Consider the following 288,358-nt stretch of genomic DNA (forward strand, 5'->3'; position numbering starts at 1 on the left):
TATTGATTTGTACAACATACAATTTTAAGCACCATAGCAAGTTTGCTATTGCCAGACGCAAGCACACCCGTTTAAAAGATTGTTTTTAGCTCAAATAGTAAAGCTTGGCGCTTATGACGACAAAGTTCTGGGTTCAATCCCCAGGGAATGCGTGAACTGGAAAAAAAAAATCCTTGAATGTAATGTCAGTTGCTTTTAATAAAAGTGTCTACCAAATGCATTAATGTAAATGTATGCAAAGCTCAAAAAATGTATGTATGTATGTATATATAAAAGGTTGTTTGTTTTAAATCTCACAGAAAAAAATATTACAATATACAGGTTTGTAACATGAACTATTCTAATATAATTTTAAATGCAAAGTATTTTGCTAACAGCCTCTGTAGCTTGTTTGCATTATGGCTAGAGGAGATAGCGATATTTACATGTGCAATCTCTTTTCTGTCATATACTGCACTCTTTTTTTGTAATCAAATGTGTATTTTGCTTTAGTGCTGTAGCAGGGCTGTGATGCTCATTTCTGTAGAGTTTTTCATTGAACAATGTGAGATCCAAACAAGCAGACGCGAAACAGACGAGGTTAATGCCCTTCGCCCATGTCCTCCAGTTTGGAGAGAGAATTCTGGCACATCGAAATGCTGAAAGCCTGGAAACACCATCAGATAAACTTGTTTGGTGCCTCTCAGCCCATTTTGTTCAGGTGCGAGATATTTGATGAAAGCCAAGTTGCACAAAAAGCTGGTAATTGGCCTGAATATAAACAAGGCCTAACTTGCCACTCAAATATTTTGGTCCTCAAACCACCTGCTGCTTTTTTCTATAGCTTTTACCTCAATTAGGTTGTGCAGACCTGATTCTTGTGATTTCACAGAGCGCTTGCGGTCCAAAAGGAATGTTTTGCTGCCTATTTCACACAAACAAACTCGTTTGTTGCCTGATATCAACGATAAATATAACGGAACGGGTTGCGGCTTTCCGATAATTCTCAGAAATAATACGCATGACCTTATCGCATATGTGTTTTTAGACGAGTATCTGTCATGTGTGCTGTTCTATATCGCCCTGGTTCCCTCCCTTGCGGTTTGAGGGACTATCTGGCTCAGTATTATTTCCCCATCAACATTTTGTGCACGTTTTTTTACGAGGGCACGTTGGTTTTTGCGAAATGCATGCATAGACAAAAATGTCATTTTGGTTGGAGATTAAACGGCACAGGTAGCAGTTACAAAGGAAAATAATCATTTCATGGTGGTTTATGTCGTTCTCCCACAATTCCACACTCCCGCCACGTTGAACAAGCACGATTGGTTTGGTGGCCTAGATAATCCATAAAATATCAAAGGTTCAAAAGTAAATCAGTCATTGGGAACCTAAATGAATCAATTCGATATGTTTTGTCAAAGCATTTTTTTTCCCACATTAACAAAATATGCATTCTGAATGTTCCCAACGCTTACCTGATAACATCACTGTGGTAAAACAGTGTACTGCCGAAATCAGCGTCTTCTAATCCGTTAATCATTCACATGTTGAAATAAGCAAGTTTGTATCCTAAACAAAATCTCTACTTATGTAATCGGGTTGGGAAAACAAAGAAAACGAATCACATTTTTTAATAATGCTTTATATGAGACACACTTGCATGTGTTGATAAAGATAAAGATCTTCAATAGGGGAGTTGGTGGGGTAAAACAGCACAGCAACACACAAGCAAACAGGAAGACAGAAAACAGGCATATCCGCTCCCAAAGTTCTTTTTATAATGTATGCCATTTTTGCAACCACAATGTGAGATTATTCTTATTAGTCACAATGATTGCCTAATTGCCATAGTGTGTAGCGCGGAGAATACCAAGTGATTCTTACAGGCCTGACAGGCAGGCTGTGTTCAATGAAGACAAGGGGTCTAAAGAACGTTTGGTCGTGTTCCAAAAGACTGAATTAACGTCTTCATTCTATGGAGTCATTTGCATTTGTAAATGCCACGGTTTTGCAGAAATGTTTGCGAGAGTGTTTGGATTGGCCAGTCTTTTGATGCACAAAGGCCTGTCCTGACATTGGGCGCTCATAGGGAGCGTCCAGAAACATACTCTGTGCGAGTACACAAGTAAACCATTCATAGGTGGATTCCTTAAAAAAACACTGAAACAATGCTGTGTTTGTTTGAGCATCCCAGTCTGAAACAATTATTTTATTTTACCACATCTTATATTTTATTTGGGGATGCTAATGGTGCAGAAATTACACACTTCACCTTTAAAATTTATTGTGAGGTTACTGTGGCGACAGAGATACTACATTTATATGTCATTAAATAAGAGTTTTACGTTAGGTTGTGCAACTGTTAGAAACAAACGTTCTTGAAAGAATAATTATGGAAAATCTTTATAATGAATCGGCATAACAGTGAAAACTAATTCCATGTTTTCTTATAATATTTACAAGTGGCTGCATATTGAAAATAACAGAGGGCCTAACACGGATCCTTGTGGCACTCCATAGTTTACTGACGCTATCTTAAAATTTTCCCTGTTTAAGTAGACAAACTGGTAATGGTCTGATAGGTGCGATATAAACCACCTTAATGCCTGTCATTGAACACCATCATTTTGTAGTCGATCTATGATGGTGTCAAACTCAGGTTTTCTGTTCAAGTACTTTAGTATTTATTTCTGTCCTAAAGGTTTTGCTATACTGTTTGAAACAAATGTTCTTAAAAGAATCATTATGGAAAATCTTTATGATGAGTTGGCATAACAGTGAAAACTAATTCCATGTTTTCTTATATTATTTCTAAGTGGCAGCATATTGAAAATAACAGAGGGCCTAACACGGATCCTTGTGGCACCCCATAATTTACTGACGCTATCTTACATTTTTCCCCGGTTAAATAGACAAACTAGTAATGGTCTGATAGGTGCGATATAAACCACCTTAATGCCTGTCCCTGAACACCATCATTTTGTAGTCGATCTAGTGTCATTAAACTCAAGTTTTCTATTCAAGTACTTTTTTGGAGTATTTTTTTCTGTCCTGAAGGTTTTGCTTCTGTTTGAAACAAACGTTCTTAAAAGAATATTCACTGTAAAAAGTGATCAGTTGACTTAACTCTAAAAAGAATGAGGAAACCTGTTGCCTTAAAATTAAGTAATAAACTTCCTCATAAACTTAATTTTTGTTTTGAAGTTTATTTACTTAATTTTAAGACAATGAGTTTATTCACCTTTTTAAGTTGTAAACTCACTGTAAAAAAATATTTTCAAGATTTGTTATCACAACATATTTTTTTTGTCAAGTCAACTTTATAATAATTTATTTAGTTGAGATAACTTATTATTTTGAGTTTCTGATGGTTAAATTAATCTACTTCATTGTATTAACTCACTTTTTCCAGTTCAATCAACTTAACATTTTAAGGCAACCAGGTTACTTACTTTTTTAAGTTAAACCATCAATATTTTTTTACAGTGTGATCACTTTTTACAGAGTTTGTGGAAAATCGTTATGATCTTTTAACAAAAATTCTCACGTTCCTAGCGCAACATTGCTTAAATGTTTTAAACATTAGTAGCCTTTTGCATAAAACTCCAGCGGAATTAATTTCTTCGTAAACTTTGTTAAATCCTGACCGATAAATAGAATTTTGAACAGAGATTTGTTCTGATTCATAAATGGAATGTTTCAGGAACGTTTTGGTTCCCACACCGAAAATGCAATCTTTGTAACAAGTTTTTAGAACAAAAAACTCTTTATCTTTGATAAACAACAGCATGAATCACTAATAAACACTATGGACTCCAGGACAACGGGTACGGGGTCCATGCTGAAACGTACAGTGCCCAGATGGACAATAAAGACTTCTTTTTCATGAACCCTTTTCACAAGGGCTAGAACACTGAGGCGGCGTTCATCAGCTCAGGTCTTTCTCAACCCCGTACAAAGCTTCATTCTGGGTAATCCTTTGGACAAATGAAGAAAATGGGAGAGAGTAATGAAAAAAAAAAAGTCGCCACCTTCACCTCAGCCCAGCGGGGGACACAAAGGTAGAAGACCTGAAAGGCTCCGAGCAGAACAAAGGTGCGAGCGCTCGTCTAAAGCCCCCAGAGTTACTTAGTGACTAGAGAGTGACATGGAAATAAAGAAAGAGAGGTGGATATAAAAGGCAGAGGAAGAAAGGAAGGATGGAGAGGGTTAAAGAAAGACGGGGTGGAAAAAAACACTGAAGAAGTGGTGGTGTTGTGGAGGGGGGGTAAGGTTCTGTAATCCTGGCATAGTGGTAGTCAAGCATCTCCATGGAAACAGGCACAAAGGCCTGTGGTTTCCTATTGATGGCTAATTGTATTCTTCACAGCTCTTTTGTTAATTGTTGTCTGCCCAGCTCCTACTTCCTGCTGGGCCACTACACAAAGGCAGGAACAGAGGGGATTAGAAATGGCACATCGGCTTTGCGCTCTCACCCCTGCGCTGCGATGGCTAGTTGTGCGTGCGCTGGGGGGAAAAAGAGACAGAAAGAGACATAAAAACGCAGGTCTGGAGCGCTTTGAAGAACTCAGATTGGCTAACGGGCCCCCGTGCAAATGTCACGAGTGGGGCGACTGTGATGGAGCCCCTCCGTTACTGAGAACTTCACTACAATGACTCTGCTGTTGGAAAGGTCTTAATTGAGGGTTTGCTCAAAATGTTTAAGTATTACGTGTCAGGATTTACAGCTTTGGCAAGCATGGATATGGCACACCACTATTTTTTTTGTCATAATACATTTCACATTTGTTTTAATAAATAAATAAATAAATAAATACAGATTGTACATTATTTTCCACAAGCTTTTTTGGAATTATTTGTACGAATTAATTTTTTTCCCCCTCAATTCTTAAGATGACACACAACATACATCAATACGTTTTGCATTTAAAATGTCAATTCGCCCCAAAAATGACTCATTCTCATGTCGTTGCAAATCATCAAAACTAGTTACTTTTGGCTTTACTTAAAAAAAAACTTAAAAAAACACTAAAGTTCCAGATCATGTACATCTATCCGTATGATGGTTTTGTGTCATAATAATGCATTTCGCACTTGTTTAAAAAATTACATTTATTTATATATTTTTTTAATCTATTATTTTTTTCAGAATTAAATATTTGGACTGATAAAATGTTTTCCCCTCATTTAGCATGTACATTTAGCATTTAAAGGGTCAATTCACTCCAAAAATTACCTATTCTCGTGTCATTGCAAATGAGAGTTACTCTAGTTTGAAAACGGACCCACAAAAAAGTACTAAAGCCATATTGTGGTTTTAATAAAAACAACATGTAATTAATTAAAAAACAAACATGTTATCATGTTTTTTCCCCCCAAAATAGATTTTTTTTCGTTAATAGTTCATCATTTTTTCCTTAAAGATACGTTTGCAAAGGATAAGATCACATTAAAGCTGAACTTGAAACAGCAGGTACTCATGGACTGAGCATCTCCCTTTCCCCCTTCAAGGAATCCAGCATTTTTCCTTCTACCAAGGGAAACCCAGAGAGAAGAGCTTTCCCTTTAAGAGGGAGGTGAATGACAGGCAGCAGGACCGAGAATGTTGGAAACTGAACACCAGAAAGTCAGTGTGGAGTGAAGGGAGGCTGGATTGCGACGTATTCATCAGCTGTACGCTTGGAGTCTCAGGTTTGTCTGTAAGCCGTTGATAGACAGAGGCGTATTATTCATTGACACGAGGGGAAACCGCATTTTGCATGCGACGTTATCGATTCTGCGGGCCCAGAGACTACGGAAAGACTGGAGGAATAAAGTTTGGGGAGCGCAACGCGCAGCGCACAGTTCTTTCGGAGTTGGTAAGTGGGGCAAATGGCGCTTTGTTTGAAACTTTACGCACGAGTGTTTGACACGTTTTAGTCTGTTTGTTGTGAGGTATACAAAACCAACAGAAGAAGTTCATTTGGACGAGAATTTTGAATTATCGTCCTTGGCGAGAGTTTTACGCATCCGTCAAGTCAAAATGTCCCAGAACCCGCTGAGTAAACACATATCACTTTAAATGTTTTTTTGTACATCAAATGAACTCGTTTCTCCACCTGAAACTGTCCTGTGGTGTGTGTATGTAGCGTATACGGTTGGATGGGAAATGACAACCTGCTTTCAGTCAGTGCGTATACTCAGTTAATTATTAAAGGGATAGTCCACCCAAAAATACAAATTTTGTTATTTTATCACCCTCAAGTTGTTCCAAAGATTATTTTTTTCTTTCGTTTGAATGCAAAAGAAGATATTTTGATGCTGTGGAAAATGTCATGGGATTCAATGTCTGGTTATCAACATTCTTCAAAATATCTTCTTTTGTGTTCAACAGAAGAAAGAGACTCAGAAGTTTGGAACAACTGTAGTGTGAAATAAATTATTTATGGCTGAACAATCCTTTTAATGTGAGCCAAAAATATATTTAATCTTAAGGACATTACAGCATATTATTGTATGTTAAGAAAGAAGCAGTTCTTAGTTTTGTTTCAGTGCAGATCTTGCTCAATTTGACTTGAACTTTTATGCCTATGGTTTAATGGGAAATTGAATGCATTTCCTATGCACATGTTCCCATTTATGTTTATAGTTTATCTAATTTTGAGATCAGCTCACACTGTAACTTTTTATTATTTTTTTATTGTGTTTTACTCTTCTTAAATGGTTTGTTTTGGATTGAACTTAAAGTGGCCTGTGAATATGATTAATAGGTCTAATAGTGATTCATGTGCTCTAAAGTGCATAAACAATTAACCAAGAACTTGTAAGTGCTTTTTAGACCCTAATGAAGTGAAATAAAAGAAATTCACCGCTCACGTTATTAGTGGTTGACCGATATGGGCCTTTCAGTGGCAGATGTCGATATCAACATATCAGTAGGCAGATGGTATTATACATGATACCGTTTAAAAACAGCAATTATATGCACTAAAAATATTAACATAACCACATATCTTACACTATATAAATTTTCGTTTCATTTTGCATTTGCTTATTTTCAATAAAAATAAGCTGATAATTGGCCTGACCATACATCAGTCTATCACTGTACAACATGAAGATGACTGTAGCATGCATTCAATGGATATTAATCATCATCTGAACATGTTCTTTGTTTTTTATTGGCACCTGCTAAGAGTTGCTATTCAGGTAGCCGACAGGTTTGACAGATTTTCTGTTGATCTCTATGTTGAAGAATATCAGCCTTCCGGAATAACCAGAAAGCGAAGCTCCTCAGGGCAGACCGACTGTGGCGCAATCGCGGAATAGGTGTAAAACTTTGATAATGAGTTCTAAGTAGACATTAATTGTCCAAGTTGTGTGTGTGTGTGAGGTTAAATAAGCCTGGCGCGCCAGTGCAGACAGCCTATCCCTGTGTGTATCCCGGCCGACAAGAACATCCAGCACCTGAGTTGTGCACCTCCATGTCGACAGATCATTAAAGGGGAAGTTGGCGAAGTGGTCGCGAGTGTTTGGCTTCACAGTGGCTGACTGCGCACAATGTTGCTTGTCAGCAGGGAGTCTCTGACCTTTTGCTTTTCCCCTCATTTCTATCCATCTTAATATTTACGCTATGCCTTATTTTCCCTCTTTGCTTCACCCCTCTCTGTTTCACCTCCATTCTTATCCATCTCTTTGTATATTTGTACTCAGTTTGAGAGGTCAGGAAGCCAGTGTTGGTTCTCTTTAGCTGTCAGCGGGCCTATACATCCGGTCTCTGCAAAGTCTCGAGCCCGGATCACTTCACAAGCTGATTTATACCAACTCTGTTGTGCTCTTATCTGAGTGTCAAGGCTGAAATTTACAGTACATTGCAGCACTTTGGATGGCAAGCACACTGAAAATGCAAGCTTTTTTGAGCCCGCTTGGTTGACTGGTAGGGGTTTTCCAGTGACCGATACCTAGAACGCAGTATGGTTGTTATTGTAACACAATTTTGATGGGAAAAGTTGAAAAGACAAGAATACAAACACTTATTTTACTTGTGATTCATTAAATGAGTCTGAAGTTGAATTGTCCAAGAACATTATATATTAGAGGCCAAATATTGTCCTTTTCCAATTAATTGGCCTTTTTTTTATATATCTGGGCTGACACAACTGTTTTGTCTTTATTAAGCTCTAAATATACACTTACCATCTCATATTTTCAGCTGGAGGACGCCACGTGTGTCAGCGTTGATCAGCCAGTCACACGATGCAGACTGAAGTTGTAAAGTATAAATTCAGGAGCCGTTTGAAAAAAGTTGTCTTCTGCTGAATCCTTTGCATTATTGATGGACGGACAACCTCGTGACATTATTTCCCATAGGGTAGAGAGTTTAGCTAGGACAGGAGGATGAACAAAAGTCTATTCTTTCTGTTAGTCAAACTTTGACCTCTTCTGTTCGGGTCTGCATTGTTTCATGTGTCCTATTGAGCCGGGGTTTGATGAGAGAGAGACGACAATAGCTTGTTTAGAGAGTTTTTCAGGGCTTGCCACAACATCAATGAAATCAAACAGAGCAGGCCAAAGAAGCCCGCGCTGATACATGCGTTCCATCATTGCGGCTGTCCATCAAAATCATCTTCACGCTTTGACTGTCTGCGTTCTGTTGAGACAGTCAAATGGTGTCGGAATTTGGCATTGGTGTGTTTTTGTTGATGGTTTCCTTTTTTAATTGCAAAACTTTGAATTTAAAGTTTTTTATTGATTTATTTTCAATCACGGTGTCTAAGCAATGCAAATGTGGAAAGTTCTGTTGCTGTGCCTTAAATGTTTAGCACTTGAGAGAAACCTTCTATAAATAATCCCTAATGGCACATTGTGTTGTCCGAAATGGTAACATCTCTTTCCGCACGTGAGAGGTGTCGTTTGGAAAGTGCCATGAGACTTTCACTCTTCGCCTACGTGTTCCCAAAAACCTCCAGATTTTGTTCCACCTACCCTGAGATGAGCTCAGACCCACAGCGGAAATTAACCAGGCCTCCATCAGAACATTAGAACAGAGAACGCTTCAGCAATCTGACAATCTGACAGCCGCCCATCAAAACGAGCATCACTCTCTGGCTTTTGTCATAACGGTGAACTCGGACACTTTAGGTAAGACTTGCTATGCAACTTTGCTTTTTTTTTGTGTTCATTTGTTTTGCATTAAGTTTTGCATGCTTTTACGCATTTTAATTTTTTATTGCGCTTTAGCGCTTTTAGTTATATTGCATATTATAAACAATATTTTAACAATGGTAAAACAATATTTATCTTTGCATCTAGATTTCATTTTGGGGGCACATTTATATTGCAATTTAATTAATTAAGTCAACTTTAATTTAATTGTATAATATAACGTATTATAATATAATGCATCTTAAATGTGATTTTTAAGTTTTTTTTAAAAAAAATTTTTAACTACCAAACAGGTTTGATCCCTCTTAGGCTGGACTTTTAAAACTATTTAGCATGTGGGATTGTCCTGCACCAAGTTCTAAAGGTTTATTAAAAAGTCACAAAAGGTGAACTTTTATCTGATGCAAGCTTGAACATGACTTTGATTTCGACTGAATATGCTGGTTTGGGTGTGAGCTTAAACAAAGGGTTTCACATAAAAGTTTGAGGGGCAAATTGCAGGGTGGATTTATTGCCCTGGATGTATAATTGTTTAAATTAGGGGAAGAATTACGTTGAATGAAATGAGGATTGAAAGGCGCTGTTCAAATCTTGTTCAGGTAATAGAAAGATTCCTATTGTTTCAGTGAAACAACAACAACATAGTAAACATGTAATTCAAAATGACTCCCAGTTAGTTAAACATTTTTCAAGAACATTTTTTAGTAATGTGGAAGTAATACACCATCAAATCATGTTTTGAGTTTTCACTTTTGCAAATTGCATACAGCTGTATCATTTATTATTTAAAAAAATAAAGACTTTTAATATATCTAATTCAAATGTGAATTGATTGCCTTTACACTATAAATAAGCCAAACTAAATATAAATATGCTATTCAGTTTAATAATTTCCATTTATCTGAATAATAACGTCAGTGCAAATGTTGTCAACAGATTTGTGTGGGCTTCATTTGTTTATTTGGCATTTGTAAAAACACAAATACCTGGCTATCTCTCGGTTGGATAAACTGTCATTCTAATACAGTAAAGGCGCCTTTAGTCGTAATGAATGTGACCAGGAAATCATCCCGCAGTCATTTGCATGAACTGCACCGGTGTCTGCTGTGAACTTTGAAAACACAGTGTAGTGTTCCTGCGGGTTGATATTTTAATAAACTACCGTATCCTCATGATTTGTTTCTTTACAAATTAATCAAGGATTGTTATATATTAATTCATTCTCAAACAAACAGCCCACAGATTACACTGGCCAACTAGAACGACTGTTATTTTGAGGTTTGCAAGGTGACTGGCTCAAATGTTGTTTGAAATACAGTTCTCTTTTTGACTCTTTAATAACATAATGAGTTCAGATTATAGAACTATATATATATATATATATATATAGATTTCAGAAAACATCCTTCATGAAAACTACTATATGTTTGGGGTCTCCGTTTACCATGTTTTTTTCTGCGCGCGCATATTTTGTGATAAACCGAGAGATAAGTAATATTATCTTTTGATTAGTTCAGAATAACTTCTTAAAGACTTGAAAGGGGAAATGAGAGATGAAAAAATGTAAATGGTTTTACATGTTTATTTTTTTCTTTGCTATGGGACCTTAAAGCATAAAAACCTTAGTGATGAAATGGTGCCTTTGCTAATTACTGTCCTGTCAGATTCCTAGAGAAATATTTGAATCATGTTGTCTGACGCCTGAGCTTTTCAGTGAAAGAGAAAAACATTTTTAGTTCCTCTTCAGATCCCCAGTTGACTCATCACTAACGTAGAATCACAGAAATGTATCATTTACGACTTGCAGAGACAACAATTGAATGTAGTGGAAGCGTGGGGGAGAGCACCTTTGCCAGAAATCTGTCAGTTTATCTCACTGTACGTATGAGCTGACAAATATCAGCTTTCAATTGAACCACATTTTTACAGGTTCGGTGTTAAAAGGTAAAAGTTTAACACTTTCTCGAAAGTTTGTGTTTGGAAGAGCGATTAGAGATCGTCACGGCAATATCAGACTGAAATATTGAATCTCACAAGAGAAAAGTTGAATTTTTACTGTGGACTTTTAATTAAAGTTTGCATATGCAGTGTTTAAAAATATAGGTAGGTTTGTGCAGGGGTGTGTGTGTATTTCTCGCCTCTGCTTGTGCAAGACGTTAGAGAAGCATCTCTGAGATGTTATCAGAATGTGTGATACTGCGTACAGATGTGGCTTTTAAATACAAGCTCAACATTTGTTAGCAGAGACACTTTTTCCAGTCGCTCCTTCCCGTGTTGCATTTGCTCTGCCGTTCACTCGTGATTGGAAAGTAACAGAACCATTTTTTACCTGTTCGTTCAGTTTTTGGGGGGGACGTATGTTTTTAGAGTTGATTTAAAGGAGTAGTTCACTTTTAAAAAAACTTTTGCTGATAAGTTACTCACCCTCATGTCATCCAAGATGTCCACGTCTTTCTTTCTTCAGTCGAAAAGAAATGAAGGTTTTTAATGAAAACATTCCAGGATTTTTCTCCATATAATGGACTTCATTGGGAACTAAACGGTTCAAGGTCCAAAAGACCGTTTCAGTGCAAACTGCAAACTGTTCAAAGGGCTTTAAACGATTTCAGACGATGAATAAGGGTCTTATCAAGCGAAACGATCGCTCATTTAAAAAATAAAATAACAAAGTTTAAGTTTTATAAGCTCAAATGCTCGCCTTGCTCTGTTCTGTGCGCGTTCCTGTTTGAACTCGTTTATCAAAATGAATGAATCTTTTTTCTTGTCATTTGGTTTATTCAATGAAGGAAACTAACGAATTCACTCGGGAAAAGATTCGGTAATTTTGATGAACGAGTTCAAACAAAACGCAAGGTGCAAGGCAAATGCAAGGCGAGCATTTGAGCTTATAAAACTTAAACTTTGTTATTTATTTTTTTAAACAAGCGGTCATTTCGCTTTATAAGACCCTTATTCATCATCTGGAATCGTTTAAAGCCCTTTGAACAGTTTGCAGTTTGCACTGAAAGTGTCTTTTGGACCTTGAACCGTTTGGTCCCCTTGAAGTCCATTATATGGAGAAAATCCTGGAATGTTTTCATCAAAAACCTTAATTTCTTTTCAACTGAAGAAAGAATGACATGGACATCTTTGATGACATTGAGGTGAGTAAATTATCAGCAAACGTTTTTTAAAAAGTGAACGACTCCTTTAAGCCAAAATTCAACTTTGTCTTCACTCCGTCCAAACCAATATGGTGAGTTTTTGTGGCATCCGTCAAGCTCCAGAACTGCAGAAAAAGCACCACGAGGGTGAGAAAATAAAGATAAAATGTTCATTTATCAACTTATCTCATAGAGCGGCTCAAAGAGAAAACTTCTCAAAAGCTGAAGCCTGAAGTAAACGTGATGCATATCATGTTCAGGGAGATTGAACACATCTATTGGCATAATTTGGGGTTTTGCGTTCATAACATCCCAGATCCTTCTGCAGTTCCGTTATATGTTTCATGGTCTTCCTCCGTCATGCGTCCTTCTCCCACCCTTGTTTCTCTATTAGCCGCTGCTTCTCAGCCGTGTGGTGAGTGTGTATCCTGTTTTTGACAGCAGGGTCCCACGTGCTCCGTCCTGCGCCGTTGAAGTGGCCGGCGGATTGGGGGGTGAGCATGGAGTCTCAGGATGTCCTGAGAGGTGAAGGTTTGGTCTTCCTTTCGTGTCTGGGTCGTCAGAGCTCTGCTATCTGCCCCATCTGAATGTAGCGCCAGGTGCTGCTGTGGCAAAGACATTCTGCCTGGTTTCAGATTGATTTGTTCTACGCTGAAAGAAAAAACATTGGTGTAGGATTTGAAACAATTTTCACTCTGAAATTTTGGAAAGTGCATTTCACAAATCATTACAAAGAAACGGCAAGAAACGATATTACTAAAACATGATTTTTTTTTACTTTAAATTATCAGAGATGTATAGAAACGAAGTAGAAGTACTTCACTACTGTTCTTAAGTACTAAAATGCTGTATCTGTACTCTACTGGAGTATTGTTTTTTTTTTCTCATACTTCTACTTTTACTTCAGTAGATATTATCGATAAATTTAATACTTTTACTTAGATCATTTTTTTAATGTTCTGCTAGTTACTCGTTAAAATTATAAAAATGTTACGAATCATTACAAACCCGCTTTTTCGTTGCCAGAGTGGTTCTGTTAGACGGTTTGATGAAGTTGGCTTTCATGCTGCTTAAATCACATTTTATAGGGTAATGGTATTGATTGACACAGACATTGACTACTAATGCAGGGGTTTTCCTGCAATGACATTTTTTTTGGAGGTCGCCAAAGCAAATTTTTATCCCGCCAAAGCGCCTTATTTGATTGCTAGTTCAAACTTTTAAACTGCTTTCTTTAATACTTGCATGACACAATACTTGTACTTTTAATACTTAAGTAGTGAATTTTAAAATAAACTACTTGCAATTCTTAAGCACAATTTTTTTAATACTTCAGTACATCTACTTAAGTGTTGTGCTCAAAGAGCACTTCAACTTCTACTCAAGTCACTTTTTTGATAGAGCGCTTGTACTTTTACTCAAGTTCAGGTTTCTAGTATTTTATACATCTCTGCAAAGCATAGAGACTGAAACAAATTCCAATAATCTTGACAATCCCTTGAAAAAAATTACAGTGTAATTTGAAGTAGTTTTGTCAAACAAAGTTATTGTTCATCATTTAGGCTATTCACCCTAAGTTTTTTTTTGTTTTTTTTGTGAGGAACATTTTTAAGGAATAGTTATCCCATAATTGACTCACCCTCAAGCCGTCCTAGGTAGGTGTATCTAACTTTCTTCTTTCAGCCGAACACAGAGTTAAATATTATTAAAGGAGTAGTTCACTTTAAATAAAACTTTTGCTGATAATTTACTCACCCCCATGCCATCCAAGATGTCCACGTCTTTCTTTCTTCAGTCGAAAAAGAAATTAAGGTTTTTGACGAAAACGTTCCAGGATTTTTCTCCTTACAATGGACTTCAATGGGGTCCAAACAGTTTAAGGTCCAAATGAGAGTTTCAGTGCAGCTTCAAAGGACTTTAAATGACACCAAACGATGAAGAAGGGTCTTATCTAGGGAAACGATCGGTCATTTAAAAAATAAACAAAAAAGTTTTACGTTTTATGAGCTCAAATGCTCACCTTGCTCTGTTCTGTGATTCATCAAAATGAACGAATCTTTTTTCGAGTCCTTAATGAATAAGAAAACGCCTTGCGTTGGGTCAGAGGTTACTCATCCGCCAGAACTAGACTCAAGTACGCCTTTTGCCGTACTTGCCAATGTTTATAAAGTTTTTAATATGGATATTTTTCTTGCAAAAATGCTTTTGAAGGCCTTTAATAACCCTCGGATCTGTATGGATTACTTTGATGGATGGATGCGTTTCTTTGGGTTTCATAAGCTCAGGCACTATTCACTACCATTTTTGGGTGAACTAACACTTTAAGTAGATAGATCTGACAGTTTGGCATATGACATTTTCTTTTAACAAATAATAACTAAGAATTCAGTCTGTTTCTCTCACTAGAAAAATAAATGGAATGTGATTTACATTGAAACATTTTTTTTCCACTCAGAAATGCTCGTAAATTTCCTAAATAGTAGTTATGAAGAACACACAAGTAACACACTGAATTAAGACTGAAATAGTATTTTTACTATTCTATACTTTGTTATATTTACAAATCGAAATAAATCACAAGGACTACTTTTATGGTGCTTTTGGGGGGACTTTGACAGCTTGAACATTGTGCAAAATATCTCCTTTTGTGTTCCACAGGTTTAAATGACATTAGGGAGAGTAGTTTATGGATGAACTGTCCTTTTAAGATGTTGTTTTGGAATAGTGGAGTGTCCTAAATCATTCCGATTGTGTTTTTTAAGTAGGTTTAAGAGACCACGAGGTTATCCTCAGTGCCCGCTGCTTCCCAACAGATCTTTGCTTCGGCCTTGAGACTGAGACCTGCGGTTGCTCAGAATTACCTGTTGTGTTCCTCGTAGCACAAAACGGCCTGATCTGGTCGCCATGACAACCCCACAGATGCACCGTCTTTTCTCAAAAGATCCCTAACTCATTTCAAAGACCCATAGACAATCAAGGACGTGCCAGCAAGACCCAGTGCCTTCTGGAGCCGGTGACGTTATGATCCGTACCTTTATGGAAAACAACGTCTAATGCATCTCGCACAAACCTCTGCACGGACACACACTCATAAGCTTATATAAAACAAAATGAAATGGTCCATTTGAATCAAGATTGGACATAAAAGTGTGCCAGGCTTAGAAAACAGCACATTTTAATGTCTTTCGCCTTTGTCTTTCTTTGCCTGGAGGGGGTGGCGGAAGGTTTTTGTGCAGCTTTCTTTTTTTTTTTTTTTTTTTTGCAAAGGGGGCCCTGCACTAACATCTTTTATTCCCTTTCTCTTGTTATATTTCTTTATTCCAAGTGTGTTTTGTGCTCGGCCTCCTTTCATTGCCCCCTCCTCTTGTCTCTCAGATAAATGCCACACTAGCCTTTCACTTGGCGCCACAATAACGGGACTGTTTTAGGCCCAGAGAGGCACAATGAAAGAGGCTGCTTTTTAACCTGCGCTTCTCAAAAGCACAAGGAGGAAAAAAACGGCGGCGACCCACTCTCCTTTCTTTCTCCTCTCCCTCTCTTTTGTGTCCAGAGCGTGGTCGTACCATCATCCCATTTATACGTCTTATTTAGAAAGGTCTCAAAAGAACATGAGTCCAAAATTCTGATCTTTAGAGCTGCTTTTGTTGAAAGTCGACTGGAGAAAGTCGCAGACGATGCATGTTTTGGCGCATCCTGCTGATTTATGGGAAATATGTAAGGGTGCTTCTTCAGCTATGACCACTTTTATCCTGGTGGACTTTTGGAAAATATGCTTTTAATATTAACAAAAAAAAATTTCTCACACATACTAGTTTTGATCTGTTTGTCTATTAAAGGGATAATCCACTTTTTTTGGAAATAGGCTCATTTTACAACTCCCCCAGAGTTTTACCATTTTCGAATCAGCCGATTTTCTGATATTTAGATTAGAAGAATATCAGTAACCAGACACTTTCAGGTCCCATTGACGTCCATTGTATATAATTTTTTCCTACTATGAAACCGGAACTATCCCGAAAATGCTTTAGGGATGGGAGGGAGGGAGTAGTTGACACTTCATGACTGCGTTGTTGTCGTGTCCAGACGCAGGTCCTTCATCAGATCTGGATCTGGTGGACTGAATCCGGTAAACCTCGGGATGAACAGAGAGACTAATATTAGCGTAGATGCCATTCTTCTTATGATGTAATGTGTACATCAGGATTAATAGGAAGTGTTCCTGGTTCCGGCTGACCTAATCTATGCAGCCTAAATTGAATTATAGAAATCTATAGAGTTCCGAAGTGATGACGTCACTTTGTAGGACAACTCGGAAGCTAGCGGCGCATTTGTTCCCTCGATTCGAAAAGCAATGCATTTCCCCCATAGACTTTTGGAAAATCGCAAAAAATAAGAGTTGTGACCCTCACACGTTTTTTCTATCAAGATAATCTTTACAAGTTAATCCAAAATTTATACATTTTGAAGCCTATGATTTTAAAAAACACAGACACAAAGTTTAAAAAAAACACAAGCAGATTATAATAACTGTGTGTTCTATGTCATAGATCAAAACGTGAAAATATTTAGAGGTTTTATTCACCACAGACCTTATTTCAGGCGATTTAGCAAAAACCCATTCAAAAATCCCATAGGCTTTAGAGCGAGGGAACCGTGGTGCTAAAATGCTAACTCACTTCCGCGTTTAGAGTGACATCGTAACTTCGGCACTCTATTGTGTGTTATGTGTATGCAAAGTCAAAGAGATATGTTTTTGGTCTAGATTTCGGGACAATGTTAGGAAAACTGTTCCAAAGTTTTGCTGCTAAATAGGAAAGTGATCTACCGCCAGCAGTCATTTTTGATATTCTAGTTATTATCAACTGGCCGGAGTTTTGAGATCTCAATAGAAGTGAAGGACCGTAATGCGTTAAGAGCTTGCTCAAGTGCTGGGGAGCTAAACCATTTAGTGCTTTGTAAGTAATTAGGAATATTAAAAAAAATGTACATTGTTTAATAGGGAGCAAATGCAGTGTTGACAGAACCAGGCTAATATGGTCATACTTCCTGGTTCTGGTAAGAACTCGAGCTGCTGGGTTTTGGACCAGCTGTAAGCATGCAGGGAAACCACCCATAATAGCATTACAATAATCTACTCTTGATGTCATGATCGCATGACGCATTTGTCAATGAGAGCATATTACGTAATTTAGATATATATTTTAAGGAAAAAATGTGGTTTTACAGATACCTCACATGACTTTCTAAATGAAAGATTGCTATCAAAGAGAGCACACACCCACTTGACGGAGCAGCCATCAAGTGTTAGACAGTATTCCAGGTTATTGCATGAGGAAGTTTTTTTCCAATAATTAAAATCGCTGTTTTTTTCAGAATTAAATAGTAGAAAATGACTAGTCATCCAATTTTTTATATCAGCAATGCATTCCGTTCATTTTGTGAATTGGTTAGTTTCGTCCGGGCGTGAAGAAATATAGAGCTGAGTATCATCAGCATAACAGTGAAAACGAATTCTACGCTTCCTAATGATATCTAGGGTATGAACTGCAATGGTCCTAGTACTGAGCCTTGTGGTACGCCATACTGAAATTCCGATTGAGAAGGCATCTCTTCATTTACTGCTACAAACTGATAACGGTCAGATACGTATGATTTAAACCGTGCTAATGCAATTCCACTAATGCCAACAGAATTTGCCAACAGAGGTCAATCGTATCAAATGCAGCACTAAGATCGAGTAACGCCAATAGTGAGATACAACCATGATCGGATGATAAGAAAATCATTTGTGACTAATGATGAGAGATGACTCAGTGCTATTGTATGGTCTAAATCCTGACTGAAAATCCTTGCAGATATCATTTCTTTCTAAAAAGGAACATAGTTCCTGCTTCAATAGTGATAGTGAGATGGTGGAGTAGAGGCTTGGACCCGGAAACAATGTACAGTATGTCCCCGTGTCCTTGTGTTTCCTAAACTCTGTTTAAACCCTGTTGATTTGCATTGTTTTTTTTTTTTCCCTTCCTGCATTCAAAACATCAAGACCGGTGAGTTTAGGCTGGGACTGTCAGGGACTGTCCCCTGCAGGGAAGAGGAAAGTCCATCAAAAAAGAGCTGTTATTGCGCAAAATGCATTCCTCAAAATTAATGCAAAATGCATTTGCATGTCTTTCATGTTCGAGTCTGCAATGAATGTCGTGGACAAGTTGTTTTACTAGCTTGCCGTCGTTGTTTTTGATTATTAGGCAAAGCTTTTGCACGCTACTGTTTCATGTTATTTCTCAGAAAATGCAGCGATTCGTGTTACGTTTGTTTGTGAACTAAGTGGCATCGTTAAACCTGCATTATAACATGTGCTATGACTTAAATGGTAAATGAATGTATTATTTAATTACTATGTGATTAATTTTAAGGCGTTTCTGGTAGAGTTTGTTTATGAACAATTGTTTCAGGCATTGTATAACACACCCTAAAAGTAATAGTGTGAAATGTTTTTTTTTTTTTTTTTGTTGTGAAGAAAAATTAATTGATATTATAGTTTTTACTCATTTGTTCGTCTTCCTTCATTCAAATTAAAGCATTGTTTGATCATTGAATTTTTTCCTCTATCTATATTTAGCCTTCTAAAATAAACAAGTAGATATCTTTTTTGTTTTTGTTTTTTTAGGACAAATGTAAATATCATCAGCAGTCAAATCGAAAGACAAACAAAATATTCTTTTTATATCTGTCCGATTTTGTTTTCTGCCTTGTTTGTTCCTGGATACCCCTCTCCAATTTCACGTTTTTACATTGTTATCAAATCCCTATCTGTGTAAAGTACTCAGTGGAAAGTTATAACCGAGGCAAAAGTCATGCAAATGCTACTGTTTGCCTTCGCTATAGGGCATAATTTCGTGACCGCAGTTTTGTGCATCCGGCATTAAGACCGAGAGACACCAGCTCTCCTCTCAATTCCTGGAACGTCACTGGACAGTTTTACTAAAGAGGTGTCCACCGTCTTCCACATAACAACATGAGTTGCTTCTCCATGTTTCCACACTGGCAAGCGAGACGGTTCCCAAGAGACGACCCGAAGACGATGAAAACTGACCACATGCTCTTGAGGTTGGTAGACCGTGTGCTTGGGTCAAGGCTTTGTATCTTTGCTAAGAGTATAGTTACTGGCAGGTGGGTTTGGAAGTTCCTGTTGCTGGATTTCAACAGCTGATTGGACTTTGCATCGCATGCGGATGGGCTCAAAGCCTACAAACACTTCTGCTTTTAGCTGAAGACCCCAAAGTGTTCACCTGTCTGGTCTTAGGGGAAACCTACCATCATCCAGAGCAGTTTGCTGCATTCTCGCATTGTGTCAAGTGCTGGTTTACAACAGGTGCTTGTAAAGTTAGAACGTGTTTAATTGTTACATGCCTAATTGGCAGGTGCAATGATTTAGGGTGTTAAAAAGCCTTTAGACTTCAAGTTCAAACCGGTGTTATGTCACTACGGCTCTCCTGTTCCTTTAATGATCGCTTAGATTTCAGTAAAACAAAGTCTATGCACGCACAGGCTTGTTTTTGGCACTTCTGACAGTTTTATTTGTCCTTTTCGACAACGTTTAGAAGCTCGACTTTTCACAATGCGGAAATTAACCACTTCAGTGCCATCGTAAGGGAAGGGAGAGTTCGAAACAACAAAGAAAATTCGTATTTGCATCAGAGGACAGAATGCGAGGCCGCAACACGTTACGACTTGTAAGGGAACTTAAGCTTTTGTCTCGCGCACTCCTGACCGTGGGAAGTATATCATTTCAGAGGTGTTTTAGCTCAAACGCAAAGAACCCGGAGGCTGATATTATCTTAGACCACAAAAGACTGTCAGAGCTCTTTGGAAATACGTCTTATGGCTCCACATCCGAAAAACAGGTAAGGACAAACTCTCAACCTGTAGGCTTGTAAGACCCACTGGCAGTTACCATCAATCATACTGTTAAGTCTTTCTGGCTTGTTTTGCATGTGCTGACACAAGAGCTTGTCTTTTGTATTTCTTATCGCAATTACCAAGTTATGACACATTCACCTTTTATAGGGGATTAAGAACAATGCTATCAGTGCTGTTCTTTTGTATTCCTTTGTTATGAATGGAATATTCACGGAAACCTGTTTTACTTTAATTATATTTACCCAAAAAGATTGTTAAAAAATTATGAAACATAATATTGCAGTTGTGACAAAAACACAACTAAGAGAAATTATTACCTTTTTATTTACTTTATAGTTCAAATTGGCTTCTATAAATATTAAAGATTTACATTGTTACATAATGACATAACAAAAAGTTAACTGGTTAAGGAATTACCCTTCCAACTGTTGCTTTTTTTTTTACAACGCAACATTCTTTCACACAAGCGCGAAGAAGCTTCGCTTTAGCATTAATCTTCACGAGTCCGTTTGGAGCTTGAGACTGTGCCATTTTTTTGACAGTCAAATCCCTCCAAGCAAATAGCCGGAATATCTCTAGAACTACAAGTGCACTTGGAAGGAGCTGACAAATTCACACTTCCTGCACCTGGTTTGTGGATCAGTGCTTCTCAACTGGGGGAACAGGAACAATTTTAGCCTCGTCACAATAGGAACTTTAATAGTGTAGACTTCTTGCAAGTGTTTATTTATAATGCACCAATGGCGGCCGGGTTGTTTTACAAGGATCTTTCGTGAGTGCACTTGGTTCCCAGGGAAAGGAGGGGGTCTTGTCCTTGGTATCTAAATCTGATTTGGGAAGACCGTATCGAGTTTGCGGTTCACATCTGACAGTGATTCTGAGTGCGATGACTACCAATAGCTATGTTTCATTCCAAAGTTGCAATTCGAATTTTTTTTTTTGACAGATTTGAGCCGAAGAATATAAAATCATCCTGTTAAACTGGTTCTAAATATCACTAGGAAGAATGAAAGCCGCTTTATGTAATAATTTCCTATATAATAAATTGCTTGCGCCTGATCACTTTGACGACAGACTTTGCTCAGGACAACCAAAACAGCATTTTAGATGCTGTGCACCGAGATCGGTCCGCTGGTTAGTCCAGTTATGCCGTCCCATAGCATTTTTATGCGCATTGTGGAATTTATACTGTAAATGTGCATGTTTTCTTGTCGGATAAAAGGTTTATCCAACTTAAAGGAGTAGTTCACTTTTAAAAAAAACTTTTGCTGATAATTTACTCACCCCCATGTCATCCAAGATGTCCATGTCATTCTTTCTTCAGTCGAAAAGAAATTAAGGTTTTTGATGAAAACATCCCAGGATTTTCTCCATATAATGGACTTCAATGGGAACCAAACAGTTTAAGGTCCAGAAGACAGTTTCAGTGCAAACTGTTCAAAGGGCTTTAAACGCTTCCAGACGATGAATAAGGGTCTTATCAAGCGAAAAAAAAGATCGCTCATTAAATAAAAAAAACTTTAAGTTTTAATAAGCTCAAATGGTCGCCTTGCTCTGTTCTGTGATGCACGTTCGTGACTTTCCTGTTCGAACTTGTTCATCAAAATGAACTAATCTTTTTCTGAGTCAATTAATTAGTTGAATGAACCAAATGACACAAAAAAAGATTCGTTCATTTTGATGAACGAGTTCGAACAGGAGAGTCACGAACACGCATTTGAGCTTATAAAACTTAAACGTTGTTATTATTTTTTTTTTAATGAGCGATCGTTTCGCTTGATAAGACCCTTATTCATCATCTGGAATCATTTAAAGCCCTTTGAACAGTTTTTGCTGAAAATGTCTTTTGGACCTTGAACCGTTTGGTTCCCACTGAAGTGCATTATATGGGGAAAAAATCCTGGAATGTTTTCATCAAAAACCTTAATTTCTTTTCGACTGAAGAAAGAAAGACATGGACATCTTGGATGAGTAAATTATCAGCAAAAGTTTTTTTAAAAGTGAACTACTCCTTTAATTGAGCTCTTATTGTTTTTTACTTTCACACACAAACTTTTGTTTGCTTTGCGGTCAGGTAAAAACACGAACAGAAAACTACGCCCTTTTGCCCAAACCTTTCAAGGCTTGGCCAATTTCCTCCATGGTACATTGGCAAATCACTTCTTCAAAAGAACAGATTGGTCCATTGAATTATTTTCAATTCAACCAAGTTGCTCGGCTTAACAGAAAACGCTTGAGCTAAGCATTCAACCTTTCTCTTGCGCCTTAATGTAAACGTACAAGCTGCTTTTGTGTTCTCCGAGTGGATGAAAAAATACAGGAGGAACTGGAATTGGCCCAGTGACTGTTCCACTTTTTTCTCTGCCACGGACCATCGGCACATTCCGTTTGTATTGTTACCCTGCTGTGTTTCCTGCAGCCTATTGCTTTTGTCCATGTCATGCCCATTGTTTAAACTTCCTTTGTTCTTTCTCGGTAACAATGGGCATTTTATATATATATATATATATTTGCAGAGCGCTAGAGAGTGAAAAAGAAAGGGAGAGATGCATTTTCCCTTGTGTTTGTTTTCTTTGGGTTGCCTTGTGTTTCTTTTGTCGTGCAGAGCGAAGGAGGAGGTGGAGGAGAGGTGTTTATAGACTTCGGCTAATTTTGAAATTGCCTTCTCTCTCCTCCTCTTGTCCTTCATTGCAGAAGGGTTTGGTGTGCTACTTGAGACGGACAGATACTCGATGGGCACAGTAGTCTGGCATCTGTTCTCTGACAGTATGTTGACAGGTTTGAACGGCTCTGACGTGCACACATAACACAATCCCGCACAAATATCCTCTCCCGACAGAGTGGCTCCTAAACCCTGGAGACCCTGAAGAAGTGGCTTCGGTGAAAGAGTTCGAATGGGGTGGCCTGTGTCTGGGCTCCACAAAAACCCTTCTGTTCCTTATGCAAAGCAGTCAGCTGTTTTTTCCCCCCCCCGTGGTCTCTCTGTTCTTCCCAGACAGTAGCTGTACAAAACCGGAATACCCTTGTTAGCAATGCAGGCTGACATGGTTTCCAAATTCTTGCTGAAAGGTGATTTCAACATGAAATTGTCCATCTGTGCACTGCATTTTACTTCTGTAACTATATATTGTTCATTGAGTGAAACATAGATTTAAAGGAGTAGTTCACTTTTAAAAAAACTTTTGCTGATAATTTACTCACCCCCAAGATGTCAATCCATGTCATTCTTTCTTCAGTCGAAAAGAAATGAATTCAGCATTTTTCTCCATATAATGCAGTTCAGTGGGAACCAAACGGTTCAAGGTCCAAAAGACACTTTCATTGCAAACTGTTCAAAGGGCTTTAAACGATTCCAGAGGAGGAATAAGGGTCTTATCAAGCGAAACGATCGCTCATTTAATAAATAAATAACATAATTTAAGTTTTATAAGCTCAAATGGTCGCCTTGCTCTGTTCTGTGACGCACATTTGTGACTCTCCTGTTCAAACTCGTTTATCAAAATGTACTAATTTTTTTCTGAGTCATTTGGTTCATTCAGCGAACGAATTGACTCAGAAAAAGATTCCTTCATTTTGATGAAAGAGTTCGAACAGGAGAGTCACACAGAAGCTTATAAAACTTAAACTTTTTTTTTTTAAATGAGCAATCTTTTCGCTTGATAAGACCCTTATTCATCATCTGGAATCGTTTAAAGCCCTTTGAACAGTTTGCAGTTTGTACTGAAACTATCTTTTGGACCTTGAACCGTTTGGTTCCCATTGAAGTCCATTATATGGAGAAAAATGCTGGAATGTTTTCATCAAAAACCTTAATTTCTTTTCGACTGAAGAAAGAATGACATGGGGCGAGTAAATTATCAGCAAAAGTGAACTACTCCTTTATTGGGAAAACGTAGGGCATAACTAGTTTTTATCCATCAGGAGTTGACCTGATACTCCAAAGTGTGACAGATGGTTGGAAAAATAAGATATTAGCCGACATCAAGATTATAAAGGCAAACTTTTTCTTTCTTTTGAATAACATGCTCTGAAAATGTTTTGTTTTTGCAGAATGTGTGAGCCCAGTCCACCTGCTCTGCATCCCCATGCCAAGAGCAATGTGACCATGGTGGGTGTTGGTATCAAGCTTGAAGACAACGAATCGGGAGGCAGAGTTGTCAACCGGGAATCCTCTCCGATCTGTGATTGGTCAGTTGAGAAGTCAGCGCCACCTAACGCACAATCTTCCTTGGTATGACCTGGAGTTTGATGATGTGTTCATGAATTTTAGTCTTTTTTTTATAAATTAAAGTAATTTGATATCAAGACTATAGACTTTTTCCGCATGTGTGAGTTTTCATGATAAGATGTGAGATTTCTGTAGTGAGGATTTGTCCCTGTGTTCTTCAGGAGAGTTCTCCTCCCAGTAAAGAACTGCTACGTTCACACACACCTGCCAGTCAAGATGGAGGCAGCAGAGTCTATGACAAGACTGACAGCAAACCTAACGTCAGTGAGGGTAAGGGCAAATCTTCATGGAGGGCTGCAAAAGAGGATTTTAATAGAAGTTTGTCCATGTATCTGTCTGCAATTAGGAGCTGATTGCTATTAATGCAGTCTACATTGAGAGGATCCTCCTAATTCTTCTTTTGTTTCAAGTTCTATGAAGCTTTTCATTGATTTCATTTGTATGATATATTTCACAGCCCCTGGGAAATGCTTGTTGGTTATTAAAGAGTCCTCAAGTGTTTTCTTAAATAGCTTTCCTTTTATTTTCACCCATTCCCTAGAATTGTTTCACTTTCTATTTTTCTTTTGTTATAACTGGGGTTTTAAGGTCTATTTTTTTTAGTACAGCAAAAAGGGTTTTATTTTCTATTGTGTCACTCTGTTTCCATAATTATGCATCATTTATATTGAGTACACATTTATCTTGTATATTTTAGATAATCATTTATGTAAGCAATAAGGTATGTGAGGCTGTGCTGTATTGTAAATAAGAAACGGCTGAAGGGCGTTGTTAGGCATTACTCAAAGCACGACCCCTTCCGTTAGTTATTCACGATACGCCACTTGCCTCGAGTACCTTTATAGTTTTTTTTTTTTTAAATGGTTACTACACAATAAAAAAGTAAAAAAAAAATGTATTAGTGCAACTTCCATGAAGTAAAATCACTAAAAGCCTTCCTTCCGCTAGAAAATAAATAGTCCCTGACCGTGAACATTAACAACGTTCCAATGTGTAATATGCATGAAAGCTCAAATAAACACAACACAGGAAGTGCAGTGTTGCACAGCGATAAATAAAACCATTGGGTGAAGCGGACATAGCCTTGTATTATTATGAATAAAGCATAGCTATTGACCAATCAGAATCAAGAATTTGAACTAACCATTTGTGTGTGTATATATATATATATATACATATATATATATGTGTGTGTGTGTGTGTATGTATTTATGTATGTATGTATGTATATATATATATAATCACAGACACACACACACACACACATATGTGTATATATATATATATTTATATATATATACACACACACAGACACATACTGTATATATATGTATAATAACATTTACTTTACTTTTTAATAGAAATATTACATTCACATGCTTTTGTCCAGGGCTTCATTTTAAATTATTAAAAGTTCAGATATTGAATTTGTTTTTGATATATATATATATATATATCATTTTTTTTTTTTTTAGTGATGCCCACAATTGAAAAGCTTCTGAATACAGACTGGAAAGAAAAGTTTCTCGGGAAGGGTCTTCAGGCCAGTGTCAACTTAAAAGGTACATTTATCTGTTTACACTGCACATACAGTAGAGTCAAGCAAACCATTTAGTGGACTAACCACATAGCATTGTGTGTGTGTGTTTTTCTATTGTGATTGGTTCATCTCACATTTGTTTTTCACTGACACTTTCTGCCTGACCATCAGCTTGTGCGTATGTGTTTACAGGAACCCCGGAGAGTCTGGCAGAGAAGGAGTTTCAGTTGTTGTTGATGATAAACCAGCTCTCTGGTCTGCGAGAGCAGCTGCTCGGAGCTCATTCAGAGCAGAGGAACATGGCTGCTCTTCTGCTGGAGAAACAGCAGCAACAGATGGAACTGGCAAGACAGCAGCAAGAACAGGTGTGGAGACGAGAGTTGAACAAGTGACAAGGAAACGATGGAGCATTTGAAGAGGAAAAAGCTATAGACGATTTCGCCAGATCTAAACAACACTGGTCCAGAAGCACTTCCTGTTTCAGTTTTTGAACGCTACACAAAAGCTGGGATAAATTACAACCAACGGAACATGTAAAACTGAATCTAAAAGTTAAACAACATCTTTAAGATGTTTTCTTTACATGTGAAATAAAGAAAACAGTTACAAACTGAAACAGGAAGTGTTTCTGGACCAGTGTTGTTTAAATCTAGCACAATGGTTCATATATGAATTAGTTTGGTTTCTGAATGCCGATTTTCTGTTTTAGATTGCCAAACAGCAGCAGCAACTGATACAGCAGCAACATAAAATCAATTTACTGCAGCAGCAAATTCAGGTGAGGTTGATGATTCAAAACCTTGCAGTTTACTTCACTGTATGAACTACTAGAGACTTGGGAGAAACTTATGATCTTAAAGGAATACTTCACCTAAAAAATTCAAAAAGGTTAACGTTTTTGATTAAGGTTTACGAGTGCTGGTTTTTCCGAAAACATTCCAGCATTTTTCTCCATATAATGGACTTCAATGGGAACCAAACAGTTCAAGGTCCAAAAGACAGTTTCAGTTCAAACTGCAAACTGTTCAAAGGGCTTTAAACGATTCCAGAGGAGGAATAAGGGTCTTATCAAGCGAAACGATCGCTCATTTAAAAAACAACAACAACAAAATTTAAGTTTTATAAGCTTAAATGCTCCCCTTGCTCTGTTCTGTGACGCACGTTTGTGACTCTCCTGTTCGAACACGTTCATCAAAATTAATCTTTTTCTGAGTCAATTCATTTGTTTCGTTCGTTGAATGAACCAAATGACTCGGAAAAAGATTCATTCGTTTTGATGAACGAGTTCGAACAGGAGAGTCACAAACGCTCATCACAGAACAGAGCAAGATGACCATTTGAGCTTATAAAACTTAAATTTTGTAATTTATTTATTAAATAAGGAATCGTTTTGCTTGATAAGACCCTTATTCATCGTCTGGAATCGTTTAAAGCCCTTTGAACAGTTTGCAGTTTGCACTGAAAGTGCCTTTTTGACCTTGAACCGTTTGGTTCCCAAAGTCCATAATATGGAGAAAAATCCTGGAATGTTTTCATCAAAAACCTTAATTTCTTTTCAACTGAAGAAAGAATGACATGGACATTTTGGATGACATGGGGGTGAGCAAATTATCAGCAAAAGTTTTTTTTTAAAGTGAACTACTCCTTTAAGGAAGATATTTAAATTGAAATGAGGTCATGACACGACTGTGAGTAAATAGCTTTTTGGGTGAATTGTTCCATTAAGATTATTTGGACAGAGTGGAAATACAATATTAGGTGACTTAAGGTGTTCTCTGGGACCTTTGAACCAGCAGGTAAACATGCCGTATGTTATGATCCCCGCCTTTCACCCCAACGCCCAGCCGTTGCCAGTCACCTCTGAGGCCCAGATGGGTTTACCTCTGCAACCCATTCCCTGCAAACCAGGTAAGGCCGCACCAAACCCTCAAGAAAACTTCCTCAACTTCTGTCCCTTTGACCAATGGAGTGAATTGTTCGTACAACCTGCTATGCATAGAAGACCTACCTATTTGCATATTGAGCAACCGTTCACAATAAGAGTCTGTTAGGACACAGGATTCAGCCATCTGTTATATTCAGATGGATCAAATAGCATCTGTCAAAAATCTCTAAATAATTGACTTCAAATATCACCCTTTGTTGGTTATTTGAAAAACTTGTTTGCTCTTGCGCCTTTCAGTGTAAGCTTATCAGCTGAAGTTTGTAGTTTCAGTTAATATGTAGCGTAGTGCAAGCTGAATTGACAGAGTTTATATGCTGTTCTATGCTAAAGGAAAATAGAAAAAAAAAGTTCTATTCCAAGAATGCATGTTCGTCTGAAGGTCTCTTCTGTAACACAAGTAGTTCTTGCAGGAATTGATGGTTTTGCTCAGAAAGACTCACTGAAAGGTCTGCCAAAGTGATTTCCTTGCACATTCATTGAAGAACGGCTCAGGGCTGTCCATTGAATTAGAGTGCATATTGATCAAATAAAATCCATAGCGGGTTCTTTGCATTGACATCCGTAATCTATGGCACTGTGCCCTCGCTTAGTTAAAAGACTCTTGTAAATGCACAGCTTTGATGCCTGTATATATGTACTCCATTAGAAGTACTACTTCATAAAAGATGAAGGATAGAAGGAAAGAACAGGGAACAACAGGACAAGTGTGTGAGTGAGTCGGCTAACAGCATGCCTGACACAATCGAGCTGCCATTGTAAGGAAACTTGGAATTGAGGGTCAAGGACTCAAGCAAATCTGAGGTCAAAGAGTTTATCCAACTTATTAAATTAGAGAACTTCTTAGGTTTGCAATGCTATATGTCTTAGAAGTCTTTAAGGAGACAGAGCATTTGGACTGATAGTAACTAGGAAAGATTTAGATTTGCTCTGAACCTGTCTTGAAACCTGATAGTTGGTCAAGTCCAGTCTTTTAAATGTACTTGTTTATTTGTTTTTAGTGGAATATCCCATGCAGTTGCTGCCCAATCCACACTCCAAAAGGTCCAGTGTCTTTCGCCAGGTACACTATCTAGCTCAGCTCATCTTTCACTTTGTTGTATTTTTAGTCATTTATTAACGAATCCCTCAATGACTTTGTGCTCAAGGACACCAGTCAACCTCTCAACCTCACGGCTAAACCCAAGACCCCGAGCCCCCAGGCACTGGAACTGGCCCACATGCAGTCAGGGTACCGACCCAGAGATCTGCCCCATAGCCCTTCTCGATCTGCCCTCAGCCTAAGTATGTGACGCTTGACCTCACCAACACATCCAGTCTCCAAAATTACAATGTGCTCGAGAGGTTGAAGCAGTGCTATGTGCTTTAAGTTGATTTGCAATTTCCTCTCAACCCTCAGCACTGTTTAGTAGATTGAGACTGTGAATTTCTTTATTACAGTTGCTCAACACAAATTGCTTTGTATTCATGGTTTGCTTTCAGGTGTGTCCAAAAATATCTTTATCTCTTTATGGCCCTGTTTACACCTGGTATTAAGATTCCCCTTGGTCGATTGATCACAATTGGATGCCGCCATTGGATGAGGTAGTCGAAAACCCATTTGACCGGATTGCTTTTGTAGTGTAAACGCTCAAATGGTCGAATGTGTTCGAACAACCACAAAAGACGCCTACTCTACGGCTACTGACCTGATGTGTAAACATTATGGGAAGAGCGCTAGCCAGACAGGATTTATACTTTTGTCAGCTAAAGACCCAAGTTTGGTTTGAAGACAACCTGGTTTCTAAGGCCCCGTCCACACTACTGCGTTTTAGCTTAAAAACGGAGAATTAAAACGAATACGATCTCCGTCCACACCAGCGTTTTATCTGCGTATTAGAATTGATCTCCGTCTACATTAAAACGTCTGAAAACGCGGACCACGTGACTATAAATGGGGAAATGGGTCGTAAAGTCGTGTGATGGGTGGCTGATGAATCAGGGAAGGACACGTCATGACTGATGACACCCAATCATAGAGCCGAGCGTCAGCCTCTGCGTCATCGTTTCGTCCCGTCTTCACTAAAATGCGACCTGGAGCTGCAGCGTTTCTAAACTTCTCCGTTTTAGCTCTTCATTTTTTCCGTTTTAATCTGGACGGGAGGTGCAAACGTAGCAGAAGGTCTCCGTTTTTAAACGAAAACGCAGTAGTGTGGACGGGGCCTAACACACACTCGCAAATTCATGTAGATAAAAGCCCATATGTTTACCCTCCCCTCAAAGAAATGTGTGAAAAGGACAGAAGTGGTTGAAAGTGTACAAAATGGACAAAATTGAAAAAACCAGGTGACTCCCTCGTCTACTTCTACAAAACACATCTTAATACCAGGTGTAAAAAGTGGCTATGAGTCAGACATGACCTCTGTGGTTTTCCTGCTGTACTCTCATGGCATTGTTTGAGAGGGCAGTCCTTGAGGTCCACATTCAGTAAAAATGACTCTCTGCACCCTGTTAGAAAGGACCCATCTTAGGGTTCCCACTGCCAACATACCTCTATCCCAAGTATTAACGGCAGTTGTCAGCAGTTCAGAAAACCTGTTCCCCCTTCGAACCAGCCCCCTGAGAATGTGTCAGCACGTCAGACGTGACTGTTCGTCTTAAGCCTTTGGACGGGGTCTTGTCCTGGATCGGATCATATACTTGAGACCGAGCCAAGGGCTTTATTTGTTCATCACAAGACGGAGAGGGATAAATCTATCTCTTTTGACCTTGTCTAAAGTTTCCTTTCTCTCTCGCCCTTTCACTCTTCAGGCTTCTTGGGAGAGGGTGATGTTGTGACACAAGCCATTCATGATGCCCAGCAGCTGTTGCGTGGAGGACAAGGCCCGACGGGCAGAGAGAGGGACCGTGAGAGGGACAACAACACAAGGCTGGTGAGTCAACGTCTTAGCACACACACAAACACGCTCTCACATACTCCACACCCCAGTTCTCCAAGGTTCCTCGGGCGGCACCTGGGGCCCGCTGTTTGTCACCATTGGTCATGCTTCAAGGTTGAAACATCGGGGCAAGTATCCATTAATGGCCGCACTTGAAACGGCCCTCTTTCAGAACACCCACTGTGTTACAGGAGAAGAAGGGGGCCGTCAGGGTCAGCGATAGATATTGGTTTACAGAGGTTCATGATATCGGTTAAACAAGGGGTACATTCCCATTTCAGCCAAGAACAGCTGCTATTAGAGTCCTACCACAACTTGTATGTTCGCTTGTTTGTGTTCGTGGCAATTGTGAAATAGCCCCAAGTCTCCGTAGACACCTGTTTTGACAACCACTTTGTTGCTGCTTTTGAGTTCAGTTTAACCGCAGGGAGATTTGACAGTGATTTCAGCTTTGTTGTCAACTGGGTTTTGAATCATTCCACTTAAACCTGTTTTTACAGCTTGACACTAGTACAACTGTCTTGCATACTCTTGAATATCCAGGTAGACATTGACTACAATGCCAACCCATTTGAAAAGGAGAAGAATATAGCTTCAAAATTGCATTTTCGATTGCGTCTTATGCTCTGTACACATTTTGGGCTGTCCCAGATGAAAGATGACCAATCGTGGCGATTTCTGTGGTCGTGGCTCCTAAACGGTGGTCCTAGACTAGTCTTACAGTGAGAGAGGTTTATAGACGGCCGTTGTCACACAATCATAATGCGATAATTTTTTGACTGTGTAAAAAAATTAGCATGATCATCTCACAGTGTGTTTACTACTTCGTCTACTGACTAGCCAATAAAAAATAAAAACGAAGTGATGTATCGATCACTGCAACATGCCGCTAAAACTTAAAGGAGAACTCCGGCACAAAATGAACCTTTGGTCTAATTACACATTGTTACCTAGTCAACCGTTATCTGATGTTTGTTTTCATGATTGCTGAATGTAAATAGTTTAATCTATAAAAACACTTTAGCCTATAACGCTAGTATATTAGGGCATAGAGTAATGACAAATAAGAATTGCTTGTTATTACCACTAACCAGGCTCAAAATAGCCCCACAGTAACACAATAGCATAATATGGGTCCCTACATTCAAACCGAAGCATTGAGAACTTTGTCAGTGTCCAAACAGTTTAATAAGAAGATATTTTATACGCACAGTCAACATCGCGAATACAGGAAGAAGCCATCTTTGAAAAATAGTCTCTACCAGTCGATCTACGAACGCCGATCCAAGTGCGCTGGTGAGATGTGAATAAGGTAACAAGGTGAGCGTGAACAGTAGGCTACGTGTACATATTGAAGAGAAGAAAATGGTTCGTGTTTGTGTTTCTTCCGGAAACAACGGATCGTATGAGATTCTGCACAGTTCAGCGCACTTGGATCTGCGTTTGTAGATCGACTGGTGGAGACTATTTTTCAAAGATGGCTTTTTCCTGTATTCGTGAAGTTGACTGTGTGTATAAAATGTCGTCTTATTAAACTGTATGGACACTGACAAAGTTCTCAATGCTTCGGTTTGAATGTAGGGACCCTTGTTATGCTGTCGTGTTAGTGTGGGGCTATTTTGAGCCTTGTTAGTGGTAATGACAAGCGATTTTTATTTGTCATTACTCTATGCCCCATATACTAGCGTTATACTAGCGTTATAGGCTAAACTGTTTTTATAGATAAAACTATTTACATTCGGCAACCATGAAAACAAATCTCAGATAACGGTTGACTAGGTAACAATGTGTAATTAGACCAAAGGTTCATTCTCCTTTAAAACTACTTACCTCAAGCTTCATTTGCAAGATTGACATATCCAAGCCGGCCTCTTTACCTAGCCATGACCGTGTCCATATTCTCCTCTTTCGCTTCCTGCTGTTTTTTTAGCGCACATTAATAATTGCCAAAGTCCGATTCATCTTGCGCTACACTAGCGCATGCTGATTATTCTTCTATACTAACTTGCGTCGTAGCCCACAATTCAATAGGTACCATTATCATACAGTTCCCAAGTTTAATAAATCCATGTCGTACAATGTGATCTTATAAGATTGCTGAAATCATACAGTCTGTAGTAGGGAGTACATTTTCTGTCTTTTCATTTTGATTGATTATAAGGAGGCGTCTCGAGACCGGATGGATGAAGGACCGTGCCCTAGGACGAATGAGGACCACCTCAGCAGTGACTCAGAGGGTACGTATGGGCCATCATGGTCAACTTCAATCGGTGGTACATTAATTAGTATGCTGCGTGGGTGTTGGTTAGTTTGCACGGGACTGTGTCTTTAAATGAATTTCCTTGTACAGTTCCAATCCTGACACAGCCATACACATTCAAAATGATGTCTTTTGCATGGTTTCCTAAAGTGATACCGTGTCGACTTAAAAATGGATCCCTGCAGTGTTTTCCATTCTCTTGCAAACCGTTTTGTAAACACCCCGTAAGAAGCATGTCCATTTCGAGATCACCTCACCGAGATCTAATCATGCATGGCTAGCAGGTCAGACAGGTTAGGTGACTCGTCGTAGTATGTAGTTTTGCATGTCACTAGTATGTGTGCAAAAATAGAATTCTGATCAAGTAAACAAATGGTGAATTTATGACTATTTCTCATACAATAAAAACCTATTTGGCATGCAGCAAACACAGATGCCACCTGCCTGTGTAATTGCACTTGGCTGCAGGGTGTGTTGTCAAACAAAAGGAAGTTTTGTGTGTCTAGACTGATTGTTTTTTTTTTAATCTTGTTGTTCCCAACAGGACAGATGGCAATCTCTGTTGTGGGAAGCTATAGTGAATCCCGGACTCCCTCCTCTGGCCACATCAAACGTCCCATGAACGCCTTCATGGTGTGGGCTAAAGACGAAAGGCGACGTATCCTGCAGGCGTTCCCTGACATGCACAACTCCAGCATCAGCAAGATCCTTGGTAAGCATTCGTTTTGACAAGACATTTCGAATTTGATTTTAGTGATTGTCTAATGATTCTTAGCAAACTTTAGACGGTTTACTAGTAGTAATATGATAAGAATATTGTTGTAATTCTCATGCTTCATGCACATAAATGAATGATACAGATATCATTGGTCGTTCGCTCTGAAACTGTCTTTTGGACCTTGAACCGTTTGGTTCCCATTGAAGTCCATTATATAGAGAAAAATCCTGGAATGTTTTCATCAAAAACCGAAATTTCTTTTCGACTGAAGAAAGAATGACATGGACATCTTGGATGACATGGGCGTGAGTAAATTATCAGCAGAAGTTTTTTTGTTTTTTTTTTTCAAAGTGAACTACTCCTTTAAATCGGGCTTAAAATCATATAGTGTGAACTGTGCTTAAGCAAACTGTGTTAGCTTTGTCCATCAAATGATGTTTTATCAACAAAGTTCGGGAGGAATACTTACAGAAAATTAACCTAATTAACCTAATGAGGTGTATATACTGCCAAATTATGAGCACGGAGCCATCCCCTCGGACATTAAGCCAAATACGCATAACCTTTACTCTATTTAATTACATGCAAGTGTGAACTTGTGAAAGTGTTTTTTTTTTTTGTCATCTCGTCAAAGAAAAATGTCATCAACGAAAGGAATTCTCTAGTGACTGTACTCTCTCTAATCCTTCCTCTTTGTGGATTCTGAAGCACCTGTTCTGACAGCATTGTCCTCGTTATTGTATTATTATTTCATCTCTTTTTTTACTCCTTTATCTTGAGATCAGTTGTTCACTATTGGGTTATGGGAACTGTGGGTTCTTCATGCTCACAGCTAATCCTACAGTCAGCAGTTTAAGTTACTCTGTAATACACATATATATTTCCGAACATGTAACTTGCTGGAATGGATAGGAGGACAGAAGGTCTTAGGGGGATAAAAGAGGGGTCACACTAGGGCACATACAGCCACCTGGCTCCTGGGGTGACAGGAAAACAACACCCAGAACTTCAGCCCCCTCATCCCTTGCTGCACCTCTGCCTTCCTCAGTGCTTTCCTTTCACAAAACACTTGCATTCCATTCCATTGTGGCGCTACTGAGATCCCCCTGATTTTTTTTCTCCTCCCAAACATGGCCTGAAGCTCTTTCTGGTACACACCTAAGTTTCTGTCAGTTTGCTACACTTTTAGCCCGCAGCACATGTCAGTGAAGCCAGCGTTGCACGCATGCAGTCAATAAAACTTTTTCCTTTTCCCACCTTTGTTTGCTATTGGCTTGGCTTGCTTAGTTGGGGACATTAAATTTAACATTTTATTTAATTTTCAACAATAATATTGATCTGCGTGCATTGACATTATTATACAAGAACTGAACTGAGCTGGGCGATGACATAACTAATTAATAACTTTTTTTAAACAAAAATGAAACATCACTGAACTTACTTCAGCTGGACTGTGACGCCATTTGCTTCTGGACAACAAACTTTTTTGCATTATTTTCCTGTTATCTCTGTAAAGCTGCTTTGAAACCATCTTTATTGTGTATATAGTGCTATATAAATAAACTTGACTTCACTTAAACTGAATTCTTACAATGTAAAACCTTCCCAACATATAGCGAATTAAGTCAGTGAATTCTTCAGGTCGCTTTGCACTCCTTTGTACTTTCACTCTGAATTATCTTTCTCTTCCTTGTCGTTGTGGAATTTAAACTCTCCAAAATACCACTGAAAAACCTGCTCCAAGCCAAAAGTGCATGAACACTTCCTTCTAATAAACTGGTTTGACTATTTTAGCTTCATTCAGTACTAACAGGTGCATAAATTCAAATATGCAGACATACAATCTCCTTAGGCAATTTGTTTTAGGGGATTAGTGTCCATAATGTATAAGCAGATGAGCGCTACAATAACGCTCCGCATGTGTACACTGCCAATACGTCAAAAACGCACCGTCAGTTGCCCCCAACAAACACACCCCAATTATCACAATTACAGGGATAATTTGTAATGATCCCGGACGAGCCCCCATTAAATGTTACGACTTCAAGCTTTGGTCTAGGGTTGGAAGATTTGCGATTATGGTGAATATTTGGTGTGATGTGGATGGCAAGAGACCATGCAAATGTTGTAAATGTGAGATTTTACTAGCAAATATTTTAGTCATCCACTCTAGAGTGGGCAATTTAACTACTCTCCCAGCGAATCCTTTGCTAGGGTTACGGCAGATTTGGCACAACTGAATTTGAGCAAAAACAACTAAAATGGATGGGTGGCTTGCACAAATCATGAACACCAGAGATGGTAATATGGTAAAAGTGGATGAAAAATAAGCTTAGAAAAATCTATAAGCTGTTCATATTTTTAAGGTTTCAGTTTAACTAATACCCTGTCTACACCAGACGCGAGTGGCACGATGCAACACACTAAATCCCGACAGTAAGCTGATGCCTCGTACTGTTTCTGACGTTCTCCAAAGCGGCTGCGCTACTTTTGACATGAAAAACGAATGGATTTGCAATGGTCACTTTGTCGTGTCCACTGTAGACATCGTCAAGCTGTTACTGCAAGGCGTAAACATGGTTTTGCACACTATATGCAACATATTAAAGGAGCTGTATGCAAGAAATCTATTTCAATTAATCATAAATTTTCCCTGATATGTCACTAGACATTCAGAAATCATGTTCATTTCAAATACTTACATCACTGACAACAGTAGTCCGGCCAGGATATTGTCATTTAAAAAGTGAAGTCGCAGCCCTTGACTGACGTTGATGTCGTCATGTTGTGTTTTGTTCTGATGCGTCACCCTCCACCGATCTACCGATCACGTACTCGGTAGTGTTGCGGCATTCGGGTTGCCAGCTCTGCTCTAGTTACCACAGCTGCAGATACAAACGTGTCGGAATCGGATAAAAAAAGAATTCTAACGTTGCGAAACCCCAAAAAACTCGATATGAGTCCGAAATACTTTTTCAAAGTCCGAAATAAATAAATAATTAACTGAAAAAAAACTCACTGTGTTGGACTCGTCACTTGCAATTGGAAGCTTCTTGTAGCAGCCTACATTCCGGCTGGATCCTGCAGCATATCTGGCAACCTCAAGTCATGGGGGAAGGCGGGGATGCACCCTAATTTGAAAGTGATTGCAGTACCAGTTTTGGCCACAATCTTGCATACGGCTCCTTTAAGTACTATAGCAATGATGTTTGCGTTGTGGGCGTGACATTGAAAACCCCAATTATTTAATTCCTTACTCTCATGCCTGTTCGTTGCCTTCTCAGGTTCCCGTTGGAAGTCCATGTCCAATCAGGAGAAGCAGCCGTACTATGAAGAGCAGGCCAGATTGAGTCGGCAGCACCTGGAACGTTACCCAGACTACAAATACAAACCCCGGCCAAAGCGCACCTGTATTGTAGAGGGAAGACGACTGCGGGTGGGAGAGTACAAGGCCATGATGAAGAGCCGACGACAGGAGCAACGAGTAACGTACCCTCCGAGGTGACGCCCGCAGACACACTCAACAAGTTGTGAATGTAGTCGTCAGTCGTCTGATAACCTAATGATGGTTCCCGATTCGCCCCCTTACAGTCAACATTTCTTCCCACAGCCAATCAGAGCAGCAGCTACCGTACCCCCCCAGTGAAGTACAGTACCCAACCACACCCGTGTCCATGAGCACCTTGCCCTTGCACCCTGCCCTCCTGGAGCACTACCTCCCCCGGGCTCTGGAGCCCCCGCAGATCCGAGGTGACGAGACGCAGGAGGCCGCGCGGCCCCGACAGCCCTACAGCGAAGGAGAGGAGAGTGACCCGGGCGAACGCAGTGAGGGAGAGCTGGTCGTCCTCACCGACTGAAATGAAACGAGGAAAGGATGGGAGGACAGAGAGGGTGGAAAATGCAAGAGATGGAGAAAATAATCGGGAGAGTTTGGAATCTCTACAACGTGATTGTGTCCAAAAAAATGGTATAGGTCAGTGTTTTCCAGTCCAGTTTTGAGGATGTCCTTGCAAACTGGTTTCAAACCAGCCAGATCGGTCACATGTTCCTCTGGGGTTGGTTAGGGAGGCAGGAGACAAGTAGTTTAACAAAGGATAGATATTAATATTTCAGATTTTCCCAGTGGTGTAAGCCAGACATACAGAATAGGTCTTACACACTGACCAGAGCCTGGAAAAAGCAAGACTTTTTCAATCTACAACATTCGCTGTTAAACTGCAGATCCCGAGTCGTTTGAAGGCACTGTGGAGCTGGTGTTGCAAAAGTAAATGTTATCTGTAAAGTGCGTAAGAAAATGCTAGGGAATTGACTCTTCTAGAAGGGGTACAGATAAGTTTATTCACGGTTGACTTGTTTGAAAAAGTTCCACAGATTATACGGTGTCAAATAATAGAATGCATAAGAAGGAACAGTTCACCCAAAAATGAAAATGAGATTAGAGCGAGTAAACAGTGACAAAAATATAATTTTTGGACGAACTATTTCTTGTAATAGCCAATAGATGGAGCGCTCTGAACGATTAGCCATATATAAATATATATATATATATATATATATATATATATATAAAACTAAAGCCTGTGTGCTTTATAATGCTTTTTGATGTCACCAGGGTTTTCCTGCAAAAGTTCCTGTTAAGACTGTGCCAAGGTACTTTCCAGAGCTCAAGGGCTGAGCAAAAAAAAAAAAAACAAGTGGACTTAGAAAAAGGAAGGAACATTCCCGAACTCCTTGTCCAGTTTGTTATATCTAGTTATCAGATGACGATTATAGGCTGTTCTGCTACAGAGATTTATGCAGCCTGCCCCTTTAAGACTCTGAGGGCAGTGAAGGACTGCAGGCTTTCTTCAGGTTGGTGGCGTCCTCTGCTGTTTGAATCTGGGTACTGCACTTAAAATATTACCCTAGGTCAAAATCTTTTTTTTTTTTTTGTTATTTAGTGCAGAATAATCACTTGAAAGGCACTTTTCCATCTAATATATTTTTTATACCCTGACTCATAATAGAACAATTTTTTTTCCAGAGTAGAATTTTGCACTTGTGTATATATATGCAAATAATTTCTACTATTCATTTTGTGAAAGGACATGTGAATAATACACTTCAAATTACTCCCATTTTTAAAATTTGGTTTACTTTTCTATTTTAGTGTGTGTGTGTGTGTGTGTGTGTGTGTGTATATAGAGTGAGTTTGTGCTGAAGAAAATAACTGAGTTACCATTCCCGCAGTTCTCTTGACTGGGCCCGTGTTATTGGGCTGCTCGTCGATTTACAGTTGAGCTGAAATGTAAACATTTTGTGGAGGAAAAAAAAAAGGAAAAAAAAACCTTTATATTTTAAAGAGATTTTAGAAAGGATTTGCCACTGAATGGATTGCTATGCTAAACCTTATATGTTAAAGAAATTATGTATAAAACTGGATACAGAAATGCAGTTTGATATTTGGCTGTAGAGGCAAAACTGGAAAAATTACAATCCAGACACGTTGCAAAACCAGCTGTTGTAAAATATAGATATAGACTTTATTTTGTTTATAAAAGTGTATAATTTAAAGGTGTACATGTTTTTTTTTTTCTGTATGTTGCATTTTTCCAAGCAAGTTTTGTGGTTTGTTTTTGAAGCATAAATAAAATGTTATGTTTATTTTTGTGGTTCAGGTTCATTTCTTTATATTTTTGGAGATATGTTTCAATATGATTATGCAATCAGTGAATAATTAGTGAAGTATTCATAAGTCACAAACATGTAAGTAAGTTATAATATACAATTAGATGGACATTATCACATAAATACTATCCAGTTTTGAATTTAAAGGTAAGTAGGCAATTTTGGAGCGGCTAGCGCTAGCAACTCTACAAAGCCACGCCTCCCTAAAAACGCATGAACGCATACATCGAACAGTATTTATATCGCTTTTACGATAGTACTAAAAACGCATGAACGCATACATCGAACAGTATTTATATCGTTTTTACCTCTTGTAACCACAGCCACATCCATGTGATCTGAGGGCGCGGGCGCTTTGTGGCTGTGGTAACGAGGTAAAAACGATATAAATACTGTTCGTTTTCTCACACAAACCGCTTTCGTGTCTTAGGCCATCAATGTGTATCTACATTTACGAGTCATTAAATCATGTTTAATTTGGACTTCTCTGTGCATGCTCTTTGAGGTGGTGACCATAGACCTTCACTATATGACTGATAGACAAGAAAGGTTTGACCTAAAAATATCAAAATTGAAACTACTGCGTAAACAAAGACACCTACATCTTGGATGCCCTCAAGGTAAGCTAAAACATACCAAAAAATAATTTCAAAGTGAACTATCCCTTTAACCCATTCAGACTCTGTGTCCATTACAATGGACATCACATGTCAGCCTCCTTTTTAAATTCTGGAGCATTCTGGAGCACCTAGTTTAAAGCCTGCAGTCCATGAGATTGGACGTTTGTCATCCAATCAAATGCCAGTAAAGCTCTGCATGTAGTAATTATATAAAAAAAAAACCTCTACATTGAAGAGAAGCATGGCAGCACTTCACTCCAAACACAGAAGCAAGCAACATTTTCTAAGGTGTATTTACATTTTGTATATATTTTTGCCAGTATTTCATAGTTTGTATGTAAAATAGAAAGATTGAACTTATAATTAAAGTTAAAAATCGACTGTAGAATTGCACGTTTTAAATCAGGATTTTTTTTTTATGTATCTGTCTATTGGAATGGACAGTAGGTTTGAAAGCCTGTTACTGAAGTCACATTTTCAGTGATGCTGATTGAAATTTCTTTTATAAAAAAAAAAAAACATCACAGTACCGATGCAGAATATACACTTCTGAAGTGCTTGAACATATAGCTGATGAAAATATCTCAGTTGTTGACTTTATGTGGAGTACTGAGGAATATGGAGATGTAAGAAAAATATCCATATTTAAAACTTTATAAAGTAAAAAAACTTCCAGCCAAAAGAACATATGGATTTGACTTAAAGGGTTAGTTCACCCAAAAATGAAAATGCTGTCAGTATTTACTCACCCTCATGTTGTTCCAAACCTCTATGTGTTTATTTGTTCTGCTGAACACAAAGGAAGATATTTGGAAGAATGTGTTAATCAAACAGATCTCACTCCCCATTGACTACCATAGAAGGAAAAAATACATACTATGGTAGTCAATGGGGAATGAGATCTGTCATCGAGAAGAATGTCATATACACCAAGGATGGCTAGAGGCCAGGGTGATTAAATCATGGGCTAATTTAAATTTTTGGGTGAACTAGGTATAGTTCAACCACAAATTATATTTGTCATCACTTACTCATCCTCATGTTGTTCCAAACCTGTATGAGTTTCATACCATTTTTATGTTGGACACCATCCAACAGATTGCCGCCTGCAATCTATTAAATGGGGTTTCGGGTAGTATATTTGATAGACATTTTAACTAAAGTTCCTGTCGTGATAAAAACTATTTTACTGCACTCAGCAGGCCTCCTGGGGTCCGTAAGAACCAAGCACCGTTCCAAAATTCCTCCGTCCGCAAACCCACTATTTTTAAAATGGCATAAATGCTACATGGGATCTCAATATCTCAGCTCTGGAAGGGTCTAGAGACTCAATTTTTGCACTCAGGTCTAAGTCCCATGGCCCTCTATAAGAATCCAGAGTTTCAAAAAGATCAGAGACACTCAAAATTTTGACCCGAAAAAAAAAATCGACAGTGTTGCCCCTGTCGGTTTTTGTTTTGGTGCGAAAAAAAAGTTTCTCCAATCTTCTTGAAACTCTGGATTCTGATAGTGGGTGCAAAAATGGACGCTTTAGACCCTTCCAGAGGTGAGAAATTTAGATATTTATAATGGCATAAATGTTACGTGGAATCTCAATATCTCAGCTCTGGAAGGGTCTAGAGAATCAATTTTGCACTCAGGTCTAAGTCCCATGGCCCTCTATCAGAATCCAGAGTTTTGAGAAGATCAGAGAAACTCAAAATTTTGACCCGAAAAAAAAACGGGTGGTGCGAAAAAAACGTTTCTCCAATCTTCTTGAAACTCTGGATTCTGATAGTGGGCCATGGGACTTAGAACTGAGTACAAAAATGGAGAATCTAGACCCTTCCAGAGCTGAGATATCGAAACTCAAAAATTCGAGCCGAAAAAAAAAAAAATGACAGTGACAGCAACGAGAGTGACAGCAACCCTTTCGGTTTTTTTTTTTCGGGCGAAAAATGAAGTTTCTCCAATCTTCTCAAAACTCTGGATTCTGATAGAGGGCCATGAGACTTAAACCTGAGTGCAAATATGGAGCCTCTAGACCCTTCCAGAGCTGAGATATCGAAACTCAAAAATTCGACCCGAAAAAAAAACGACAGTGTTACCCCTTACGTTTTTTTTGGGGGGGCGAAAAAAAAAGTTTCCCCAATCTTCTCAAAACTCCGGATTCTGATAGAGGGCCATGAGACTTAAACCTGAGTGCAAATATGGAGGCTCTAGACCCTTCCAGAGCTGATATATCGAAACTCAAAAATTCGACCCGAAAAAAAAAACGACAGTGTTACCCCTTACGTTTTTTTTTTGGGCGAAAAAAAAAGTTTCCCCAATCTTCTCAAAACTCTGGATTCTGATAGAGGGCCATGAGACTTAAACCTGAGTGCAAATATGGAGGCTCTAGACCCTTCCAGAGCTGAGATATCGAAACTCAAAAATTCGACCCGAAAAAAAAACGACAGTGTTACCCCTTACGTTTTTTTTGGGGGGGCGAAAAAAAAAGTTTCCCCAATCTTCTCAAAACTCTGGATTCTGATAGAGGGCCATGAGACTTAAACCTGAGTGCAAAAATGGAGGCTCTAGACCCTTCCAGAGCTGAGATATCGAAACTCAAAAATTCGACCCGAAAAAAAAAACGACAGTGTTACCCCTTACGTTTTTTTTTGGGGGGCGAAAAAAAAAGTTTCCCCAATCTTCTCAAAACTCTGGATTCTGATAGAGGGCCATGGGACTTAAACCTGAGTGCAAATATGGAGGCTCTAGACCCTTCCAGAGCTGAGATATCGAAACTCAAAAATTCGACCCGAAAAAAAAACGACAGTGTTACCCCTTACGTTTTTTTTTTTGGGCGAAAAAAAAAGTTTCCCCAATCTTCTCAAAACTCTGGATTCTGATAGAGGGCCATGAGACTTAAACCTGAGTGCAAATATGGAGGCTCTAGACCCTTCCAGAGCTGAGATATCGAAACTCAAAAATTCGACCCGAAAAAAAAACGACAGTGTTACCCCTTACGTTTTTTTTTTTGGACGAAAAAAAAAGTTTCCCCAATCTTCTCAAAACTCTGGATTCTGATAGAGGCCCATGAGACTTAAACCTGAGTGCAAATATGGAGGCTCTAGACCCTTCCAGAGCTGAGATATCGAAACTCAAAAATTCGACCCGAAAAAAAAAACGACAGTGTTACCCCTTACGTTTTTTTTTTTGGACGAAAAAAAAAGTTTCCCCAATCTTCTCAAAACTCTGGATTCTGATAGAGGCCCATGAGACTTAAACCTGAGTGCAAATATGGAGGCTCTAGACCCTTCCAGAGCTGAGATATCGAAACTCAAAAATTCGACCCGAAAAAAAAACGACAGTGTTACCCCTTACGTTTTTTTTGGGGGGGCGAAAAAAAAGTTTCCCCAATCTTCTCAAAACTCTGGATTCTGATAGAGGGCCATGAGACTTAAACCTGAGTGCAAATATGGAGGCTCTAGACCCTTCCAGAGCTGAGATATCGAAACTCAAAAATTCGACCCGAAAAAAAAAAACGACAGTGTTACCCCTCACGTTTTTTTTTTGGGGCGAAAAAAAAAAGTTTCCCCAATCTTCTCAAAACTCTGGATTCTGATAGAGGGCCATGAGACTTAAACCTGAGTGCGAATATGGAGGCTCTAGACCCTTCCAGAGCTGAGATATCGAAACTCAAAAATTCGACCCGAAAAAAAAACGACAGTGTTACCCCTTACGTTTTTTTTTGGGGGCGAAAAAAAAAAATTTCCCCAATCTTCTCAAAACTCTGGATTCTGATAGAGGGCCATGAGACTTAAACCTGAGTGCAAATATGGAGGCTCTAGACCCTTCCAGAGCTGAGATATCGAAACTCAAAAATTCGACCCGAAAAAAAAACGACAGTGTTACCCCTTACGTTTTTTTTTTTTGGGCGAAAAAAAAAGTTTCCCCAATCTTCTCAAAACTCTGGATTCTGATAGAGGGCCATGAGACTTAAACCTGAGTGCAAATATGGAGGCTCTAGACCCTTCCAGAGCTGAGATATCGAAACTCAAAAATTCGACCCGAAAAAAAAAACGACAGTGTTACCCCTTACGTTTTTTTTTTTGGGCGAAAAAAAAAGTTTCCCCAATCTTCTCAAAACTCTGGATTCTGATAGAGGGCCATGAGACTTAAACCTGAGTGCAAATATGGAGGCTCTAGACCCTTCCAGAGCTGAGATATCGAAACTCAAAAATTCGACCCGAAAAAAAAAACGACAGTGTTACCCCTTACGTTTTTTTTGGGGGGCAAAAAAAAAAGTTTCCCCAATCTTCTCAAATCTCTGGATTCTGATAGAGGGCCATGAGACTTAAACCTGAGTGCAAATATGGAGGCTCTAGACCCTTCCAGAGCTGAGATATCGAAACTCAAAAATTCGACCCGAAAAAAAAACGACAGTGTTACCCCTTACGTTTTTTTTGGGGGGCGAAAAAAAAAGTTTCCCCAATCTTCTCAAAACTCTGGATTCTGATAGAGGGCCATGAGACTTAAACCTGAGTGCAAATATGGAGGCTCTAGACCCTTCCAGAGCTGAGATATCGAAACTCAAAAATTCGACCCGAAAAAAAACGACAGTGTTACCCCTTACGTTTTTTTTGGGGGGGTGAAAAAAAAGTTTCCCCAATCTTCTCAAAACTCTGGATTCTGATACAGGGCCATGAGACTTAAACCTGAGTGCAAATATGGAGGCTCTAGACCCTTCCAGAGCTGAGATATCGAAACTCAAAAATTCGACCCGAAAAAAAAACGACAGTGTTACCCCTTACGTTTTTTTTTGGGGGCGAAAAAAAAAGTTTCCCCAATCTTCTCAAAACTCTGGATTCTGATAGAGGGCCATGAGACTTAAACCTGAGTGCAAATATGGAGGCTCTAGACCCTTCCAGAGCTGAGATATCGAAACTCAAAAATTCGACCCGAAAAAAAAACGACAGTGTTACCCCTTACGTTTTTTTTTGGGGCGAAAAAAAAAGTTTCCCCAATCTTCTCAAAACTCTGGATTCTGATAGAGGGCCATGAGACTTAAACCTGAGTGAAAATATGGAGGCTCTAGACCCTTCCAGAGCTCAGATATCGAAACTCAAAAATTCGACCCGAAAAAAAAACGACAGTGTTACCCCTTACGTTTTTTTTTTTTGGGCGAAAAAAAAAGTTTCCCCAATCTTCTCAAAACTCTGGATTCTGATAGAGGGCCATGAGACTTAAACCTGAGTGCAAATATGGAGGCTCTAGACCCTTCCAGAGCTGAGATATCAAAACTCAAAAATTCGACCCGAAAAAAAAACGACAGTGTTACCCCTTACGTTTTTTTTTTGGGCGAAAAAAAAAGTTTCCACAATCTTCTCAAAACTCTGGATTCTGATAGAGGGCCATGAGACTTAAACCTGAGTGCAAATATGGAGGCTCTAGACCCTTCCAGAGCTGAGATATCGAAACTCAAAAATTCTACCCGAAAAAAAAACGACAGTGTTACCCCTTACGTTTTTTTTTTTGGGCGAAAAAAAAGTTTCCCCAATCTTCTCAAAACTCTGGATTCTGATAGAGGGCCATGAGACTTAAACCTGAGTGCAAATATGGAGGCTCTAGACCCTTCCAGAGCTGAGATATCGAAACTCAAAGATTCGACCCGAAAAAAAAACGACAGTGTTACCCCTTACGTTTTTTTTTGGGGGCGAAAAAAAAAGTTTCCCCAATCTTCTCAAAACTCTGGATTCTGATAAAGGGCCATGAGACTTAAACCTGAGTGCAAATATGGAGGCTCTAGACCCTTCCAGAGCTGAGATATCGAAACTCAAAAATTCGACCCGAAAAAAAAACGACAGTGTTACCCCTTACGTTTTTTTTGGGGGGGCGAAAAAAAAAGTTTCCCCAATCTTCTCAAAACTCCGGATTCTGATAGAGGGCCATGAGACTTAAACCTGAGTGCAAATATGGAGGCTCTAGACCCTTCCAGAGCTGAGATATCGAAACTCAAAAATTCGACCCGAAAAAAAAACGACAGTGTTACCCCTTACGTTTTTTTTGGGGGGGCGAAAAAAAAAGTTTCCCCAATCTTCTCAAAACTCTGGATTCTGATAGAGGGCCATGAGACTTAAACCTGAGTGCAAATATGGAGGCTCTAGACCCTTCCAGAGCTGAGATATCGAAACTCAAAAATTCGACCCGAAAAAAAAAAACGACAGTGTTACCCCTTACGTTTTTTTTTTTGGGCGAAAAAAAAAGTTTCCCCAATCTTCTCAAAACTCTGGATTCTGATAGAGGGCCATGAGACTTAAACCTGAGTGCAAATATGGAGGCTCTAGACCCTTCCAGAGCTGAGATATCGAAACTCAAAAATTCGACCCGAAAAAAAAACGACAGTGTTACCCCTTACGTTTTTTTTTTTTGGGCGAAAAAAAAAGTTTCCCCAATCTTCTCAAAACTCTGGATTCTGATAGAGGGCCATGAGACTTAAACCTGAGTGCAAATATGGAGGCTCTAGACCCTTCCAGAGCTGAGATATCGAAACTCAAAAATTCGACCCGAAAAAAAAACGACAGTGTTACCCCTTACGGTTTTTTTTGGGGCGAAAAAAAAAGTTTCCCCAATCTTCTCAAAACTCTGGATTCTGATACAGGGCCATGAGACTTAAACCTGAGTGCAAATATGGAGGCTCTAGACCCTTCCAGAGCTGAGATATCGAAACTCAAAAATTCGACCCGAAAAAAAAAACGACAGTGTTACCCCTTACGTTTTTTTTGGGGGGCGAAAAAAAAAGTTTCCCCAATCTTCTCAAAACTCTGGATTCTGATAGAGGGCCATGAGACTTAAACCTGAGTGCAAATATGGAGGCTCTAGACCCTTCCAGAGCTGAGATATCGAAACTCAAAAATTCGACCTGAAAAAAAAACGACAGTGTTACCCCTTACGTTTTTTTTTTTTGGGCGAAAAAAAAGTTTCCCCAATCTTCTCAAAACTCTGGATTCTGATAGAGGGCCATGAGACTTAAACCTGAGTGCAAATATGGAGGCTCTAGACCCTTCCAGAGCTGAGATATCGAAACTCAAAAATTCGACCCGAAAAAAAAACGACAGTGTTACCCCTTACGTTTTTTTTTTTGGGGCGAAAAAAAAAGTTTCCCCAATCTTCTCAAAACTCTGGATTCTGATAGAGGGCCATGAGACTTAAACCTGAGTGCAAATATGGAGGCTCTAGACCCTTCCAGAGCTGAGATATCGAAACTCAAAAATTCGACCCGAAAAAAAAACGACAGTGTTACCCCTTACGTTTTTTTTGGGGGGCGAAAAAAAAAGTTTCCCCAATCTTCTCAAAACTCTGGATTCTGATAGAGGGCCATGAGACTTAAACCTGAGTGCAAATATGGAGGCTCTAGACCCTTCCAGAGCTGAGATATCGAAACTCAAAAATTCGACCCGAAAAAAAAACGACAGTGTTACCCCTTACGTTTTTTTTTGGGGGCGAAAAAAAAAGTTTCCCCAATCTTCTCAAAACTCTGGATTCTGATAGAGGGCCATGAGACTTAAACCTGAGTGCAAATATGGAGGCTCTAGACCCTTCCAGAGCTGAGATATCGAAACTCAAAAATTCGACCCGAAAAAAAAAAACGACAGTGTTACCCCTTACGTTTTTTTTTTTGGGCGAAAAAAAAAGTTTCCCCAATCTTCTCAAAACTCTGGATTCTGATAGAGGGCCATGAGACTTAAACCTGAGTGCAAATATGGAGGCTCTAGACCCTTCCAGAGCTGAGATATCGAAACTCAAAAATTCGACCCGAAAAAAAAACGACAGTGTTACCCCTTACGTTTTTTTTTTTTGGGCGAAAAAAAAAGTTTCCCCAATCTTCTCAAAACTCTGGATTCTGATAGAGGGCCATGAGACTTAAACCTGAGTGCAAATATGGAGGCTCTAGACCCTTCCAGAGCTGAGATATCGAAACTCAAAAATTCGACCCGAAAAAAAAAACGACAGTGTTACCCCTTACGTTTTTTTTGGGGGGCAAAAAAAAAAGTTTCCCCAATCTTCTCAAATCTCTGGATTCTGATAGAGGGCCATGAGACTTAAACCTGAGTGCAAATATGGAGGCTCTAGACCCTTCCAGAGCTGAGATATCGAAACTCAAAAAGTCGACCCGAAAAAAAAACGACAGTGTTACCCCTTACGTTTTTTTTGGGGGGCGAAAAAAAAAGTTTCCCCAATCTTCTCAAAACTCTGGATTCTGATAGAGGGCCATGAGACTTAAACCTGAGTGCAAATATGGAGGCTCTAGACCCTTCCAGAGCTGAGATATCGAAACTCAAAAATTCGACCCGAAAAAAAACGACAGTGTTACCCCTTACGTTTTTTTTGGGGGGGTGAAAAAAAAGTTTCCCCAATCTTCTCAAAACTCTGGATTCTGATACAGGGCCATGAGACTTAAACCTGAGTGCAAATATGGAGGCTCTAGACCCTTCCAGAGCTGAGATATCGAAACTCAAAAATTCGACCCGAAAAAAAAACGACAGTGTTACCCCTTACGTTTTTTTTTGGGGGCGAAAAAAAAAGTTTCCCCAATCTTCTCAAAACTCTGGATTCTGATAGAGGGCCATGAGACTTAAACCTGAGTGCAAATATGGAGGCTCTAGACCCTTCCAGAGCTGAGATATCGAAACTCAAAAATTCGACCCGAAAAAAAACCGACAGTGTTACCCCTTACGTTTTTTTTTGGGGCGAAAAAAAAAGTTTCCCCAATCTTCTCAAAACTCTGGATTCTGATAGAGGGCCATGAGACTTAAACCTGAGTGAAAATATGGAGGCTCTAGACCCTTCCAGAGCTCAGATATCGAAACTCAAAAATTCGACCCGAAAAAAAAACGACAGTGTTACCCCTTACGTTTTTTTTTTTTGGGCGAAAAAAAAAGTTTCCCCAATCTTCTCAAAACTCTGGATTCTGATAGAGGGCCATGAGACTTAAACCTGAGTGCAAATATGGAGGCTCTAGACCCTTCCAGAGCTGAGATATCAAAACTCAAAAATTCGACCCGAAAAAAAAACGACAGTGTTACCCCTTACGTTTTTTTTTTGGGCGAAAAAAAAAGTTTCCACAATCTTCTCAAAACTCTGGATTCTGATAGAGGGCCATGAGACTTAAACCTGAGTGCAAATATGGAGGCTCTAGACCCTTCCAGAGCTGAGATATCGAAACTCAAAAATTCTACCCGAAAAAAAAACGACAGTGTTACCCCTTACGTTTTTTTTTTTGGGCGAAAAAAAAGTTTCCCCAATCTTCTCAAAACTCTGGATTCTGATAGAGGGCCATGAGACTTAAACCTGAGTGCAAATATGGAGGCTCTAGACCCTTCCAGAGCTGAGATATCGAAACTCAAAGATTCGACCCGAAAAAAAAACGACAGTGTTACCCCTTACGTTTTTTTTTGGGGGCGAAAAAAAAAGTTTCCCCAATCTTCTCAAAACTCTGGATTCTGATAAAGGGCCATGAGACTTAAACCTGAGTGCAAATATGGAGGCTCTAGACCCTTCCAGAGCTGAGATATCGAAACTCAAAAATTCGACCCGAAAAAAAAACGACAGTGTTACCCCTTACGTTTTTTTTGGGGGGGCGAAAAAAAAAGTTTCCCCAATCTTCTCAAAACTCCGGATTCTGATAGAGGGCCATGAGACTTAAACCTGAGTGCAAATATGGAGGCTCTAGACCCTTCCAGAGCTGAGATATCGAAACTCAAAAATTCGACCCGAAAAAAAAACGACAGTGTTACCCCTTACGTTTTTTTTGGGGGGGCGAAAAAAAAAGTTTCCCCAATCTTCTCAAAACTCTGGATTCTGATAGAGGGCCATGAGACTTAAACCTGAGTGCAAATATGGAGGCTCTAGACCCTTCCAGAGCTGAGATATCGAAACTCAAAAATTCGACCCGAAAAAAAAAAACGACAGTGTTACCCCTTACGTTTTTTTTTTTGGGCGAAGAAAAAAGTTTCCCCAATCTTCTCAAAACTCTGGATTCTGATAGAGGGCCATGAGACTTAAACCTGAGTGCAAATATGGAGGCTCTAGACCCTTCCAGAGCTGAGATATCGAAACTCAAAAATTCGACCCGAAAAAAAAAAAACGACAGTGTTACCCCTCACGTTTTTTTTTTGGGGCGAAAAAAAAAAGTTTCCCCAATCTTCTCAAAACTCTGGATTCTGATAGAGGGCCATGAGACTTAAACCTGAGTGCGAATATGGAGGCTCTAGACCCTTCCAGAGCTGAGATATCGAAACTCAAAAATTCGACCCGAAAAAAAAACGACAGTGTTACCCCTTACGTTTTTTTTTGGGGGCGAAAAAAAAAAGTTTCCCCAATCTTCTCAAAACTCTGGATTCTGATAGAGGGCCATGAGACTTAAACCTGAGTGCAAATATGGAGGCTCTAGACCCTTCCAGAGCTGAGATATCGAAACTCAAAAATTCGACCCGAAAAAAAAACGACAGTGTTACCCCTTACGTTTTTTTTTTTTGGGCGAAAAAAAAAGTTTCCCCAATCTTCTCAAAACTCTGGATTCTGATAGAGGGCCATGAGACTTAAACCTGAGTGCAAATATGGAGGCTCTAGACCCTTCCAGAGCTGAGATATCGAAACTCAAAAATTCGACCCGAAAAAAAAAACGACAGTGTTACCCCTTACGTTTTTTTTTTTGGGCGAAAAAAAAAGTTTCCCCAATCTTCTCAAAACTCTGGATTCTGATAGAGGGCCATGAGACTTAAACCTGAGTGCAAATATGGAGGCTCTAGACCCTTCCAGAGCTGAGATATCGAAACTCAAAAATTCGACCCGAAAAAAAAAACGACAGTGTTACCCCTTACGTTTTTTTTGGGGGGCAAAAAAAAAAGTTTCCCCAATCTTCTCAAATCTCTGGATTCTGATAGAGGGCCATGAGACTTAAACCTGAGTGCAAATATGGAGGCTCTAGACCCTTCCAGAGCTGAGATATCGAAACTCAAAAATTCGACCCGAAAAAAAAACGACAGTGTTACCCCTTACGTTTTTTTTGGGGGGCGAAAAAAAAAGTTTCCCCAATCTTCTCAAAACTCTGGATTCTGATAGAGGGCCATGAGACTTAAACCTGAGTGCAAATATGGAGGCTCTAGACCCTTCCAGAGCTGAGATATCGAAACTCAAAAATTCGACCCGAAAAAAAACGACAGTGTTACCCCTTACGTTTTTTTTGGGGGGGTGAAAAAAAAGTTTCCCCAATCTTCTCAAAACTCTGGATTCTGATACAGGGCCATGAGACTTAAACCTGAGTGCAAATATGGAGGCTCTAGACCCTTCCAGAGCTGAGATATCGAAACTCAAAAATTCGACCCGAAAAAAAAACGACAGTGTTACCCCTTACGTTTTTTTTTGGGGGCGAAAAAAAAAGTTTCCCCAATCTTCTCAAAACTCTGGATTCTGATAGAGGGCCATGAGACTTAAACCTGAGTGCAAATATGGAGGCTCTAGACCCTTCCAGAGCTGAGATATCGAAACTCAAAAATTCGACCCGAAAAAAAAACGACAGTGTTACCCCTTACGTTTTTTTTTGGGGCGAAAAAAAAAGTTTCCCCAATCTTCTCAAAACTCTGGATTCTGATAGAGGGCCATGAGACTTAAACCTGAGTGAAAATATGGAGGCTCTAGACCCTTCCAGAGCTCAGATATCGAAACTCAAAAATTCGACCCGAAAAAAAAACGACAGTGTTACCCCTTACGTTTTTTTTTTTTGGGCGAAAAAAAAAGTTTCCCCAATCTTCTCAAAACTCTGGATTCTGATAGAGGGCCATGAGACTTAAACCTGAGTGCAAATATGGAGGCTCTAGACCCTTCCAGAGCTGAGATATCAAAACTCAAAAATTCGACCCGAAAAAAAAACGACAGTGTTACCCCTTACGTTTTTTTTTTGGGCGAAAAAAAAAGTTTCCACAATCTTCTCAAAACTCTGGATTCTGATAGAGGGCCATGAGACTTAAACCTGAGTGCAAATATGGAGGCTCTAGACCCTTCCAGAGCTGAGATATCGAAACTCAAAAATTCTACCCGAAAAAAAAACGACAGTGTTACCCCTTACGTTTTTTTTTTTGGGCGAAAAAAAAGTTTCCCCAATCTTCTCAAAACTCTGGATTCTGATAGAGGGCCATGAGACTTAAACCTGAGTGCAAATATGGAGGCTCTAGACCCTTCCAGAGCTGAGATATCGAAACTCAAAGATTCGACCCGAAAAAAAAACGACAGTGTTACCCCTTACGTTTTTTTTTGGGGGCGAAAAAAAAAGTTTCCCCAATCTTCTCAAAACTCTGGATTCTGATAAAGGGCCATGAGACTTAAACCTGAGTGCAAATATGGAGGCTCTAGACCCTTCCAGAGCTGAGATATCGAAACTCAAAAATTCGACCCGAAAAAAAAACGACAGTGTTACCCCTTACGTTTTTTTTGGGGGGGCGAAAAAAAAAGTTTCCCCAATCTTCTCAAAACTCCGGATTCTGATAGAGGGCCATGAGACTTAAACCTGAGTGCAAATATGGAGGCTCTAGACCCTTCCAGAGCTGAGATATCGAAACTCAAAAATTCGACCCGAAAAAAAAACGACAGTGTTACCCCTTACGTTTTTTTTGGGGGGGCGAAAAAAAAAGTTTCCCCAATCTTCTCAAAACTCTGGATTCTGATAGAGGGCCATGAGACTTAAACCTGAGTGCAAATATGGAGGCTCTAGACCCTTCCAGAGCTGAGATATCGAAACTCAAAAATTCGACCCGAAAAAAAAAAACGACAGTGTTACCCCTTACGTTTTTTTTTTTGGGCGAAAAAAAAAGTTTCCCCAATCTTCTCAAAACTCTGGATTCTGATAGAGGGCCATGAGACTTAAACCTGAGTGCAAATATGGAGGCTCTAGACCCTTCCAGAGCTGAGATATCGAAACTCAAAAATTCGACCCGAAAAAAAAACGACAGTGTTACCCCTTACGTTTTTTTTTTTTGGGCGAAAAAAAAAGTTTCCCCAATCTTCTCAAAACTCTGGATTCTGATAGAGGGCCATGAGACTTAAACCTGAGTGCAAATATGGAGGCTCTAGACCCTTCCAGAGCTGAGATATCGAAACTCAAAAATTCGACCCGAAAAAAAAACGACAGTGTTACCCCTTACGGTTTTTTTTGGGGCGAAAAAAAAAGTTTCCCCAATCTTCTCAAAACTCTGGATTCTGATACAGGGCCATGAGACTTAAACCTGAGTGCAAATATGGAGGCTCTAGACCCTTCCAGAGCTGAGATATCGAAACTCAAAAATTCGACCCGAAAAAAAAAACGACAGTGTTACCCCTTACGTTTTTTTTGGGGGGCGAAAAAAAAAGTTTCCCCAATCTTCTCAAAACTCTGGATTCTGATAGAGGGCCATGAGACTTAAACCTGAGTGCAAATATGGAGGCTCTAGACCCTTCCAGAGCTGAGATATCGAAACTCAAAAATTCGACCTGAAAAAAAAACGACAGTGTTACCCCTTACGTTTTTTTTTTTTGGGCGAAAAAAAAGTTTCCCCAATCTTCTCAAAACTCTGGATTCTGATAGAGGGCCATGAGACTTAAACCTGAGTGCAAATATGGAGGCTCTAGACCCTTCCAGAGCTGAGATATCGAAACTCAAAAATTCGACCCGAAAAAAAAACGACAGTGTTACCCCTTACGTTTTTTTTTTTGGGGCGAAAAAAAAAGTTTCCCCAATCTTCTCAAAACTCTGGATTCTGATAGAGGGCCATGAGACTTAAACCTGAGTGCAAATATGGAGGCTCTAGACCCTTCCAGAGCTGAGATATCGAAACTCAAAAATTCGACCCGAAAAAAAAACGACAGTGTTACCCCTTACGTTTTTTTTGGGGGGCGAAAAAAAAAGTTTCCCCAATCTTCTCAAAACTCTGGATTCTGATAGAGGGCCATGAGACTTAAACCTGAGTGCAAATATGGAGGCTCTAGACCCTTCCAGAGCTGAGATATCGAAACTCAAAAATTCGACCCGAAAAAAAAACGACAGTGTTACCCCTTACGTTTTTTTTTGGGGGCGAAAAAAAAAGTTTCCCCAATCTTCTCAAAACTCTGGATTCTGATAGAGGGCCATGAGACTTAAACCTGAGTGCAAATATGGAGGCTCTAGACCCTTCCAGAGCTGAGATATCGAAACTCAAAAATTCGACCCGAAAAAAAAAAACGACAGTGTTACCCCTTACGTTTTTTTTTTTGGGCGAAAAAAAAAGTTTCCCCAATCTTCTCAAAACTCTGGATTCTGATAGAGGGCCATGAGACTTAAACCTGAGTGCAAATATGGAGGCTCTAGACCCTTCCAGAGCTGAGATATCGAAACTCAAAAATTCGACCCGAAAAAAAAACGACAGTGTTACCCCTTACGTTTTTTTTTTTTGGGCGAAAAAAAAAGTTTCCCCAATCTTCTCAAAACTCTGGATTCTGATAGAGGGCCATGAGACTTAAACCTGAGTGCAAATATGGAGGCTCTAGACCCTTCCAGAGCTGAGATATCGAAACTCAAAAATTCGACCCGAAAAAAAAAACGACAGTGTTACCCCTTACGTTTTTTTTGGGGGGCAAAAAAAAAAGTTTCCCCAATCTTCTCAAATCTCTGGATTCTGATAGAGGGCCATGAGACTTAAACCTGAGTGCAAATATGGAGGCTCTAGACCCTTCCAGAGCTGAGATATCGAAACTCAAAAAGTCGACCCGAAAAAAAAACGACAGTGTTACCCCTTACGTTTTTTTTGGGGGGCGAAAAAAAAAGTTTCCCCAATCTTCTCAAAACTCTGGATTCTGATAGAGGGCCATGAGACTTAAACCTGAGTGCAAATATGGAGGCTCTAGACCCTTCCAGAGCTGAGATATCGAAACTCAAAAATTCGACCCGAAAAAAAACGACAGTGTTACCCCTTACGTTTTTTTTGGGGGGGTGAAAAAAAAGTTTCCCCAATCTTCTCAAAACTCTGGATTCTGATACAGGGCCATGAGACTTAAACCTGAGTGCAAATATGGAGGCTCTAGACCCTTCCAGAGCTGAGATATCGAAACTCAAAAATTCGACCCGAAAAAAAAACGACAGTGTTACCCCTTACGTTTTTTTTTGGGGGCGAAAAAAAAAGTTTCCCCAATCTTCTCAAAACTCTGGATTCTGATAGAGGGCCATGAGACTTAAACCTGAGTGCAAATATGGAGGCTCTAGACCCTTCCAGAGCTGAGATATCGAAACTCAAAAATTCGACCCGAAAAAAAAACGACAGTGTTACCCCTTACGTTTTTTTTTGGGGCGAAAAAAAAAGTTTCCCCAATCTTCTCAAAACTCTGGATTCTGATAGAGGGCCATGAGACTTAAACCTGAGTGAAAATATGGAGGCTCTAGACCCTTCCAGAGCTCAGATATCGAAACTCAAAAATTCGACCCGAAAAAAAAACGACAGTGTTACCCCTTACGTTTTTTTTTTTTGGGCGAAAAAAAAAGTTTCCCCAATCTTCTCAAAACTCTGGATTCTGATAGAGGGCCATGAGACTTAAACCTGAGTGCAAATATGGAGGCTCTAGACCCTTCCAGAGCTGAGATATCAAAACTCAAAAATTCGACCCGAAAAAAAAACGACAGTGTTACCCCTTACGTTTTTTTTTTGGGCGAAAAAAAAAGTTTCCACAATCTTCTCAAAACTCTGGATTCTGATAGAGGGCCATGAGACTTAAACCTGAGTGCAAATATGGAGGCTCTAGACCCTTCCAGAGCTGAGATATCGAAACTCAAAAATTCTACCCGAAAAAAAAACGACAGTGTTACCCCTTACGTTTTTTTTTTGGGCGAAAAAAAAGTTTCCCCAATCTTCTCAAAACTCTGGATTCTGATAGAGGGCCATGAGACTTAAACCTGAGTGCAAATATGGAGGCTCTAGACCCTTCCAGAGCTGAGATATCGAAACTCAAAGATTCGACCCGAAAAAAAAACGACAGTGTTACCCCTTACGTTTTTTTTTGGGGGCGAAAAAAAAAGTTTCCCCAATCTTCTCAAAACTCTGGATTCTGATAAAGGGCCATGAGACTTAAACCTGAGTGCAAATATGGAGGCTCTAGACCCTTCCAGAGCTGAGATATCGAAACTCAAAAATTCGACCCGAAAAAAAAACGACAGTGTTACCCCTTACGTTTTTTTTGGGGGGGCGAAAAAAAAAGTTTCCCCAATCTTCTCAAAACTCCGGATTCTGATAGAGGGCCATGAGACTTAAACCTGAGTGCAAATATGGAGGCTCTAGACCCTTCCAGAGCTGAGATATCGAAACTCAAAAATTCGACCCGAAAAAAAAACGACAGTGTTACCCCTTACGTTTTTTTTGGGGGGGCGAAAAAAAAAGTTTCCCCAATCTTCTCAAAACTCTGGATTCTGATAGAGGGCCATGAGACTTAAACCTGAGTGCAAATATGGAGGCTCTAGACCCTTCCAGAGCTGAGATATCGAAACTCAAAAATTCGACCCGAAAAAAAAAAACGACAGTGTTACCCCTTACGTTTTTTTTTTTGGGCGAAAAAAAAAGTTTCCCCAATCTTCTCAAAACTCTGGATTCTGATAGAGGGCCATGAGACTTAAACCTGAGTGCAAATATGGAGGCTCTAGACCCTTCCAGAGCTGAGATATCGAAACTCAAAAATTCGACCCGAAAAAAAAACGACAGTGTTACCCCTTACGTTTTTTTTTTTTGGGCGAAAAAAAAAGTTTCCCCAATCTTCTCAAAACTCTGGATTCTGATAGAGGGCCATGAGACTTAAACCTGAGTGCAAATATGGAGGCTCTAGACCCTTCCAGAGCTGAGATATCGAAACTCAAAAATTCGACCCGAAAAAAAAACGACAGTGTTACCCCTTACGGTTTTTTTTGGGGCGAAAAAAAAAGTTTCCCCAATCTTCTCAAAACTCTGGATTCTGATACAGGGCCATGAGACTTAAACCTGAGTGCAAATATGGAGGCTCTAGACCCTTCCAGAGCTGAGATATCGAAACTCAAAAATTCGACCCGAAAAAAAAAACGACAGTGTTACCCCTTACGTTTTTTTTGGGGGGCGAAAAAAAAAGTTTCCCCAATCTTCTCAAAACTCTGGATTCTGATAGAGGGCCATGAGACTTAAACCTGAGTGCAAATATGGAGGCTCTAGACCCTTCCAGAGCTGAGATATCGAAACTCAAAAATTCGACCTGAAAAAAAAACGACAGTGTTACCCCTTACGTTTTTTTTTTTTGGGCGAAAAAAAAGTTTCCCCAATCTTCTCAAAACTCTGGATTCTGATAGAGGGCCATGAGACTTAAACCTGAGTGCAAATATGGAGGCTCTAGACCCTTCCAGAGCTGAGATATCGAAACTCAAAAATTCGACCCGAAAAAAAAAACGACAGTGTTACCCCTTACGTTTTTTTTTTTGGGGCGAAAAAAAAAGTTTCCCCAATCTTCTCAAAACTCTGGATTCTGATAGAGGGCCATGAGACTTAAACCTGAGTGCAAATATGGAGGCTCTAGACCCTTCCAGAGCTGAGATATCGAAACTCAAAAATTCGACCCGAAAAAAAAACGACAGTGTTACCCCTTACGTTTTTTTTGGGGGGCGAAAAAAAAAGTTTCCCCAATCTTCTCAAAACTCTGGATTCTGATAGAGGGCCATGAGACTTAAACCTGAGTGCAAATATGGAGGCTCTAGACCCTTCCAGAGCTGAGATATCGAAACTCAAAAATTCGACCCGAAAAAAAAACGACAGTGTTACCCCTTACGTTTTTTTTTGGGGGCGAAAAAAAAAGTTTCCCCAATCTTCTCAAAACTCTGGATTCTGATAGAGGGCCATGAGACTTAAACCTGAGTGCAAATATGGAGGCTCTAGACCCTTCCAGAGCTGAGATATCGAAACTCAAAAATTCGACCCGAAAAAAAAAAACGACAGTGTTACCCCTTACGTTTTTTTTTTTGGGCGAAAAAAAAAGTTTCCCCAATCTTCTCAAAACTCTGGATTCTGATAGAGGGCCATGAGACTTAAACCTGAGTGCAAATATGGAGGCTCTAGACCCTTCCAGAGCTGAGATATCGAAACTCAAAAATTCGACCCGAAAAAAAAACGACAGTGTTACCCCTTAAGTTTTTTTTTGGGGCGAAAAAAAAAGTTTCCCCAATCTTCTCAAAACTCTGGATTCTGATAGAGGGCCATGAGACTTAAACCTGAGTGCAAATATGGAGGCTCTAGACCCTTCCAGAGCTGAGATATCGAAACTCAAAAATTCGACCCGAAAAAAAAACGACAGTGTTACCCCTTACGTTTTTTTTTTTGGGCGAAAAAAAAAGTTTCCCCAATCTTCTCAAAACTCTGGATTCTGATAGAGGGCCATGAGACTTAAACCTGAGTGCAAATATGGAGGCTCTAAACCCTTCCAGAGCTGAGATATCGAAACTCAAAAATTCGACCCGAAAAAAAAACGACAGTGTTACCCCTTACGTTTTTTTTTTTGGGCGAAAAAAAAAGTTTCCCCAATCTTCTCAAAACTCTGGATTCTGATAGAGGGCCATGAGACTTAAACCTGAGTGCAAATATGGAGGCTCTAGACCCTTCCAGAGCTGAGATATCGAAACTCAAAAATTCGACCCGAAAAAAAAACGACAGTGTTACCCCTTATGTTTTTTTTTGGGGGGGGGGCGAAAAAAAAGTTTCCCCAATCTTCTCAAAACTCTGGATTCTGATAGAGGGCCATGAGACTTAAACCTGAGTGCAAATATGGAGGCTCTAGACCCTTCCAGAGCTGAGATATCGAAACTCAAAAATTCGACCCGAAAAAAAAAAAACGACAGTGTTACCCCTTACGTTTTTTTTTTTTGGGCGAAAAAAAAGTTTCCCCAATCTTCTCAAAACTCTGGATTCTGATAGAGGGCCATGAGACTTAAACCTGAGTGCAAATATGGAGGCTCTAGACCCTTCCAGAGCTGAGATATCGAAACTCAAAAATTCGACCCGAAAAAAAAAAACGACAGTGTTACCCCTTACGTTTTTTTTTTGGGCGAAAAAAAAAGTTTCCCCAATCTTCTCAAAACTCTGGATTCTGATAGAGGGCCATGAGACTTAAACCTGAGTGCAAATATGGAGGCTCTAGACCCTTCCAGAGCTGAGATATCGAAATTCAAAAATTCGACCCGAAAAAAAAAACGACAGTGTTACCCCTTACGTTTTTTTTTTTGGGCGAAAAAAAAAGTTTCCCCAATCTTCTCAAAACTCTGGATTCTGATAAGAGGGCCATGAGACTTAAACCTGAGTGCAAATATGGAGGCTCTAGACCCTTCCAGAGCTGAGATATCGAAACTCAAAAATTCGACCCGAAAAAAAAACCGACAGTGTTACCCCTTACGTTTTTTTTTTTGGGCGAAAAAAAAAGTTTCCCCAATCTTCTCAAAACTCTGGATTCTGATAGAGGGCCATGAGACTTAAACCTGAGTGCAAATATGGAGGCTCTAGACCCTTCCAGAGCTGAGATATCGAAACTCAAAAATTCGACCCGAAAAAAAAACGACAGTGTTACCCCTTACGTTTTTTTTTTGGGGCAAAAAAAAAAGTTTCCCCAATCTTCTCAAAACTCTGGATTCTGATAGAGGGCCATGAGACTTAAACCTGAGTGCAAATATGGAGGCTCTAGACCCTTCCAGAGCTGAGATATCGAAACTCAAAAATTCGACCCGAAAAAAAACGACAGTGTTACCCCTTACGTTTTTTTTGGGGGGGCGAAAAAAAAAGTTTCCCCAATCTTCTCAAAACTCTGGATTCTGATAGAGGGCCATGAGACTTAAACCTGAGTGCAAATATGGAGGCTCTAGACCCTTCCAGAGCTGAGATATCGAAACTCAAAAATTCGACCTGAAAAAAAAACGACAGTGTTACCCCTTACGTTTTTTTTTTTTGGGCGAAAAAAAAGTTTCCCCAATCTTCTCAAAACTCTGGATTCTGATAGAGGGCCATGAGACTTAAACCTGAGTGCAAATATGGAGGCTCTAGACCCTTCCAGAGCTGAGATATCGAAACTCAAAAATTCGACCCGAAAAAAAAACGACAGTGTTACCCCTTACGTTTTTTTTTTTTTGGCGAAAAAAAAAAAGTTTCCCCAATCTTCTCAAAACTCTGGATTCTGATAGAGGGCCATGAGACTTAAACCTGAGTGCAAATATGGAGGCTCTAGACCCTTCCAGAGCTGAGATATCGAAACTCAAAGATTCGACCCGAAAAAAAAAACGACAGTGTTACCCCTTACGTTTTTTTTTGGGGGCGAAAAAAAAAGTTTCCCCAATCTTCTCAAAACTCTGGATTCTGATAAAGGGCCATGAGACTTAAACCTGAGTGCAAATATGGAGGCTCTAGACCCTTCCAGAGCTGAGATATTGAAACTCAAAAATTCGACCCGAAAAAAAAAACGACAGTGTTACCCCTTACGTTTTTTTTGGGGGGGCGAAAAAAAAAGTTTCTCCAATCTTCTCAAAACTCCGGATTCTGATAGAGGGCCATGAGACTTAAACCTGAGTGCAAATATGGAGGCTCTAGACCCTTCCAGAGCTGAGATATCGAAACTCAAAAATTCGACCCGAAAAAAAAACGACAGTGTTACCCCTTACGTTTTTTTTGGGGGGGCGAACAAAAAAGTTTCCCCAATCTTCTCAAAACTCTGGATTCTGATAGAGGGCCATGACACTTAAACCTGAGTGCAAATATGGAGGCTCTAGACCCTTCCAGAGCTGAGATATCGAAACTCAAAAATTCGACCCGAAAAAAAAAAACGACAGTGTTACCCCTTACGTTTTTTTTTGGGGGCGAAAAAAAAAGTTTCCGCAATCTTCTCAAAACTCTGGATTCTGATAGAGGGCCATGAGACTTAAACCTGAGTGCAAATATGGAGGCTCTAGACCCTTCCAGAGCTGAGATATCGAAACTCAAAAATTCGACCCGAAAAAAAAAAACGACAGTGTTACCCCTTACGTTTTTTTTGGGGGGGCGAAAAAAAAAGTTTCCCCAATCTTCTCAAAACTCTGGATTCTGATAGAGGGCCATAAGACTTAAACCTGAGTGCAAATATGGAGGCTCTAGACCCTTCCAGAGCTGAGATATCGAAACTCAAAAATTCGACCCGAAAAAAAAACGACAGTGTTACCCCTTACGTTTTTTTTGGGGGGGCGAAAAAAAAAGTTTCCCCAATCTTCTCAAAACTCTGGATTCTGATAGAGGGCCATGAGACTTAAACCTGAGTGCAAATATGGAGGCTCTAGACCCTTCCAGAGCTGAGATATCGAAACTCAAAAATTCGACCCGAAAAAAAAACGACAGTGTTACCCCTTACGTTTTTTTTTGGGGGCGAAAAAAAAAGTTTCCCCAATCTTCTCAAAACTCTGGATTCTGATAGAGGGCCATGAGACTTAAACCTGAGTGCAAATATGGAGGCTCTAGACGCTTCCAGAGCTGAGATATCGAAACTCAAAAATTCGACCCGAAAAAAAAACGACAGTGTTACCCCTTACGTTTTTTTTGGAGGGGGCGAAAAAAAAGTTTCCCCAATCTTCTCAAAACTCTGGATTCTGATAGAGGGCCATGAGACTTAAACCTGAGTGCAAATATGGAGGCTCTAGACCCTTCCAGAGCTGAAATATCGAAACTCAAAAATTCAACCCGAAAAAAAAAACGACAGTGTTACCCCTTACGTTTTTTTTTGGGGGGCGAAAAAAAAAGTTTCCCCAATCTTCTCAAAACTCTGGATTCTGATAGAGGGCCATGAGACTTAAACCTGAGTGCAAATATGGAGGCTCTAGACCCTTCCAGAGCAGAGATATCGAAACTCAAAAATTCGACCCGAAAAAAAAACGACAGTGTTACCCCTTACGTTTTTTTTTTTGGGCGAAAAAAAAAGTTTCCCCAATCTTCTCAAAACTCTGGATTCTGATAGAGGGCCATAAGACTTAAACCTGAGTGCAAATATGGAGGCTCTAGACCCTTCCAGAGCTGAGAAATCGAAACTCAAAAATTCGACCCGAAAAAAAAAACGACAGTGTTACCCCTTACGTTTTTTTTGGGGGGGCGAAAAAAAAAGTTTCCCCAATCTTCTCAAAACTCTGGATTCTGATAGAGGGCCATAAGACTTAAACCTGAGTGCAAATATGGAGGCTCTAGACCCTTCCAGAGCTGAGATATCGAAACTCAAAAATTCGACCCGAAAAAAAAACGACAGTGTTACCCCTTACGTTTTTTTTGGGGGGGCGAAAAAAAAAGTTTCCCCAATCTTCTCAAAACTCTGGATTCTGATAGAGGGCCATGAGACTTAAACCTGAGTGCAAATATGGAGGCTCTAGACCCTTCCAGAGCTGAGATATCGAAACTCAAAAATTCGACCCGAAAAAAAAACGACAGTGTTACCCCTTACGTTTTTTTTTGGGGGCGAAAAAAAAAGTTTCCCCAATCTTCTCAAAACTCTGGATTCTGATAGAGGGCCATGAGACTTAAACCTGAGTGCAAATATGGAGGCTCTAGACGCTTCCAGAGCTGAGATATCGAAACTCAAAAATTCGACCCGAAAAAAAAACGAAAGTGTTACCCCTTACGTTTTTTTTGGAGGGGGCGAAAAAAAAGTTTCCCCAATCTTCTCAAAACTCTGGATTCTGATAGAGGGCCATGAGACTTAAACCTGAGTGCAAATATGGAGGCTCTAGACCCTTCCAGAGCTGAAATATCGAAACTCAAAAATTCAACCCGAAAAAAAAAACGACAGTGTTACCCCTTACGTTTTTTTTTGGGGGGCGAAAAAAAAAGTTTCCCCAATCTTCTCAAAACTCTGGATTCTGATAGAGGGCCATGAGACTTAAACCTGAGTGCAAATATGGAGGCTCTAGACCCTTCCAGAGCAGAGATATCGAAACTCAAAAATTCGACCCGAAAAAAAAACGACAGTGTTACCCCTTACGTTTTTTTTTTTGGGCGAAAAAAAAAGTTTCCCCAATCTTCTCAAAACTCTGGATTCTGATAGAGGGCCATAAGACTTAAACCTGAGTGCAAATATGGAGGCTCTAGACCCTTCCAGAGCTGAGAAATCGAAACTCAAAAATTCGACCCGAAAAAAAAAACGACAGTGTTACCCCTTACGTTTTTTTTTGGGGGCGAAAAAAAAAGTTTCCCCAATCTTCTCAAAACTCTGGATTCTGATAGAGGGCCATGAGACTTAAACCTGAGTGCAAATATGGAGGCTCTAGACCCTTCCAGAGCTGAGATATCGAAACTCAAAAATTCGACCCGAAAAAAAAACGACAGTGTTACCCCTTACGTTTTTTTTTTGGGGTGAAAAAAAAGTTTCCCCAATCTTCTCAAAACTCTGGATTCTGATAGAGGGCCATGAGACTTAAACCTGAGTGCAAATATGGAGGCTCTAGACCCTTCCAGAGCTGAGATATCGAAACTCAAAAATTCGACCCGAAAAAAAAACGACAGTGTTACCCCTTACGTTTTTTTTGGGGGGGGCGAAAAAAAAAGTTTCCCCAATCTTCTCAAAACTCTGGATTCTGATAGAGGGCCATGAGACTTAAACCTGAGTGCAAATATGGAGGCTCTAGACCCTTCCAGAGCAGAGATATCGAAACTCAAAAATTCGACCCGAAAAAAAAACGACAGTGTTACCCCTTACGTTTTTTTTTTTTGGGCGAAAAAAAAAGTTTCCCCAATCTTCTCAAAACTCTGGATTCTGATAGAGGGCCATAAGACTTAAACCTGAGTGCAAATATGGAGGCTCTAGACCCTTCCAGAGCTGAGATATCGAAACTCAAAAATTCGACCCGAAAAAAAAAACGACAGTGTTACCCCTTACGTTTTTTTTTGGGGGCGAAAAAAAAAGTTTCCCCAATCTTCTCAAAACTCTGGATTCTGATAGAGGGCCATGAGACTTAAACCTGAGTGCAAATATGGAGGCTCTAGACCCTTCCAGAGCTGAGATATCGAAACTCAAAAATTCGACCCGAAAAAAAAAACGACAGTGTTACCCCTTACGTTTTTTTTGGGGGGGCGAAAAAAAAAGTTTCCCCAATCTTCTCAAAACTCTGGATTCTGATAGAGGGCCATGAGACTTAAACCTGAGTGCAAATATGGAGGCTCTAGACGCTTCCAGAGCTGAGATATCGAAACTCAAAAATTCGACCCGAAAAAAAAACGACAGTGTTACCCCTTACGTTTTTTTTGGGGGGGCGAAAAAAAAAGTTTCCCCAATCTTCTCAAAACTCTGGATTCTGATAGAGGGCCATGAGACTTAAACCTGAGTGCAAATATGGAGGCTCTAGACCCTTCCAGAGCTGAGATATCGAAACTCAAAAATTCGACCCGAAAAAAAAACGACAGTGTTACCCCTTACGTTTTTTTTTTGGGGCAAAAAAAAAAGTTTCCCCAATCTTCTCAAAACTCTGGATTCTGATAGAGGGCCATGAGACTTAAACCTGAGTGCAAATATGGAGGCTCTAGACCCTTCCAGAGCTGAGATATCGAAACTCAAAAATTCGACCCGAAAAAAAAACGACAGTGTTACCCCTTACGTTTTTTTTTTGGGGGCGAAAAAAAAAGTTTCCCCAATCTTCTCAAAACTCTGGATTCTGATAGAGGGCCATGAGACTTAAACCTGAGTGCAAATATGGAGGCTCTAGACCCTTCCAGAGCTGAGATATCGAAACTCAAAAATTCGACCCGAAAAAAAAACGACAGTGTTACCCCTTACGTTTTTTTTTTTGGGCGAAAAAAAAAGTTTCCCCAATCTTCTCAAAACTCTGGATTCTGATAGAGGGCCATGAGACTTAAACCTGAGTGCAAATATGGAGGCTCTAGACCCTTCCAGAGCTGAGATATCGAAACTCAAAAATTCGACCCGAAAAAAAAACGACAGTGTTACCCCTTACGTTTTTTTTTTGGGGCGAAAAAAAAAGTTTCCCCAATCTTCTCAAAACTCTGGATTCTGATAGAGGGCCATGAGACTTAAACCTGAGTGCAAATATGGAGGCTCTAGACCCTTCCAGAGCTGAGATATCGAAACTCAAAAATTCGACCCGAAAAAAAAAACGACAGTGTTACCCCTTACGTTTTTTTTTTGGGGGGCGAAAAAAAAAGTTTCCCCAATCTTCTCAAAACTCTGGATTCTGATAGAGGGCCATGAGACTTAAACCTGAGAGCAAATATGGAGGCTCTAGACCCTTCCAGAGCTGAGATATCGAAACTCAAAAATTCGACCCGAAAAAAAAAACGACAGTGTTACCCCTTACGTTTTTTTTTTTGGGCGAAAAAAAAAGTTTCCCCAATCTTCTCAAAACTCTGGATTCTGATAGAGGGCCATGAGACTTAAACCTGAGTGCAAATATGGAGGCTCTAGACCCTTCCAGAGCTGAGATATCGAAACTCAAAAATTCGACCCGAAAAAAAAAACCGACAGTGTTACCCCTTACGTATTTTTTGGGGGGGCGAAAAAAAAAGTTTCCCCAATCTTCTCAAAACTCTGGATTCTGATAGAGGGCCATGAGACTTAAACCTGAGTGCAAATATGGAGGCTCTAGACCCTTCCAGAGCAGAGATATCGAAACTCAAAAATTCGACCCGAAAAAAAAACGACAGTGTTACCCCTTACGTTTTTTTTTTTGGGCGAAAAAAAAAGTTTCCCCAATCTTCTCAAAACTCTGGATTCTGATAGAGGGCCATAAGACTTAAACCTGAGTGCAAATATGGAGGCTCTAGACCCTTCCAGAGCTGAGATATCGAAACTCAAAAATTCGACCCGAAAAAAAAACGACAGTGTTACCCCTTACGTTTTTTTTTGGGGGTGAAAAAAAAAGTTTCCCCAATCTTCTCAAAACTCTGGATTCTGATAGAGGGCCATGAGACTTAAACCTGAGTGCAAATATGGAGGCTCTAGACCCTTCCAGAGCTGAGATATCGAAACTCAAAAATTCGACCCGAAAAAAAAACAACAGTGTTACCCCTTACGTTTTTTTTGAGGGGGCGAAAAAAAAGTTTCCCCAATCTTCTCAAAACTCTGGATTCTGATAGAGGGCCATGAGACTTAAACCTGAGTGCAAATATGGAGGCTCTAGACGCTTCCAGAGCTGAGATATCGAAACTCAAAAATTCGACCCGAAAAAAAAACAACAGTGTTACCCCTTACGTTTTTTTTGAGGGGGCGAAAAAAAAGTTTCCCCAATCTTCTCAAAACTCTGGATTCTGATAGAGGGCCATGAGACTTAAACCTGAGTGCAAATATGGAGGCTCTAGACCCTTCCAGAGCTGAGATATCGAAACTCAAAAATTCGACCCGAAAAAAAAACGACAGTGTTACCCCTTACGTTTTTTTTGGGGGGGCGAAAAAAAAGTTTCCCCAATCTTCTCAAAACTCTGGATTCTGATAGAGGGCCATGAGACTTAAACCTGAGTGCAAATATGGAGGCTCTAGACCCTTCCAGAGCTGAGATATCGAAACTCAAAAATTCGACCCGAAAAAAAAAACGACAGTGTTACCCCTTACGTTTTTTTTTGGGGGGCGAAAAAAAAAGTTTCCCCAATCTTCTCAAAACTCTGGATTCTGATAGAGGGCCATGAGACTTAAACCTGAGTGCAAATATGGAGGCTCTAGACCCTTCCAGAGCTGAGATATCGAAACTCAAATATTCGACCTGAAAAAAAAAACGACAGTGTTACCCCTTACGTTTTTTTTTTGGGGCGAAAAAAAAAGTTTCCCCAATCTTCTCAAAACTCTGGATTCTGATAGAGGGCCATGAGACTTAAACCTGAGTGCAAATATGGAGGCTCTAGACCCTTCCAGAGCTGAGATGTCGAAACCCAAAAATTCGACCCGAAAAAAAAACGACAGTGTTACCCCTTACGTTTTTTTTTGGGGGCGAAAAAAAAAGTTTCCCCAATCTTCTCAAAACTCTGGATTCTGATAGAGGGCCATGAGACTTAAACCTGAGTGCAAATATGGAGGCTCTAGACGCTTCCAGAGCTGAGATATCGAAACTCAAAAATTCGACCCGAAAAAAAAACGACAGTGTTACCCCTTACGTTTTTTTTGGGGGGGGCGAAAAAAAAAGTTTCCCCAATCTTCTCAAAACTCTGGATTCTGATAGAGGGCCATGAGACTTAAACCTGAGTGCAAATATGGAGGCTCTAGACCCTTCTAGAGCTGAGATATCGAAACTCAAAAATTCGACCCGAAAAAAAAACGACAGTGTTACCCCTTACGTTTTTTTTTGGGGGCGAAAAAAAAAGTTTCCCCAATCTTCTCAAAACTCTGGATTCTGATAGAGGGCCATGAGACTTAAACCTGAGTGCAAATATGGAGGCTCTAGACGCTTCCAGAGCTGAGATATCGAAACTCAAAAATTCGACCCGAAAAAAAAACGACAGTGTTACCCCTTACGTTTTTTTTTTTGGGCGAAAAAAAAAGTTTCCCCAATCTTCTCAAAACTCTGGATTCTGATAGAGGGCCATGAGACTTAAACCTGAGTGCAAATATGGAGGCTCTAGACGCTTCCAGAGCTGAGATATCGAAACTCAAAATTTCGACCCGAAAAAAAAACGACAGTGTTACCCCTTACGTTTTTTTTTTGGGCGAAAAAAAAGTTTCCCCAATCTTCTCAAAACTCTGGATTCTGATAGAGGGCCATGAGACTTAAACCTGAGTGCAAATATGGAGGCTCTAGACCCTTCCAGAGCAGAGATATCGAAACTCAAAAATTCGACCCGAAAAAAAAACGACAGTGTTACCCCTTACGTTTTTTTTTTTGGGCGAAAAAAAAAGTTTCCCCAATCTTCTCAAAACTCTGGATTCTGATAGAGGGCCATGAGACTTAAACCTGAGTGCAAATATGGAGGCTCTAGACCCTTCCAGAGCAGAGATATCGAAACTCAAAAATTCGACCCGAAAAAAAAAACGACAGTGTTACCCCTTACGTTTTTTTTTTTGGGCGAAAAAAAAAGTTTCCCCAATCTTCTCAAAACTCTGGATTCTGATAGAGGGCCATAAGACTTAAACCTGAGTGCAAATATGGAGGCTCTAGACCCTTCCAGAGCTGAGATATCGAAACTCAAAAATTCGACCCGAAAAAAAAACGACAGTGTTACCCCTTACGTTTTTTTTGGGGGGGCGAAAAAAAAAGTTTCCCCAATCTTCTCAAAACTCTGGATTCTGATAGAGGGCCATGAGACTTAAACCTGAGTGCAAATATGGAGGCTCTAGACCCTTCCAGAGCTGAGATATCGAAACTCAAAAATTCGACCCGAAAAAAAAACGACAGTGTTACCCCTTACGTTTTTTTTGGGGGGCGAAAAAAAAAGTTTCCCCAATCTTCTCAAAACTCTGGATTCTGATAGAGGGCCATGAGACTTAAACCTGAGTGCAAATATGGAGGCTCTAGACGCTTCCAGAGCTGAGATATCGAAACTCAAAAATTCGACCCGAAAAAAAAACGACAGTGTTACCCCTTACGTTTTTTTTGGGGGGGCGAAAAAAAAAGTTTCCCCAATCTTCTCAAAACTCTGGATTCTGATAGAGGGCCATGAGACTTAAACCTGAGTGCAAATATGGAGGCTCTAGACCCTTCCAGAGCTGAGATATCGAAAATCAAAAATTCGACCCGAAAAAAAAACGACAGTGTTACCCCTTACGTTTTTTTTTGGGGGCGAAAAAAAAAGTTTCCCCAATCTTCTCAAAACTCTGGATTCTGATAGAGGGCCATGAGACTTAAACCTGAGTGCAAATATGGAGGCTCTAGACGCTTCCAGAGCTGAGATATCGAAACTCAAAAATTCGACCCGAAAAAAAAACGACAGTGTTACCCCTTACGTTTTTTTTTTTGGGCGAAAAAAAAAGTTTCCCCAATCTTCTCAAAACTCTGGATTCTGATAGAGGGCCATGAGACTTAAACCTGAGTGCAAATATGGAGGCTCTAGACCCTTCTAGAGCTGAGATATCGAAACTCAAAAATTCGACCCGAAAAAAAAACGACAGTGTTACCCCTTACGTTTTTTTTGGGGGGGCGAAAAAAAAAGTTTCCCCAATCTTCTCAAAACTCTGGATTCTGATAGAGGGCCATGAGACTTAAACCTGAGTGCAAATATGGAGGCTCTAGACCCTTCCAGAGCTGAGATATCGAAACTCAAAAATTCGACCCGAAAAAAAAACGACAGTGTTACCCCTTACGTTTTTTTTTGGGGGCGAAAAAAAAAGTTTCCCCAATCTTCTCAAAACTCTGGATTCTGATAGAGGGCCATGAGACTTAAACCTGAGTGCAAATATGGAGGCTCTAGACGCTTCCAGAGCTGAGATATCGAAACTCAAAAATTCGACCCGAAAAAAAAAACGACAGTGTTACCCCTTACGTTTTTTTTTTTGGGCGAAAAAAAAAGTTTCCCCAATCTTCTCAAAACTCTGGATTCTGATAGAGGGCCATGAGACTTAAACCTGAGTGCAAATATGGAGGCTCTAGACCCTTCCAGAGCAGAGATATCGAAACTCAAAAATTCGACCCGAAAAAAAAACGACAGTGTTACCCCTTACGTTTTTTTTTTGGGCGAAAAAAAAAGTTTCCCCAATCTTCTCAAAACTCTGGATTCTGATAGAGGGCCATGAGACTTAAACCTGAGTGCAAATATGGAGGCTCTAGACCCTTCCAGAGCAGAGATATCGAAACTCAAAAATTCGACCCGAAAAAAAAACGACAGTGTTACCCCTTACGTTTTTTTTTTTGGGCGAAAAAAAAAGTTTCCCCAATCTTCTCAAAACTCTGGATTCTGATAGAGGGCCATAAGACTTAAACCTGAGTGCAAATATGGAGGCTCTAGACCCTTCCAGAGCTGAGATATCGAAACTCAAAAATTCGACCCGAAAAAAAAACGACAGTGTTACCCCTTACGTTTTTTTTGGGGGGGCGAAAAAAAAAGTTTCCCCAATCTTCTCAAAACTCTGGATTCTGATAGAGGGCCATGAGACTTAAACCTGAGTGCAAATATGGAGGCTCTAGACCCTTCCAGAGCTGAGATATCGAAACTCAAAAATTCGACCCGAAAAAAAAACGACAGTGTTACCCCTTACGTTTTTTTTTGGGGGCGAAAAAAAAAGTTTCCCCAATCATCTCAAAACTCTGGATTCTGATAGAGGGCCATGAGACTTAAACCTGAGTGCAAATATGGAGGCTCTAGACCCTTCCAGAGCTGAGATATCGAAACTCAAATATTCGACCTGAAAAAAAAAACGACAGTGTTACCCCTTACGTTTTTTTTTTGGGGCGAAAAAAAAAGTTTCCCCAATCTTCTCAAAACTCTGGATTCTGATAGAGGGCCATGAGACTTAAACCTGAGTGCAAATATGGAGGCTCTAGACCCTTCCAGAGCTGAGATGTCGAAACCCAAAAATTCGACCCGAAAAAAAAACGACAGTGTTACCCCTTACGTTTTTTTTTGGGGGCGAAAAAAAAAGTTTCCCCAATCTTCTCAAAACTCTGGATTCTGATAGAGGGCCATGAGACTTAAACCTGAGTGCAAATATGGAGGCTCTAGACCCTTCCAGAGCTGAGATATCGAAACTCAAAAATTCGACCCGAAAAAAAAAACGACAGTGTTACCCCTTACGTTTTTTTTGGGGGGGCGAAAAAAAAAGTTTCCCCAATCTTCTCAAAACTCTGGATTCTGATAGAGGGCCATGAGACTTAAACCTGAGTGCAAATATGGAGGCTCTAGACGCTTCCAGAGCTGAGATATCGAAACTCAAAAATTCGACCCGAAAAAAAAACGACAGTGTTACCCCTTACGTTTTTTTTGGGGGGGCGAAAAAAAAAGTTTCCCCAATCTTCTCAAAACTCTGGATTCTGATAGAGGGCCATGAGACTTAAACCTGAGTGCAAATATGGAGGCTCTAGACCCTTCCAGAGCTGAGATATCGAAACTCAAAAATTCGACCCGAAAAAAAAACGACAGTGTTACCCCTTACGTTTTTTTTTTGGGGCAAAAAAAAAAGTTTCCCCAATCTTCTCAAAACTCTGGATTCTGATAGAGGGCCATGAGACTTAAACCTGAGTGCAAATATGGAGGCTCTAGACCCTTCCAGAGCTGAGATATCGAAACTCAAAAATTCGACCCGAAAAAAAAACGACAGTGTTACCCCTTACGTTTTTTTTTTGGGGGCGAAAAAAAAAGTTTCCCCAATCTTCTCAAAACTCTGGATTCTGATAGAGGGCCATGAGACTTAAACCTGAGTGCAAATATGGAGGCTCTAGACCCTTCCAGAGCTGAGATATCGAAACTCAAAAATTCGACCCGAAAAAAAAACGACAGTGTTACCCCTTACGTTTTTTTTTTTGGGCGAAAAAAAAAGTTTCCCCAATCTTCTCAAAACTCTGGATTCTGATAGAGGGCCATGAGACTTAAACCTGAGTGCAAATATGGAGGCTCTAGACCCTTCCAGAGCTGAGATATCGAAACTCAAAAATTCGACCCGAAAAAAAAACGACAGTGTTACCCCTTACGTTTTTTTTTTGGGGCGAAAAAAAAAGTTTCCCCAATCTTCTCAAAACTCTGGATTCTGATAGAGGGCCATGAGACTTAAACCTGAGTGCAAATATGGAGGCTCTAGACCCTTCCAGAGCTGAGATATCGAAACTCAAAAATTCGACCCGAAAAAAAAAACGACAGTGTTACCCCTTACGTTTTTTTTTTGGGGGGCGAAAAAAAAAGTTTCCCCAATCTTCTCAAAACTCTGGATTCTGATAGAGGGCCATGAGACTTAAACCTGAGAGCAAATATGGAGGCTCTAGACCCTTCCAGAGCTGAGATATCGAAACTCAAAAATTCGACCCGAAAAAAAAAACGACAGTGTTACCCCTTACGTTTTTTTTTTTGGGCGAAAAAAAAAGTTTCCCCAATCTTCTCAAAACTCTGGATTCTGATAGAGGGCCATGAGACTTAAACCTGAGTGCAAATATGGAGGCTCTAGACCCTTCCAGAGCTGAGATATCGAAACTCAAAAATTCGACCCGAAAAAAAAAACCGACAGTGTTACCCCTTACGTTTTTTTTGGGGGGGCGAAAAAAAAAGTTTCCCCAATCTTCTCAAAACTCTGGATTCTGATAGAGGGCCATGAGACTTAAACCTGAGTGCAAATATGGAGGCTCTAGACCCTTCCAGAGCAGAGATATCGAAACTCAAAAATTCGACCCGAAAAAAAAACGACAGTGTTACCCCTTACGTTTTTTTTTTTGGGCGAAAAAAAAAGTTTCCCCAATCTTCTCAAAACTCTGGATTCTGATAGAGGGCCATAAGACTTAAACCTGAGTGCAAATATGGAGGCTCTAGACCCTTCCAGAGCTGAGATATCGAAACTCAAAAATTCGACCCGAAAAAAAAACGACAGTGTTACCCCTTACGTTTTTTTTTGGGGGTGAAAAAAAAAGTTTCCCCAATCTTCTCAAAACTCTGGATTCTGATAGAGGGCCATGAGACTTAAACCTGAGTGCAAATATGGAGGCTCTAGACCCTTCCAGAGCTGAGATATCGAAACTCAAAAATTCGACCCGAAAAAAAAACAACAGTGTTACCCCTTACGTTTTTTTTGAGGGGGCGAAAAAAAAGTTTCCCCAATCTTCTCAAAACTCTGGATTCTGATAGAGGGCCATGAGACTTAAACCTGAGTGCAAATATGGAGGCTCTAGACGCTTCCAGAGCTGAGATATCGAAACTCAAAAATTCGACCCGAAAAAAAAACAACAGTGTTACCCCTTACGTTTTTTTTGAGGGGGCGAAAAAAAAGTTTCCCCAATCTTCTCAAAACTCTGGATTCTGATAGAGGGCCATGAGACTTAAACCTGAGTGCAAATATGGAGGCTCTAGACCCTTCCAGAGCTGAGATATCGAAACTCAAAAATTCGACCCGAAAAAAAAACGACAGTGTTACCCCTTACGTTTTTTTTGGGGGGGCGAAAAAAAAGTTTCCCCAATCTTCTCAAAACTCTGGATTCTGATAGAGGGCCATGAGACTTAAACCTGAGTGCAAATATGGAGGCTCTAGACCCTTCCAGAGCTGAGATATCGAAACTCAAAAATTCGACCCGAAAAAAAAAACGACAGTGTTACCCCTTACGTTTTTTTTTGGGGGGCGAAAAAAAAAGTTTCCCCAATCTTCTCAAAACTCTGGATTCTGATAGAGGGCCATGAGACTTAAACCTGAGTGCAAATATGGAGGCTCTAGACCCTTCCAGAGCTGAGATATCGAAACTCAAATATTCGACCTGAAAAAAAAAACGACAGTGTTACCCCTTACGTTTTTTTTTTGGGGCGAAAAAAAAAGTTTCCCCAATCTTCTCAAAACTCTGGATTCTGATAGAGGGCCATGAGACTTAAACCTGAGTGCAAATATGGAGGCTCTAGACCCTTCCAGAGCTGAGATGTCGAAACCCAAAAATTCGACCCGAAAAAAAAACGACAGTGTTACCCCTTACGTTTTTTTTTGGGGGCGAAAAAAAAAGTTTCCCCAATCTTCTCAAAACTCTGGATTCTGATAGAGGGCCATGAGACTTAAACCTGAGTGCAAATATGGAGGCTCTAGACGCTTCCAGAGCTGAGATATCGAAACTCAAAAATTCGACCCGAAAAAAAAACGACAGTGTTACCCCTTACGTTTTTTTTGGGGGGGGCGAAAAAAAAAGTTTCCCCAATCTTCTCAAAACTCTGGATTCTGATAGAGGGCCATGAGACTTAAACCTGAGTGCAAATATGGAGGCTCTAGACCCTTCTAGAGCTGAGATATCGAAACTCAAAAATTCGACCCGAAAAAAAAACGACAGTGTTACCCCTTACGTTTTTTTTTGGGGGCGAAAAAAAAAGTTTCCCCAATCTTCTCAAAACTCTGGATTCTGATAGAGGGCCATGAGACTTAAACCTGAGTGCAAATATGGAGGCTCTAGACGCTTCCAGAGCTGAGATATCGAAACTCAAAAATTCGACCCGAAAAAAAAACGACAGTGTTACCCCTTACGTTTTTTTTTTTGGGCGAAAAAAAAAGTTTCCCCAATCTTCTCAAAACTCTGGATTCTGATAGAGGGCCATGAGACTTAAACCTGAGTGCAAATATGGAGGCTCTAGACGCTTCCAGAGCTGAGATATCGAAACTCAAAATTTCGACCCGAAAAAAAAACGACAGTGTTACCCCTTACGTTTTTTTTTTGGGCGAAAAAAAAGTTTCCCCAATCTTCTCAAAACTCTGGATTCTGATAGAGGGCCATGAGACTTAAACCTGAGTGCAAATATGGAGGCTCTAGACCCTTCCAGAGCAGAGATATCGAAACTCAAAAATTCGACCCGAAAAAAAAACGACAGTGTTACCCCTTACGTTTTTTTTTTTGGGCGAAAAAAAAAGTTTCCCCAATCTTCTCAAAACTCTGGATTCTGATAGAGGGCCATGAGACTTAAACCTGAGTGCAAATATGGAGGCTCTAGACCCTTCCAGAGCAGAGATATCGAAACTCAAAAATTCGACCCGAAAAAAAAAACGACAGTGTTACCCCTTACGTTTTTTTTTTTGGGCGAAAAAAAAAGTTTCCCCAATCTTCTCAAAACTCTGGATTCTGATAGAGGGCCATAAGACTTAAACCTGAGTGCAAATATGGAGGCTCTAGACCCTTCCAGAGCTGAGATATCGAAACTCAAAAATTCGACCCGAAAAAAAAACGACAGTGTTACCCCTTACGTTTTTTTTGGGGGGGCGAAAAAAAAAGTTTCCCCAATCTTCTCAAAACTCTGGATTCTGATAGAGGGCCATGAGACTTAAACCTGAGTGCAAATATGGAGGCTCTAGACCCTTCCAGAGCTGAGATATCGAAACTCAAAAATTCGACCCGAAAAAAAAACGACAGTGTTACCCCTTACGTTTTTTTTGGGGGGCGAAAAAAAAAGTTTCCCCAATCTTCTCAAAACTCTGGATTCTGATAGAGGGCCATGAGACTTAAACCTGAGTGCAAATATGGAGGCTCTAGACGCTTCCAGAGCTGAGATATCGAAACTCAAAAATTCGACCCGAAAAAAAAACGACAGTGTTACCCCTTACGTTTTTTTTGGGGGGGCGAAAAAAAAAGTTTCCCCAATCTTCTCAAAACTCTGGATTCTGATAGAGGGCCATGAGACTTAAACCTGAGTGCAAATATGGAGGCTCTAGACCCTTCCAGAGCTGAGATATCGAAAATCAAAAATTCGACCCGAAAAAAAAACGACAGTGTTACCCCTTACGTTTTTTTTTGGGGGCGAAAAAAAAAGTTTCCCCAATCTTCTCAAAACTCTGGATTCTGATAGAGGGCCATGAGACTTAAACCTGAGTGCAAATATGGAGGCTCTAGACGCTTCCAGAGCTGAGATATCGAAACTCAAAAATTCGACCCGAAAAAAAAACGACAGTGTTACCCCTTACGTTTTTTTTTTTGGGCGAAAAAAAAAGTTTCCCCAATCTTCTCAAAACTCTGGATTCTGATAGAGGGCCATGAGACTTAAACCTGAGTGCAAATATGGAGGCTCTAGACCCTTCTAGAGCTGAGATATCGAAACTCAAAAATTCGACCCGAAAAAAAAACGACAGTGTTACCCCTTACGTTTTTTTTGGGGGGGCGAAAAAAAAAGTTTCCCCAATCTTCTCAAAACTCTGGATTCTGATAGAGGGCCATGAGACTTAAACCTGAGTGCAAATATGGAGGCTCTAGACCCTTCCAGAGCTGAGATATCGAAACTCAAAAATTCGACCCGAAAAAAAAACGACAGTGTTACCCCTTACGTTTTTTTTTGGGGGCGAAAAAAAAAGTTTCCCCAATCTTCTCAAAACTCTGGATTCTGATAGAGGGCCATGAGACTTAAACCTGAGTGCAAATATGGAGGCTCTAGACGCTTCCAGAGCTGAGATATCGAAACTCAAAAATTCGACCCGAAAAAAAAAACGACAGTGTTACCCCTTACGTTTTTTTTTTTGGGCGAAAAAAAAAGTTTCCCCAATCTTCTCAAAACTCTGGATTCTGATAGAGGGCCATGAGACTTAAACCTGAGTGCAAATATGGAGGCTCTAGACCCTTCCAGAGCAGAGATATCGAAACTCAAAAATTCGACCCGAAAAAAAAACGACAGTGTTACCCCTTACGTTTTTTTTTTGGGCGAAAAAAAAAGTTTCCCCAATCTTCTCAAAACTCTGGATTCTGATAGAGGGCCATGAGACTTAAACCTGAGTGCAAATATGGAGGCTCTAGACCCTTCCAGAGCAGAGATATCGAAACTCAAAAATTCGACCCGAAAAAAAAACGACAGTGTTACCCCTTACGTTTTTTTTTTTGGGCGAAAAAAAAAGTTTCCCCAATCTTCTCAAAACTCTGGATTCTGATAGAGGGCCATAAGACTTAAACCTGAGTGCAAATATGGAGGCTCTAGACCCTTCCAGAGCTGAGATATCGAAACTCAAAAATTCGACCCGAAAAAAAAACGACAGTGTTACCCCTTACGTTTTTTTTGGGGGGGCGAAAAAAAAAGTTTCCCCAATCTTCTCAAAACTCTGGATTCTGATAGAGGGCCATGAGACTTAAACCTGAGTGCAAATATGGAGGCTCTAGACCCTTCCAGAGCTGAGATATCGAAACTCAAAAATTCGACCCGAAAAAAAAACGACAGTGTTACCCCTTACGTTTTTTTTTGGGGGCGAAAAAAAAAGTTTCCCCAATCATCTCAAAACTCTGGATTCTGATAGAGGGCCATGAGACTTAAACCTGAGTGCAAATATGGAGGCTCTAGACCCTTCCAGAGCTGAGATATCGAAACTCAAATATTCGACCTGAAAAAAAAAACGACAGTGTTACCCCTTACGTTTTTTTTTTGGGGCGAAAAAAAAAGTTTCCCCAATCTTCTCAAAACTCTGGATTCTGATAGAGGGCCATGAGACTTAAACCTGAGTGCAAATATGGAGGCTCTAGACCCTTCCAGAGCTGAGATGTCGAAACCCAAAAATTCGACCCGAAAAAAAAACGACAGTGTTACCCCTTACGTTTTTTTTTGGGGGCGAAAAAAAAAGTTTCCCCAATCTTCTCAAAACTCTGGATTCTGATAGAGGGCCATGAGACTTAAACCTGAGTGCAAATATGGAGGCTCTAGACGCTTCCAGAGCTGAGATATCGAAACTCAAAAATTCGACCCGAAAAAAAAACGACAGTGTTACCCCTTACGTTTTTTTTGGGGGGGGCGAAAAAAAAAGTTTCCCCAATCTTCTCAAAACTCTGGATTCTGATAGAGGGCCATGAGACTTAAACCTGAGTGCAAATATGGAGGCTCTAGACCCTTCTAGAGCTGAGATATCGAAACTCAAAAATTCGACCCGAAAAAAAAACGACAGTGTTACCCCTTACGTTTTTTTTTGGGGGCGAAAAAAAAAGTTTCCCCAATCTTCTCAAAACTCTGGATTCTGATAGAGGGCCATGAGACTTAAACCTGAGTGCAAATATGGAGGCTCTAGACGCTTCCAGAGCTGAGATATCGAAACTCAAAAATTCGACCCGAAAAAAAAACGACAGTGTTACCCCTTACGTTTTTTTTTTTGGGCGAAAAAAAAAGTTTCCCCAATCTTCTCAAAACTCTGGATTCTGATAGAGGGCCATGAGACTTAAACCTGAGTGCAAATATGGAGGCTCTAGACGCTTCCAGAGCTGAGATATCGAAACTCAAAATTTCGACCCGAAAAAAAAACGACAGTGTTACCCCTTACGTTTTTTTTTTGGGCGAAAAAAAAGTTTCCCCAATCTTCTCAAAACTCTGGATTCTGATAGAGGGCCATGAGACTTAAACCTGAGTGCAAATATGGAGGCTCTAGACCCTTCCAGAGCAGAGATATCGAAACTCAAAAATTCGACCCGAAAAAAAAACGACAGTGTTACCCCTTACGTTTTTTTTTTTGGGCGAAAAAAAAAGTTTCCCCAATCTTCTCAAAACTCTGGATTCTGATAGAGGGCCATGAGACTTAAACCTGAGTGCAAATATGGAGGCTCTAGACCCTTCCAGAGCAGAGATATCGAAACTCAAAAATTCGACCCGAAAAAAAAAACGACAGTGTTACCCCTTACGTTTTTTTTTTTGGGCGAAAAAAAAAGTTTCCCCAATCTTCTCAAAACTCTGGATTCTGATAGAGGGCCATAAGACTTAAACCTGAGTGCAAATATGGAGGCTCTAGACCCTTCCAGAGCTGAGATATCGAAACTCAAAAATTCGACCCGAAAAAAAAACGACAGTGTTACCCCTTACGTTTTTTTTGGGGGGGCGAAAAAAAAAGTTTCCCCAATCTTCTCAAAACTCTGGATTCTGATAGAGGGCCATGAGACTTAAACCTGAGTGCAAATATGGAGGCTCTAGACCCTTCCAGAGCTGAGATATCGAAACTCAAAAATTCGACCCGAAAAAAAAACGACAGTGTTACCCCTTACGTTTTTTTTGGGGGGCGAAAAAAAAAGTTTCCCCAATCTTCTCAAAACTCTGGATTCTGATAGAGGGCCATGAGACTTAAACCTGAGTGCAAATATGGAGGCTCTAGACGCTTCCAGAGCTGAGATATCGAAACTCAAAAATTCGACCCGAAAAAAAAACGACAGTGTTACCCCTTACGTTTTTTTTGGGGGGGCGAAAAAAAAAGTTTCCCCAATCTTCTCAAAACTCTGGATTCTGATAGAGGGCCATGAGACTTAAACCTGAGTGCAAATATGGAGGCTCTAGACCCTTCCAGAGCTGAGATATCGAAAATCAAAAATTCGACCCGAAAAAAAAACGACAGTGTTACCCCTTACGTTTTTTTTTGGGGGCGAAAAAAAAAGTTTCCCCAATCTTCTCAAAACTCTGGATTCTGATAGAGGGCCATGAGACTTAAACCTGAGTGCAAATATGGAGGCTCTAGACGCTTCCAGAGCTGAGATATCGAAACTCAAAAATTCGACCCGAAAAAAAAACGACAGTGTTACCCCTTACGTTTTTTTTTTTGGGCGAAAAAAAAAGTTTCCCCAATCTTCTCAAAACTCTGGATTCTGATAGAGGGCCATGAGACTTAAACCTGAGTGCAAATATGGAGGCTCTAGACCCTTCTAGAGCTGAGATATCGAAACTCAAAAATTCGACCCGAAAAAAAAACGACAGTGTTACCCCTTACGTTTTTTTTGGGGGGGCGAAAAAAAAAGTTTCCCCAATCTTCTCAAAACTCTGGATTCTGATAGAGGGCCATGAGACTTAAACCTGAGTGCAAATATGGAGGCTCTAGACCCTTCCAGAGCTGAGATATCGAAACTCAAAAATTCGACCCGAAAAAAAAACGACAGTGTTACCCCTTACGTTTTTTTTTGGGGGCGAAAAAAAAAGTTTCCCCAATCTTCTCAAAACTCTGGATTCTGATAGAGGGCCATGAGACTTAAACCTGAGTGCAAATATGGAGGCTCTAGACGCTTCCAGAGCTGAGATATCGAAACTCAAAAATTCGACCCGAAAAAAAAAACGACAGTGTTACCCCTTACGTTTTTTTTTTTGGGCGAAAAAAAAAGTTTCCCCAATCTTCTCAAAACTCTGGATTCTGATAGAGGGCCATGAGACTTAAACCTGAGTGCAAATATGGAGGCTCTAGACCCTTCCAGAGCAGAGATATCGAAACTCAAAAATTCGACCCGAAAAAAAAACGACAGTGTTACCCCTTACGTTTTTTTTTTGGGCGAAAAAAAAAGTTTCCCCAATCTTCTCAAAACTCTGGATTCTGATAGAGGGCCATGAGACTTAAACCTGAGTGCAAATATGGAGGCTCTAGACCCTTCCAGAGCAGAGATATCGAAACTCAAAAATTCGACCCGAAAAAAAAACGACAGTGTTACCCCTTACGTTTTTTTTTTTGGGCGAAAAAAAAAGTTTCCCCAATCTTCTCAAAACTCTGGATTCTGATAGAGGGCCATAAGACTTAAACCTGAGTGCAAATATGGAGGCTCTAGACCCTTCCAGAGCTGAGATATCGAAACTCAAAAATTCGACCCGAAAAAAAAACGACAGTGTTACCCCTTACGTTTTTTTTGGGGGGGCGAAAAAAAAAGTTTCCCCAATCTTCTCAAAACTCTGGATTCTGATAGAGGGCCATGAGACTTAAACCTGAGTGCAAATATGGAGGCTCTAGACCCTTCCAGAGCTGAGATATCGAAACTCAAAAATTCGACCCGAAAAAAAAACGACAGTGTTACCCCTTACGTTTTTTTTTGGGGGCGAAAAAAAAAGTTTCCCCAATCATCTCAAAACTCTGGATTCTGATAGAGGGCCATGAGACTTAAACCTGAGTGCAAATATGGAGGCTCTAGACGCTTCCAGAGCTGAGATATCGAAACTCAAAAATTCGACCCGAAAAAAAAACGACAGTGTTACCCCTTACGTTTTTTTTGGGGGGGCGAAAAAAAAAGTTTCCCCAATCTTCTCAAAACTCTGGATTCTGATAGAGGGCCATGAGACTTAAACCTGAGTGCAAATATGGAGGCTCTAGACCCTTCCAGAGCTGAGATATCGAAAATCAAAAATTCGACCCGAAAAAAAAACGACAGTGTTACCCCTTACGTTTTTTTTTTGGGGGCAAAAAAAAAAGTTTCCCCAATCTTCTCAAAACTCTGGATTCTGATAGAGGGCCATGAGACTTAAACCTGAGTGCAAATATGGAGGCTCTAGACCCTTCCAGAGCTGAGATATCGAAACTCAAAAATTCGACCCGAAAAAAAAAACGACAGTGTTACCCCTTACGTTTTTTTTTTTGGGCGAAAAAAAAAGTTTCCCCAATCTTCTCAAAACTCTGGATTCTGATAGAGGGCCATGAGACTTAAACCTGAGTGCAAATATGGAGGCTCTAGACCCTTCCAGAGCTGAGATATCGAAACTCAAAAATTCGACCCGAAAAAAAAACGACAGTGTTACCCCTTACGTTTTTTTTGGGGGGGGCGAAAAAAAAAGTTTCCCCAATCTTCTCAAAACTCTGGATTCTGATAGAGGGCCATGAGACTTAAACCTGAGTGCGAATATGGAGGCTCTAGACCCTTCCAGAGCTGAGATATCGAAACTCAAAAATTCGACCCGAAAAAAAAACGACAGTGTTACCCCTTACGTTTTTTTTTGGGGGCGAAAAAAAAAGTTTCCCCAATCTTCTCAAAACTCTGGATTCTGATAGAGGGCCATGAGACTTAAACCTGAGTGCAAATATGGAGGCTCTAGACCCTTCCAGAGCTGAGATATCGAAACTCAAAAATTCGACTCGAAAAAAAAAACGACAGTGTTACCCCTTACGTTTTTTTTTTGGGGTGAAAAAAAAAGTTTCCCCAATCTTCTCAAAACTCTGGATTCTGATAGAGGGCCATGAGACTTAAACCTGAGTGCAAATATGGAGGCTCTAGACCCTTCCAGAGCTGAGATATCGAAACTCAAAAATTCGACCCGAAAAAAAAACGACAGTGTTACCCCTTACGTTTTTTTTTTTTGGGGCGAAAAAAAAAGTTTCCCCAATCTTCTCAAAACTCTAGCTTCTGATAGAGGGCCATGAGACTTAAACCTGAGTGCAAATATGGAGGCTCTAGACCCTTCCAGAGCTGAGATATCGAAACTCAAAAATTCGACCCGAAAAAAAAACGACAGTGTTACCCCTTACGTTTTTTTTTTTTGGGCGAAAAAAAAAGTTTCCCCAATCTTCTCAAAACTCTGGATTCTGATAGAGGGCCATGAGACTTAAACCTGAGTGCAAATATGGAGGCTCTAGACCCTTCCAGAGCTGAGATATCGAAACTCAAAAATTCGACCCGAAAAAAAACCGACAGTGTTACCCCTTACGTTTTTTTTGGGGGGGCGGAAAAAAAAAGTTTCCCCAATCTTCTCAAAACTCTGGATTCCGATAGAGGGCCATGAGACTTAAACCTGAGTGCAAATATGGAGGCTCTAGACCCTTCCAGAGCTGAGATATCGAAACTCAAAAATTCGACCTGAAAAAAAACGACAGTGTTACCCCTTACGTTTTTTTTGGGGGGGTGAAAAAAAAAGTTTCCCCAATCTTCTCAAAACTCTGGATTCTGATAGAGGGCCATGAGACTTAAACCTGAGTGCAAATATGGAGGCTCTAGACCCTTCCAGAGCAGAGATATCGAAACTCAAAAATTCGACCCGAAAAAAAAACGACAGTGTTACCCCTTACGTTTTTTTTTTTTTTGGGCGAAAAAAAAGTTTCCCCAATCTTCTCAAAACTCTGGATTCTGATAGAGGGCCATGAGACTTAAACCTGAGTGCAAATATGGAGGCTCTAGACCCTTCCAGAGCTGAGATATTGGGATATTTATAATGGCATAAATGCTACATGGGATCTCAAAATCTCAGCTCTGGAAGGTGTTGTGTGAAATGATGCAATTTATTTTATGATAACCATATGTAAACTGCTTGTAAAACTTTATAAACAGTCTTTTATGTAAAACAGCTTTTATATGAAAAAAATATGTAAACTGCTTGTAAAGACTTTATAAACAGTCTTTCATGTAGAACAGCTTTTATAAAACCATATGTAAAGGCATTATAGATAGTCTTGTGTTATACAGTTTTTATACGTAAATTTTTTATTAAAAAGACAGAAACATATTGTCACAATGTTTATTGGTTTTATAAGAAAGACACAGAAACATATTGTAACAAATGTTTATTGGTTTTATAAGAAAGACACAAATGTATTGTAACAAAATACTTTATTAATACAATGTAACCAGTATTATGCATGTGAGTAGTAAAGGAAAAATGTATTACCTTAATGTTGTGTTCTAGACTAAAAGGAGAAGGAGGCTGAGAAACCATGCGAGGAGAAGGAAGATCAAGATAAAGAAGGCCTTTTATAGGAGATTGTTGAAGGGATTAAAAGAGTTAAACTTGGATCCAGGACTAGGATCGGACAGATTGTGCATATGACTTGATTATGTAAGAGAGAGGTGTGACATGTAAATGTATTATAAAATGTACATTGAAATGTATGGGGTTTGACTCTGGAAACTGGACCAGACTCTCCATTGTTTGATGATCCAAGCCTGACAACTGCTGGTGTAACTTGTGAACTGCATTTATTGAACTAATTTTGTTAAACTGTCTGAAAGAAAAACTTTGGAAAACTCTATACAATAAAAATACAAATAATAGATAAAAGAAGTTTGCCTGCCAAGAGTCTCTGCTTGCAGTAAAGAACTTAGCCACGGAGGGGTCTTTCTACTGGGGTGTAAGTATGAATTTGTGTACTTAATATCTAATGTAGAATTTGACCATCTTTACCTTACCTGAGAATAAACAAAATAAGGTAGAAGGTAAATGATTTATAACTAGGATAGATCTAATACCATAAAACAAAGGGTCTAGAGCCTCCATTTTTGCACTCAGGTGTAAGTCCCATGGCCCTCTATCAGAATCCAGAGTTTCAAGAAGATCAGAGGAACTCAAAATTTCGACCCCCCCAAAAAATGACAGTGGTACGTAACCCTTTCGTTTTTTTTGGTACGAAAAAATAAAATTCTCCAATCTTCTTGAAACTCTGGATTCTGATAGAGGGCCACAAGACTTGGAAATGAGTGCAAAAATGGAGGCTCTAGACCCTTCCAGAGCTAAGATATCAAAACTCAAAAATTCGACCCGAAAAAAAAAACGACAGTGTTACCCCTTACGTTTTTTTTTTGGGCGAAAAAAAAAGTTTCCCCAATCTTCTCAAAACTCTGGATTCTGATAGAGGACCATGAGACTTAAACCTGAGTGCAAATATGGAGGCTCTAGACCCTTCCAGAGCTGAGATATCGAAACTCAAAAATTCGACCCGAAAAAAAAACGACAGTGTTACCCCTTACGTTTTTTTTGGGGGGGCGAAAAAAAAAGTTTCCCCAATCTTCTCAAAACTCTGGATTCTGATAGAGGGCCATGAGACTTAAACCTGAGTGCAAATATGGAGGCTCTAGACCCTTCCAGAGCAGATATATCGAAACTCAAAAATTCGACCCGAAAAAAAAAACGACAGTGTTACCCCTTACGTTTTTTTTTGGGGGCGAAAAAAAAAGTTTCCCCAATCTTCTCAAAACTCTGGATTCTGATAGAGGGCCATGAGACTTAAACCTGAGTGCAAATATGGAGGCTCTAGACCCTTCCAGAGCTGAGATATCGAAACTCAAAAAATCGACCCGAAAAAAAAACGACAGTGTTACCCCTTACGTTTTTTTTTTGGGGCGAAAAAAAAAGTTTCCCCAATCTTCTCAAAACTCTGGATTCTGATAGAGGGCCATGAGACTTAAACCTGAGTGCAAATATGGAGGCTCTAGACCCTTCCAGAGCTGAGATATCGAAACTCAAAAATTCGACCCGAAAAAAAAACGACAGTGTTACCCCTTACGTTTTTTTTTGGGGGCGAAAAAAAAGTTTCCCCAATCTTCTCAAAACTCTGGATTCTGATAGAGGGCCATGAGACTTAAACCTGAGTGCAAATATGGAGGCTCTAGACCCTTCCAGAGCTGAGATATCGAAACTCAAAAATTCGACCCGAAAAAAAAACGACAGTGTTACCCCTTACGTTTTTTTTTTTGGGCGAAAAAAAAAGTTTCCCCAATCTTCTCAAAACTCTGGATTCTGATAGAGGGCCATGAGACTTAAACCTGAGTGCAAATATGGAGGCTCTAGACCCTTCCAGAGCAGAGATATCGAAACTCAAAAATTCGACCCGAAAAAAAAACGACAGTGTTACCCCTTACGTTTTTTTTTTTGGGCGAAAAAAAAAGTTTCCCCAATCTTCTCAAAACTCTGGATTCTGATAGAGGGCCATGAGACTTAAACCTGAGTGCAAATATGGAGGCTCTAGACCCTTCCAGAGCAGAGATATCGAAACTCAAAAATTCGACCCGAAAAAAAAACGACAGTGTTACCCCTTACGTTTTTTTTTTGGGCGAAAAAAAAAGTTTCCCCAATCTTCTCAAAACTCTGGATTCTGATAGAGGGCCATAAGACTTAAACCTGAGTGCAAATATGGAGGCTCTAGACCCTTCCAGAGCTGAGATATCGAAACTCAAAAATTCGACCCGAAAAAAAAACGACAGTGTTACCCCTTACGTTTTTTTTTTTGGGCGAAAAAAAAAGTTTCCCCAATCTTCTCAAAACTCTGGATTCTGATAGAGGGCCATGAGACTTAAACCTGAGTGCAAATATGGAGGCTCTAGACCCTTCCAGAGCTGAGATATCGAAACTCAAAAATTCGACCCGAAAAAAAACGACAGTGTTACCCCATACGTTTTTTTTGGGGGCGAAAAAAAAAGTTTCCCCAATCTTCTCAAAACTCTGGATTCTGATAGAGGGCCATGAGACTTAAACCTGAGTGCAAATATGGAGGCTCTAGACCCTTCCAGAGCTGAGATATCGAAACTCAAAAATTCGACACGAAAAAAAAAACGACAGTGTTACCCCTTACGTTTTTTTTTTTGGGCGAAAAAAAAAGTTTCCCCAATCTTCTCAAAACTCTGGATTCTGATAGAGGACCATGAGACTTAAACCTGAGTGCAAATATGGAGGCTCTAGACCCTTCCAGAGCTGAGATATCGAAACTCAAAAATTCGACCCGAAAAAAAAACGACAGTGTTACCCCTTACGTTTTTTTTGGGGGGGCGAAAAAAAAAGTTTCCCCAATCTTCTCAAAACTCTGGATTCTGATAGAGGGCCATGAGACTTAAACCTGAGTGCAAATATGGAGGCTCTAGACCCTTCCAGAGCTGAGATATCGAAACTCAAAAATTCGACCCGAAAAAAAAAAACGACAGTGTTACCCCTTACGTTTTTTTTTTGGGGGCGAAAAAAAAAGTTTCCCCAATCTTCTCAAAACTCTGGATTCTGATAGAGGGCCATGAGACTTAAACCTGAGTGCAAATATGGAGGCTCTAGACCCTTCCAGAGCTGAGATATCGAAACTCAAAAATTCGACCCGAAAAAAAAACGACAGTGTTACCCCTTACGTTTTTTTTTTTGGGCGAAAAAAAAAGTTTCCCCAATCTTCTCAAAACTCTGGATTCTGATAGAGGGCCATGAGACTTAAACCTGAGTGCAAATATGGAGGCTCTAGACCCTTCCAGAGCAGAGATATCGAAACTCAAAAATTCGACCCGAAAAAAAAACGACAGTGTTACCCCTTACGTTTTTTTTTTTGGGCGAAAAAAAAAGTTTCCCCAATCTTCTCAAAACTCTGGATTCTGATAGAGGGCCATGAGACTTAAACCTGAGTGCAAATATGGAGGCTCTAGACCCTTCCAGAGCAGAGATATCGAAACTCAAAAATTCGACCCGAAAAAAAAACGACAGTGTTACCCCTTACGTTTTTTTTTTGGGGCGAAAAAAAAAGTTTCCCCAATCTTCTCAAAACTCTGGATTCTGATAGAGGGCCATAAGACTTAAACCTGAGTGCAAATATGGAGGCTCTAGACCCTTCCAGAGCTGAGATATCGAAACTCAAAAATTCGACCCGAAAAAAAAACGACAGTGTTACCCCTTACGTTTTTTTTGGGGGGGCGAAAAAAAAAGTTTCCCCAATCTTCTCAAAACTCTGGATTCTGATAGAGGGCCATGAGACTTAAACCTGAGTGCAAATATGGAGGCTCTAGACCCTTCCAGAGCTGAGATATCGAAACTCAAAAATTCGACCCGAAAAAAAAACGACAGTGTTACCCCTTACGTTTTTTTTTGGGGGCGAAAAAAAAAGTTTCCCCAATCTTCTCAAAACTCTGGATTCTGATAGAGGGCCATGAGACTTAAACCTGAGTGCAAATATGGAGGCTCTAGACGCTTCCAGAGCTGAGATATCGAAACTCAAAAATTCGACCCGAAAAAAAAAACGACAGTGTTACCCCTTACGTTTTTTTTGGGGGGGGCGAAAAAAAAAGTTTCCCCAATCTTCTCAAAACTCTGGATTCTGATAGAGGGCCATGAGACTTAAACCTGAGTGCAAATATGGAGGCTCTAGACCCTTCCAGAGCTGAGATATCGAAACTCAAAAATTCGACCCGAAAAAAAAACGACTGTTACCCCTTACGTTTTTTTTTTGGGGCGAAAAAAAAAGTTTCCCCAATCTTCTCAAAACTCTGGATTCTGATAGAGGGCCATGAGACTTAAACCTGAGTGCAAATATGGAGGCTCTAGACCCTTCCAGAGCTGAGATATCGAAACTCAAAAATTCGACCCGAAAAAAAAACGACAGTGTTACCCCTTACGTTTTTTTTGGGGGGCGAAAAAAAAGTTTCCCCAATCTTCTCAAAACTCTGGATTCTGATAGAGGGCCATGAGACTTAAACCTGAGTGCAAATATGGAGGCTCTAGACCCTTCCAGAGCTGAGATATCGAAACTCAAAAATTCGACCCGAAAAAAAAACGACAGTGTTACCCCTTACGTTTTTTTTTTTGGGCGAAAAAAAAAGTTTCCCCAATCTTCTCAAAACTCTGGATTCTGATAGAGGGCCATGAGACTTAAACCTGAGTGCAAATATGGAGGCTCTAGACCCTTCCAGAGCTGAGATATCGAAACTCAAAAATTCGACCCGAAAAAAAACGACAGTGTTACCCCTTACGTTTTTTATTGGGGGCGAAAAAAAAAGTTTCCCCAATCTTCTCAAAACTCTGGATTCTGATAGAGGGCCATGAGACTTAAACCTGAGTGCAAATATGGAGGCTCTAGACCCTTCCAGAGCTGAGATATCGAAACTCAAAAATTCGACACGAAAAAAAAAACGACAGTGTTACCCCTTACGTTTTTTTTTTTGGGCGAAAAAAAAAGTTTCCCCAATCTTCTCAAAACTCTGGATTCTGATAGAGGGCCATGAGACTTAAACCTGAGTGCAAATATGGAGGCTCTAGACCCTTCCAGAGCTGAGATATCGAAACTCAAAAATTCGACCCGAAAAAAAAAACGACAGTGTTACCCCTTACGTTTTTTTTGGGGGGGCGAAAAAAAAAGTTTCCCCAATCTTCTCAAAACTCTGGATTCTGATAGAGGGCCATGAGACTTAAACCTGAGTGCAAATATGGAGGCTCTAGACCCTTCCAGAGCTGAGATATCGAAACTCAAAAATTCGACCCGAAAAAAAAACGACAGTGTTACCCCTTACGTTTTTTTTTGGGGGCGAAAAAAAAAGTTTCCCCAATCTTCTCAAAACTCTGGATTCTGATAGAGGGCCATGAGACTTAAACCTGAGTGCAAATATGGAGGCTCTAGACGCTTCCAGAGCTGAGATATCGAAACTCAAAAATTCGACCCGAAAAAAAAAACGACAGTGTTACCCCTTACGTTTTTTTTGGGGGGGCGAAAAAAAAGTTTCCCCAATCTTCTCAAAACTCTGGATTCTGATAGAGGGCCATGAGACTTAAACCTGAGTGCAAATATGGAGGCTCTAGACCCTTCCAGAGCTGAGATATCGAAACTCAAAAATTCGACCCGAAAAAAAAAAACGACAGTGTTACCCCTTACGTTTTTTTTGGGGGGGCGAAAAAAAAAGTTTCCCCAATCTTCTCAAAACTCTGGATTCTGATAGAGGGCCATAAGACTTAAACCTGAGTGCAAATATGGAGGCTCTAGACCCTTCCAGAGCTGAGATATCGAAACTCAAAAATTCGACCCGAAAAAAAAAACGACAGTGTTACCCCTTACGTTTTTTTTGGGGGGGCGAAAAAAAAAGTTTCCCCAATCTTCTCAAAACTCTGGATTCTGATAGAGGGCCATGAGACTTAAACCTGAGTGCAAATATGGAGGCTCTAGACCCTTCCAGAGCTGAGATATCGAAACTCAAAAATTCGACCCGAAAAAAAAACGACAGTGTTACCCCTTACGTTTTTTTTTGGGGGCGAAAAAAAAAGTTTCCCCAATCTTCTCAAAACTCTGGATTCTGATAGAGGGCCATGAGACTTAAACCTGAGTGCAAATATGGAGGCTCTAGACGCTTCCAGAGCTGAGATATCGAAACTCAAAAATTCGACCCGAAAAAAAAACGACAGTGTTACCCCTTACGTTTTTTTTGGGGGGGCGAAAAAAAAGTTTCCCCAATCTTCTCAAAACTCTGGATTCTGATAGAGGGCCATGAGACTTAAACCTGAGTGCAAATATGGAGGCTCTAGACCCTTCCAGAGCTGAGATATCGAAACTCAAAAATTCGACCCGAAAAAAAAAACGACAGTGTTACCCCTTACGTTTTTTTTGGGGGGGCGAAAAAAAAAGTTTCCCCAATCTTCTCAAAACTCTGGATTCTGATAGAGGGCCATGAGACTTAAACCTGAGTGCAAATATGGAGGCTCTAGACCCTTCCAGAGCTGAGATATCGAAACTCAAAAATTCGACCCGAAAAAAAAACGACAGTGTTACCCCTTACGTTTTTTTTGGGGGGGCGAAAAAAAAAGTTTCCCCAATCTTCTCAAAACTCTGGATTCTGATAGAGGGCCATGAGACTTAAACCTGAGTGCAAATATGGAGGCTCTAGACCCTTCCAGAGCTGAGATATCGAAACTCAAAAATTCGACCCGAAAAAAAAACGACAGTGTTACCCCTTACGTTTTTTTTGGGGGGGCGAAAAAAAAAGTTTCCCCAATCTTCTCAAAACTCTGGATTCTGATAGAGGGCCATGAGACTTAAACCTGAGTGCAAATATGGAGGCTCTAGACCCTTCCAGAGCTGAGATATCGAAACTCAAAAATTCGACCCGAAAAAAAAACGACAGTGTTACCCCTTACGTTTTTTTTTGGGGGCGAAAAAAAAAGTTTCCCCAATCTTCTCAAAACTCTGGATTCTGATAGAGGGCCATGAGACTTAAACCTGAGTGCAAATATGGAGGCTCTAGACGCTTCCAGAGCTGAGATATCGAAACTCAAAAATTCGACCCGAAAAAAAAAACGACAGTGTTACCCCTTACGTTTTTTTTGGGGGGGCGAAAAAAAAAGTTTCCCCAATCTTCTCAAAACTCTGGATTCTGATAGAGGGCCATGAGACTTAAACCTGAGTGCAAATATGGAGGCTCTAGACCCTTCCAGAGCTGAGATATCGAAACTCAAAAATTCGACCCGAAAAAAAAACGACAGTGTTACCCCTTACGTTTTTTTTTGGGGGCGAAAAAAAAAGTTTCCCCAATCTTCTCAAAACTCTGGATTCTGATAGAGGGCCATGAGACTTAAACCTGAGTGCAAATATGGAGGCTCTAGACGCTTCCAGAGCTGAGATATCGAAACTCAAAAATTCGACCCGAAAAAAAAACGACAGTGTTACCCCTTACGTTTTTTTTGGGGGGGCGAAAAAAAAAGTTTCCCCAATCTTCTCAAAACTCTGGATTCTGATAGAGGGCCATGAGAATTAAACCTGAGTGCAAATATGGAGGCTCTAGACCCTTCCAGAGCTGAGATATCGAAACTCAAAAATTCGACCCGAAAAAAAAACGACAGTGTTACCCCTTACGTTTTTTTTTTTTGGGGCGAAAAAAAAAAGTTTCCCCAATCTTCTCAAAACTCTGGATTCTGATAGAGGGCCATGAGACTTAAACCTGAGTGCAAATATGGAGGCTCTAGACCCTTCCAGAGCTGAGATATCGAAATTCAAAAATTCGACCCGAAAAAAAAAACGACAGTGTTACCCCTTACGTTTTTTTTGGGGGGGCGAAAAAAAAAGTTTCCCCAATCTTCTCAAAACTCTGGATTCTGATAGAGGGCCATGAGACTTAAACCTGAGTGCAAATATGGAGGCTCTAGACCCTTCCAGAGCTGAGATATCGAAACTCAAAAATTCGACCCGAAAAAAAAAACGACAGTGTTACCCCTTACGTTTTTTTTGGGGGGGCGAAAAAAAAAGTTTCCCCAATCTTCTCAAAACTCTGGATTCTGATAGAGGGCCATGAGACTTAAACCTGAGTGCAAATATGGAGGCTCTAGACCCTTCCAGAGCTGAGATATCGAAACTCAAAAATTCGACCCGAAAAAAAAACGACAGTGTTACCCCTTACGTTTTTTTTTGGGGGCGAAAAAAAAAGTTTCCCCAATCTTCTCAAAACTCTGGATTCTGATAGAGGGCCATGAGACTTAAACCTGAGTGCAAATATGGAGGCTCTAGACGCTTCCAGAGCTGAGATATCGAAACTCAAAAATTCGACCCGAAAAAAAAACGACAGTGTTACCCCTTACGTTTTTTTTTGGGGGGGCGAAAAAAAAAAGTTTCCCCAATCTTCTCAAAACTCTGGATTCTGATAGAGGGCCATGAGACTTAAACCTGAGTGCAAATATGGAGGCTCTAGACCCTTCCAGAGCTGAGATATCGAAACTCAAAAATTCGACCCGAAAAAAAAACGACAGTGTTACCCCTTACGTTTTTTTTTTTGGGGCAAAAAAAAAAGTTTCCCCAATCTTCTCAAAACTCTGGATTCTGATAGAGGGCCATGAGACTTAAACCTGAGTGCAAATATGGAGGCTCTAGACCCTTCCAGAGCTGAGATATCGAAACTCAAAAATTCTACCCGAAAAAAAAACGACAGTGTTACCCCTTACGTTTTTTTTTGGGGGGCGAAAAAAAAGTTTCCCCAATCTTCTCAAAACTCTGGATTCTGATAGAGGGCCATGAGACTTAAACCTGAGTGCAAATATGGAGGCTCTAGACCCTTCCAGAGCTGAGATATCGAAACTCAAAAATTCGACCCGAAAAAAAAACGACAGTGTTACCCCTTACGTTTTTTTTGGGGGGCGAAAAAAAAAGCTTCCCCAATCTTCTCAAAACTCTGGATTCTGATAGAGGGCCATGAGACTTAAACCTGAGTGAAAATATGGAGGCTCTAGACCCTTCCAGAGCTGAGATATCGAAACTCAAAAATTCGACCCGAAAAAAAAACGACAGTGTTACCCCATACGTTTTTTTTTTTGGGCGACAAAAAAAGTTTCCCCAATCTTCTCAAAACTCTGGATTCTGATAGAGGGCCATGAGACTTAAACCTGAGTGCAAATATGGAGGCTCTAGACCCTTCCAGAGCTGAGATATCGAAACTCAAAAATTCGACCCGAAAAAAAAACGACAGTGTTACCCCTTACGTTTTTTTTGGGGGGGCGAAAAAAAAAGTTTCCCCAATCTTCTCAAAACTCTGGATTCTGATAGAGGGCCATGAGACTTAAACCTGAGTGCAAATATGGAGGCTCTAGACCCTTCCAGAGCTGAGATATCGAAACTCAAAAATTCGACCCGAAAAAAAAACGACAGTGTTACCCCTTACGTTTTTTTTGGGGGGGCGAAAAAAAAAGTTTCCCCAATCTTCTCAAAACTCTGGATTCTGATAGAGGGCCATGAGACTTAAACCTGAGTGCAAATATGGAGGCTCTAGACCCTTCCAGAGCAGAGATATCGAAACTCAAAAATTCGACCCGAAAAAAAAACGACAGTGTTACCCCTTACTTTTTTTTTGGGGGGGCGAAAAAAAAAGTTTCCCCAATCTTCTCAAAACTCTGGATTCTGATAGAGGGCCATGAGACTTAAACCTGAGTGCAAATATGGAGGCTCTAGACCCTTCCAGAGCTGAGATATCGAAACTCAAAAATTCGACCCGAAAAAAAACGACAGTGTTACCCCTTACGTTTTTTTTTGGGGGCGAAAAAAAAAGTTTCCCCAATCTTCTCAAAACTCTGGATTCTGATAGAGGGCCATGAGACTTAAACCTGAGTGCAAATATGGAGGCTCTAGACCCATCCAGAGCTGAGATATCGAAACTCAAAAATTAGACCCGAAAAAAAAAACGACAGTGTTACCCCTTACGTTTTTTTTTGGGCGAAAAAAAAAGTTTCCCCAATCTTCTCAAAACTCTGGATTCTGATAGAGGGCCATGAGACTTAAACCTGAGTGCAAATATGGAGGCTTTAGACCCTTCCAGAGCTGAGATATCGAAACTCAAAAATTCGACCCGAAAAAAAAAACGACAGTGTTACCCCTTACGTTTTTTTGGGGGGAGCGAAAAAAAAGTTTCCCCAATCTTCTCAAAACTCTGGATTCTGATAGAGGGCCATGAGACTTAAACCTGAGTGCGAATATGGAGGCTCTAGGCCCTTCCAGAGCTGAGATATCGAAACTCAAAAATTCGACCCAAAAAAAAAAACGACAGTGTTACCCCTTACGTTTTTTTTTTTGGGTGAAAAAAAAAGTTTCCCCAATCTTCTCAAAACTCTGGATTCTGATAGAGGGCCATGAGACTTAAACCTGAGTGCGAATATGGAGGCTCTAGACCCTTCCAGAGCTGAGATATCGAAACTCAAAAATTCGACCCGAAAAAAACCCGACAGTGTTACCCCTTACGTTTTTTTTGTGGATGAAAAAAAAGTTTCCCCAATCTTCTCAAAACTCTGGATTCTGATAGAGGGCCATGAGACTTAAACCTGAGTGCAAATATGGAGGCTCTAGACCCTTCCAGAGCTGAGATATCGAAACTCAAAAATTCGACCCGAAAAAAAAACCGACAGTGTTACCCCTTACGTTTTTTTTTTTGGGTGAAAAAAAAAGTTTCCCCAATCTTCTCAAAACTCTGGATTCTGATAGAGGGCCATGAGACTTAAACCTGAGTGCAAATATGCAGGCTCTAGACCCTTCCAGAGCTGAGATATCGAAACTCAAAAATTCGACCCGAAAAAAAAAAAACGACAGTGTTACCCCTTACGTTTTTTTTTTTTTGGGCAAAAAAAAAGTTTCCCCAATCTTCTCAAAACTCTGGATTCTGATAGAGGGCCATGAGACTTAAACCTGAGTGCAAATATGGAGGCTCTAGACCCTTCCAGAGCTGAGATATCGAAACTCAAAAATTCGACCCGAAAAAAAAAACGACAGTGTTACCCCTTACGTTTTTTTTTTTTGGGGCGAAAAAAAAAAGTTTCCCCAATCTTCTCAAAACTCTGGATTCTGATAGAGGGCCATGAGACTTAAACCTGAGTGCAAAAATGGAGGCTCTAGACCTTTCCAGAGCTGAGATATCGAAACTCAAAAATTCGACCCGAAAAAAACCCGACAGTGTTACCCCTTACGTTTTTTTTGTGGATGAAAAAAAAAAGTTTCCCCAATCTTCTCAAAACTCTGGATTCTGATAGAGGGCCATGAGACTTAAACCTGAGTGCAAATATGGAGGCTCTAGACCCTTCCAGAGCTGAGATATCGAAACTCAAAAATTCGACCCGAAAAAAAAAAACGACAGTGTTACCCCTTACGTTTTTTTTTTTGGGCGAAAAAAAAAGTTTCCCCAATCTTCTCAAAACTCTGGATTCTGATAGAGGGCCATGAGACTAGAACCTAAATGCAAATATGGAGGCTCTAGACCCTTCCAGAGCTGAGATATCGAAACACAAAAATTCGACCCGAAAAAAAAAACGACAGTGTTACCCCTTACGTTTTTTTTGGGGGGGCGAAAAAAAAAGTTTCCCCAATCTTCTCAAAACTCTGGATTCTGATAGAGGGCCATAAGACTTAAACCTGAGTGCAAATATGGAGGCTCTAGACCCTTCCAGAGCTGAGATATCGAAACTCAAAAATTCGACCCGAAAAAAAAACGACAGTGTTACCCCTTACGTTTTTTTTGGGGGGGCGAAAAAAAAAGTTTCCCCAATCTTCTCAAAACTCTGGATTCTGATAGAGGGCCATGAGACTTAAACCTGAGTGCAAATATGGAGGCTCTAGACCCTTCCAGAGCTGAGATATCGAAACTCAAAAATTCGACCCGAAAAAAAAACGACAGTGTTACCCCTTACGTTTTTTTTTGGGGGCGAAAAAAAAAGTTTCCCCAATCTTCTCAAAACTCTGGATTCTGATAGAGGGCCATGAGACTTAAACCTGAGTGCAAATATGGAGGCTCTAGACGCTTCCAGAGCTGAGATATCGAAACTCAAAAATTCGACCCGAAAAAAAAACGACAGTGTTACCCCTTACGTTTTTTTTGGGGGGGCGAAAAAAAAGTTTCCCCAATCTTCTCAAAACTCTGGATTCTGATAGAGGGCCATGAGACTTAAACCTGAGTGCAAATATGGAGGCTCTAGACCCTTCCAGAGCTGAGATATCGAAACTCAAAAATTCGACCCGAAAAAAAAAAACGACAGTGTTACCCCTTACGTTTTTTTTGGGGGGGCGAAAAAAAAAGTTTCCCCAATCTTCTCAAAACACTGGATTCTGATAGAGGGCCATGAGACTTAAACCTGAGTGCAAATATGGAGGCTCTAGACCCTTCCAGAGCTGAGATATCGAAACTCAAAAATTCGACCCGAAAAAAAAACGACAGTGTTACCCCTTACGTTTTTTTTGGGGGGGCGAAAAAAAAAGTTTCCCCAATCTTCTCAAAACTCTGGATTCTGATAGAGGGCCATGAGACTTAAACCTGAGTGCAAATATGGAGGCTCTAGACCCTTCCAGAGCTGAGATATCGAAACTCAAAAATTCGACCCGAAAAAAAAACGACAGTGTTACCCCTTACGTTTTTTTTGGGGGGGCGAAAAAAAAAGTTTCCCCAATCTTCTCAAAACTCTGGAATCTGATAGAGGGCCATGAGACTTAAACCTGAGTGCAAATATGGAGGCTCTAGACCCTTCCAGAGCTGAGATATCGAAACTCAAAAATTCGACCCGAAAAAAAAACGACAGTGTTACCCCTTACGTTTTTTTTTGGGGGCGAAAAAAAAAGTTTCCCCAATCTTCTCAAAACTCTGGATTCTGATAGAGGGCCATGAGACTTAAACCTGAGTGCAAATATGGAGGCTCTAGACGCTTCCAGAGCTGAGATATCGAAACTCAAAAATTCGACCCGAAAAAAAAACGACAGTGTTACCCCTTACGTTTTTTTTGGGGGGGCGAAAAAAAAGTTTCCCCAATCTTCTCAAAACTCTGGATTCTGATAGAGGGCCATCAGACTTAAACCTGAGTGCAAATATGGAGGCTCTAGACCCTTCCAGAGCTGAGATATCGAAACTCAAAAATTCGACCCGAAAAAAAAAACGACAGTGTTACCCCTTACGTTTTTTTTGGGGGGGCGAAAAAAAAAGTTTCCCCAATCTTCTCAAAACTCTGGATTCTGATAGAGGGCCATGAGACTTAAACCTGAGTGCAAATATGGAGGCTCTAGACCCTTCCAGAGCTGAGATATCGAAACTCAAAAATTCGACCCGAAAAAAAAACGACAGTGTTACCCCTTACGTTTTTTTTGGGGGCGAAAAAAAAAGTTTCCCCAATCTTCTCAAAACTCTGGATTCTGATAGAGGGCCATGAGACTTAAACCTGAGTGCAAATATGGAGGCTCTAGACGCTTCCAGAGCTGAGATATCGAAACTCAAAAATTCGACCCGAAAAAAAAACGACAGTGTTACCCCTTACGTTTTTTTTGGGGGGGCGAAAAAAAAAGTTTCCCCAATCTTCTCAAAACTCTGGATTCTGATAGAGGGCCATGAGAATTAAACCTGAGTGCAAATATGGAGGCTCTAGACCCTTCCAGAGCTGAGATATCGAAACTCAAAAATTCGACCCGAAAAAAAAACGACAGTGTTACCCCTTACGTTTTTTTTTTTTGGGGCGAAAAAAAAAAGTTTCCCCAATCTTCTCAAAACTCTGGATTCTGATAGAGGGCCATGAGACTTAAACCTGAGTGCAAATATGGAGGCTCTAGACGCTTCCAGAGCTGAGATATCGAAACTCAAAAATTCGACCCGAAAAAAAAAACGACAGTGTTACCCCTTACGTTTTTTTTGGGGGGGCGAAAAAAAAAGTTTCCCCAATCTTCTCAAAACTCTGGATTCTGATAGAGGGCCATGAGACTTAAACCTGAGTGCAAATATGGAGGCTCTAGACCCTTCCAGAGCTGAGATATCGAAACTCAAAAATTCGACCCGAAAAAAAAAACGACAGTGTTACCCCTTACGTTTTTTTTGGGGGGGCGAAAAAAAAAGTTTCCCCAATCTTCTCAAAACTCTGGATTCTGATAGAGGGCCATGAGACTTAAACCTGAGTGCAAATATGGAGGCTCTAGACCCTTCCAGAGCTGAGATATCGAAACTCAAAAATTCGACCCGAAAAAAAAACGACAGTGTTACCCCTTACGTTTTTTTTTGGGGGCGAAAAAAAAAGTTTCCCCAATCTTCTCAAAACTCTGGATTCTGATAGAGGGCCATGAGACTTAAACCTGAGTGCAAATATGGAGGCTCTAGACGCTTCCAGAGCTGAGATATCGAAACTCAAAAATTCGACCCGAAAAAAAAAACGACAGTGTTACCCCTTACGTTTTTTTTTGGGGGGGCGAAAAAAAAAAGTTTCCCCAATCTTCTCAAAACTCTGGATTCTGATAGAGGGCCATGAGACTTAAACCTGAGTGCAAATATGGAGGCTCTAGACCCTTCCAGAGCAGAGATATCAAAACTCAAAAATTCGACCCGAAAAAAAAACGACAGTGTTACCCCTTACTTTTTTTTTGGGGGGGCGAAAAAAAAAGTTTCCCCAATCTTCTCAAAACTCTGGATTCTGATAGAGGGCCATGAGACTTAAACCTGAGTGCAAATATGGAGGCTCTAGACCCTTCCAGAGCTGAGATATCGAAACTCAAAAATTCGACCCGAAAAAAAACGACAGTGTTACCCCTTACGTTTTTTTTTGGGGGCGAAAAAAAAAGTTTCCCCAATCTTCTCAAAACTCTGGATTCTGATAGAGGGCCATGAGACTTAAACCTGAGTGCAAATATGGAGGCTCTAGACCCATCCAGAGCTGAGATATCGAAACTCAAAAATTAGACCCGAAAAAAAAAACGACAGTGTTACCCCTTACGTTTTTTTTTGGGCGAAAAAAAAAGTTTCCCCAATCTTCTCAAAACTCTGGATTCTGATAGAGGGCCATGAGACTTAAACCTGAGTGCAAATATGGAGGCTTTAGACCCTTCCAGAGCTGAGATATCGAAACTCAAAAATTCGACCCGAAAAAAAAAACGACAGTGTTACCCCTTACGTTTTTTTTGGGGGGGGGCGAAAAAAAAAGTTTCCCCAATCTTCTCAAAACTCTGGATTCTGATAGAGGGCCATGAGACTTAAACCTGAGTGCGAATATGGAGGCTCTAGGCCCTTCCAGAGCTGAGATATCGAAACTCAAAAATTCGACCCAAAAAAAAAAACGAGTGTTACCCCTTACGTTTTTTTTTTTGGGTGAAAAAAAAAGTTTCCCCAATCTTCTCAAAACTCTGGATTCTGATAGAGGGCCATGAGACTTAAACCTGAGTGCGAATATGGAGGCTCTAGACCCTTCCAGAGCTGAGATATCGAAACTCAAAAATTCGACCCGAAAAAAACCCGACAGTGTTACCCCTTACGTTTTTTTTGTGGATGAAAAAAAAAGTTTCCCCAATCTTCTCAAAACTCTGGATTCTGATAGAGGGCCATGAGACTTAAACCTGAGTGCAAATATGGAGGCTCTAGACCCTTCCAGAGCTGAGATATCGAAACTCAAAAATTCGACCCGAAAAAAAAACCGACAGTGTTACCCCTTACGTTTTTTTTTTTGGGTGAAAAAAAAAGTTTCCCCAATCTTCTCAAAACTCTGGATTCTGATAGAGGGCCATGAGACTTAAACCTGAGTGCAAATATGCAGGCTCTAGACCCTTCCAGAGCTGAGATATCGAAACTCAAAAATTCGACCCGAAAAAAAAAACGACAGTGTTACCCCTTACGTTTTTTTTTTTTTGGGCAAAAAAAAAGTTTCCCCAATCTTCTCAAAACTCTGGATTCTGATAGAGGGCCATGAGACTTAAACCTGAGTGCAAATATGGAGGCTCTAGACCCTTCCAGAGCTGAGATATCGAAACTCAAAAATTCGACCCGAAAAAAAAAACGACAGTGTTACCCCTTACGTTTTTTTTTTTTGGGGCGAAAAAAAAAAGTTTCCCCAATCTTCTCAAAACTCTGGATTCTGATAGAGGGCCATGAGACTTAAACCTGAGTGCAAAAATGGAGGCTCTAGACCTTTCCAGAGCTGAGATATCGAAACTCAAAAATTCGACCCGAAAAAAACCCGACAGTGTTACCCCTTACGTTTTTTTTGTGGATGAAAAAAAAAAGTTTCCCCAATCTTCTCAAAACTCTGGATTCTGATAGAGGGCCATGAGACTTAAACCTGAGTGCAAATATGGAGGCTCTAGACCCTTCCAGAGCTGAGATATCGAAACTCAAAAATTCGACCCGAAAAAAAAAAACGACAGTGTTACCCCTTACGTTTTTTTTTTTGGGCGAAAAAAAAAGTTTCCCCAATCTTCTCAAAACTCTGGATTCTGATAGAGGGCCATGAGACTTAAACCTGAGTGCAAATATGGAGGCTCTAGACCCTTACAGAGCTGAGATATCGAAACTCAAAAATTCGACTCGAAAAAAAAACCGACAGTGTTACCCCTTACGTTTTTTTTTGGGGGGCGAAAAAAAGTTTCCCCAATCTTCTCAAAACTCTGGATTCTGATAGAGGGCCATGAGACTTAAACCTGAGTGCAAATATGGAGGCTCTAGACCCTTCCAGAGCTGAGATATCGAAACTCAAAAATTCGACCCGAAAAAAAACCGACAGTGTTACCCCTTACGTTTTTTTTTTTGGGTGAAAAAAAAAGTTTCCCCAATCTTCTCAAAACTCTGGATTCTGATAGAGGGCCATGAGACTTAAACCTGAGTGCAAATATGGAGGCTCTAGACCCTTCCAGAGCTGAGATATCGAAACTCAAAAATTCGACCCGAAAAAAAACGACAGTGTTACCCCTTACGTTTTTTTTTGGGGGCGAAAAAAAAAGTTTCCCCAATCTTCTCAAAACTCTGGATTCTGATAGAAGGCCATGAGACTTAAACCTGAGTGCAAATATGGAGGCTCTAGACCCTTCCAGAGCTGAGATATCGAAACTCAAAAATTCGACCCGAAAAAAAAAAACAACAGTGTTACCCCTTACGTTTTTTTTTGGGGGCGAAAAAAAAAGTTTCCCCAATCTTCTCAAAACTCTGGATTCTGATAGAGGGCCATGAGACTTAAACCTGAGTGCAAATATGGAGGCTCTAGACCCTTCCAGAGCTGAGATATCGAAAATCAAACATTCGGCCCGAAAAAAAAAAAACGACAGTGTACCCCTTACGGTTTTTTTTTGGACGAAAAAAAAAAGTTTCCCCAATCTTCTCAAAACTCTGGATTCTGATAGAGGGCCATGAGACTTAAACCTGAGTGCAAAAATGGAGGCTTTAGACCCTTCCAGAGCTGAGATATCGAAACTCAAAAATTTGACCCGAAAAAAAAAAACGACAGTGGTACCCCCTTTCGTTTTTTTTTTTCGGGCGAAAAATGAAGTTTCTCCAATCTTCTCAAAACTCTGGATTCTGATAGAGGGCCATGAGACTTAAACCTGAGTGCAAAAATGGAGGCTTTAGACCCTTCCAGAGCTGAGATATCGAAACTCAAAAATTTGACCCGAAAAAAAAAAACGACAGTGGTACCCCCTTTCGTTTTTTTTTTTTGGGCGAAAAATGAAGTTTCTCCAATCTTCTCAAAACTCTGGATTCTGATAGAGGGCCATGAGACTTAAACCTGAGTGCAAAAATGGAGGCTCTAGACCCTTCCAGAGCTGAGACATCGAAACTCAAAAATTCGACCCGAAAAAAAAAAAAACGACAGTGGTACCCCTTTCGGGTTTTTTTTTTCGGGCGAAAAATTAAGTTTCTCCAATCTTCTCAAAACTCTGGATTCTGATAGAGGGCCATGAGACTTAAACCTGAGTGCAAATATGGAGGCTCTAGACCCTTCCAGAGCTGAGATATCGAAACTCAAAAATTCGACCCGAAAAAAAAAAAAACGACAGTGTACCCCTTACGGTTTTTTTTTGGACGAAAAAAAAAAGTTTCCCCAATCTTCTCAAAACTCTGGATTCTGATAGAGGGCCATGAGACTTAAACCTGAGTGCAAATATGGAGGCTCTAGACCCTTCCAGAGCTGAGATATCGAAACTCAAAAATTCGACCCGAAAAAAAAAAACGACAGTGGTACCCCTTACGTTTTTTTTGGGGGGGGCGAAAAAAAAGTTTCCCCAATCTTCTCAAAACTCTGGATTCTGATAGAGGGCCATGAGACTTAAACCTGAGTGCAAATATGGAGGCTCTAGACCTTTCCAGAGCTGAGATATCGAAACTCAAAAATTCGACCCGAAAAAAAAAATGACAGTGTTACCCCTTACGTTTTTTTTTTTGGGCGAAAAAAAAGTTTCCCCAATCTTCTCAAAACTCTGGATTCTGATAGAGGGCCATGAGAATTAAACCTGAGTGCAAATATGGAGGCTCTAGACCCTTCCAGAGCTGAGATATCGAAACTCAAAAATTCGACCCGAAAAAAAAAAAAACGACAGTGTTACCCCTTACGTTTTTTTTTTTTTTGGGCGAAAAAAAAAAGTTTCCCCAATCTTCTCAAAACTCTGGATTCTGATAGAGGGCCATGAGACTTAAACCTGAGTGCAAATATGGAGGCTCTAGACCCTTCCAGAGCTGAGATATCGAAACTCAAAAATCCGACCCGAAAAAAAAAACGACAGTGGTACCCCTTTCGGGTTTTTTTTTTCGGGCGAAAAATTAAGTTTCTCCAATCTTCTCAAAACTCTGGATTCTGATAGAGGGCCATGAGACTTAAACCTGAGTGCAAAAATGGAGGCTCTAGACCCTTCCAGAGCTGAGATATCGAAACTCAAAAATTCGACCCGAAAAAAAAACGACAGTGGTACCCCTTTCGGGTTTTTTTTTTCGGGCGAAAAATTAAGTTTCTCCAATCTTCTCAAAACTCTGGATTCTGATAGAGGGCCATGGGACTTAAACCTGAGTGCAAAAATGGAGGCTCTAGACCCATCCAGAGCTGAGATATCGAAACTCAAAAATTCGACAAGAAAAAAAAAACGACAGTGGTACCCCTTACGTTTTTTTTTTTGGGCGAAAAAAAAAGTTTCCCCAATCTTCTCAAAACTCTGGATTCTGATAGAGGGCCATGAGACTTAAACCTGAGTGCAAAAATGGAGGCTCTAGACCCTTCCAGAGCTGAGATATCGAAACTCAAAAATTCGACCCGAAAAAAAAAACGACAGTGGTACCCCTTTCGTATTTTTTTTTTCGGGCGAAAAATGAAGTTTCGCCAATCTTCTCAAAACTCTGGATTCTGATAGAGGGCCATGAGACTTAAAACTGAGTGCAAAAATGGAGGCTCTAGACCCTTCCAGAGCTGAGATATCGAAACTCAAAAATTCAACCCGAAAAAAAAAAAAAAACGACAGTGGTACCCCTTTCGGGTTTTTTTTCGGGCGAAAAATTAAGTTTCTCCAATCTTCTCAAAACTCTGGATTTTGATAGAGGGCCATGAGACTTAAACCTGAGTGCAAAAATGGAGGCTCGTCCAATTACAGCATATTGAATGAACTGCGTAAAAACTTTAAAAATTATAGTGGGTTATTGGACAAATAGTGGGTTTTTGGGATGGGGGCGCAGCCCGGGATTGGGCGGGGGGTGGTCCCATGACATTTGGCAAATATTGTGGGTTATTGGACAAATCGTGGGTTCGTGGGACGGGGGCGTGTCCAGGGACCGGTCAGTGGGCAGGTCAGTGATTGGTCAGTGGCAATCACCAGAAGCCCTGTGGAAGCGATGGTCGGTCAGACGAATAGTGGGTTAGTGGGAAGTTTCGAGGGTGGCTCCACCGAGGGGGCCTTTGCGGAACTGCCTCGGGGGTCCCGAAACTTCGGGTTCAAGTTTTTGAAAAAAAACTTGAACAAACAATGTTCAAGTTTTTGTTCTAAAAAAAGAAAGATGCACACAGAAAATGATTCTAATATGACCAGATTGATTGATTCGAATATATTTAGTTAGTTACAAACAATGTGCAATCTGTAAAACAAAAACCTCAAAGTTATAGTTGAAATGGTATACTGCTGGAATTTTTTTGACCTTGAGAAAAAGCTTAAAATATAGACCAACAAATTTTAATGCTTATTAATTTATTTTATGTTGGTATATTTTTGGGAAGTACACCTGTTTTGACCTGATGTCTATTGGAATTGACAAAAAAAGTCACAATGAAAGCAATTATATAAAATTGTTTTCATTATTAGAAACCTCATGAGCTGGGAAAATGTACTTTTATATTTTTCAGAAACTTGAAACATAATTCAGGTCTGAGGGGGTTAAGTAGTAATATCACATTGTATTTTTTCTTTGCCGAAGCTGTTTTTTTCTTTCTTTTCTCTGTCCATTCTCTTTTAGCTCATTAGTACAACCGAGACTTGCAAAAAAAAAAGCGCTGAGGATGTTTCCCTGCACGTGTGTAACTGCATTGTGCTTGTTTGAGTCAGGATATCCTCAATAGTAGTCTTCCTGTGCTTACTGGGAGAAAATGCAGGTCACCACTGGAGACAGGCAAAAGTTCAAGGAGGAAATTGAAGTGTTTGACCAGGTGTGGTGCAAAAGACTCGCAAATCACTTTGGGTTACCAGAGGCAAATTTGGCATTTTTAATGCACAGTACAGATTATTCTAGCTCGAGCATATCAAAGAAAAAAAAAGAAAAAGCAACTTTTTTTATAGATATATATGCACACGAACAGATCTGACACACAAACAGGCAAATGCACACAAACAGATCTGACAACTCTGACATTTTAATGGAAATTTTTGGAATAATTATTAAATTATCCTCCCACAGTTGAATAGAAGCGAAAACATTATACAGTGTTTTTCACAATATTTCACAGTATTTACAATCTCCTTATCAGTGCCGAAAGCATCGCCACACTACAGTAGCGCCCCCTGCTGGTCTCCAGCAAACACATACTTGGGTCCATGCCAACCTAATAACCCAATACACACTCCCAGTTCAGTTAAATATACAAAACAAGTAGAAATATTAAAGATATAAGGATAAATGAAACATTATCTGTACATTGTTTCAGTACATTCACAAAAGAACTGATCTCAAATAAAGCGCAAGCTGTGAAACCGATTTGTTTGGTATCATAATAAAAATCCCGACAGATGCTTCCTGTAAACATCCCTTTTAAGAGCAGAGGTTTAAAAAGGGACATTCACAAGGTCGTTTCAAATCATAGAGAAAATGTATGTGGTGCTATGAAATATCTAGCATGTTCAAATTTACTTTGTTGCACCATAAGTCTTAATTCCAAAGGGAATAAACAGTTGTGGCCACATTGAAATTTTTATACTGAAGTGGAAAAATATAATCTCGCTTCAACAAAATTAAACTTTCCAAAAAAACATAAATGGTGCTTGTAAACATCCCCCCCCCCCCTTCACATTAGAAATGTCCTTCACATCAAAAAATAAAACTGAACAGAAGTGGTTTTCTTGTTGGACACATTCACATATGTACAGATACCTAGCCATTGCACTCCTGTTATTCAAATTCATAAGATTTTTAATGCATGCATGGAATATGCAGCTTATATAAATATGTTTCACTTTTTTCAGTCATCATGGACCACAAAGTGACCGATCTAAAAATCCATTAACTGATCTTAAATATTGAATCTTATGGAAACTGTCAAGAGCATGTCCAGGTCATATCTCACCACAAAATCAAGAAATATGACATTATCGATAAAGTATATGAAGCATATTTTATTCATTATGACAATTTATCCCAGTAGCTTAATATAATGAGAAACAAAATGCACTCATTTATTAGTGTAATGTACATATGATTATTTACATTGAATAGTACATTTGTATTTTTAATGAATTTATTTATGTTTAATTTATGAACATTTTATTTATTTTTTTTAAATTAAATTAAATTTTAGGAGAATCTTTTTTATACACAATTTTGTGGTGAAATATGCCCTGGAAATGTTTTCACTAGATTTACCTTAAAATCGCGAATGGAGTTTTAGATCGAAGCAGTGAACAGAACCAAAACCAAGTATATTAGCACAGAGCTATCATGCGGTTCCAAGTCATTAGAGAAACACTGGCTACAAAATTATTCATGGTTTTGTTGAAGGGCCTCTTGCTTTCAGTCGTCGCCGTCGGCTCAAACCGTTTTATTATTAACCTGCACCTGACACAGAGCCAGAAACACCTCCGAGATTTCCCCGCCGCTCAAACACAACGCCTAGCTTCAGTTTCAAGACGTTCTGAACATGACTGCTGTGCTAACTGATCAGCGATTGGTCAGTAAAAGGACACTTGGGTTCAAGAAGCTGCCAGAGAGATAGTGATTCCAGTTATACAGATACTGACTTCTATAAAGTGGTACACGTATGACGTCAGAACCCAGAAGTCTGGTGTTATAGTAAAATAAAGCCTGTGTTAAACATAACTTGACAACACTTTGATGTTTTGTTCTACAATGTACACGACACACAATCAAACTGTCTTAACTAGTTTCTTATGAAAAACGCATGTTTTCAAAAATGAACGTAACTGCTTCAAAATTCGTGTTTTGGGTGTGTAATTTACGTAATAGAACAAAACGTCAAAGTATAGTCGAGTTATGTTTACCACAGGCTTTCTTTTGGTAAATAAATCAAAAACGCTATAGGTTAATCTCGAAGGAACCGGTGACGAGTTAGTCTTCCGGGTTCTGATGTCATACCTTCACCACTCTATAGAGAGGGATCTCACAAAAACATTACAGGTCACTTTTCACCAGAAAAATATCAATTCAATTTTGCATAAAAAAGAAAATCGAGCCTGTTTTGGGGCCATTAAGATCTCTTGCAATCTGACATTTTCCCTCCCCAAATTCTTCCCACCTTAATGTACTTTAATAATCTTTTATTTATTTATTGTCCCTCATTTAATTCCATTGGATTCTCATTAATTCAATACAGTCATTTGAAATGTACATGCTAATTGTCATGAAAATAATGTTACAATGCTATAAAGGCTTCATTTCTTTTTGCAAAATATCTTTTTTTCTATTGGGGGATATGACCTGCCATGTTCTTGACAGACCCTCCCAATTCTCCCTCCTCTAAGTTTACAGTACAATGAGTGACTAAAATGGTGCAATTCTTGGCATTTTCGATATGCATGATACAAATAAAAAGATGAATTTCGTACTTTGTGGGGCTCAGGCAATTTTCTACTGGAATGTTTTACTCGGATAAAAATGGACATCATTTTATGGCAAAAGCTTGACAGAGAAATAAAAAATGCAATTTAAATAAAGACACTGGGATTTGTGAGGTGTTCTTGTATCTTGATGAATTTTAGATGAAACTAGATGAAATTCTAAACGTTTGATAAGGGGACACTTTAAAACCACATGCAACCCGAAAGTCCAGGCATTTAAAGGGTTCGTTCCCTCAAAAATTAAAATTCAGTCATTAGGCTAATTACTCACCCTCATGTTGATTCAAACCCGTACGATCTTTTTTTTCTTTCTCAGATTTCATCAAAAATTATTTAGTCTGTGTTTTGAAGATGAACAAAGGCTTACATGTTTGGAACGACATGAGGATGAGTAATTAATGACTGAATCTATCCCTTTATCCCTTTAAAGGAGTAGTTCACTTTTAAAAAAAACTTTTGCTGATAATTTACTCACCCCCATGTCATCCAAGATGTCCATGTCATTCTTTCTTCAGTCGAAAATAAATTAAGGTTTTTGATGAAATATTTTTCTTCATATAATGGACTTTACTGGGAACCAAACGATTCAAGGTCCAAAAGACACTTTCAGTGCAAACTGCAAACTGCTGGAAGGGCTTTAAACGATTCCAGACGATGAATAAGGGTCGTATCAAGCAAAACGATCGCTCATTTAATAAATAAATAACAAAGTTTAAGTTTTATAAGGTCAAATGCTCGCCTTGTGACTCTCCTGTTCGAACTCGTTCATCAAAATGAACAAATCTTTTCCTGAATCAATTCGTTCATTTCGTTCGTTGAATGAACCAAATGACATGAAAAAAATATTCGTTCATTTTGATAAACGAGTTCGAACAAGAGAGTCACGAACGTGCATCACAGAACAGAGCAAGGCGAGCATTTGAGCTTATAAACTTAAACTTTTTTTTTTAAATGAGCGATGCTTTCGCTTGATAAGACCCTTATTCATCGTCTGGAATCGTTTAAAGCCCTTTGAACAGTTTGCACTGAAAGTGTCTTTTGGACCTTGAACCGTTTGGTTCCCATTGAAGTCCATTATATGGAGAAAAATCCTGGAATGTTTTCATCAAAAACCTTAATTTCTTTTCCACTGAAGAAAGAATGACATGGACATCTTGGTCGACATGGGGGTGAGTAAATTATCAGCAAAAGTTTTTTTAAAAGTGAACTACTCCTTTAAGGACTTTCTCCAGTGAAATGGCAATTTTGTCCGCATTTGATATTCTGAACTTAAATAATCTTGTCCATTTCGCTCCGGGACATTGAGTCCTCACAGATGGTGACCTGAATCAAACACTGTTACATAAATATTGCCCCCTTTTCCAGTTTTGGAAAACCACTAGATTGATATTTAAGGGGGGCTTGACATTAGGAATGAGATTAGTGATCATCGAGCAGATAATGACTTTCAAATCTCAGTTTGAGCTTTGCCAGGTGATGCAGACCCATTTCGGGCCGAGAGCGAGAAAAGAAGGGGGAGGCGGCCAGTAATATTCCACAGCCTCTGACTAGTGGAAAATTCAACAGAACTTCTCACAACCATAAAAACTAAATAGGTGGAAACATGGTCCTACAGACGCTGAGGTTTCTCGCAGCCCTGACTTCTTAGGAATGTCTGAAGTGAGGTCAGATCGACTGCATTCATTGGTTACTTGGTTACTTGCCTTTTAGCTGACACTGTTCATCCAAAGTGACTTACGGGGGACTAATTGCAGGGGTTAAGCAATTTGCTCAAGTGCGTAATAGTGCAGGACAGGGCAGGATTTTTGACCTCAGTAACTATCTAAATCCCGAGTCACCCCTGATCGGCCCTAAACCGGACACCTTTGTATTAGCAACCTAGATTTTTACCCATTACCCCAATTTCTTCTTTGTGAGATAAATCTGAAAGCATTAGCACATTTTTGGGTCTTTGCACATTTGTCATTGCAAAAGTGGGCCATATCTGTTAGGCATTATGAAGCCACAGGCTAAGACGGTTCTTGTTAATCAACGCCTGCAGAATCAACAAATATCCTCGCTAAACATCACTACAGGCCTCCTTCACAGCAAATCATTCTGCATATGTTTGCAATGGCTCTCACACTGCAAAACCCATAACAAGAAGTTCCAAAGCAAAGTCGGCTCCAAGAATGGAAGGCTTACTTTGGTGCAAAACAAGTGCCTTATAACAATTAATAAATAAAGTGTATTTAAAACATAAATATGCACTCATTTTATGGGAAACTTGATCAACTAGATGTGGAGTCCCAAAAGAGAAACATGGTTGTTGAAAAAGGAATCAAGAACTTGTGGAACTAAGACTTGGCAGACAAGTTGTCAACCGATCTTAAGAGGTCCCAGTGCTCACCCCTGCTGTACCTCATACCCTCCCCTGACTGAAAAGGCCTCTGATTCAATGGTCAAACGGTCAACGATGAGGCCAACAGATACCAGCGCTGTCCCCTCAGTCTTGACGTCTCATTTGGGGATCTCCAGGGCCGTTACTGCAGGTTTGGTCTTGAAGTACTGATTGAAACGTAGCACGGCATACCTAAATAAAAGAATATGACAAAATCAGATCTGAAAGTCAAAATTGAATTGAATCAGAAATTATCTTTTTTTAGGGTCAATCATTTTTAAAATAATCTTTTTTTTTTTAACAAAAATAAAAATCCTCCACTTGTTTTGACCAATTATGGGTGATATCTATAAAATCGACAAGATTTTTTAAATACATTTATGTATTAAGTATTATGTTTGTAATATGTTATGCATTACGTTTGTAGCACTTTGAGTAGGCTTTAATATAAAACGCACAGAAATGTTTTATTAAATATAAATGCAAAAAATACATTTACATTTTATTATAATTCTTAAGAAATATATAAAATATTATATTAAAAATAAATTTGACAAATTTCAGTGGCATTATTGCCCTGAGACCTGGTTCATTTTTTGCTCTGAAAGACACTGAAGTTTAAATAAATTTACATAATAATTTTTTATCCTTTTTCTACATGCAAAGAGGCAGATTTTTTAAACAGGCTGTGAGACCCTCCTGATCTCATCTGCGCAGGCAGTGATTTGTTGTTTAAAGGTGCAGCTTGAGAGGAACCACAACCTGTTGCTTGGAAACTGGCGATGTAGGAAGTTTACAGAATATATTACTTGAGTCAGTTCAATAAAAGTGAGCCACGACACCAACAAAAATATCCTCAGCAGCCTACGGATGACATAACTCACCCGAAAAACCAAGTCGAGGATAACTTAAGTAAAGTTTCATTGTGCTAGCTACACAGTACAGATACACAACACTGAAGATTTCGAGGTGGACTGCCAAAGTCACACAGAGTGGCAGGCCACAAATCACTTGTCCTGAATCAAATCTGAAAACAAACACCACCGACAGGTTTCTATGGGCAATAGATCTAACAGTCCGCACCAATTCATGAGCTTCATATAAAACCTTTATCTCCACCGGAAGCATTCATACACAGATTCAGGTCTAATGTATTTTTAAGTTTCAAAGATAATGAACACTGTTTTAGGACTCTATTTAGCCATGAACCCAAGAGATCTAACCTTCAATTCAGGTCTTGTGTTTCTGTAAGGTGAATGGTTAAGGTGTTAACTTTGGTTTGAGGCAATTTTTGGTCAATGAATTACTTGTAAACTGAACTTTGGCCAAATTATATTTTGACTTACATAAAATAACATTTCAGTCAATGCATAAACAAATGGGAATCGGAGTATATGCATATATAGGTAATATTAGCAGGTATTTGTTGTTGTTCTTTTGTCAGATTTCTCTAATATTGCAATTTTCAGGATTTTTTCCCTGAATAGAACTTTAAATTAGGTTAGAAAAGTGTATTAGGTTACTTGCCTGGTTTAGTTGCCACTACTTTCTGTCACTTACACTGTGACTGTACGCTCATTATCTGCCTTTAACCCCCATTTCTCTTGTTGATAATGATCTTTATGCCTGTATAAAAAATCCTCCCTCATCACAAGAGACTAAAGGCTGGATACGCCGCTTACCCGAGGAAGTCAAACTCGATGGAGGAGTACTTGGCTTGGATCAGGGCCCAGAAACCCCAGAAGAAATGTGAGGCCTGCCAAAGCGGAAGAACAAGAACTTTAGGGGAAAGCCTTCCAGCTCAGTCCACACACAGATGCATCACTGACAGCAATCATCATGCAACAAACTTGTAATCAAATACCTTTGAATAAACCACCATATATCAATTTCATAAATGCTGCATTATCAAAACATTTTCTCCTCTAATGTCCTCTGCACATGCAACACTTACCAGAGCAAATTTGTTGACTTGTACGTAGAGCGTCTCCAGTTCACTCTGGCTCACCTCCTCACCTTTCTTGGTGAAGAGCTTGTAGGCCTGCAGGTAAGTGTGCAACCAGTCCAACTGCATCTCTCGACTGGGATAAAGGTTATAGTCGGGTTCACTCATGCCTGATGAACACACACACACACAGAAAGGTAATGCAAATCAGTTGCCAGAGCATCATTTTTTATGAATGATATTTGTTTTATGCAGCTCACCTGCAAATTCATTGAAATGATTTCCAATGTCAAATGCTTGATAGTTGTAACTTGAATATTCATAATCGATAAACCGAACATGACCTGGGAAAAAAAGCAAGAGGGTTTGATTTATAGTAAACAAGACAAAATATAAGTGCCTTTTTTTCAAACAAAACCCCTGAATTTAATGCCATAAGTGAAACGTGCAACACCGGCTCTATAGTGGTGTCAATATTGCTTTGTTTGTTTGAGTGGCCCAGCATGTCAATTTTTTTGCCACATCATGTTTGCCCAGTAGCAGCTCATTGCAGTACACGAGATCTAGGGGGCGGAGTTAGATCCAACTCCTCCCCCTGGATTTCATGTTCAGCAGTGAGGACCATCTCGGTTTGCCTTAACAATGAAACACAGGAGATAGCATGGAAGAGGTGGGAGTTGTATTTGAGAAACCTGGAACCAGTCAACATGTTTGACATTTTGTTTCAAGAATGCACACTGCAGCTTTTTTCACTTCAGTGCTAAGACATAAGACAGGTGTTTTTTATTTGTAAAGAAATGAACACTTTTATTCAACCGCAACAGATTAAATTGATCAAAAGTGACATTGGAGACATTTATAATCTTACAAAAGATTTCACTTTCATATAAATGCTTTCTAATCGTCAGATTATCCTGAAAAGTATTGTTTTCATCATTGATAAAAATAAATGTCTAAATCAGCATATTAGAATGATTTCTGGAGGATCATGTGACACTGAAGGTGTTTAAGTAATGATGCTGAACATTTTTATTATGATGCATGAAGACAAAAAAACCCTGACATTTTTAATTGTAATCAAATTTCACAGTTACTGTTTTTACTGCAATTTTATCAAATAAATGCAGTCTTGGTGACCATAAAAGACTAATAAAAACACTAAAACTTGTACAGACTCTTGGGATATATATTTTTCTCACCCATATGGCTTTGGTTACACCAGCAGAACAGAAAAGTAGAGGCAGAGAAATTTAGTGCAGTTTCATTAAAGCATTTATTATAATATATTATAGTAAATATGGTCAGTTCGATTCTATATCGTCATGATGTTGACATATCACCCACCTTCCTTTACGTTGTGAATGATGTTCTTGCAGAGCAGGTCATTGTGACAGAGCACTACAGGAGAGCCCAGCTGCGACAGGTGTTCCTTCATCCACAACATTTCCTGTTCAAGCACTTCCTGACTGGGCACTTCCTGCTGAATTCTAAATAAAAATAAAAAACACGGAAAGAGATCAGTGATTCAATCAAATGGCAAAAAGACAAGAGTGATTAACAACACAATGATGCCACAAATTAGATTTTAGTTTGTTTGGTGAAATTAGCATTAACTTAGTTAGCATTAACTAACACAAACTAACAACTAACAACACTTCTACAGCCTTCATTAATCTTCATTAATGTTAACCTCAACATTTACTAATAAAGAAGTTGTATCTGTTACTGTAACATTAGTTAACTATGAGCAATAGATTTATTGCGTTTGTCGCTAATTAATAAAAATACACATGCTCATTTTTAGCTCAGATCCATTAAATAATATTTACTTTTCATTTTAACACTGTATTATTCTATGGTGAAATAAATACAGCATTGTATGTTAAGTAATTAAATTGTAAAAAAAAAAAAAAAATGGTAACAACTGGAACCGTATTGTAAAGTATTACCAACAATTTAAAAATGCTTCATCAGTCATTTATCTTAAGGATGGATTAACAAAAGAAAAAGCCCGTCTGAGTGACCACTCTCCCCTTATAATGGGCTTAAGGAGCTATTTCTAGAATCTCCTTTTGCCACGCAGCGGCTCACACAAAACCCAGCTATCTCCCTGACTGATCTGTGATTTGTTGCATGCTTTTTTCCCATACCTTTATGACTTGTTTTATAGTATTAGGCAAATACAGAGTAAGATCGTCCTGTTAGACATTGGGGAGTAATAATAAAATCTCTACGTGTATACTTCATTTTCGCTCCGTCTTTCAAAGCATACTCAATGATGAGCACGGATGGACATTTGCATTTCTATACAAGTTCTCTGCAAGACGTCAGTCACAAGGTTGTGGAGCACAGAGTTGTGTCATTTGTTTAGAAGGAAAAAACAAGAAAAGCTCCGCCATTGCATGCAAACTTTAGAACAAGAACCAAGACAAAACCGATGGAGAATGACATGCTGCTTTGTTTACTCCCTGAGGGTTACCTGACGTTGGAGGCTTGGTCAGTGAACTCCGTGGCCACTAGCGAGAAGTACTTGCGCATTTTAATCCACAGGTTGGGTTTGGGGATGCAGCCATTGTGTGCGTGGATGGCGTGAATTCGGGCCATTTCACGCGCGATCAGTCTGCCAATAAAAATCGAAGGGAGACATTGGTCAACACTGCAATGCTCAGTTTCAGCCTAAACACAATGCCTGGAAAAAGCTGTTTATGTGGAAAAATGGATATTAGTCCAAGGTCACCTGTGTAATTTGCAATACGGTTCACTGTGTGCCTGGAAGGAGATTACGTGACCCTCATGAAGGGAATGAACACTTCAGTCTCGAGTGCACAATAACTTCACTCCCAATTTGCAGTTAGCTTAGACTATATGAAGAACGTTTCCAAAAGCCATTCTTGTTTCAAAGGGTGACTATTATATGCTGTACATTTGACATTTTATTCCATTTTCACGCTTAAAAACTAAAGGAGATCGTGCCTTCTCAGTTGCTGCTCCTAAGTTGTGGAATGGGTTACCAATATTCATCAGATCCTCTACTTCTGTAACCATGTTTAAATCTCAGCTTAAGACATATTTTTTTAATGAGGCGTTTGCTGACTGCTAGACTTTGATTTAACATTTATCGTATTTTATTTCCTTATTTTTACATTGTATTCTTTCTTGTGTTTTATATAATTTGTTTGAAATTGTACAGCACTTTGGTACACTATGTGTTTTTTAAGGTGCTTTATAAATAAACTTTGATTTGATTTGATCATTATATACATTATATTTCTATTCAGCAAGGATGCATTCAATTTCGCAAAAGTGACAGTAAAGACTTTTACATTGTTACAAAAAAATTATATTGCAAAATATTAAGTAGCACAACTGTTTTTAACACTGCTAATAATTAGGAAGGTTCACATCAACATATTAGAATGATTTCTGAAGGATCATGTGACACTGAAGACTGGAGTAATGATGGGGAAAATTCAGCTTTGCATCACAGGAATAAATTACATTTGAACATATATTCAAATAGAAAACAGTTCTTTGACATTGTAATAATATTTAACAATATTACTGTTTTTACTTTATTTTTGATCAAATATAAAACCAACCTTACCAACCCCAAACTTTTGAATGGTTTTGTATAATACATATTTTAATAATACTAATTTAATCATTTAACTCATCACATTGCATAATGGGATTCTCTTATTTGCAAAGAATACATGTGATACTGTCTTAGCATCTGGTCAAAAGAGGTATAATTATGTAATTAGTAATAATATATAAATAGTACAAGGTTTTGGACAGAGCTAAGGTCAGTTTTAATGACTTCACTATTATAGTTACAAAAAATATATTCCAAAAAATAGGCCAAAAACTAAGATCAGAGTGTTCAATTCAATGCGTTATTTTTAGAAACGAACACACACACTTCTATTTTGTGCGTGTGCAGAACGGACCCACCTGAGTAACACAGGATCCCTGACGTCTTGAGTATCCAGAGCGCGTCCTTGCATGAACTCGTAGCAGATGCCATTCTGGAAGGTGCAGTAAAGTCGAGGTGCGCAGCCGTTGGCGTGTAGAACTTGGAAGCTCTTCAGTTCATTGTCTCGGTCCACGATCAGCTCCGTCTTGTTGCCGTACACCCTCACCAGCACCACATCCTCGTCGCACTCCTCCACATAACAACCCACCAGTTTGTTGGTTGTGCCATCTGTGAAAAGCTGAGGGGACAAAAAAAGGGACATAAGGCTTTCATGATCAAAAATAACAGCTACTTTTCTTTTTTTGCAAGATGCACAGACATCACAGTCAAATTGAAATGGCATTCAAATCCAGTTTTACTTCCGTAATGTAATGCATGTTGACTTAAAGGGATAGTTCACTTTGAAATATATATTTTTGGTATGTTTTAGCTTACTTCAAGGGCGTCCAAGATGTAGGTGTCTTTGTTTCCACAGTATTTTCAATTTTGATATTTTTAGGTCAAACCGTTCTTGTCTGTCAGTCATATAATGGAGGTCTATGGTCACCGCCTCACCTGTGCAGACCGAAGCGCCCGTGCCCTCAGTTCACTGTTCGTTTTCTCACGCAAACCGCTCGTTTCTTGTCTTAGGCCATCAATGTGTACTTACATTTACGAGTTATTAAATCATGTTTAATTTGGACTTCTCTGTGCATGCTCTTTGAGGTGGTGACCATAGACCTCCATTATATGACTGACAGACAAGAACGGTTTGACCTAAAAATATCAAAATTGAAACTACTCTGGAAACACCCTTGAGGTAAGCTAAAACATACCAACAATTAATTTCAAAGTGAACTATCCATTTAAACTAGTTTATGTTGACAAGCTGTTAACTGTCCGTTGGACATATTGGCGTTCGTGATATGACGTCAAACACTGTGGCATCTTTTTTATAAACATGAATTGAACATATAACAAATAGTAATAAATTCAAATTGTAAACATATACAATCTACTTGTGTAAAAAGATTAAAATAAGCCATTTTCAATCACGATAGAGCATATGAAAAATCGGCAAGACTTTAAATGCTTTGTCCTTGTGACAATGTATCCCACAATTCATTGCACTGGCCACGCCACCCACCAATGCATTTCTGAGATTCCTGAAATGACTAATGTACCAACAGCGACAGTGGTCGATATACAGAGGATGAATTCATCTCTGAGCAGGTGCCTTTTAGACCGTTCAACAGTTTTTTTCGAAAGGTTACAACACTTAGACTAAAATTCGCATCAAAAGCAAATATTCCACAACTATCTGAACAAACTGTAATTAAAGGATTAGTTCACTTTTGAAAAAACTTTTGCTGATAATTTACTCACCCCCATGTCATCCAAGATGTCCATGTCTTTCTTTCCTCAGTCGAAAAGGAATTTAGGTTTTTGATGAAAACATTCCAGGATTTTTCTCCATATAATGGACTTCAATGGGAACCGGATGGTTCAAGGTCCAAAGATAGTGTTAATAACAGTTTCAGATGCAGCTACAAATGTCTTTAAACGATATCAGACGATGAACAAGGGTCTTATCATGCGAAACGATCGGTTATTTCAAAACTTATTCCAAAAATGTAACTTTTCTAAGGACAAATGCTAGCCTTGCTATATTCTCTGAGGCGCGTTTGTAACGTCACGTAATACGTAATTACGTTCAAAAGGTCACGGGCGACGTAGCCGGAAGTACAGAATCAAAATCGTCCGACATCGTTGTTTTTTCCTTTTAATTCCTTTTTTTGTAAACGGTGTTTGAGCTAGTTTGCACGTTCAACCTATGCGTTCAACTTGTAAACACTGACTCTGTACTTTCGGCTACGTCGCCCGTGACCTTTTGAACGTAATTACGTAATACGTGACGTTGCAAACACGCCTCAACGAATATAGCAAGGCTAGCATTTGTCCTTAGAAAAGTTACATTTTTGGAATAAGTTTTGAAATAACCGATCGTTTCGCATGATAAGACCCTTATTCATCGTCTGATATCGTTTAAAGACATTTGAAGCTGCATCTGAAACAGTTATTAACTGTCTTTTGGACCTGAACCATCCGGTTCCCATTGAAGTCCATTATATGGAGAAAAATCCTGGAATGTTTTCATCAAAAACCTAAATTTCTTTTCGACTGAGGAAAGAAAGACATGGACATCTTGGATGACATGGGGATGAGTAAATTATCAGCCAAATTTTTTTTTTCAAAAGTGAACTAATCCTTTAACAAGCAGAAAGTGATATGTAGGATGGTTTGAACCTCTAAAAATAGTTTTGGTGTTGGTCAGTTGAGTGTAGCTATCATCAACAAACACAACACAATAACTAACCCCTTTTGCCAGTGTCACATGACCATGTGGCTCTTCTAAACGTCTGGAACGCCGGAGCTCATCTGATGAATGGCATCAAAATGCCACGCGCCAACAGAGGAGCTTTATTTTGAGCATTTTGGCTTCATTCAAAGGACCGTACCAAAGCAGCTGTGAACAATACGCTTGGGCACAATGCTTGTTTTTCATTGATGAAAACTATGCTGGCTATCTGTAAACAGTGCCTATTAGGCGAGTAACAATATATCGTGTCACAATACAAAAATGCAACAGTATTTATCGTGGATAGTGACAATATGCATTGTGTATAGTTCATCCAAAATAAAAATTACTGAGAAAACGAAGTTTCAGAGTTTTAGTGTCAGTACTACATTAAACTGGTGTATATAATGTCAATAGTGCAATGGGGGAATATTTATGGGTCCTGATAATGCCAAATGTTACCAGTAAATTATTTTTATTCTGGTGTCAACATTGTCCTGTGCATTGGGTTACAGCACCAAATCCAAGCCTATTCATTTACACCCACAATGTAAAACTAAATTTAACATTTTAATCAACAGTACATTTTTTGTTAACCTTTTACCATGTCTTTGAGTATCGCAGTGCTATTGTTTTGTTCAGTATCGTGATATATATCGAATCGTCACATGTTGGTATCGCTGTGTGAAGGTAGAACGGGATTAGGTTCATTCAGCCTGGCCTCAAAACAGTCAGTATACAAGAGTATCGGTGAATCTCTAAAATACATGTCTGGGTCATAGGTCACCCTAAAATCATAAGAATTAATTTTTTAAGACCAAAAAATTAAACAAGTGTTAACAAGTGTTTTTGTCTCATGCAAATTTAGATGTATTGAATATCCCTGTTGTGTATTCTGCTGATTTAAATGTCACCTAGGTAACATGATCCATTCGGCTGACATAGTTGAAGTTTTGTTAAAATAGCAACAAGGATTTGAGTAGGGCTGCAACAACTAATCGATAAAATCGATTATAATCGATTATGAAAATCGTTGTCAACGAATGTCATTATCGATTAGTTGGTCTGATTACGTCACGGGGATTGTTTACATGCTACATGCGCTTCATGAGGCACACACGCAGTCTCTCTCCCTCGCCGCTCTACCCTGTCTCGCACGCGCCACACCGACTGTTTGAACGGAGCACATTATCTTCTGTCTCGCGCGCGCAACACGGACGGTTTGGAGCGCATTATCTTCTGTCTCGCATGCGCACTCTTGATTCCGTGAGTTTGAACTAATTTGCGGGCATCAGGAAACCGCTATCAATATGCAGCATACACGAAAATTATTCACCTTTCGGCAAATTCGCCGTTTTGAAAGCAAAATAGGTGACCTACGTTAATCGTGTATACTTTATGAAGCCATACTATAGTATAATGTGAGATAGAAATATATATTTAAGTAATTAAATTAAAGTTAACCTAAGCTTTTCCCTCCACTGCGGCTGTCATTCTCTATTCGGTGTTCAAACAGCGCTTCGCGTTCGGTTACAACAGTTAACATGATGAAACTCTTTCCAAGATGATTCAATGTTATTATTATAATTGATCCGTAGATAAAGGTCTATGGTTTCGTAATATAATGACTATCTTGCTAGACTTTTATTGCTGTAACTTAATTACTGTCTGTTAGATCACAACACTAGCCTATAGTAGAGTCGGTGCACTATAATTGTTCTTCACGTGCACAGTAGCCTAACTGAAATTTAAAACTGTTAAAAGAAAAGGCTTAATAAACTATTGCAAAGATACTGTATAATACACAGTCAGTATGTCTTTCTCTTTCCTTGGTGCTTTTAACTTTAATGCGGCGGACACTGAAGAGCTGCGCGCCACCCTGTGACTCCGTGTTGCGTCAAGGGCATCATTCAGCGCTCGCGATACTTTGTGCAGCTCTTTCATGATCATGTCATACTACTTTTGCGCAATAAAAGCTTATTAATAGCCTTTTTTGTTCTGTCCTATCTATTATATTTTGCTTCCTCACTAAACAGCTGTGCTTTACATTTAAAACAGCTGTGCATCTGATTTTTACGATGTTTTTCATGAATGTATAACAACAATACAAAGAGCAATGTGCAACGTTTTACCAGAGTTAGTGCTACACTTATTGTCTCTTATTTGTTACCCACTAAGGAATGTTTTTTTCACTAAATGTTCAGATTTTATAAAATTATTGTGCACTTGTGATATTTTTAGGCTACGTTTTTCTGAGTTATCCACTAATCTAGTTTACAATAGCATTTTTGTCATAGGTTATGGTCATATATTTTTATTTGTTGTTTTTCTTTATAATGAAGTTGTCTGTATTAAGTAGATTGTTTAACACACAAAAGAGTGTGGTTTTTAGGGTTTTAGGGTTTTATTTAGTTATAATAAACCAAAAAATGAAATAAATTTTTTTATCCGATTAATCGATTAATCGGAAAAATAATCGTCCGATTAATCGATTATCAAAATAATCGTTAGTTGCAGCCCTAGATTTGAGAAAGGAATGGGTTGAAAATTATAAATGAATCAATAAGATTTATCAAATGCAGCCATTTTCCAGGAAAAAAAAAGTGTGGTGCGGATCTATATTGTATATTTAAAGGCACAGTATGAAAGTTTTGTCGCTATAAGTCACTTACTCAATTTGTCTTTACCTCCACAGCCGATGGATTTGATCAGTTTGATCACTTAAATTCACATTATTTTAGTGAATTCTAATGAAACAGCCGCTTGTAATAAATATAAATTGTATATAATAAAATATTATTTCGGATGCCTGAATTTTATATAGTAAAATTCAGGCATCTGAAATAATAAACTAAGTGTAATGTAGTGTTGCCAAAAATATAGATTTTTCAATATCTGAAACTCTCCCAATACTCATTTGTGGAATACAAGATACCAGCTGCGTTTTTTCTCTCATCTCTCTGACAGCAAAAGACACACAAACCCGCCTCTCCTCACTCACTCGTTTCAGTTGCCCTGGATGAATATAGTTGGTGTTACAGCTTAAATTTCGGCATGTAATTGCGCATGTTGTGCATAATTTTACTCATTCCCGCAGATTTTGTGCTAACACACAAAGTGTGCGCACATAAAGCCGCCTCTCAGTACTAAATTGAGTTATTTTTTGCTGATTATTGCGCTTAAACAGTCACATACACACAAAACAGCATTGGTGTGTATTCAGGTAAACAAGTCAGTAAGTAAAACAACAAATCGAGGGTAACGCGGATATGACATCACTTGGGATGTTACACTGGTTAAAATAGCTAATTTCTCTGGATTGTTGGAAACATTTGGGATAATGTAAGTAAACAAGTCAACAAAACATATAACATTGTTCTAGTGGTTTTTGGATATTTAAATCCAAAAATCTTACACATTGTGCCTTTAATTGCAATTATAATCACAAAAAATGTGTATGAATATTGCTAAAAAACAGCTGAAATGCAGTATTATTTTTTAATGTTTTGAGAGCACTATACATTCCTTTTTCTATTACTGATTTTCACTTCATAGTCATACATAGGCCATTTTTAAGAAAAATCATGTAAAAATGTAAATATCAAATATGATCCATCAGGCTTTTAAGGAATGTTTATTTATACATCTCTCAATCATCATTGCATTTCATTGCATTATATGTTTTGTCCCAACAATTAAAACTACAGAGCTTTTTATCATAAAAAACTATGCATTTCAAACTAACATCATCTTACAAGGCATATTATTGGGAGATATAGAGCTACAAGCTATATTTATATGCATTTTACGTAAGTAGTCTGCTTTATTGTTTATAACGACCTCAATGATTTGAATATGAACTCCATATTCTCACTATATCATACTATATGAGCCATAATATATAATACTCAACAAAAACACATTTGCAAGCTAAATAAATACATATATTGCTTTACAGTGCTAATATTATAAAAATAATAGTAAATATCTAAATATCTACTACTGCATATAAAAAAAGCTATAATTGTTTTTAACAAAAAACCCTTAACATTCGAGGTAAAAATTATTGAAAAAAATCCATAAATATAAAAATACAGCTGCTAAAAATTAAATAAAATAATGCATTACAGTAATGAGAATTTGGGAGGAAAATTTGCTTAATATCACGCTTTTTTTTTTTTTTATCAATGCTTCATTTTCTTTTAGTACACAAATAATCTTTATGCCTTTCCCTTGCTTTTAGGTTGAAATATGACTCGAACACGTTCTTGAGCGTTTTCATGAGATTCATTAGTGACGTGGACTGGGACACGCCGTCTCTGCTTAAAGACAAACAAACAATAATAACACTGTTCATTAGTAACCTTCATTTCCCATCACACTAAATGATAACACTCAAACAGATATGACAGATGAAGCACATGAGGCTGATAATCAGTGCAATAATGCAATGTTTATAGCTGTGCAAAATGTGTAGCATATGTGGTGTTGGGCCGAGACGTAAGTGTGAGTCACAGAGTTTAATCAGGTTATTTAAACAGCTGCATTAGGATGAACCCAAGCCAGCATTACGGGAGGCTTGCTTCATCACTATTAATAACTGTTATTAACTGAATATTGTGAGCCTCCTAAATGAATAAACAAATGAATATTTTCCATTGAAGTCGTGAGACATTGATCAGATTATGAAAATACAACAGGCTAACCACTTTTTGGATCAAATGTGGTTTTGGGTCGACTCGAGTCAATCTAATCAGATCAACTAGTTTCAAACCAGAACGCCAGGTGCGAGCTGCTCTATCTGTGAGATAACCTGTTATTCCGAGATGATAAGTAACAGCTGACCTGTGTCAAGGACAAAAGAAGAAAAACATGTATATATGCATGCATGCATATATATATATATATATATATATATATATATGCATGCATACATGCATATATATATATATATATATATATATATATATATATATATGCATGCATACATGCATATATATATATCACACACACACACACACATATTACATACCTATATTTAAAAGTGTGTGTGTGTCATTGACAAATAAAGCTTTAAAAAAATCTTTTCAAAACTGATAAAATGCATAGTTGCCTAGTTGTCATGAACAATGTGTTTAAACAGGTTTCAGTTGTTAAAAGCAATAGTGAACTTAATTAAAATTCTGTCATAATTTACTCACTCTCAAGTTGTTTCATATCTGTAGGATTTTCTTTCTTCTGCTGAACACAAAGGAATATATTTTGAAGAATGTCGACAACCAGACAGTTCATGGACACCATTGACTTCCATGGTATTCATTTGGTGTCCATCAACTGTCTGGTTATCAACATTTTGTCAAAATATCTTCCTTTGTGTTCAGCAGAAGCATGAAATTCATATAGGTATGAAACAACTTGAGGGTGAGTAAATTAAGACAGAATTTACATTTTTGGGTGGAGTATCCCTTTAAGCAGGTTAACAGGTTTCTGGATAATCTTTAATTTGGATGAGGGATGTTTGCTGTTCTTCAAATGATGACAGAATTTTCATTTTAAGTAAACTATTATTTAACATTTCAAAGGGCTAAAATACATTTTTGACTGTTGACATATGTCAGGCGGTACAACCAAATAGTTTTATGTATGTATGCTGTTGTTGTACCATCTCTCATGAAGTGTATCAATCTACCCATACTTGAAATTAGCAGTTGTTGCCAGTATTTGATCGAGATCTATAAACATTTTCACTCTGCTACAAGGATGAGTTGGTTGGGCTCCTCTCTGTTTGACGCATTATATTTACTGGTATTATCTTGTCAATTAATTATAAAAGAGCCATATTTGTAGTTGTGCCACTCTGACATTTGGGACTATACAAACTGCTGGACAAATTTTTTTCAATGATCTCAACAGCTTTATAACTTGATTATTTTTATTTTATTAAGACACCTTTTTAAATAGTTTTCTTAGTCTGTTCCTTTGTTTGGACAGTTGCACCACCTGACATTTTGGGAGTTTAAGATAACAAAACAAAATAATATGTATTATTTAAATGTAGCCTACTAAAAATGATTTCGAACTAGATAGGTTTTAAAGAACAAAGGGATATGTCATGAATTTATCAAATTATTTTAAAGGAAATAATGCACTTGGACACAAAAAATATGCACATCACATGTACTATACAATCATAAAATACTATATAATAACTGAAGGTTTTTTTTTTTTTTTTAATTTTGATTTTAAGGTTTTTGGTTATGGCAAAGAAGTCACTGCCAGCTGGCCAGTGACGTATACAGGACGTATACGCACCTCACCACGTCAAAGATTGATAACCTATCTTAAATTATTAAACTACTTTTTTAAACACGTTTTATTACATAATATGTGTGATTAGATGTGGTTAAACTGGGTGTAATGTCCAGCAGCTGGCTAAGTTAGCCAGGCTAGTTTCCAACGTCACTCATACGGTCAGAGAAAATAATATGACGTGATAACGCACAAAACCTTCAGTCATTTACGCTATATTACAATATATATTCTTAAATGAAAATGAAAAACGGAACACCTCAAAAAAGAAAGAAAAAAAGAAAGAAAAAAGGCCCTAAACACGCCGGGAGTGGATTAGCTCAAGCTACACAGTCACACCTACCTTAGTACGGATCAGGTTCGGGTCCCAGCCTGGTCTGAGCTCTTTAATCAGCTTCATCGCCCCTTCCGTAACATCATGTTCGTCCACGAATATCGGGAATTTTCTGATCGTCGGTGAACCAACCGGCACGTGGATCTCCGTCTCCATCATATGATTTATCTGTCTATTAATGCCCGACATGAAAGTTTCTGAATCTATAAGTATTAAGTAGGTATTTTCAGTGTTTAGGGGGTCTAAAGGTTTTTATTTGAACATGCACTGAAGGTCCAGCCCGGTTTGGTATATGCAGGAGACAAGAGGAGCGACTCATATGCCGGTGTCGTGCCAAGGTACTTACCCCTGAAAGGAAGTGTATCCCCGGTCGCGGGAGCGCGCACGCATTCAGCAGGAGGTGTGTCATTACTTTGTCCAAGATGAATTAAACTATAACACGTGAATTGTTTAAGTCATCGTTTTACTGTTGTTGTTGTTTTGTTTTTTTTTATCGACGAGGTTTAGCAAAGACAGATATCATGTGGCCCATCAAAAACTAATTATTTTGTGGGCAAACGATCTAGCTTCATGCACGGAATGGATCAATTCTCACGAGAATGTACTGAAAAACTAAGACGACCATATCGTTTCACAAGCAAACAGCCCGTGGATATAAAATTGTTCTTACCCCCCCCCCCCCTCCTCCTCCTTCCATGGTGAATTATTACCAAAATCATTCAATAATGCATTGCACTTATACATAGGCAAACAACGATTTTACCGATGATGGCCTATCATCAAGTGTTTTATTTTATGAATACTGTACATCATGTCTAATAACAGCAGTGAATATGAACACATTTCCTATTTCCTGACTAAAGTTATAGTGGGATACAGATTTTTTCAGACCGTATTTTCGACCTGCCAAAATATGTATCCCCCCCCCTAAAATCTACAGGTGATGGCCTATCATCTAGTGTTTTATTTTATGAATACTGTACATCATGTCTAATAACAGCAGTGAATATGAACACATTTCCTATTTCCTGACTAAAGTTATAGTGGGATACAGATTTTTTCAGACCGTATTTTCGACCTGCCAAAATATGTATCCCCCCCCCCCCCCCCTAAAATCTACAGGTGATGGCCTATAATCTAGTGTTTTATTTTATGAATACTGTACATCATGTCAAATAACAGCAGTGAATATGAACACATTTCCTATTTCCTGACTAAAGTTATAGTGGGATACAGATTTTTTCAGACCGTATTTTCGACCTGCCAAAATATGTATCCCCCCCCCCAAAATCTACAGGTGATGGCCTATCATCTAGTGTTTTATTTTATGAATACTGTACATCATGTCTAATAACAGCAGTGAATATGAACACATTTCCTATTTCCTGACTAAAGTTATAGTGGGATACAGATTTTTTCAGACCGTATTTTCGACCTGCCAAAATATGTATCCCCCCCCCCAAAATCTACAGGTGATGGCCTATCATCTAGTGTTTTATTTTATGAATACTGTACATCATGTCTAATAACAGCAGTGAATATGAACACATTTCCTATTTCCTGACTAAAGTTATAGTGGGATACAGATTTTTTCAGACCGTATTTTCGACCTGCCAAAATATGTATCCCCCCCCCCAAAATCTACAGGTGATGGCCTATCATCTAGTGTTTTATTTTATGAATACTGTACATCATGTCAAATAACAGCAGTGAATATGAACACATTTCCTATTTCCTGACTAAAGTTATAGTGGGATACAGATTTTTTCAGACCGTATTTTCGACCTGCCAAAATATGTATCCCCCCCCCCAAAATCTACAGGTGATGGCCTATCATCTAGAGTTTTATTTTATGAATACTGTACATCATGTCTAATAACAGCAGTGAATATGAACACATTTCCTATTTCCTGACTAAAGTTATAGTGGGATACAGATTTTTTCAGACCGTATTTTCGACCTGCCAAAATATGTATCCCCCCCCCCAAAATCTACAGGTGATGGCCTATCATCTAGTGTTTTATTTTATGAATACTGTACATCATGTCTAATAACAGCAGTGAATATGAACACATTTCTTGTTTTCTGACAAAAGTTATAGTGGGATACAGATTTTTTCAGACCGTATTTTCGACCTGCCAAAAGATGTATCCCCCCCCCTAAAATCTACAGGTGATGGCCTATCATCTAGTGTTTTATTTTATGAATACTGTACATCATGTCTAATAACAGCAGTGAATATGAACACATTTCCTATTTCCTGACTAAAGTTATAGTGGGATACAGATTTTTTCAGACCGTATTTTCGACCTGCCAAAATATGTATCCCCCCCCCCCCCTAAAATCTACAGGTGATGGCCTATCATCTAGTGTTTTATTTTATGAATACTGTACATCATGTCAAATAACAGCAGTGAATATGAACACATTTCCTATTTCCTGACTAAAGTTATAGTGGGATACAGATTTTTTCAGACCGTATTTTCGACCTGCCAAAATATGTATCCCCCCCCCCAAAATCTACAGGTGATGGCCTATCATCTAGTGTTTTATTTTATAAATACTGTACATCATGTCTAATAACAGCAGTGAATATGAACACATTTCCTATTTCCTGACTAAAGTTATAGTGGGATACAGATTTTTTCAGACCGTATTTTCGACCTGCCAAAATATGTATCCCCCCCCTCCCCCCTAAAATCTACAGGTGATGGCCTATCATCTAGTGTTTTATTTTATGAATACTGTACATCATGTCTAATAACAGCAGTGAATATGAACACATTTCCTATTTCCTGACTAAAGTTATAGTGGGATACAGATTTTTTCAGACCGTATTTTCGACCTGCCAAAATATGTATCCCCCCCCCTAAAATCTACAGGTGATGGCCTATAATCTAGTGTTTTATTTTATGAATACTGTACATCATGTCTAATAACAGCAGTGAATATGAACACATTTCTTGTTTTCTGACAAAAGTTATAGTGGGATACAGATTTTTTCAGACCGTATTTTCGACCTGCCAAAATATGTATCCCCCCCCCTAAAATCTACAGGTGATGGCCTATCATCTAGTGTTTTATTTTATGAATACTGTACATCATGTCTAATAACAGCAGTGAATATGAACACATTTCCTATTTCCTGACTAAAGTTATAGTGGGATACAGATTTTTTCAGACCGTATTTTCGACCTGCCAAAATATGTATCCCCCCCCCTAAAATCTACAGGTGATGGCCTATAATCTAGTGTTTTATTTTATGAATACTGTACATCATGTCTAATAACAGCAGTGAATATGAACACATTTCTTGTTTTCTGACAAAAGTTATAGTGGGATACAGATTTTTTCAGACCGTATTTTCGACCTGCCAAAATATGTACCCCCCCCCCCCCCTAAAATCTACAGGTGATGGCCTATCATCTAGTGTTTTATTTTATGAATACTGTACATCATGTCTAATAACAGCAGTGAATATGAACACATTTCTTGTTTTCTGACAAAAGTTATAGTGGGATACAGATTTTTTCAGACCGTATTTTCGACCTGCCAAAATATGTATCCCCCCCCCCTAAAATCTACAGGTGATGGCCTATCATCTAGTGTTTTATTTTATGAATACTGTACATCATGTCTAATAACAGCAGTGAATATGAACACATTTCCTATTTCCTGACTAAAGTTATAGTGGGATACAGATTTTTTCAGACCGTATTTTCGACCTGCCAAAATATGTACCCCCCCCCCTAAAATCTACAGGTGATGGCCTATCATCTAGAGTTTTATTTTATGAATACTGTACATCATGTCTAATAACAGCAGTGAATATGAACACATTTCTTGTTTTCTGACAAAAGTTATAGTGGGATACAGATTTTTTCAGACCGTATTTTCGACCTGCCAAAATATGTATCCCCCCCCCCTAAAATCTACAGGTGATGGCTTATCATCTAGTGTTTTATTTTATGAATACTGTACATCATGTCTAATAACAGCAGTGAATATGAACACATTTCCTATTTCCTGACTAAAGTTATAGTGGGATACAGATTTTTTCAGACCGTATTTTCGACCTGCCAAAATATGTATCCCCCCCCCTAAAATCTACAGGTGATGGCCTATAATCTAGTGTTTTATTTTATGAATACTGTACATCATGTCTAATAACAGCAGTGAATATGAACACATTTCTTGTTTTCTGACAAAAGTTATAGTGGGATACAGATTTTTTCAGACCGTATTTTCGACCTGCCAAAATATGTATCCCCCCCCCTAAAATCTACAGGTGATGGCCTATCATCTAGTGTTTTATTTTATGAATACTGTACATCATGTCTAATAACAGCAGTGAATATGAACACATTTCCTATTTCCTGACTAAAGTTATAGTGGGATACAGATTTTTTCAGACCGTATTTTCGACCTGCCAAAATATGTATCCCCCCCCCCAAAATCTACAGGTGATGGCCTATCATCTAGTGTTTTATTTTATAAATACTGTACATCATGTCTAATAACAGCAGTGAATATGAACACATTTCCTATTTCCTGACTAAAGTTATAGTGGGATACAGATTTTTTCAGACCGTATTTTCGACCTGCCAAAATATGTACCCCCCCCCCTAAAATCTACAGGTGATGGCCTATCATCTAGAGTTTTATTTTATGAATACTGTACATCATGTCTAATAACAGCAGTGAATATGAACACATTTCTTGTTTTCTGACAAAAGTTATAGTGGGATACAGATTTTTTCAGACCGTATTTTCGACCTGCCAAAATATGTATCCCCCCCCCTAAAATCTACAGGTGATGGCTTATCATCTAGTGTTTTATTTTATGAATACTGTACATCATGTCTAATAACAGCAGTGAATATGAACACATTTCCTATTTCCTGACTAAAGTTATAGTGGGATACAGATTTTTTCAGACCGTATTTTCGACCTGCCAAAATATGTATCCCCCCCCCTAAAATCTACATGTGATGGCCTATCATCAAGTGTTTTATTTTGTGAATACTGTACATCATGTCTAATAACAGCAGTGAACGTTTTTGGTTTAATAAATTCTCAATGTATAAAACTGTCAATGATCTAAATTAATGGTGGTGTATATTTTATTTGTTCATTATTCATACTATTTGAATTTTTAATTTTATGGAGCCATCAGAATTATTCCATACTAACCTAAAAAATATTTGTGTGGAAAAACTAAGAATTATAGATTCATGCTCTGTGTTTTGTTTTGTTTCTAAGATGACCTGACTGACATATGTCACTTCTGTGGATCAGAAGGACCCAAGGAAGATTTGAGCTGGGTAAATCAAACTTAAGAAATGTGAAATGAAATATGTTTTGATATAAAGTTATTAAGAATTTTATTGTAGTGTTATGTTGGATATTTATATTATATTTCTTCTATTTTGCCCAGGACTTACAAACATTACATAATTATTTTATCTCCACAATAATTACTGTACAGTATATTACAAATATCAATTACACAGGAATGAAAATTTGCAACCTCTTACTGAATCCAAATAATTTGTTTTCCAGATTCAGTGTGACGTTTGTTTGCGGTGGTTCCACCATATGTGTGTTAAAAGCCCACCAACGGAGGAGGCCTTCCTGTGTACTGCTTGTACTCCTTAATTTTGTGTACATTATTGTTCCGGAGGAATTTATTGATTAAATCTTGTTGTATTATTACACCTTCCAAGTATGTGTCTTATCATCTTAAAATTATTAAAAACCAACAGACTGATGCGGGACATTATCTCAATATGCGACGTGCGGTCCAGCACAAAGTGGGACGGGTGCTGCTCAAGATGGATGGCGGGGGTCTTATCTTGCTTTCTTGGCGCCACAGGAAGTGGAGACGTTGATAGTCCATCATCTGTGGAATATGGAGAGGGGGATACCTTTTATAGCAGGTCGAAAATACGGTCTGAAAAAATCTGTATCCCACTATAACTTTAGTCAGGAAATAGGAAATGTGTTCATATTCACTGCTGTTATTAGACATGATGTACAGTATTCATAAAATAAAACACTAGATGATAGGCCATCACCTGTAGATTTTAGGGGGGGGGATACATATTTTGGCAGGTCGAAAATACGGTCTGAAAAAATCTGTATCCCACTATAACTTTTGTCAGAAAACAAGAAATGTGTTCATATTCACTGCTGTTATTAGACATGATGTACAGTATTCATAAAATAAAACACTAGATTATAGGCCATCACCTGTAGATTTTGGGGGGGGGGATACATATTTTGGCAGGTCGAAAATACGGTCTGAAAAAATCTGTATCCCACTATAACTTTTGTCAGAAAACAAGAAATGTGTTCATATTCACTGCTGTTATTAGACATGATGTACAGTATTCATAAAATAAAACACTAGATTATAGGCCATCACCTGTAGATTTTGGGGGGGGGGATACATATTTTGGCAGGTCGAAAATACGGTCTGAAAAAATCTGTATCCCACTATAACTTTTGTCAGAAAACAAGAAATGTGTTCATATTCACTGCTGTTATTAGACATGATGTACAGTATTCATAAAATAAAACACTAGATTATAGGCCATCACCTGTAGATTTTAGGGGGGGGGATACATATTTTGGCAGGTCGAAAATACGGTCTGAAAAAATCTGTATCCCACTATAACTTTAGTCAGGAAATAGGAAATGTGTTCATATTCACTGCTGTTATTTGACATGATGTACAGTATTCATAAAATAAAACACTAGATGATAGGCCATCACCTGTAGATTTTAGGGGGGGGGGATACATCTTTTGGCAGGTCGAAAATACGGTCTGAAAAAATCTGTATCCCACTATAACTTTAGTCAGGAAATAGGAAATGTGTTCATATTCACTGCTGTTATTAGACATGATGTACAGTATTCATAAAATAAAACACTAGATGATAAGCCATCACCTGTAGATTTTAGGGGGGGGGATACATATTTTGGCAGGTCGAAAATACGGTCTGAAAAAATCTGTATCCCACTATAACTTTAGTCAGAAAACAAGAAATGTGTTCATATTCACTGCTGTTATTAGACATGATGTACAGTATTCATAAAATAAAACACTAGATGATAGGCCATCACCTGTAGATTTTAGGGGGGGGGGGGTACATATTTTGGCAGGTCGAAAATACGGTCTGAAAAAATCTGTATCCCACTATAACTTTTGTCAGAAAACAAGAAATGTGTTCATATTCACTGCTGTTATTAGACATGATGTACAGTATTCATAAAATAAAACACTAGATGATAGGCCATCACCTGTAGATTTTAGGGGGGGGGATACATATTTTGGCAGGTCGAAAATACGGTCTGAAAAAATCTGTATCCCACTATAACTTTTGTCAGAAAACAAGAAATGTGTTCATATTCACTGCTGTTATTAGACATGATGTACAGTATTCATAAAATAAAACTCTAGATGATAGGCCATCACCTGTAGATTTTGGGGGGGGGGGGTACATATTTTGGCAGGTCGAAAATACGGTCTGAAAAAATCTGTATCCCACTATAACTTTAGTCAGGAAATAGGAAATGTGTTCATATTCACTGCTGTTATTAGACATGATGTACAGTATTCATAAAATAAAACACTAGATGATAGGCCATCACCTGTAGATTTTAGGGGGGGGGGGTACATATTTTGGCAGGTCGAAAATACGGTCTGAAAAAATCTGTATCCCACTATAACTTTAGTCAGGAAATAGGAAATGTGTTCATATTCACTGCTGTTATTAGACATGATGTACAGTATTCATAAAATAAAACACTTGATGATAGGCCATCATCGGTAAAATCGTTGTTTGCCTATGTATAAGTGCAATGCATTATTGAATGATTTTGGTAATAATTCACCATGGAAGGAGGAGGAGGGGGGGGGGGGGGTAAGAACAATTTTATATCCACGGGCTGTTTGCTTGTGAAACGATATGGTCGTCTTAGTTTTTCAGTACATTCTCGTGAGAATTGATCCATTCCGTGCATGAAGCTAGATCGTTTGCCCACAAAATAATTAGTTTTTGATGGGCCACATGATATCTGTCTTTGCTAAACCTCGTCGATAAAAAAAAACAAAACAACAACAACAGTAAAACGATGACTTAAACAATTCACGTGTTATAGTTTAATTCATCTTGGACAAAGTAATGACACACCTCCTGCTGAATGCGTGCGCGCTCCCGCGACCGGGGATACACTTCCTTTCAGGGGTAAGTACCTTGGCACGACACCGGTACCGTTGGTTTCTGTCATCACGGCAGGAAAAAACGCTGCTTCTTCCTTCTGCAGGCACCGCCCACAAGAAATCATCCGATGACGGAGGTAGCTCATGAATATGAATGAGGTCAGGCTGATGGGACTTCAGAACCTTCCAATGGCGAAGGCCTGACTTATTAATATTAATTAGGTGAAATTACGTTGCTTTGTGGTCGTCCTTGGCAAAGGCCTGGCTCATGAATATTACAGTAGTAAGATTCTGCGTAATAAGATTCGTAAATAACCTGACTTTATGTCTCTCATTAAACATATGCTCATTATTTAGTCTTTTTCTTTTGAAATATATTTTATGTAGCATGGTACCATACATTATATACCATATAATGTGAAAAAAATGAAGTAAGTGTTTAACATGGGGAAATGTAAACAATCTGAATATTTAGCCAAATCAAATGACTAGCATAAAAGGACTGTGTTGTCTAAACTAATCTCAGGTTTACTGTAATCATGTGCCATTATTGCATGTAATGCTATGAATCAGGCCACTAGGGGTCTCTCACAAATAGTCCAGTCATTTTATGAAAAGGAGTCGGAAAATTAGCAACAGAAGCAAACTCAACTGATTTTGTGTCCTGAGTAAGGGAAAAAAGCACATAAGAATCCCATTAGGGGAAGACCCAAATATAGCCTATTCATACGCATATTCATTATTTTTCTCACGTGAATAGGGGAAACATTTTAACCTCTAGATATCACCATGAAAATGAATGAGTTGATTACTTACATCAAGACAAAAAATGTATTAGAAGTTTTGTCAAGATTTTTTGTTAACATGGGCAAACAGTGCATAATCTAATTAGATATGTGCTAATTTCCATAAATACCACAACATATCTAAACATTGGGTATTACCAGGTGAAAATGTCTTGTTGAATCTTGATGGCATTTAACAGTAAAATACTTAATTTTAAGGTCTGGTAACCCATTTAGCATCAAATCATAGAGGCAGAAGTACTTTAAACTTAGAGTTTGGGGCTGGGTCCGTGGGACTGTTTCTGGGGGATGAGTCTGAGGGAAGAACAGGAGATAAGGGTAAGGCGAATGCAGAAGAAAAAAGGTAGGCTATAGGTAAAATAAATAATCTGACATTATAATGCACCTTTTGCTAATATTACCAAAAAAAAATTTGTCAAACATTTTTTGTTTGTCTTAAGTAATCAACTCAGTAATTTTCATGGTTATATCTAAAGGATAAAAATGTTAGCCTATTCACATGAGAAAAAGAACGAATAGGCGTTTGAATTGGCTATTTATGTCTTTTTCTAAACTTTTTTTTCCTTACTCGTGACATATTGAGGATGCAGAATCAGTTGACTTTGCTTCTGTTGCAGTTTGTCCTAGGTTGACCCCCAGTTTGGCTTAAAATGACTGGACTAAAACCATAGACAGTAAGACTAAAACGCACAATGGGCCCAAATCATAAATGTTTTTATAACATGAGCAAAAGTGACCTCTGGTGGATAAGGTTAGCAGAAAAATAAACCTCATACCTAGCTATATTAATATTTTAATCAATTTTATATGTCCAGTTCTCATTTTAATTTTAGTTATAGTTTTAGTGTTCTAGTATTTTTTTTTGGTTATTTTATCATCATTATGATTATTATTATTATAGCCTATTTAAAATATGTCAATATTGTTTTTGTTATTTTTTTATTTTACATAAACTTCTTCAAACATTGGACTGGTAAACTGGCTGCGTCCGAAGCTTAGCCAGCTGACTTGACTTATCTGGCAGGACAGGCCAATAGTGAGCCAGCCGTTACACACTAAAATATTTTTCGATTTTAAACGCTTTGTAGAATCCAATAAAATGATGTGGCTGGAAAAATAGTACTTCGTAAATTCAATGTTTTTTTTTTGTTTTTGTTTTTGCCACAAGAAAAAATGCTTTAAAAAAACCCCAGAAGATTTATAATATGTTCTCACTTGTTGTTCTGTAAAATATTCTACATCACTATTAACTTGTCATGTCTAACAGGAAACAATCCCTCTCAGGCATATGGGTTTCCTTTTTCAGGGAGCATAAATGAATGGGCCACTGCACACACTGATGTCTTGCTTTTACACTTGCAGATACACGTCTCTGTCAACCGTTTCCGTCTTTAGTCAGGGATTCTCAATTGTTCTTGAGAACTGGAATGTTGTGTGATTTTTTTTTTTTTTTTTTTTTTTTTTTTGAGGGGGTTGGTTGCTTGTCAATGTATCCTGGAAACTCAGAACTTGTGTCTGCAAAAGCACCGCTAGCGCCTTATGAGATATCAACGACTTCAGAAATATTTGCTCTCCAAATGAACACACGATGACTTACCGGTTCGCTGTTTTATAAAGGGTTAGGCTATTCTTTCTGGGTGACCCAAAGATCTCCACACCCAAGACAAATTCCCCTTTCAAAGTTCATGTTGACACTTCTTATGCAGTAAAGATTGTACTGGATTCCTGTTTTCACATGTGCAAATATGCATGCACACATATGCACTATACATTTAGGCTGTGTTCTTTCATGTTAACACACGCACACACACACATACACGGAAATCCTCTCTGTTAATAATTACCTGCACATGCACAATACAAATGCCTGCTTGCTGGATAATTTAACAAAAAGAAGACAGATGGGTTCCCAAACATCATTATTGGCTGTTTCTCCCCACAAGATTGTCGTAAAACTGACACATTGAAAGTCACAAACATTGGGAAACATGCAAGTTTTACTTATGAACAATTTACATGATACTGTATATGGAACATTCTTGAATTGAAATGTAACAAGCACAGTGAACGTGATTTCACCAATTCATACAACATTTATCAACATCTTTGTTGATCCTGGAACAACATTCCAATCAACCAACAGATTTGAGTCTTTTTACAGAGTTTTGTCAAGTTTAGGTTTACAACGAGTGTTCTTCTATTTACTTATTATTTCCCTTTGATTTTAGGGATAACTTATAGGGTTATGCTTAGGGGATAGCACTGTTTATCGGACAGGACTGTTGTTCCAGGATCAACAACATAATGTTGATCCAGGAACATTGTCTTTTTTGGCCGATAATTAACTTAGCTCTGAGAACTGACTTAAAACACCATAGCAACGCCCTAGCAACCACCCACACATTATTGTTATTGTTAGCTAAAGCTAACAAGAAATTATTAAAACTTAAAGGCCAACATGAAAAATGTAAAAACAAATAAAAATTGCTTTGGCATCTAACTGAAAAAAAGCGTAAGCTGAAATACTAAAATTACTAAAATTGAAATAAAGCAAAGCTAAAAAAAAATATGACAAAAGTACGGATCAAAATGACTTATACTAACAATATAGCAAAGAATTTAAGCAAGCACCAATCTAAAACTTAAAAATATAGTTTTTTTTAGTTGAGTTACACTGCTTGAGTAACTGTATTTAAATAGGGAAACCGGTGGAGGTGTTTGGTTGCTTCTCTGCTTGGCCCATATTGAATAAACTGGGCTAGTTTATTCCTATCAAAGTGTCTCGCGCAGCGCGCCAGAGTGATTGAGCGCACGCACTGAGACAACAGAGGTATGCATCAACTCGTCTTAGTAAAGGGAATGACAGTTTGAAATGAAAAACGGTGGAGTATCCCTTTAAGAAAATATATGGGACTTATTCTTTTTCTTCTATGTATTGTTTGTTGCATTTAATTGAATACAAAGTAAACAATTCAAGGTCCTTTAGGACATTTTCACTCACAAAAAAAGTTTAATTTTAACATTGTTAATAATATCATGTGGTGGAGTGGAGCACGCAACACCAAGCAACACCAAGGTCAGTTTGGTTCCCTGGGGAAATGTACTGCAAATTACTTTGGATAAAAGTTTCTGCCAAACGAATAAATGTAATCTAAACGTCTCTAATTCACACTTGAAGTTTTCCCATGTTAATTTCACTAGAGCTCAGTTGTTCCATAAAGAATGGCAGAAGTGACATCATTAAAGCCCCATTCCGTTTCTGGACTGTGGAAGCGAAGTTCCGTCGGCCATCTGCACTGCTGTCAGAGTTTTATGTCTTCCTTTGTCTCATCCTCCTCCTCTACACACACGAGCCCTGATGATTTTAACCTCCTCTAGTGAGTGTCGGGCCACACACACAACACGTCCCGCTTTTAAACGGCCCTCCGGGTCTCTTGTAAACCCGCCAGAGCTTCTGCGGCTTCAGTCTCCTGTAGGTCTTTACAGCAGGAACAATACTTGATTTAAAGGCTGGGGAATTTACTGTTCCTGCTTCAGCTATTTTGTGTGTGGCATCTGTTGTGCGCAAAGCTAAAGGTAGACAATTGCATTTAAGAGTGTTAAAGAGAAGCTGGTTCATTTGGAAGGAAGAGAGGAGAGGCTCACTAAACAGGTGGCGGAAACACATACACCATGAATAATGAAAGAAAGATTAGCGCTTCAATAGATTGTTTGCTTTAAAGTTGCCTCCATTCAGAGTTAAAAGTCACAATGAAATGAGTGGAATTAGTTTTAAAATAGCACAACAACAAACAGAGAAAGAGCCCGCAGGGCGTATAGGACTAGATGTGCTTATGAAAGTAAGCCGACCGCCAGGTAGAACATGGTCTCATAGCATTCGGACAAAATGCAATGATTGACATTTTATTGTCCTTCACCTTCCAATACTATATGAATTCACTTAACTTAGTGATTGCTACACTGTAAAAAAATATTTTCAAGATTTGTTATCACATTTTTTCTTTTGTCAAATCAACTTAAATAATTTATTTAGTTGATATAACTTATTATTTTGAGTTTCTGATGATTAAATTAATCTCCTTTATTGTATGAACTCACTTTTTCCAGTTCAATCAACTTAAAATTTTAAGGCAACCAGGTTACTTACTTTTTTAAGTTAAACCAACAATATTTTTTTTACAGTGTCTCAGGAGACGTTCAATCAGCATTAACAACAATTGTTTCTGAAACAAATCGCCCGCCCTGCCTTTAAAATCCTCATAAATGGCAGTACATCAAAACATTTTGATGGAAAAATGTCAAATCGTAATGAAAGCAATGCCACAAGTCTTTATAAATAGCTTTTTCATTTGATTTGGGGGTGAAATAGGACCCTGGTGTGTTCTTGACAGGCATTACTCATCCATATTACAGCTTTGATGTATATAATAACATACCATAATCTCAAAAATGCCATTCAGGTTCAAAAACTGCAGTCTATATTTATTGCAGAAGAAGTAAAACTGTGTATAGTCTATACTATGGTGGAACACAAACATCAATTTAGTGTTTTATAGGCTGTTGTAAACGTTGGTGTGATAAGGAATTGTGTGGAGGACTGTGTGAATATCATTTCAGTCCTTCCAGACAAATCTCTGAATTCCACATCGCAGTGGAATGCCTGCACACATATGCTTAAGTGCATCTGAAATCAAAAAGATTTGATGTCTAAATCTGATACAAATGTTATCAGCTAAATGAGCATGATGTCATGCAACTGAGATCTCTTCTCAATTGTTTAGACAGCGATGAGATTAAATAGCTTCAGCTTGGGAAAAACTTTCAGAAGAGAGTCTGAGATCCTTAAGACGAGGTGGGATCATATAAAAAATATGGGCAAAGCGTCTGTGACGTCACCCATAGACTTTAGAACAGTTTTGAGGCTGTTTATGAGGGGTATGGGCGGTGTCATCTTGGAAAATACAAAATACAAATGTTCAGAAAGGATACAGAGGTGGTATGATGTGTTGTGGCAGACGTCAAATTCCACTCGGCGCAGCTGTCAAAGTTAACCGCCCTTATTTGTCATACATTTTATATCTAAATACTATCTAAACTAACGAGTTAGAAAAAAATTCACCCCACTCGCAGTTTTCAGCCACTCGGAACCAATCGAAAAATACAATAAAAGTCCATGGGACCAACATGTAAACATATGAATTTATGTTGTGAAAACGGATATTTTAACACGAAGTCTATTGACATTTGCTCCCTTTTGGGACCTGCCCCTCGTGGATTTTCGATGTACTTCCGGGTAGGCTTCATTTTTCAGATTAGAATGTTGCCGCTTGGGTGGGATATGTTCTCTGAGGTCAAGGAAGGGTTTGATAAGGTGTTGCATGTGAGCGTTGGTGTTGGTCTTTACGTGCTCATACACTTGCATTGAGTTTGAGCCACAGAATGGACTGAACAAAAGCCAAGATCCCAAACCCACCAATAGAGCAATTACCTTCCAGAAACATGGTCTGTATCTTCTCCCTGTGGCCCTTTGACCCCTGACACCTTATTATGACAATGCCGTGGGCTCCAAAAAGCTTTCAGTTTCAAATAAGCTCCATTGAACCAAAGTAAACAAGCTTTAGAAGAGCAGCTGCCGGTTCGGACGTGAATGGCTCAATGTGATTCTCTATTGATCCGAGGAGGTTTCATTTTCCACGCACAGCATTACAATCCCATTTGGCTCTGAAAATCAGAGTAATTTGAAAAAAGATTACAGAGAATAATCTGTCAGATGAAATGACACCGATTTCATGCACCATTAGGAAGCCTATTGAGAGTATAAAATGTGAGAGTGTCTCTTGAGCCCTGGTTATTAAAGCACTCTCATCACTCATTCAGTCTGGCTTTTGAGACTGTTTTGTTTAGATTGTGCTTTGCTTATCCTGACAATTTCTTTCAATATAAAGTGTGGCAACTAAATGTTTCCTCAAATCTATTTCCAAACACTGGAGAAAAACTATGAACAGATTTGTGATATTGATGTTTTACCTGTTGACCTTAAAGGGATACTCCACCCAAAAATGCAAATTCTGTCATGATTTACTCACCCTAATGTTGTTGCAACCCTGTATGAGTTTCTTTCTTCTGCTGAAGAGGACGTTTTAAAGAACGTTTGGAACTTTGGCTCCATTGACTTCCATGGTATTTTTTTTTCTAGGCTACTATGGAAGTCAATGGAGCCAAACAACTGTTTGGTTCCAATCGTTCTTCAAAATATCTTAATTTTTTGGTGGAGTATCCCTTTAAGCAGGTGAACAGGTTTCTGGATAATCTTTAACTTGGATGTTTGCTGTTCTTAGATTGTGGGCTGAAGAAACTGGGGATTTCTTCTTTGGTTACACTTGAGCAGAAAATTCCAAAGAGCAAAGTTAATTTTCAAAACAATTAGGTCTAGGTAAGAGGTCAATGACTATTCTTGAAAACCAATATCATAATTAGTGGTTCTGTCAAAGTCAATGGATCATTAAGGGATAGTTCACCCAAAAATGAAAATTCTGCCAGTAATTACTCACCCTCATGGGTTTCCAACCCCGTAAGACCTTCGTTAATCTTCAGAACACAAATTAAGATATTTTTGATGAAATCTGATAGCTGGATCAGTTCCCCATACTAGTCCAGAGGCTTCTTAAGGAATGGAAACTTGCCGGTCTTGAAAATGTATTAAAGACATCGTTAAAATAGTCCAAGTGACTATAGTGGCTAAATCTTAACTTTATCAAACGACGAGATTTTTTGTGCGCAAAAACAAACAAAAATAACGACTTTATTCAACTATTCATTTCCTTCTCTATGGGCCTCGAGTCAGCTTACTAGTTTAACAACGTATGATCTGTTGTTGTACGTCACGCGCATCACACACATGACCAGCGTCGGCCAATAGTGAGCCTACGTGGGACGTAGATCTACGCAATCACTATGTTAACTTACTAGAGGCCCAAAAAGAAGGAAAAGGTCTTACAGGATTGTGTGAGGGTGAGTAAAAATACTGACAGAATTTTCTTTTAGGGTGAACTATCCCTTTAATTCATTCATTAAATATTATTAACATATATAATAAAACATATAAAAAACATATATATTTTTTTATTGTATAGCAACACCCAGTGCAATATATATATATATATATATATATATATATATATATATATAATGGATAATTAAATAATAAATATTATGGATAATGGATCATTTATTGTTTTTTAATCATTAATCGTTTAATTATGGAAAATATACAATTTTGCCCAAGCACTGCTCTTAATCATATACTATAATTATAGATAAGGGATAAATCATATTAATATTATTACAATATTATCATTGCTACTCATGATGATGCAAATATAAAAAACTTCAAAACACTATGGCAATTAATAAAATCATAAATAACATCATTACGTAAATGAGGCTGTGCTATATTCGCGTTGTGCCTGCAACCCCTTCAGCCGTTACTTATTCACGATACAGAACTTGCCTCGAGTATCTTATTGCTTTTATAAATGGGTTACCACACAATAAAGCTATTAAAGTTAAACAAAAATGTATTAGTGGAAATTTCATGAAGTAAAATCACTAAAAGCCTTCCTTCCGCTAGAAAAAATAGTCCCTGACCGTGAACAGCAACAACGTTCCAAAGTGTAATATGCATGAAAGCTCAAATAAACACAACATACACAGTTTTGCGCAGTGATGAAGCGGTCACAGCCGTGTTTTATCATGAATAAAGTACAGCTATTGACCAATCAGAATCAAGAATTGAAACCAATAGTTTTATAAATTTGTATATGGGTAGTGGATAAATAATGTATAATACAGTATTTGTTGATGGTGTTTGATAAGCCAGACATTAAAAAAATCCCTCAAAACACCCTAGCATCCGCTCATAATTGAGGCAGCAACTTCTGCATTGAACACACATGTAAAACACTTCACTGTTACATTAGCACCTGACAATGCGAATTTCTCACTTAAGAATTGAATGGGATGGATGGACCATTTTAGGATGAAAACAAACAAGCCTGATCAATGGCTGACAAAATGATGTCTGCTTTAAAATAGCTCTCTGGAGCCTTGACTTGTCTCATCAAGACCCGACAGAAACCATGATATCTCACATCTAGATAGACAATCTGGCGCTGTACAAAAAGATATAACATGATTCAAGCAGATTTAAGACATAACAACAAAAGTAAGACAGCGATTCACTGGTGAATAACCTTACAGAAAAAAAAAAAAAAAAACCCACCTAAAACAATGACGCTACCTTAGTGTTTGCACTCACCTTTCAACAAAAGCACTTTATTCTCTGAGTCACTATACAGAAAAAAATACAACATGACACATGACGGAATGAGCTACCAGTGTAATTGCGGGAGTATTTCCTGTGGGATGACATTATTTGTCATGAACTAGGCTATTAAGGTGAAGACAGTTATTTCCGGAGTGGTATATATCTGAGAGACACTAACAGAGGACTTTTGTATCAAGTGTCTTCAAGGGTCTTTAGTTACGGGAAGTCAACCTACTGTAAGTTCCAGTCAAGAAACAAAGGCTTGTGACTAAAGCTGGAGGCCATCTTCTGACTAACTCTTTGCATAGATAAACATTGTGATATATTGATATGTAGTAGACATATCTGTCTAGATAGATAGATAGATAGATAGATAGATAGATAGATAGATAGATAGATAGATAGATAGATAGATAGATAGATAAACAGACAGATAGATAGATAAACAGACAGATAGATCGATAGATAGATAGATAGATAGATAGATAGATAGATAGATAGATAGATAGATAGATAGATAGATAGATAGATAGATATATAGATAGATAGATAGATAGATAGATAGATAGATAGATAGATAGATAGATAAAAAAGCGTAAAAGCTTCTACACCTATGGGTGTTACCCGTTTCATTTCAGTCTTTTGTAAGTGAGTGAGTCATACTTCTAAAGTCCCTCAAAGTGATCTCTAAACTTCAATAAAACTTCCATTTAAAAGCGTCCACGTTTACCTGTATGAAGTGTCTTCAAGCTCCAGAGAAGATCACTTACTTGGTCGTGGTCCAAAAAAAAAAAAAAAATCCTCAGTCTGAAATGAGCTATGATTGGACGGATCTGAAAGCTTTCACGTGCCATGGAAACACCACACACACACACACACACACACACACCTCTGTCAACCCAAAGGGTGGAGTGGGTCGTTTGAAGACGCACACAACCACAAACCCTGAAGGAAGAGGTTGAGGAAAGCATTTGAAGTCAACCATGCATTTTAGATTCAGTTAGTCTTATGTTTAGGGGAAACGTTGGCACTGTAATGTAAAGCGTTGCCTTTTATACTCCCATCTTGTAAGCACGTGTTACATATACACATCAGTTATCTGAGGAAGGTGGACATGTAGAAACCCGGGTGTTTTGTGGATCATTGGATGTCTTCAGTCATGCAGGTTTCGCGTGTCCGCGCGGCGCGTAAAAGCGAGTGGCTCAGATGCGCTCTCGCGCACCACTTCAATCCAGATCCCTGCGTGGAAAACGAGATCGTGGTTTTGGCTACCGGCGTGGACCAGTATCTCCAGGAGGTGTTTCATCACCTGGCCTTTTACAACGGTGATGATCTCGTCTCGGATGAGGACTTCAGGAGTCTGTGTTTGATTTTGGGGATTCCCGCGAGCGCAGGGACTGAGAATGGCACCTCAGAACAACTTCCTCGTGTGCTTAACTTTAAAGAATTCCACGCGCGACTATGTGGATTTTTCTCGCTTAAAGCTCAGGAAAGACAGATTGGAGCTCGACTCCCGGTCAGTGAGGAGACCGAACACATCGAGCGCGAGATGCGACTCCGGTGTCCCCGTGTCCGGAGGAGAAAGTGCGTCAGTTTTGATCTGTCTACCGATCATCAGAACCGAAAGAGGTCAGTGAGAAGACCAGGACACTCTCAGAATCTGAATCATTCACAGACTTCTGCTGTGGAATCCACCAAAACCGCAGGTACAACTTACTTACACACACACACACACACACACACACACACACACACACACACACACACACACACACACACACACACACACACACACACACACACACACACACACACACACACACACTCATTTTTCCATCCAAAAACTCAAGCCTTAGGGGACATTTTTAGTCTTATTAATTAATGAAGATTTATTTACGGGAGGTTAAGGAGTGTAATGTCTGTGCCTTCCAGAAATTGGATGTTAATTACATGTTAAATGTAATGTTATATAAACAAACGTATTACTTCTTCCACAAAAATATTAATCAGCTGTTTTCAGTATTGATAATACTAAGAAATGTTTCTTGAGCAGCAAATCAGCATATCGGATCATGTGACACTGAAGACTGGAATAATCATGCTGAAAAAACAGCTTTGGACCACAGGAATAAATTATTTACACACAATATTACTGTTTACTTATTTTATCTATTTTTAATCAAATAGATGATGCAGCCTTGGTGAACACCCTTCATAAAGGATTAAATCTGAAAATGCTTTAAACAAGCAGAAAATGGATAAGAATATACCAATAAATATTTTATTTAACATTTATTTACTAACTTGTATTTGCACTGATTAATAAATAATGTATACTTTCTCTGAATTAATTTCAAAGCAAAAAGAAAATGTAGTAATTTTACTGAAGGTCTAATTTTTTAATGTGTATTGTAGTGTCTGCTATTACTGTAACTCAGAGAACCTGACTATTTTTATTTAAAGAAACAAGTATTTTTTTTTATTGATAGGTTTAATAATAGTAACATAAAAGAAAAGAAAAATATTTGAAATAAAATTAAAGGCATCATGTATATGATTTTACACATCTAATAACAATATTTGATTTTTATTGTATCACATTTATTAAGAAAAACCTTATAGCTACCTTATGTGTTTTCAAATGATACATTTGGTCAGAACTGAAGATGTATTTGTACTATATGCATTGCAGTGGATGTTACCCCTCAGAGGAGATGGCAGGACCAGCTAGAGTTGGAGAACGCCAGTCTGAGGGAGCTGGTGGAGGACTTGCGTTCAGCCCTGCAGAGCAGCGACGCGCGGTGCATGGCACTGGAGGTGGCGTTACGCCGGAAAGACGTGCCGCCCCAACACACTGCTGGTGGAACCCCGGAGAGACAAGACTGCAGCGCTGGGGGCAAAGCAAACTCACGTCAGTCCAAACACATGGAATGGGACACCCGAAGAAGCACTAAAGACCTCCTGCGAGAGCTGGAGCTGATCCGTGCTTCGCGTGATGGACAGCTGGAGGAAGCCATGAGGTTTAACCAGAGGTTAGAGGAAGAGCTGATGGCAGCTTATGGAGAGCTCAGCAGGATGCAGGAGACTGTGGACACCATCAGGACTGAGAACGCACGGATTAAGAAGAGGACAGAAGAGGTCAGAGGGTCACTGGCCGCAGGGCTGGAGGGTGTGAAAGCTTTACAAGACCAGGCCAAACGAGCTGACCTGCTCCGAGAACGAGTCCAGAGTCTGGAGAACCAGCTGGAGAAGTTCAGGTACTTCTCACTTTTATTCATCAAATGCTACAATAGTTCAAAAGTTTGGAGTCAGTAATAAATAATTTAATACTTTTATTCAGCAAGGATGCATTCAATTGAGCAAAAGTGACAGTAAAGAGATTTATAACTGCTAATGCTGTTCATTATAGAATCCTGAAAACAAAGAATCACGGTTTCCACAAACTTATTAAGCAGCACAACTATTTTCAACAATGATAACAATCGGAAATGTTTCTTGAGCAGCAAATCAGCATATTAGAATGAAATGAGTTCTGAAGGATCATGTGATATTGAAGACTGGAGTAATGATGCTGAAAATTCAGCTTTGCATCACAGAAATAAATTAAATCATTTTTTTAAATAATAATAGTCTTTCATAATATTACAGTTTTTTTACAGTGTATATAATCCAATATTGCAGCCATAATGAATATGAATGTATTCAAAATATTTTCAAATATTTCAAACGGTACTGTCTGAGAATTATTAAAGGTATACTGTAGTTCACCCAAGAATGAAAATTCAGTTTTTGTCCATAAAAGTCAGTGGGGTCCAACATAACACTGGAATCCATTTGACTTTCATTGTATTGATTTAAAAAAAAAAAAAGTTTTTCAAAATATCTTCTTTTGTGTTCCACAGAATATAGAAATGCATACAGGTTTGAAAAGACACTTAATTTTTTCATAAAATGATTTTGTTTAATATTTCCGTTCATATAGGAATTATCAATAGTGTAAAATTAATTAAAAGTATCAAAATTATACGATTATTCTGAACCAGTTCTTTTCAAGACCGAGTTGCATATAAAGTTCTGTCACTAAACTCTATCGCAGGCTGGTCCAAGGAATAGTTCACTTTTAAAAAAACTTTTGCAGATAATTTACCTATCCAAGATGTCATTCTTTCTTCAGTCGAAAAGAAATTAAGTTTTTTGATGAAAATATTCCAGGATTTTTCTCCATATAATGCACTTCAGTGGTAACCAAACGGTTCAAGGTCCAAAAGACAATGCAAATGCAAATGTTTCAATGCAAACTGCGCTTTTAACGTTTTCAGACGATGAATAAGAGTCTTATCAAGCGAAACGATCGCTCATATAATAAATAAATAACAAAGTTTAAGTTTTATAAGCTCAAATGGTCGCCTTGCTCTGTTCTGTGATGCGCGTACGTGACTCTCCTGTTCGAACTCGTTCATCAAAATAAACAAATCTTTTTTCATGTCATTTGGTTTATTCAACGAACGAAATGCACCAAATTGACTCAGAAAAAGATTCGTTTTGGGCTACATATTAAGGCCTGTTTATGCGTGTTTTCACCCGGAAAGCTCTAAAGAAATCAGTCACCCTATTGTACGAAGTTAAACTGAAAGAGCGAGTGTTCACAGACCAGAATGAACGAGTTCACAGTAACGTTCATCAGGCAGTAATACAGTACGTTCAGTTCATGTTCATGAAAGAGTTGATAAACAATCGTTCAATGAACACCTTTAGACACAACACTGGCCACGGGTAATTCATTGTACAGCAGAAGCATGTCTTGTTCATGTATTGGCAGTAGCTAGCAAGTCCCGTGCAAGCAGCAGTGTAGCAGATCTATTCCGCCAAGACCAAACATATCAAAACTGTCACACCCATTACTGTGCCAAACACAGGTGTCGTGACAGAAATACTTTTCTAAGACCCAGAGCAGACCACAAAGGCGTTCCCAGACAAGAAACCATAATCAACACTAAATCTTGCATAACTGGAAGATTTGTACACTCTCAGAAAAAAAGGTACAAAAGCTGTCTCTGGGGCTGTACCTTTTAAAAAGGTACACTTTTGTACCCAAAGGCTGCATATTGGTACCTTAGTGGTACATATTAGCACCTAAAATGTACATATTAACACCTAAAATGTACATATTAGTACCTAAAATGTACATATTAGCACCTAAAATATACATATTAGCACCTAAAATATACATATTAGGACCTAAATAGACATATTAGCTCCTGAAATGTACAAATTAACACTAAAAATGTACATATTAGCACCTAAAATGCACATATTAGCACCTAAAATGCACATATTAGCACCTAAAATGTACTTATTGGCACCTAAAATGTACATATTAGCACCTGAAATGTACATAATAGCACCTGAAATGTACATATCAGTACCTAAAATGTACTTATTGGCACCTAAAATGTACATATTAGCACCTGAAATGTACATAATAGCACCTGAAATGTACATATCAGTACCTAAAATGTACTTATTGGCACCTAAAATGTACATATTAGCACCTGAAATGTACATAATAGCACCTGAAATGTACATATCAGTTCCTAAAATGTACTTATTGGCACCTAAAATGTACATATTAGCACCTAGAATGGACACAAGTTTACCTTTTGAAAAGGTACAGCCCCAGTGACAGCTTTTGTACCTTTTTTTCTGAGAGTGTACAGTACCTGCACTGATGCTCCAGAGTGGATTCTGGCTTGAGTTGGTGTTGGTGAGTCAAGGAACCGGGGTTGGTTATGACACAGATGGATTATTAAGGAGTAGCATTGAGGGCATGTCGCAGGCATGCTTGATTTTCCCTTGACAGATGTTAATGACTTGCCTTAATAACACAGGATGGCACAGTTTCCTGAAAACACTTATTAGTCATTTGCTTTTAAGTGTGAGTATTACAGCAAGTCACTCAAAGCTGCTATTACAGCATCTAACTCTACATATCGTATTATATCCTGTGGGGAAGGATATAAGGTAGGCCTGCGTCCAGACACGCGTTTAAGCAGGTATGTTGGACAGACAGAGATCAAAGATGTCTATGGTCAGTGATTTTTACAGTGCCGTCTCATTTGTCTCTTGCATCTATCAACATAATGCAAAGACCTGAGGAAAGCTGTAAAGTACAGAGAAATTTTATATGAAGTATTGTGTGGCTTTAAGTCCACATCTATTAGTATATGTTAATGTACACTTCTACAAGCTAAAAATGATAAATATGTTGAAAAAACATTTTTATAAACGACTTTTTAAAAGACAAAGACTTTTTTTTGTGCGTTGGGTTTTCATATTAAATGAACTTAATGCACAAACAATTCCAAAAATAAATTTAGTTGATAATAACCATAAGAAATATAACAGTGAAAAAAAAACCTAATTAATTTAATCTAATTTATATGATTTTGCATTTCTAAAAACATTTTAAATATATCGTATTACACGTATTACAAAAATACAAGTATAATATGCTAAATAAAAAGGTATAAATAGTGAACTATAAGAAAAAATTTAAACAAAATGATAAATTTGTCATTTTTTTAATTTCAGTGCCAAATGTGTCACCAACAGAATAAAATAAAAAAATAAAAAAAAACTATTAATGGTAGTTTTTACACAGGTTTCCTGAATTCTCCTCGGTCTCTGTCTGCAATTGAGTATGAATTAGAGATTACAAACCAAAAACTAGTGCTAACAACTGTAGGAAGTTTCAGTATAATCAACTAATATATTCTAAGAACCATTTCCAGCATGCATGGCCAAATGCCGGTGTTAAAACTTTAGCTCATATTAACCTTGCAATCAATCAAGTAGATGGCTGGCTTTCAGTACTCTTTGCAGATTAATATCTGGGTTAATATTTCATTATTTGCATCACAGAGCGGTGATGTAATGCTCATTCCTCACCTGGAAAAGCAGGTTGAAACCTGCCAGGTTCCTCAACAGAAAATCCACACGGTCTGCACATGCATCTGCAGCACAAGAAACTCTTTCAGTCATGTGATCTTCAACATTTTGATTCCAAAGATCTTGACTCACCTGCACAGATGGTTATTTGATCATGTTTACAGTGCTTTATGACTTGTTCTCAGGGCCCAGTGCACGTGCACAGAGCTGAACATGAACAGAACCGAAACACAAGTTGAACCGTGTAGGTCTGGATTTCCCTCCTTCCATGATGATGCCCTCATCAGAAGAGGTAAGGAGGTCAAAAACCAGTCATAAACAAGTCAAATTCTCATTCTTAAAAAATGACATTTTCTTTGTTAACTTAGGCATGCAACTCAATATCTGTGGCTATGTTCAGAATGGGATACTAGCACACTGTGTAGTGTTTAAAAAAAATGCATTGTTGTGATGTGACATCATCACTTGCATGTTTACATCACTATCATCTTGGAAACAAATGCAAAAATAATTGTATTAGATCATTTAAGGGATCTAGTTTAAATTCTGTCATTCAAAAATTATTTTTTGGGGTGAACTATCTGTTTAAAGGCAGTAGTGGTCATGTGATGTCTCTGTGCAGAAGATGGCCTGCAGAGGTCAGTAGAGGGTCGGGCAGCATCAGATGAGGAAGAGGAGGAGAGAGGCATGGATGAAGGACAGTGCTGCCACCTGGAGGTCAAACGGTTGATTAACAGATTACACAGCTGTGCTAAAGGGTAAAGAGAGCCTAAATATCAAACAAAACAAGCCTAGGATTTCCTTTTTGTGCTTTTTGGCCACAACACATGCATTAATCGGACATATTCTCCGTCTACAGGTGTCAGAAAGTGGCTATCTGTCACTGGCTTGTCTCTCAGAGCTCCACTCGCAGCAAAGAAACTAAAGGATGTGTGTGGGTTCCTCAAGCGGGGGAGAGGGGAAATGAAGCAGTGGAGGTGAGAGTTGAAGCAGAAACTATGATCATGTGTTTGCAGAATTGTAATCCACCACATCTTCTCTAATTAAATGAACCCTTGCCTTCTCTGTCACGGCCCGCAGATGAAGCAGAAAGAGGCGGACAGCTTGAGAGCTCATACTTCACTGCTGGAGGAGAGACTGACTGATGCGCTCACTTTACTGCTGCAGATTCCACATAAAGTGAGAATTAGATTCAATGATAGGGCCTGGTTTCACTGACAGGGCTTAGATTAAGCCAGGTCATTTAGGACATTAAAGAGTAGTTCACTTTTAAAAAAAAACTTTTGGTGAAAATTTACTCACCCCCATGTCATCCAAGATGTCCATGTCTTTCTTTCTTCAGTCGAAAAGAAATTAAGGTTTTTGATTAAAACATTCCAGGATTTTTCTCCATATAATGGACTTTACTGGTAACCAAACGGTTCAAGGTCCAAAAGACACTTTCAGTGCAAACTGCAAACTGTTCAAATGGCTTTAAACGATTCCAGACAATGAATGAGGGTCTTATCAAGCGAAACGATCGCTCATTTAAAAAACAAAACAAAACAAAGTTTAAGTTTTATAAGCACAAATGGTCGCCTTGCTCTGTTCTGTGATGCGGTTCGTGAGTGACTCTCCTGTTCGAACTTTTCCCGAGTCAGTTCGTTCATTTCGTTCGTCGAATGAACCAAATGACACGAAAAAAGATTTGTTCATTTTGATGAACGAGTTCAAACAGGATAGTCACAAACGTGCGTCACAGAACAGAGCAAGGCGAGCATAGTTCACCAAAAGCAAATCAATTATAACGCCAGACCATCGATGTAAATATCTGTTAAGAGAATAATGTTAAAAATCAAACTACTTTATGAAAGCAATACATTTACAGGAACTAGTTTCTCAGCAGCGGCGGAATTTTACTTTGCTCCTTCGCCGAAAAGTAAACACAGAACCGAAGCGCACGTAACTACATATCCCTCCGCCGCTCCTGTAGTAGACTGTGCTAATAAATACAGAGGGAACAAAGTATATATTGCAATGTAATGGAAGGGTAGTTTGATATTTAACATTATTTTCTCAACAGACATTTACATCGATAGTCTGGCGTTATAATTTATTTGCTTTTGGTGAACTGTGGAGTGGGTAAAACAGTTATTAATGGCAGGCTAGCAGTTACCTTTAGCCTAGCACCGGCGAACTATGCAACTGGAACGACTGGATGAACATTTTTGAAAAGTGTCTCCACTGATAAATAACACTAAGGCTCACTTGGAAATGGGGCCCGATGTCCGATTTCGGACGCAACCTTAGACACTTAAAAATTAAGTTGAGACCTGGTTAATATTACTTACTGTTCATTCATCAAACCGGAAATGGAAGGTCAGGTAGAGTCACCTGTATCTATATAAAGCGCTTTAAACAATACAGATTGTTTCAAAACAGCTTTACAGTGATAGTCAAGTCATGCACATTGCACTGTGGGATATATTGTTCCTTTTTAGTGCACTTTGTTTACATTTTTTTTTAAATGTAGTGCTCTTTATTCTATGCATAAAGAAAATGCTAGACTGTATGAATCCCCTTGAATAGCCAGTGCTAAATTGCACAGTAGAGTAGCATTGATTAGTCCACTCTGCCACCTAGCGATTAAGTTACGTAATGAAAACTTTTATATTCTGACCCCTGATAGAGAGTCTCTCGGCGGATTTTGGGGAAAATACTGATCAACACACTAGATCTGTGTAGCAGAAAAAGTCACGGTAAGCTCTGCCTAGTGTTTCATTTTCTTTCTTTTATCCAAAAGCGCTGGATAAACTCCCATCTTGTCCTTCAGACTGCACTCCAGTGTTCCAGGTCGTGGACACACTCTGCCAGCAGCTCCTCTCCAGTGAGCTCCTGGATGGAGGAGAGGGGGAGGTCTGCAGCGGGTCACGACCTTCTATGACCTCAGCTCACCCAAACACGTCCAACCCCCTTCTGATGTCCTGCTGAGAGCTCACAGATGTCCCGCCTAGGAGGACACTTTCTATCAGGGTACAAATTTTTTATTACATCATTTATCATTTTTAAACTATATTCGTGTATTTTCAAATCGTGGTAACAGGGTTGTTACGCGTCATATCAAATGTCATAAAATAAAATAATAAAAGAAAAATTTAGTTTGACCTCTTAAAGTGGACAAACATAATTTTCTCACCTTCTTCCACTTATTTAATTATAATTAAATTGAATTTAAAAGTTTCTAGTCCCATTTTGTACCCTATTTGTGGAAAGTGTCACCCTGAAATCATAAATGAAGTTTTATGGAATATTGCAATGTTTATTGTAAATTATTTATCTCAGCACTTCATTTTTTTCATGTATGTGTGCTTGTAATCTTTCATCAATATAACTTCCCCTCCCTCTTTCAGTGACTTCTCTTTTCTGATGATGTGTTCACTGGAGCAAGGACGGAGCAACCCGTCACTCATATGGGATCCACCAATAGCAAACCACAACCATCCAATCAATTTCCAATGGGCCAAAAGAAGTCCCGCCCTAATTTTTTTGTTATTGAAGGCGGTTAACTCGGATATACGGCACAATATGGAAGAAAAGACTATGGCAAACTCTGATTCATGCCGACTTTAACCTATTCTTCCTCAAACGCATATTTCACAGTCTCCTGAAATCTTTCCAAGCGTTTACCATTGTTACGTGCACGACATGAATAGGCCATTATAAGACGCTTTTGAGTTGTGCGTTACTGTACTTTCTCTGCAAAGCACTTAATCTGTGTGAGAAACATTATGCTCTCATATGACCCTCTTATAAAACAATTTTGAACAATTATATTTATGCTACGAAATAATATCAGTTAAATTTGATCAAATAAAAAAATGCAACTTTTTTAAAGAGAACAATTTTTTTGTGTCAGTGACATCTGACTGTCACATGATGTCATTACCCGCTGCTCGTTATGGAACAAGCTCATGAGAGCTTCACACATTTGACTAGTTCTTAATTAGACAGTAAAAAACATGCGACCTGGTTTGATATTTTATTATCTAACGCAATGACTTTTAAGAGGTACTTAAATGCTTCTTGGTCAAAGTATTTAATAGAAATAAGCGTATATTCCTGCTACTGTATAGATCTTTTGTTTTGTGTTGTGAAGGCCAGATTACAAAGAGCCTCAGTGTGTGAGTTTGTCTCCGAGTGCGTCAGGCACATTGTGTTCTGAACCAATCTCTCAAACAACATTCAATCTTAAACTACAAAAGCATTTAGACTCCTGAAATCGTTTTCTAGAAAGCTCTTGAAGCTTCCTCCTCCATCCAGACAAGCCTTGGCCTCGTTCTATAGCCTGTCCCCTCTTATCCGTGTCAATCCCTATTATTCCTATGCCAATCCCACTGAGCCGCTCTCATGCTGGAGCCAGATCTGCTGAGTTATGCGATGGAGGGTTTGTCTTCCTCTGTGTTGTGTTTGATAAGGAGGGAACATTGTCTCAGGAAACTCTGATAGAAGAGGAGCAACATTGTGATTCACGGCAGAAAGTGACAAATGCAAGGTCACTGGATTCGACGTCGACTGGGACATTTCAACCGTTCACTTATCAGACATTTATCATCTGGAAAAAAATGTTTTTGAGCACCAAATCAAATTGACACTACTGTTCAAAACTATGCATGGGGCAGGGCCCCGAAATGGCACGAAGACAGAAAAGCACAGGGCAGTCGTACGAAATAATATAATCTTTTATTTCCAGCAATTTACAAGTACCTCTATTAAGTCCACTTGACTGATGGGGAAGAAATCATAGGATTGGGAAAACCAGATACCATTACTAGTACACTCTTGGATAACCTGGTAAGTTTGCTCTGGTCTTGCTTGAAGGGGCTGGGATCTGACTCTCAAGCTTAGTTTAACTCAGGGAAGGTTATGTTTTCTTGTAGAAAGCTATATTAGGTCAATAAGAGAGGGAATAGTACATGTGACAGATTAGACAACCCTCAAGCAAATATTAATGCACTAAATCTCATGGCTTTGCTTTGGATGAGTGACCACCAATACATCTGCCCTGGAAGAACACAAACGGATGGGATGATTTGTGTACACAAATCAAATGAATACATTATGAAAATGTAACATGAATTAAAAAAGCTCATATACAAAATAACAAACAAATCAGAAGACCTATAAAACCTACGTGTTGAGCCTTGCTTGTGATTTGTTAAGGCATATTACGCTCAATCACCGAACCAGATCGAGTGTGAGGTTTTGCTGGATATTAGGCACCAAACTTTGATATATTTGTTAAAGTTTACCAAAAAAAAAAAAAAAATTACTGATAAAATGTACAGTAAACATCTCTACTGGTCCAATGCAAAGAAAAAATGCAACAAAATGAAAAATAAACATTTATAGAATAAATATATTATTTACAAATAGCTTTGTCACATCTATAGAAATAAATAAACAAAGCCTCCCGTCCCCTGAAGAAATATTCACAACTATAGAGAGCTGTCATGGTACAATGGCAGCACCGGATCAGTCGCACAAAAATGTTTGTGATGTTTGAATGCGTATTATAAACATGTGACACGTTTTGCAGCTGCATGCTCTCCCTGCACAAGCGCGACCTCTTGTGGCAACTTATGACATTACAGTACATCTTGTGCACAGTGATCTATTAAAAAACACTATAATTCGCCCTTGCGAAGTTAAAAACAGACATTTGTGAAACAAACTGACAAGTTACAGTTAAAACCAAAACGGATACGTTCAAGATATCGTTACTTACAACGTATTTTTTAATGTTACGACGTCGTCCCAATCCATTTTGCTGACGATGTGCGCGAACTGGTGAGATTTAGCAGCAAATGGAGCGATGTCAACTTTCCACACAGCCCTTTAGCGATGGAAGGCTAAAATTTCAGTTAAACACGTTGTCGATAACGCGGTCAGTTGCTTTATAAGGCCTGGCTAGTTATTAAAGTATACATTAGCCTACTGGAAACTACTGATTAAAGACTTTAATGGCCGAGAAACGAGGTACAGTTTAGCTGCTAGCCATCCTATTAGCCTTTCAATTGTTTCTGAGTGGCATTAATCTCACAAAAAACATTCGAAATGAAATAATCTCCTCTTCCAGGGATTTTAATAAAGCATTACTTCAAAATCACATTCGGGAACCGGTTACAAAAGCACTTCTTCAGCTGGCATGCAGTGGTACAGCATTGTATGTTTCAAAATAGCCCTTTAAAGTGTTTTTGCATAATTATACAGCAATTGTTCGATCGTATTGTAAAGCGTTTCATGTTTCTTGCCAATGAGCAGGTGCTTTTCCTTATTCATCAATTGACCCTTAGAGCTTTGTGTTAAAACATTGTATTTTTTTAGTTGACTATGATGAGTCTTTCTCGCCTCCAGTTTAAGACTTTGCATTTTTAAAATTACATTACTGGGTAATTTTACCTTCTTTTTTTTTTTTTTAAAGGAAAATGGCAGATAAAATGCTTTGCAAATGCATATTTCCTTTCAGCTACATACAAATAATTTCCAATTCATTTTGAACACTTTAAAAATTAAGTCTAATTTCTGTAGATGTTATGTAAGCTTGTCTATGTTTCCACCTACTTTTATGTGAATTTTGGGATACTGCATAAAGATAAAGAAAAAGAAAGAAATCTGGATGGAAATGCTGAGATGTGCAAAAATTCTTCAAATGTGTTTTAGCGTAAATAAGGTCCCCTTTGAGATTCAGTCTCCTCTATTAAGACCCAGGTCAATCCCTTTCAATCTCTAGCCCGGAATAGATATTCAGGTCATTCTGTGATGGTCCAAAATATGTTTTTTTTTGTCTGCCCTCAAAACTCATTTTTTATAACTATTCCATTTTGTAGCACTTGGTGATTAAGCATTCTATGTTCATTTGCCTCTCGTGAAATATTTCAAGTTTAGGTCGATGTCATCTTTACATGCAGCCAACGCGACTGGCCGTAAAATTGGGCCGAACATCCCCATTGAAAAATAATGAGGATTGCTGTTCTCCCAGTAGCTAAACAACAACGAAATTACAAATCAATACTAAAGCAATAATGTCATCAATATAATCATGGTAGACATAGTAGCCATAACAATATAGATATTATTTCTCTATGTGGCATTATAAATAAAGACATTTGTGTTGCTTGGACAGAGTCAAAGGAAGCAGCATGGATCAATCACCCACATCTGTGTCCCGATCTCCAATTAGCCACAGGATGTGGAAACACAGAGCCAGGAAGCCCGTCCCCAGCAGGTCTCCCAGGGCGGTCAAGTAGGGAATGGAGAAGTTGTCGGGATCCATCCCTCGACTCCACATCCAGTTAACCATCCAGTCTGCAAGGTACAGCAGGATCACAACCTACACGGAAAGACAGAATGTGTCAGTGTGGCATGATGGAAATCACCAGGGAAATGCAGAACATTTGAAGGTTGATATTATTTCTATTATTTTGCATAAAACACACTTTTAACTGATGCTGAGAGTTCAGCTTTGAATCACAGTGTCACATGATTCTTCAGAAATCATTATAATTTGCTGCTTATTTTATTCAGGATTCTTTGATGAATAGAAAGTTCCAAAGAACAGCTTTTATTCAAAATAGAATTTTTATGAAAAACTGTAAATGTCTTCACTATCACTTTTGATCACTTTAATGCGTCCTTGCTGAATAAAAGTATTAATTTCTTAACAGTGACCCCATCCTTTTGATTATTATTGTATTTGTTTTCTATTATTGTAATAGAATAGAATTTAATGTCACAATGCACAAACATTGTAAAAATCTTAAAGGGATAGTTCACTTTGAAATTAATTTTTTGGTATGTTTTAGCTTACCTCAAGGGCATCCAAGATGTAGGTGTCTTTGTTTCCGCAGTAGTTTCAATTTTGATATTTTTAGGTCAAACCGTTCTTGTCTGTCAGTCATATAATGGAGGTCTATGGTCACCACCTCAAAGAGCATGCACAGAGAAGTCCAGATTAAACATGATTTAATGACTCGTAAATGTAAGTACACATTGATGGCCTAAGACACGAAATAAGCGGTTTGTGTGAGAAAACGAACAGTGTTTATATCGTTTTTACCTCTTGTAACCACAGCCACAAAGCACCCGCAGCCTCAGATCACTTAGATGTTGCTATGGTTACAAGAGGTAAAACGATCATTTCGTGTCTTAGGCCATCAATGTGTACTTACATTTACGAGTCATTAAATCATGTTTTATTTGGACTTCTCTGTGCATGCTCTTTGAGGTGGTGACCATAGACCTCCATTATATGACTGACAGACAAGAACGGTTTGACCTAAAATTCTGAAAATTGAAACTACTGCGGAAACAAAGACACTTACATCTTGGACGCCCTTGAGGTAAGCCAAAACATACCAAAAATTTATTTCAAAGTGAACTATCCCTTTAAAATAAGGTAAATGTTATTCATGCACAGCATCATTTCTTTCAATGAAACTTGCCCGTATATACAGAAGAAAGGCAAAAACGTTAATTTTTTTTTTAAATCAGTGTACCTGACTAGATAAAACAAAGAAAAAAGGCTGTCGTTTTCACTTTTGCCAAATAGGTAGGAAAACTTTAACACCCATAATGCACTGGGCATGATGCTGTCCAAGGCCACTCCCATAAGTCTGCAATGGATACCCTTGACCAGTCAAATACCACCTTGCTTTAGTAGGAAATACTACTTAACAAACATTCAGTCATAACGGCGTCGACTTGTATTATTCCCGGGTGCAAGAATTCAAAGAGTAAATGTTTAGCGGGAGTGTTATATTTGGTTTCCAGTGAGTTGTAGTTAGCCGCTAAAGGCTAAAGGATCGTAAATATAGATTAAATGTGCGTCGGAAAACCTAAAAAACACAACATAACATTCCGTTTAAACCTCAAACTTCCTTTTAATGAGGAACACAGTAGATGCTCAGGTATACCTGGAGCAGAGCAGCGGCCAGGTAAAATGCAATGAAGACGTATGTGAGAGAGGTGTGTCCACCCTGCATTGAGTTAATGGTGTACAGGAAGACCAGATGACCAGGAGCGACCAGGAAGAAAAGCACTCTGGCAGAACGGGAGTTGACACCTGATGAGAGAGTAAAAAGTTGAGCTAGTCTTCGCATGAAAAATACGCTTCTGTCAATATTTACTGATTACGTCTTTGCTAATAATCGGTCTGATGAGTGTGCCATTTCCTTTGACTCACCTGACCCAAGGAACGAGCTACAGGGAGTAGGGCATTTTATGGGGGTTGGGTTTGGATCCGTTAAGGGCAGGGCGTTCATGTGCAGGTAAGTGGAGATTCGACTGGCTTGTACCGCCACCAGATTGCCGCCCACACCTGCAGCGGGGCAAAACAAACAACAAAAGCAATGGTGTGACGGTGAGGGCTAGTAACAACAATGGTCAGAAACATCGACACGAGATAAGGAGTCTTACCGTTGATGACGGGCGTGAAAACCGCCATTCCAGCAAAGTTGGGGTTAGATACCGTCTTATCCAGAATCAGGCCTCCAACACTGTTTCAAAAGCACAAAGAGAATAAATCTAACGGTGTCAGATAAATGATTGACATATCGGTGTCAGCCGCAAGTGAGTGAGTCATCCATCATAAAGAGGAATGAGGAAATGAGCATGTTTATCTTAATCAGTGTTTTCCTACCTGCTGATAGCCATGGCGATAATGACAGGCTCCCACCCGGAGTAGAGCACTTCTCGCGTGGAAGGTATCCGCCGGGCGATGAGCACCCAGATGGGCGTCAGGGCGACGAAGAAGGCACAAACCATCGGGTTGGCATAATCATTGAATTCTGGAAGAAAAAATGGAATACAATTAAAGTTAGCTAAATTGAATACATTTTCACAAATGTAATAAATATGAGTAAATATAATATAAATATATATATATATAATTATTTATGTTTGAAAGCTGATAACTGATATGTTGCCTGATAAATCTAAATCCAAAGTTTTATATAATTTTTGAGAGCCCGATCACAATAAATAGCGAACAACGCTAACACAAAAAATGTATATATAATATAAAATGTATATAAAAAATATATATATAGTGCTTTCAAATTGATTAATCGCTATTAATCGCATCTAACATAAAGGTATATATAATATATAAATATAATTATATATAATATAATAATACATATACAAACATATAGTATATAAACAAAAACTTTTATTTTAGATTAAATTAATCGTGATTAATCGATTTGACAGTACTATATATATATATATATATATATATATATTAGCTATATATATATATATATAGTGCTGTCAAATCGATTAATCGCATCTAAAATAAAAGTTTGTGTTTACATAATATATTTGGGTGCACTGTGTATAATTATTTTATATTTATAAATACACACAGCACACATGCTTGTATATATTTAAGAAATATTTTCATGTATATACTGTATATAGATTTATATATAATTTATATTATATATAAATATAAATGTTTTACATTTTTCTTAAATATACATGCATGTGTGTGTATTTATATATACAAAAAATAATTATACACACAAACAGGGTTCTTGCACACTTTTTAAAGTAAAATTTAAGGCTTTTTAAGACCTTTTTAAGACCTGAAGAAATCAAAATTAATACCATACATTAGGGGTGTGCGATATTGACAAAAATATATCTCGATATTTTCACGTTTGTTGATAAACACAAAACAAAAACAAAATCAGTAAAATATCAACTAATTATTATCAACAATAATTAGTTGATATTTTACTGATTGTGTTTTTGTGCTGGTGCCATGGCTGGTTTAGGCCTGTTGTTGACAGACTCGCGGAGATATTTATATTTTTCATATTCTATGCAGTGGTCAGTTCACAGCAGTGACAGAAATTATTAATTAATGTGCAATATTTGCCACCTTAAATTGATTTCCAGGGCATTTTCACCTTTTTTTTCTAAACTTATTTAGAGTTATGCATCACGTGCATCACATATATACAGTAATTATACTTATTTATACAATAATATTTCATTACACAATAATTATACAGTACCACTGTTGGCAGTCAAATTAAATCATTCAATCAAAAATCCATCTTTGCAGTGCAGAGTCGACGCAGAAGCAGCCTTAGAGGTGGCATTAATATATAGACTCCATTTACAATTGCATAAATCAAGCTATAAGGTTTTTTAAAAAAAAATCAATATTCAATATTTAAATGTGAAATGATTTCTTATTTTTTACTTTTAATATGAAACTAAAACCGCCAGTAGGCGGCGGCAAATCGCTGTCTTAATAAGCGAGTTGAGGGAGTCATTCATTCAACCGATTTGTTCAAACGGGAAAGAAGCAAGTGATTGAATCGTTAAAATGACTCGTTCAAGACGCGGATTTCCTTCAAGAAATCATCGCTTTCTGTTGCATTGAGACTCTGCTATGGTTTCATTTTGAAATTCTAGTCGGCGAAATAAAGGGAAAACAAACAATATCGATAATGTTATGGCTAAAAACTAACTCAAAATGTCACTTTATTTTTAATTTAACTATTGTATAACATAAATATCACACTTGTGCACGGGAAAACGGCACTCTTACTGATGTGATATTCTAATATAACAACATGATATAAATATAAGGCAAAAATTTGGGGACATACCTATAACCATAATAAATACATGTCTATGCCTATAACTGCACACATCACGCCGTGAAAACACGAGAGACAAATGCGATGTCAGCTCACACTCGCAGTGCCTCGTCCATCGTTAAAACAATAGAGTATCATAATAGACAATACACATCGCACACCTCTACGCACATAAAGAATTAACTTACGACTTAACTGACATTTGCCAACTTTCTTCTCTCCTCCTCTCCTGTCTCGCGTGCAGGAGACGGACGTTATTCTGCCGCGAATGTGACGCGAATTGTCACGTGAACAAGCAAATCCACAAAGATAAAAATTAATACGTACGCAAATTAGATGGTTTTAATTTGGAAAACATTAAGATATGACTGAGTCGAAGTGTCATCTAAAATTTAAGACCTTTCATACCTAAAAATAAGACTTTATAAGACTTTTAATGGCCTTAAATTTTAAGTATCTAATTTAAGACATTTTAAGACTTTTTAAGGACCCGCGGGAACCCTGACAAACTTTTATTTTGGATGCGATTAATCGCAATTAATCGTTTGACAGCCTTAATATATATATATATATATATATATATATATATATATATATTAAAAAAAAATGTAAGATTATTCATAAATTAAAAATATGTCTAAAAAAACATTATTATTATGTTGATTCAAGTTGAAGCCATCATAAAATAATGGTCATAAAAGACAGATATCTACATTCTTCAGATTGAACTGTCATGATCAACATGTTTAATGCAAGACTTCGCAATTCAACACCAGCTCAGACAGTTTCAAAACCAAAGTTGCTTTAGAAATCACAATAACACAACATTCTTTTGGCTGTAACGTTGCAGCAAGATTCTGAAGAAGTTGAATAAGATGAACGCTTGGTTGACCTACTATTTTTACTTTGGCAGTTTTAAATGTTTACATCCAGACGGCTTGGTCTTGTGAGGTTTGATACGACATAAACATGCAATCATTCTTTACCATAATGTTTCCATTTGCACATTCTTACTGTTCACCACACATCATCAAAACACCAAGGTGTTGCCTCAGAAAAGCTGAACTAACAATAGATGTATTCTTGTGACGTTTCTTCGCAATTGAAATGAGAAAGTGAGTGAGAGTGTTGATGCTTTATGGGTCTAAAGGGAGAGACTGCAGTCTAATGCGAATAAAGACACCTTCAGGTGAAGCACAAGCCCCAACATGCCCAACAAGCTCCGCTACGCTCTAACCTGACTCAGCACGATGACTGTTTAAACATATTACTCAGGAGAATAAAAAGTACACAAAAATCACATGATAGCCCTCATCAGAAGTTTTCCATTGGAGTAGATTTTTACAATGTAATTTATTCCTGTGATTTCTGAAGGATCATGTGACTAGCCGATTTGCAATCATTTGTAATGAATATTAGTGTTAATATTTAAGAATACTGTGCAAACCATGATACACTTTCAGAATTCTTGAATCGAAACATAAAAAAACAGCATTTTTTTAAATTAAATTGTTTTGTAATATTTCAAAAGTATTTACTGTCACTTAAGTCAATTTAATGCATCTTTGATTTCATTTAAAAAAAAATCTTGACCGTAAACTTTTAAACGGTAGTCTAAATATAAATATAATGCTTATGTGCATTCTACAGTTCACTTCCTCGGCATAGATGCGTAAGTGACAGATAAACCTGAAACCACCTCTTCAAAAAAATTTCCGGTGAGAAGCAAGAGCTTGTGGTTTTAAACTACGTACAGGAAATCTGCCACTGCAATGCTGGGTGACAGATAGTAGTGATAAGGCTTTTTTTTAAATAGTAATGGGAATCTATCAGTCATATAATGCAATCATATATCAGCCATATAATGCAGGTCTATGGTCACCACCTCAAAGAGCATGCACAGGGGTAAAAACTATATAAATACTGTTCGTTTTCGTGTCTTAGGCCATCAATGTGTCCTTACATTTATGAGTCATTAAATCATGTTTAATTTGGACTTCTCTGTGCATGCTCTTTAAGGTGGTGACCATAGACCTCCATTATAAGACTGACAGACACTAACGGTTGGACCTAAAAATATCAACATCTTGGATGCCCTTGAGGTAAACTAAAACATACCAAAAATTAATTTCAAAGTGAACTATCCCTTTAATTAAAGTCGGTTTATGGCTGTTAACCTGCAAAATGTCAGAGTAGCCATATTATTGTGGTTTCAATACAGATTCCCATACAGTAAAATTGAATTATTTCATTAAAAATGCTGGTTTTATTGAACATTTTTATAAATTATTTTTAAACCACTAAGCAAGTGTTGAGATGCCATTTCCTCCCTGACTGTGGAAGTTCCTCTGCAAAGCAAAGGAGGCGGCATAATGTGGCTAATTAAAGATAATGATAATGAGTTTTGATGTTATCTTCAGTTAGTTTATTTTCAGCAGCCAAGATGGATCCATATACCTCCATTGAACTCGACTTGGTCCAAGAAAACAGAGAAAACGAGAATTACGTTTCTAGGGCACAGGGTTCATCAGTTACACGCTGGAAAGTTAGTCTGAAAGTTGAAAGTTAGGTTGACAAAGAGCTCATTCAAGCCCATTTCTAATCCGTCAAAATCGAGGCACCAATCAGAAACGTTGGGGCGGGCTTTACACGATGACGACAGCGCTGAGATTTTGAAGCTCATTTTGTAGCCTACATTACAAAGATGGATGCCGTCATCGAACATCACTAATTCGGATCAGCTATCGCGTCTGTTTTAAGCGGTTTGAACGTTTCCTTTTTGTTAAAAACCGAGCAAAGAACAACCGCTCTGCATACGACATCTCCTTCATCGCTTTGATTGGTTTTAGGTTTATCCGCGACGTCCGTTGGTGACGCCCATCTGGAAATGATTTGTCTATGGCGATTTGCCAGACCATAACTCAGAGAATGGTCTGGTTTTAACCAGGCTAATCTGCCTGCACTTGGATCACAAAATGCACTGACTGTACATATCCGATTATGGCAGTGACAGCCAAAGACCTGCGGGCATTCACTCACCGAGTTCCTTATACAGGCCCGTGCTGATGCCAGCCAACAGGGCCAGGGTGATCAGGTCACCAAGGCTGGCAGCAATAGGGGTGGCCACGTTGTCTGGGTTGATGCCAACCTTCCTGGATGCAATGATAACCCCGATCATGATAAGACCTGGCCCGAAGACGAGAGGAAAGATTTGTCAAGTTAGTGTTGAAATGGTGGAATTAACACAGGAGATTGTGTCAATCCCAAACAATGGAGACCAGACATTCTTAGTTTTTGATACCTCCTGTTTGGAGGATATATTTCCACTCTAGTGTTGAAATTTGTCTTTCCAGGTTGAAAAACCAGCATTAGCTGTTACTGACCTCAGCTAGTACATTTCTTTATAGTTGTGAAAACATTGTCATAATGTTTTAAACTATACGATAAGTCATCATTTACCCACCCTGGTGTTGTTCTAATGGCCTTCTTTCTTTTTCAAACTGTGAATTTAAAAAAATATCTGTATTAAAAATATCCGTATTATTGGCAGTGAATAGCGAGTCGACCAACATCAAGCTTTTTAAAAAAGAAACAAAAGTATCACAGAATGATCCCATTCGACATGTGTCCTATATTCAAAGTAAGATTGAAGATTGAATTCAAAATTGTATGTATTGTTAAATGAAAATCCTGAGCTTGGCTGTTGGTCGTCTGTACTCGACTGTGTTCGTGAGAAAAACAAACAAGTTGTGAGAAACCAAGACTAAGATAAACATGGCATGAAACACTATCCATGTACTTTCTATATCTCTTGTGTTCGTCGCATTCACATCTGTCAACTCTCCTACTGACCGTCATCAGACAAACGGAGTTCCGGTCTGGAGATATTTAACACCGTTAAGGAAGTATACACAATGCGTTTTTGGGATTTCTAGGCTTGTTTATTAATCTTGATTCCTCAAAAATTCCATTTCTGGGTGAACTGTGGCGCTAATACAGTCTCACGAACACATTCGAGGTCAAGAATTTTGTTAAATAATATATTCAATTTAGTTTTTTTTTTGCCAAACCCTATCATATAACCCTAGAACACTTGGAAAATATGACATGCGTCACATGGGATCATTCTGTGATGCTTTTGCATCTTTTTTTAAAAGCTTGATGCTGGTTGCTATTCATTGCCATTATCTGGACGAGCGTGAGAACACATTAGAACAACGCCAGGGTGAGTAAATGATGACTTAATTATCATTTTAGGGTAAACTATCCCTTTAACGTGACTCAATCATCAGTTTTACTTTATATCCCATATTTTAATGAACATGCAAAAAAAATGTGTCTATTTTTGTAAAAAAAAAAAATGTTTACAAAATATCTCAGCGTTATGATCAAATTTTTTTGTAGTAAAAATATATAAGTGTTATTTGAAAATATACCAGGTCTGTAATTCTACATTTCTAAACGTGTTTTTTTTCATAAATAATTAAAACACATTTGCAACTAAAATATTTTTTGTTGGTCATCTCAATACACTGTAAAAATGAATACGCTATATCTAATCAATAAAATTGTGGCAACAGATTACAAGCAATATTATTAATTAAATTTAACTAATTAGAATTGAGTATTAATGAATCAAATTATTCCTTAAAAGTTAACCATTTAAAATGAGTAGTTTACACCAAAAAATAAACAAAAATATCTAAGTAAGAACTCTTTATTTTATATTGCCAACATTGAAGACACCTGATGTTAACAAGCAGAATCACTGAAGGAGAAAACCCATAATTTTAAAACAAATCTAAAACAAACACCGATCACCATAATGGTGACTTAAATTTACTTAAAACAATTTTTTTACTCATTTTTAAATGGTTAGCTTTTAAGGAAGTAATTTGATTAATTATTGCTCAATTCTAATTTGTTAAATTAAATTAATAATATTGCTTGTAGATTGTTTTTTATTCACAATGAATCACAATTTTTTTTGATTAAATAAAGCACATTCATTTTCACAGTGTACATACACAGCACATCATTTCTTGCTTATTTTATTTATTTTCTCTTAAAATGTATTTAACGTGCTGCACTGAGAAGCCATCTGCAAGACTGTAAAACATTTGAAGCATCCTGGGATGTTAGGGACACAAAGTGTCAGGTTCCTCAACTCAGAGGTACAGTAGATGACTCAACCTCTCACCTAGCAGCAAAGAAGCGATGAATGCGGTGGCCACACTGCTGGCACAGAGCAGGACGGCATGACCCATGTTAAAATTACCCTCTGGAATCCAGCCAAAAATGACTGCAGCGATGGAAGCCAGGAAGCCGACCACGGTGGCCTGGACCTGAAAGCAGGAAGGACACCATGAACTCAGACACCTCTTTTGACCAAGTTCAAAGTCTTCTGTCCCGTACATGTCAAGTTTACTTTGACCTCTTTCATCATTAGTGTACACATGCCATTATTGGATTTTAGGGTAATTTCAAAGAAAAAGATCACCCAGTCATTACATAATTGTTCATTCGAAAGTACAATCTGGAAATGTCAAACCACACATGACATGTGACTCATTCGGTGCAAAAATCGAACAAATCTTTAGGACTGACAAATCTGATCTGATTCTTCTGAAGAACTGACGTGTTTATTCATTAAATATTCAAACCATGTACAGTATAAGGAAACATTGGAAAGCTTCAGTCAATACTATGCACTTCGTATAACGTTCAGTATAACTAATTATCATTTTTGGTCATTTAAAGCTGAAATAAAATAAAAATGGAAATATTAGAACTTAGGAAACTGAAATAAATTAGATGAAGTTGAAGTACTACAATTACTAAAACTTAAACTGAAATTATACAAAGAAAAGCTCATTGAAAATATCAACAAAGAAAAGCTCATTGAAAATATCAACAAATACTGTAAAAGTATTTAAATAATACTGATGACTAAGACACGTTAAAACTAATATTAATTAAAAAAAAAATGTATTCAGATTTTAAACCACATTTGGATGTGGATCTAGTTGGTAAAGACTGGATTTCATCCAATGCTTATTTGCTAATTTCATAGTCAGATACGCCAAATAATCCGATTTTCACTGTTTGTCTGAACAAAGCCTTTGTGAAGTGAAGTGTTGGCATGTGCATTAGACAAACTGGATTGATATTTTTAGAAGGTGTCCAACCTGAATTAGTGCTAGGTTTCCCATGATCATTTTCCACATATCCTTGGCGGTATCCATTTGTCCAATATTAGCCTGGTGAGACGGGGGAAGAGAGAACACAGGAAGTCCATTTACAAATGTTCCCATTATAGTTTAACCACTTCACTTTCCTCTGAGCGAGTATGCAGCACTAATCTCGCTTAAGATGCAGTTTTATTTTTGCAATCAGATTCAACATGCCCCAAACCTGACCTAAAGTTAACATTCAAAAAATAAAAATAAACATTTACATCATTTTTAATCAACTTTCTCTGCCTCTGAAACAATAGAATAACTGTTAACCAATTAAATTTTTCATTGACATTTTCTAAAGAAGCTGGCCTCAATTTTTTTCTGATTCTGGATATTTCTTCAATGTAAATTTAGGAGATTTTTTCCCCCCAGTTTTTCATCCACCAATCAAAAAAATCAAATATCTTATCGCTTAGAAAAGCTGCATGATTCAGAGCAGTGCAGGAAGTGTTGCGTGCTAAAGCTGAATACTTTGGGTTACGGGTTCAGAACAAAAGCCTTCGCAAGCACCACTAATAATATCATTGTGAAACATTTCATGATCCAATCAAATCCCAACGGATAAAACAAAGCCCCGTCCTACATTATTTCCCACAGGATATTTTGTTTCACTCTGAAATATATGAAACACTGTCTTTAAGGACCCCCAAAAAACGAATAGAGCTGATACCGTCCTCATTAAACAGTGATCTTTCCGTGAAAACGAAACAATGAAACATACATGGCAGGAAATGTACATTTTGCTGGTGCTCAGGCGCCTTGGGCTCAGTTTCCACTAGAACAAACAGTGGTCAGTATACAAGACAAAAGAGGGTTTTATGAGCCGGACAGATCTCATCCTCCTCTCCCTACTTATCTCATCTCTCTCAGTGCAGACACTAATGTCAAGTGGCCCCGGCCCTAAAGAGGGTCTTTCCCAACCTGGCCCTGCCACCAACACTACCTGCCTCAAGATAATCGTTGTGCCTTAAGAACAAAAAAAGTAAAAACCTTTGAAAACAAAATGTTGTGTGGCTCGTCGTTCATGTCTATTAGCTCTGAGTGCATCTACATATCATTTGACATAAATACTAGTTAAACCATCTGAAAACCAGCATAAACAGTATGTAGTTATGGGCTTTTGCAATAAATACTAGCTTACTTACTCCCTACTAAGTAATCACATGACCTTATTACAAATCAGTCCATTTATCGTTTTGAATATATATATATATATATATATATATATATACACAATTATATGTATATATACAATGATAATACAAAATGATGATATGTGTATAATATATATATATATACACACACACACACACACACACACACAGTGTGCGCGCGTGAGAAAGAAGCGCTCTTCAATCTTCTCATTCCTCAATATTGATTGCACCCAATTTATTTTCACTTACTGCGAGACATGCCTATTTTAACTTTTGATTCATAAAATGTTCTGCTATAAATGTTTGCTATATTCTATTTAAAATGTAGGCAACTTTTACATAATTGCGTTTTGCTTTCGCTGAATGTCCCTTTGCGGCACCTGGTGGTCATTTTTTGAACGACTTTGAAATATGGCTGGTTTATTTTTGCCGCGGCGGTAAGTGTCATTCTGGTTGTCCACCTACTGTATGTATATATATATATATATATATACACACACACATAGTATATATACACACACTGTATAAAACATAATATATTTCCTTTTATGATACAACTGTGTGTAAAAATGTCTTAACTCTTTAAAAAAATACAGGTTAATTTGTTAACCTGGGAATGGAAGGTGAATTGCATACAGTATATTTGAGCATAACTTAGTATGGTTTTCTGGCTATTCCATGCATACTGAAATTTGCATGCTGCGCACAGAATTAATACAGAGATGGTATGTTATTTCAATTGAAAAAGGACAACCCCTTTGATATGTTCTACCACAACTTCCTATTTCAAATGTCTAAAAATGTACATCTTGGCAGGCAATTTCTAAAATGCAAATCTAGTACAGGAGCCCAACACACAATGTGTGGATCCAGTTCTCTTTCCTAAATGAGACAGGAAGTAGAATAGCCCGAGTACGTGTGCAGAATGCATTGACAGAGGCCGACAGCCCAGCAGTCTCTGTTAGACATTCAGTGCACCTCACTGTAGCCTTTCATTATGTTTCAAAAGAGCTGTAGCACTTCTGAGCTTCCTGTGAACTCCACCGCTTCACTGCTTTAAAAAACTCAATTACACACTGCATGACAAAATAAAACAGATTTTAACGTAAAAAACAAAACAAAAAACACCAAAACGAAAAGAAAAAAAAAAACACACAAATGCTCCTTGCCAGTACAAAAGTCGCTGAAACAATGCAAGGATGTTGCCAGGATCAGTGCGTTTCTTTTGCCATTAATAAGCTGTTTTAAATGTTTTCACATGTTAGAATGAGAATGCTTTAAGGCCCTTTCACACCGGACGCGTAACGAAAAAGCGAAACGGAAAAGCGAATAGTTTGTGTCAAAACCAGCCGCGACACGAATTTGCGACGTTCAGAACTTCAACATTCCAAAACCTTCGCGCCGACAGCTGAGAAAACATCGACACTTCATCATCATCATCATCATCATCAAGTGAAGACCAGAGAGAAAAGAAGGTTTTGTGTGCACCCAATCTTAAAGAACAGAGAGTCTGAAGGGGACTACTTTGCTAATCTTGTAAAAGAGCTAAAACTTTGCCACAAAGAAACGGATACTTTAAAGTATAGTAACCGGACTTATTATGCATTAAACATTTGAATTTTGTATTAATAAATAGTGTTTTCTTTCAAGTTTTCGGTGTGAGACGTACTCCAGTTCACTCACCGGCGCCCCCGTGTCGTAATTCTACATTGTAAAAAAAATATTTTCAAGATTTGTTATAACAACATTTTTTCTTTTGTCAAATACACTTAAATAATTTATTTAGTTCAGATAACTTATTATTTTGAGTTTCTGATGATTAAATCAATCTCCTTCATTGTATTAACTCATTGTATTAAAATTTTAAGGCAACCAGGTTACTTAATTTTTCAAGTTAAACCAACAATATTTTTTACAGTGTATTGTCTACTTTATTTGCTTCTTATTTAGATTTATCCAGCTGGATAGGCAATTTGTTGATAAAACATTGATAATTTTTTTTTTTTTTAAATTATTCAAAACGAAATTCGATTTAAAGGAGTAGTTCACTTTTGAAAAAACTTTTGCTGTAATTTACTCACCCCAATGTCATCCAAGATATCCATGTCAAGACGATGAATAAGGGTCTTATCAAGCAAAACGATCGTTCATTTAATAAATAAAATAACAAAGTTTAAGTTTTATAAGCTCAAATGGTCACCTTGCTCTGTTCTGTGATGCATGTTTGTGACTCTCCTGTTAAAACTCGTTCATCAAAATGAACATGAGTCATTTGGTTCATTCAACGAACGAAACGAACACATTTATTTATTACTTTTAAATGAGCGATTGTTTCGCTTGATAAGACCCTTATTCATCGTCTGGAATCGCTTAAAGCCCTTTGAACAGTTTGGAGTTTCTACTGAAAGTGTCTTTTGGACCTTGAACTGTTTGGTTCCCATTGAAGTCCATTATATGGAGAAAAATCCTGGAATGTTTTCATCAAAAACCTTAAAAATTTTTGACTTATGAAAGAATGATGACATTGGGGCGAGTAAATTTTCAGCTAAAGTTTTTTCAAAAGTGAACTACTCCTTTAATAATAATAGAAAATAATATAAAAGTAGGCTAATAGCACATCTCTCTAAATAAGCTACACAATTTGAGGCAGGGTGACTTACATGCCAAAGTTTAACTCTTAGGGTTCGGGGTCAATGTGACCTATAGTAATAAAATGACCACTAAAAGCATCAATACTTGATTCTGTGTGTCTATAAATCATTGTTGTTCGTTCAGTGTTCACAAGGCATATTCTTTTTTCCTTCAGTCTAATTTCTGTTCTGGCTCAAACCACAATAACAGTAAATTAGCAACACTACTATATTACAAATATCCTGTGCAACAGGATAAAGGAAAAAGCAGGCAGGAGAGGCCATTAATGGGGTTTAAATGAAGTGAATGCATGCATATATGTATGTGTGTGTGTGCACACAGGGACTCCATGAGGCAAAAGGAAGGAGCTCTTGAGAGGATGCCAACCGCCTGCTGCTCTCTGAGGTGACCCAACTCCGGCGATCATGCTGATTGTTCCGCAGTATGTCCACACACACACACATGCACACACACGAGGGGTAAAAACAGAGATGGCTCGGCTACTTCCACTGCTGATCTAAATGGTTCACTCAAAAAATAAAATACTGTCATTGTTTACTCTCCCTAATGACTCAATTTCATCAAAACAATGTGGTGGTCGAGGGAATTACAATGAAAAGAGACAAAAATAAGAAACGGATGATTCATAAGCGATTCATTCAGACTGGTTTTGTGAACCATTATAAAAGATTCATAAATAATAATAATCTGAATATGAATAACGCGGCTTCACCAGAGGGACCTCTTTCCTCACACAAAACTATCGTATAACTTCAGGAGACTTTAAATAATTCACACAAATCATACTTTTATGATCATTTGATGGCGCTTTTAGCTTTTTCTTCTGTTTCTGCCAGAAGAAAAAACTAAAAAAGGAAATCTGCCCAATATCCTTTTGAGCTTTACAGAAAGATAATAACAATACAAGACTGGAATGATTGGTGGTATAGTAAATTACAATACTTTAATTTTTCAGTAAACTATTCCCTCAACAGCCTGCAACTTACTCGTGAGGGTCTAAGTGACGACGATAAGCTCTACGCAAATCATTCTAGGCAAAACAAGGTGGTGTACACGTCTACAAGCTAATAAACCACGCAATTCAGAAGCAGACATTGGAGGATCCTCTGGCAGAGGCAGCGAACGTAGAGTTTAGTCCTGTTTTTGTCCACAAGCTCAGATAAAATGACTTTTGCTGATAATTTACTCGCCCCCATGTCATCCAAGATGTCCATGTCTTTCTTTCTTCAGTCGAAAAGAAATTAAGGTTTTTGATTAAAACATTACAAGATTTTTCTCCATATAATAGACTTCAATGGGAACCAAACGGTTCAAGGTCTAAATGAGAGTTTCAGTGCAAACTGTTCAAAGGGCTTTAAACGAATAAGGGTCTTATCAAGCGAAACAATCGGTCATTAAAAAATAAATAAAAAAGTTTAAGTTTTATAAGCTCAAATGCTCACCTTGCTCTGTTCTGTGATGCGCGCTCGTGACTCTCCTGTTCGAACTCGTTCATCAAAATGAACAAATCTTTTTCTGAATGAACCAAATGACTAAAAAAAACGTTCTCTTTTCGACTAAAGAAAGAAAGACGTGGTCATCTTGGATAACATGGGGGTGAGTAAATTATCAGCAAAAGTTTTGTTCAATAAAATGCTCGGTAGCATAATATTGTAAATGCAAATCCTTCCAATCAAATCATAGCTATTTAAAAAATAAAAGACACACCCATTAATATGTCCCATCCCAAATTCCTGCTGGAATAGGAAACAGAAAAATTGATAATGGGCTCTTCAAATGGGCCAACTTTCAACAAGAAGAGTCTTTTTCAAAAGCAAGAAATTAAAAATGTGGTCATGTGGATCTAATTAATGCTAAGGAATTCAATCTTTCCTGAAGTACCGTAAGAGCATTAAAAAGCAACAGTGCTGTTAATCTGCTGATAATTAGCAGTGGGCTCTGAGAAATACAGCAGCGAAGCACTTAGATTTACAGCACACGGACGACCTCAGGACTGCGGGGTCGACGCTTTCTGTTACTCATGAGTTTAAAGTGTTTAACAAGTAAAGGTATTTAATCAGGATTTAGCTTACCCAGAAATGAACAATTTCACATCATTTACTTTCTCCCATGTCATTCCTATTTTTCTTAATAAAACAATATGACTTGAAAGTGAGTAAATGATGAAAAATGTAATTTTGGGATGGCTTATTACCTTGCGTAATTAAATGAAACACAATGTCATCCACAGCGTGCAAACACTGCTCCAATATGTATCCAGGAAAAACGTGGATGTGTTCTGATTAAACATGTCATCTTGTGGCAGGATCCCACAGAACCACAGCCCAAAAGAATGTCTGGCTATGAACCACAAACCCGGCATATCCGAGTCTAGCCGAGACACATCGGGTGTAGGAGTAACTAGGGGAAGTGTACAGTCATGTGCTTAACAGGATTAACATGATGTTAATTTGACCATAGTGTCCTACATGATGTCCCATTAAGCTCTGAGAGACTTGGGTAGACAGATCAAGTTAATACCCTACTTTTAACATACTTCAGTGAGGGACAATAAAGCTTTGTTAAAACATTTAATAGTGGATAACTGACCTCACATGTTCCTGCTTACAGACATATGTACATTCAAACGCAAGTAAACAAACTTTTACACTCATTCAAAAGTTGGAGGTTGGTTAGATTTTGTAATGTCTTTTGGAAAAAGACTTTGAGCTCACTGAAGCTGCATTTATTTGAACAGTAATATTGTCAAATTTTCTATTTTAATACATTTGAAAATATTCTTATTATCATGACGATTATAATCATCACTCCAGTCTTCAGTGTCACATGATCCTTCAGAAATCATTCTAATATGCTGATTTGCTGCTCAACAAACATTTGTTTATTATTATCAATGCTGAAAACAGTTCTATTGCTTTATATTACTGTGAAACCCATGATACATTGTTTCAGGATTCTTATAAAATTCAAAAGAACAGCATTTATTTGAAATAGAAATATTTTGTTACTTTTGATCAATTTAATGCATCCCTTTTGAATAAAATCATATTTATCTTATACCCCAAACTTCTAAACAATGCTGGGTTGTTTTAACCCAAATTTGGGTCAAATATTGACAAAAAATGTAATTTAAAATTTCAACCCAACTTCAACTTTCACTTTTAACTGTACATTTTTTTTATTACATTTTTAACCCAACATTTGGGTTTGTCCATATTTGACTCAAATTTGGGTTGAAACAACCAGCATTTTTTAGAGTGATGTAAGTGTTGTTTGTCTATACAAAACTCATTGCCAGGCCATTGTTCTGCAGTTTCAGTTAGTTCCGCAACAAGCCCTGGCAACCCCACAGCAAATGTTTCGACACAGTGTTATAGAGATGAGTTTTTTGTAAGGCAAGTTAAAAGTGTAAGATATTTTATCATCTGATCACTTAGAAAAGTAATAGCACACCTTCACTCACCAAAAATGCACCAAACTATACTTTAGTCAACGGCTCTTTATCTAACCTTCGAATGAAAATATAAGTGTAGTTTCTACAGCAGCCGGAATGATTCCTCCTGATTCTTCCTGAAACTCAAACACACCTCTGAAAGCTGCACAAAGGCTGAAGTAAACATTAGTCACCATCCAGACAAAAGAAAACCACACAGGTGAAACTGCGTCATGAAATTCAGACAAGACGGTTATTAAGTCCCTATTTTGACATCTCAGTGACATGAGTCTTAATTTTATTCTGTTTTATCAATATTCATCTGTTATTCTATTTTAAAACAAAAAATGGTGTTGAATGTATTAAAAGTCTTACCGCGGTAGACAGTCTGGACGCAAGGGTCATCTCCAGGTTTCCTTTCAGGCCCAGGAGAGCAGGCACCAGGATAAAGACTTCAGTCACCTCTGTGAATACCGTCCAATGCTATTGAGAAAGGGAAACTTTTTAGCTAGAAGCATCACTAAACATTAAAGCCTAACAACATCAACTAGAGACCCAAGCCATGTTGGAACTAAACACCGTGATCCCATTTTTGTGATCTCAACAATATCTCACAATCTTCTCCTATCAGCCAAATATACCAAAAGATGTCAATTTAAATATCCCGTTGGTCGTTTTACTTTTATGTTTTAACTTGAAGGCCTATCTTTTTAAATAGGGAAATCAGAACTTGCTAAATAATCATGATAATGGATGATAAAAGATCATAAAAGATGTGTAATAAGATTGCAGATCGTGATCCTGCCAGAAAAAAAATAGTTATTAGTGCTGCCAAATTGATGAATCGTGATTAATCACATAATATTATATACATTATATATATTTATATATATAATATCGTATATGTACGATATAAGGGCTGTGCAAATTTTTGTATATCAATATATATGCAGGCATGTATATATTTAAGAATGATTTGCACGTAAATAACCTATATTATATATAAATATAGATATTTTATATATATATATATATATATATATATATATATTAGGGCTGTGCAAAACTTAATTGCGATTAATCGCATCCAAAATAAAAGTCTGTGTTTACATAAAATATTTGTGTGTGCTGTGTATAATTATTTTGTATATATTAATACACACACAGGCATGTATATATTTAAGAATTATTTGCGCTTAAATTCTGTATGTATATATATAAATACATAATCTATATTATATAAATATAAATATTTTATATATGAATAACACATTTTCTTAAATATATACATGCATGTGTGTGTATTTATATATACAAAATAATTATATACAGCACACAAATATATTAAGTAAACACAGACTTTTATTTTGGATGCGATTAATCGCAATTAATTTTTGCACAGCCCTAATATATATATATATATATATATATATATATATATATATATAGATGTGATTAGATGTGATTAATCAATTAATTGATTTGAGAGAGCTAATAGTTATATAATATTGCCTAATATGAACTAATTCACATGTTATAGCTCTGCATTTTAACTGTATGTCTGCAATTGACTTGTTTGTGTCCATTTCTATTTTTTAACGAAATGTTAGGAAAAAATTCAGACAGAAAACTCAAATATATAGCTACGAAAGAGGAATCCTTGCATGTGAGATTAAACCCTAAAAAACAAACACACTGTTCCATTTATAACATAGTTTCCAAGGGGAAACGCTCTGATCACACCGAACTTATCATCTGCCAATGTTAATCTCAGACGCCTCCGTCCATTTGATCCTCTTCCAAGCACCCGATTTGAGATGTCTGACCAAGCTGATGACTCTGGTAACTGGCAGGCTGTTTTTTTTTCCATTAGGCTGCGGTGCTTTCGATGCAATGCAGCAGCAGACAGTATAGATCAATACATAGATGGAGAGCTTATCTTTAGACCCATTCCCACTGGTGCACAGCAATTACAGGCCTGACACTGACTAGCTAAATCAATTCTAGCAGCATCTTGCCAGCACATGGAGAGAGTGAGAAAGTGTGGCGGGGGCACTGCTAACGTAACGTTAGAGAAAAAGTGAACGGTAAACATAACACACAACAACACAAAATCTCCTACAAATAGCAGTAGTTAAGGGGCTTGAGCGGTGCAGCTTCCAGTAGGCGGGTTTTAATGGCCGTTTCTTTTTCCTTGAGTCTTTGGCAGTGCAGGGGCCACTTTTAAAAAAAGGACGAACATCACTTGGGAGCTGGCGTCCAGCCACTTTGTCTTCGGTTCCCTTTGACTGAACCTCCTCTACTCTGTCTATCTCCCTCCCCCAGAACGATGTTGTCTTCAGGGAACAGAGCAGTCCTGGCCAATGCCTCCATGTGCCTCCCAGGGTTCTGCGAACTTGACGCACAGCAGTGCAGGCATGCAACCGGAGGGGGGCTCGGATTGCAGGATTGTGTAATGTTGGCTGGCAACGCTCCTCGGTTCCAGCACCTTGGTCTCCAAGGCTCAGAGTATAAGGTCACAGAGGAATTCTGAAGACACACTACCAACCTGGGGTGTGTTTAACACCGGTGAACCTGCAGTGATCTATGTGCATGCTAAGATAAACTTGTCAAATGGCTTGTCAGCCTTATATGGGATTTCACAACAATTTTGGTTCCCAATTAACCTTACAGTGGACAGTTCTTAAAAGAAACATGTTTTACAAATCTAAAGAACCCTTTTACACTTTAAAGAACCTTTGGTGTGAAGGAAAGGTTCCATGGATGTTAATGGTTCTTTATGAAACCACAGATGCCAATAAAAAACTTTATTTATAAGAGTGTCTAATGACTGTCTATCTACTGTGGGGAAAAAAAAAAACATACTTTAAAGTCCCTGACTTTGACTGTATGGAAAAATACTGAGACATTAGTCAAAATATTAGTAAAATAAGGATAATTTTAAAAAAATGGGGTAAACTAACCCTTTACTAATTTGGAAATTGTCTGGAAAATGTGATTAGTGCTTAACAATTTTGCTTCTATTGAGATCTTAATGGTTGCAATGAGGTATTGTGAGATGCTTGCTTACTGAAAACAAAACAAGCTGTGGACAGATCTAGATTATGGCAAAAGTCCTTCAATTTAAGTCTATGGGACATTTTTCTAAGGTTTTTTGTCGATCAGGGAAACATTTTAATGCAAGGTTCAGACTAAATCATATTTTTGTGTTACGTTAGTCAGATTATGCAATTTTGACTGTGTCGTGGACAAGAAACACCTCAGACTACACGTTTCTTCCCGACCAATCGTTGCTTGCCGTTTTTAATAGGGCTGTCAAACGATTAATCGCATCCAAAATAAAAGTTTGTGTTCACATAATATATGTGGGTGAACTGTGTTTAATTATTTTGTGTGTATATATCTATATACACAAATACATACACACACACATGCATGTATATTTAAGAAAAAATTATTATTTATATAAATAAATAAATAATATAAAGTATATATAAATCTATATACAGTATATAGATGAAAATATTTCTTAAATATATACAAGCATGTGTGTGTATTTATATATATATATATATAATAATTATACACAGTGCACCCGCATATATTATGTAAACACAAACTTTTATTTCGGATGCGATTAATCGCGATTAATCGTTTGACAGTTCTAGTTTTTAACGAGGTGCGTGATGTCATTGAGACGGTGGAACTAGCAACTGACTTCCCGGAAACAAGAACGTAACACGCAACGTAAAATATTAAAATAAAAGAATACCTAGCATTTAATAACACTGCCAACAATTTGGGACAAACACATCATAGATAAATAAATATGAATATTAAAGGGATTGAAGCCAGGGATTATGCAGGACAGTGGATCTCCAAGACAGGATTAGGCACTCCTACACTAAATCCAAAGTAATATTGACACTAGCCTTGGCCACTCCACTAAATAATCACATCAAATCTTACATGCTAATTGCTCAAGGAAATTAGATGATTTATGTGTATTCGTAAACAGAACAAGTCATTAGTTTGATCTTTGAGACACTAGGAGAGAAAAGAGGTACAAGTTCTCTGCACCTGTTCCTGACCACAGTTACTCCACAGGACATCTGGCACAAAACTTTCTGCTGGCACGTGAAATCAGTCAACTGCACTCGTGAAAAATAGAAGCCAATCATGTGATCAAACATTAAATTGGGCAACACAGAAACTTACAGTAAGATCTCAGCACACGGAGGGTTAGGACAGGACAATATGCTTGTCTGTCTGCATTGAAATCTGTCAAAATGCGATGACGGTGAATGTGGCAAACCCTAACTGGATTCCTGTCCGGCCTTAATGTTTAGTCCTTGTGGTAAAAATAGTTCTTCACACATTCAAACTTCAACACAAACAGGTCTGACAAGAGGTTTTCAAGAACAATACATTCCACATCAGCAGGCTAAAAAGGCGAAATCACCAAGTCGGCTGAAAAACAAGTTTCCATGCTGGTTAAGACTACAAAGGGTGTGGAGCTGAAGTGAGCTAAAACCTCATACATGCTGTACGTGAACAACAACTAGTGAACTCTCTTCCACACAATTGGTAAAAAAATGTCTATACGCCAATCAGGTCTACACCCTTTCCTCAGAAAAAAAAAAACAAGTAATAAACAATCACTCTTTGGATTTCAAATGTGTGATTTCTATCATTTACTGAGGAAACTGAGGAAGTGAGGCAAGTATTACATGGAACAAGACACCTCTTCAGAGACTCTGTACACACACTGTTTTTTAAAACAAACAAAAAAAACATAAAACACATGGTTCTCCATTCTTGCATCTAGTACCCAGGGATAGAAAGTCATATGTCTATCTGTAGAGTAGTGTAGGTAGTACAGATACAGTACAGCACTGAGGATTTAAAGCAGCCATGAGTAAAAAAGGTTTGAGCTAAATGTGAAAGTGATATGACTGCCACTAAGACACTTAACTTATTGACTTCATCTTTATTAGACTGACCTTAAAAAAAATATTCAACCTGTCAGCCGAGATGTGCTTATTTTTAAACAGACCAAACGTAAAAACAAGCACATACATGATTGCATTAAGTCTACTGGCTATGTATCTATCTTTGTATCCATGTATCAATCTATCTATCTACCCATCCATCCATCCATCTCGTGGCAATGTATCACTGTTGGAAAATATACACTATGTAGATTTCCATTATTTATAGACCTTACACATCCTCTAAATAAAAATCGACACCGTTACACCTTTCCACGTGCTGTTGAGGACAAGGGAACCCCTTGGAATGGAGCAGCACGTGCTCACTACATATTTGGAAAGAACCTGATGCAAGCAACCAGCATCCGAAGAGCGTACACTCTTAGAAAATAGTTCTATATAGAATCTTAGTGCTACGTATTTGGAACCCCTAAATAGTAATAGAACCCTTTTTAAGGGTTCAATAATAAGAACCCTTTAGAGTTCTTTGTAACCAGGAAAAAGGTTCTAAATGGAACCTTTCCAGATTAAATATTTCATATTATTGACAAACATCAAGACCCTAAAATGTATTTATGAATACATGTGAATGATCACAAAGTTTAAGATATGAAGGTTAGAAAAAGAGTGCCATTTCAGTTTTTCTCCTCCAAAAATCAGCATGATTAAAATGTGATATTAAGTTACTAAACAGTTTAGCGTTGGACATGGTCATTTGAAAAATTCTGACTGATGGGCTTTCTGTCAATGGCATCACAAGCATGCAAAACCTGAGAATATGTCCCAGTTAGTTTTACTTATGACTGTACATGTTAGCCTTAGATGTAGTTCTTCTTTTCAATAAACAAGATAAAATACAGAAAGGTCTTGGCTAAAAATAAATATAATCCAGATAGGGCTGTCAAACGATTAATCGCATCCAAAATAAAAGTTTTTGTTTACATAATATATGTGGGTGCACTGTGCATAATTATTTTATATATATATATATTTAAGAAATATTTTCATATAAACTGAAAATAGATTTAAATATCATTCATATTATATATAAATATAAATATTTTATATTTAAATAATATTTTTTTTCTTAAATATACATGCATGTGTATGTATTTATATACAGTATATATACAAAATAATTATACACATAATTATGCCTCCACATATATTATGTAAACACAAACTTTTATTTTGGATGCGATTAATCGCGATTAATCGTTTGACAGCCCTAATTCCAGAACAAAATGTTCTTATAATATTCCAATACTGGATTTTTTCCCCCACATATTTTCCATTTAATTATTTGAAATTTTTGTTTTGTCCCCAACATTTACACTAAACACAAGGCAGTTTGGTTTTACTCACCTGAACAATGTCCAGAACCATGCCAGCTGCAACTGTCCCAAACCCTGCCAGCAGGAAAGGGAACAAAACCTGGAGTCCAATGGAGAAGGACGTTTCCTTCAGTGGAGCCGGTGGCACCGGGCTTTGGTCCGTACTAGTGTCATCACTCTCATTGCTTTGGCTGGCGTTCTCCAAGAGTGCGTCCTCCTCCCTCTGACCCTTCGCGTTGGCCCGACAGTCGAGGACCACCATGTCCGGCCGCTCGTTCTCCTGATCGGCGCGGTCCGGTAAGGAGGTCACCTCTGTGAGTTCGTACTCCCCGGGAGTCTGCGGCACCTCCTCGGGGTTGTCGGGTAGTATTACCGGATGGACAGACCCATTGGATTGGTGGTATGCCGGCAGCGCCCCCTCCTTCTTCATCTCTATCCTTTCCGTCCCGGTGGACATGTCGGACAGTTTGTCTTGATCTTTCGACCAGAGTACCATGCGGAGGCCTTAGGATGAAAAGTGTCAATTAAGAAGAAATTAAGAAGCTCGAAGGTCTTAAGTTTAGATCAGCCGTTCACCTGATCTCTGGAGATAGTTTATCCCATTAAAGACGGCTGGTGCTGATGAATGAGTCTACAGGTCGAGGAAGAGAGGCAGGTGCGTTCCCCGTCTCCAGGTTTGTGTAAGATCCTGCCTGAACTTGGGTAGCATGCAAATTATGTTCCCCATTCAAAGCAAATTTTCCTTTAAAACAACAACAGAAAGCAACATGTTAGCCTGTGTGCACAAAAAGAAAGAATCCAAGTGAGTTATTCTGCACAAAATTTGTCACGCAAGTGCAAAATGTCACAAAAATGAACGAGAAAAATGGGTCCCAATGAACGTCCGATGCTTGTGTCTCTTGAAGGCATCTATATAACTTTCCAACCAGCGCTGGGCAGTTTGAGGGCTGGAGGCGTCTCACTTTACCTCACGTGGTAAAATGTTTTTTGAAATGTATTTAAAGGTCTCTGGAGCCAGGGTACTGTTACAACTCACTGAAATGCCTGAGTCTGATAAGGTCGACTTGTCACCTGCCAATGGAAATTACACCTATTATAACTTTTTTTAACGATTAAAGCTAAAAATATTCTACTTTCGTCAGTTTGGATCACAATTTTTAAGATAGATATACTGCAGCTATATCAACCTATATATTATAAACTTAAGTTTAACTGCTGCCTTAAATTTTAATAAAATGTGAGTGAAGACCTTTTTTTCAATTTTGAATTGAATGACTTAATAAAACCAAGCTAATAAATTTAAACCCCCTAAAGAAATTACACATTACAAATAATGAAATATTTTCCACATTATTAAAATTATGAAAACTTCACAGTATAGATAGATAGATAGATAGATAGATAGATAGATAGATAGATAGATAGATAGATAGATAGATAGATAGATAGATAGATAGATAGATAGATAGATAGATAGATAGATAAAAGCCGACAGTGATAAGAAAACATTTAAAACCCGGCTTCGCTGTGCAGTTTCATTACAAACACGTCACGGCAAGTATGACGGGACTCACTTTCCGCCGGACGCGAAAAGTTCATAAACTGATTATGATGACGTGATAGGCTTCTTGTAAACACGAGTCAGGACGAAACATTCTGGGCGATTCTTGAGAGAAACGAGCACCCAGAAACGTCTTTTCGGGACGGCAGAAAGAAGGGAGTATACGAGCCAACAACAATTTGCTCATTACCTCCGCACTGAAACAAAATCCCTACTTAGTAGTCCGATCAAATCCAGCGCAGCATGGGACGACGTAAATTAACACGGCTCGGTGCTACTTCACACGTATATCCTTCAGTAAAGAAAGTTAATTCCATTCATTTAAGACTTATTCTACACTTTATACCAATTGAAACAAAGTGGCAAAACAGTTGCTGTTTTTCAGGGCAAAACTTGTGTAACAGCATCAAAAGGTTCTTCTGTGGTTCTGTCGAGCACTTAAAAGTTCAGCAAGAACCCCATTAAACCCCCATTTTGGGTCTTAAATGTTCTTGGGCTATTATGCGGTTTCGTTTGAATTATTAAGTTCTTTCAGTTCTCTAAAAATACTTTAGAATGGTTGATCTGACGTTTACAGATGACTTGCTGAAGATAAACTATAGAATAAAGTTCTTTGTGGAACTTCTGCTAGGTTAAAATAATAATAATAAAAAAAATCTTTATTTGCTTATTGAAATCTTTAACATTTAAACTAATATATATATATATATATATATACAGTTGGGTAGTTTTAAATATTTTACACAACCAATGTAACGTAGGCTATATCAGAACCATGAGTTAATCACCTGTGATTTATGGCTTTTAAACAAACTATTAGAATAGACAGATATGGGCCATAATAGCCTACGTAAACTACAATTAAACAGATATTATGTGTCACGTCATGTTACAATGTTGTATTAAAACCGCAGGTAAATGATTCACTCTGGTCCTACCTTGGTTTGAAGACACTGCAGACCTGCTGTCATTCTCCTGTCACTCCTGGCGGATCTCTGCCCTTATCTATGCTTATGGAGCCGGACCGTGATTAATCAATAACCTCTCGACTGAGGCTGTCAACTCCGATCCGTTACATTGTTCCATTTGACACGCGCTCGTTCCTGCGCATCTATATGACAGGAGGAAGTCGCTAGACGGGCGACGCTGAGGAAAAATACGAATCCTACTATGGAAAACGCTTAGCTCATGAATATCTAAATAGACCTCACAGGCGTTGCTTGGTAACAGTTCCGGAGCGTCCAGTCACGCAACGTAATTATTATTCATGAGCCCGAGCCTTCGCCCAAGTAGGATTCGTTCCTTCGCGAACTGACTAGAGCGCAGTCTTATTTTCAGCCAATCAGAAAGCGGAGCGTCACGGTAGTAATTAACATTCATGAGACAAGCCTTCGCTGTAGTAGGCCAAGAAGGGATCACGCGTGTGTTAATATGTGTTCATTTATAAGTATCAGGAAGCGCAGCTGATTTTAATTTAACAAAACCCTGGATAATCATTGAAACGAAATATGTCTGTCTTCCTGAAACTGTTTCCGATGGCTGTAATACATTCACTTCACCGTAATGCACCCATTGGCAATGAATAGAAGAGGGAATTAAGATAATTGCTATTAAATTAACAGAAATCAATTGAGTTACGTGCAGTGACAAATACAATTAATTTAAAAGAAACATCTGTTCTGTGTAAAGGTGCATTAGATCCATTATTAAACTACACAGGACACTTAATTTTTCTATTCAGTTAATGCAAAAAGAAAAACTAATCAATACTAACAGATTAGAAAAAAATCTGTTGCTGCCTTAAATTTTAAATAGCCAACAATAAACTTGGATGTTTAAGTAATTTCAACTTAAAATACATTAAACTTTTAGATTAAAAGTACATTGACTTTTAATATTGTTGGTTTAACTTAAAAATGAAGGAACCTGGTTGCCTTAAAATTTTAAGTTCATTGAAATAGAAAAATTGAGTTAATACAACGAAGGAGATCCAGAAACTCAAAATATTATGTTATCTGAACTACATAATTTATTTAAGTTGATTTGACAAAAGATAAAATGTTGCGATTACAAATCATGAAAATATTTTTTTTTGCAGTGAAAGTAGAAACTTGGCATAACTCATTTATCACATAATTTTTTTACAGTATATTTTTAATTATAGATATATTTGTATATAATTCATGGTAATATAGCCTATGACGTTTTAAATATGCAGAAACAAAAGAACAACATTCCAACATTTTGATCTCACATGAACCCTGTAACCAACTCAAGAACTTAATAGACAAAATAACAGGGCTTAAAAGAACAATGGAAGGATCTTTGTCGTTTAGTATATGATTTAAAAGTGCAACTTTCTAAACTTTTCTTTAGAAAAGAGAACACGCAATACAAGCCTCAGCACTGAGCGCTCAGAAGTCACACGTGGCTTTACTCTGAGAGCTATCAGGATGATAGCAAGCTGGCCAACTGGGACTCCACAACATGCTTACACCCCAAGGCATCAACACAATTCACAAACTGACCCCTAACAAGATCCCCTGGCGCTCTGTGCTCAGTAGTGCTTCTCAAGGGACACAAAAAGTTGCTTTGAGTTATTATTCTGCTTGCCAACAAGAATGTATAAGAATAAGAGGTCTAAAAATATTTCATATGAATTCCAAAGTAGCTTCTTAATTCTGAATACCTTCCAGCCTTAGGGATCTAATAGGCTACTTCAATCAAAACCAAGCCCTTTTGTATTTTTATTAATTTGACATCCTTGCCTCCTGATAATGGACAAACACTTTACAAAAGTGAATGTGTTTACTGCCCTGTTGTCTTTAGTGACCTTATGGACCTGTATTTTGAAGCATGCATTTGTTTACAAGACACTTTCAAAGGGTCGCCGTGCAGTAACAGATAACCTATTTATTTGTGTTGTCAGAAAGCGTTATCTGACTTGTGATGTCATTTATTGTTGGTGGTTGTGAATGACTATGATAGAAGTGATCACCATTTGTTTAACAGGAATCTTGCTGTATTGACCTGAAAGCATGCAGATGACAGCTACGCATGCCATAAGTCAACCAAAGCACGCAGACAAACAAGCAAATTCCTCAGAGGGCAGCAGGTTAGGAATTGGGATCGGCCACATGAATTCCAGTAAGGAAATCCACATAGCTGATAAAAAGTCAGAGTTTGTTGAACTGCATTAAATGAATGTCAAGTCAAGTCACCTTAATTTATATAGCGCTTTTAACAATGACTGTTTCAGCAGGTTTGCAGTGATAATAGGAAATTAAAGTAATGGAGATTTTTTTGGCTTTACAGCAGCTCAAGAATAAAGTTATTGTCCAGCTAATATAGTTACGATATTACTATACTGTAAAAAAATATTTTCAAGATTTTTTATCACAACATATTTCCTTTTGTCAAATCAACTTTATAATAATTAATTTAGTTGAGATAACTTATTATTTTGAGTTTCTGATGATTAAATTAATCTCCCTCATTGTATTAACTCACTTTTTCCAGTTCAATACAACTTAAAATTTTAAGGCAACCCAGGTTACTTACTTTTTAAGTTAAACCAACAATATTTTTTTACAGTGTAGTAATCACATTTTTTCTTTTGTCAAATCAACTTAAACAATTTATTTAGTTCAGATAACATATAATTTTGAGCTTCTACTGATTAAATAAATCTCCTTCATTGTATTAACTCACTTTTTCAAGTTCAATGAACTTAAGATTTTAAGGCAACCAGGTTACTTACTTTTTTAAGTTAAACCATCAATATTTTTTACACTAAAATATTTATTTTAGTGATGTCACAATCCAAAAAGACCCAACTGAACTGTTCCAAACTCCTGGAATGTTTTGCTCACTGGCTGTACTATATAAGTGATAACCTTATGCACCTAAATCTAAAACCAGCTTGTGGATTGCAAACCGTATTATCTTTATAAATGCTCAGAGTGTTTCTAGAAGTGTTTTCACTTCTTGCTGAGATAGAGATGAGCCAGCAAAACAAATCTATCCATAGCAACAGCATCATGACAACCACCCTCTCCTGGCAACTCTCCGGATGTCTCTGCCAGATTGCTCCGCTGTGCCTTGTTTTTGTCTTCCTCTTAGGAATATTCACTTGGATTTGAACAGTCAGTTACTAAAGTCTATAGTTGTGTACTACTTACCTAGTATCAAAGCAGCTAAACTGTATATTATATCTTGGCACCGGGACAAAAAAAAGTATACCTTGGATGTTATGTCAGAGCCAAACATGTAATGATTACATAAGGGATTTCTATGTTTTAGAACAAGGTGAACACACCTCACATTGGACATGACGCTTGGCGCAAGGTCCAATGCCACAAATTGCACAACGGCACACATTTCAATTGAAGTACAGAAATAATTGATTTTACGGATTATGTCTGTTTATATTGGGTCGTAGTTCACAACTTAAAATCAAACACTTACAGCATTTATTAATCTTAGCTAATGTCGATCTCAATTGACTTCTCATTGGGCCTCACTGACGTCTATGCTATGGAAAAAAACACTAAGCCAATGGGGACATTGCCGACATTCTTCGAAATATCTTCTTTTGTGATCAGTAAAATAAATTTGGAACATCTTGAGGGTGAGTAAATGGCAGAATTTTCATTTTTGGGGAACTATCCCTTTCACTAATGTTAACAAATGAGATGTTACAGTAAAGTCTTAACGTGCCATTTAAATTACAGTAAATACAAATATGTAGCTACTGATGTGTAAAACTGAATATAGCCTGAATTATGTCCTTTTTGAAGGAAGCCTATAGCACTGGGTGTTTTATTTAATGCATACATGCTTTCCGTTATTGCATCTCTATGAGTTGCATGGGGATCACTGTAAATAAATAATAGTCTTTAGCTTAAAAATAGACACCCGTTCTTCCCGACATGCCCTGCTGTCAGCCTTTGTGACATGTCTTACTGGAAACACGAACAGTTCGGTTTGCTTACCTGACAACAAACTGAGTCATTGCCCATATTTCTGCTGGCGCTATCTGATCGTGGGGAACTCTGTGTCTCACTACAGGTGTGCAGAAACACACCTCCTGACCTTGTTTAGCTTGAAAGAGCACATGAAAAAACAGTTTGGAATAATGTTTGAGCTGTTTTAACTGGAAGCAACTTATATAATGTTTTGCCTCAAGATGCACACCAGTAATGAGTTTTTCTAAGGCAAGTTTATAAAAGCTTCTTAAATGTCCTAAGTGAACTAAGGCATAATCCTGACTTAATCTAAGCCCTGTCTGTGAAACCAGTCACCTTGTGGTCATCAAGTTCAGCTCATTGTGGTCATTACCCAGTCGACATGAACAAAAATCTACCGCACTGTGTAGGCTGAGCAAATATAAATAGGCCTACCCATAAAATTTAGCAAGAGCAAATATTCCAACAGGTCAAAGGTACGAATAAAAGTATTCGCTGGGCTACTGTGATTTAAATTATAGTAAAGTAACATGCTAAAAATGACACAGAATACTAAAGGGATAGTTCACTTTGAAATTAATTGTTGGTATGTTTTAGCTTACCTCAAGGGCATCCAAGATGTAGGTGTCTTTGTTTCCGCAGTAGTTTGTTGATATTTTTTAGGTCAAACCGTTCGTTTCTGTCAGTCATATAATGGAGGTCTATGGTCACCACCTCAAAGAGCATGCAGAGAGAAGTCCAAATTAAACATGATTTAATGACTCGTAAATGTAAGTACACATTGATGGCCTAAGACACGAAACGAGCGGTTTGTGTGAGAAAACGAACAGTATTTATAACGTTTTTACCTTTTGTAACCACAGCCACGGCCAAGTGATCTGAGGGCGCGGGCGCTTTGTGACTGTGCAAAACAATATAAATACTGTTCGTTTTCTCACACAAACCGCTCGTTCCGTGTCTTAGGCCATCAATGTGTACTTACATTTACGAGTCATTAAATCATGTTTAATCTGGACTTCTCTGTGCATGCTCTTTGAGGTGGTGACCATAGACCTCCATTATATGACTGACAGACAAGAACGGTTTGACCTAAAAATATCAAAATTGAAACTACTGTGGAAACAAAGACAGCTACATGTTGGATGCCCTTGAGGTAAGCTAAAACATACCAAAAATTAATTTCAAAGTGAACTATCCCTTTAAGAAAAGAAATACTAATGAGTGAGTGAAATACACACTCGATCAGTGAGAGTTGCTAGAAACAAAATAATCACAGCAATAATGATACAGTCATCGACTCTTAAGCAATTACCTATTTAAATCCAAAAGGGGGGGGGGGGTATATATACTATAAATATATGCACTCCTTCAAAATAATTTAATGCTATTTTCTCATCTGCCAGACATAAAAGAAAAGTCCAATGGTTTAGAAAAGTAATAGCACAGCTCTCCTCAACCATCTGTGACATTCGGGGCTGTATGAGGTGCTGGATGAATTATGCGATAAAGTTTAATGTGAACTTTGAGCCTAAAATATAGCAAGCACTAATGATAATATTATAATATATGCCATTTTCAGACACCATCTCTCATATCTGTCCAGATTTAAAGATTATTCCAGGTTAACACTCACAAATTTAGCTCTGCAACGTGATAATGACAAACACCTTCTTGGTAGATAAAGACATTCTCTTGAATTTGTCTTCCTGCTACACTTTCCGCCCACAAACGCAGCAAGAATTACATAGCCTATCTGATTCTAGCTCACAATCCTATTATCTGATTTTACTGAGCTTCAGCGTGTGGCAGCATGCGTTCTATTTGTATCAATACGAGGAAAGAAAATTGTTATATTACACTCCTCGATTTATTATTAAATATAACAGAACATTATTTCAACCCCTGCTTGTTGCAATTAACTTCAAAATCATATAATGTGTTCCTCATTCTGAGTCGCAAGTGTGCTGCTAGTTTAGTGGAGACTGGAGAGTGTAAGCATTTTCCACTTTAGACAGACTTTGCAAGATTTTACCCCATTGTTCTTATGCCTAAACATCATTAAAGCTCTGTTTTAATACATTCAGAGCCGTGTCGCAGATAGCTTAACACAACTAATGTGGAAAATTCTCCACTGAAGCCGGGGACAGGGTGCAAAAGCCGTTCCCGATGGGTCACCCGGTGGCCCTGAGCTCAGCGAGGTCACGTGATCAGAATACTGACCAGGTGCATGGAGCCAGGAGGCACCTCGCACAGGAACGGTTGGTTACAGAGTAGCCTGACTGCATGTATCACATCTTAAAAAGGTACTTCAACCCCAGAACATTTCACCTCATGTGCCCTCAGGGCGCATGTCCAGAATAGGTGATTCACAAATGAGAGTTTAGAGATGTGATTCTCATTAGACCAACACCATGTGCCTGTTAAAGAATAATGCAAGTTTGTTTATGAAATCTAATGCAATGCAGAATTCTGAATGGTGTGGGCTATTTTTAGATCTTCTAGAGAGTCTTCTAGACATGTCAAAACTTGGACAAATTAGGATATAAATCATAGCCTAAACGAAAACTATTATATAATGCATGGCAAGTAAGTTTAGTGGTTGTAAGCATAAATAAACTGATAAATAGTGTCACCAAGTGGTAAACAGTATAATTGCAGCCTTACCGACTTGCTTTGAGAAAGCGATTCATTTGAGCGAGTCGCTCCACACGGTTCGTTCCAATGAACTGATTCAAATTCAAGATTGTTTTCATCGTTCAAATTGTAAACACTCTGCTAAAATAAATAAAAGGTGATGGTCTTACCTGGCTCTCCACCACGGTAAGGCTGGTCTGTTGTATTTTAGAGGGGTTTTAGGCACTGTTCAACAACATAGACCTTATTCAGAGCAGCGCCATGACAGGTATGAAAGTGAGGCTGTGAGGGATAGACTTACCGTGTTTCCATTGGGATCCGCTGTAAAAAGCTGAATAAAGCTCCTAGATTACTTACAATTTTCCACAGCTTATATTGTCAGGAGTTTTTTGTCAACTAAAATTTCTTGGAACGATATTTTTCCAGTGTTTCATGAGCAGAACAAAACGAAAACACATTAAATAACAGTACAGCCCATTGAAGAGATGCATGTCTATCCCTCACAGCCTCACTTTCATTCTCATTAAAAATCAAAGATGGCGCTGCCGTGGTTGTCAGGGTCCATTGAAATGGTTATGAGTAAGATGTGTTCTGAAGAAGCTATAAAGTTAGCTCTACGGCTCTTTTGTGTTAGATAAACTTTCTTGAGAGAAAAACGACAAAAATGTGACGTTGGCCTACCTAATCACAAAAATGGCCGCCGAGACCGGAAGTAGGGTTTTTTCCGGTGACAGCGCTAGCAGTTGCAGTCCGGTTTAAACCGGTCCGTCCCGCTGCTTACCTTTTAATCTTTCAAACCAAAGAACAAACAACCATATCACTTCACAGCTTTTCGTGTTTTCATGGAACAACTGTGGTGAAGTTTAATCACTGCAGACGTGTTAAGGAGGAAGCAGATGTTGAAATGTAGTGTTGATGCCGGTGTTCCGGTTCGGGACGGATGCTTTGAAAAAACATGTTTATTGCACTTGATTATTATCCGATTTGCACGTCATGCACTTTTATGTATTATAAATAAGTATTGGCAAATTAAAATTGTTTGTAGAAGATGTTTTCTGTAACTTTCTTTCCTTTTTACCATGGGTGCGCTTTGCCAGGCCTGCTGTTTACATGTTGCAAGCAAGGGCTGGAACATTTATTACGTGTAGAATACTTTCCAATCTGTTACATGTAGTCTGATAAATTCTGACATTTGTGATATAAAAAAATAAACATATTAAAACAACTTAACAGAACGGTAAGAGTGGAGAGAGGAACGTGCTTTTTCTCCAGTCCAGGCTTTGAATACATTTCCATAAGCAGGGTGAACCTTCAGACCCATTTAAACTAAAATTAAGACATTTAACGTTATTACAATATTGCTTTAAAATAATTGAAAAAGGTGATTTAAGACAAGGACAGAGGACCCTGATATTGACGGAAATCCGTCGTAGGCCTACTCCCATAACGACGGATAACTTGCATATATTTAGTAAATATGAAGAGTTCAGATGCAAAAGCCTCTAAATGCCATTTGAAATTTTCTTCTTTAATGATGATTTTTATCAAACTTGTATATTTAAGTTCAGTAATTTCACTTAAATAACAATTAATAGGTAATTATCATTGCCATTTAAGTGAAATCACGTAACTTAAATATACAAGTATGATAAAAAATCATCATTAAAGAAGACAATTTCAAATGGCATTTAGAGGCTTTTGCATCTGAACTCTTCATATGTTCTCACATTTTTAAATATCTGAAAATTGCATATGTAATATGCAAGGTATTAACACCATATAATTCTGTATGTTTTCAAATATACTGTTAAACCATTTATGATATGGTATAGTTTGAAGAATATTTAACAAGACAGTTAACGGCACCCATTCAGTTTTTATTCAGACAGTAGTTTTTGTGTTTTACAAAAGAAAGATACTCATACAGGTTTGGAAAAACATGACGGTGACACAATGTTCATTGTTGTGTGAACTGTATCTTCAAGTTAATGTATGGAGAAATACACATTTCAAACTTGACTGATGACTAATACTTATAAGATTATCCCTGTTTAAACAAACAGCCAATATTGCTTTAGGCTATATTTCCTGAAAAGCAGGCCAAGAGAATTCCAAGCAATCCGGAACACAACAACACATCAGCACTAGCCTCATTTTGCAGATAAACTGTGTAGAACCACTGCAGCACTTTTTAACTGCATCTCTGCAGTGTGTTTTAGCAGGTCTGAGCGTGGCCGACAGGACCGCAAGACACATTTCACCTCTACCGAGGTGAGAGAAATCAATAGAGACAAATAAACCTCAGGCCAGGAGTCCACACGGTTAGAGTCACTCCCTATTCTGTGTCAACCACTACCCAGCTCAAGACTCAAATAAGTGAGTCACTATTTGACATCATTAAAAAAGAGAGTGAGAAAAGTAAATCCACTGTTTCTTTCCCCCCAAGATAAGAGTGCCATGGTCAATTTTAACCAAGAAACAAGGAAGCAAAAAGAGCAGATAAAGTTCATTTAATGGCAAAACCACAAGCAATTGTAGAAAACCAGGTATTACAGTGCTTTACTTTATTGCTATGTGCATCAAGACACATTATCCTAACAAAATGACAGCAAATGGCCAAGTGAAAACATTATAATAGAAAAATTTAATGATGGCCATAGCTATGATGACTTCTCTAAAGGCTTTTCAACTTCAAAATACTGCATCTCTGAACTCTGTGCCGACAATGGGTGTGTTTACATGCACAATCTTACACGATTATGCTTAATAAACCAGCAGCATGTAAGGTCATGTAAACACATAAATGGTTACTTTTATCAGCCAAAGGTTATAAACCATTTATTCTCTGTGTGCATATGTAAACCAATGACTTCAAATCTCACATTAATGTTTCTTCCTTTGCCGAGATTTTTGAAAGAGCTAAATTGTTGTGCATGTGAACACACTCAATATCATTTTTATTAGTGTAGCATTAAAAACCCCATGGAATCATTTTTGGAGAGCAGATTCCTATTCTGTTTTGATGCATTTCTCATTGCAAAGCAAGTTGGGGTTGAACATTTCAAAAGGCTTGTCTTTACATTTTTTAAAAGCCGTGGAACTCCCAATTTTCGATTTCAGGGTTTTTTTTTAAAGATAAAGTACTTGATGCTACTATAAAATTGCTGAAGACCCTGTAAACATTTAGAAAAAGGATTGCATGTATGTGCTACAGCAGTGCAATTTAACAAGGATGATACTGACCAGAATGAGTGAAAAATACCATATTCACCATACAAATCACCAAAATCTGTTCACACGTCATCTACACAATTAATGCAGGGAGGTATGCACTATGAATATTAATAAAACCTCTAGTGTATTACAAGTTGATCATGCTAAAAATAGCAGTAGATTAATTAGCAACCCTGTAAATACCCTAAACATATCTCAAGACACCGTTATAGGGAGACTGCTGCTAAATCTGTTTCTATTTCAAACGCCTTTATATTCAGTTTCTAAAGCGTGTGTGGCTGTGTTTGTGCATTTGTTGTTGGCTTAACTCGTTCGGTGGTTGTTTGGTGCTGTTGGCTTTAGGCGGCAGATTGTCGTTGCTGTGCATTTTGTAAAAAATTTCATTAACAGCGAGCTTCGTGGAACTAAAATACATGTTGTTCCATAAAATGTGCTTAGTTATTCCTCATCAGATAGTATAGCTTATTCATTTGAACAGTCTAGACTACAAAAACCTTGCTGTGCTGACATTAAGCCTGAAACATACTCTACATAAGTACGTATTGTAAACAAACTAGTTTGATTTCATTCATGATTGCATTAGGAAATATGTCAGCATTGCCACAAGAGGCGGTATAGGGTGCTAAAATTTCACATTTTACCTTTAAACCATTGACATGTTTATAGCTTGCTACCTGAATGTGGATTAGCACTGAAGTCTACTTTCCTGCAGTTTAGCTCTAACCCGAATCAAACACACCTAATCTAGGTCCTCAGGAATACTAGAAAGTTATAGGGAGGTGATTTTGCTCAAGGTTGGAGCAGAAAAGTGGACCTCGAGGGCCAGAGTTTAGAACCCCAGCTCAATGGCCGCCTCTGCAATGCATTGGCCAAGATTTCAAATTTGGGTAGAGCTGTGTTTCCCAACAACCCTGTTCCTGAAAATACCAACAGTACACATTTTGTATGTCTCCATTATCTGACCCATCTATTTCTGGCCTTGGGCTGTGTTTAACTCCACTTTTAGACATACACTCGTGAACTAAGCGCTTCCCTTCAGGGGAATCACCACCGCAATTTTGAAGTGCGTTCTACTTTTTTATGTGGGTGAGGGAAGTGTACTTGACAGACTCCAGCCTCTGACCGCTTGATTTTGATCGATGTAGCGAGTATACTCAACATGAACACTTCAGGCAGATCCACAGACAACAATGCAATATTGTGACATCACAAAAGATTGTGCTTAATTTGGCACAAACCAGGGGTGGGGGCAAATTATTTAAATAATACATTTTATTTAAATATTATTTAAATATTATTTAAATAATAAATCAGCTCCATTGTGGATATCAAGTGGGCTTAGGGTGTTCAATTTAAACAGATTGCAAGGGTTCGGGCAGTAGTGAGTACTCGTGCAACGTAAGCAATGAATGAAAGTTAGCAAGTGACGGGCATCAAAAATTGGAATTTTCCTATGCGTTTTTCCATATTCGTCATTTGGTGGTTCTGAATTGTCAAAACACCTCTCAAAATGCTTGCTACGGATGCGAAAAACACCGAAAATCAAACCAGATCTGAATTTTTTTTGACGGACGAAAGTTTCGGAGGCATGATTGACACAACGTGAGGTCGTATTTATTTTTTAACGTCGAAAATTTCTGACAAGGAGTACATTTACACGACAACGATATACTTAAAACTGAGAAGTTTTCCATTGTGTTTTACGCATACAGACGACACCATGGTCAAACCGATCCCCATTCAGACGGATTCGCGAAAACTACTAAAAACGCTGTATTCTGCTGCCAGGCCATTAGATGGCGATGAAACACTATAGACTGAACATGTACTACGCATGCGTATGACATCATCGTCTTCAGAGATTCGCGTTTTTGCTGTTTACACGGCGACCTTGCTTTGAAACCCATTTTCAAGAGTTCGCCAAAAATGTCGTTTTCGTGTAAACGAACGGGTGAAACGCATTACACATTTTAAGTTGAAAATGATGTCGTGTAAACAGCCCTTCAAATACAGCCTTGGAGTCTCTACTAATGAGCTGATGAGTTGAGTCAGATGTGTTTGTTTAGGAAGAAAATGAAAATGTGTAATGTTGGTGTGCTTCCAGGAACAGGGTTGGGAAAACACTGGCTTAGTGTATATTTCAGGACTTAAAGGTATACTCCACTTTTTTTTGGAAATAGGCTCATTTTACAACTCCCCCAGAGTTAAACAGCTGAGTTTTACCGTTTTCGAATCCATTCCGCTGATTTTCTGATATTTAGAAGAATATCAGTAACCACACAGTTTCTGGTCTCATTGACTTCCATAGTATATTTTTTTCCTACTATGGTAGTCAATGAGACCAGAAACTGTTTGGTTCCTGATATTCTTCTAAATATCAGAAAATCGGTTGAATGGATTCGAAAACGGTAAAACTCAACTGTTTAACTCTGGGGGAGTTGTAAAATGAGCCTATTTCCAAAAAAATTGGAGTATCCCTTTAAGGTGTGGTCACATTCTCAAGGTCAATTGTCAATAGCGTAGAGATATGAAGGACTGTTGCGTAGCGAATTCGTACATGAGCGAAAATTGCAATGACTGACTTAGTGAAATTTCAACTAGCAATGGTAAATGTGACCACACCTTTAGTGTGAAAATTAGTTTTACTTGATCATTGAAGGCAACTTTTTCTGAAGTGTGAAGGTTCTGTGGTTAAAGAATCTCCTCCTCTTTTACATATAGAATCTCATGGGCGGAGCTTGGGACTTGATTGACGCCTCCTACGACCAGCAGGCGATCACGGATCACGATGCTTGAGGCAGAGCAACGTGGCGTTGACATGGGCGACAGCCTTTCCCATTTTCTTTTTTCGGGATGGAAGGCTTCAACAGTGTCCAGCACTGATGGCTGATGGCCTGTAAAAGGAGAGCAGATGTTTTGATGACACCAACCGAGACAGCAACTGTGCGGTAGATAAATATATTATGATGCAACTTCCATACCTAGACCTCCCGCCACGATCATTCTGCCTCGCACTATGGCTGCAGCAAAGTCTGCTCGCTTGGTCTTCAAGGGCACGGTGTCCTCTGATTTCAACCAAGTTCCTATAAAAACAAAGCGGACACAAACAAATAGCAATAATAAAGTGCAAAATATTAAAGGTGAAGTGTGTAATATCTGCACCACAAGCAGCAATTTGCAAGATGTCATTCTAATAATGTCTTGCGTATTGTTTGTACATTAATTTGGGGTTTTTCAGCTTTGAATAAATTACACAATACTCACCATTAACCCTGTGTGATTTAAAATCTGACATATTACATCGGATTTATACAATGAGTGAAAGAAAATTAACAGGCTTTTACAGTATTATATGATTTAAAAGCGGTTTTGTTTGACAGCTTTTCCTAAAGTGTCTAAAGAGGAAATACAAATAAAGGACTTTCCTGCAGATTAGAGTCTGGGTGCTTGTCGATTAGAGTTGACAGACTGTTTTCCATTTGCAGAATCTAATATACGTCTAATAACTAAGCCGATAGCTTGCTGTAATAAATGCAATGACCATTTTTTCAAAACTTACTGAGCTAGAACGCTTTAATTGCTTTGAAAAGGAAGTTAGATTTGAGCAGCTTTCTGTGTTTCACAGATGTAGAATGTTAATTTGGCACATTATTTACAACAACCTAATCTGCCAAAAGCACAATCAAAGCCAATAACACAGAGACCACATTAGAATAATGATGGTTGTTTGAGAGTTGCCAACTCCTTTCACCATTCATGTTTGCACGCTTGATTGCAAAGACATGTATGCAGATGCTCACAGCACTTGTGTGTGTATGAATAAATTTAAAGCAACACCTAACTTTTGTCATTACAGGAATTTTTTAACAGATCAAGCAATCTTGGAATGCAAGTGATATGAAAAAAAAAGATGGTGGAGAAGTACAGAGATTTAGAGAGATTTTTTTTCCCATTTTTACATTTTTTAAATAAAAATGTTGCCTGGTCTGATGAGTCTCGATTTCTGTCGAGACATTCAGATGGTAGAGTCAGAATTTGGGAATGAGAACATTGATCCATCATGCCTTGTTACCACTGTGCAGGCTGGTGGTGGTGGTGTAATGGTGTGGGGGATGATTTCTTGGCACACTTTAGGCCCTTAGTGCCAATTGGGCATCGTTTAAACCTGAGCATTGTTTCTGACCATGTCCATCCCTTTATGGCCACCATGTCCCCATCCTCTGATGGCTACTTCCAGCAGGATAATGCACCATGTCACAAAGCTTGAATCATTTCAAATTGGTTTCTTGAACATGACAATGAGTTCACTGTACTAAAATCTCAAATCTCAAACCAATAGAGCATCTTTGGGATGTGGTGGAATGGGAGCTTCGTGCCCTGGATGTGCATCCCACAAATCTCCATCAACTGCAAGATGCTATCCTATCAATATGGGCCAAAATTTCTAAAGAATGCTTTCAGCACCTTGTTGAATCAATGCCACGTAGAATTAAGGCAGTTCTGAAGGCGAAAGGGGGTCAAACACAGTATGGTGTTCCTAATAATCCTTTAAGTGAGTGTATATGAAGAGTTCAGATGCAAAAGCCTCTAAATGCCATTTGAAATTTTCTTCTAGAATGATAATTTTTATCATGCTTGTATATTCAAGTTCAGTGATTTCACTTAAATGGCAATGATAATTACCTATTAATTGTTATTTAAGTGAAATTACTGAACTTAAATATACAAGTTTGATAAAAATCATCATTAAAGAAGAAAATTTCAAATGGCACTTAGAGGCTTTTGCATCTGAACTCTTCATATATAAATATAATATACTGCAGTGGGGAATTTATGGTAATCAAAGACCTTATGGAATCAAAGTCTATGCAACATTCAGTCAGGAAGCTGCTTTAAAAGGTAGCGGCCCATGTAGCCAGTGGACAACAAAACATTACGCTGAGTTTGTTTTTCTACAGTGATTTTAGTTAAATCATGTATTGATGTTTTGCTGCTAATTTGGCCATTTGGATAACGATCAAAGTGTCCGACTTGAATGAGCAATGAAGGGTCTGTCAACTTTGGACAGGATATTGATTTCAGCTCTTGGCATGCAACGCTCGCTCTGTTGTTGGCCCAAAATCTGACACTTTTTCTGTTGAACAGTGTTGCCCTTTCCCTTTTTCTGATGCAAAGCACACTTTTTATTCAGATGCAGTCACATTCCCTTCAAAGAGGTGGCGGGGTCCGTCCTGGTCCCTTTTCATTTGACATTACGTTAGAAAACATGCTGTTGGGTCTATCACCACTCAATTAGAAAGTATACATTGTCAAATTGGATCTTTAATAAAAAGCACATCCATCTCACCTGCGTTAAGACAAAAGAGCAGATGGGCTCAACTATCTATCAGGATGAGCTATGGATAAGGGATGACAATGTGTTTCTGAATAGCATCATTTAACGCCCCCTTTCCTCGATCTTATCGCCTGGTTATATTAGATTGGGCGCGAGGGCTTTTATTGCCGGTGGCGGATTCAGGCAGAAAGAAATTAGATAGCGAGGTTTAATCCCCCGTGCTACTCTGTGAACGCCGACTCACGCACCTGTTGACTGACACATGCACCAGTAATGGAATAATTAAAAAAATCGAGAGAAATGATTCATACGGCAGTGTGTTCAAAGTTCAGTTGACCTCCTCCCTGCCCACTTATGATAGGAACTTTTTTTTTAATCGCCCTTGGGGCCAAAAAAAAAGTCTGTGCAATTTTCCCATCTACTGAATCTGATTAGAAAAGATCAGATTTGAGCGGAAACGATGTAGAGGAAGAAAAAGTGTGAGAAGCCGGATAGAAATCAATAACTCATTTCAGCAGGTCTTACATTTTGTCACACCTTGTATCTTTCCATCCCTTTTTTTGGGGGTTAATCCGAAAAAAAAAAAAAAAATAGGGAACGGTTACCCGTGATGACATGATGCACATTTTATGTACGCATTTAACATAAATCTATTTTTGCTTGGAGATTTCACAGAATAAAGCTAAGGCCTGTCTCATACCGCATGCACAAGCAGCACTTATCTATATAGACGTAACAATATTCACAGAGATTCAACGCTAAGTCTATTATTTGCACAGACTTCTCTCAAAGTTATGAACAAACATTCTCCCTGTAACGTTAACAGAACATTTGTTCAAAGTTATGTATAAAAGTTTTTTTTTTTTTTTAAGAATTTAAAAAAAAGTGTTTTCTATAATAATGTTCTCAAAATTTGCGCAAAACAATATTTAATGTTTTTTAAACGTTTTAATTGGACATTTGTCTAACATTTTTAAAATGTTTCTATTTGATTTAAAATGGTTATACTGAATCATTCCCTTCAAATTTAATGTTTCCTTAATGACCGCATTACCAAGAAATATTTTTAGAAAATCCAGAAATAGCATTTTCATAACTTAATGGGAACATGATTAGGATACAATTCCTAGAACACATTTTGTTAGCTGGGTAATAACAGCAAACTATCTTAAGCTATTTTTTTTCAATGTCCTATATTTAGCAATACCATATTTTTCAATTCTAGCCTTCTATGAAGTAAAGTTGTTTAGATTTGTTCATGTTTTTGAAAGAAGTCTTTTGCTCACCTACCAGGGATGCACTTATTTGATCAAAAATACAATAAAAATATTATAACAGTATACATTATAACAGTTTAAAATAACAGTTTTCTATTTGAATACATTTAAAAATGTAATTTATTCCTGTGATCAAAGCTGAATTTTCAGAATCGCTACTCCAGCCTTCAGTGTCACATGATCCTTCATAAATCATATGCTGATTTGCTGCTCAAGAAACATTTCTTATTATTATCGATGTTGAAAACAGTTGTGCTGCTTTATATTTTTGTTTTTATATTAAGTTTTTTGATGAGTAGAAAGTTCAAAAGAACAGTTGTATGTTTATACTGGGAAACAGACCAGATATACAGTATGTAATATTTTAGTTTACCTTGGTTGGTGTCAAAGATGTTAACATTCTTGGTAAACTTTGAAGTTTGGTGTAATCCTCCTTGTCTGAGCCCTCCTAACCAGCAGAGACGCCCAGCACTGTCCCATATGACCCCAGAATAAGATCTCTTGCAGAGCAGGCTGGGTAGGGAGGACCAAGTGCGGTTTTCCATGTCGTAGACTTCAAACGTCTTCACCAAACGCTTACACTGACGTCCACCTGAAAAGACAGAGGCTTTGGTGGTGACTGGTCATTTTTGCATTTGAAAGTTATAAATATTTGCCATTGTAATGACTGAGACAAATCAGACAATTATTTGTTATGTAACAAATAATCTTTAAAACTCACTCTGGGATCTATGCTCCCACCCCAACAAGAGCAAGAAGGGTCATAAATGAACTGATCTATAAATGAACATGCATTACAAAACATTATGTGAATGATTTACTGTCTTGTGTAGTGTCTTTTAATTCTATCATGTCTTTGATTCAGTATGTATTTTATTACACAACCAACGGTTAATGTAACCCCACCTGTATCGTGTCTCCTATCAAATTAATCCGACTCACACTTTAGTGTACATCACCTTCTCTTAGAATGCATTTTTCAGCAATTGCAACGAGGTCAGGAACACAAATACGCACACACATAGTATTTCATGTACAAGGGGAGATAAGAGATACACAAGGACTCTCTCTGCTCAGCAAACCTGCCACGTAGATCTTGGAGCCCAGTAGGCAGACACTGGTATCGTAGCGCGGGGTGGGCATGGGTGGAAGGAGCGCCCACACGTCCTTGCGAAGGTCGTACTGCTGAAGAACACTTCTAGGCAGGAGGTCCGCTCCCATTCCCCCAACCGCAACAGCTCTGCCGTCTGAGCAGAGATCAAATCAAGGTCTTCATTTTGAACAAAGAACTCTTGAACAAAACAGTCTTTCAACCTTCCAATGTCAAATACTCAATGAATAAATGCCATGTGCTGACAGATCTGCGGCTGAAAAGTGACATTGACATGGTTTGATTTGAAGTCAACAAAATAAAATTATTTACCTTGTTCTTTAATACATGTTCTTGATTTGTATTGTGCAAAATTAATCACATTATTCCAAAGAAACTTTTTTAAATATTTATATATAATATGTATTCTAATCATATTTTAACTTGAACAGCTTGTAATTATGAGACACTTCACTATCTAAAAACAATTGTTTTTGTTCTTTAATATGATCTTTCTGATATTTTTGCCCACAATTCATCAGTACGCACACATATAATGTATTACTAAAAAAAAGAATTAACACCACGTAACACTTTTTAACCATTCAAGTCAAAAACAATTTATTTCGTTACACGTTCATAATAAATAATATTGATCTTCATAATCTTTTAAAAATATGTTCCACTGTTAACCTCCAACTTGTAGTATATTAACACATTTAACTATCCCAAACATGATTTATTTCATTCTGTTATACACTTTCTTGATTGTATTGTTCACAATTAACCTTTTTAACTATAGATAGATAGATAGATAGATAGATAGATAGATAGATAGATAGATAGATAGATAGATAGATAGATAGATAGATAGATTGATTCTACTGATTTATAATAGTTTAATAATATAATATATTTATTATTGTATTATTTATTTATCAATTTCCATGAATAAAATCAAGGGCCCGGAACTTTTACCTCATTGAATAATTGATCATATAATTGATCTGTAATGGAAGTATGGTAATAATATTGGTAGTCACCATTCTATGTTGCCATTAACATGCCACAAAACTGTGTTGTACCTTTAACAGTGACAGAAAGCCCCATGGACGCCTCTCTGAGTGAGCACCTCTTCCTCCATCTGCCTTCCTCAGTGTTGTACACCTCCACGGCCTTTAGGGGGCGCTGGTCCTTCCCCATCCCACCGACCACCAGCAGCTGCTTCCCTAAAACGGCCACTGCCGCCCCGGCTCTCGGCGTGGGCATCGGAGGAAGGCTGAGCCAGCGGTCCACCTCGGGCGAGTAGAGCTCAAGAGCGCTGGTGGGTCGACCCGAGGCATCACAACCCCCCACCATATAGAGCTGCCCCCCCACATCAGCCAATGAGTGATACACACGGGCACTGGAAAGACATGCCAGGCTCTGCCAATGGAACTCATGGGCCGAGGGCACCGTCATCACCCTGTGGTTTTTGGAGTCAGCTCCTGTAAAACATCAAGAGTATTTCGTTTACATGGCTAGCTCTACATTCAGCCCACGTCTTTAATAGCGTTAATGTTTAGTAGTCACTGCTGTAATCCACTGTGTGCAATTCATACAGCAATTATGACAATGTGTAAAGTGATTACAACATTTGCAATAACAATGACAAGGTCCATATATTCTCATACTGTCGCCTACTATTCCCACGACGGACTATCTCATAACGCATCTGAATATATATCAGGCATCATGGTGCATTCTGTTCCATCTTTCTTCCAGAAGCATTTAGCCTTATATTTTACTAGCAGAAGTTACATGTATTTAAAGGGTACATATCATGCTTTTAAATCATTCATTTTTACTTATAAATAATAAATTTGTGGTCTATATAAAACATAACTGCGATGCTTGGGTCTGAATTCCTCATTATTATAGCTCCACAAGCCCCTTTTCTACCCCTTTTCTGACGTGCTTCTGTGAGCAAGTCGTTTCGAAGCGGCCCCTTTAAATAAAAAGGAGTTGCGTCATACCCCGCCCGCTTTCCAGGTCGCTGAGTTCACGGTCGGTTCAACTCCCCGCTTTCGGCCATTATTGTAGTTTGATAAGAGATACGATTACTATAGCTTCAAAAAACTTTTTTTTTTCACATGTTCTTGTCCATCAAGCCTTACATATTCGAGCCAGAGAGAGCGAGTTGAAAAAGACGACGACGAACCTGCAGAACAACGTCTTCATATGGATGCAGTGGTATGTAAGTTAAATTAACTATGTTGTGTTAGTGAAAGTCGACTATTTTCTCTTATTAAAACAAGCACACTGACAAGATAAATGACTGCCACTTTTTACCACTAAAAATCTGTATCAATAATTGAAGATAACTTACGTTTAGAAAGCGTCAGAAAACACAGCAGCTAAATGATAGGAGGAATTTACCCCTCATTCAGACGAAGTCGATCTGCAAACCCTTCTGTATACTGGCGGAGGTTGTTGAAGTGGGGATCCTTGAAGTGCTTCAGGTCACTACATCCAACAACCGAACATTTTGACTTGCCCTCTCGTAACTTCTGCATCATTGAGCTCGGACTACAAAATCGGAGCGAGAAATAATAATGGCGGATTGCTCGAAGTGTTGGACCGGTAGTTAATGTCCTTATTTGTCAGTTCCGCTGCAAATACTGTGACGTAATTGTTCAAAAAACGTCATAGAGAAGAAGAAAAATCTGAACAGGTTGAAAAATATGACCAAAACAGAATATAAAGATATAAACGAAGCACCTGAAGAGAATAATTTCATCTTTTCTGTACTTATAAACACTCCAAATATACAACAAAATGCATTTAAGGGCTAAAAAAGTGGATTTTGCATGATATGTGCCCTTTAAATGCACTTGCAATTGCCATTAGGCAAAACTGTCTTGATAATCAAATAAACAGTCCATTACGTTACATTTATTCGTTTAGTTGACGCTTTTATCCAAAGCAACTTACAATTGCTATGTCAGAGGTCGCACGCCTCATAAGCAACTAGGGGTTAAGTGTCTTGCTCAGGGACACATTGGTGTCTCACAGTGGTTTCGAAACCGGGTCTCTCACGCCAAAGGCATGTGTCTTATCCACTGCACCATCCATACTTATTAGATGTGTCAGATAATAGCCAAATGTTTTTCTTTAAAGGAACACTCCGACTTTTTGGGACTTTAGCCTATTCACCTTAACCCCCAGAGTTAGACAAGTCCATACATACCTTTTTCATCTCCGTGCGTGCTATAAGTCTGTTTGACGCACCCACCGCTAGCCTAGCTTAGCACAAAGGCTGGATGTGAATGGTTGCACTTTCATAGTAATCCAAATGAGTGACAAAATAACGCAATTGTTTTCCTATTTACATGTTGTGATTTGTATAGTCACAGAGTGTGCAAATAGCAAGGCCATATGAGACACAGACATCTTTTAACCGTATAAAACCTGGGAACTATTCTCTGAAGGCGAAGCACTGCTACTTTGACGGCGTAATAACCGCATCACCTGAGACACGCCGTGGTGAGGAGCGGAGAGTTCGCTTAGAGTTTGGGTAACAGAGTCAGCAATTTATAGTAAAAGCGTAGTTTACAGTCATGGGTTTTCGCTCTATTGTAAATAGCTGCGACAGTAAACAGGGGAGGTAATACCATGTTTCACAGAATTCCAACTAAAAACGCTGACTGGATGAAGAAATGGCTAACTTACTCTGGATATTTATCCAAACACACCTAAGATTATCAAGGGACATTATGTTTGCTCGGTACATTTCAATGGACGACTATTTTGAAAAAATGGAATTTGCCACACGGACCATAATGTGCTGAAGGATACGGCCATCCCATCGATAGCACAGACAGGACAAGTGGATCACCTGCGGCTGAGGTAAGTGTTCCGTTATGTTTTTAGATGACCTACTGTAACAGTGCCTTTAGCCAGATCTAATGTAACGTTAGTGACACTATTATATGATTAGGGTATGAATATGTTTTTATCTTGATGCGGTGCGGACGCGCTTGGAAAAAAAACGAGCGCGTTCACCACGTTGAACTTGCACCCTGCGCGCGGCGCGCCTAGTAGCTTAAATTTGAAATAACCATGGAAATAACGAACTTGAGCGTGCAAAAGGGTACGATAGGCTGTGAGTTCATTGTGCAAAAACAATTTGTGCTATTACTTTCCCCTTATTCTATCCTATAGTAATGCAATTATACTGTATATTATATAGGCTACTGTTGAATACATTTGGTTCAGCTAATAAATTGCATTTAAAATATATTGATTCCTGTAATAATAATTATTTATTCATGTGATATTTATAAATCTGGGTGCGTTTTTGGTTGGAAATCAATGAAACATGGTACCTGGTCTCCCCTGTTTATTGTCACAGCTCATACAATAAAGCAAACACCCATGATAAACTATGCTTTTCTATCTAACGTTAGTAATTGCTGACTCTTTACGCCAACACTGAGCGAACTCTCTGCTCCTCGTCACGGTGCATCTCAGGTGATGGTTATCACTCTGCCCAAGTAGCAGTGCTTCGCCTTCAGAAAATATAGTATTTATACGGTTAAAAGATGTCTGTGTCTCATATGGCCTTGATATTTGCACACTCTGTGACTATACAAATCACAACATGTAAATAGGAAAACGTTTGCGTTATTTTGTCACTCATTTGGATTAGTATGAAAGCTGCAACCATTCACATCCAGTCTTTGTGCTAAGCTAGGCTAGCGGTGGGTGCGTCAAACAGACTTATAGCACGCACGGAGATGAAAAAGGTATGTATGGACTTATCTAACTCTGGGGGATATGGTGAATAGGCTAAAGTCCCAAAAAGTCAGAGTGTTCCTTTAAACAATGTGCAAATTGAATTTTTATGTAGATAAATATTTTTTTATTTTATACTGATTCATGATTTGATTGTCAGTTAAATAGGAGATGGATATACTGTAGTGCCTGCTAAAACACAAATATATTGAAAGCTTGTTGTCTTTCCTATTAGCACTCTACATGCAATAATTGGATAGTAATCTACAATTATTCTGTAATCATATTAAGAGAAATAATAAGGGAACTAATTAGAAGAAGGCTAATGGATATCAAAGACTTGAGAAGCTCACTGTTGTTCCAATAGGCATACAGAGAGGCACATTTTGTCTTATTTATGGCTGTAAAATCCACGGCTTAAGTTATGCAAACACTTTTTTATGGTCTATTTTCATCCGAGTGGAGGCAGTGATATGGAAGACGGCCCAGAATAGCAACATCACTTGATTCAATTGATGCAGCCAATTTCACACAACTGTTCTTCTCTCCTCAGCTGTGTACACAATGAGCTTGAAGTGGGCTGTTGTACCGAGGCTTAGCATCCAGCAGTATCCAGGCAACCGTGGTCTTCACCCCAGTCCCTGACTTTCCTCGAGAAACCATTCCCATGCTTCCCCTACAACCCCTGCATGAAAGCTTTCCCAGAGTGCTTTCACAACCAATGAATATCATGATCAAAGTATTGCAGCTGACATTTTAGCAGATGTCAACATACGCTTCAAAATAAAATCCAAGTAATATCGAACGTCCGGTTTGTTTCTTAAGCAACACAACACAGATACTTCTTGTCTGAAACCAGTACTTGTTCTTCAAGCATACACTGGAGAGTAGGCTATATGTAAATTGATGTGTACATTTCAAAAGTTTGGGGTCAGTAGGGTCTTTTTTAAATTAAAAAAAAAGAAATTTTTATATCTTAAAGGAGTAGTTCACTTTAAAAACAACTTTTGCTGATAATTTTCTCACCCCCATGTCATCCAAGATATCCATTCTTTCTTCAGTCGAAAAGAAATTAAGGTTTTTGATGAAAACATTCCAGCATTTTTCTCCATATAATGCACTTCAGTGGGAACCAAACGGTTCAAGGTCCAAAAGACAACTTCAAACTGTTCAAAGGGCTTTAAACGATTTTCAGACGATGAATAAGGGTCTTATCAAACGAAACGATCGCTCATTAAATAAATAAATAACAAAGTTTAAGTTTTATAAGCTCAAATGCTCGCCTTGCTCTGTTCTGTTATGCGCGTTCGTGACTCTCCTGTTCGAGCTCGTTCATCAAAATGAACGAACCTTTTCCAGAGTCAACTCGTTCATTTCGTTCGTTGAATGAACCAAATGACACGAAAAAGATTCGTTCATTTTGATGAACAAGTTCGAATGACATGGTTATCTTGGATGACATGTAAATGCCCTTCAAGTAAAGTGTTACCGATTTATTTTTTAATTTTTTTAAATTTTTTGTAAAGTTAGCTACTAGTAGTTAGTCTACAAGTTCAACGCAAGACATCAGAAAGTATACAAGAATCCCGAGGGACTCGTCTCAATTTAAAAGACCTTCATTTATAAATGTTCCCATCTCAATGCCATTTACGGCTGATCAGTGGATGGCGAGTCCCTGATGGGATTCTCTGAAAAGCTGATCACACACAGACTATAGAAGTGTTTGGCCGCTCTGCTCTCATTGAAAGCCATCAGGTAGTACTTTAATGACGATTAAACTGGGTTATTACAGGTTGAGAGCTCTGGGCCTCTAGTGATTGTGTTAACTACACAGAGACCCCAGAGAGTGGTGAACACTTCATCAAGTCCAATCACTGTGTAAAATGAGGTGATCGTTCAGTGTCTCTTTCTCTTGTGCTTTCACACAGGTTCAAAATATCACTATCTCTGTCACACTTTCTCATTTTCTTTCAACATATTACCAACTTAAGGTGCTCGCATGCAGCACCCAAATCCCTTTTCTCACGTATATTATACATCAAACATGGACGAGGAACAGTCAATAGTAAGAGACCGAGATTGAGAAACGTCACTCAGAAGCTTAAAAAAGACCAACATAATAGTCTTTTTTTGGCACCAAGGATACATTTATGTTACTGGAAAAAAAAACAGAGAAAACAGCAATATTGTAAAATATTTTTACAATTTAAAATAATTGTGTTCAGTTTGAATATGTTTTAAAATTGTATTAATTCCAGCGATGCAAAGCTGAATTTTCAGCATCATTACTCCAGCCTTCAGTCATGTCACGTGATCCTGCAGAAATCATTCATGCTGATTTATTTATACGATTTAATTTTAGACTTTCTTACATTTCTTTATCTTTTTAAAAATATAAATATATACACAATATACTTTATTAAAAATTTGAAATTTAACTAATGTTAACTAACGAACCTTATTGTAAAGTGTTACCAAAGATATTTACTAAGCACCCTTCCCACAGCTCAAGTTTTCTTCACAACTGAAAATAAAAAAAATTTAAAGGCCTGGTTTAATAGGTCACCCTCAAGTTGTTCCAAACCTATGAGAGTTTCTTTCTTCAGTTGAACACAAAAGAGAATATTTTAAAGAATATTGGTAACCAGACAGTTGACCGTCGCCATTGGGAAAATAATAAATACTGAAGTCAGTGGCTACCAATGACAAAATATCTTATTTTGTGTTCAACAGAAGAAAGAAACTCATTTGGAACAACATAAGGGTGTTCAAAAATGTTTTATTGGGTAAACGATCCCTTTAAGTGATAGAAGACAGGCAATGGAAACTCTCCACAAGAAAAGAAAACCAAGTCTGATCAGCAAGCCTCCCTTGCTCAGCCAGCCTTTTGATGCTTTTAAAAAGTCAATACCTTGAATATGAAAAATGACAAGACATACTTATCTACGATAAAATCCCATTCCAATGCTAAGAAATGGATCTGTTTCCAATTAGACGTTCTGATGCTCCGTCACCAGCAAAACATTGTTCTTTGAAGAGCGTTTGTAGTGCAGATTATCAGTCGAGATTTAAATACATGTTTCAAATAACAATTACAAAGAGAGCCACGAAGCCGAGCCGGGCGAGTGGTAACTTGGTGAGATATTCTCAGATGTAAATTGACTGTCAAAGACGAGCTGAGATGAGAAGGCTTTTTTTTTCCTCACGGTCCGCCCCTCTGCCTTTCTTTCTCAGCCTTTGTATTCCAATCACAGTCTTTCACCTGGGGTTTTTCGACTATCTCCACTATCACTTACAGGCCAAGCTGTCGTACATTTCATCCACAGGAAGACAGGAACTTAAAAGAAAGCTCAAGAAACGACACATTTCTCAAGTCCCGTTCCGTCCCCCCCCCCCCCCACACGACTCGGTATGCAGAGTTGGGTTGCCATGGAAACAATGAGACCATCTCAAGATGTGGGAACCGGGGGTTCTGAGCGGAAGGCTTCTTGGCTTTTAATGATGCATTAAGCAACAAACAAAAATCACAGCGATCTTACCCCTTTGACCCGAGCTGACGTTCTCTTGTTAACGTACTCTTGGCATGCCTTGCAAATCGCATTAATTGCAATCTGTAATGATTTGCTCCGCCACGTCTTCATCTTTTGGTTAATTAACTGCGCGAACAGCTTGAGATCAACAGTAGGCCTACGAGCGCCCACTGAAGTCATTTACAATCAGTGTGCATCCTTTTCAAACTTTTAATTAGTTAGTCTCCCATCCCCAATACATAACTTAGGCTTAATTCTGGGCCTCATTGTATCCTAAACCTGAGCTATTAGCTACGACTATGATCCAATAGACTTTACGCAAATGATCCATTTAAGGTCCTCATGTCATTCTCTCCTCCGGCGAATCCACAAGTCCCAGCAGGTAAGCGTTTATCGACTTCTATTTAATTAGCCTCCCTGAATTCAAACAGCGCCAACTCTAAAGTCCATAGAAGTGCGCTTCTTAATCAGAACAAAATGATCCTGGGAGGGTTTATCTACCGAGCGTTGTTAAAGTTCTGCGGGGGATTCATTTAAATTTACATTTGCTTTCAGTATCAAATAGGGTTGAGCGTTTTGACAATATACTGTATGTGCGATCTGTCTCAGCGGGAAGAAAATGTGCTATATATCGCAGTTTTTGCATGGCAATCAGTGGACGGCACTGCATAATGAACCATTAAAAAGGGATTTAGAGTGAAACTGCAAAAATAAGGCCTTCAAACATCAGAATTCCCAACTTACATTGGCTAGCATTGCGTAGCATTTACATTTGTAAACTATTTATTTCACTCAACTATCCAAAAAGGCATCACATGATTAGTTAATATATAATCTTTTCCCTAAAATATCCAGCCATAGGCTATATTGTGATACATTCAGCGGCTCATCCATCAATATGGATTTTGTCCTTCCTCAAACGCCTACTATCAAAATGGAAATGATATAACAGAGCTGAAATCGAAGAATACTATACCTGACCTCTTCTTTATTCATCCGGTGCTTTCTTAATCCTGTGTGCTCATTGTCTGGCCAATGTCAACTGTAGCAGAGCAGATCATTTCCATAGCAACCCGGAATTCAGTGCACGAGAGCACCGCCGTCGCCATTCCCTGGAGGATTACATAAAACGCGCTTGTCTTTCCTTGACGATTTTATATTCAAAACCTCCCTGCAACCTGCTCTCCCGAAAAAGACGGCTAACTAAACCCAGAGAAATCTAGGTCAGCCATGGACAAAACCATAGCTGCTCTATTGATTCAACAAATTAAACTATGACTCCTTTAAAGGGCCTTTGATCAGACGGAGTGGATTAGATTCAATTACGAAGGCCTTCGATGTGCCATTTGAATATAAATGCAGTGGGATAATAACGTGGATGAGACCGGTCCGAATAAGGATTCGGCAGGAAGATTACAATTGGGAGCTGGGGATGTATTTCTCTAAAGCGAGAGCCAAAAGGTCTCATAGCTAATTGCTATGGAAATACCTTCCTACAATATGAATGAGTCCAAGGCCGCGGATCCTTAATCAGCAGACCGGCTATTCCCCGTGGTGTTTAAAGACACCAGTACGGCGAGAAATCACTGAAGCTCGACTCTGAAAACTTGGCAGGCTGTCACTGCTGCAGACAGTTAATATTTGGAGCGGTTGGACATTATGCAGTCGCAGTTTAAAGCAGGATGAAACTGTCTTCAGAAACTGCCTGGTTTGAGCCTAAGGGAAAAAAAAACCTTGTAGTGCAAAAATTCCCCCTTTTGAAAATGCCCTGCAAGTCAAAGTCTGCTAACCTTTAATACACATTATCAGCTGCATTGAAATGAGAAGGCTGAGTGACTGCTCGCAATGGCTCTGACCTTTCAGGTAGATGGATGCAATCCATAACTAAAGACTTGTCATGGATTAAGCGAGGTGTGACATCTTTACCAAAGGGCGAGAGATCTCAGGATAAGTGCAAAAATACTAGCACTGCTATATTTGTTAAAAGAGAACGCACTGACCAAGTAAAGTCCAATTCAATTTCACAAGTACGCTCTAAAAAGTTACCTTAAAGTCAACATAAAATCAAAATGATCTGTCTTATTGTGCACAGTTCATACGTGCATGTTATTTTTAATTAAAAAAAAATATTTTCTTTGTAATCTTTTTCTAAATGTAACATATGTTCCACCTCTGAGACAACTTTCATTTTTGAAAGATGTCAATTATCTGTCACTTTTCAGCCCAGACTCTACTCGGATATGAACCGACCACATTTCACAATCCAATCAATTTCTCTGCCAATAACGACACCAGGAATTGCAAAAGTAATGACTTTCCAAACAGATAGTCAGAATGGACCAAAACCCTTTTTTTATTGAATAGCCTATCATGTTGCACTTGCAAATAGATGATTTCATGTTACAAAATACCAGTAAAACCATAGTTCAAGTTCTAAGGCTTTGATTCTATGCTGTGCAAAAAGTATAGTAAATGTCACATCATAGCCCTCTGTTAGTAAAACATCAAAATCAACTTTACACAGCTTCTGATCAAACTCTGCAGATGTAAAATACACATTAAAATATAAAAAATGTGAGCCGGTGTTCTGACCATTTGTGCCACCCGCTCAGGATGTGCTAGTTAAACAGTCGTCCAAAACAATCCAAAACGCGGGTAGCATGATAGGGCAAAAAGGAAGCATTCGGATGTAGTAGGACACAGTGAAAATGTGTTAAAAAATGTGGCTAGCATCTGTTTGGAAAGTATTTGGCATCTAAAATGCATACTTCCCAACTATAAACAGTATTTGAAGAGAGTAGTATGTTGTCTGAATTTACTGTATCCATAAACCAGGTGTGCAATGTGCATTCAATGAACACTTTAAAATCCCATGAGGCCACGGGAGTTATGAAGTGACCAAACTGTCACTGATAGGTCACAAGACAATGACAACACCCATATAATACTAATACACATTCATACTCATTACTTATTTGTGCATCCTCGCTTCCTTTGCATCTTAGCCCCATCCCTTAAAAGGCCGTGTCTCCACCAAAGCGTTTTTTTGCCAGCTGGAATATGTTCAACTTTGGATAAAACGCAGCACTCATCACTGTCACTTTTTACCCAACTGTCCAATCACAGTGGAGGAGGGACGGGACTAATACCACACCGACCAACCGTCACAAAATTCTTTCTGTACAATGACATCAACCAGTAGAGAGCGAACCGAACAAAATGCACAGAATATCCGCAGCCCAGTTTACTTGTAACTGATTTTGCAGATAATTTGTTGAATACTAAAAATGTATTTTTCATCCATTTTGTTCGGTTAGCTCTGTTGGTTGATGCCGTTGTACAGAAAGAATGTTGTGACAGTTGGTCAGTGTGGTTTAGTCCCGCCCCTCCTCCACTGTGATTGGACGGGTGGATAAAAAGTGACAGTGATGAGGGCTGCGTTTTATCCCAAGTTGAACATTTTTAAACTCTTGGCGATCAGTAAAAAACGCTGGGCACTCAGCGTTTCAGCATGAAAAAAAAAAGCTCAGCGCCTCGTTACGCTTATGGCGTTTAAAAACGTGGCGCTCCCATTGAAAACAATCGAAAACATACGCCAGGCGCGTGAAAAAACATTTTGTGCACCAAAGCGTTTTTAGCCAGCTGAAAACGCTAGACGCTCTGCTGAAGACGCCGAGCTTTGGACGCTTGAGAGTGTTTTGGCAGCGCAGCGTTTTTTCCTTTGAGAGTTTTCGTTGCTATGATACAGAATATCCGCAGCACCGTTTACTTGTAAATGATTTCGCAGATAATTTGTTCCATATTAAAAATGTATTTTTCATCCATTTTGTTCGGTTAGCTCTGTTGGTTGATGCCGTTGTGCAGAAAGAATGTTGTGACAGTTGGTCAGTGTGGTTTAGTCCCGCCCTTCCTGCACTGTGATTGGACGGCTGGGTAATAAGTGACAGTGATGAGCGCTGCGTTTTATCCCAAGTTGAACATTTTTAAACTCTTGACGACCTGTAAAAAACGCTGTGCGCTCGGCGGTTCAGATTGAAAAAAACGCTCAGCGCCTCGTTACGTGCCTGGCGTTTAAAAAAACTTGCCGCTCCCATTGTAAACAATTGAAGACATACGCCAGGCGCGTGGAAAAACACTTTGGTGGTCACAAGGCCTTAGGATGCGAGGGAAGAATACACCCGTTTATATTCACTCATGACTCCTCATGAAGCTTCCTCGCTCCTCATTCCTCGCGGTGCAATTTTGCTGCCTTCACATGCTATTGGAATTATCGTACAAGTTCCCTAGTCAAATTGACAATGAACAGCCTCTCAAGTCAACATTTGAATGCGGTGAAAAAGCAATCATGACCTCAGAAGTGGGAAGTCGGAAATTTCCGAGGCAGCATTATGCTGCGTTCATGTGCTATGGTAATTATAGTAAATACCAAAAGCCAACGTAGAAAATGCACATGAACACCCCCTCATGTGGTATTTTCTACTGGGCAACTCGTAGAATATTTTGATGGACGAGTTGCCGAGATGAGATAACCTTTGAACTTTTCAAAATGGCGGAGAGCACTGCAAGAGTCGTGAATGGTAAAAATATATACTATGTCATGATCTAGAAAATATAGCATATTATTTACCTTTTGAGTTTTGATAAATCATTTTCTTGCTGTTGTAGATGACTTAAGCAATCTTAAATAGTTTTAGCTAAATAACAGGTCTGGATCTCCATCTTTTTACCACATTACAACAACGAAAAGCACTTGAACGCAACACACTGGTAAATACCAATTCACAAGTGGAAAATATCCTACTTTCCATAGCACGTGAACACAGCATTAGACATGGCAAGATGGCTAAGTTTGATTGGTTTCCAGGTCATGGGTTGGAGGAGAGGAGCGAGTAAATGAGGAAGCATCAATTTGAGTATTGAGAAGAACTCAAACTATGTAGAACCTACTTTTTAAATGGTCGCAAAGTAAGTAGGAAGAGCCTACCTAACTCAGAGAGTATGTGATTTGCACAATCCCATTTCCGGCACAGGACACTAATGGCAGAAGACTAATTGCAATTTAGTATGCACATAATGACGATGTCATCATCACAAGGGAGAACATTTAAACAAAGTCAAAGGGAAGTTTTCCAACTTGAATCGTACATTTATTTAAAAAGTTTTTTAAAAAAAACAACACACCTGAGAAATTATCCACACAGTAAAGTTTGAATGGCGGCTGCATTAATTGCACAATACAATGAAGAACAATTTACGAACTCCATTTGCATTTCGATTTATCAGATATGTACAGTAGCCTACAGTAAATATACAGTAGCCTATCACTACAATATAAAGTGTAAATCAAATGTTTAAAGGCTGTCATTTACTGTAAACAGTGAAGACATATGCTCTCTATATACTTCATAACATCAAAGCACAGAGGTTTGGAAATTAATCACTTACTGTTCGGGTCTGGGCTTCGGTTTCTTCCGATTCTCCTCGGGTGCTTCCCTTCTGGATAGAGAGCGATGCAGAGCAATAATACCGTAATCCACGCGTGGAGAAGAGACCCTCCCTCCCTCCCTTTTCTCTTTCTGTGTGTCTGTCTGTCTGTTTGTCTGTCTGTCAGCCTCCACGCATCATTCGCCGAACACAGCACAGCATCTCTCCTGCTCTCTCCCTCTCGCTTTCCCTCATATGGGTCATACATGAAATATTCATCGCATCCCTTCATCACATTCGTCATTCTGACATTAATTTCAGAAATGCTCAAGGGGGCTCCAGTGCGTCTGATAACCTACATGTACATTAGTCCATATCATTGTAACACATACGCAAATAACGCTGCCTGTGAAGTAATGAAAAGTTGCAGGAGTCGTTTATCCTGACGTTTGTGTTGTTGTTGATCTTTAACATCTTAAAATTTGAGGAAATTAGAAACCTTATCATTATAAGAGTGTTGTGAGTTTTTACCGAATTGGCCACGCCCCACAGGAAGTTGAGACGGAAGGACAGGAAGGGGAATTTAATTATCTTATTTACTTCAAATTCCTCAAGGACGTTTCGTAATTTGGACTAATATGCTTCTTAAAATCTATTTTGATGCCTCTGTTACAAAATATCCACCACATTGGTAGCCTACATTGTTTTCACAGAAATTAATAAATAATTTATTATATATCGGCCTAATTTTAATTAAACATGTAGTAATATACAGTATATAATTACTGTAACTTTCTAATATATAAATGTTGACACCAAAATTGGTCATATACTTGTTATATAATATATTGCAAGTACAGAATGCAGTTTCAATTACCTATTTCTAAAAACGTGAATGAAAAATAATTAAATAAAAATGTGTATTGTAGGTAACAATGGTAGTGTATAATAAAGTGCTCATTTGTGAAGTGATTGTATATCCCTTTCTAGTATATATATAATATATATAATATATATATGTGTGTGTCTGTGTGTGTATATATATATATATCTATATATGTATACACACACACACACATATACTGTACATTTGTACCATGTTTATGAAAAAATGGGTAGCTAATTCATATTGAAAATGAACCTTTTTTAAACTTACAGCAGAAAACATATAGTAGGCCTTACAGTAGGCCTATGCAGATTCAAATCCTGTTTGCTACATCAATTCCAATTCAATTCTGAATGGCACACAGTCCTGTCACCCTCCTTTCTTCTTTAGTCTGTAAACATCTTATCTGCAAACACTCCAGAGGGACATATTTGTGCAACAATAATTAATCTATATATAGCTCCACTGCTCCAGGAGTCCTTCTTTTGAGCTAGGCGATGCCAATCACAACATCAAGCTCACACTTGCCCTAGATTCCCACCGCCACTCGTCCAGACTTGTGTCCCGTAGCCCTCCAAATCCACTGGAGACTTGACCCGCTTGTGCTGTTAGGTAATTACAGCGAGAAGTCCGACGTTAAGGGCGTCTTTGTGATAAAACATGAAAGATGCACACAATAAAAGACATGTTTTGTATTCTGCAGTTTACCAAGTGCTGATGAAAAATGCCACTTTTATGTTGCACTGTTCTGTTGCAAAAGATGTTTCTTCCTGCGCATGCTGGGATTGAGGAAAACGCATTGACAGTACAGAAAACAGCAGGTGACTGGGGTACGGTTTGAAGTCTGAGACGAAAAAGCAGGAATCCACATCATGAGTCCACATCATGTGAAGGAATGCTTGGGAATGCAGAGTGTTTTGTGAACTACGTAGGGTGTCAATTTGTTTATAATATCCTTTGATCTTGGGAGTTATGTGGAATGCAATTATATGCTTGAGGTGATGGAGGTCACATTGGACACTGAGTTTGTTACACCACACACACACACATTGGGTTTCCATGTATTATGGGGACTTTCCACCAACATAATATAGATATTATACTGTACAAACTGTATATTCTAGCCCCTAAATCTATACCTAAAACACACACACACACACACACACAAAAAACACTCTAGACTTTTTCCTCATAAATAGGGAACAAAAAATATCCAAGGATATATTCGGATATTTTTGTGGGGCCATTCCGTTTTAGTATTTACAACTAGTTTTCTAGAGTGACACTATCTAACAGGCCGGCAGGTTTAACTTCATTGTGTTTTTAATAGTTTCTTTGATCACTGATTTGAAATCTGTTGGCTTTGAAAAAGTCTGTCTTCTATTATTTACTATTTCATAGTTCTTCACCCCTGATAATAACACATAAAACACTGCAAATTCAGACTGTATTTGGCTGAAACACTTTGAAATTTTCAATCATTTATTTCAACATTTATTGGAGTGTGCATTTATTAATGCATTTCTGATATGTGGTTATAGGGATCCATGTAAAAAATATATTTTCACGATTTGTAATCACAACATTTTTTTTTTGTCAAATCAACTTCAGATACAGTAACATAATATTTTGAGTTTCTGATGATTATGTCAAACTCCTTTATTGTATGAACTCAATTTTTCCATTTCAAGTAACTTAACATTTTTAGGCAGTCAGGTTACTTAATTTTTTAAGTTAAACCAACAATATTTTTTTATGTTCTATACGAACTGCAACATATGCTACTTAATTTTAATAGTTTGAATCCAAATTTGCTTACTGTTAATTTTAATAAAGAACATGCTTCTGGATGAACAGCTTGCTTATTAATAAGCTCTCCCACATTAAACTTTGGATAAAGTAAAGTTTATAAAAAATTTAAAAAAAAAAATGACAAAATTATTTCAGATCCATTCCAGCGAATTCTGTATTTTGTCTCCTAAAATCTGTGAAGAAAAATGCCTGCAGAATCTATCTGGGCCAGATTAACTAAATTTAGAAAAGAGATTAAATCTTCCATGAAAAATCACCCAAAACTGGGCATAAAAGTTTTCCTAATCCAATCTTACTCTCTTCACATACACTAGAAGTTCACATTCGTCCATGGGCAAGATTTCATGTGGAAGAAGACAACTGTGAGTTAATTATAAAGATGGTACTCGGTACAGACAAAAAACACATTTTGTGGAACTTGATTGCCAATTAAAAAAATCACAAAAAATTAACATACCACATAATTAGCATGCGTGGGATGAAATGCAAACGAGAGGGCATGGGGTGAGAAATTCGGAGCGTCCTGGTGATCATTTTCTGTCTGCCTCACCCAGAGTGTCTCGCCGCAGCCTCTTGATAAAAACACACTGCTAATTTAGCGCTGATTTATGCACTCCTTGGGATGATGAAAGTGTTTCATGCTGCAGCGTCTCAGTGAATTATGAAGCCGAATAACAGAACAGCATCTCTGGTATAATAAGAATAGAGACTAGGGATTGCAGCATCTAGTTTGTGTTGACTTAACAATCTTATGACTTCTGTTTCAGGAAAATTCCTCTGAAGTTCACATCCCAGCCATATGCATAAGGAATTGACGTGACAAGTAATGAATAGTCATGTTCTAAACAAAAAACAACTTTATTCAAGCAATTTCATGCTGACCTCATATATGCAGTGGATGTGTGGCTTTAACGTGTGATAGACATGGCCCGACGAGCTCTCTTGCTGATGCTTGGGATTTTCTAACTTTTATCTAAGAGTTGAGGCTGGAGATGCCCGGGGCAGAGTGCAACTCAGGTGTGAAAGTGGAAGATGAGGGACCATGACTTATCCTCCACACTTCCTGGAAAATACCGGTTTGAGATCACCATGGATGAGCAGTTCAACCTGGCATGATGAGTTTGATGACATCTGAGCAAGAAAATGGAACTAGAATTGAGCATTTTCGCCTGCCTGTGCATAAGTGCTGTGGATGGTTGCCAGGGTGTTGCTTTTCGATGGCTACGATGCTTCCTCAAAAATATTTGACTCCTGGTCAACACAGAATGACATCTTATTTAAACCTGCAACACATCTCATTTGTGATCAGCTGTACAAATAAACTGAAATGAAAACTGATTCAGTCTCAACATGAAATTACATGGAACGGCATCTTAGCAGCAGAGAGGTTCACAACTGTTACTAGGGCAACCAGAACAAGAAACGCCTACTAGAAACTGAGCAGTGACTGGCGACACGCAGACATCTGCTGCATACATATTTCAGCGTTGCCATTTAACTCACTTCACAACGTAAGAGTCGAGTGTCTGAAATAACTTCAAATCTGATGTGGTTTCATATCAATATGAGGCAGAGATAATAGTACTTAATATTTTAATGCTAAGCTAATTAGCTATTAATGTGTGTCTATAAATACACTGTGTTTTTATGTTAGATGCAATTCATCACGATAAATCGATTTGACAGCACTATTAAATATAGATGAATCCTTCTTAAAGCTACAAACGTTATTCAGTAAAGAGCAGTGAGGGATTTTCTCTGTCTTTTGTGATTTGATTAATATGGCAAGAAGCAGTGGGTTTATTAGGCTGCTGTCACTTTAAGACCTGACACACATGACACAGATCTGACACACATCCTATTTTCTCACAACTCTTGTCTTTCAATTAAAACTTATTTAACTCATTTAAAGGAGTAGTTCACTTTTAAAAAAAAAACCTTTGCTGATAATTTACTCACAAGATGTCCATGTCTTTCTTTCTTCAGTCGAAAAGAAATTAAGATTTTTGATTCCAGGATTTTCTCCATATAATGGACTTCAATGAGAGTTTCAGTGCAGGCTTTAAAGACACCAGACGATGAATAAGGGTCTTATTCGTCTCAGATCTGCTTTTAGATCAAATGTACGGAACATGGGTGTTTCATTAGATGAGTCTTTAAACTTTGACAAACAAATTTAATCTGTAATAAGATTTAGTTTTCATCAACTCCTGAACATAAAATCTGAATATACTAAACTTGTAGCTGGCTGATTGAAACAGACATTACATTATATCTGTGTATTCACTGGTAAAGGGTAAAATATAGGAAATGTATATATATATTTTTTAAGATATTTGAAGTAAACATATTATAAAGCATGTATATAGTCGAATCAGACCTATTTACTGTGTGTATATAAATAAATATATATATATATATATTTGAACATTTATTTGTTCATTTTCTGCTTCTGAACACTTGATCATTTCATATGTATACATAATGTATATAACATATTTCATTAAATGTATATATAATGAAATGATCAAGTGTTAGCGATCAAAGATAAATGCGTTCAAATGTTTCCTTGCATTTTATTTATGATATTTGTTGGCTGAGATGGTTTTGCTGCGGTTTTGATTAACTGAAGCCATTCAAAATCCAAGGGTTACAAATAATTTCCTGTAAACGGATGTTATCTTGTATGTGAAGCTGAATGTGTTTCATGCAAATCACACAATATTCCCAGAATAGTATTTCTAAGCATTCAGTAAATATTCATCATTCATTACTTCATTGAATTTTCTGCATCGCGCCACTCAGTTCTTGGGTGACTTTCAACCGAGGCCTGATCTGACAATGACTCATTCACCTTTCATCAGTATCAGATCAGTGGATTGGGCTTTATTTCATTTACAGTGCCTTTTGTCAAGAGGCTTCTAATGGAAATATAAGCCAGGTCAGGGACAGCAGCGTGAAAGAGCGATTTCAAGCCATTGGCAGCACTGCGAGCTCTTTAAATTCACAAAAACGCATCCATCACAGCATGGGTCCGCTTCATATCTCTGGCCACAAACCGGTTACTGAGCTCTGATAACACATCGAATTAAGCCCTAACTGAGTGGATGGAGAAGCTCACCAGCTGAGTCCACTCAAAGAGCAGGCAATAAGAAGAGAAAATGTGCCCCCATGCAGCATTAATGCGTAAACTGGGATTTTTGTAAATGAATCTTACCAGCAAAACGATCTTGCGAGAAAGGTCAGCATGCCATTTTGCTACCCAGCACTGCCCTGTGGATGTAGAAGAGTATTCATCATAGCGGTCTCTCAAGGATTCTCACTCGCCCGATCTTTCCGCCCCAATTTTCCAGCCTTGGTGCGGGGAGAAATATGGCAGCCTGTTGTCTTTATCACCTTAATTGGTACAAATCTCAGCCGCTGCAGGACCAAGATGAAACGAGACCTGAAAATAGACTCTGGCCTCATGAGCCCTGGGTGTACGGCTCCCAAGAGTGCTTCAAGACTGATAGATATGACACGGGTATATACTACACGATTGTCAATATCTCCCACAGTCACACAAAGTACTGATTTGCACCATGTGAAGTGGCTAAACACAACAATCCAAGACAACCAAGCAGATTTAATGGCCTCTTTGTCAATTTTTGTGACTGATATTGATGGAGAGAAAGCACTAAACACTCTCTGAGTAGAACATTGGTTTGAAATGTTCATGCATGCTATACGGTTCAGGTTCAAAAAAGCCTTACATTGCTATGCATATCATGCTAACTCAGCCCAAGGCGTCATATACTGACGCTTTTGCCAATGCGTATACATCAAACACACATGCATCAATATATATGGGCCAGAAGGCGGTCTAACCCTAACCCTACCCCAGACCTAAACCTACCATAACCGAAGCTTGTTATATTGACGCTAAAGGGTGCCATGTGCTTTGGATGTCTACGCATTGGGAAAAGTGTCGCCTTGGGATGAGAATGCATTGGCTAACTCTGCTATAAAGTTTGGTATCCTGTAACTGGTCCAAGCGACCTGGATATTCTAGCAAGGAAACATCATATTAGCATTTTTCTCATTTATATTGGCCTTTTACTTAATCACTCACCAATGATTTTCCGTCTCCATTAAGGTTTGAACGGTTCACATGCTAACTATATACCTTCAACCATTAGTATAGCCAGTGTTTTTTGCCAAACCAAGCATCACTTTTACTGTTGCTAATACGTAAAAACTAGTGTTCCCGCACCATCCAAGCTAACAGGGAACATTCTCCGAATTTAGCTGACAATCTGGCAAGGTTCTCTCAAAATAATGAACAAACACTCTTCCAGCAATGTAAATAGAATCTTCGCATGGTATCTGTGTCTCAATTTGTGTCTTGTTAACTTTTTCATGATCAAACTTATGATAAAATAGGTTTGTAGACTCATCTATGAGGATTGTTGATTCCCAAATCACCCTGACACAAACACTTTTTGTCATTTCCTTTAAGTACAAAGTAATCCTTCAAATTCTGACATTCATTCTAAGCAATCTGTGAAGATCTCTGTTATAGTTTTAACCTATTTGATGCTTTATCACACCCTTACTCGTAATCTAGCGTTTGAAGTAAAATAGACATTCAGAAGACATTGTTCTTTATCCAACGCTTTTGTGAGTGAAGGACGCAGAGAGACATTGTCAGACTTTCCTTTTAAAATGGAGGACATTTTTACCCAGATGGAAGTTTTATTGCTCAAAGGTTGAGCCAGAGTTACACACTTAATTCAGATGTTTGTCTTAAAGTCCCCCTGTGGTGAAAATCCAGTGTTGTTGTTTATGTCTATGTGGTGTTTTTAATATGCTATAAGACACACCATGTCAACACCATTGCTAAGTATTTTCTCTTTAAAAGGGCCTTGAGTCTCAGATAGGGCCAAAATCAGATCCAGCTTCCAGAAGTCCTGCCCTTTCTCCTCTAGGGCTCTGGAACCCTTTGCAAGTGACTCCCTTTGCAAGTGGCACCATTAAATCGCTTGGTGTTTCTGACGTGTTTCTACCTAGTAACCAATCAGGTGAACATCTGAACAAGACAGTTTCTGGTCTCATTGACTTCCATAGTAGGAAAAAAAATGTACTATGGAAGTCAATGAGACCTTGTCTTGTTACTGATATTCTTCTAAATATCAGAAAATCGGCTGAATACATTCGAAAACGGTAAAAGCCAACTGTTTAACTCTGGGGGAGTGTAAAAATGAGTATCCCTTTAATAGAAATTCAATAAAAAACTGTTAAAAATAAAATAGTAAGCAGGACAACTCTCTGATAATAAGAAATGTTTCTTGAAGCACCAAATCTTTTGAACAGTAGTGTACAGTATGAGTATAGAGCTATAAAATAAATATAGATAGCATACTTTGATTATTTCCTCTTGGGAGACTTTAATGAGAAACGTTTGAGTTCATACTGAAATCTCTGACTTTTGACTGCAAACTTGCACAGAATGTGACATAATGAGATCTGTTCGGAAACTCTAGAGACGCACGAGTTCACTAAGGTCTTTTTCTCAGCATCAAGAAAAACAAGTGGAATTAAAGAGGTTTGTGAATTTGTTGGACTTGTAAATTCCTAAGTCAAAGCATACGAATATGGAAATGGATACAGTTCAATCTAAATCTAAATTGGGTTACAAGTTCACAAGTTCAATTCACTCAAGAGTAATAGAATTTTAAGTAGCTCCAGAACTATTTCTGCTCATTTTTTCTAATGTCTTATTATATAAAACGTTCTAAACAACAGGTACATTTGGACTCTTTGAAGATATTAGTTAGATGCAGAGAAAATGCTCCTCCTGCAAACATAAGACTCATGTGCATTTCATTTACATTTCAAAAACTTCCAGTTGCATCAACAACAGTGGAAACATCACCATTAGAACCAATTATTCTGGATAAACAAATACGAAGTCTTGGCAAATACACTGCAATCATTTTAAATGCGCCCTAATTAGGTTAGCGCTGGAGTTTCACGCATTATTGACGAACAGCCGCTCTTGGCCAAAAGGAAGGGAAAAAAATGATGCAGAGCCTTTTTTTAGTGTGCAAAAAGCATTTTGCAAACACTTGACCTTATCTAAAACGATGGCTTCCTAATATCCTACTAGTTGCTAAAGTGTTACACGCAACCTGCAGGAAATCGGTGTAATTCTGACAGAAAACCCCACAGCGTCCCGTTTCACCTCAAATCGTCTTTCCAAATTCTATCCGGAAAAAGCTGACGACAGTTTAGCAAGTGACTAATGGTTGATCCCACAGTGCATTTCAGCCACCTGTCATCTCAAGAGAGGTGACAGTGACAAGTCCTGCATCCAAACACAGATTTGAGGGAAGGAGATGATCGTCTGAAGAAAACAAGCCTATCAGAAGAGCCAATATGGATAAATGACACACAGTTTCTAGGAGGCTGTTGGCGTAATTGCAAAATTGCAGCGTTCGAGCCCCCGTGTTAATCGGGTTATGGCGGACATAAGCGTGATGATTCATCCCCTGGATGATACTCTATATATCGGCTAGATTGTAAAAGCGATTAAGTCCAGCCTGACTCAAACGGCCTAAACATGGGGCTGCATCTTATCCGTCTCAGATGGTTTTGCATTAACATTTGCGCAAACACGTAGTGCCGAGGCAAGGGATACAACCTTGATGGGATCAGCAAGGTCACGGTGAACAATTATGGGCTGCCTCATTACTTTGCTACGCGCTCTTTGGTTCCCATGGAAACCCTTATGAGGTGACAGATGAGTGGAGCTGGAGTTGGCCTCCCACGCGCCGTCACGTCGAGCGTTCCCCTTGAAGACTCCACTCACTGATAATAGTACGCCTAGGGACCGAGACGCATTGTTTAAAATAAAACAGCCATTAGGAGTGGGATGTTCGAGTGAGATATTGTCGTACACAAATAGGCCATTTTGCCATAACTGGGACACAGTTACAGAATAACAACAAGACCTAGATATGATGCTTTTTTTGTTCTTGTTGCAGAAAAGAACACCTTGTTTTTCGCCTGTTGCAAGGCTATAAATTAGAGCCAGACTTGACGTAATCTGTGGGTAATTAAAACAGCATTATTGTGTTTTATTTATAGATTGTTTGCAGTTGAGTTTAGCAATAATTCATCCTATGAATTCAAGTCTTAAGTCATGTTGTTGTGGATTTTACCAGTACATGAGCAGCACTAACATTTGTCTCGTATCGATTGAAATGTCAATATGACATGAAATATATTTATCTTTATAATGCGAAATGTCAACAAACCAGTTTTTATTATAAATTCCAGGAAACAATTAACAGCCCTCCCTATAAGTACCATGGTATGAGCATGTTTATTTATTTAACAAGGTACTATTATAATACATTGTTTTCGGACGTATAATACGTTTGTTTGGACATGTAATACTAATAATAAATAAATGTACTGTGGCAATACTATGGTACTTTAATATATGCTGAAATACTGAAATTTATGTACCATGGGATTTACATAAGTTACAATACCATCTGATACATTTTTGTAATTTACCATATGGTAATATAGGACAGGGTAGGCTATATATTAAAGCACCATGGCATCAACTATCATTGTACCATAATTATGCTTATGGTAATACCATATTTTTGAAGAATAGGTTAATATCCTGGAGTACCTTGTAAATATACCCTCATAGAAGATGTATACAGTGACTGTGGTTATATCACAGCACTTATACCATGCTATTTACATGAAGAACACATGACTTTTATTCTTGTATATGAGTATGTTAAACATGATACCACACAATTAAATTATGATTACCCTGCTAATACCATGAAGAGGCTGTTTAAGTTTGTTGGAGTACCATGAACAGTAAATACCCTTATAAAAGGGTATACAGTGGCAGTACAGTGGCACAGTTGCATGGTATTCATGTATTCATATACTGTAGCACCAAGATTGTTTTTGTTGTATTCATGTGCATTAGGATTTATGAGCAGATATATGGTATTTTTTCAAAGTATCATGGTATCAATATTTAATCTACCACACCACCACAGCACTTTTTGTAAAGTGTATCTTAGCAAAACAATACTTTCCATTGTAAAGTTTTGCAAGGGCAGAGCAGTCTGGAGTCGGTCACCTGGGCCGTTTCAATCTCTCTAGCTCTCATCTCTTGCCTTTATGGCATTTTGATTTTGAATGGCACCATTCATTACAACGCTCCCAACAACACACGGTGAAAAATATTTCAGCCGGAGCTGTCTGTGGGACCCTGGTCTTCCATAAAACCTGTCCAGACAGCTGTGAAGAAACTGACACATGAAGAGAAGAGATGAAACACCTCATGAATAAAGGTGAAGAGCGAGTTAGTTATTCAGCAGGGTTTGAGTGATGCCAAAGGCTACAGAAAGAAGCGAGAGGAACAGTTTGAGGAGAAGCGGGGTCCCCTCGGGCAAAACAAGTGTGTGCCACAACGTGACTGCTCACATTATTATTAACCAAGCTATTTACACCTCAAGCGTGTGACGCCATCAAACAAAATGCTCCCGTTATAATTACGAGCGAGTCATGGATAATAAATAAATAACTACCTTGATATCCTTCATTCTGGGTTTACAAACATCATAATTCTCCTTGATCTAAGTTCAGTGTTTGATACAATCTGTCAGGATATTCTCATTTCTTTCTGATATCAGAATCAGTATGCTCTTTCCTGTTTCATTTTTTAAAGTACTATATCATCATGCAAGGGTATAAGTCAATTCCACTGACACAGGGTGTACCACAGGGCTCAGTTCTTGGGCCGTTTACTTTTTACTTGGTCCGTTCAGACACGTGATGACGCTCGTGCCATCGCGCGACTCTGTTGCTCTTAGAAGAAAGTTTGTGTTCGTCAACAACAAAGAAGGACGAACAAATACCTGCAAACTGGAGCGAAGCAGAGACCAGGAGCTCCTCAGTCCTCACTATCCGTACTGAAGCTGAGATCGTTCACCAGCTTTGTGGAACGGGATGCGCGTGAACATGCTTTCGACGCGTCCGTTATACGTCTCATCCTGACGTCATGTGGCAGTGTGAATAAACCGAAATCAAACAATCCCGGGACAAATGCTGGGTCACATTATTTGTGTATTTTCTGGAATCTCTGTGTGAAAGGGGCTTTGGTGATATCATATGCAATGGATTTGATTTAATTGTTCTGCTGATGATCTCCAAATCTATCTATCTTACCACCTCCTCTGATATTTAATCTGTGCCTGACTCACTCACTGCATGTATTTATTATTAGAGAAATAAAACACTGGATGTCCCTGAACTTAGCAAAACCGAAATAATGCTTATGAGCTCCACCATACCTGTAAATAAAATGGATCTGTCCTTTGACCATAAATGTTGTTAACCCTCCTCCCCAGTACATAACCTTTATTTGCTGCCTCTCTTTTCTTAGTCCTCACCTCGACTAGATGTAGCATTCACATAACTCCCCTTTTCCATGATCTTCACTGGTTACCTTTTGCATCCACCATTCATTTTAAGGTAGGCTTCTCCTGTTTACCCTTAAGGCTTTAAATAGTCTCGCACCTCTATATCATCTTACAAAGATCCTCTGAACTTGGCGTATGGTGGATGATCTTAGGTGTGGGATTCTCCCAAAATCTGGAATTCATTAACCCCCTTTCTTCATACGATCTCTTCTCTATCTGCCTTTAATTTCTTTCATTCATATTTGTTTGAAATGTCTTTTTAAAGGGTTAGTTCACCCAAAAATGAAAATGATGTTATTAATGACTATGGAGAAACAGAAAACTCTTGGACTAAATCTAAAATATCTTTAACTGTGAACGGAAGTCTTACAGGCTTGGAACGACATGAGGCTGAGTCATTAATGACATATCATTTTAATTTTTGGGTGAACTAACCCTTTAATGACTTGTATTTGATACTTTTGTTTTTATTTTTGAACTGTAAATGTTTTTCAACTACCTTGTTAAGCGGCGCTATTCAAATAAAACTTCTTCTTCTGTCATCTGGTCTATCTTGAGGAAGGTAAAACATATAATTTATGTGCAAACAAACCTTTGCATAAGACCTGATTATTGGCTGTTCTGAAAGGCTAGAGGGATTATCTGGCTTAGAAAATTAATCAAACACCTCTGTGAGGTTGTTATTTATTCATATCACAACCAGGCCAGTCAATATCGTAATAAAACACATCTTCATGCAACTATTGTCGGTCTTCCATTGGGACGGGGGGGTTGCTTTTCATCTCATTTTTGGCAGTGGTTCCCATCTGACCTGAAGCCAAGCCCTTTCTTTGAGATGGAATATCTGGAATTGGACATTCAAACCCTCAAGAAGAAGGACCGTGATGCTGCCATTAGTCAAAAGGTGGCACTGTTTCACTGCTCACTTCATACCCATATTTCAGCTCACAAAGATGCTTTTGAAAGTGTCTTGAGATAACACAAAATGAGACAGATCTCTCCTTTGAAGGCATGCCAAACAAAGGAATCTTGTACTAAGCATGACATTAGCTCGCCGCTTTTAAATCACAGAGAGGAACAATAGATTGTTACACAATAAAGCCCAAAGTTTCACACTGAGTTAAATGTACCAAATGACATAATTAGCACACTGATTAAACTCATTTGTGGTGAGGGCTGATGGGCTGGGGCGGCTGAATCTTGATGCTCGGATAAGTGTTTCTATTTGGATGAAACCAGCTTGATTACAAACTAAAATGTAACTGAGCGCTTGGCTGCCGTCTGAGTACATGAGCCACTGATTTAAGGATGTTATGGGTGGGTTAGAACTTGCACTGCTGTATAAAATTTGCATATTACACAATATATAGAGCACTGCAACAAAGACTTGACAGACTTTTTAAGGCAAAACATGCATCACAGAAAACAGAAGTCTACTGCGACCTCAAAATCCTGCAGTTGATAATAATACGAATATTTAAAAATCAATTGGTTTAGCAGCTAAACTTCAGTCTTGCTAACATTGTCCGGGAAGCAGACACACGCTGTCAGTTTAAACATAGACTAAAAACGCATCTCTTTTACCTGGCATTCATATAGAATAGAACACTGTACATTTCTATTATTTAAATCAGTTAAATTATTTTAGGCTGCATAGATTAGGTTAACCAGAACAGGGGACACTTGATAACACCTCGTTATATCATAAGAAGAATGGCATCTACGCTAATGTTAGTCTTTCTGTTCCTTCCGAGGTTTACTGAAGTCAGCCGGATCCGGGCCATATCCAGATCAGATAGACCTGAAGTGCCAGCCTAATCAGCTCTGTAAACCCAGACAGCAACAAAGTGTCAGCCCACATCTGGTACATGTGGATTGCACACGGCCCAGATGTTGGCCTGATCCGGCCCGACACAGGCCTCACTGACACGACAGCCATCGGCACTGATCCTCAACAAACTCGTCTCCATATATCGGCGTGATGACTCTGACTTCTAACCAGACGGAACTGGATAAATATTCTGAATGTTCTGATCCAACCTGACTTCTGACCTGTAATGCTGGCTGGATCATAATCATACACTGTTCGTTCGTTGAACTGAGGCGAACTGGCCCCCCGACTGAGCCTGGTTCTCCCGAGGTTTTGTTCTCTATTCTGTCACCTGATGGAGTTTTGGTTCCTTGCCACAGTTGCCTTGGCTTTTGGCTCGCTTAGTTGGGGACAGAAGCTTCTTTGATACAATCTGTATTGTAAAAAGCACTATTTAAATATTTTACACTAAACATCAAGACACAACACAAAAGGCAAGATCTTTTCAAATTATTGTATTTACAAACCAATATATAAGTTGAGAACTTGAATATTGGTGTCACGACAACCCCCCTCAATAACCACCAACAAGGGCTTTCACCCAAATCTCCCAAACACCAAATCCCATCAGCCCTCACTCATGCACCGATTTCATTCACAGCAGTGAGTAATGATCATACACATCTGTTACTCTTACCCAGCCTTATACGTATAAACCACACTCACAGCACATTCAGAGCAAAGCCTTGTTTCACTGTTGTGCACATTTATGAGAGTTATCATGCCTGTGATTATGACCTTCTGTCTGTTTTCCTGGATCTCGATTGTCTACTGCCTGCCCACTGACCTTCTGCCTGATTCCTGGATCTCGTATCGTCAGCTGCCTGCCCCTGATCCCCCACTTAGTTCCCTGTACGCCTTGCCTGCCCTGCTACACTGATTACGCTGGTATTGGACCCTTATCTATTGATTTTGCATTCAAACAATGAACTGTTGCAAATGGATCTGACCGAGTCTGCTGAATCACAACAATTGGTTTATATTGCGATGAACAGCATTCACAATGCATTTTAATTCTGTAACATGAAGTGTTTATAAGTTAAACAAGATATGCAATGAGAGAATACTATTTATATCTAGTGGAAATTGGATTGTGAAATGATGGTGTTCAATTTATAAATGGACCTGAATGTGAGATTACAATGTTATTCTTCAATAATACCATAAATGTGTTGAATTAGTCAAGTTGATGTGTAGTTATTACTCAAATGTACAAATTGATGTGTACATTTTTATTTCATGTTGACTTTAAACTATGTACAATAGTTGGAACAAAACTTAAAATCTTTTAAAAATAACCTTGACTAATTCAACAAACAAAAGCTTCGCATTTCCATCCCGTTTATTGCACAGCTTCCAGTTCTCGTCGAGGAATTTGTCACTTTTATTTTATCTCAAAGTCTGATTGTATACCTGTATTTTTTGATGATAACAAATGTCCATCCCATTGGTGATCTAACCCTTTATCTGAAGTGCATTTCTGTAATATACACAAGCAAACAGTCACTTTTGTTTACTGTTTGCTCTCTCTTCGCTTCTGGATGCTGTGGCGTTACTCTGCTAAGCCGTGTTGAGCTTAATTGCTGGGGTCTGTCAATAGGGAGAGATTTGTTTTTAATAAAGCACCCAAACAAGCTTTTGAACAGCTAACTTTGCCTGTGCATGAAGGACGTCAAACGTCACAGCTACAGTGACAAGCTGACAAGCAGGATAGTTTCAACCAAGAAAACATTCTTTGATTAAGATTGTTTTTAGATTGGACAACACGTCTTTCAAATGTCTGTCATGAAACTCTAGATGGCGCAGGCTGGTTAACTCTATCCGCTTGCAATCACATTATTCTCTACAGGGAACAGCTGATTGGTTGCTGCTGTATCAGAAGCCAATGAGTTTGCTGCTCAACCTTCAAATACTTGGTCACATTTTCGATGCTCAACGTTTGGGTTTGTCCATATTTTCCCCAAATTTGTGTTGAAACAACCCAGCATTTTTTAGAGTGTAGTAATCCGCATCATGTCACAGATAGAGCTGGTTTTGAAACAATTAATTTTTATCTACCGTTATGGGAAGAACTTGCGAAATTGGAAATTAACTTTAATGGTGAGCATGTAAGAAAATAAACAGTGTTGATTCAATCGTGAAAAAATGTCTTGCCTTCCTGGCAGTCCAATCAACAACTAAGTGGTTAAAAAAAAATCACATTTGACATTGTTTTCTGTTTCTTTCTCACTGTTCAGTTTGAGATCACTCTGTTGTTGTTGTTCTGTATTGCATGCAGTGCTGTGCTTTTTATTGCACATACATACTGTAGGTATTCTATGCATTTATATACTGCATTACATTGTAAAAATGTACATGCTCATACAGAAAATCAATGCAAAATTAAGCAGAGATTTTAGTTGAAATAATTTGTCCAATCAGTTTTCACTATAACACGATCAAATCCATTTGAAATATACTAGATACGAATGCAGAGGTACACTTTTTATGACTCATTTAATTTGTTCATGCACACTAAACTACATTATAGCCTGTTGATTCCCTGTTATGTTGACCATAATTTGATTATAGCTACAAGGTGCGTGTTGATCCCAGAGCAGCTTGACTTTGATGCACACCAGCTGAACCAACAGCAAACATCTCCTCGCTGATCAAAGACAACTTTCTGCGTCAGCAGCACATCCGAAATCTAATTTTATTCTGTAAACATTTGAGCAACTTTTCATAATCAAATAATTCCTACGTGCAGGGAACATTGCAGAACAGATTCGAAGAGTGTGCCCCCCAACCCCCTTTTTAATGCACTTGAAATTACAGAGGCACATTCGGCAATGGATGCAATTTTACTCTCATTAAAAAGCCAGTGAAATAAAAAGCCTGGGTGATGCGGGGAGCCCAAGCTGTTTATTCATGTTTAATGGTAAGTGACAGAGTAATAAGGGGTTGCATGAGGCCTCCCCATTTTTCTTCACATTTAGATCAGACACCGCAAACGTGATACGTCGAAGCCGTCAACCGGATCCAAACAACCCAGTCGTTTGTTCTCGCGCTCTTTTTTTCTCCCTCCACGCTCGCCCTTGGTTTTCCCCTCGGGTGGCTTTTCGACGTGGGCGGAAATGTAATGCGATGCAAGGTGTGCCAACTGGAGCACGACCGCTCATCCCCCACCCAACATACCCACACACACATCCATCCTCCGGCACACCATGTCCCCTCCGTGAAACTCCTGTCAGGTGTGTCTTCCTCCCGTCAAGCGCGGCGCTATCAGCGTGAGCCGAGTAAAGAAGAGAGAACGACAGGAAGCACCTCATCAGACAAACGCCGGCCACCGTGCTGTGAGAAATGAAATAAGGCCGCCATGCATCCAGACACTAAGTTTGCCTGTAATTAGATAACTGAATATTTCATGGTTAAAAAGGATGGGAGTTTTTAACAATCAGCCCACCCACTGCATTGACATAAACTCGACTAGCACAGCTAATGGCTGGCGCACAACACACCAGTTAGCCTACTGATAACATCAACAAGGCCATAATGAGTAAAGTGCAAGTTTATCTCTGTGGTTATCGAAGAATGCTTAAAAGTGATTATAAAGAAATTAGCTTGAGAGGTTTTGGTTGAGGTGCTTTTATGTTGGTGTGTTCATGTATCTTAATGCATGTTGCATTGATTTGGTAAGCTAGTCCTGACATACTTTCTGCCACCAACAAAAGTATATGATTCTTACACGTTCTGTTTATCAAGATAATCAAATGAACACAACTTTTATGAACTTTGAAGCCTTTGGCAGAAGTCAAAATCTAAACGTACGCTATAAACGAACTGCACCACGGTCACACGACTTTACCGTCACCATCATTAAACCTCTGACTCTTTCAGACTTTATTTTTTTTATTTAAAAGTCCCTGAAATTTCGAGTAATAATTCAGTTTTCAAGAGCGTGATTATAAACACAACGTGGCTGTAAGCGAACTATAGTGAGCCCATTTTGGCTGATGATGTTTAAACCAGCCCGATCTCATGAAAGTTCGTATCTATGGCACGAATGTAATTTCTCGTGGCATTTATACGCCAAAAACAGTTTTTGCGTGTATATGGCACGTGATTTTCGCGTACATATGATACGCACTTTTTTGCGTATAATACGCACAAACTCCCCACCCCCCTCCCCCTAAACCTAACCCAGGGTTTTTTAGTGCGTACCATATACACGAAAAAAACACTTTTGCCGTATAAATGCCACGAGAAATGACACTCGTGGTATAGATACCCATCTTCATGAGACTGTGTTGTTTAAACCCCTATAGCTAGTCCCATAGTAACTTGTTAGCACTTTCTCAAGACAAATACAAACTTTCACAAGAGGAGATTACTAATGTATTAAAATAAAATCTGAAAATACCTAGAGCTTGTGTTCCCCATCAGACCTTATTTCAGGCATTGTTCCAGACAATGGACCTGGAACTGGTGAGGGTGTGTAAATAATAATGGAATTTTCTTTTTAAGTGAACCGTTCCTTTAAGAAAACTCTTGCATTCACACTGCTGTATTTTCACCTTAACTCTCTCTCTCTCTCTCTCTCTCTCTCTCTCTCTCTGACAGACACACACACCGCACACTTCGGGCGTTTTTGATGGCCTGTGCGATAAAATAGAGAAATGAGGTCTATGGTATTCATGGACACAGCTGGCCCAGATCTGCCAGTAGTTCTCAGCAGAGCCGGCCTGAACTATACAGCTCTCTCAGCCTCAGAGCTGACCTGACATACGCGAGCCAAATTACTAATACCCATTGGCCAAAAACGGGTTAGAGCTACTGCCAATATGCAACGTCAAATCAACAATGCTTTCATGAAATATATATTCAAATAGCATTATGCATGCATCTCACAATCATTACTCAGTTAGGGTTGCCAACTGACCTGTATTCATGCTAACACCAAAGAAACTAAAGGCTGTATAACCGAGTTTTTTCACATCAGAATGTTTTGTATGCTGATATATAAACACAATCCAATTTCAGCATTTCAATGAAACATATTTTTCACTGGATCTGTTGCTCTGTTAATGAAAATGTCTACAATACCAAAACACTTGAAAGTTGAAATAGTCATTCTCTGGTGTTTAAATGTGCCTAGGTTGAAGCTTATTGATGTTCACATGGTGTTTGACACTTTAGTTTGACATTAAAATTCTTCTTTTTTTTACAACAAATCCAATGAAGTCATATGTCAATGAGAAAATGTTTTAGCACTTAATTTAGTAAAGCAGCGACTAGATTATTGCTTTAGTTTTTTTTGTATGCAGCATTTAGTTTTTTCTTCACAATGTGATTAATTGTCATGGTCAACGGCTTACTTCAAGCACATTTTTCTAAAAAGATAAAAAGTTGGCAACCCTATTTTCAGTGTCACTGAAGTGAATCAACACTGTCTATTTTCTCACACGCTCACCATAAAATTTAATTTCCACTTTCGCAAGTACTTCCCATAACAGTAGATAAAAATGAATTGTTTCAAAGCCAGCTCTATGTGCCTCATCTGTGACACGATGTGGATTACTACACTCTAAAAAAATGCTGGGCTATTTCAACCCAAATTTGGGTCAAATATGGACAAACCCAATTGTTCGGTTAAAAATGCAATTAAAAATGTACAGTTGAAAGTAAAAGTTGAAGTTGGGTTAAATTTTGAAATTACATTTTTAACCCAACATTTGGGTTTGTCCAAATTTGGGGTCAAACAACCCAACATTGTTTAGAGTGTAAAGACAAGTTTTTCAGTTTTGCACTCACAACCTATAGGCAAGACGCTGCAAATGTGCAACTTATATTGTTGGTTAAGTGCTCATATTAATTATTTCATAAATGTTTTTGAGCTTTGTCTTTTTTGCATCTTTGCATGCATCAGAATCAGATATGCTGTCCATAGAGCTAAACTTTGAACATTCATTTAATATAATTCGTATAATGTTTGATTGGTTTGTGGCTGAAAATATGCAGTGGACTTAAATCCTCAAACCACCATCTTACCTCTTTATGGGTCCTGTAAAGTTTTATTACGCTTTAACAAAGTGTCGATATATTTAACACTTTATAATGAGCCTGAGGAACATATCGATAAAGCAAGGGATAACTGCTGTGAAGCCAGATTTAATGAAGCCGTCTGAAAGGATTGTTCATTGATATCACACTCATCCTTTCAGACCCAAAGATTCCACTTTTAAAAACCCACGGTCTTAAATCTATAGAGTAAAGGAGCTGTTCCCTCAGACTTGTCAGTAAAATACGATGTTCTCCACTCTAGAACAAAAACACCATACGACAGTAGAAAACGCTCTGTTCCTCAGCCTCAATACATGAGTTTTGATGTGCGGGCGGACTGCACTGAAGGAGCACCTGCTTTTCTGGGTTTAAAGTCACCATGAAATCAAAATTGACAATTCATCTTTCTTTTATTTTTTTATGGAATATTGCAGTATTTATCATAAATGATTTATCCGTGCACATTTTTTTATTCATGTGTCCCCACAATCCTTAAAGGGGTGATGAACTGAGAAAACACATTTTCCTTGAGCTTTTGACATCTAAGAGGTCATCATATTATAAGAATATTCTGTAAGTTTCATAACTGAAAACGTCCTTGTTAGTCCAATAAAAGCTTTTATTGACACCAGGCTCAGCAAACGACTCGTTTTTCAAAGTGGGGAACTATGACATCAAAGAGGATAAAATACCACCCCCACAGAAGAAGATCAACGCCTACTTCAACATGGCTGGTTTAGCCCCGCCCACCAATTCGCGCATTACACCCATAGCTAAATAACATAGATGCCTACCTCATGATGACAAATCGGATCAAGAGTGAAACTCATAATATGCAAAACTATTATCCACTCACAGTGGGCGTTTACTTCTAAGTCTTCAATGCGAGACGCCCATAAAAACATTTTGAGCTGGGCTCAAAACTATGGTAGAAAATAGCCTATTACTTATTCATTTTGATGTTTTTTAATGTAAAAACCAAGCGAACGTCATAAGTTCATAACCTCAGACAACAACAAAAAAGGCAGTTCATGACCCCTTTAAATTGAAATAACTTTTCAACTTTGATATTGCAAACTGAAATTTCTGAATTGAATTCTGAACTGAATTATATTAATTTAACTTATTGTCACACTCTAAAAAAACGCTGGGTTGGTTTAACCCAAATTTGTGTAAAATATGGACAAACCCAAACGTATGGTTACAAATTTCATTTTAGAAATCAAATAGATTTACCATGTACTGCACTTTGTTATTCAGAATAACTTATTCTTCAAGTTATTTACTTATTTAGCAGCTGATGAATCAGAAGTCTCGCACATTCACAGAAAGCTTACTTCAATGTTGAAAAATAAGGTGCTTAAAAATGGGTTGCATTTTTCAAAAGCATCGTAAGCCTAAGTAGATTGTACTTATGATCAACTTAGTTCTCAATGCTTTTGACAAACACAACCAAGAGCGATGGGTGGAATGGATGCTAATATCGTATTATCTTTATTGTTAACGTTCTTGCTGTGAACTGGCCTTTACTCTGTCTGGTATCACTGATACTCCGTCCTGGTGTGGTGTGATTTTTTTAATTAAAGTAGATTAAAATAATGAATAGTCTAACACAAATATCTTCTGTTTTGGCTTTATAAAAACAGCAGCCAGGACATTCTTGCAAATTTCTCCAGTACTTTTGTTCATTGCAATAAAGTCATACTGACGTGGAGGTGAATACACGATGACCAAACATGTTTGGTTGATCTATTCCTTTAAATATGTTGTTTATTATGTGAATCTTGTGTCGATATTATTGAGTTATTGACTGTCAGAAGCTGTAGTCAACCAAAAGTGTACTGTAAATTAAGATAAGTGAATTAATCTAGGAGACTTGAAGTGAGAATGTCCTCTAAAGCAATTTCATTGTCAATAAGTGGTATTTATGAGGAGCATATCCATATCCTTTTCCTGACACAACACCTGTCAGAATTCTGTCGGCGGTTGAGCGCATCTGTTTAATATTTCATTTTCAAACATTAATGTCTTCCCTTATCGTTCAAGCGAGAGGGAATTTTATTCTGGGTTGTACTCGTATCTGCTGGCTGTATTGATTGTAAACAACCATTCTTGTAATTTTACGGAGTTTGCTTTGTCAGGAAAAATGGTAACGCATATTGGCAGCTCACACAATCAATCTGCAGAAAAGATATGAAGGAAACATCTTTAAAACCTTATGAGAAAACTAGTTTTGTTCAGGATCCTGTCATGATTACACAAGTTCATTACTTGAAAGGTCAGTATAATATATTTAATGTTCTAGAAAGCGCAGATTTTATTTCTATGATGCAAAGCTGAATTTTCAGCATCATTTTTCCAGTCTTCAGTCACATGATCCTTCAGAAATCTTTCTAATATGCCGTTTTACTGCAAAACAGTTGTCCTGCTTAATGTTTTTTTGTATAAACCATGAAACCCTTTTGTTGAGGATTCTTTCATGAATAGAAAGTTCAAAAGAACTGCATTTATTAGAAAGATAATTTTTAGTCTTTACTGTGAATATCGATCAATTTAAAGGGTTAGTTCACCCAAAAATGAAAATTAGGTCATTAATTACTCACCCCCATGCTGTACCAACCCCGTAAGACCTTCGTTCGTCTTCGGAACACAAATGAAGATATTTTTGATTAAATTTGAGAGCTGTATAACTACCACATTGGCTCCTAAAGGACTGCCTCTTGACGGCCCAGAAAGTCAATGAAGAAAATGTTTAAATATCCCATGTGACTACAGTGGCTCAACTATAAGTTTATCAAGCGACGAGAATACTTTTTGTTCGAAAAAACAAACAAAAATAACGACTTTATTCGACTATTCCTTTTCTTCATTGTTGGCCTGAAACGAGACTTCCTTAGATTTCCACGACGCATGCGCGAGAATTGCGATCTCCTTCAACTACTTCAGTTCAGTTCTCGCGCATGCGTCGTGGAAATCTAAGGAAGTCTCGTTTCAGGCCAACAAGGAAGAAAAGGAATATTCGAATAAAGTCGTTATTTTTGTTTGTTTTTTCGAACAAAAAGTATTCTCGTCGCTTGATTAACATATAGTTGAGCCACGGTAGTCACTTGGGATATTTAAACATTTTCTTCATTGACTTTCTGGGCCGTCAAGAGCCAGTCCCTTAGGCCGCCAATGTGGTAGTTATACAGCTCTCAAATTTAATCAAAAATATCTTCATTTGTGTTCCAAAGATCTTACGGGGTTGGTACAGCATGGAGGTGAGTAATTAATGACTTAATTTTCATTTTTGGGTGAACTAACCCTTTAAGGTGAACTATTTCTTCAAAAGGAAAAATGTTACCGTCTGACTTACAGCACATTCAAGATATACAGTTTATCATGTGCATTTCCCTGGAATCGAACCTGTGACCTTGCTGCGGTAACGGCCACAGGAAATGAAAATCCATTTCCATTTTGCAAGAGCAGCAATATAAGAAAGCAGTGCTTTAAGAGCTTCACCAAAAAGCGGATGAATATTAAGATCTCGTGACCAAAACTACGACACAAGAAGTGATTGTGTAGAGATGTAGAGCCGCATCTAATGGAAAACTTTAAATCCGCATTTAGTCAGCAACTACTGAATTAAGAGTTTGTCCACCAGGACCAGGCCAGAGCTTGTTGCTAGGTTACAAGATCCTTCAGTAAAATCGACAAGTCTTGGTCCTTCTCCACTGCACTAACCTGATGGGACCAAGCCGACCAATATTCACACCAATGATTCTTGGCCCCTGTAAATGAGAACATGACCTCTATTGCTTTGCCGATGGAAAACTGCCATCGTTTTCAGAGAGGGGGGGAGCTCGACCATGCCGTGAGAGACACTAACCAAGAGATCAGACCATGGAGACACTCGAGGATTATCTACAGTATGCTGAAGAAATCCTGAAATCCCCCTCAATCCGCTTTGAAACGGCGGAAGCCCAGAATCAAACCGAAACACGGGTGCTAACTAGCTACGCGGCGCGTGTGCGTGTAAAGGTTGCATTAGGAACGATAACGAGGTGTGGTGTGAAAGTTTAGTCAGAGGTGTTAGTGTGAGGACATTAATAACCCTCAGGGGGAGATTCACGCCAAAAATCACTAGCAAAGTGTCCTCATTTGCCATTATATTCCCCCGAGACTCTGAAGAAATCACAAAGGAGTCGCTTTACAGTGCAAAAGATGTTTTATTCAAAACCAACAGGGTGTAAGACTTTATTAACCATCATTTCTCTTACAGAACTGTAGCCACACTGGAAGCGGCCACCGAAAGGAAGAATTCATTTGAGAATTGATTGCGTGAGATACAAGTGAATCGTCTTTTGTAAGCGTTGAAGTGATGCATACGCAAGAAGCACTCGCAGTAATATATTTTATTAATGAAAAACATTTGCATCTCATTTCACCGGATCATGGCTTATTAGCTGTATGGCTCTCCCGGAAAGAAAATGCATATTCATTATTACCTCCTCATTAATATTGATAAAGGCACACAGTACATTTCACTTTCATGTTCGGCAGTGATAGTAAGTGCACAATAGAAGGCAAATGACAGTACACTTTGAATATTACAAAATCACATCTGCATCAGAAGCAGAAATACATTTACATTACAGTATTAGTGTTGCGATTGGACACAGTGTCAAGATATTGATTAGTATTTTTCGCTGTACACTGAATTTTATTAACGGTAAACCAATGAAAATATAAGAAAACCCAATTTAAAGAGCAAACACAATCCAGATCACACAGCAAATATGAAAATGTTTGTTTGGCAGATTTCAGCCTATATGGTGAAAAAAACGAAAACAATTGAATGCCTCAGAAAACGTTTTCCGTCCTTAATTATGTGCGTGGAATAGAATTAAGCACAGTTTGAGCGAATTATTTCCACAGACCTGATTTATACCTTAAACCCAGCTGTCATTGTTTTCCATTTCGACTTAAAACATATTGCATTGGAACAAATCTAGTTAAAAGCGTATTACAATCACAAAAAGCCCTGGCTAAATCCGTTCCGTTTTCTGACAGACGCATTATTGTTTCCTCTCAATGCAGGAGGATCGACTAAGAACAATTTGGACAGATTCGTCACTGTTGTCCTCGGCAGTGCGCCGTAGGAGTTTAGGCTTGCGTGGCACCTGGATAAGGGGGCTTTTTGTCATGCTTGTGTAAGAACGTGATACATAACTCTTTTATCGGCAGCGCCTGCCTGCTAAGCTTATCCCGGCTTTAAGGCTGCTGCACAAGTTGTTCTAATGAGGCTCCCCCGGGCCGGAAGGATCCGCCGGACGAAGACGTGCCCAGCATCCTAAGCACACACACACACACGCACGCATTCAGAAGGGGTCTCGTCTTAACCGTGGCTTCCAACACATACGTCACACTGAGTAGATGTGGGCCAATGCTTCGGCTCTGCAATGGTATTCTCCTTCCCTTTAATGGGGGGATTGTGCGATATTTTGCTCTCGCTTTCACTTCTCTGAAGTGTCATTAACCTTGAGGCGTGATGCACAGTATGCATGCCGAATTCATCCCTCCCTGAGATGTGGCCAGAGAAAGAGAGACTCGTAAACCTGATTACGACAACAAGCTTCTCGCCTCACATCTGTGGCTAACTGGTTGTGTTCTCCTCGTGCAAAGACGCGCTCTGTTCCAGAACCTAGTGTGCTGCCTACGCAGGAAGCTAACAGGGAACGTTCCCAGAATATTCACTAACGTTCTTTAAAAGTTGTGTAAATGTTAGGACAAAACGTTATTAAAATATGTTTTCGGAACGTTCATATAACATTATTAACGTTCTTGTAACGTTGAGAGAAAACGTTCTTAGAACAACGTTCTTGGAACGTCTTTATCACGTTATTTGTATTTGATGAACGTTCTCATTACAATGATAAAAAACGTTCTTAGAACAACGTTATCGGAACGTCTTTATCAGGTTATTTGTGTTTGATAAACGTTCTCATAACGTTCCAGCAACATTATGCTAACCTTAGGATAACGTTCTAACAACATTATGCTAACGTTCCAGCAATGTTCTGCAAACATTAAGACACCGTTCCAGCAACGTTAAGCAAACTGGACATTTCCACGTTTTTAGAACATTTTAAATTAACGTTCCCACAACCAAAATGGAACGTTAGAAAAACGTTCTCAGAACCTAACTTTGTTAGCTGGGAAGCATTTTAAGGGATCAAAAGGCGTGAAAGCTATTCCAAAAGGTAGAAAAATTAATTATGTTGCCTGCTAAGATGCCTCCTTTTTGGCCAAATTGTAAAGCAGCACCTCTGCCAATTTCAGAGAAGGGACTGGAAAAGGCCAATACCAGAATTCAATACAACACAATCAGCTAAAGTGTATATATTTATAGAAATCGATTCCCCCCAATATACTTCGTTTAATTCTCATATAGTAGCACCATTAGAAATTAAAACTTTGCTGGAAACAATTTTAAGTCGGTTCCAAGTTGTAAGGGTGTTTAAATCAGTCTGCTACGAGGTTCCAGATTGTTGGGATGCCGTCTTAAGCTTAAATTTTTCCTGGTGGTCATCAAATATCCGTTTCTACTTCCTAAAAGGGTTCGTTCACCCAAAAATGAAAATCATCCCATAATTTACTCACCCTCAAGCCACCCTAGGTGTATTTGAGTATCTTTTTTCAAACACAGTCAGTTACATTTACAAATTTCCTGGCTCTTCCAAGCTTTATATTGGGAGTGAAAGGTAGGCTTTCCACCATAAAAGTGCATCCATCCATCAAAAAAGTAATCCATACGACTCCAGGGGTTAATAAAGGCCTTCTGAAGCAAAGCGATGCATTTTTATAAGACAAATATCCATATTTATAAATTTATAACCTACAGTCACTAGCTTCTAGTAACAGCCGAGTATAGTTCCGGTGGAAGAGCGACCTCTGACCTGACGTGTGACGTATGTCGGCGTAGCGTAAGCCTTTGATGGTTCAAACAAATAGGGCTGGGCAACAAACTCAAGCTCCTCTTCTCTTATCTCGAAGATCTCTGACATTTCTCTGTAAAACTTCTCGTTTTAGACGTCTAAAGGCCAATGCACACTGAGTCCGAAATTCGCATTGAAATTTTCGCACGTAAAAAAAAAAAAAATTCGACTTCACGTTATGTCAATAACGCTTGCACACCGCCTCCCAAACTTTCGTCCATCATAAAATGAATCGGATCGGGTTCGATTTTCTGCGTTTTTCGCATCCACAGCCAGCATTTTGAGAGTTTTTTTTGACAATTCAGGACAGGGGGGAGCTCGTTCGCATATAATTCCACATGCGCAATCCTTTCAGTTTCCTTTCAAAGTGTTTATATGTTCCCTCGATTGGATTAAAAAAGGAAACTTCCCCAAAAATTCGGATCGATTTAGGTGTGATTGAGCAGCCAATTCGATAACTTGGGTACAATATATAACCTGTAGCCTAAACAGCTATTCTGTCTGCCCAGCGTTTCCGCCGGGCCTTGTGTGTGCCTGTGTGTGTGTCCATACCTTAGACATACTGCCAGTCTCTGTTCAGGATCGATTGGTTCACGGAAATTGGTGGTCTTCTTTTTAATATGTGGCTCCAGAATCGCTAAACTGTTCCGCCGACATTCTGAAGTAAATTTTGAATATCTCGGGATAAATTCGCGAAGGAAGTGGAACTCTCCTTCCTCGGCGCAATTTCAGGATTGGATGGACCCAAACCCAGACTCTTTTCAATAAGAGAGAGGGCAACAAAATCATCCTCACTGCTTGACGAATCCATTTTGTTTTTTTGTGCGTTTTTTTTCCGCAAAGGTTTAATAAATACGCATCGGACTCAGTGTGCAAGGTTTCTGTGCGTGACGAATTTTTAGGCTGACGAACACGAAAAATCGCATACGAAAATTTCGGACTCAGTGGGCAAAGGCCTTAATTTGTGACCGGTATTTTGTTTTGCTGTATCCTCAGTGCTTCCATGTCCGTCAATACGTCATGCGTCGGGTCTGAGGTCACTAGACTCGCGTATGGCCGTTGCCGGAAGCCAGTAATCATAGCTTATAAAGTTATAAATATGGATTTTTTTTCTTATGAAAATATTATAAGCTGGAGCATATGGATTACTTTTATGATGGACTTCAAAAATGGGCTTCAAAAAGTTCACTCCCATTACATTATACACCGATGGCTTGAGGGTGAGTAAAGTATGAGACTTTTTTTGGGTGAACTAACCCTTTAAATAGCTGGGTAAATGTCTCTCGATCGGCAGGTCCTGGAATTGATATAAGCACATGCACAAACACTTGTGACATTATCCCTGAAGCTGCCTGATGAAGAGAACATGGTGACGGAGGGCAGAAAGGGACACGTTTCTCGCATCGTAAACGTGGACCACACCAGAAGTTTGGTGGTTCAATCCCCGGTTCCACCTGACCAAGTGTCGAGGTGTCCATGAGCAAGACCCCTAACCCCAGCTGCTCCCGACGGGATGGGTGATCCGCCGTCGGTGTATGAATGAGTGAGTGAATGTGAGGCAAAATGTAAAGCGCTCACCCACTGGGTCCGTGAAAGCGTTGTATAAATGCAGTCCATTTACCTGACGCAAACAGCGGTAAACGTTCTGTCACACCCGTTCTGTTATATCTGTATTATTTAGAGCGCTGAAAACAGCGAGTACCACCTAGTCTCGCGTTCCCTTCACATCCCTCCTGACAGCACGCCAGCGCGGTTCACTCAAATGAATAATGTAACTTTGTGCCTGAAACAAAGTGAGGAGCTTACAGCGGCATAGCGCCTGCCATGGCTGCTGATTCGGGCGGAGGAAGATAATGCAAAAGACAGCGAAAAAGAGAGAGAGCACGCGCGAAAGAGCAAGGAAGAACGCTAAGCTGCTTCATCAAATCTCCCAAATGAGATGAAACACACAAAAGCTGCTGGAAGGGTGTGCGAGTCAATCTACACAAAGAAAAACATCAGGCTTGCGGCTCCGTCTGTATGCACAAGCCAGCGCAGGAGACAAAAGTCCCTCCGTTCCTAGCCGAAGGAGAAAATGGCTCTTCATCGAAACGATATAAATGGAATCATTATGCGCGCCGGTTGCACACACGCTCTGTAAAGAGCAAATGCGATGCGCTAATGAAAACGACAACAAACAGATCAATAGGGCATATACCTCATTGCGCAAAGAGCAAGAGGCATATAGTGGGAATGAATGAGGAGGCGGATTATAATACAGATATTTTCCATTGTCCCTGCTTCGAGCCGCTGAGAGAAAGGCACATTAATGAAGACAAATGAACGATTGTTTGTCTCCCGCAACCTCGAATTAAACGGGTCTGGGGAAACTCGGCAGCCGTCTCACATTCCGGCGATGGAGTGAAAGGGCTATTCTCTCTCACCGCAATCAGTGTTCATCTGAGCTCCGTCCTCTCGTCTGACGGGGAGGGGGAACCGCGCGCACAATTTCGGAGGGAGGTGTAATTGATTAACTCGTGGAAAGCTGATTAAGATTAACTATCAGCGTGAAACCAGGAATGCTTTTTTTAGCTGGCGAAAACTTTTTTCAGAACTTTTGGTTTTAGAAAATGCATCTAAAAGGAAAAAGCCTATAACTACTCCTGCCCTGTGACCTTATTACACTAAACTGTTCAAAAAATTGTCACATGATCCTCCAGAAATCATTCTAATATGCTGATGTGCTTTTTTCAGTTGCTTATAAACATATTAATTGGGTGAAATTACACTCTATTTAGCACAAACAGGGCTACCATAATATGTGAGCAACATGTATGTACATGTTTGTATTTTTGAGAGAATCAAATTGCTGCTCAAGAAACATTTCTTATTATTATCAATGTTGAAAACAGCTGTGCTGATTCATTTTTTTGTGTGTGTGGAAACCTTGATACGTTCTTTTCCAGAACTCTTTGATGATAATTACGTTCAAAAGCACAGCATTTATTTGAAACAGAATTTTTTTGTCATATATTATTAATGTCTTTACTGTCACTTTTGCTCAGTTTAATGCATCCAAAACATTTGAACAGTAACTTTATATGAAACATGACGATTATACCAATGGTTTCCACCCAAAATACCGCATTTTAGAATTATAATAAATAAAGATTCTCCATTGATTATGATGCATAATATGTGAAACAGGATATTCAATGAGAAATCAAAATGTACAGTACAGCGGGGCTTGATTTTATCCAACAGGATTTGATCGGATCATGAACAGAATTTACTGGGGACGTCAATTGAGAAAGCATATCAAATATTAAGAACAATTTTTCTTAATTTGAATAAAAATGCACGTAGTATGTGTTAAAGTGACGGCATCAATTTTGATTTCATGTTGGTTTAATAACACAGTTTATTGCAGTAATGATTGCAGTAACACATATGGTATTTTGGTGGAAACTATGGTTACCATGGTGAATTTTCATTAAGCACCGCTTGTCTCATTATAACGGTGATACAGTCTCTGTTAAAGCTGCTCTCGAACCACATCCATCATTTCTGATGGCTGAATACAGCATCAGTGTGTTTGCATCAAATCAAACCCACAATATATTCCAAACTATTTAAAACAGCCTGTTTCCAAACAACATTTGGCACAAATGAGCCGCATTGCAGACCGTGACCATGAGTTCGCATCGATTCTTCATTCCCTCAGCCAATCTTAGCCACTCGGTGTGCGCTTATTTCAAAGTTTGAAGTGTTTTCGAGAGGATGTGTGATCTGCTGCACCAAATGAATTGTACTTGACCTGTATTTGAAGCTACTCGGGAAGCTCTGACAACATTCAAAGGGCCACTGCGATCTGAAAAACGAATGTTTAAAGCACATGCCAACAGCACTTCCTCTAAGGAACATTTCCATTTCCTATTACCCGGCCACATTCACACGAGGGAGACGGCGGTCGCCTAGGCTGTTCATTTGGTGTTTTTCAACCTTCTTGCTTTGGGTTTTTTTTTCCTTCATTTGGAGCTATTCTCGCCAACGAGTCTGCCAAGTCTAGTTTTGTCAACTTTCTGCAGCCAGGCCCCAGTCTAGTATAGTGGCGCGCTCCGTTTTCATCTTTCACACATTAAATTGGGAATTAAACGTCCGTGGGTTTTATCTTTCAATCTCTTCGGTCTGCCCTCTTACTTTGACACGTTCTTTAATGGTTCGTCTGTGGAATCGCCACCCACCGGGCCCCTTAACGCACGTGTCCAGCCGCTTGATGTATGAAGACTCGCACAAATTGGCAATCAGGTGAGGTTGGCTTGGATAGAGGCTCTACTCGCTGGCATCCTGACTCCAATTCCCTTTTCTGGCTCCAGCGTCTGTTTTCACCAGGGCCATGACAGGTGCTCCTGACAAAATCCATTACCTTTGCAATTACACAATCTTACTTTCCCCGCTCACCCTTCTCGACCAGAGACTGCCGCCGCCTCGCCTGTCCGTTCGGACGATTGGCTAATTAGGGGAACTTAAGAGGAGGAAACCCACTTTAATTTTCATTACGCTGAGGAGACATCCCGACTGTCAGCGCTGCCATGAGCGGGAAGAAGCGATGTGTATGACCTCTCTCTTAGACTCATTTTGTCTATTTCTCTCTCTCTCTCTCTCGCTGTCTGTCGGTTATGGAGGAACGTGCAACTTTTCATGGTGTAGTTGAGAAATGAAGCATGAGACGCTTCGTTTTGGCCCGATGGCGCTCTCATCTTCGAAAAAGAAAGTAATAGATGGTCTGAAATGAAAACTCTGTCATCATTTACTCACCCTCGTGTCATTCCAGCTTCATATTATTATTTTTTATTCTGTGAAACAGAGATGTTTGAGCTTGCATTTTCCCAAAGGTGGACAGGGATTTTCTACAAAAATTCAAATTGGTCTTTTTGACTTGACCAATGCATATGATATTTAGACTTGTTTTAAGAGAATCATTTTGTTGGCTGATTAGATTTTTTGTTTATACTTGTTTAACAAAGTGGAGAATGTATGCATTGTTGCTTCTAATGTTTACAGGAGGTTTAGATATTTTAACTGAAAAATTCAACCCAAATACTCAGGAAAATGTAGCACAATAAAAGTCATCCATACATTTAAAAAAAAAGTATTTCTGAAGGCATATATGGAAGTTTGTGTGAGAAACAGGCTAAAATAAAGTTGTTTTCTTTGACAACAAATCTTAATTACACTTCAAAAATGGCGCCTTTTAATTAAATTTGAGGGCAAAATGTTCCCTTTTCGGGTCTTTGCAAGTAAAAATCATCAGAAGTTTGGAAGATCTCCGTTTGTGTTTTACAGAATAAACATCCATTTTCTTTTCAGCTTCTATCTATAAAAACAGAGGTCATCACTCATGTATGCCTGCTGACAGAAGCTAATAAAACTGGATAAAATCTACAGAAGTGAAGTTTTCTCACGACGTGCGTTTTTGAGAGAGTCGGTGAAAGACATGCGGCCACAGTTAGCGTGATTGCAGATAATAATTTGAGGTCATTTGAACCCGGTCCACCCACAGACGCTCAACTCTGCGAAATCGATTCGGCCTGTGCCTGTACGAAACGTTCGTTAAAAGGACGAGAAATTCGACTAGCTAGCTTTTTAAGCATGGGGGTCAAAACAAACATCGGAAAGAAAGTAGAACGCAATCAGAATTAAAGCCATTTCTGACATAAATACAGCCTCCGAGTTCTTAAATTATGAATACAGGAGAAAGCTGATTAAAGATCCCTAACCGTAATAAAAAACAAAGCTAAGCTAAAATAGTTTTCTTAAGCCTTTGCTTTAAGGCGATTAGCCCAAGTTTCAGTCTCTGACTTTTTTCCCCCTTTTGTTTCGGTGACATCAGATTTAGGGCATCCGTCATCCTGGACTGCTTCCTGTTGAGAAAGATTAATTGCGTCGGCCCATCCGCGCGTGCACGAACTGCATAATCACCTCCGCTAATGAGGGCTGCCATTTACCCACACAATTGCTTCTATTTTCAAACCCATTCAAACCTCACACCCAAAGGCCAAAGTTTTGGTCAGCCCAGTTGCCATGGAGAGATTTTTTTAATTCCACTTTCATTGAATATATTAATGCGGATCTAATGGTAATTCACAAAAGCTTGGGGGAGCACGCGCATAAACGCGCTAAAAATAGTGCCAATTACGGACCTATGAAGGGCAGAGGATGACGGCCAGAGAAAATGGCTCCCGTAGATCTCACATGCTGACTTTTGAGTTGCACGGTCGGGTAAATCATGCTAAATTACTCCTGCGCGTTTCGATTCGGCCGCATTCATCTTTGAGAGGAAAAAGAGAGCAGGAAATGTATCTGGAAATAAACTTCCTATTTATCACTCTACAGCGAAGCCTGTGCCTTCAGGGGGAGACGGTCCAAGTGAACAACCTGAAACAACCTGAGACGGCCAAATCGTTTTTTTTTTTTTCTTATTGGAAAACGTTTCACGGCCACAACTATCACGGCTGTGCCAGCCGGTTCTGGTGCGGTATGATTGGTAAGGTCCAATTCGCAGCGTGAATAAGCCTCTCTCTGGCTGATTACATGCTTTTGATGTAGTGTTGTGAACACTTTCCAGGCTCACTTCTCCCTAGGACACACAAGCGACACCCAGACGTTTCATTCAAATTCATTGCGCGTCTCCTCCAAGTTCCGCGCAATAATTGAGGGGAAGTCAGGTGAAACTTGCCCGGGGGCAGATTTGAAATGTTATTGAGAAATGACAGATGGTAGACATCCTTTACCGTGACGGCATTTGGGAATGGACCGCTTGGATCTGTCCGCAGGTCCTTAATTACCATGGAGGCAGTTAATAGGCAAACTGGTAAAGATAAGGGCACCATACTTGGGTGCTATTTGTTGAAACCCTAAACTATAATTATAGTCAATCACTCGCTATGTTTCCAGCCACCTATTTTGATGCGCATTTTGGATGGAAACCCCAAAATGCGCATTAAATGACGGAAATGGTCCATCGAAATTGACACGTGACTGCGATGAGACGGCATAACTGGACTAACCAGCGTAGTGCACATCATCTGAAATGCTGTTTTGGTTGTCCTGAGCAAAGTCTGTCGTCAAAGTGGTCTGGCATAATTACCTTTCCAAACAGCAGCATCTGCCTCCGAAAGCAAGATCACTTTATTGCGTTTCGTCTGCGAGCTCTGAGGCGCAAGCATTTTATTATATAAGCAATTATTATATACAGTGGCTTCTTCAGCTTCCTAGTGATATTTAGAACCGGTTTAACAGGAAGTGGCGGTTTTGTTCTGTTCATCTCACTGGATGGAAACAACGTTTTATTCGCAATGTTTTATGCGATAATCCAATTTTGTGCATAAGTTAAATTCGCAACTTTGGATGGAAGCTTCTAAAGCCGCTCAAATGAACAGCAAAGTTCATATTCACCATAAATATATGTGTTATCATGTGTCTAAAGTTTTTTTCGTTTTTGGCACCAACAGACTGACAGTGTCCGACTGCCGGCAGATGTATTTGCATTGAATAATTGAATATTTAAACGTGTTATACTCAATGTTCAGCATGGGTTGAGGAGTATGCTTGAAAAGAAATGTCCTAGCACAGAATATGCATTCAATTGGGTCATTAAAAAAATAATAATTTAGTAGTCTCAAACAATATCTAAGATTATTATATTTTCTCAGTACAAACATCTGAGCGATTTTAGATTTTTAGTGGATGTTTGAAATCACATGAACCGACTAATAATCTTTTTTTATTATTAAAATTAAACTTATTTTTGTGATTATTTTTTTTTTTAGGGGAAAAAAATAAATTCCATTAATTTTGACATTTTGTTACCAATGCAATGACATTCAGACATTTTTAAAAGTGCCCAAATCCCAAATGTTAAATTGTTTTTTTAAAGTGCAACAGTACTTCCCTGCACCTCGGTACCTCGGACTGATCTATCTGCGTCTAAACTGTGAAAATAAGCAGATCGTCTTAAAGGTAAGTACATTCAAATCATGAACAAATCCTCTGTTTCTCAGCCCTGAGATCTTGGCCGAAACCGAGGTCACGTCTTGCATCTGGTTCTCTTTGTAAGCTACCGAAACCTTGAGAATCTTCCCAGTCCAGACATCATCTCAAACCTCAGTCTCGTACTCCTGCCGTGGTTGTCCCTCTTGCACCTTTTTCTTCTTTTTCCTTCCACACAGGCCGTGAAGGCCACAGAAGCAGGCAAAGGTGAACTGAGGCATAGTCTACCTAATCTCTGGATCTTCACAAATTTATGAAACCTGCAGAGATAGAAAGAGAGAAAAAGACATTTACTGTAGATACCAGATAAAATGATGAATCATTGATACTGGCAGATCCATGATCAGTGCTTTCGAAGTAAAAGTGACAAAGAAAAAAATCAGAATCCCTAAGATTTAAAGGGTTATTTCACCCAAAAATGAACAATTTTGTCATTAATTGTGCTGTTCCAAACCTGTAAGACTTATGTTCATCTTCGCAACACAAATCTGAGAGCTTTCTGAAAGCTTTTTCATTTTTGGGTGAGCTAACCCTTTAAGTGCTAGGATTTTTAACCTCATTTTGTATTTGGGGGTGAATAATTTGCATTCAATTAGAACCAAGAAATTATGCAAATCAGATAACATCAAACACAAAAAAATCAGTGCTAAATGGAATTTCAACAGCTCACAATAATAATTTGGTATATGGCGCTTTTCTTGGCACTCAAAGTGCTTCTCCTCAACCATCACCAATGTGCAGCATCCACCTGGATGATGCGACGGCAGCCATATTGTGCCAGAACCGGCTTAATGGTGGAGAGGAGACAGAGTGAGGAAGCCAATCATTGTTTGGAGATGATTAAGAGGCCATGATGATGGACAGAGGCCAGTGGGCAAGTTTGATGCCGAGTTTACGCCTCTACTCTTTCCGAAGGACATCCTGGGGTTTTCATCATGACTACATAGGGTCAAGACCTTGGTTTAAAGCCTTATCCGAAACACGGTGCTTTTGATGACCTTGACAATGAAAGTAGTCTACACTACAAAAAATGCCGGGTTAGAGATATCTTTTTATTAATAAATATAGATGTTTTGACAGCCTTTCCTAAGATACATTGACACCAAGCAGAATTCGATATTCGTGTAGCTCAAACAGTAGCATGACGCTAACAATGCCAAGGTCATAGGTTCGATTCCAAGGGAATAAATTGTGTATCTTTAAAGCAATATCATTCGCTTTGGACAAAAGCATCCGCCAAATGCGAAAAAGAAGGTTGTTTACACTAGGGCTATCAAATGATTAATCGCATCCAAAATAAAAGTTTGTGTTTACGTAATATATGTGGGTGTATTTCATATATATATATATAAATACACACACATGCATATTTAAGAAATATTTTCATGTATATACTGTATATAGATTTATATATAATTAATATTATATATAAATATTATAAATATTTTTTTCTTAAATATACATGCATGTGTGTGTATTTATATATATACAAAATAATTCTACAAAGTGCACCCACATACATCATGTAAACACAAACTTTTATTTTGGAAGCGATTAATCGTGATTAATCGTTTGACAGCCCTGGTTTACACGGAAAACAACTCTAATCGCTTAATTTAAATACTCCATGAATGGCTTGGAACGAGCTTGTTTAAACTGAATTGTGAATTGGTTAGTGAAAGAGTTGCGCTGAAATACCACGAGCAAAAGAGTTTCCCGCTTTATTCTCTCTCAACAAAGCTCGTTAAACGTTGAGCGTCGCGCGCTGAGAATGCAGCAGTCTCTCAATTATGAAGTTCAATAACGTAATTCTGAAGGGCCATAATACAGGCGAAACGCGCTAAAGCAGCATCTCAGCGTGACTGGCGCGTTATCTGCACTGCATTGTTTCAGGCTGTAGGTTTGCTTGTGTTCTGCAGAGAGGAGATTACATGCTGAATGCATTTCGGCCTCGGCTGGCTGAGCCGAGCGGCTCACGCGCTGATGAGCTTCCTGTGAGAGGACAGGGCGAAATCGCAGCTATCATATCCTGTGCAGACTGCAATTAACTCGAGTGCAGCTTTCGCTCTGGGAATTGAGACGTCTGAAATCTCGAGTCTTAAGCCTCGCGGAAGCGGGAAGGTCAAGCACGGCACACATGCATGTGAATATGTGGACACCGGAGGTGTGTTCGTTTATAGACCTCCTCAATAAGAGTCTATATCCCGCCACGTACGGTATGCTAAACAGCCTTGTGTGTATGTATTTGGAAGGTGCTGGGAAATTAGACACCATGTGTCAAGATGTGCAATGGGACATGGACAGAAAAGCAATACGGCTGGGGTGGACTGCGCTGAATGGATTTGACATTGCAGAACTGTGGATGGTCCCCACGGTCCCATTAGGGTACTTGCCACTAATGCTTGAGGGCACTCCAGTGATGAGAACTACACGTGTAAGCACCTTAAAGCCACTAAACCACAAGCACCCGCGTCCTAGACGAGCACAGGCCTCCATTTGCACTCCTAAGGGTCCCTGGTTTAGTCAAACAACTCATGAATTAGTCAGACACTCTGTAATGATGCTATATCAAACGTGCTTTTTTTGTTTTTTTTTGACAAAACCCACACAAAAACATGATCAAAGACGAACAGAATGAATTTCTCCATAAAATATATATTTTTTTAATTTTGAAATCAGTCGTAAACCATTTTTACGTAATTTCACGCAATATTTAAATCGATCGAAATTAAAAAAAAAAAATAATAAAAAATAAAGACGAAAACTTTACATTAAGATGAATTGTTGGATCATGTGATTTACACGTTCATTCCGCTTGTGTTTTATGTTTTAATTGTCATATTTGTCACAATTGTGCATGCATGACTAAAATTTGTCAGTATTTATAATGTCAAAGACGTCACATCAAGCATGCTGGGGAATGAAAAAAATCCTCTATCATGAATGCAAAAATAATGCATTTTTGTGTAAAGCATTTGAAATCACCAATTTTACACACAAATGGATTTACGAATGAGTTAAGACGCATTCACACCGAGGAAAGTAACTATAACGATAAAGATATCGTTCTGAAAATCTTTAAAAGAATATCAAAACCAAATCTTTAACGATATTGGCACAGAGAAACAGTATCGATGGAATCACCTTTTCGGGCTGATAAAAACACTGACAGCCAATCAGAATCCATCCTGCTTTAAAGAGCTTGAGATGTCGAGCATTTAAAGTGGAAGACGACAAAACTTCAGAATAAACAGAACGTTAATGTCCACTGGAGTTGACGCTAATATAGATATCGTTACAGCTATTGTTCTTGGTGTGAATGGGTTTTTCTTTACACAGGCTATTTTTGTATCCACTATGACCTTGTTTTATAGATAGCAGTCACCTTATTAAATAAAAATAAAAAAATGTTTTTGTTATCCTAAAAGAGGTGAATAAATGCTTTAAGAAGCTGACAGATATTTAAAGCCAACACTGAGCGTTCCTCATGGAGTTCAGTTCAAGGCTAAAGTCCAAGTAAATGTGGCACGTCTGTGATTATTTTCAAATCGAGGTCAGTTCGGCAGGGCTTCTGGGAGAGAGTCTATGCGCACGGCCCTTGAGTGGCACTCGTAGCGGTTTGCGAATTGAGTGGAAAACGCTGGTTGCCGAGTTGGCTGTTGAGGAGTGTTATCATTATCGTTATTTTGTGTCAGGTGCTACAAGAAACCTGGACAAAGCCACAACAACGAGCGATCTTAGCATAAATGCGCATGGAAAAACCCAGAGACGGTTACGTCGTGCTTTTATCTGAGAGATGAGGACTCACACATTGACAAATCGGGCAGGTCTTCATGGTACGGCGCGCTGTGGTTGTCGGCCTGTCTGCACACTCACAGTTCTAACACTGCTGGGTTTTTTATTTGTCCAAATCACTTCTTTCACTTATTCCCCCAGGTAGCATCGCCACCCCTGCCCTGATCACAATAACAAGCAGAGGTGATATTGCGCCTGGGAGGAAATAAAACATTAACATTTCACTCTCCAGCGCTGCTCCCAATGAGTCTAATTAAGAGCGGGAAGCCGGTGATAAATACTGCAGGCTTCGTTAAAAACAGCCTGACTCAGCAGACGGTCATGGCAGTTTGGCGCTGTGCTTTTGACGCTCGGGTAAAACTGCCAGCCACAGGGACAAAAACCAGCCACAGTGCAACGGGGGGGCTCGCAAGCCTACAGACACGGTGCCCAAGGGCACAATGTGTGTGTGTGACAGCGAGAACGAGAGAGAAAGGGAAAGAATCATGGATTATTGGCAGTATTGTGCAGGCCTTGCCACATCCTGAATGCTGTAATGTCATACTTGTCAACGAGTGGAAAAAAATGTTTCTATTCATCGCCAGCTACATATCTAATTAGCCCATCACAAGCGTGACTGCACTCCGGGACTCAATGCTAAGTTCATTACCGAAATGGATTCACGATAGTTGAGGTGCTAGTTTGTGCTGGCAGAGAAGTGAAACATAACGCACAATGATCCACAAAAACACTCTGGAACAGGGAAACGTGCTGTGATGGTGCTACAATGCACAACGTTTTAATGGCCGCAATCAAACGTACACATTTACATCTTCTGATTATTAAAAATGCTTGTTTTTTGTATAATATAAGAGATCGAGGCATTCTCGACTAACTGGTTGATGACGTTTCCACACTGTAAAAAAAAAAAAAATCGCAATATTTTTTTTCTTTTGTCAAATCAACTTAGATAATTTATGTAGTAGTTCAGATAACATAATATTTTGAGTTTCTGATGATTAAATCAATCATTGTATTAACTCAATTTTTCCATTTCAATGAACTTAAAAAAATAAGTAACCTGGTTGCCTTTTTTTTAAAGTGCATGCTCGCATAAAAATCTCATTGGTTCAAAATCCAGACCCATCTAAATGTATATCAAACAACAACAGAATTTAAAAGTAAATGGAATTCTGGGAAATGAAGTTCTAAATAAAGTGTCTGGTTCATAAATTTGTCTGTAAGGCCTATAAAAAGCTTCAAACAAGGTTTTCTTGGTAAGAGTCACACTTATTGGGGTTATATGAATTTCATTGGACCACTTTTTGGAAACTCAATTCTAATTCAGGAACTGAAATGGAATTTAAAAATAACAAAAGGTTTGCAACCCTGACTGGCTGTGATTTTATTTTATTTTTTTTCCATCTAGAAACTTCAGCTTTGAGGTGCCATTTTTGGTATCAACATAATCTGTGCACGAAATTCAACGAGTAAAAATGAGTGGGATTTGATTTTATCGATTAGGAATTGAATGGATTGTTAAAAACTCAAGGTGAATAAGCTGAAAGAAAGAAAGAAATCTGGAAATTCTGTAAACTAAAACACTTTATGAAACCTGGATGAAAATCTTCTCCGTCCACAACCTTCAGTTGAGCTTCCACTCTGTACCCAATGGCTTTGAACCCTATGTGACATGGCAGAATAAAATCACATAGGAATAGAAAGCCATAAAACACAGCAGTGACCAAGTGAAACCGCCTAGACACTTCAGCCATCCCCTCATCCTTCCTTTCCGAACTACATCTTCTCCACCCTGGAAGCCCTGCGGAGAGACTCTCAATCACTCTCTGTGTGGCACTGACAAGCCGGCTGAACGGACCAGTGGTCCCACAATCCCTCAGCATCGGTCTGTCGACCGCAGAGAGCAACTCCAATGTGGGTTTAGCTAGATGTGGCGGCATCAGATAGGACCACAGTGCTGACAGGAAGACCATAAGCACAGGCTGCAAAACATGAAGAGTGAAGCGTCTGATATCTGCTCCTTGGAGTAAATGACTCCCTGAATGTCAATTCCTCAGGTAGAGTTTTACATTTCCTGACGAAAAAGAAAAAGCACTGCTTTACTAGCCTAAGAAAAGGTTGAATATTCCCTGTTCAACTTGGCTGTGTTTTCACCTGCTTTTTAAGAGAAGTCGCAAAGATTATGAGTCAAAAAATATGAACCCAACACTAAATTATTAACCAATCTGAGATGACTCAACTCACCGCTAGCAACAAGCATCAGCATTTCATTACTGCCTTGTTTGCACAATGACCTTGTTTTAGCTTTTCAGAAAACTTTAGTACCGACAGTCTTCTGTTGAAGTCACCGTGAAGCTATTTTACTTTGTATTTATGATTTAAATACAAGAATTGGTGGGGTGTTGAATTGCACTTATCAGGAACGGATTGGATCATAAAAAGTGGAATTTAAACAAAATAGGACTTTGGAGATGTCAGCCAAAAAGGAAAGTGAGTTAATACATTTTGACAAAGAAAAAAAAACAACAACATATTTTTGGTATTTAATCACTTTGTTTACCATATTTTTGTTCAAATAAATGAACAAAAATCTTATCAACCTGAAACTTTTGAACAGTAGAGATGGACGGATGGACGGATATATAGACAGATGGATAGATATAGAATAGATTGGTTATTTGTTGGAGGAACGGCTTAATCCTCACTTCCTATTCAGCACGGGAGTTCCTTCTGACTTTGTGAGCTTCACAGAAAGACAAATGAAAAGAAGAGGGTAAAAAAAAAAAACGAGTTAAGTCCTTCCCTGCCTTCAACATCCTAGGGGAGATAGGTTTGTGCAGAAAGGGGATCCTAAGCTGATTTGTGCCATTATCAAGATCTCTGTGGCAACAGACAGTAGTCTTATTTATTTATTTCCCAGGAAGACAGAAAGATAAGCCACGGTTTTCCAGCCGTGGATGGGAGGGACAAAATCCGACAGCTAATCCTAACGGTCAACAGAGAAACAAAGTTTGACCACAAGCCTATTACCGTTGTCTTTCTCTATAATTTAAAGCCATCCATCTGATCCCGGAGCTCTCTGTCTCGCCGGGAACGTGGGCTAAAGGGCACGCGGGAACGATGTGATATACAGTTATGGGTCGGCCGTGATAAATTTTATTACCCTCTTTCTAGCCACTGATCAAATTCCGCCGCGAGCAACATCATGTTTCGATCAGGTTATCGGTCGTTTCGAAAAAGATCCACAGAGAGAGCAATTGATTGGTTTTGTCTCGTGTGCGTCAGTCCTTTCAAAACGCAATGAGGGGGAACGAACGAGCAAACAAAAAGAAGTCAATCTCTCTCCTTCTGCAGATCTATTTGGCTGGTGAAGAATGAAATGGACGGCGGCCAGAAAAGCACCCTGAGAAAGTGTCTGGTTAAAAAGTGAGGGAGAGGGCCATTGATCAGTGGCACAGACCTGTCTCAAACCGGTCTGAAAAAAAAGAAAGAGTGATGGAAAGGAAGATAAGGCGAAGGGGAGAGGAGAAGTGAGTCATACCCCCCCCCCCCCCCCTCCACCCACCCCCCAAAAAAAGAAAATGTATAATGAAAAGCCACACTGTTTGCAAATGCACTGAGGCAGTAAGTTCCCTTCCTCTGAGTGTGTATTAAGGTTAAGACAACTCTGGAAATTCGGTCGACGAGCAATTCTCTGCAAAATAGACACAGATAAAAGCATTTGGGAATCCACAGGCTGCTTATGCTTTCAGAACAGGGATCTCGTCTCCTGGAATAGCACTATAACATCTCACCGTCGACTTGCACCTTGACAAAATTAGAGTGTATTATTGACAAAAATCTACAATTCAGTGGCTTCTAGAATATATTATTAGTTAATACATAACCCCCCCCCCCCCCCCTCAAAATTAAAGTATATAGAGCATAATATATACAATTCAGTGGCTTCCCAAGAGAAAGAATCGTAAAATAAACAAAAAAAATCAGATAACTAGTCTAGAACTTACAAAAAGGTAAATTAGAAGTCAAAAAATGACTAAATGAAGTAGAATAGACTAGGTTAGACCAATCAAATTCTGGTAGAAGTAGTGTTTATTGATTGGAAAAAAACAAACCTTTCCTCTAGTTGCGATGTGTTTTCTCCTGGTTAATTTGCTGGGATGCGCACATCCTCTCTTCCTCTAGCCTCCAAAAAACTACACCAAATCCTCTCAAAATTCAAGGTTTTCTAAGAAAACGCAATACTTTATTCTCTCCTGTTTCCTCCCAGCCACCTCCCAAAACCTCCATCTCACTGTCCACAGGTGAGTACGGACAGCTGGCCAACCCCTCCCTCTTGGCCTATGTGAAAAAGGGAAGACTGAGATTGGGGAGGGTGGGGGGTGAGGCAGGAAAAAAGCTTTGGTTGTTCAAACACAAAAAGCTGGGCAGGGAAAGAGGGACGGGAGCCGGACAGAGGCAGTGTTTGTGGAGGTGGTATCTCGCTGAGGCATTTGAGGCACCGGGGGGGCCAGGTATTACTATCCATCACTGCCCTCAGCCCTCTCACGCTGGGTCCTGGCCCCTGTAACAAAGCCTCCATTCAAGACACTTACAGCGACGTTTTTTTTCTACCCGTCCTTCTCTTTTTTCCTTTCCCCTTTTTTTCAGAGGAAGAGAGCCCAACCAAACCGCTCTTTGTGAAGGCCACCGGTGGTCAAAAAAAGCATTGTAAACGAGCGCTACCTGTCCGTCTAAGTTAAGTCGATGAAGTGGCAGCAAATAAGAAGCCACGGGGTGCAATGTCCTCTTTCAGATATGACCTTAGAAACACAAAACTGCATTTTATGCTCCTTTAGCGTAACTGCACTCAACAGCTCCCTCTAGAGGATGACGAGAAATTCAGGTCCTCTCTAAAGTGAACATTCAGGGCTTTGTTGCTGTTTTTTTTCAGACTTATTTAGCACACACACATTTTACTAAGACAGCTTTTTTTATACCAGAGCTTTAATTCAGCTGTGGCAACCTGCAGTTTAAAGGGTTAGTTCACCCAAAAATAAAAATTAAGTCATTATTTACTCACCCCCATGCTGTACCAACCCCGTAAGACCTTCGTTCATCTTCGGAACACAAATAAAGATATTTTTGATTAAATCTGAGAGCTGGATCACTGCTACATAGGCACCCTAAGGGATTGAAACTTGACGGCCCAGAAAGTCAATGAAGAAAATGTTTAAATATTCCATGTGACTACAGTGGTCAACTCTAAGTTTATCAAGCGACAAGAATACTTTTTGTGCAGAAAAACAAACAAAAATAACGACTTTGACTATTCCTTTTCTTCATTGTTGGCCTGAAACGAGAGTTCAAGAGATTTCCACGACGCATGTGCAAGAACTGCGATCTTCTTCTACTACTTCAGTTCAGTTCTCGCGTGTGTCGTGGAAATCTCTTGAACTCTCGTCTCAGGCCTAAGGAAGAAAAGGAATAGTCAAAGTCGTTATTTTTCATTGTTTTTACGCACAAAAAGTATTCTCGTCGCTTGATAAACTTATAGTTGAGCCACTGTAGTCACATGGAATATTTAAACATTTTCTTCAATGACTTTCTGGGCCGTTAAATTTCAATCCCTTAGGGCGCCTATGTGGTAGTGATACAGCTCTCAAATTTAATAAAAAAAAATCATCATTTGTGTTCCGAACATAAACGAAGGTCTTACAGGGTTGGTACAGCATGCGTGTGAGTAATTAATGACTTAATTTTCATTTTTGGGTGAACTAACCCTTTAATGTCTACCTAAAAGGAAAAAAAGAGTATTTTAAATTCTAATTCTTGGTTCATTTACCTCATCCACTATGTTTCATCATATTTATATTTGTACAATATAGAAAATATTCAATCATTTACATTTTATATGCTGTTATATATTACATAATAAATTATCATGTAAAACAACTTATCACAACAGATAAATTCAGAAAATGAAAAAAAATCAAAAGACAAAAATATAACTATGATTTATCAATAACATGTAGTTACAAAACATCGTTTTGCTAAAAAAAAATGTAGCATGTAAAACTGCGACTTATTTGCATATTAAATTGAACTCTTCCGAGCAGCTGATTGGTTCTCTTAAAGCCGATCTGCATGTTCTATCTATGTAACCTATTTATTCCCATGCCGAACCGGCTCAAATCAGTACAGTGTGCCATGCATACAGTAGGAATGTTCCTGGCCCTCCACCCTCCCCAGCACCCCCTGTCTAAATCTGCTAGGGGCTTTTCCTTACTTACTTTCGGCAATAGCCTTCACTCATAGCATTGCAGATCTAGTCCACCAAGACTAAGCCAAATACATTGCATTCTTATCAATAAATGCGGTTTAAATCTATTCTGAGTTGTCATGATACTATATATTACTTAAAAATAGCAATAATGCTTTTACTGTACCATTCCTAGGCAGAACCTACAACTGCTGGGTTACTAGCACAAATATATAAAAAAAACTGCTAGGCCACCATCACCTTGCTGAGGAGCACCAGGATATGGCAAATTGATCTTTCAGGATTAAGCAGAGCGGGGAATGAAAGAGAGATAGACAGCACGAGAGAAAGAGGGCTCTCTATTTGGTCTTTGTGCTGCCCAGCACTACAGAGCAGCTGCCTTCAGCATGAGCTCTTTTGAGATGCGCACAACCCTATTGATAAAACGGCATGTAATTATATACACACTTCTTATAGAACGGCTTAACCGCTACTTCTTAATAGTCACAACATAATTATACAGTCCCATTTATCAGGCTCACTAATCATATGGAAAGATCCTGGCCCACATAGTAAAGCTCTCCGCAGAGAGCACATTCAGAACGAGAAATCCGAGCGGCCTCTTGAAACGAGGAACTCAAAGGGAGGAAAATGTGGACGTAAGCCTATTTCTGCCTCCCGTGGAGGCCGTCTGAGATGCCGGATCTGATCGGTCTTAAATAAAAACAGTGCTGTGAGGGTAAGTGATGTTGTACTTTGCTCCTGGAGGATTATCTTCAAGTCGCCAGGTACAAAACCAAGCAGCATAACCAGGTAAGAAAAGGTCACAACGCTTTTACAGAGATGCCACAGATTCACTACACGACCGGTGAAGCCGAGCCGGATGTGAAGGGGGGAAGCGAGTTAATAAAAGGAGGTCTGTGTTCATGAGTGAATCTGATTCGGAGATAACTCTGATCACTGCTCTAAGGAATTCTTGATTCTGATTGGCTAATCAAAGAATTCTACGGTCAAATATTTATTTATTTTTGTATAATGGACATTTGTCCCAGGAAATTTGTCCCGACTCCCCAAAAGGTATGTAGTAATTCACATCTATTTTTTTTTTAATCAAGTAGCCATAATAAGTGTTTATTTCACGATTAAGACCAGCTGACTGTATATTATCCCTCACATGTAATATCGATCTAGTGTCGGCTTGGATTTATGCCACCAATTTGCCTGGATTCAATGCTAGCGGTCACCATGCAGTATCTCAGGACGTGTAAATTTGAGAGAAACTCAATTGATTGCAGAGGAGGCGTTTCCTGCGAACAGCAGGTTTTGTAGCTTCTCTGGTTATCATTTCCACACACATGCTCTATTTGCATAGGGAAAAGATACTGTTACAGGCTCACTGGATGCAGATGGCTCTTGGGAACTATAATTCAGCATCAAAATAATATGCAGACGGTTCACAGCAAAGTCTCTCTCATCAAGGTCACAAGTTGAGACTCCTACTGCATATTACCGTTTTGTTTTTGTACACTGTCACTTTAAATGGTAATCAAGTCCCCTGGTGAATTCAGAACGCCCTCTTTTTCTCTTCTAATGAGGACATCCTGTCACCGTCTATAAGTTAGGAGACATGAGGGTCAAGGTGATATCGAAACGGAAGGGGAATCTGAAGGCACACTTCACTTGCTACCTGTCTGTAATGCGAACAAAAGCTTGAGAACTTTTAACAAAACAGACTGTGCCTAGATTGGGATATTCTGATTGGATCAACTCTTCAATGGCCTTGAAATCAAAAATTCACACTTGTTGTGAGTGCATATATACGATAGTAATGTTGCGTTGTAGATTACGAAACCGTTATTATATATTACATTTTATATTTAAAAATGTATCTAATTTTAAATGTATACAATTTAAAACATTTACATTTTTTATAAAAATATATCTATATTTAACGAATAATTAATTATATATGTCTGCATATAAAATACAATTTATATGCAAAATAAATCCTGTTAATGTGTGTTTCGACAATTAGTCAATATTGCTTTTATTTGAAATTCAGCAGAAGGCAAGCAAACGCTTCATAATTACAATGTCGACATGAAAAGCTATTAGTTTAGAGTTAATATGCCTCATTTCCTAATGAAATTCAGAGCAGAAGTAATCGTGAGAAGCAGTAAGTATTTATTATGCTCTGGCATGAGTCGAAAGTGCCAATCTGCTTCATTTGGCAGGGGAAAACTGATCGCTGCTTCACGCGAGGAAATTCCTCACCAACCGTGGGCGCTGTTAACTACGCAAGTAAACATACGCGCGCATATGCGCGCACAGACAAGAAAACAAGCCACAGCCTCTCATACCAGTTGGTTCATTATACCAGTAGGTTCAGAAACAGCAGTGGGCTCGCAGAATGAAGAGGAGGAGCAGACAGAAGAAAAAAAAGAGAGATGGGGAGCAAGAACTCTCACTTCTAATCAAGGTAGCCGCCTTCTCAATCTCTCGCAGCGGGGTCCCCGGTGACAAAACACAGCACGCAGCTCAGCACCGAGTACCTGACCTCCCACCAACCACTGTCCTCCATTGCATTCAACAATTCTTCCTCTGTTCCTTTACTATCCCCCCCCCCCCTTTCTTTCTCACTCCATCTCATTCTTTCTCATCAGCCCTGCCCCCTGCGCCCTCTGTTTCTCTCTCTCTCTCGGTGCGAATGGATGGGCTGTTGGCGATTCATTAATCTTGATGCAGCACCTGCACTCTGGCCGAGTGGGAGCGTCCGCCGCCAAATGTCACATTTCATCGGATTAAATTAGCTTTATCTCTGGCAAATGCCTTCCCCTGCAAGATCGCACTGATTTTTTTCTTCGCACCTCCCAGGAGCAGGGGAGGCATCATCATGTATTCATTCACCTCAGGAACGTCGGCGACGAGTTAGCCTAATTGACGCGAGAGAGTCATTATCGGGAAAATGAGAGAATGGATAAATAAAAACGGGGGAGGGAGGCAGCAAAAGGAGGCTGCCGGGCGACGCGCCCCTCTTCCCAGAAAATGAGTAAGAGCCAGGGAATGTTAGAGAGTGAATGGGCCTCAGTATGACCACGCTTCTGTATGCTGGAGAGCTCTCATCATTCAAACGTAGGATGCTCAACTCTCCCCCTCTTTTTCGATATGAGAATAGCAGCTGCTATGCAATAGACAGCCCCCCCCACCCTCTGAACAACACAATCACGTCATGTTCGTCTGCCAAAAAAGAAAAACGCAGCTGAAATGAGCTTAAGACATCCCAGACGGGTCTACTTTTGTACATTGTAATCGTTCACCAAAAACTAGCTTGCGCAGGATAACCAACTGGCTCAATCATTTTAAGTCTCCAAAATAGTTGGTATTTACAAATTCTGTTTTTAAAGTTATGGTTCGTGGTATCGTCACCGTTTACTCGTCATTCCAAACCTGTTTGACTTCTCCGGAACACCAAAAATTATATTTCGAAAGCTATTCTGATGTTTGTGTTCGGAAAGTCATACAGAAATGTAACGAACACAAGGGTGAGTAAAGGATTTTTGCGGGAACGATGCCTTTAACTTCTCCGGCTCGAAAGCCGAATGACGAAACCGATGGAATGGTGTCTGTCAGAGAGAATGTGCCACGCCCTGAATATGCAGCTGGGCAGAGGAGGTGTAAACCGCGATTGGATGGGGGGCGGCAAAAGTCTCGCCAGCCTTCTCAAAGGGCGACGCCCACATCAACAGGCTACCGAATGACGTAATGGCTGACCAAAATTGCATTTTAAAATCCTTTCTAATTATCTTTTTTTTTAACTCCAGAAGCAGCTAATTACAAATGCTAGACGTCAAAATCATCGAAATCAATCCAAAAAGCATTACTCGCAAACCTTACCGATTCAACCGAATGCACTCTGCATTCAAGTTTACATGTAGGACTAAGGGCAGCGTCTTGAAACCTGTCCTCAGGGTCACTGAGTTCCCTTGAAAACCAAACGAGTGCAACCAGAGAGTTGAGGAAAGGACAATAGGGGACTCGGAGACATTGTTCGAGGCGAACGATAATCTCTCGGCAGAGTCTGATACTGACAGCGGGGCTGTCAGAGGTGTCATCTTAAGTATCTGAGCGCGGAGGTGTGGAGGAATTGCCATCTCTGGACACCGGCATCTCAGCGAGACCGCCAGACCCTGTCGCTTCCGAGCTTCCACTCTGTCACTCTCAGTATTTTTAACACAGAAATCACTATTTCTTACTACGCGCTGGCTATTGTTACCGCTGGCTTGTATTTTGTGTCACGTAGTACGCGCACAACTATCCCTCAACCTTTTGGAGCCCTTTGTTCGTGTAGACAGGCATTCACACGAGAGGACATGATTCAGAAGACCTGCTGCTTTTGAGACGACAACATATATCGTTCCCCTCCGTAGGTGTCCGTCCCCGCTGCATAGAAGGGATAGATCCAACCGTAATGTGTCTGAACCAATTTAGCTACTGTCAATCGTCTCTCGCAGCATGTGTGTCCAACTCCCCTCCCCTCACCTTCCCTTCGCTCAAACACACACACACACACACAGACACATTATACTTTCCATCTCGAAGCAGCAGGGAAACCCTGAATGTAGAGGGAATCCTGTTTAGCTGTGAAAAATGCACTTTATTGATGTCTTTTGACTCTACGGTTCCACTTATACGCGCTTAAGCTACATTTGCTGACATTTCGTGAGAAGTAGTAAGGAAACCTGTCATTCTTTTGTATCGGCGCCCGTGCAGCAAATGAAGATAAACTTCAGTTGTATACGCTGCCGCATTAAACCTCAATGGAAACCAAACAACTTAAAAGCATCAACGATAGACTGAGGTCTCCGTAGTAATCTGAATAACAAAGAGGTTTTAATGTGACACTAAAAAAAACGGAAAATAGTTGCAGACGGTTTCCGTTAAATGCTTGTATACAGATATGGAAAATTGACAAAAAGTAATAGTGAAATGTTGCATATATTATATTTTGAGTCAATCTCTCCCAATAAGAGATGAAGGTTTTGGTGCAATATGTTGGTGATCCCGATTTAGTGATGAGGTGATACTGAGGGAACAGCTCACACCATTTTATGGGACAGCATTAAAACACGAAAAAACCTGTCCCCTTGCCAACTGTGCTCATTTTCAATCAATCTTTTCTTTGTCTCCATTAAAATACCGTATTTTAATTCAGTTTCTGTTTTTACACGCAAGCCTGGTCGTGCGTAACACCTTTTTTTCCATGGAGTCTTGGTGCTTGTCCTGATTTAGCTTGGGATCTATTTCCGTCCAGCCCTGGGGATACACCTAAATTTGCCATAGTGAAACACACGTTGAGTTCGAGTGTGCTTGAGCATAAAAGTAAAAGTTTTTAAGTGCATTTTAATATATATATGCACATGTATGCATTTAATAATGTGATTCCTGTGTTCTATGCAAGGATGTAAAGCATATACAGCTAAAGCGCCGGTCATTGATTCTCATTCTGCAGAGCTTTTTGGCACCCAAAGGCTTTTTGCATGCCGAACTTGGAAATAAGGCAACCACAGCAACACTCCAAGAGTGGCAACACATCCCAATCACACACACACACACACTCTAGTAGCCAGCCAAAAGCTGCATCCGACCACCGAAAGCACCTGCCAGAACCCAACCACCACACACCATCAGAGCACACGCTTACTCACACTCACCTACAAAACAACGAAGAAAAACACAAAAATCACAGTTGTGTCAGATGACAAGAGAGACTTTGAGAGCAAACAAACACAAACACAATGGTGGATGTTCACATTCAGAGAGAGAGATGTCAGAGACGGGGTGGGCAACGGCGTTCGGGATGCGTTTGACAGGACTCACCTCTGCCTTCCTCTGTCTGGCGAGCAGTGAAAAGGACTGGCTTCCAGCGGCACTGTTGCCGCACACAGAGACAATGAGGCAGGGCAAGAGAGAGAGAGAGAGAGAGAGAGAGCGAAGGAGGGAGGGGGATGAGAGAGTGAGAAGTGGATGAAGGAGAGTGAAAGAGCAAGAGGAGGGAGTCGGAGAGGTTCTGAAGTAGACGGCCAATCAATGTAGAAATCAGTGAGAGAATCTGATGAAACAGCCGTGGATTAGCGTTCAGCAGCTTTCAGCTACCGAGAGGAATGGGGGGGAGTGAAAGTGCCCCAGAGAATGACTTAGAAAGAGGGAGGTGGAGGTAAAGAAAAGGCTGGGGAAAAAGTACAATACAGTGCGAGAAGGGGTTCCCAGACTTGTCGAAGTTTCTTCAGTGCCTCGGAATGAGTGCAAGAGACACCTGTTTCATTTTTTAAACAAGAAATGAAGGATAATTAATCTATTCTAGCTGCAGCAGATTCGCAAGGTTGTCAAGTGCCTCAAGATCAGATCCGTCCCTCATTGTGTCTTCTTGTTAGGACAGGGTCGTCAACTGAGTTTACTTTGGCTTTCATCTCGTTGGAGGTCTCCCCTTTCTCCAATTCTTCTCTCCAGCATATCCGGATCAGTAAGGCCCAGGGCTTGGGTGGTTGTACCCCCCCTCCCAGAGATAATAAAGTGATTTGGCTCCTCTAGCAAACACTGCACCAGGTGTTGGGTCCAACTTGCTCCTGTGGCACAGTTACAGTAGAGTCAACGGGTCCAATTATTTTGGTCTCAAAAGGAGGGAAACCAAGAGGGAAAAAAAAGCTTCTTTTCGAGTCTCGGCTCAGAAAGGAATTAATTAGATTCAAAAGTGCTTTTCAGAGCACAGTCCCGAGAATTCTTTACAATGTCCCAAATCGGAGACGAGAGAGGGTGGGAAGGGGGGTTCAGAGACGCGAGTGAGAAACAAGAGATCGAATTAAACAATGGAGAACAAGTTGAGAACTATCTGAATGTTGTAAAAGAACAAGAATGATCATCTCCCCCCCTCCCACAGATTTTCAGCGCACTCCGAGTTCTCCGCTCGGGATAATCCAGCTTCTTGCGGCTTTGAGGCTCCACGTCCGTATGGAGCTATCCTCGTACCGGCGTTCCTCTTTGCCTCTCACGGCTCGCCGGCCGATCATTTTCTTTTCCTTGGCCGTGACCAAATGAGTGGGATAGCGATGTGTAGGAGAGCTCAGAAAAGAGAAAAAGGGGGCAGATAAAATAATAATAATAATAATAATAATAATAAAGCAGAGGGAGGTTGACATGGAAATGACAAAAGGAGGGAAAGAGATGAATGAAATCATTCGGATAAGTGGGTCTGCCGGCGGAGGACAGGAATGGGGAAGAGGGAACAGTGTGGGGCGTCCCGTCCCACACTCACTCCCCCGTGCCAAGAGAAAGGAGTGGTGAAGTGGTGGAGGTGGTGGTGATTCAGTCGACAACCTCGTTCGTCCTCTCTCTCGCTTGATCGCCCGCTCACTTTCTTTCTTTCTTTCTTTCTTTCCCTCTCTGCGATTCAAGGAGAGAGCCGGCACACAGGAATCCTCTCGGATCTCCTCCCTCTCCCCCTCCCTCTCACGTACGTTCGGTTCATTATCATTCACTAGTTCTTACCGTGACACGCTTCAGTAACCCACTCACTCAGACGAGGCAGAAGAGATGCTGAATTCTAATGCAGGAGTGAGAGAAAGAGGTAGAAAAAAGGAGAAGCAGGAGGGGGGCAGCGCTGTGGACCAGCAGGTGTCCTCTCTCTCACTTTCTGCTCCATCTGTCTGCAAAAAGAAGCCGAGCCCTTCAAGAGGCAGTTCCACTTTATTCAGTTAGTCTCTCTCTCAAATGGCCTCGACACACTTCACCCAAGGCCAGAGTAGTGTGGGTCTCTTGAACGGCTCTGGAATCAAAAGACATCAACAGGTTTTGTAGTTCTTGAGCTCAATTTTAGAAAGGTAAATCTTTAGCATCATAGTTTTTTTTTCAACACAAAGGTATAGTTATTGTTACTACAGTAAAACAACAAATAAATGTTTATATTTTCTGAAGTGAATCTGAGTGGTTCTTACAGTACTTGTTCATAACAGGTAGGTTGCCAGAGTTGCCAATTTAGCGACTTTGTCGCTATTTTTAGTGACTTTTCAGACCCCTATCGTGACATTTTTTTTTAAAAGCGACTTTTTGGACAAACCTCCAAACGTTACCAGTGCTGTCCTGCGAGCGCGAGGTCTTGCTTTCTCCCTGTCGTTACTCTCAGACACGAATGAGCAGTGTTTTTCCATGGACTTATCACTTATCTGCTTTTCTTTTGTTTTAAATTTAAAGAATTTAGTTTGACCGTTTTCATTTTATTTCTTTTCGTGTGCTCACTATCACAGAGCTTAGTTCATTCGGTTCCCTAACTCTCTCAATTAAGATAATGTTCCACATAGGCCAATAAAAAAATGTAATCATTCATATTATAGCTACTCGTTCTATGGCCTGACAACATCAACAACAACAAAAAAATAGGAAATGAAAACAGCTTTATTTGACATTCGCCGCGACTTGTCAGGGGCGCCACTTTCAAACTTGCATGGCTGGTTTTTCCGGCGGCGTCCTCCCCAAGCTTCACTACCAGGATGATTCGCCCTACTATGACTCTGCTTACCACCGAAACGACTTTGGAGCTGTTATATTAAGATACAAATCTTGCATAGTGTGCCTTTAAATAGAGAAAATGCACTAGGCTGACAGAACGCAAGTCATTAATATGCTAATTGACATATGACGTCATCTAGTACAGTACACTGAGCGACTTTCAGGGGAAGACCTTAGCTACTTTCCTTTGAAAATAAATAGTTAACTTCTTCACCACAGAACGCTTCTGGAAAGGAGATGGAGGGAAATTGGAATTACAACAGGGTTTCTTTTAGTTTTTAAGATTGAGTTTAGAAAGCTAAAACTTTAGCACTAGCATCGTTTTTGACACACACAGGTATGCGTTACTATAGTAAAAGAATATATTTATCTGAAGAAAATGTGAGTGGTTGTCCTACTTACCTGTTGAAAAGTCACCTCCGTGATGCTAGGATGGTTTGCCATTCTGGGTGGTTGCTAGTCCAGTTAATATATGAAGAGTTCAGATGCAAAAGCCTCTAAATGCCATTTGAAATTTTCTTCTTTAATGATGATTTTTATCAAACTTGTATATTTAAGTTCAGTAATTTCACTTAAATAACAATTAATAGGTAATTGTCATTGCCATTTAAGTGAAATTACTGAACTTAAATATACAAGTTTGATAAAAATCATCATTAAAGAAGAAAATTTCAAATGGCACTTAGAGGCTTTTGCATCTGAACTCTTCATATATTAATATATATTTTTCCTACTATGGAAGTCAATGGGACCAGAAACTGTCCGGTTACTGATATTCTTCTAAATATCAGAAAATCGGCGGAATGGATTTGAAAATGGTAAAACCCAATGGGAGTTGTAAAATGAGCTTATTTCCAAAAAAAAAAAAAAAGTGGAGTATCCCTTTACCATAATCCAAAACGGTGCTCAGGTTTGCAATCAAAAGTCAGATTTCCATATAATGATCATAAACTATTTTTTAGCACCTCAAAAAGTTGTATCTCAAAGCACTTTACAAAGATCAAAATATAATAAACAAGACAAATCACATAAAAGCTATTCTTAAATGATTTATTTTTAGAAGATTCAGCATGTCTAATCCCAGAGTAAAAAAGGCCCGGTCACCCATCGAGCGTAAGGAGGAACAGTTAAAAAACAGGGAGAGGAGATCAGGCCGTGGAGTCTAGAGGGTTAAAAGTTCAAATAAATGTTGTGGCACCAAACCATGCATAGCCATGTCGAATTTTACAAAAAACCTGACAGGGAGCCAATGCAAGGACTCCAATATACTGTAGGTGTGATGTGGTCACTTGTCCCCGTCCTATTCCAGCAGCTTATACTGCAAACTCTAGTTTTGCATATAATGCCATTTATTTACAGTAGATTTAGAGACCCCAGAGCATTGCAATAATCAATAATCCCATTCTCCAAAAATTGACGTACTTGCGTCTAGAACAGATTAATCTTACATGAGCTATAACTGTCTAAAGAGCAAGAACACTTTGCTCTTGTCGGGAACCACGGTGTTTGTCCTTTTTGTAAGAGTACAGACTATTTTCACTGTGCGCACCTATGACTCACCGGCTTTAGTTAAGATTAAATCACAGCAAAAACAGAGAATCTTCGACCAGCACGAGGCTTTTCTTGCCATAATTAGACAGCTTCAAACTCTCTTAGCCGTGCAAATCCCACTAAAGGGCAACTGTGCGCTATTCTAGGGTATTTGTTATCCGTGTTGACGTTATGAGAAAGTTTGCTTATCTTAAATGTCAGAATATAAAGGGATGCCCTAGCCCGCTCCTCCCGAGGATCCAGGTTATTATTATGAAAAAAATCATTGTCATTCACCGTATTAAGAGCCAGTGCCCTTTTCACAGATATGATTGACAGAAGTGAGGGGCCAGAGGCGCAGGGAGGGGAAAAGGGGGATTGGAGAGTGACAGCCAACGATTTTGTCTCCCTCTCTCTCGCTGCTGTGTATACAGACATTATAAATGCAATAAAACTGTCATTCGGAGACCGCTGCGACTTGATTCCCACAGGAAGCGATTAAGTTGAACGCACACACTTCCAGTTCCCACACCTCGACACCCTTCACCTAACCCCCATTTAATTAAACTGGGATTCAGCGAGTGATCACACGGTATACACTCCCGTTTCAGCGGCGCTATGACAGTGCGACTGCTTGCAGCTGACTGACTCTTGTTAGTCGACCCAAAGCTGAAGGAATAATTTGGGAACTCGGTCGTCTTCCTCTGAATTTCCGCGCCACGTACAAGCAACCGAACAGCCGAAGCCATCAAGGAGCTGATGAAAAGGAAATTAGGTGACAGGTAGAGCGCCCACAAAGACTCAACACCTCGCTCTTTGCGGTAAACAAAGAGCTGCCGGAGGATCACTTTTCTTCCTATTCCACGCCAACTCAGCCTCGATCAATGGCTCTGTATTACAGAAGGGGGGGAGGCAAGGTTTAGAGCTGCCACCTCCATCGGCTGAGCCCTCAGCAAAGTTTATAGTTGAGGATTATTGGGAAGGACACATCACAGAGCCATCCCACGCACTCCGAACCAACCAGCGGTGTCTCCAGACGCCGTCGCTCTACCTTGTATTCCCTTTCATGCGGCTTCTGTTAGGTTACGTGCTGATGAAAGGCATCGGTGTAATCCTACACTTCATCTCCACTTTACAGCTGGATGCCACAGTCGCGGTGAGGGGGAATGATGAGGCCTTTGAGCGTGTCAAATACATGCCAGAGATCTTGAAAGTCCACCAAGTGTCTTTAACAGGGTCTCTAACTCACTTCATCTTTGTCATTTTTCTCACCAAGCGATCACACGTTCTAGCGCTTTTCCAACTCACATCTGCTGGAGTTTCGGGGAAGGTCACATTGGTGGGCCTGTTAAGGTGTGAGTGTTTTAGACTCGCCATATGTTAAATAAACATTGCTTTTGAGTCTGAAGGAAACTGAATTACCAAGATATACGCCTAGCATGTTAATGTTAACCGTCCCTTGGGGCTTCTTCAACTACAGGCACTTTTATGTCCGAGGAATATGTGTTAATACTAAGAGCTTTTGACTTTCTTTTTGTTATGTGAAAGTTACATTAAAACCATGCCACATGCTATCATTATTATTATTATTTTTTTTGTTGAGGTTTTAGAGTTTTACTTCATTTGTCCCTGACCCAGAGTTTTAAAATTAAACTAGAAATCTTATAAAAAGTTAAGAAAAATCCCACTCACTGACATAGCTTGCAAAGGCACAACATTTAAAGCAAAGCTCCAGAAATTCAAATGTTGTTTCATTAAATATTTTGTTTTCACAAGCTATGATAGTTAGTTAGGTTTTTCTTTATTGCGTTTATATTAGGGTTTTTATGTAAAATGTTAAAAATGAAAATGCATTATACAAAAAAATATTATAATTAAGATTCTCTAACATTTATTGGGTGAAAAAGATTTCTCATTTTTTTAAAATAAATAATAATAGTAATAACAAGAGTTCCTCAGTTTGAAGAGCTGTGAGAGATGAACTGTGAATATCACTGTGAATCAAGCTGTAATCGTGCTGAAAGCGTGAAAATAATTATTATACTGTACATTATCATTACAAAATGCTAGCTATGACATTAGACTTGGCTAAAAGCAAAGGAGTATGACAATTTATTCCAAAAACTAGTTTACAACGTAATTTTCACTTAAGATGTGGTGGAAATAACATTGTGGTAGAAATGTCATTAATAAAACGACAGAGTTATCCTGTGATTTATGTATAAACCGCAATAAACATAGTTAGTTGACAAATTAAATTAACAAGTGATTTAGTGAAGTCCAAAGGCAATACATGAAAGCTGTAAGAATGGTTTAAAGGACAAGTTCGGTATTTTACACTTGAAGTTTCTGATAAAATCTGAATTTTTGGTTTCTGTGATTGAGAAGGTTTTTAAGGTTTTTGATGAAAACTTTTTCTCCATATAATGGACTTCAATGGGAACCAAACGGTTCAAGGTCCAAAAGACAGTTTCAGTGGTCAAATGGTCACCAGGTTATAAGCTCAAATGGTCACCTTGCTCTGTTCTGTGATGCTCATTCGTGACTCTCCTATTCAAACTCGTTCATCAAAATTAACGAATCTTTTCCAGAGTCAGCTCGTTCATTTCATTTGTTGAATGAACAAAATGACACGGAAAAAGATTCGTTCATTTTAATGAACGAGTTTGAACAGGAGAGTCACAAACGCGCAACACAGAACAGAGCAAGGCGACCATTTGAGCTTATAAAACTTAAACTTTTAAATGAGCGATCGTTTCGCTAGATAAGACCCTTATTCATCGTCTGGAATCGTTTAAAGCACTTTGAACAGTTTGCACTGAAACTTTCTTTTGGACCTTGAACCGTTTGGTTCCTACCGAAGTCCATTGTATGGAGAAAAATGCTGGAATGTTTTCATCAAAAACCTTAATTTCTTTTTGACTGAGGAAAGAATGACATGGATATCTTGGATGACATGGGGGTGAGTAAATTATCAGCAAAAGTTTAAAAGTGAATTACTCCTTTAATTGGGGCACAAAAAGTAATTTCTGCAACATCTGGACTAAAAGAGCCCCCACTGGATCTCAACAAAGTCAGGCTGTTATCTGTCGTCTATGCTTTTAGAATTTGGAAGAATGTATTTGAATATTAAACAACTTCCTGTTGCACTCCCCTCGCTGTGAATTATCAAAGCTCGGCAGGAGGCAGATCCAATCAAACGCTTTCTTCCTCCATCAGTCCGACTTTCTCCAAAGCCGTTCGCAGAGGAGCGAAAGTTTGTAGTATGGCGTTTTCAGAACAACGAGACCTGTAAAGCTGAACGGGGCCCATGTGGTTTCCTCTGACTTGAGTACAACTTCACAGTGAGAACAAAGAGGAGCCATCATCAACTGGATGCTGGAATGGAGATATAAAGAGTATTCTCCGCTTTAATCAGGCTTTCTGAGAAGATCCGTCAGAGGTAAACAATTATTTTTTTTGAAGCACACCATCGGTTGCGTCAGATGAGGGCTATACGGAAGCATCCCTGCGTTTTCTCGGAAGAGGAATTAAGCTTTGCTCTGCGAAGCCATTTGCATACAGGCAATTTTCAAATCCATTTGTGAATAAATAAGAAGCCAGATATTTGCCAGCTGCTTCTTTCATCAATTGCCTAATAAACCCACGGAAAGCAGGAAAGGGGGCAGAAAAAAAGGATCTTATTAAGGCTTTGTATTAGTCAGATATTAAAACCCAATCTTTAATGCGAGCCAAGGGGCATTTCACACTCGATGTGTAAATTTCCCATGAATCACTGAGGGCATCACTTCACACGCCGGCTGAGGGAAACCCCCCTCGAGGGAAACAAGTCAACTCTTTCATTTCGCAACTCCTTTCCTCTCTCCCCGCCACCGCTGTCTTCTTTTTTTTCTTCCACTTTCATCAGTCTGGTGTCACTTGAAAGGCGGCAGCGAGAAACAGAAGAGGAGAACTCTGGGTAGAAGATGCGCCGTGTGAGCGCACGAGTTAACCAAGCAAATCGGCTGGTAATCCGTTAAGGGTACGGGCGGGTGCAGGTGCCACCTTTTTAAATGCAGCAAACTGGGAAAAAGAGGCAGGAACCGGTGCCACCCAATCCCATAATGCACGCTGCTTCATGCACCCGCAGCAGACACGGTCGAGCGTTGATTGTCTGCTCCCCCTTTGTACTCGTCTTTTCCCCCCTGTGGACGTCTGACTGCGGGACTGGCAGTCACGGTGCGCGGAGCGGGAAAATGCGATAGAGGCGTCTGTGTGAAATTCCTTTCATGGGGGACTAGGTTGCACATTTCCCCCTCTTTTTCAGGAAGCCACAGCTAATTTTACGCACCCTTATCTGGCCCCTTTTGGCTGGCGAGGCGCCTGCTTCTGTATGGGTCGGAGGCACTGGGCCATTTGCCACGCTCGAAGACGGAGAGAGCGAGAGAGAGATGCTCCTTGGGGTCTCTCCCTGCTCGGAGGATGTGGGGTAGCTCTCCTCCTGTTTCCATGGCAGCGCCTGGCTTTATTAGAATCCCATTCCAGATGCGGCACAACAGCTTTCCGTCCCTGCCCCCTCCGCGCTCGAGCCATCTCCCCCCTCATGCCCCCCTGACTGTTTTCCAACGGTTAAGAAACTTGTCAAAAGTGAGGGATGGCACGGTGCGTTGATAAATGAAGCGTAATGGGATAACCGCCGCGCGATTTCACACTCCGATAGCCTGTGGCACTGCCACTACTCAAGGCGACCCGTTACCGGTGGCACGTGGGGGGAAAGTGCCCGTGACCGAGTCTTACCTGTCACCGATATTCCTCTGGCCTCAACCTCTGCAATAAGATCTGACACCTCTGCCGTGGTGGAGCAAAATTCAGAATTGAAGAATTGGCTTCTGTTGAATTCACGAGTGTGGATGTGAATTGAATTGGCCACAACAGACGAGAAGCTGGAATCTGAGTTGAATTTTACACGAAGTTCTTGCATTGTGGGAAATGAAGTGTTCTTCCACCCTGGTCTACAGAAATTAATTCAATAATAATTAAGAAAATATTAAAATAAATATTAGAATACAAGAATGTAAACATAAAAATATATACATATAACATATAATAAATATAAATATTTCTTCAAATATATAAACAAAAAACAAATATTCAATAGAAAAATATTAAAACATCTAATTTATTCATTAAATCGATACTGATTAGATCTATCTATCTATCTATCTCAAACATGTCTCTCTCTATTTCTGTCTGTCTGTTTATCCATCTATCTATCTATCAGTCTCTATCTGTCTGTCTGTCTGTCTGTCTGTCTGTCTGTCTGTCTATCTATCTATCTATCTATCTATCAGTCTCTATCTATCTATCTATCTATCTATCTATCAGTCTCTATCTGTCTGTCTGTCTGTCTGTCTGTCTGACTATCTATCTATCTATCTATCTATCTATCTATCTATCTATCTATCTATCTATCTATCTATCTATCTATCTATCTATCACTATCTGTCTATCTATCAGTATCTGTCCATCTATCCATCTATCTATCTATCTATCTATCTATCTATCTATCTATCTATCTATCTATCTATCTATCTATCTATCTATCTATCTATCTATCTATCTATCTATCTATCAGTATCTATCTATCTATCTATCTATCTATCTGTAAACATAAAAATATATACATATAACATATAATAAATATAAATATTTCTTCAAATATATAAACAAAAAACAAATATTCAATAGAAAAATATTAAAACATCTAATTTATTCATTAAATCGATACTGATTAGATCTATCTATCTATCTATCTCAAACATGTCTCTCTCTATTTCTGTCTGTCTGTTTATCCATCTATCTATCTATCAGTCTCTATCTGTCTGTCTGTCTGTCTGTCTGTCTGTCTGTCTGTCTATCTATCTATCTATCTATCTATCTATCTATCAGTCTCTATCTATCTATCTATCTATCTATCTATCAGTCTCTATCTGTCTGTCTGTCTGTCTGTCTGTCTGACTATCTATCTATCTATCTATCTATCTATCTATCTATCTATCTATCTATCTATCTATCTATCTATCTATCTATCTATCTATCACTATCTGTCTATCTATCAGTATCTGTCCATCTATCCATCTATCTATCTATCTATCTATCTATCTATCTATCTATCTATCTATCTATCTATCTATCTATCTATCTATCTATCTATCTATCTATCTATCTATCTATCTATCTATCTATCTATCAGTATCTATCTATCTATCTATCTATCTATCTATCTATCTATCTATCTATCTATCTTCTATCTATCTATCTATCTATCTATCTATCTATCTATCTTCTGTCTGTCTGTCCGTCCGTCCGTCCGTCCGTCCGTCCGTCCGTCCGTCCGTCCGTCCGTCCGTCCGTCCGTCCGTCCGTCCGTCCGTCCGTCCGTCCGTCCATCCATCCATCCATCCATCCATCCATCCATCCATCCATCTATCTATCTATCTATCTATCTATCTATCTATCTATCTGTCTCTCTATCTGTCTGTCTGTCTGTCTATAATGTCCATTTTTAACAACTTTCAAACAAGGTTTTGTCAAGTCACCATTCAGAGTTTGTCGTGATTGCTTAGTTATAAATGTATATGAATTTCTTTGAATTTCAATCATTTTTGCATTCAAATTTTAATTGCAGTTGTGCATCATGAATTTGCCATCTCAATTCCAATTCAGTTTAACTTGGATGGCATTCTCCGTTCAATTCAGAATGGTGCACAACCCTTATAAATTGACAACATGGTTCACCAGTGACATGGAGAAACATCCCAACTCCATAGAGGGCATCCAGAGCATTGTGTTTTCTGACGTCTTAAGTACTTTCCAATCCAAATATATGTTACGTCCAGTGCTGAAAATAAATAGCAATGTAAAATGAGATGATTTAGCAGGCTATTATGGGCTATTATTTTTGTTAGACAGCCCTCGGGGTGTGGGGTGCCAAAACGTGGGCCTGACACCCATTAGCCAAACTCATCCATGTGCATGTCACGGTCAATAAGACCCCACTAAAATGTCATCGCCCTAATAGCTACTTACTGCCAGAGCACACACAGGACCCATCTCACGGTCCTCTTATCACGATGGTTCGCAGGCGTCCCATGCAGCTTAGCGGGAGATAAAAGCTTTCCAAGCATCACGATTCAGCGTCTGGAAAAGAAAGGCCACATTATTTTTCTGTGTTCATGGGTACGGTTAGCATGCTAGTCTTTTTCCCGCTTCCTTACAGTATTGTACAGAAAGGACAGCGTAGGGAATAGGGATGCAGTGATGGATGATGGCTAGAATACTAAACAATCCGCTGGGTATTACAAAAGCCTGTCTTACAGGCGGAGTTAAATTTGTTTGTATTGCCAGCTCAAATGCTAAGGATTAGCGAGAATGTGAGGAGAATTCTTAAGTTGGCAGATGTGAGGCGACCTTGTCACACACAGGAAGGACGGCCGTTTGCAACAGGGAGACGACGGTTATAGACGTAACGCATTCATGCGAGAACACCAGGCTTGTATTGATGAGGCCGATGAAGCTTTGCCACTTCTAATGAGCGATGTGTGAGAGAACTGAAAATGTGGAGGCATTAATGTAGCCAGGCTACACCTTTGTTATTCTTCTGGAAGCTGATTTTAATAGGAAACTCAAACATAATACAGCCAATACCATCCCTGTAGCTCAAATTGAATAGAAATGCCAAGGTTATGAGTTCCAAGACCAGGGAATGCATGCACTGATGCAATGCAAATGAATGTATGTCGCTATGGATAAAACAGTCATTCAGGAGTATTCACTCCTGCTTTAAAATGCATCTGTCACTCCTTAAACTTTGCACTGTTTATGTGACTTCTGTAATAATTGATCTAAAAACACATTTGACTGCATAAACATGCAGATGCAATTACGCTTGCAATATCAAGCATGTGATTTTAGATATTATATAAAAACATTTAAAATATAATATATAATATTCAGTCATTTATTTATAAAATGTCTATATGAAGAGTTCAGATGCAAAAGCCTCTAAGTGCCATTTGAAATTTTCTTCTAGAAAGATCATTTTTTTCAAGCTTGTATGTTTAAGTTTAGTTATTTCACTTAAATTGCAATGAAGATTACCTATTAATTGTCATTTAAGTGAAATTACTGAACTTGAATATATAAGATTGATAAAAATGATCATTCTAGAAGAAAATTTCAAATGGCACTTAGAGGCTTTTGCATCTGAACTCTTCATATATATCCTTCAATTGGTTGAATTGACTTATTGGTTGACAATTAAACCATACAATGGTCAGTGCAACCCAAAACCTGTGAAAAATGACCTCTGCCTTGTGCTCACAAAACTTGGTGGCAAGTTTATAGATTCAAACAGTGTCATCTCAACAAGTATCTGCCTCATATTGCCTTCGCGAGTAATAGAAGCAGCCGAATGTGTTCTCGGCATTTATGTGCCAGAATGACACTGGAAAATGCATAATTCATTTTCATTTGTGAGAAATAAATTGGGGAGGGAGGGAGGGGGAGGCTCTGCTCCAATATCTCAACGAACGCCTCTCTCGGAGACAGCTGGATGCACGTGGCTGGGTAATAACATTAAATTGGTTCTGTCAGGTAATTTCTACAAGTGTTAGCCACACTGGAGGCTGAGGTGCACCGCAATCAGAAGAGAAGGAATCTGGGGTTGGGGTGTGTGGGGGGGGGATATCGCATCACAGCTCATCCTAAACTGCTCTGCGACCGCCTCCTCTCTCCTCGCCGCCTGGCCTCCATGAAGGTAATTGCAATCTGGGCTTGACGCTGTAAATATTGACCTTCTTGACCTGTTTCTCTGATGGGATTCTAACTGGGGACGTTACTTTTGGGGGTGTGTGGGAATGTGTGTGCGTTGAGAGAGAGCGTTATATAGAAACACTGAAATTGAAAGATCAGATGGTCCCAAATATATGCGTGTAATATCGTGTGTGTGTGTATAAATGCTGCCAAAGCTTTACATGCATAAGCTCATAATACAGTCTCTTTCATTACAGAACTGAGGTTTACATATTGCAATGGAAAAACATCAGTCCAGTTTTCATCTTTTTTACCATCAGACAGAATTTGGTTGTTTATGAGAATGACAATCACATTATGCAACTAAATTCACTCACATTCACATTAAGAGGGAGTGTTGTGTTTAAAAAAGAGAGAGAAGCAGTTTAACAATGACAATAAAGACACTATTGGCTGTTTGTATATTTACAAACTTTTAAGGTTAATGAAATTTGACCATTTGTAGCTTTGGTACCAGTCTATGATGTATGTATATAATATTAACAATGAACATTTTCATGCTTAAAAATATAAACGCAGTGGAGAGGTTTTCAGCATATATATATATATATATATATATATATATATATGCTGTCTTTAGTCAGCGCTATTTGCTATAATCCCGTTCCACCACATCCCAAAGATGCTCTATTGGGTTGAGATATGGTGACTGTGGGGGCCATTTTAGTACAGTGAACTCTTTGGCATGTTCAAGAAATCAATTTGAAATTAATCGGGCTTTGTGACATGGTGCATTATCCTGCTGGAAGTAGCCATCAGAGGATGGGGATATGGTGGCCATAAAGGGATGGACATGGTCAGAAACAATGCTCAGGTTTAAAAGATGCCCAATTGGCACTAAGGGGCCTAAAGTGTGCCAAGAAAACATCCCCCACACCATTACACCACCACCACCAGCCTGCACAGTGGTAACAAGGCATGATGGATCCATGTTCTCATTCTGTTTACGCCAAATTCTGACTCTACCATCTGAATGTTCAACAGAAATCAAGACTCATCAGACCAGGCAACATTTTTCCAGTCTTCAACTGTCCAATTTTGGTGAGCTCTTGCGAGTTGTTGCCTCTTTTTCCTATTTGTAGTGGAGATGAGTGGTACCCGGTGGGGTGTTGCCCATCCGCCTCAAGGTTGTGCATGTTGTGGCTTCACAAATGCTTTGCTGAATACCTCGGTTGTAACGAGTGGTTATTTCAGTCAAAGTCGCTCTTCTATCAGCTTGAATCAGTCGGCCCATTCTCCTCTGACCTCTAGCATCAACAAGGCATTTTCGCCCACAGGACTGCCGCATACTGGATGTTTTTCCCTTTTCACACCATTCTTTGTAAACCCTAGAAATGGTTGTGCGTGAAAAACCCAGTAACTGAGCAGATTGTGAAATACTGGCACCAACAACCACACTGTGCTCAAAATTGCTTAAATCGCCTTTCTTTTTCCATTCAGTTTGGAGTTCAGGAGATTGTCTTGACCAGGACCACACCCCTAAATGCATTGAAGCAACTGCCATGTGATTGGTTGATTAGATAATCGCATTGATTATAAATGGAACAGGTGTTCCTAATAATCCTTTAGGTGAGTGTATATATATAAATTGTTTTTATTTTATTTTATTTTATATGTAGCATTTTCCAGCAGATAACTTTACCTTCATGACATTTGGAAATGTTTAACATATCATAAATATCCATGCATTATAACACATGCACAAAATCAATCGGATGAAGGATGACCCAAATCTCTCCAACACCTCAATATTGAGTCTTGACCCGTTTCTCGACTTACCTTGCAGGCTTCCGTGGTTCTTTGCCCTACTAATAAAGCCATACAATGACGTTTGAGCTGAAACAAGTTGCTCTTTTAGGAAGTTTATAATGTTGCACTGACACCGGCGTCTCCTATTACGCTTGATCTATGGGCTCTGTAAGGTCATTTCATCCCCGTGGAAACACCAACGTCACGCTGTTCCTTGACTCACAGCTTAGACAAATGCCACTGACCGCTACTGATCTCAAACAAACAATCGGTTCTCTTGGCAAGCGGTCCTTCCCGTCGCTTAATGTCAGCCTCACAAACACTAACTCTGACTGACCCAAACACCAGCGCATAAACAAAACATAAAAAGCCATCCATACAATCACATCGCTTGAGAGGAGTCTGAGGACGGTGGGAAGGTTCAGTCTCTTCGCTTGGTTCTTACGTTTAAGATCTTAAGATTAGTGGTACTTGATAAGACAAGCAACCAATCAGAACCAATCACCTTAGCAATCGCATAGCAACATGCTTAAAAAAAAAAAACACTCAGAATATCTTAGCAACCATATAGTAATGCCCTGACAATGACAACCACATAAAACACTCTGTCACCACCCCCATTTTCATTCAGATAATCTAAAAACCTAGTCTCTACGCCTCTTTCTCTTTTCTTTAATATCCCAGGCTGATATTTGGGATTCTGGGGCCATCTACAGATCTAACGAAGTGGAGATGAAGCAAATGGGCTGCAGTGAAGCACACAGGCTAAAAGGCTGCCGGTCCAAACTAGATTTTAATCATGTCACTGGTATTTGACATCAGCACTGGGAAGTCCAATGCTATTTAGTGAAGCGGTTCGTTTGTTTGAATCAATCCGTTCAAAAAACCAATTCATCGCTCAAAAGAGTTTTTAGAGCTGTCTTTAGTTAGCGGTGTTGTTTTTGCTAAAACAAGATTTGCTATTGCTTGCTCATTCTTACTCCTTATCTTGAGTATGAAGTCATTGATTCAGCATCTCTGCCGTCGTGAGCTTGCAGCCTGAACTGATGAGATAAAAAAGACTGAACTGTAAAATAATGGCAAGAAAATTTTCGACAAATGATTCCTATGATCCGAATGGATCTCGTCAACCAGTTGCTTTGATTCAGTCTGACAAATCTTTCACTATATCAGTCAGATCGGTTATTGAATCAATATCTGACTCACTCAATGATCTCAAGTGATCATTGTGATGTCCATTGCATTCTAACTGGCTGTCCATTTGTAACAGGTTTGTAATAAAATTTGTGTTTAATAATAATAAAAAATATTTACATTAGTGCTTTCAAATCGATTAATTGCATATAACATAAAAGTTTTTGTTTACATATATATATTATCATTTATATATATTACAGTATGTGTGTGAGTTTTGATGTGCGTGTCTGTGTACTGTTTGTACATACACGTACACATATGTATAAATATGTGTGTGTATATAGTTTATACAGTATTTAGAGACCTTTATATTATACATAATATATATATATATATATATATATAATTATAATATATACACACATATATTAAACAAAGACTTTTATGTTAGATGCGATAACTTGATTCATCGATTTGACAGCACTAAAAATTGCTCCGATTTTGCTAAGTTAAGAGGTTTTAGGATGTTAATAATAATGAATTAGTAATGTATTATAAATAGTATTACCTTGTAGCAACTCTGATTTTCCATGAGCAAGCACCACTCACATTTTCTTTAAAATATACAAAAAACGTTTTTTAAAGTAATCACTGTTCAAATACGATTTACGAATTGCTTTGAATGTTGCATTTATGGCTTATTATTTATGCCACTCACCTCAGTTTTACTCCCAAACAAAATCACTGTGAATCGGTTTCACAGAACCATTAAAAAGAAGAAAAAGTAGCTAAACGTAGGTTTGGTTTAAGCTGGGGTTTTTTTTTCTTTTCTGCACAAATCTAAAATAAGCACCTCATTAACTGCTTTGGCGTGCCTTCTCAATGCTTTCTCAGGTGAATCTAAAATCAATCGTTCTTTCAGGTCAAAAGGCATTATCTCTACACCCGATGCAATTTCAGCAGCCGAGGCAAAGGCAAAAGTTTCAGGCTTGAGGAGCTTATTAGCGTTTAATTTCCTCTCCAGACACAATGCAGCTCTTTCTACGACTGTGGAGGAGCAAATGGTTCCCACAACATGGCATTGTTACAAAACTAAGGCCTACAAGATAGCTAATGGTCAACGCTTTTGTCCTTTCTCAACTGAACTCGGACCGCTTTTGTGCCACAGGTAGAAGCAGGTGCAAAGAACCTAATTCCTTTTCTATCCCCTTCCACACTCTTCCCATCCTCATAGACAGGCAATCAATACTTTATCAGCCGCCAGACAGCTAAAGCTACAGCCGCGCCACTAGAGAAGCAATTAGCCACCTTAACAAAGACGGACGCTTGTCTCCATCCCAAACAAAAGGAAGCGACGGCCGGAAGAGAGAAAACAAACTCCACATCAAGGTGTTTTTGTCACTTTGCATTTGGATGCCAAGCGCCTCATGCCGGCCCCTAATGGATATTGAATAGACAGGCACGCATTAGGAAACCACAGCAAACAAACAAATAGCCCTTATCAGGGCAGGCTATTCATTTGAAAAGCAACGTGGGAACCCTAAGGGGACCCTTGAAGAGGGACCGAACGAGAGAGAGAGAGAGACGCTTCTTTGTTCGACTCATCCCGGGTGTATTCGCCAACCGTTATGCGTTTTTCCCGCTACGATCATTCAAAGCTAATTGGGTGACAGGAGTTCTGAGTCGGCAATATCGCATGTTTGCTTTGACACAAAGGCGAAACTCAGCAGGGCAAGATGGCGCGTAAACAAGCGTGACAGTCGCTCCTGACGTTCTACCATTCATTTGTTAATTAAGACGGATGACTCATTACGCTCTCGTAAGCTACGTGCGCTATGGGGAGAGACTGGGAGAGAGACGCTTCACGCCGGTGTCAGTTGTATAATTGATGCCAGAGCTTGCCGGAGATCTGACGCGCTCTTCCCTCACATGTTTCCAACGAGACGAGGGCCTTTCATTCACTGATGACACACAGGAGGCAGCGTGGGTAAGCCTGCGGCAGAACATACACCAGCCTACGCTCTTCAAAAAGGGCATCGTATACTGTACAGTGCCGGCACACTCGAGTCATTTCTCACGCCGATCCCCCCCATTCCCAAAAAAAAAAAAAAGAATTTAGATTCAATTAGGTTCAACCTAAGACGAACAACACGATCTATTCACAGTCCGCCTGGTCGGCACCATCTGGAAATGGCAGTTTTTATCTGATTGGTCAAGTTGAGTGACTTCAATGAGTTTTTCATTAAGAATAACTCAAATGCATTTGGTTGAAAAGCTACAGTGCATAAGATATTGTCTTGTATCTTGAATCCAAGTCTAGTTTGATTACTGTCCTGGACAACCCGGTCTCATCCCAAGACGTCGTATAACTGACGTTTTGGGACGTCTTTTGACCATACGTCAATATTCGCCTTTTTAGGGCCCCCTTAAACGTCGGTAGATGAGGTTATGGGATCCTAACTCTACCCCAGACCTAAACCTAACCCTAAACCTAACCCGTCACCTAACTGACGTTAAAGGTAAAGCGTCAGTTGTATGACGGCCCGGGATCGCCATCTACCGACGTTTAAGGGGGCCCTAAAAAGGCAGATATTGACGTATGGTCAAAAGATGTCCCAAGACGTCAGTTATATGACTTTTTGGGATGAGACTGTGTTATACTGGAAGGTTTTTTTTTTTATCACACATAAAACCTGGATTAAAAAACAATTGGATGTGCATGCACTTATATTCAAAACACAATCTATAAATAAGTGTTGATATCTTATGCATCGTTGTATATCAAGTGAAGGATTTTTACATGGAAAATTAGACAAAAAGAAGAACTTTCCCCAAAAATTTTAATTACCAAAATGTCGTACCAAACCCATAAGACTTTGTTTCATCTTCAATCTTTCTTCAAATCTGACAGATTTATGTCCCTACATTGACAGCTACGCAACTACCACTTTGACACTTCAAAAAGTTCCTAAAGAGATCCGAAAAACGGATCCATATGAATTGAGCAGTTTAGTCAAAATTTGCTTTATATACATACATTATAAATAATTCATCCACTCATAACTCATATTCATCAACTCACACATCAGCTGTAGTAAACGGAAGTATGAACGTGACCTGCCAGAACCAATGAGGTTCATTCTGGTGTTACGCATCACGTTTGAGCTTCAGCAAGAACCAATGTTTGTTCTCGCGCGTCAAGCAGGATCAGGTTCGTTCAAGCAGCTTCTGTTTCTGTTCGCTGATAAATTTTTACATGTTAATAATGGCCTAAATTAAATCTGTTCATTGAGTTAAATTGACAGAGCTCAAACTTTTGAACGGTAGAGTAAATTAGCTAGTACAGTTTTTAGCTTGATTTCTTTGAAAGAAACAATTTATGGTACCATTGGCAGAATGTATTCCTTAAAATATTAATACAATTTTGGCAAAGTTACACAGATTTCAGACTTTACCCTTTTAATTACAGAAGATGCTCCATATACAGTAAGTTGAAATAGCTCCCTGTGGGTGTTAATAATACTGTATGGACACACAGTGAACTGACTTGCTTTAAAGTACTCATTAATTTTGATCAGACAGAAACTTTGATCACATAGTCTACACAAATTTTCCACAATTTTTCTGTATATTTTGAATGAGGCATTTATTCCCGGCCAGCTTAATATGTGGTTAAAATGTATTTTACTCCTATCAGGCCATGCATTTTATGGCCTCATGAATAATTGTTTATTCTTTTTTCTTTTTTACATATGTTGCAAGCTTTTTTTTTTATTATTGTCACAGCCTATAAACAACCACAGACAAACAATTATTTTATCGGCGGTCAAAGTTTGCACAGAAATGTACGATTTTTCCCATCCTCACCAACCTCGTCATAACCCGTTTAAATGATCATGACGCCTCCTCGCTCGCTGCTTTGTCGACGGCGACTGCGGTGCGAAACTAGTGTTGTGTTGCCAGATTGGGTGTTTTTTAGCTACATCTTAAAGCCTGTTTAGCCGGGTTTTTGCCTGGAAAGATCTAGAAATCTGGCACCCTATTGTACGAAGTTAAAGGAGTAGTTCACTTTTTTTTTTTTTTTACTTTTGCTGATAATTTACTCACCCCCATGTCATCCAAGATGTCCTTGTCTTTCTTTCTTCAGTCTCAAAAGATTAAGATTTTTGATGAAAACATTCCAGGATTTTTCTCTATATAATGGACTTTAATGGGAACCAAACGGTCAAAGACAGTTTCAGTGCAAACAGTTCAAAGGGCTTTAAACGATTCCAGACAATGAATAAGGGTCTTATCAAGCGAAACGATCGCTCATTTAAAAAAAAATAAAAAATAACAAAGTTTAAGTTTTATGAGCTCAAATGGTCGCCTTGCTCTGTTCTGTGATGACTCTCCTGTTCGAACTCTCCTGTTCATCAAAATGAACAAATCTTTTCCAGAGTCAACTCGTTCATTTCGTTCATTGAATGAACCAATTGATAAACAAGTTCGATATCTTGGATGACACAGGGGTGAGTAAATTATCAGCAAAAAATGTTTTAAAAGTGAACTACTCCTTTAAACCGAGAGAGCGTGCATTCACAGACCAGAGTGAACGGGTTCACAGTAACGTTCATCAGGCAGTAATACAGTACGTTCAGTTCACGTTCGCCCAAAATATGAACGCGTTCAGGCACAACACTGCAGAGTGGTCTATATAAGCTCAATCTTACTGTCCACTCTTAGAAGAAAAGGTTCTATATAGAACCTTAAAAGGTTCTATCAGTGCAATGTATTTGGAACCCCTAAAAGGTTCTATACACTCTTAAAAAAGGGTTCCTCTGGTTCTATATAGAACCCTGGAGTTCCGTACTTGGCCAATAGAACCTTTTACCCAAAAAAAAATGGTTCTATAAAGAACCATTTTGGAGTTGAAGCGGGGGATGGAACCATTTCTGGTTCTAAATAGAACCATTTCTTCTAAGAGTGTACCACCTCAGAGAAACAAAGCCATGATGAGGAGACGAGGTGAGAGGAAGGAGAAACAAAGGCATGAGGAGGTGAGGGAGAAGAAACAACAAGAAACCATAGAGCTGGCATGATTGGATGAGGGAATAAAAATGGGGAACTGAGAAATCTGGAATGAAGACCTCACCTGTGTAGCCTAATTCTTATATGTCTGTTTCTCTCTGTTTCATACATGTATATTAAATAATAAATAGTAAAAAAGTAACTGGTGTAGCTTCCGTGATTCAATACTAATGGAAAAAGCATGATTTTCAAATCTACAGACAGAATTAGCTTCACATTTCATGCTGATTGTTAAACGTCAACATGAGATTAGATTCACACTTTTCTGAAACGAGTCCAACACTCGCAGTCTAGAGACACGGAGCGCTTGGCCGTCCTCGGTCGACTGCGCGTGGCACTCGTTGAGCAGTGGGAGTTGGTTTTTAATGGAAAGAGAACAGTGGGAGAGAATCTCCTGTTTGAACACGGGAGCCCCCGCACTACACACACACACACGATGAGTAACGTGAACGCGAGCGCTGGGTGAATGACTACGGCTTCATGAATTCAACATCCTCCTCAACACGTGCACATATGACAGGCTGAGGACGTGCAGCCGGCAGAACAGCAGGAATCATTCTCAATCAAACCCACTTTCTCTTTCTCTCGCTGTCAATCATAACGTATCTCCCCATCTTTCTCTCTCTACCCCTCGGTGCACAATCCATCCCAGAATGCCTTGCTTTCATTACCAGAGGCGAGATGCCCTGCTCACCCGCTGTCTGTTTGCCCCTCACCTCTCTCTGAAGTGACCAAGACCTGCATCACATTCACATCACACATTCGACATTTACAACCAATGAAATCCTGCTAAACACCTCGAGTTCCCTGCATCCGAGTGAGATATGGGCTACACCAGCATTAAAGGAACGATTCACACAATTTCCAAATTATCAGGACGATATGATTTGTTTCTGAAAACACTTTCTGGGTTTTTTTTTTCCGGAATTTATAACATAACCTCAAAGATTTCATGCAACTACTGAATTTTATCTCTGTAATCATTCTTCACATTGTCTTAAGATGAATATGCAGATACATGAAGCTAAACTTAATATTATTTTAATAATCATTTATATTAAATATGTAATTTTAGGACGTTATTGCTGTAATTTCTTAATTACTGTGAATTTTTTTTTTAAAAAGAGGTGGGGTGGGTGAGAAAAAGAAAAACAGAAAAGGAGGAAGAAAGGAAAAGAAAATTATCTAAATATGTAATTCAAATTAATTGTGGAATATATATATATATATATATATATATATATATATACAACTTTATATAGTTATATATATATATATCCATATACCTAATAATAGAAATTTTAATAACAATATTAATAATAAAATGTCGTATACGTACATGCCTTACACATACTAATATACTAGTAAAATGAAAAACAATTCCACAAATATATCAGATGTCTTTATCTTTACATTTCCTAATATATTAATGCAGGTTATAACTTATAAGTACATTCAGAGGGTATTCAATAGCATTGACACATGCATGATGTGCGTAGTTTATGTAATATAGGTATCTGGTGAGGCATTAATTCAGCTCTCGGGGCATACTAATGTTTAGGGATTCTGTAATGGTGCAATAGAAGACATAATGACGGGTTTAACTTTGCAGAGATATTACGTTTGAAGTAAACAGATCATTTTCCTGTAATTTCTTTCCAAAATTTAGTAACTGGGGGGCAAGAGCAGATGGCATGAAAGTAATCATCTTGAGTATTGACATTGCAGTGTTCACATTTGATTCTGATAATCCCATTTTAAACAGTGTGTTCTGTGAATTACTTCAGTTGTTGGTATTTCTGCTTAAACTAAATGTGTTTAAGCAGACTTGTTTCAAGAAATTGACATCTGTAATTATGTTAAGGTAATTTTCCCATTGTTTAATAGGTTTTGAATAATGTTGCATCTGTATTTATTAATATGTATTTTGGATAGTAATGTTTGTTGTTGATTTTTTTTTTAATTAAAGGTGGAGTTTCTTGACTAACGTTAATGTATAAAACTTTATTGTAAAGTGTAATTTTTATGATTAAATTACTTTAAAGGAGTAGTTAATTTTTGCTGATAATTTACTCACCCCCATGTCATCCAAGATATCCATGTCATTCTTTCTTCAGTCGAAAATAAATTAAGGTTTTTGATGAAAACATTCCAGGATTTTTCTCCATATAATGGACTTCAATGGGAACCAAACGGTTCAAGGTCCTAAAGACAGTTTTAGTGCAAACTGTTCAAAGGGCTTTAAACGATTCCAGATGATGAATAAGGGTCTTATCTAGCGAAACGATCGCTCATTTAAAAAAAACAAAGCTTAAGTTTTATAAGCACAAATGGTCGCCTTGCTCTGTTCTGTGATGACCGTTCGTGACTCTCCTGTTCAAACTCGTTCATCAAAATGAACAAATCTTTCCCAGAGTCAACTTGTTCATTTCGTTCGTAAAATGAACCAAATGACGCGAAAAAAGATTGATGAACGAGTTTGAACAGGAGAGTCACGAACGCGAATCACAGAACAGAGCAAGGCGAGCATTTGAGCTTATAAAACTTAAACTTTGTTTTTTTTTTAAATGAGCGTTTCACTTGATAAGACCCTTATTCATCGTCTGGTATCATTTAAAGCCCTTCGAACAGTTTGCAGTTTGCACTGAAAGTGCCTTTTGGACCTTGAACCGTTTGGTTCCCATTGAAGTCCATTATGTGGAGAAAAATCCTGGAATGTTTTCATCAAAAAACATAATTTCTTTTCGACTGAAGAAAGAATGACATGGACATCTTGGATGACCCAAGGTAAAAAAAAGCTATAAAGTATGTTAAAAGTATTATACAGTAACGAAAGTTACATACAAACATATTCTAAACACAGTTACTGTGATTTTGCCGAGTATTTTGTTGATCCTGGAACAACATTCCTGTCGAAAACGTAGTCCTAACACCTAAACCATAAATTATCCCTAAATCCAGAGGGAAATAATAGGTGGATAACACCGATGTAAGCACCAACCAAAACTTGACATAAACCGTAAACTTGTCCATCAAATCTGGTTGATTGAAATATAGTTCCAGGACCAACAAACATGTTGTAGCCTACTTGGTGAAATCACGTTCACCCACCCTACAGACTGGCAAGGACAACTTTTAATATCGAAATA

At 38.7% G+C, this 288,358-nt stretch overlaps 5 protein-coding genes and 3 long non-coding RNA genes across 19 annotated transcripts in view; 4 read left to right on the forward strand and 4 right to left on the reverse strand.

Moving 5' to 3' along the window:
- Positions 1-5,566: 5,566 nt before the first annotated feature.
- Positions 5,567-39,438, forward strand: sox13 (SRY-box transcription factor 13). Of its 6 annotated transcripts, none has more exons than XM_039674092.2 (14): positions 5,567-5,840; positions 24,240-24,420; positions 24,579-24,687; positions 25,893-25,979; positions 26,150-26,322; positions 26,667-26,735; positions 27,751-27,865; positions 28,901-28,962; positions 29,048-29,183; positions 30,690-30,811; positions 32,979-33,054; positions 33,622-33,789; positions 37,080-37,296; positions 37,406-39,438. In XM_039674092.2, the coding sequence occupies exons 2-14, from the start codon at positions 24,241-24,243 to the stop codon at positions 37,650-37,652; spliced, it is 1,761 nt and encodes a 586-aa protein (XP_039530026.2). In that variant the 5' UTR covers positions 5,567-5,840; position 24,240; the 3' UTR covers positions 37,653-39,438. The 6 variants fall into 6 exon arrangements, with proteins under 6 accessions (XP_039530026.2, XP_039530027.2, XP_088981125.1 ...); XM_039674093.2 differs by lacking the exon at positions 5,567-5,840 and adding an exon at positions 8,983-9,102; XM_089124999.1 differs by lacking the exon at positions 5,567-5,840 and adding an exon at positions 19,238-19,376 and having other exon boundaries at positions 37,387-37,582.
- Positions 39,439-107,422: 67,984 nt separating this feature from the next.
- On the reverse strand, positions 107,423-123,917 carry etnk2 (ethanolamine kinase 2). Its single transcript, XM_039665370.2, has 8 exons — positions 123,572-123,917; positions 114,560-114,819; positions 113,085-113,225; positions 111,950-112,092; positions 110,866-110,949; positions 110,615-110,775; positions 110,343-110,416; positions 107,423-108,852 (listed from the first exon to the last, which is right to left on the reverse strand). Exons 1-8 carry the CDS (start codon positions 123,749-123,751, stop codon positions 108,780-108,782), a joined length of 1,116 nt encoding a protein of 371 aa, XP_039521304.2. The 5' UTR covers positions 123,752-123,917; the 3' UTR covers positions 107,423-108,779.
- Positions 123,888-129,613, forward strand: LOC120484281 (uncharacterized). Its single transcript, XR_005623709.2, has 3 exons — positions 123,888-123,962; positions 128,825-128,886; positions 129,125-129,613. It is a non-coding gene; the product is annotated as an uncharacterized LOC120484281 (long non-coding RNA).
- A 12,158-nt stretch (positions 129,614-141,771) lies between these two features.
- On the forward strand, positions 141,772-151,930 carry LOC120474769 (EF-hand and coiled-coil domain-containing protein 1). 2 transcript variants are annotated; one of them, XM_039665372.2, is made up of 9 exons: positions 141,772-142,627; positions 143,614-144,178; positions 148,055-148,161; positions 148,495-148,627; positions 148,729-148,846; positions 148,950-149,048; positions 150,538-150,607; positions 150,682-150,881; positions 151,259-151,930. In XM_039665372.2, the coding sequence occupies exons 1-8, from the start codon at positions 142,069-142,071 to the stop codon at positions 150,837-150,839; spliced, it is 1,809 nt and encodes a 602-aa protein (XP_039521306.2). In that variant the 5' UTR covers positions 141,772-142,068; the 3' UTR covers positions 150,840-150,881; positions 151,259-151,930. The 2 variants fall into 2 exon arrangements, with proteins under 2 accessions (XP_039521306.2, XP_039521305.2); XM_039665371.2 differs by having other exon boundaries at positions 141,775-142,627; positions 148,492-148,627; positions 151,259-151,929.
- A 2,599-nt stretch (positions 151,931-154,529) lies between these two features.
- Positions 154,530-182,082, reverse strand: slc41a1 (solute carrier family 41 member 1). 2 transcript variants are annotated; one of them, XM_039665374.2, is made up of 12 exons: positions 181,826-182,082; positions 179,903-180,068; positions 179,358-179,830; positions 173,377-173,484; positions 165,712-165,783; positions 164,724-164,868; positions 162,563-162,709; positions 157,546-157,693; positions 157,323-157,402; positions 157,090-157,224; positions 156,821-156,969; positions 154,530-155,238 (listed from the first exon to the last, which is right to left on the reverse strand). In XM_039665374.2, the coding sequence occupies exons 3-12, from the start codon at positions 179,820-179,822 to the stop codon at positions 155,053-155,055; spliced, it is 1,635 nt and encodes a 544-aa protein (XP_039521308.1). In that variant the 5' UTR covers positions 179,823-179,830; positions 179,903-180,068; positions 181,826-182,082; the 3' UTR covers positions 154,530-155,052. The 2 variants fall into 2 exon arrangements, with proteins under 2 accessions (XP_039521308.1, XP_088981370.1); XM_089125244.1 differs by lacking the exon at positions 181,826-182,082 and having other exon boundaries at positions 179,358-179,959.
- A 3,267-nt stretch (positions 182,083-185,349) lies between these two features.
- Positions 185,350-195,614, forward strand: LOC120474773 (uncharacterized). The gene is made up of 2 exons (XR_005621826.2): positions 185,350-185,517; positions 194,444-195,614. It is a non-coding gene; the product is annotated as an uncharacterized LOC120474773 (long non-coding RNA).
- Positions 194,140-213,448, reverse strand: klhdc8a (kelch domain containing 8A). Of its 5 annotated transcripts, none has more exons than XM_039665376.2 (6): positions 213,176-213,294; positions 200,510-200,911; positions 199,417-199,581; positions 198,708-198,926; positions 194,704-194,805; positions 194,140-194,616 (listed from the first exon to the last, which is right to left on the reverse strand). In XM_039665376.2, exons 2-6 carry the CDS (start codon positions 200,883-200,885, stop codon positions 194,414-194,416), a joined length of 1,065 nt encoding a protein of 354 aa, XP_039521310.2. In that variant the 5' UTR covers positions 200,886-200,911; positions 213,176-213,294; the 3' UTR covers positions 194,140-194,413. The 5 variants fall into 5 exon arrangements, with proteins under 5 accessions (XP_039521310.2, XP_039521315.2, XP_039521312.2 ...); XM_039665381.2 differs by lacking the exon at positions 213,176-213,294 and adding an exon at positions 208,712-208,917; XM_039665378.2 differs by lacking the exon at positions 213,176-213,294 and adding an exon at positions 207,497-207,584.
- Positions 213,449-275,075: 61,627 nt separating this feature from the next.
- Positions 275,076-288,358, reverse strand: part of LOC148970483 (uncharacterized) — a 97,006-nt gene continuing 83,723 nt past the window's right edge. The window contains exons 2-3 of the long non-coding RNA XR_016148399.1: positions 275,469-275,579; positions 275,076-275,280 (exon numbers count right to left, since the gene is read on the reverse strand). This is a non-coding gene — a long non-coding RNA (uncharacterized LOC148970483). The remainder of the gene's footprint in view (positions 275,281-275,468; positions 275,580-288,358) is intronic.

The sequence above is a fragment of the Pimephales promelas genome, chromosome 21 (genome assembly GCF_988280905.1).
Source record: "Pimephales promelas chromosome 21, fPimPro1.hap1.1, whole genome shotgun sequence".
Classification (NCBI taxonomy): Eukaryota; Metazoa; Chordata; class Actinopteri; order Cypriniformes; family Leuciscidae; genus Pimephales; species Pimephales promelas.

What these genes read in the sequence shown, in the direction of transcription:
- sox13 (XM_039674088.2), top strand. Translation starts at nt 19,285, where the DNA reads ATGAGTTGCTTCTCCATGTTTCCACACTGGCAAGCGAGACGGTTCCCA. An exon ending in TACTGCAGCAGCAAATTCAG is followed by an intron (nt 26,736 to 27,750) that starts GTGAGGTTGATG and finishes CCTTTGAACCAG; the next exon opens with CAGGTAAACATGCCGTATGT. An exon ending in CGAGTAACGTACCCTCCGAG is followed by an intron (nt 37,297 to 37,405) that starts GTGACGCCCGCA and finishes TTCTTCCCACAG; the next exon opens with CCAATCAGAGCAGCAGCTAC.
- etnk2 (XM_039665370.2), bottom strand. Translation starts at nt 123,751, where the DNA reads ATGTCGGGCATTAATAGACAGATAAATCATATGATGGAGACGGAGATC. An exon ending in CGAACCTGATCCGTACTAAG is followed by an intron (nt 114,820 to 123,571) that starts GTAGGTGTGACT and finishes TTGTCCCCTCAG; the next exon opens with CTTTTCACAGATGGCACAAC. An exon ending in ATCGAGTTTGACTTCCTCGG is followed by an intron (nt 108,853 to 110,342) that starts GTAAGCGGCGTA and finishes TCTTTTATTTAG; the next exon opens with GTATGCCGTGCTACGTTTCA.
- LOC120474769 (XM_039665371.2), top strand. Translation starts at nt 142,069, where the DNA reads ATGTCTTCAGTCATGCAGGTTTCGCGTGTCCGCGCGGCGCGTAAAAGC. An exon ending in GGAATCCACCAAAACCGCAG is followed by an intron (nt 142,628 to 143,613) that starts GTACAACTTACT and finishes TATGCATTGCAG; the next exon opens with TGGATGTTACCCCTCAGAGG. An exon ending in TTACACAGCTGTGCTAAAGG is followed by an intron (nt 148,628 to 148,728) that starts GTAAAGAGAGCC and finishes CTCCGTCTACAG; the next exon opens with GTGTCAGAAAGTGGCTATCT.
- slc41a1 (XM_039665374.2), bottom strand. Translation starts at nt 179,822, where the DNA reads ATGGTACTCTGGTCGAAAGATCAAGACAAACTGTCCGACATGTCCACC. An exon ending in TTTCACGCCCGTCATCAACG is followed by an intron (nt 157,225 to 157,322) that starts GTAAGACTCCTT and finishes GCCCCGCTGCAG; the next exon opens with GTGTGGGCGGCAATCTGGTG. An exon ending in TAGCTCGTTCCTTGGGTCAG is followed by an intron (nt 156,970 to 157,089) that starts GTGAGTCAAAGG and finishes CTCTCTCATCAG; the next exon opens with GTGTCAACTCCCGTTCTGCC.
- klhdc8a (XM_089125245.1), bottom strand. Translation starts at nt 213,446, where the DNA reads ATGAAGGGATGCGATGAATATTTCATGTATGACCCATATGAGGGAAAG. An exon ending in CCGAAGCCCAGACCCGAACA is followed by an intron (nt 200,912 to 213,175) that starts GTAAGTGATTAA and finishes GATGTTTTACAG; the next exon opens with GAGCTGACTCCAAAAACCAC. An exon ending in CTCCAAGATCTACGTGGCAG is followed by an intron (nt 198,927 to 199,416) that starts GTTTGCTGAGCA and finishes CTGTCTTTTCAG; the next exon opens with GTGGACGTCAGTGTAAGCGT.